The 252,514-nt window shown below is 43.6% G+C and overlaps 3 protein-coding genes across 4 annotated transcripts; 1 reads left to right on the top strand and 2 right to left on the bottom strand.

Annotated features, from left to right (window-relative positions):
• Positions 1–23,790: 23,790 nt before the first annotated feature.
• On the bottom strand, positions 23,791–38,336 carry TMEM42 (transmembrane protein 42). The gene is made up of 3 exons (XM_040353136.1): positions 38,109–38,336; positions 28,888–29,034; positions 23,791–25,380 (listed from the first exon to the last, which is right to left on the bottom strand). Exons 1-3 carry the CDS (start codon positions 38,250–38,252, stop codon positions 25,243–25,245), a joined length of 429 nt encoding a protein of 142 aa, XP_040209070.1. The 5' UTR covers positions 38,253–38,336; the 3' UTR covers positions 23,791–25,242.
• An 8,128-nt stretch (positions 38,337–46,464) lies between these two features.
• KIF15 (kinesin family member 15) lies at positions 46,465–163,242 on the bottom strand. Of its 2 annotated transcripts, none has more exons than XM_040353133.1 (35): positions 163,135–163,242; positions 161,934–161,967; positions 161,660–161,843; positions 157,850–157,926; positions 155,619–155,656; positions 154,159–154,256; positions 148,834–149,013; positions 137,836–138,045; positions 128,990–129,115; positions 125,871–125,993; positions 120,224–120,347; positions 116,048–116,130; positions 115,273–115,482; positions 113,311–113,488; positions 110,568–110,706; positions 103,157–103,298; positions 86,791–86,988; positions 79,217–79,324; positions 75,693–75,798; positions 74,929–75,094; positions 73,674–73,824; positions 70,222–70,307; positions 69,199–69,277; positions 67,100–67,186; positions 64,303–64,407; positions 63,852–63,974; positions 63,569–63,715; positions 61,707–61,793; positions 60,171–60,308; positions 58,324–58,433; positions 57,120–57,195; positions 53,799–53,836; positions 50,509–50,674; positions 49,062–49,193; positions 46,465–46,789 (listed from the first exon to the last, which is right to left on the bottom strand). In XM_040353133.1, the coding sequence occupies exons 1-35, from the start codon at positions 163,151–163,153 to the stop codon at positions 46,694–46,696; spliced, it is 4,164 nt and encodes a 1,387-aa protein (XP_040209067.1). In that variant the 5' UTR covers positions 163,154–163,242; the 3' UTR covers positions 46,465–46,693. The 2 variants fall into 2 exon arrangements, with proteins under 2 accessions (XP_040209067.1, XP_040209068.1); XM_040353134.1 differs by having other exon boundaries at positions 113,314–113,488.
• Positions 163,243–163,273: 31 nt separating this feature from the next.
• Positions 163,274–185,916, top strand: KIAA1143 (KIAA1143 ortholog). Its single transcript, XM_040353135.1, has 4 exons — positions 163,274–163,379; positions 175,897–176,012; positions 181,381–181,525; positions 185,481–185,916. The coding sequence occupies exons 2-4, from the start codon at positions 175,905–175,907 to the stop codon at positions 185,684–185,686; spliced, it is 459 nt and encodes a 152-aa protein (XP_040209069.1). The 5' UTR covers positions 163,274–163,379; positions 175,897–175,904; the 3' UTR covers positions 185,687–185,916.
• The last annotated feature ends 66,598 nt before the right edge of the window (positions 185,917–252,514 follow it).

Below are 252,514 nucleotides of genomic sequence, written 5' to 3'. Positions count from 1 at the left end.
AGAAAATTGTTAGAAAAGTTTAAGATTTCCAATAACTTTAACATATTTTATTTGTAGCCTACTTTTAACATGTGTGATATTTTATTGCACCTGTGTAGCAGTCAAATGTCTCTATTACCAGATCCTGACAAATGTCAAGCAGAGATCCTGAAACGTACAATGACAAACAATTTCCAGATGTATGAAACTTAATCCGTTATTCCTTGTAGTATGGAGACATGTTTTAAGATACTTGTAGTATACTTGTACTTCTTTTTGACTAAATAGCAGCCTTTCTCAATCCTTTTACCCTAGAGCAGGGGTGCCCAACCTTTTGAAGGCCGAGGGCCACTTAAGCGACTTAAAGCGGGGGTTCACCCCCAAAAAAATTTTTTAACATGAAATTCAGCCGAGTTGTCAGAATGACAATTGGCTGTTTTTTTTTTTCAGTGCAGCACATACCGTATTTTCACCGCCGCTTCTGGGTATGTAATCTGCGGGACTGGGCGTTTCTAAGTGATTGACATCCTTCCGACCGGCGCATACAGCGCGTCACTAGTTGCTGAAAGAAGCCGAACGTCGGTGCGCAGGCGCCATATAGAGCCGACTCGCAGTCCAGCTTCTTTCGGCAACTAGTGACGCGCTGTATGCGCCGGTCGGAAGGATGTCAATCACTTAGGAACGTCCAGTCCCGCAGATTACATACCCGGAAGCGGCGGTGAAAATACGGTATGTGCTGCACTGAAAAAAAAAAAAAACAGCCGATTGTCATTCTGACAAATCGGCTGAATGTCATGTTAAATTTTTTTTTTAGGTGAACCCCCGCTTTAATATCCAGCCGCGGGCCACAATAAGTGGAGTATGCAGATGACAGGTCTGTGTCCATTCTTCATATGCAAAGAAGACACAGACAAGCCCAGTCTAGTCTATGACCCCTCCGATCCAATCAGATAGAAGGGGGCAGATTCACTTCTGTTTTTTTTTAGCAGATCAATTGGAGGTAGGCAGGTGCGCTCCATAGAAGTGAAAAGGAGAGTCCGATTGGGTCAGACCGATCATGTGAAAGGGGCCTAAGGCTGCTTTTACATGTTGGTCTGCGGTCTATTGCGGCACAGTGTACCTGTGGTTTTCCCGCCGTTAGCTGCACTTTGCCATAGACGTCTATTATATCCTGCAGTATGGTGCACTTTCTGAAAAGCCGCTTGCTTCCTGTGCCGCCGGCTTCATTTACAACACTGATGCTTCTCGGATGGCAGGTCGGCAACCTGCAATCTGGGCTTGCCAACCAGTCATACCCAGAGCAGAAGGTTTGCAGGCCACATCAGAGGGCTCTGCGGGCCACTGGTTGGGCATCCCTGCCCTAGAGGAACCCTTGAAATAAACTTTCAAGTTCCATGGTTCAACAAATAATAAAAAAAATCTATCCCTACATATGTTTCAGAAGGCAAAATATCTCTCTTAAGTATTTACTCCAGCAGAGTTAAAAAAATAATAATCTTCCTGATCCCCAAGGCAGATATACACTTGGTCACAATCCTTAAGCAACTCATGCTAAAATGATTATACCTACAGCTCACGGTAACATTATGCGTGACCAACATTTAAAAAAATGTTTGAATAAAAGAATAAATAATGTGGGTGTATCTAGGGTATTTGACACCCACGGCAGATCAATTTTCAACACCCCCTACAACAAACCAAATTTCAGTAATATTTTTGAAAATACAATTTTAAATTACAACACAATCAAAATCAGAGAAAGTAAACATGGTGGTGTCCTCCAACACTAATTGTCAGAGTAGTTTTTCTGTTACATTGGTAGTAAATGGAACATTTAACACTTGGTGGTTAGTGTATGTAGGAGATCAACCTGCTTCATTGCTTAAGGAACTCTAGCAATGTCAGGTGGAACCCTAGAATTGAGTAAGAATACTCTACAGAATGCAAGAAATATCCTCAGAAATTACTTGCATATTTAGGAGCTTTTGGCATTAAAAAGTCTGTCCTAAATTATGTAATTTCTGTCTATTTTATTTGCACTTCCAGACATATACAGGATAAAGCTTGTATCTTGGCTGAACTTTATTATGAGATCTAGGAAAATTATAAAAATAAATTTACAGGCTGTTGGTTTTTATGTCAGTACTACAGTGGAAATCCTCTATATAACCCTACTTTGTTGCAGAGGAAAAGGTTTATCAGCCTGACTCCTACAATACAAACATTAGTCTGAGAGCTGATAACGTACAACCAAATTTGGTAGAATTGGGAATCCTAAGATTGTCTGCAATTTTTTATTTTCTGTTAAAGATTGTCTGCAATTAATTCAGTATGACAGCTAGGAAACTATCAGCCTCTGTATTTCATTAATTGCATGAACATGTTAGCCTTTAAAAATTCCTCATACATCCTGAAGCTTATTGACCATTGTAAAATGTATTCTGTAAAGTAATCGTAAAATAGATTTTATGTCAAGCACTTACCGCCGGAAATTGGATGCCCTTTCTTTCTTGTATAAGTCACCATAAGAGTGTGCTGCCTAGTGTGTGAATGCTCCAGCCTATTTGTACTACATCTTGGGATCTGTCGTCATCCTGAATTCCCCAATGAGGCAATTATTTATCTAACGTTAGCAAAGTCAAGGAGGTAAATAAAAAATCAAGTGTAATAAAGGAACAAGAAGCAATATATTGTACTAAGATAAACCTGTCAGGATAATAATATGTGTTCTGGATAATGCCTAAATAACGATGGTCCTATCCTTCTGGAAACAAATGCAGATGAAGCATTGTTAGGCTGTGTACTGTATACTGTGATTTCTGTGATTTCAAAGTACTGTGATTTCCGAGAGATATTGAATACCTATAAGTGTTATTTGTACAGATTATTTAGCCTGCATGCACTTAACATGAAAACAATATATTCCATGCTAGGTCCTCTTTGTTTATAAAAAAAATTGCTCTACTAATGCGTCAATCATTCGAAGAGCCTTCACAAATCTTCACCATAATTTGCCTAATATGATTGTTTACCAGTATCATCATCTCCATCTAGTGAGTAGTGCAGTATTTTCTAAAATATCTAAATTAGGAAAATACCACATTATTGCCACTTATGGTACTGAGGATTCTAGGGAATAAGCATATTTGACAAACTACAGTGAAGATTCATGTTGGCTGTGCGAATGATAAACACACTTGCAGTGTCATAAATCAATAAGTGCTGTGCAGTACTATATACAATGATATAAAACAAATAAGCCAGTGTTGTTCAAAAAATGTGTCTACATTTCAACTAAACTTGTCCATAGTAAAGATTCTTCATTTATTAATCAGGGGTCCATTATTACTCTCTTCCTCTTGTGCCATGTACACTTATCAATACAAATATGTGTTGTGAATGCCTCAATCTTTCACCTTGTACAGTGCAAACCCCACCATCCACAATCCAATACTCTCACCTTGTCACCTGACCCAATGTAAATTAGGTTTTATGCGCTTTTCCCTTAAACAGGGTGTTAAATGCCAGCAGTAGTGTTCCCCTTTGCTCAATCCAGATGTCCTTCAATCTACTTTAATCCAAAGCAATCCTCAAAAAAAGAATAATATATATATATATATATATATATATATATATATATATATATATAGTAACCAGTATTTTTTTTCATTAAAATGTAGCCAAGATGATAAAAACTCAACTTAAAAGTGCACACAATTTGGTGCACAACAGTATACATGCATGTGAAATGTCTCACACAAGATGGCGGCCTCCTCACTTCTGTTTGCAGCATGAGGTCATAGGCTCCTCCCAGCACGCTGCGTCCCAGTCACGTGACTTCCTCAGGGGATCTGACATTTGTACAGTGACTTTTTATAAATGTACCCCTAAGTGTTACATCTATATGCGTTGGATACTGTACTTTGTTATATGTGAGACACAAGTAACAGGGGAGGGCCATTCAGTTTTATATGTATAGTATAGTGTAGTCAAAATGTTATTTTTTGTTTTGGATAGAGTAGAGAAGGGTTTACATTTATTTATTGCTGCCTGTGAATTTCACTTTATGTCCTATCTTGGAGATGCTACAAGAAGTGTGAAAAAAATCTCCCCAAAGTGAGAGAAATTCTCGTTTACACCAGAACATTTCCCATTGCCTCTTATGCCGCATACACACGATTGGAATTTCCGTCAAGAAAAGTTTGATGTGAGCTTTTGGCAGGAAATTCCGACAGTGTGTACGCGGCATTACTCTCTTGACAGCTCCAAAATCTGATGTTTTCCCTTATGTTCTTTCTTGGTAATTTAGGTCACCAGAGCAAATAGAGGGGGTAAATCTTCCCACGGACAGATGAGTCTAACCCTTCCCCTCTATCCAAAGCTAAAAAAACACAATATATGCAACAACAGGTGCCTATTTTATGAACCTCTGGCCCTTTGTTGGGGTAAAATGGTAAACTTTTAAATAATAGGGTTGACATTGCTGAACAAAAGGTTATTTTTTCTATTCAGTGGATGACCCAAGAATTTTGTGTCTGTGCCCAGCACTCCATTAGATCATGTAATTGTCAGCAAAGCTTAGACAAGCAAACATGAAAAGTTCCTATTTCATCAAGTAGCAGGGATTTCTGTCCCAGTCACTGTCCAACTGTCAGGCAGTGCTTAGCGAATCCATTGCCTCACAAGAGGCGTATTCACCTAAGATATGCCAGTATTCAGAGGGGACTCTAATTCTAAATAGCATTGTTGACAAATAAGTCTTGAATGTCCAGTTCTGAGATTTTATTGTACACAACTCTAATTGTTCTTTTTCAACAGAATATATTCACCATGAGGTCAAAGCCAGGACAAGGTCCTTTGGTACCCAAGGCAAAGATTGCAATGTGATGCAATTTAAGTGAAAAAAAGTATTTATTCACATGTATCAAAAGGGGAAAAAGGGAATAATAAATAGGATATGAGTTGCGGCAATACAAAAGACATAAAAAATTCATACAATATTATGCAGTACACAACAAATCATTTATACAGCTGAATACAATTATTGCATGTATAAACAATATCCTAACGCGTTTCGACCATAATGGTCTTCTTCAGAGGTTTAATTGGTTGAGACTGAAAGAGAATGTATAAAAGGTTACATAAAGTGTTTCACATATTTTAGTCCAATCACCTACCCCGTCCACAGCTCCATTTGTATAGAGACATCTTCCATTTGGAAGGAGGGGTGGGGGGTGGAGGACAGGAAACATAATACTATATCAATTAGTCAAGAAAGATTAATTAAAATCGATCATTACCGATAATGAAGTAAGAAAGTAGTCTCGATGAGGCTTTGCTGTCACAAACCGGGGTGAGCGCACATACTCTCCACTCTATGTGTTTTGTCCCTTCTATATAAGATTGCAATGTGTGCCCCCACCTCCTCCTTCCCATGAAGTGAGACAAATGGGAAAGGGGACTGCTGTAATGTGGTTTAACCAGTGTAGTCGTAGTAAGCATGGCAAAATAGTACCTGGTGTCCAAAAATAATATGATAGCAAAAATGTGTTTTTCCTGGAAACTAAAGTAGGCCTAATATCAAAAGTGCAAATTTTATTCTGCAATTTGTACACTTAAATTATATTTCTGGTTTAAATAATTTGATTTGCATACAAACCACTTCTTAAAGCATAACTAAAGACAAAACGTTTTTAGTTTTGGATAGAGTGGAGGTGAATTAGAACAACTGTCAGTTTTTATTGCTGACTGCGCCCCCGTTTGGAAAACTTCCACCTTTGTCCCTGTTTACCATTATCATTGAAAATGAAAGTAAAAGCACTGGGTAAGTTGCATCATGATCCATGCCAAAATGTAAGGGCCCTTTCACACGGGCGGATCCCTATGGGATTGCAGACGTTAGCGGATTGAGCATCCGCTAACGTCCGCAAACATCCGCCTCCGCAAAGATCCGCTTTTTCAGACGGAAGAAACCCCTATTTTTCTTACGTCTGGCGGAACGGATCGGATGAATACGGACACACGGTCCGTATTCATCCTGATTCCCCATAGGGGAGAGCGGAGGAAAGACAGGGCGGTCTCTGCACAGTGTGCGGAGACCGCCCTGTCCGCCGACAGCTCAGCGGGGATTTACGGATGATCCCCGCTGAGCTGACGGACACACACGGGGCGGATCAATATGGATCCGCTCCGTGTGAAAGGGCCCTTAGACATCGAAGAAGATCAGGTCTCCAAATTTGACACGTGGCAACCCTGGATCACTCACTGCTTACCGCCAACCTTTGATCAAACAGTCCTTCTACTATAGTAGCGCACTCTACATTGTTATCACTGTATGTGTTTCTGGCAGGTCAGGCCACCCTTGTGGACTCCCACTCCCTTTCTCTTTTCTTTCCTTTAATTTATTCTATGCCTGCTAGTAATGAAGTTTTCCCCTTCTTAAGTAACGCAGACTGTTTCTCCCCATATACAACCTCTCTGGTTACTCCTGGATAATTTTGTCTCTCTCCTATTTCCCCTGTTACTGAATGCACTATTACTCTGATGACATTATTGTAGCACCCTGGTTCTAAACAGGGCTGCTAATAAATCTAGTTGTGCTAGGTGGTAATTAGCCTGGCTAATTGGTAGGATGATGCACTGATTTATTTCCTAAGTCTGAGTTTTAGTGTAGTCTCTCTCTTCCGTCAATACGTGGTACTGTTGCCTTTGGCATTGGAATGATGGATTACCATACATTTAGGTGATGAGTAAATAGCAGGAGTTTCTTTAACTGCTATGTATGCTGGGATAGGCTATTTATTTGGGAGGAGTCAAGTAATCGGGGGTTCTTCCCGCCTGAGGCTGCAGCCTGGGTGGGTGTGTGTTAAGCAGCTCCTGGTTGATAGGCCTGAAGCCTGAGGCCTATCGAGGAGGCATGCTGGATGATAGGTGCACTTAAGGCCTATCTAGCAGTTCAGGATTCCGGAAGAGAGAAGCCCGAAGCTTGGGGCGGAACCGCGTGTGTTAGAGAGCCCGAGGGGAGCCTGACTGTTGCTGGTGGTAAAGAGAAGCAGTTGCCACAAAGGGACAGAGGCAAGTTTGGAAGGGATAAAGTTCTGAAGGAGTACCAGAGCAGACGCTTCACTACCCAGGGACAGTGAAGTAAGTGGGAAAGCTTCAGTGGAGACTCATCTGGGAATGTAGCAGGTAGCTGTGAGTAAAGCTTAAAAGAGTACAGCGGGAAGCTGTAAGTAAAGCTTGAAGATAAAGTACAGCGGTTAGATGTGGGTGAAGCTCAGGGAATTCTGCGGATGGCTGAGAGTCCAAGAAGTCTAGTGATAGACGGCAAGCTGAGCTTAAACTGGAAGATCTACAGTACTATACTGTGCGAAATGTTGTTGCCATAGGAGACAGCAGTTGTTACAATATAAAGATTGCTGCATTCAGCTTAAAGGCCCTCTTTCTGTATTGCTGTCTGCCTAGTTCTATTTTTGTCTGTGGAGTTTGCCTTAATTGCTATTGCTATTTGCCTAAGGGTGCCCTGTGCTGTAAACCCTCTCTCTCCACCGTTCCTGTTAAGAGAATTAAAACTCTCTTTGCTCATTTTACCAAAAAGTGACTGGTGCCCAATCTTTTCACTTTGCACTATACCCACTATGCCTAGAAACCTGCACCCTGAGGAGGAATGTCAGTTATCCCTGGCTCTGGGTCTGGGGGTCATCATCAGGCCTTTGGAAGTTGGGGAGATAGCTACATTATACAGAATTATATAGTGTTTTTTTGTTCTTTATGGTTAGTTCTGGTCATCGAATTGGCCACATTGTACTGAGCTTCACTTTCTCTATTCATGTTTATTGATCATCTGCGTAGTGATTTGTAAACGCAATAAAAACTTTTAACAAGGAAAGTGAAAGTAAAAGAAAATCCCAAATTTTGGGTTGGTCCCAGAAAAAAAATAGAGGGAAAATCTTCCAATGGGGACACTAGTTCTGGTGACCTGGGGGTTCCTAAGAGATTCTGTTAATTTGCAAAGATTTCCTCTTACTTCCTGTTTAGCTATGGGACAGGAAGTGTAAACCTTGGGATTTACTCTCAGTTTGACAGCTGAGTTCTCCTTCTCCAATAGTCCTTCTAATACACAAAGCAGATTAGGTGTCAAGCTAATAGTGCAGTCCTGCAGTAAACTTGACAGCTGGGACCCTGGGAGCACTGAAAAAAGAAGCGGCTCCTATGCCAGCTGTGCCAACACAGCATGGCTCACTAGCAGTGGCGGTTCGTCCATAGAGGGCGCTGGAGCGCCGCCCCCTCTGGCTCTCACCGCCACTGAGCGAAAATAACATAGATTCGTGCAATGCATGAATCTATGTTATTTTCGCCGCTGCAGCTGTTATTCAGATGGTCGGCGCTCAATGTCCGGCCATCTGAATAACGCCAGCTGGTTGGCTGTAGGGAAATGTCTATCAAAGCCAGCGGCTCTGATAGGCTTTCCCAATACAGCCCGGAAGCTTATTCTCGGAGCGCACAGACTGTACGCCCCTTGAATAAGATGACAGGCGTCTCAGCCAATCAGGTTGGCCGGTTCTGGCTACCAGTAACCTGATTGGCTGAGACGCCTGTCAGTCATCGAGGGCGGGAGAAGACATCGTGGGACGTGGATGCCTAAAACCAGTAAGGTAAGTGCCGGGCGGAGGGGGGAGAAAGCAATTTACAGGGCACAATGGGGACAATTGGCACAGTGGTGACCATTAAAGGGCACAGTGGTGACAATGTATGGCACAGTGGCTGCGTTTAATGGCATGGCACAGTGGTGACAATGTATGGCACAGTGGCTGCGTTTAATGGCATGGCACAGTGGTGACAATGGATGGCACAGTAGCTGCGTTTAATGGCATGGCACAGTGGTGACAATGGATGGCACAGTGACTGCGTTTAATGGCATGGCACAGTGGTGACAATGTATGGCACAGTGGCTGCGTTTAATGGCATGGCACAGTGGTGACAATGCATGGCACAGTGGTGACAATGGATGGCACAGTAGCTGCGTTTAATGGCATGGCACAGTGGTGACAATGGATGGCACAGTGACTGCGTTTAATGGCATGGCACAGTGGTGACATTGTATGGCACAGTGGCTGCGTTTAATGGCATGGCACAGTGGTGACAATGGATGGCACAGTGACTGCGTTTAATGGCATGGCACAGTGGTGCGAATTGATGGCACAGTGGCTGCGTTTGATGGCATGTAACAGTGGCTGCGTTTGATGGCATGTAACAGTGGCTGCGTTTGGGCACAGTGAGACTGCAAATTTTTTTTTCTTTGCGCCCCCCCAAAAATTTTGAGCACCAGCCGCCACTGCTCACTAGTAGTCGTTTTTCCCCTGCACTAGCCTACGAGATGATATTTTATGCTGTAAGTGCATATTTTTAGCCCAATAAATCCCTTATGTTTATATAATACGCAATGAGCCTTTCCTCTGCTCCTAACCCTACACATACAGTATATCGAGTGGAGAGTACAGAGTGAATCCAGATCGAAGTGTGCTAGGCTGGGAAGCTGATCAGCAGGCTGTTTGATCCATCGCGGAGTTCGGAATAAACACTGAATGAGTCCATATATCTGTTCACCTCATGCGTATCATGATCTCCTATTATTTAGAGATCATGGGGATCTAGTAAGAGACACATTTAATCTTTTATATTTGGAATACGGATTGATCGTTGCCCTGTCACTAGGAGTGGTGCACAGTATAACTATTTTCTAGAACAAGGTTTGAACATTTATGCTGGCCATACACTATACAAAAAATCGTCTGAACCTATTTTCGAAAAACAAACATTCGGCAGTGAACGCAAATGATGGTGCCATCATGTAATGATCGATAAATCGTTCAGAGGACATAAATAAAAAAACATGTGGTTCGTTTTACATATACCTAGGGCAAAATTTCCAAACTTGTCCTTCGTTTTTTTCGGCTCAAAATATTCCCGATTATCGATTTTGTGCCCATTAACTGGCCAAAAAACGAACGAACTGTCTAAATGACGAATTTCAGCCAATTTTTCGTATAGTATATGGCCTGTATTATTTCAATGACTACACATAGGGGGTTATTTACAAAAGGCAAATCCACTTTGCACTGCAAAGTGCACTTAAAATTGCACTGAAAGTGCATTTGGAAGTGCAGTCGCTGTAGATCTGAGGGGGACATGCAAGGAGAATAAAAACAACATTTTAGCTTGCACATGATTGGATAATAAAATCTGCAGAGCTTCCACTCATTTCAGATTTACCCCTTTCAGTGCAATTTCAAGTGCACTTTGCTTTTGTAGTTTGCACTTGTAGTGCAAATTGGATTTGCCTTTCGTAAATTAAGCCCCATAGACACCAAATTTGTGGAAATTGCTTTAATTGTACTTTCATATTATAATCACATGTTGAAATATTCGATCACAGTATATTTTGTTGATCTTTAACACACAAGACATATCTTTTATATTTTGAGCACAATTTTTCACTTCCTCATATTCAAGGACTAGTAAAAGCGCAGCAGACTTTATTATTATTTAGCGCAAGATTTTCTTTTATATAACAATACAAACCTGATCGGGATACTAACCAGTCTATGCAAAACTAAAAAAAGTTTTGGCATTAGATGTACTTAAAGGGGCTTAGTTAAAAAAACAAACTTGTTCTTAGACTGGAAGAGGAGGAGCCAGGAGCACAGACGGGGACCCCAGAAGAAGAGGATCAGGGCTGCTCTGTGCAAAACCATTGCACCGAGCACGTAAGTATGACATGTTTATTATTTTAATAAAAAATAAAATAAAGCTTTACAATCACTTTAACTATCATACTGATAAGTAAGAGTAAATAAACTGGATATTTTGTTCTGATTTTTGAAAGTTAAACGCGAAGTTATGTCTCAGAAGGGACTGATTACAGTTAGGGTGGTAATTCTGGACATACATTGCTCAGAATCATTTTTTATACAATATAAAAATCAATATTTAGTGACTAATTTAAAACTAACCTTTTCACCGCCCTTTCCAGTTTGCACAACAATTGTGCTTGCTTTTGGTGTGGCTTGTATCCTTCTTACCATTTCTATTGCTATTACATTCTGGTTAGATGGCTCAGCCATTTATCATTGATATTTATCTGAAACTTGGCCCGCGAATAGCAAGAGTAAATATAGGGGGATATGACAAAAGTCAACAAGTTGTATGCATCTCTCCCAAAGCAATTATTTTACTTTCCTTTTATATAATTGTTTTACGTTTACTCTGAGTTTCAGCTTCACTTGCTACTTAAAGTTTTTCTTGCATTTAAGCCTGTGTACATAGGTATATTATATTACTCTAATGTTTATATAAAATGCCACCTATTTGACATGCTAGTGGGCATTCCTGCAAACTATATATATAAACTTCACACACTGACATGAAAACATGGGGCCAAATTCCCAAAAACGTAGCCTAACTTAAATTTCAGCAGTTAAGTTACACTGACTTAAAATTTCTACCTAAGTGCCCGATCCACAAAGCACTTACCTAGAAATTACACGCCATGTAACTTAAGTGCCTCCGTCGCAAGGCGGTCCTCCTCTCCGGGGGGCGATTACTATGTAAATGAGGCGCGCTCCCGCGCCGGCCGTACTGTGCATGCGTGTGACGTAATTTTCCCGACGTGCAGCGCGCGAACGTAATTTACGCCGGGCTTTGTGGATTGCGACGGGACAATAAAGTTGCGACGGGTGAAAAAAAAAATACGCGCCGGGAAAACAAATAATTATAAAAAAAATTGACAGCGTCGCTCGGCATGCATTCCTGAGAGGGAGAACTCCATGCCAATTTTCAAAGAAAAAACCGGCATGGGTTCCCCCCCCAGGAGCATACCAGGCCCTTAGGTCTGGTATGGGTTGTAAGGAGACCCCCCCTACGCCGAAAAATCGACGTAGGGGGTCCCCCTACAATCCATACCAGACCCGTATCCAAAGCACGCTACCCGGCCGGCCAGGAATGGGAGTGGGGACGAGCGAGCGCCCCCCCCTCCTGAGCCGTGCCAGGCCGCATGCCCTCAACATGGGGGGGTTGGGTGCTCTGGGGCAGGGGGGCGCACTGCGGGCCCCCCCACCCCAGAGCACCCTGTCCCCATGTTGATGAGGACAGGACCTCTTCCCGACAACCCTTGCCGTTGGTTGTCGGGGGTCTGCGGGCGGGGGCTTATCGGAATCTGGGAGTCCCCTCAATAAGGGGGCCCCCAGATACCGGCCCCCCACCCTAAGTGAATGGATATGGGGTACATCGTACCCCTACCCATTCACCTGGAGGCAAAGTGATAGTTAGTAAACACATAACACAAGGGTTTTTAAAATCATTTATTAGTCTGCTCCGGAGGCCCCCCCTGTCTTCTTTATTAGCTCTAATACCAGGGGGGGCTTCTTCTTCCACTCTCCGGGGGTCTTCTCCGGGGGGGGCTTCTTCTTCCGCTCTCCGGGGGGGGGGGGTCTTCTCCGCTCTCCGGGGTCTTCTTCTATCTTCATGCTCCGGTAGGTACCCACGTGGTGGGTGCCTACCCACGTGCATCCACCACGTGGGTACCTACCAGAGCATGATGGGACGGTGATGCCTATATAAATGGGATGCAAGGCGCGCTTCCATCATTGCAGTGAGAAGAGGCGTCGAGTCAACATCGGAAGAGGGGAGAAGAACAGAAGAGAAGAACATGACGTCACAGAAGACCGCGATGGCTGCCTGCTAGTAATTGAGCTAACACACGAAGATAGCAGGCAGCCAGCGCTGAAGGAGAAGGCACCGGACAGCTGCAGAAGAACCGGGGTGCGCCGAGTCAACAGCGGAGAGCGGCGAAGTTAGAAGAAGACCCCCGGAGAGCGGAGAAGACCCCCCCGGAGAGCGGAAGAAGCCCCCCCCGGAGAGCGGAGAAGACCCCCGGAGAGCGGAAGAAGAAGCCCCCCCTGGTATTAGAGCTAATAAAGAAGACAGGGGGGGGCCTCCGGAGCAGACTAATAAATGATTTAAAAAACCCTTGTGTTGTGTGTTTACTAACTATCACTTTGCCTCCAGGGTGAATGGGTAGGGGTACGATGTACCCCATATCCATTCACTTAGGGTGGGGGGCCGGTATCTGGGGGCCCCCTTATTTGAGGGGACTCCCAGATTCTGATAAGCCTCCCGCCCGCAGACCCCGACAACCAACGGCCAGGGTTGTCGGGAAGAGGTCCTGTCCTCATCAACATGGGGACAGGGTGCTCTGGGGTGGGGGGGCCCGCAGTGCGCCCCCCTGCCCCAGAGCACCCAACCCCCCCATGTTGAGGGCATGCGGCCTGGCACGGCTCAGGAGGGGGGGGGGCGCTCGCTCGTCCCCACTCCCATTCCTGGCCGGCCGGGTAGCGTGCTTTGGATACAGGTCTAGTATGGATTGTAGGGGGACCCCCTACGTCGATTTTTCGGCGTAGGGGGGTCTCCTTACAACCCATACCAGACCTAAGGGCCTGGTATGCTCCTGGGGGGGAACCCATGCCGGTTTTGATTTTACAAATTGCCGTGGAGTTCTCCCTCGGGAATGCATACCAAATGCCGTCGCTTGAATGGGCTTTTACATGGTGTGACTAACTTTCCACATTGTAAAACCAGCCCTAGTTTTGCGCAAGCAAATCGGAACTTACGCAGAAATCACAATGCTGAAAAGCGTTGTGGATCTGCTTAAGTCCTCATTTGCATACTCAAAGCGGCATTTCAATGAGAAATGCCCCCAGCGGCGGATGCGGTACTGCATCCTAAGATCTGACCGTGTAAGTGTCTTACACATGTCAGATCTTCTGCCTAACTTTGGAAAAAGCCTTTTGAGGATCGTTTCCAAAGTTAGGCACAGAGATAAGCAGGCTGAACAGCAGTTCCGCCTGCGTATCTCTTTTGAGAATTTGGCCCATGCTGTTTATAGTTTTAGGACTACCCACATTTCCCTGAGTCCTTGTCGGTCACCACCCCACTATCTTTCAAATGGCTCTGTGACAATTTTACTCTTAGCCTCACCCTTTACTGGGATATTCCAGCTTGTGTGACAACAATCAACCTGGTAAACTGAAACCTGTCAGAAGGTTCCACCTGTATATTTTTTATACTTATCTAATAAAAGATTTGTGAGCAAGTTTAGGGTGAGAATAGTCCCTGCACAAAATTAAATTTCTAAAGGAAAAAAAGTCATTTAAAAACTACTCGCAGCTATAATGAATTGTCGTGTCCCGGCAATACAGATAAAATTAATTGAAAATAACAGCATGAGTCCCCCCCCAGTCCATTACTAGGCCCTTTGGGTCTGGTATGAATATTAAGAATAGCCCCGAACCAAAATAGAAAAAAATTGCTTAGGTGTCCCCTCAAATTCCATACCAGGCCCTTCAGGTCTGGTGTGGATATTAAGGGGAACCCTGCACCAATTTAAAAAAAATGGCGTAGGGGTCCCCCTCAAAATCTATACCAGACCCTTCAGGTCTGGTATGGATTTTGAGGGGAACCCTGCACCAAAATGTAAAGAAAATGACATGCCCTCAACATGGGGAGGATGCTTTGGGGTGTGGACCTCAAAGCACCATGGGCCAAATCTTCAAAGGAGATACGCAGGTGGAACTGCTGTTCAGCCTGCGTATCCCTGTGGCTATCTTTGGAAACGATCCTCAGAAGGATTTTTCCAAAGATAGTCAGAAGATCCGACATCTGTAATAGACTTACACTGTCGGATCTTAGGATGCAGTACCGCATCCGCCGCTGGGGCCATTTCGAGTCGAAATGCCGCTTTGCGTATGCAAATGAGGACTTAAGCAGATCCACAAAGCTTTTAAGCTTTGTGTTTTCTGCGTAAGTTACGATTTGCACGCGTAAAAATTAGGGCTGGTTTTACAATGTGTAAGTTAGTACACCATGTAAAACCAGACCTTTTTTTCGATCGCCGCGTTTTTTTTTTAAATTTAGAATTTTTTTTTCCCGGCGCGTATTTTTTTTTTTCCCGACGCAACTTTATTGTCCCGTCGCGATCCACAAAGCTTGGTGTAAAGTACGTTCGCGCGATGCACGTCTGGGAAAATGACGTCACACGCATGCGCCGAACGTCCGGCGCGGGAGCGCGCCTCATTTGAATAGGAATCGCCCCCTCGAGGAAACGACCGCCATGCGACGGAGGCACTTACGTTACACGGCGTGTAATTTCTAGGTAAGTGCTTTGTGGATCGGGCACTTAGGTAGAAATTTAACGCCTGTGTAACTTAACTGCTGAAAGTTAAGTTAGGCAGCGTTTTTGAGAATTTGGCCCCATGTCCCCATGTTAATGGGGACAAAGGCCTCATCCCCACAACCCTTGCCCGATGGTTGTGGGGTATGTGGGTGGGGAGCTTATCAGAATCTGGAAGCCCCTTTAACAAGGGGAACCCCAGATCTTTAAAGGTAATTAGTGAGGCGTGTCAGAACACAATACTTATAGTGACATAAGATCCATAATAGTGAATACAAGAAATGCCACTCAATAAATGATAAATAAGTCCATGTGCAAAGACCAGACACCACAAACAATGTGATGCTGGACAAAAATATACACAAAACACTATATGTGAAGTAGTCCGTGTACAGAAATATGTGTATCTTTCCAATCGCTGATGTAGACTGATGAATATCTAGTTGTCTGCAGGGATCACCAAGGCATCAAGTATAAATAATGAGGTACTCTTACCATGGGGTGTGGACTCAGTTATTTTGCAACAGTAAGTCTAATACGCTTGATGGCCTCTGTGGACCTGGATCACTGCAACAGGGACTCCAAGGATGATGGTGCGTTCTCGATCAGTCAGGTGGGATGAATGCCAGGAACAACGGGAACCAAACCAATGGGCCTTCAGATGCAGGATAAGTGGGAAAAGACATTTCCAACAGGCTCAGAAAAGCAAAAAGAAACAGAGTGCTCCAGATGGTGCAGGTCAAAAATAAACCATGACAGGTTTTATTTAAAAGGTCATGTAAAAATGACAAAAATATGTAAGTTAAAAGTGATCACATAAATAAAAGCAGTATAGGGTGCCGTAAAGCGGAATCCAACGCGTTTCGGCTTAGAGAGCCGTCATCATGCCCCTGGTGACGGCTCTCTAAGCCGAAACGTTTCTTTTTGCTTTTCCGAGCCCGTTGGAATTGTCTTTTCCCACTTATCCTGCATCTGAAGGCCCATTGGTTTGGTTCCCGTTGTTCCTGGCATTCATGCGCCGTTTGTTCGGCCCCTCATTTATATGGGGTCACGGCTCATTGTAATACAACACGCCCACTGCCTTGATAATTTGAATTAGGCGGGCTTACGCCGGCCCATTTACGTTACGCCGTCGTAACTTAGAGCGCAAGTTCTTTCTGAATACGGTACTCGCCTCTCTAAGTTACGGCGGCGTAGCATATATGAGATGCGCTACGCCCGCCGAAAGTTACGCCATTCTTTCTGAATCTGGCCCATTGTTTATATTGCTGTCTATTACTTGCTGTCATCCAGTCCCCCCATTCCTTGCATGGGCTTCATGGGGGCAATATGTGAGAGGAACTCTCCGCAATGGGGGTAACAGACAGAAACAAAAACCTGATGTTGAAGTGGTTGTAAACCCTTATACGTATATACTCAGTGAAGTGACTGGCCTCAGGTGATACACAAAGATTAAAAAAAATCCAATCCAAATCCAATCTACATAACTTGTACCGGTTTGTCTGCAGTCTTCTCCTCTTTACATCCGTTCAAAGTGCAGAATTTATAAAGCTTGTTTGAGCTTTAAGATATAAGAGCTGAGATTGCCTTTTGCAGGGCTCAGTGAGGAGAGCTCTGAGAGCCAACTGGAGGGAAGGGATGCACCCCCTTTACACAGCTCACAGAACCAGAGCTGGGGCTGTCAATCAGCTGGAGATCCATTCCCTGTCACCTTTTTTCTCCTGGTGTCAGGAAAACTTGTCAGAAATGACTCATGCAGATAGCAGAGGAATGAAACAGCAGACAGAAATTACACTTTAGTACTCTTAATTGAGACAAGTACACACTATAGCGGCATATGCTTTGTTCACATTTCATATCTGACAACAACCAGTGTAAGTTTAACTCTTCTGCACTCCACCCCTGACTTCCTGAAAATTTTGTTTAAAGATAGGTTTTAAGGTCTTTAACAGTTGTCCATTTTCCTCCAGTAAAACACATTTTAAGTAGAAATCCCATACATTGCGGTTTAGTGTGTTATTAACTGCTTGCCGACCAGCGCACGACTATATAGGTCGACAGCATGGCATGGACAGGCAGAAGGACCTATATATACATGGCCTTTAAGAAGCCGGCATTGTGGGCGCGTGTGCCCGCCGGGAGCTCCGTGGCTCCGAATGCGGGTGTACTCGCGATCGTGTCACGGTGAGGAAGAAGGGGGAAATGCTGATGTAAACAAGCATTTCCCCAGTCTTTCTAGTGACAGGACAGTGTACACAGCTTCCTGTAATCGGAAGCTGTGATCACTGTCTTGTCACACACAGCCCACCTCCCCTACAGTTAGAATACATCCCTAGGCACACTTAACCCCTTCAGCGCCACCTAGTGGTTAACCCCTTCACTGCCAGTGTCATTTTCACAGTAATTTTTATAGCACAGATTGCTGTAAAAATTACAATGATTCCAAAAATGTGTCAAAAGTGTCCGATGTGTCCGCCATAAAGTTTTGTAGACTATATAACTTTTGCACAAACCAATCAATATACGCTTACTGCGATTTTTTTTACCAAAAATATGTAGAAGAATATGTATCGGCCTAAACTGAGGAAAAAAATATGTATATATTTTTTGGGGATATTTATTAAAGCAAAAATTGTTGCTCTGTTTTTGTTTATAGCGTAAAAAATGAAAACCACAGAGGTGATCAAATACCACCAAAATAAAGCTCTATTTTCAATTTTGAAAAAATTTGTGTTACCGGCGCCAAGATAATATCAATATTCGAATTAAGTCTTGCTGCAATAAAAAGTGCAACCTCAAAAGGTTGGATTTATATTTGTGTATTTGTGAAGTGTATTGCGCTAACTTATATAAACATTTTACCACAACTGATCCTGTGAACTTGTTACTCAAAAAACAAAAAGTGTGTGCATGTGTCTATGATTATTAGTTAATGTGCAAACAATTAACAAATAATGTGCAATGAATACCAGTACAGTGCCCTGTGCCAAACTATAACATATGAATTCCTCAATCCATCAAAAAAATGTGAAATAAATCCAAAAAGCTCCACAGCTTGAATGTGCCCCAGGATAGCAAGAAAAATAAAAATATATATATATATGTATATGTGCTATGAAAGTCCTTAATAGATGATTTCTTGCAGTGATGCCCAGCTATGTTTCCACCTTCACCGCAAATAGTGCCTACACTGTCACCGGATAAAATGGCCACTCACCAGATGGACCCAGAAATCTGCCTTTGGTTCATATGGATAACCACAACCTCTCTCAGGTTTATCAGCAATCACTCCCAATGCTTTGGCTGTAGTCTTGTTCTATATCCACTCATGTAATATAAAAGACTATCATGGTGTAGTATATCAAAGAATTTATTATGATTAAAACATATAGTTATTCCACTCACATGTAAAAGTGCCTGAGAGCCGGCACTGAGCTAATCCAGCCGTAAATAGGAGTATTTCGTGTACGAGTGTGTCCTGGTCCGCACGTGTGATGCCTCACTTTGTCGCCTGCGTTCCCAGCCTCGTTATACTCAGACTGGACATGACGAACTGGCAATGGTGCCGCAGCCTCTATGCATTTCGCAACTTAATGCGTCGTCAGGAAGGACTTTCATAGCACATATACATATATATATTTTTTTATTTTTCTTGCTATCCTGGGGCACATTCAAGCTGTGGATCTTTTTGGATTTATTTCACATTTTTTTGATGGATTGAGGAATTCATATGTTATAGTTTGGCACAGGGCACTGTACTGGTATTCATTGCACATTATTTGTTAATTGTTTGCACATTAACTAATAATCATAGACACATGCACACACTTTTTGTTTTTTGAGTAACAAGTTCACAGGATCAGTTGTGGTAAAATGTTTATATAAGTTAGCGCAATACACTTCACAAATACACAACTATTTTCAATTTTGTTTGGGAGCCACATCGCACAACTGCGCAATTGTCAGTTAAAGCGATGCAGTGCCGAATCGCAAAAAATTGGCCTGGTCTTTGACCAGCAAAATGGTCTGAGGCTTAAGTGGTTAAAGAGATACGATAAGGGCTCATTCATGCTTAAGTGAGTGTATGAATGTGCTCCCATGGATGTGAATTGGCCCTTAAAGTGTATTTACACTTTTGTAATAAAATTTGGGAAAACGAAATTATATGTTTGTGTTCCTATTCGCATAGCACACCTAAAAATAGTTTTCTAAAAAATATTTATTACCTTATTAGATGTTTTGTTTGGAGTAGGCCTCTGGTCAGACTGTATACTAATCTGAACAATTTCACTGTTATTCTGTTCCCACTGACAAAGAGGAACACACTGAGCTTTCCCCCATCAAAGTGGCACTTCACCCATGAAAATGACATCCATTCTTCTGCTTCCTCACCCCTTTATCAGAAATCCAAAGAACTCATCATATAGACCTGGCAGAGGCCCGCAGTGTGTCTGCTCACGTGGTGGATATATAGTACATCCAAAGTATATATATGGTATGTGGCAACTGGGTGGGCTTTAATGCAGGGAAACACATATACATTCATATGGATTGGCATTCTGGCATGCTCATTGCACAGTAACTAAGCTGTGCGACAGTCAGTTACAGCAGTCACAAGATTGGAAGGCCCGCACCTCTGTCCCAGCATTCAGATAAAAGGCTGGGAGATGGTGGCAGCAACAAGCTGTGAAGGGACTAGAAACACTATTTTAGGTAGCTCAGATAAAGTTCCTATTTAACATATAAGGCAAGAAGACCAGCTTCTATATATTTAACCATTTGTTAGGACAGACAGTGTACAAGTCTAGTATACAACAGATAATAAGATCTGCCATTACAGGGGGGCAGATTCTCGTAGATCGCCGCATCTCTGCGGCGGCGTAACGTATCTCATTTACGTTACGCCGCCGCAGGTTTTATGGGCAAGTGCTTGATTCACAAAGCACTTGCCTGTAAAGTTGCGGCGGCGTAGCGTAAATCCCCTGACGCAAGCCCGCCTAATTCAAAGGATCCGGGTAGGGGGCGTGGATCATTTAAATTAGGCATGTTCCCGCGCCGAACGTACTGTTCATGCGCCGTCCCTAAAATTTCCCGACGTGCATTGCGCTAAATGACGTCGCAAGGACTTCATTGGTTTCATCGTGAACGTAAATGGCGTCCAGCCCCATTCACGGACGACTTACGCAAACGACGTCAATTTTAAATTTTGACGCGGGAACGACGGCCATACTTAACATTGGTTACCCCTCATATAGCAGGGGCAACTTTACGCGTCGCAAATCTAACGTAAATGTCGTATCTTCACTGCGTCGACCGCGCGTACGTTCGGGAATTCGCGTATTTTGCTAATTTGCATACTCGATCGGGAAAACGACGGAGGCGACACCTAGCGGCGAAAAAAAAAATTGCATTTAAGATCCGACAGCGTAAGAGCCTTACGCCTGTCGGATCTAATGGTTATCTATGCGTAACTGATTCTAAGAATCAGTCGCATAGATACGACGGCCCAGATTAGGACTTACGACGGCGCACATGGCGTTGCGCCGTCGTAAGCCCTTTCAGAATCTGGGCCAGGGTTAGTTATGGTAAGCATCAACTCCCTAGTCCTCTCATATACATTTCAGAGAAAGGAAAGCTAAGCAGGATTGTTCAGTTGTCGACTTTCCATAAGAGCATTTAGGTAAGTAGCCATTTAAAAATAAAAATAAAAAGTTTATGCTTTATAAATGAGAACATGTAATGAAAATGTGTTATCCCAATTGGTTGCAAAAGAGGAAATACACTTTAAGGCATGACAGCTGCACAGTAACACCAGCAGGGAACAGGGTTAAACACACGGATTGGTGCCAGGAATAGATGTAATATTTCCCCATAACTTCATATTAAGCTGGGAAAATGATACACTGTTCAAATGTTTATAATACATTAAAGGGCATAAAAGGTGTTAGCTGGGTCAGCGCACTTAGTGAAGTACACCTTTACCGCATGTCAAACACACTATCCCTGCCAAATGTCACATGTGATTTAGGGATCTTACACATGGCTGTACATTAGGGTAAAATAAGGTCAAATACCCTATTGCTAGGACATCCGGGAGCCACAGCTGCAGTGTAATTTTGCCCATTGACATAGCCTGCGGCTTTACGTACGTAACCATTGGTACCCGTGTTTACATGTGTGCGGGCATATTTTTCAGAACATAAGACTGTATGCACCAAGTCCTGGCAGTTACACGCGTATAGCTGCCCACAGAATTTTCTGAAAAGCATGTCAATGTGCAAAATTGTGGCTCCTGCACACCACAACAGGTGCATTTTACTCTGTTATATGCAAAATAAAATAAAAAACTATAGTACTAAACATTACACCACAGCTAGAAGTGTAATTGTGATTTTGTACCAGATCTCAGGCCATATGAATAAAAAGAAGAAAATGTGGGCTTTTAAAACAGACCAGTCTTGATAGAAACATGGAGGCTGCCTTTTTTTTTTAGTTCTCCCCCATGAAAATGCTAGTAGTTTGGCTGTCATTACTGTAAAACAAACTGTCCTTTTGACCCCCTGACCTAAGCTACCCTCTCCCCAGATACATACATACCTAATTTCAGTGGCTGTGCCCTCTGGTGTTTGATTACATCCCTAGCCAAACATCTTGCTGTCCATGCCTGACCAGTAGACTTCCTTAGAACGTCTCCTGAGCTTCTCTAGCATGGAGACAGGGCCCTCTAGATCAGTGGTTCTCAACCTCAGTCCTCAAGTACCCCCAACAAGCCATATTTGCAGGTTTTCCTTTATCTTGCACAGGATTGGACACTGGCCAACAAAAAAACGTGGACTGGCCCAGGGTATAACCCTTTCCACTGCCAGCATGCTTCAGTTTTTTGCTAGTATCCTAAGACAGTAGTTCTCAACCCTGTTTTCAAGTACCCCCAACAGGCCATGTTTGCAGATTTTCCTTTATCTTGCACAGGTGCTTTAAATCAGAGTCAATGGCTTGCTATTTTGGATAACTATTTTATCTAAGAGAAATTCCCAAACCATGACCTGTTGGGGGTACTTGAGGTTAAGAACCACTGGTCTAGATGACCATGGTGACCCACTGCTCAGGTGTGGCCAACACAGAGATTTAAAGTTCCGGAGACCGTGGCTTGTGGATCCAAGTAAAGGCCCATACACACGATGAGAATATTGGATGAAAGATCGTCCGTTTTTTTTTTTTTTTGTTTGCATGCTAGTCTCATATTGAAAATCAAGAGGTTACACAAGTTATGAAAATTCTTGTGTGACAGAATACAACTTTGGAAGTGATGTATTGTATTGTAAAATAATGTATTCTTTCATTTCTTAGCATGCATGGTCATGTTCTTCCAAAAACTGTGTTGATTAAATGAAAATCATACGTTCTGTGTTTGTCCCTTCGGATAATTTCGGATGAACTGTTGTGATTGGCTCTCGAAAAGCTGTGTACCAACGATCAGATTATTGTACAAATTGTTTCGCATCCTCTAGGCTATGTGGGGTAGTTTGGGTCAGTGAAGGGAGGTATAAAGGATAAGTGCACTTCATGCTTAATTTGGATCAGGAACAGAGAAATGTTGAATTCAACAATATCGGGGCAACTTAGATCTTTAGAAGGAGATCACCACCAATGGCAGCCCCTGCAATTCTCTCACAAGATTACTATATATTGGAAGTGCAAATGCATCGCATACTAGCACATAATGCAAGACTTACCTTAAAACAAAGCCCTCCAGTGCTGTGCTGGAACCGCTGATAGATGCTTCCATCTTCAACCAGTCTTCCTTCCAGGTCTGTCTGATTGGCCACACCGCAATGACGGACCGCTGCATGGTGCTCTGAATGAATGGAACGGGTATGCTGTTCCTTCATTGCGCATGAGCCCGTGACATCACCGGCTGCATGCAGTGTGAATATCTCCTAAAGAGTGCAGAATTAGGAGATATTCACTGTACCTACAGGTAAGACTTATAATAGGCTTATCTGTAAGTACAAGATCCAAAAAAGGCTTTACTTCCACTTTAAGTAACTTGCTTATTTTATTGGATAAGATGGATAAAAAAACAAAGTTAATAAACCTTTGCAGAAATATCAGTCTTTATTTTTATTTATTGTCAGTATAGAAAATAGCAGTGCAGAGATGTGTCCAATATGGAACAAATAAAGTCAAGACCTCCTCCCTGATGCTGTTGGTTCATCTCTTTAGTCTCACGCTGAGGCTGGCCAAAAAGACGTTGTACAATTTTCATGCAGTGCATTAAAGTGAACCTGTGCCCTTATGCAGGGCACAGCACCAGGATCCCTTGCCGTGGTTTTCAACTCCTGTCCTCAGGACCCACTAACAGGCCAGGCCAGATTTTAAGTATTACCTTGGAGAGATGCAGACTAGAATACTGCAAGCACTGAGCAGCAAATGATATCACCTGTCATGTATTTCAGTTATCTTGCAAACCTGGCCTGTTAGTGGGCCCTGAGGACAGGAGTTGAGAACCACTGCAAGGGTATGTCAAACCAATTTTTTTTTTCTGTTCTATCTTTGGATAGAGTTGAAAGGACCGTTTTTTTTAATTTTTATTATTTCTATCCAGGACTCCATTGAGATATAACGTCACTTCCTGTCCTGCTGACAGTGGTTTCACTCGAAAGGTGAGGGAAAATCTAAAACCGGGAAACAGACAGAAACTAAAAGCTTGTGGTCAAAGTCTAATGAGAGTCTCAAAAAAAAAGGTCACAGAGTCCAAAAGCTTTTGATATTGTGATTTGCTCACAAAGAACACAACACAGAACAGCCAACGCATTCCGTGTAGCCTCTTTGTGAACAAAGATCAATATCAAAAGCTTTTGGACTCTCAGACCTTATGTGTTGGCCTTCCTTTTGGGCTGCAAGCTTTTGTTGAGAGCAGGCTTACCAGAGCCTGTCTTATCTGAATCTGATTGATCTACTTACATTTCTGATCTAGTTCACGATTTTTACTTGTTCCAGAGATAACAATCTGACAGGGATTCTGGCCTTCCCTCCTAAAGAATTTTTTTTTTTTAATTTCTATCTATGTTGCTGTTGCAGATTTTTCTTCATTTAATTTTTGTGATAAAATGCTGTCAGTTTGGCATGTATGTGTGAATGTAAATCTCTCTAACGGAGCCCCAGATAGCAGTAAAAACCTGACAGGGGTTCTAATCCTTCTAGACTCTATCTAAATCTAGGGATGTGGGCATTAAGGGAAAAAACCTGTGAAAGCTCAGGACTCTCTCCCCACTAGTGTGACAGCACTTTCTGCCAGAATGGTTTATCACCAATCACCAGTGCTATCACATGAGCAGAACAATAAAGGATTACTACCCATAGCCATAAGTACCGACTATTTCTCTTTGCACCTGGTCAAAAAAATGATAGGTAGGTAGGTATGAGGCGTGTTTAAACCCACTTGCGTTATCCCACCAGAAAGCTGTCCCTGTACAGAACCAATGGTAAGCGGCCAAGACGTTCCCCACTCTGAAGCCACACATATACACATCCATTGGCACTGAAGAGTGACAGTTTTTAGGTGGATTCAGACTATAAGTTTAGACTTGCATCTAACCTGCCATGTCTCTGAAAAGTGATCCACAATATGAGACCTGTTTGAGTCCCATAAATGCTGCACCGAGCACCACAACCATATTAATTGCATTCGGTTGTGAGATGCTTGTGGTACATCCCCATTCACTTGCATGGGTTGCGTTTAGTGGCTGTGACAGGAGAAATTATTTTTGCTGTGGGTGTAAATCAAAGAGTTGCAACTGCGTCATATGAACACCCCAGTCCACCGCGTTTGCACCTTAAGGGTGGCAGTTAGAGGGGCACAAAAAAAACATGCGTTTTTTAACACCCCACTGCCACAAGTCTAATGGTTTGTGTAGTTGTAACTGCATATGTATTTCTCCTAATGTACAGGTAAACAGAGGACATAGAGACCAAGTAGAAATACACTAATACAATAAGCACCCGTGTAAAACCGATCAACCAAACGATGACCTCTTCTAACTCTTCTTTTTTGCAGGCTCTGCTGCTTGTGGTAAATACGTGTGCAGTAAAATCAGTCCACAGAGAGTGATCGAAATTCCAACCCACCAGAGAAAAGCACGGGACTCTCCAAACAGCACTTTGCCAAGAAAGGCCTAAAAAAGAGGTGCATTTTAAAGAATTACATTACATTTTCTTCATGAAGGGAAAACATGTTAAAAAAAATAAATTTTGTAAATTAAAATGATCTAGAAATGTTTATAATATTAATATGTACAGTGGGGCAAAAAAGTATTTAGTCAGCCACCAATTGTGCAAGTTCTCCCACTTAAAAAGATGAGAGAGGCCTGTAATTGTCATCATAGGTATACCTCAACTATGAGAGACAAAATGTGGAAACAAATCCACACAATCACATTGTCTGATTTGGAAAGAATGTATTTGCAAATTATGGTGGAAAATAAGTATTTGGTCAATATCAAAAGTTCATCTCAATACTTTGTTATATATTCTTTGTTGGCAATGACAGAGGTCAAACGTTTTCTGTAAGTCTTCACAAGGTTGTCACACACTGTTGCTGGTATGTTGGCCCATTCCTCCATGCAGATCTCCTCTAGAGCAGTAAAGTTTTGGGGCTGTTGCTGGGCAACACATACTTTCAACTCCCTCCAAAGCTTTTCTATGGGGTTGAGATCTGGAGACTGGCTAGGCCACTCCAGGACCTTGAAATGCTTCTTACGAAGCCACTCCTTCGTTGCCCGGGCGGTGTGTTTGGGATCGTTGTCATGCTGAAAGACCCAGCCACGTTTCATCTTCAATGCCCTTGCTGATGGGAGGTTTGTACTCAAAATCTCACGATACATGGCCCCATTCATTCTTTTGTGTACATGGATCAGTCGTCCTGTTCCCTTTGCAGAGAAACAGCCCCAAAGCATGATGTTGCCACCCCCATGCTTCACAGTAGGTATGGTGTTCTTTGGTTGCAACTCAGCATTCTCTCTCCTCCAAACACGATGAGTTGTGTTTCTACCAAACAGTTCTACTTTGGTTTTATCTGACCATTTGACATTCTCCCGATCCTCTTCTGGATCATCCTAATGCTCTCTAGCAAACCTCAGACGGGCCCAGACATGTACTGGCTTAAGCAGGGGGACACATCTGGCACTGCAGGATCTGAGTCCTTGGCGGCATAGTGTGTTACTGATGGTAGCCTTTGTTACCATGTGGTTCTAGGATTTTTGCTCACCGTTCTTGTGATCATTTTGACCCCACGGGGTGAGATCTTGCGTGGAGCCCCAGATCGAGGGAGATTATCAGTGGTCTTGTATGTCTTCCATTTTCTAATTATTGCTCCCACAGTTGATTTCTTCACACCAAGCAGTCTTCCCAGCCTGGTGCAGGTCTACAATTTTGTTTCTGGTGTCCTTCAACAGCTCTTTGATCTTCACCATAGTGGAGTTTGCAGTGTGACTGTTTGAGGTTGTGGACAGGTGTCTTTTATACTGATAACAAGTTCAAACAGGTGCCATTAGTACAGGTAATGAGTGGAGGACAGAGGAGCCTCTTAAAGAAGAAGATACAGGTCTGTGAGAGCCAGAAATCTTGCTTGTTTGTAGGTGACCAAATACTTATTTTCCACCATAATTTGCAAATAAATTCTTTCCAAATCAGACAATGTGATTGTCTGGATTTGTTTCCACATTTTGTCTCTCATAGTTGAGGTATACCTATGATGACAATTACAGGCCTCTCTCATCTTTTTAAGTGGGAAAACTTGCACAATTGGTGGCTGACTAAATACTTTTTGCCCCACTGTATATCACATGCGAACTGGTAATCCTACAATGTAGAACTAAAATGTGAACTATGCAGAACACTGACTCACCTTACACAGAGACAAATGTCACCATTGCCCCAGAAAGGTGCACCTATCATGCTATTTCTCCTATATCTGTTCATAACTTAAAGCCTGATTCCAGCCAAAGCATTTTTAATATAGATTGGGCAAAGATTGGAAACTTTGTCAGATTTTAACTGCCGTCTGTGTCATCACCACTGGGGAGATTTACCTTCACTTTATGTATTGGTGGCAAGGGGTCAGAAAGAGAGAAACTGATGGGTCTCAAAATGCTTTTATTAGTATCAAGGAGTTTATTGTTTTCATGACAATGCCCGGCTCTTTTGTTTCCTGTCCTAATAGGGTTGATTTACTAAAACTGGAGCGTGCAAGATCTGGTGCAATTATGCATGCAAACCAATCAGCTTCCAAGTTATTTGGTAAAGCTTAACTGAACAAGCTACAGTTAGAAGCTGATGGCTACCATGCAGAGCTGCACCAGATTTTACACTCTCTCGTTTTAGTAAATCAACCCTATTGTGACAGGGATAGGAAATAAAGGGAATTCTCTCTAGTGGGTCTTGGCTTGGCTTGATTTGGGCTTTTCAGCCTAGATGTACAATGAGCAGACTCTAATCGTGAATAGATTATAAGTTGGTGAACATGAATGTGTTTAGTAGTGCCACTGCACAGCAATGGGGGAGAGGGGTGTTTAATATTGCAATTGCTCTTCGATGGGGAGAGGGGTGCTTATATATTCCCCTGCACTTCGATGGGAATGGGCATGTTTATTAATTTCACTGCACACCAATGGCGAGAGGGGTGTTTATTGAGGTCACTGCACACCAAAGGTGAGAGGGGTGTTTATTGAGGTCACTGCACACCAAAGGCGAGAGGGGTGTTTATTGAGGTCACTGCACACCAATGGCGAGAGGGGTGTTTATTGAGGTCACTGCACACCAATGGCGAGAGGGGTGTTTATTGAGGTCACTGCACACCAATGGCGAGAGGGTTGTTTAATATTGCAATTGCTCTTAGATGGGGAGAGGGGTACTTATAAATTCCCTACAAAGCAAGGAAAACAGCACACAGTGAATGCACCAAGCACTGTTAGGGCACACTTTTAACCCCTTGATCACCCTAGATGTTAACCTCTTCACAATCAGTGTCATTAGTACAGTGACAGTGTATATGTTTAGCACTAATTATATTAGTGTAACTGGTTCCCAAGTGTCAAAAGTGTCAGATTTCCCACCATACTATCACAGTCCCGCTATAAGTCACTGATCACCGCAATTACTAGTATAAAAAATAAAATAAAAAAATACAGTTTATATGCACAATAGTTTGTAGACACTATAACTTACGTGCAAAAGAAACCAATTAACCACTTGCCGACGGCTGGCCGAAATATGACATCCTTAAGTTGGACTTTTTACCTTTCACCTAAGACCAGTGACAGCTGGTGGCATATTTTTTGTTTCTTGGCAGGGTGGCAAACAATGCAGTGCTCTGAGCCCCGAGCCCATCCTTTTGTGAAGCCTATTAGAGCCTCTGGCTCTAATCACTTACTTAAAAAAAAAAGAACCCATTGGAATCCATGCATTTGCATGTCGATTAGGGGACCGTACGCATGGATGGGGGGGGGGGGGGGGGGGGGGGGGGGGGCGTCCCGCGCGCCCTCAATTACGGGCCTTCACTGCCTAAGACTATACAAGATATAATGGGGGGGGCTAGGCAATGCATACTCTGAAAGCATTATGCTGATAATTTAAAACAATAACATGAAAATGGATGTATACCTGTTATCTATTTAGCTACTTACAGATGAAATAAAATTTGAGGCAGTTGTTGTTACAGTTGCAGCAGCTGATGAGGAGGAGAATCTTAATGCTTTAGCAAAGAATGTCCACATAGCAGCATTGCACAGAAACACAAGTCCTATACAGCAAAGGCGAAGCACTAGGTGGATCTGAAATGACAAAGACATAGTTTACTATTTCTTGTTTGAGTCTTTCACATCTGCAAATCCTACAGGAACAAACTGGACTTGTAAGTGCTGGAAGTAAGAAATTATAAACAAAAATAGGATTTTTCTACTGACCATAAGCCCATTTTATGGAATCCACTGAGGGACACAGGAAGTCCTAAACCTTCAGGTTATACTGCTGTCTAGTGTAGGACTGGACACTGATAAACTAATAAAAGGCTAAGGGTATAGCCTTACCACTACCAGCATGCCTATGTTCTGTAGCAAAGATGTACCATGAGCACAGAGGGTTGGGACCTATGTTCTCCAATGGACTCTAAGAAAAGGGTTTTAGGGAGCACAAAACCCATTTTTCTTTCTTATACATGTAGCACTACCCCCGGAGGAGCTGCTAAGTATTTTTGGGTGGCACGTTACCTCTATCTTCTCGCTGTCCAGGGCGAAGTGAGAGTCAGAAGAATTTCAATGTCCACACAATGAACTTCTTTTTCTGGGATTTATTTGCAGAACTTTAGTAGAAAATAAGTAAAGGGGGTGGAAGGGTGGGTAGGTAGGTGCAGGTGCACAATCTCCAATAGGAAACACTCCTTCTTCCAGAAAACAGTTCTCATCGCCACTCTAGCCAGAGTGGGTATTGCTTACCCAGATAGGTCCCTCTCACTGGCCTAGCAGCCGGGAGGGCGCATGGAATAAAGTAAGTCTCTGCCACAGACCTTCCTTTATGAGGAGACACTTTTGGTCCAGAATCCCCTGCCACAAGATTCAGCACCCGGATCTCTCCAGCTTAGCTTTGGTAGAACTTTAGTTCCGACAGGCGGCACTGTCAAGCCTCTCAGTGTATGGTGCATCCTTCGATGAAGTTTCCAGGCCTACTCCCAAGGTACCAGCCTCTTGCATGGCCCTCTCCAGGATAGGTCCTCCCCTGGCTTTCTTCATCAAGTGTCCTCCTCCCGCAGGACAGACAGCACAGGATCACCTCTTCAAAAAGGCAGGCCACAGTCTGACTACAAAGCCTCTCAGTGTATGGTGCATCCTTCGATGAAGTTTCCAGGCCTACTCCCAAGGTACCAGCCGCATGGATGGCCCTCTCCAGGATAGGTCCTCCCCTGGCTTCCTTCATCAAGTGACCTCCTCCCGCAGGACGGACAGCACAGGATCACATCTTCAAAAAGGCAGGCCACAGTCCGACTACTGGGGCTACAGGCGAAGCCACGACACCGGACCAACATGGTCCCGGAGTCAGGATTCAGGACACGCACCTCAGGCCAGGCTGGCCACGAGGCGAGAACAACGACCCCCGCACCAATGGCGCCTGTCCCTTAAGTACCCCTCCCCAGCATGCACAGCGGGGCGACTACTCCCACTAATTCGCTAGTGAGGGGAACACCCAATACACCCTGACCTTGCTGCTGACACCCTTGGCCTGGGGTGGTAATGACACCCCCAGGCGAACAAAGGTAGAGCTCCCAGCACAGCCATGGCTGGAACAGAGGCTAAATTGCCCTTAACTTCCTTAGCGGTAATCCCGAGTCTGGCTCGGGGTGAATTTTTTATACCAAAAGCGGTATCCCTGAGCCAGACTCGGGATCGCATTGCAGGATACAGGGGGAAGTTACTTACCTTGTCCCTGGATCCTGCGATGCGTGCCCGCTGTGTGTGCGGGCTCCTCCACTTCGTCTCTTAGCTCGATTCACAGTGCCGCGGAGCTCCGTTCCTTACGACGTTACGACGCACAGGGATGGAGTTCGGCGCCAAATTCAAAAAGTGAAAAACACAATACACATACAGTAAGTATACTGTAATCTTATAGATTACAGTACTGTATGAAATAATTGCACACCCCCTTTGTCCCTAGTGGTCTGCCCAGTGTCCTGCATGTACTTTTATATTCTAAAAACTGTTCTTTCTGCCTGCAAACTGTAGATCAGGGGTGGCAAACTCAAATTCATCGGGGGCCGCATTAGCAGTATGGTTGCCCTCAAAGGGCCGGTTGTATCTATAAGACTATGTGTCCGCTATTTATTATGGGATGGAATGAGATGGGATGGGGTATGGTGGGGTGGGATAGGATGGGATGGGTTACCTGCATGGACCTACCTGACATACACAATGACTTCACCTACCTGACATACATGGACCTACCTGACATACATAGACTTCACCTACCTGACATACTGACCTCACCTACCTGACATACATGGACATACTTGACATACACTGACCTCACCTACCTGACATACATGGACCTACCTGACATACACTGACTTCACCTTCCTGACATACATATACCTACCTGACATACACCGACTTCACCTACCTGACATACACTGACCTCACCTACCTGACATACACTGACCTACCTGACATACACTGACCTACATGGACCTACCTGACATCTACTGACCTCACCTACCTGACATACACTGACCTACCTGACATACACTGACCTACCTGACATACACTGACCTACATGACACACATGGACCTACCTGACATACATGGACCTACCTGACATACACTGACCTGACCTACCTGACATACACTGACCTGACCTACCTGACATACACTGACCTGACCTACCTGACATACACTGACTTCACCTACCTGACATGCAGCCAGCCAGAAAGGAGAGGAGAGCCCCCCGCCCGAGCCAGGATCTTTGCAGTGCATGGTATGGACTGGAGGAGGCTTGTAATTGCCGCCTTGTGGAGTCTGCGGCACCTATGATGGACGTCACACGTCCCGCCGTCCGGGGATTGGATCTCCGGGACGTCAATCATAGGAGCTGCAGGCTCCAGAAGGTGGGACCTAGGCAGCCGACGACGCCGGGTGTACCGAAATGGCCGACCGCTCCGGCGCTAGGCCGAAGCCACGGCCTTTCCTAAGGCCAAGGCAGCGGTGCGTTCCGCGGATTGACCCGTTCGGATCACGGAATGCGCGGGACACATGGCAAGGTCTGGAGGGCCTTGTGTTTGTCACCCCTACTGTAGATTGTCCATAGCAACCAAAAAGTGTCCCTTTACATCAAAAGTGCTTTTAGACCAGCTAGAAAACAGCGATAATAAATTTGAATCACTTGCAGAATTGAGTGATAGCGATTTGTGGGGAAATTCGTCATCAAACAATAATATATAATAACAGCGACAATTCTGCAACTGAGCAAATTTCAGTGTTTTTGATTTGATTACATTATTGAATAAGTTTTATTATAATTACATTATTATTTGTTATAATTATTTATAGTTATTTATTATATTATAATTTATGATTTTGTTTTTCAAACTTTATCATACCCGAGATGTCTACTAGACTCTTGTTTGGACAGATTTAAGTGAGTTATTCTTAAGAATTACAGGCCTACAGTACAAAACGCCAAATTTCCATGCAAAATATACTTTTGGTACAAAATTCCAGACATAATCATACCGCCAGGGAGGTTAATCACACCAGTCTGAGCCAAATGACAGCTCAGACCCCCACTAAATTTAAAGCAGCGCCTGTTCAATAGGAGGAGGGCGCTACATACATTCACGTTAAGTCTTAAACCTTTGAGTTATCCAAAAGCAGAGGGGTGGGAAACACAACAAACAATCATTACCAGGTCCAATATAAGATAAAGACTGCCGCAGTTTGAAGAGCTGCCTGAAGGTCCTTACAACTAAAGCTGGCATCAGATGTTGCCACAACATTTACCTGGTAGGACTCAGATGCCTCGTACACAGGACCGGTTTTCCCGTCGGGAAAACTTCTCATGTGTAGGGGTAAAAACTTATCGAGCAAGTTCTTGGTTTTCCCCTCATGATTCCCGGAGAAATTTTTGCAGCCAGGAATCCCATACGTGTGTACTAGGCTAGAGAGCTTGTGAACAGAAGACCAGTTGGCAGTTTTTAAAATCTGGAAATTAGTAGCCTGATGCTGAAAAGCCTAAGGGTCCTTTCACACGAGCGGACCGTTCGTCCGTTCATTACAAGTCCGTTAACGGACTTTTAATGAATCCCTATGGGATGGCGTCCGTTAGCGGATGGAGCATCCGCTAGCGTCCGCGTCCGTCGGGATCCGCTTTTGCGAACGGAAGAAACCCTATTTTTCTTCCGTTCGGCGGAACGGATCGGATGCAGACGGACAGACGGTCCGTCTGCATCCGATCCCCCATAGGGGAGAGCGGAGCAGAGACAGGGCGGTCTCTGCACTGTGTGCGGGGACCGCCCTATTCGCCGCTGAGCTTTGGCGGACACACGGAGCGGACCCAGAAACGGTCCGCTCCATGTGAAAGAGCCCTAAGAAGGGCTGACATCTCTAGTGGCATGAGCCTTAAAAAGTATAGGGGGAGCCCAATCCTTGAGACCATAAGCCTGAACGATGGCCTCTCTGAGCCCCCTAGGAAACTGAGGTGCCGTTCTCGAATGACAAAAACAGGCAAAAACTCGCTAGGAAAATCACAGGTAAGTTTTTAAAAGAGCAATAGAAAAGGTGTCAATCCTCCTAGACCGGTTATTCTCAACCCTGTTCTCAAGCACCCACAACAGGCCATGTTTTGGGAATTTCTCTTAGATAAAATAGCTATCCAAAATACTAAGCCATTGACTCTGACTTAAAGCACCTGTGCAAGATAAAGAAAAACCTGAAAACATGGCCTGTTGGGGGTACTTGAGAACAGGGTTGAGAACTACTGTCCTAGAACACTAGCAAAAAACCGAAGCATTCTAGGCAATGAAAAGGGTTATACCCTGGGCCAGCCCACGTTTTTTTGTTGGCCAGTGCCCAATCCTCCTTTAGGCGCTAGTATAACTCAAAGGTTTAAGACTTCCTTTGTCCGTCAATGTACAAGAAAGTTTTTTTATGGTGCAAAAAAAATGAATATTTATTTTCTCCAAGCATGCAAACAAAGAGATATCTTTATATCCTATTCTATCAGCTGTTTTAAATGCAATGCTTTCCTCAAAAACAAGCATCATCAGTAGGGATGAATTCAGGCCTGTTCGGACCCTAATTTGAACCCACCTGAGCTATCCACAAGGAAGATGTCATTGCACAAAGCCAATCATAAGCAGCTGAGGCATTGCCCTTTGTATCTGTGTGGCTGTCGGAGTGAGGAATGCTCTGACTACTTATGATTGGTGATGTGCAATGTACAGATGAATGCAGCAATGTACAGAGACTTTCTTTGATGAAAACCTGCTCCAGAGTGCTCTGGACTTCAGACTGGGGAGAAAGGTTCAACAAGACAACGACCCTAAGCACATAGCCAAGATAACAAAGGAATGGCTATGGGACAACTCTGTGAATGTCCTTGAGTGGCCAGTCAGAGCACAGACTTGAAACCGATTGAACATCTCAGGAGAGATCTGAAAATGTCTGTGCACCAACGCTATCCATCCAACCTGATGAAGCTTGAGAGGTCCTGCAAAGAAGAATGGGAGAAACTACCCAAAAATAGGTGTGCCAATCTTGTAGCATCATACACAAAAAGACTTGAGGCTGTAATTGGTGCAAAAGGTGCTTCAACAAAGCATTGAGCAAAGGCTGTGAATAATTATGTACATGGGATTTATTTCTATTTTTTATAAATTTGAAAAGATTTTAAACAAAATTCTTTCACGTTGTCATTCTGGGGTATTGTTTGTAGAATTTTGAGTAAAATAATGAATTTAATCCATTTTGGAAAAAGGCTATAACATAACAAAATGTGAAAAAAAGTGAAGCGCTGTAAATACTTTTTGGATGCACTGTACAGGCAGAAGCTGGAGGAAAAGTAAGCAGGAGCCTGACATTGCACCCACAATCCAATCATGGGTGCAATGCTTTAAAGCAGGGTTCCTCCAGGGGTTGCTAGGGATTCCTTGACCAATGAGCCATTTCTGTCTCTCAGATAAGTTCCCACTGACACCATTGATCTTTTTAGCTACCTGTAAGGGGGTAATTCTTCCCAATGACTAATATATCATGAGTTGTAGATATAGTCATTTTTAGCAGGGGTTCCCTGAGACCAGAAAGTTTTTCAAGGGTTCCTCTGTGTTTTAAAGGTTAAGAAAGACTGCTTCATGGGCTCTGCAAACGTCACCTTTAAATCCCCAGGCCATATATATTGCAGTACAGACAGTGCTGTCCAGCTCTTGCCCACTTGCAGAATAACGAATCCTTGCTCTCCCGGAGCATAGTACCATAGGGAGAAGCTTTCTATGAAATGCCTGGGGCCACAGGAGGCCCCAGGCATTTCCATCAGGGGCCATAGGAGGCCCCAGGCATTTCCATCAGGGGCCATAACAGGACCACTGCATTCCCTTGCCTTCAGGACATCTCTCGCCTCTCCAACTAACCTACTACTCAGAGCCAGCTCTATTATTACCCTGTTCTAAAGGGAAAAGTGAGACCTCTAGGGGGCTAGCAGGGAACTGCACCTTTCACCCAATACTAGGGAGAAGCCAAAGATTAAATCTCTGTTTGCTTTCTGATTGGCAGTAGGGATGAGCTCTGGCGTGTTTGCACAGTCCACGTGCAAAGCCCGCCAGGAAGTCTGCAAAGTGCTGAGACATTTCCCAGATCTCTGCAACTGAGCATCGGCACAACGTCTCCCTGCCTGTGATTAGCGCAGCGCCGTACAGACTTCCTGGCGGGCTCTGCACGCGGACTGTGCGAACACGCCGGAGCTCATCCCTAATTGGCAGTAGTGATTATAGTGTCTCTCCTGTCTGGCAGAGCAGAGGGGCCCCAATAGCTGCCAAAGGGAGGAAGCTGCTTCCTCCAATAACAGCCTACTGTGGTAAAGGAGAGCAGAAATGGTAAAACTTGACATGTTTGGTATCCATTTGCTCAGCTTAACCTAATCTTTTCTATATTATCAAAAAATGTGTAATATACAGTATTGCGTTTGTGTGCCCTAAATATAGTGATTTTTTTTTTTTTACATTTGAACTTGGTAAACCATTGGGCAAATATAAAAAAAATGGAATTGCCACTATTTTGTTCTCCAGGGTCTCTGCTTGCAGAAAATGTATTATATTTGGGGGTTTAAAATAATCCTCATGTGAATTTTTTTAAACGCGTGAAAAAAAAACTCTGCAAAAACGTCTCTGGTGGTGAAAGGGTTAAATCAGATTGTATAATGTTCTAAACATCTACAGACAACAGTATGGAGATGAGTGAGGGGAAGATGGCCCCCACCCGTCTCCATACGTCAAAACATCACTTCCGCCCATAGCTCTTAAAGAGACTTTTTGTTATTATTATTATTGCATTTTAGCCTAAATATGAGATCTGAGCTCTTTTTGACCCCTGATCTCATATTTAAGAGGACCTGTCATGCTTTTTTTTCTATTACAAGGGATGTTTACATTCCTTGTAATAGGAATAAAAGTGACACATTTTTTTTATTGAACAGTGTAAAAATGAAAAAGAAAAAGTAAATTAAATAAGATTTTTTTTTAACCACTTGCCTACTGTGCACATACACCCCCTTCCTGCCCAGACGAAATTTTAGCTTCCGGCACTGCGTCACTTTAACTGACAATTGCGCGGTCGTGCGACGTGGCTCCCAAACAAAATTTACGTCCTTTTTTTCCCAGAAATAGAGCTTTCTTTTGGTGGTATTTGATCGCCTGTGAGGTTTTTATTTTTTGGGCTATAAACAAAAAAATAAGAGCGTAAATTTTGAAAAAAAATACAATATTTTTTACTTTTTGCTATAATAAATATCTTTTTTTTTTTTTTTTATCTCAGTTTAGGCCGATGCGTATTCTTCTACATATTTTTGGTAAAAAAAAAAAAAAAAAATAATCGCAATAACCGTATAGTGACTGGTTTGCGCAAAAGTTATATTGCCTACAAAATAGGGGACATAATTATGATTTTTTTTTTTTTTACTAGGAATGGCGGCGATCTGCGATTTTTTTTTTGGGACTGCGACATTATAGCGGACACATCGGACACCTTTGACACATTTTTGGGACCATTCACATTTATACAGTGAACAGTGCTATAAATATGCATTGATTACTGTGTAAATGTGACTGGCAGGGAAGGGGTTAACCACTAGGGGGCGGGGAAGGGGTTAAATGTGTAGCCTAGAGAGTGTTATAACTGTAGGGGGAGGGGGGTGACCGATCTGTGTCCCTAGGTACAAGGGACACAGCATCGGTCTCCTCTCCCTGACAGGACGTGGATCTCTGTGTTTACACACAGAGATCTACGGTCCTGCTCAGTTACTGGGCAATCGCGGTAGCCCGGCGGCCATCGCGGCCGCCGGGCACACGCATTGTGTTCCCAGTAACGCGACGGGTGCGCGCGCCCCCTAGCGGCTTTAAATGACAGGACGTCATATGACGTCCTGTCAGAACAACAGAGTATCCCGCGGTTAAACAAGCCCCGTTCCGCCGAGCTCGCGTAAAGAAGCGAACGCATACACGACCAGCGCCTGCCAATGAAAATAGTGTTCAAAACACACATGTGAGGTATCACCGCGATTGTTGGAGCGAGAGCAATAATTCTAGCCCTAGACTTTCTCTGTAATTCAAAACATGCAACCTGTAGAATTTTTTAAACATCGCCTATGGAGATTTTTAAGGGTAAAAGTTTTTCGCCATTCCATGAGTGGGCTCAATTTTGGAGTGTGACATGTTGGGTATCATTTTACTCGGCGTAACATTATCTTTTACAATATAAAAAAAAATGGGCTAACTTTACTGTTGTCTTATTTTTTTGTTCAAAAAAGTGTATTTTTTTTAAAAAAAAGTGCGCTTGTAAGACCGCTGCGCAAATACAGTGTGACAGGAAGACCGCTATTTTGCTCTCTAGGGTGTTAGAAAAAAAATATATATATGTTTGGGGGTTCTTTTTTTTTTTTTGCACAATTGGAGCAGCTGGGCATAGTGACGAATCAGCTTCTAGCTTGTTTAGATACGCTTTAAAAAGGGTAGAAGTTGATTGGTTGCTGCAGTATTGATACCTCCCCTCTGGCTCTATTATAACAGGGAGACATAAAACGTGTACATGACACCAGGAAGTGCCGGTGGGGTTAGCTTATATGACAGTGTCCCCGCAGTGACAGCTCCAGTCCTTACCCAATCACAGAACTCAGCCCGCTCCCCGGTGTACGCCCCGCACATCTCTCTCAGGTAGTCCGCCCCCAGCGCTAGTTTGGCAGAGCATGCTGACAGCGCCCCCAGGAGGCCGGCCACCGCGCTGCATCCCCAGTAGGACCACATGGAGCCGCACAGACCACCAGCTTCCTGAAACACAGGCTGGAGGGGGAGGGGACATCACAGTCATGTGACCGAGGGAGCCATGTGACCTGCCGGATCGAAATCACAGCGTGTGCAAGATGGTGGGGGAGAGAGAGGAGAGGGGGGAGGGCTCTGTAATAAGGCATGTAGCGTGTCGGTGTGTTCACTCTTCTCATACATGTCTGTTCTCCCCCTTCCCGCACCCCTGATTTCTTATGTGTTCTATTCTGTACCTCCTTCTTACTGAGCTGTCTAATCCCTTCACCAGTTCCCTTTTTATATGTCCCCTACCGCCTTCATCTCATGTGACCAATGTCTCCTCCCCCTCTCATCGCATGTGATCAATGTCCCCTCCCCCTCTCATCGCATGTGATCAATGTCCCCTCCCCCTCACATCGCATGTGATCAATGCTCCCTACCCTCTCATGTGACCAATGTCCCCCCTCCCTTCATCTCATGTGACCAATGTCCCCCCCTCCCTTCATCTCATGTGACCAATGCCCCCCCCTCCCTTCATCTCATGTGATCAATGTCCCCTCCCTCTCTCATCTCATTTGACCAATGTCCCCTCCCCCTCTAATGTGACCAATGTCTCATCCTCTTCATCTCATGTGATCAATATCCCCTCCCCCTCTAATGTGACCAATGTCTCATCCTCTTCATCTCATGTGATCAATATCCCCTCCCCTCTCATGTGCCCAATTTCCCCATGCATCTCATGTGCCTAATGTCCCCCCCCCCCTATCCATCTCATGTGCCTAATGTCCCTCCCCCTATCCATTTCATGTACCTAATATCCCCTCCCCCTATCCATCTCATGTGTCTAATGTCCCCCCCATCTCATGTGTCTAATGTCCCCCCCCCATCTCATGTGTCTAATGTCCCCCCCCCTCCATCTCATGTGCCTAATGTCCCCCCCCCCCTCTCATGTGACCAATGTCCGTCCCTCCCTTCATCTCATGTGACCATTGTCCCCTCTCATGTGATCAATGCCCCTCGCTTCATCTCATGTGACCAATGCCCCTCCCTTCATCTCATGTGACCAATGCCCCTCCCTTCATCTCATGTGACCAATGTCCCATCCCCCTCTCATGTGACCAATGTCCCATCCTCTTCATCTCATTTGATCAATGTCCCCTCCCCTCTCATGTGCCTAATTTCCTCTCCCCCCATGCATCTCATGTGCCTAATGTCCCCTCCACCCTATCCATCTCATGTATCTAATGTCCCTCCCATCTCATGTGCCTAATGCTCCCCCCTACCCTCTCATGTGACCAATGTCCACCCCTCCCTTCATCTCATGTGACCAATGCCCCTCCCTTCATCTCATGTGACCAATGTCCCCTCCCATCTCATGTGACCAATGTCCCCTCCCCCTCTCATGTGATCAATGTCCCACCCCCCTCTCATGTGACCAATGACCCTCCCATCATCTCATGTGACCAATGTCCCATCCTCTTCATCTCATGTGATCAATGTCCCCTCCCCTCTCATGTGCCTAATGTCCCCTCCACCCTATCCATCTCATGTGTCTAATGTCCCCCCCCATCTCATGTGCCTAATGCTCCCCCCTACCCTCTCATGTGACCAATGTCCACCCCTCCCTTCATCTCATGTGACCAATGCCCCTCCCTTCATCTCATGTGACCAATGTCCCATCCTCTTCATCTCATGTGACCAATGTCCCCTCCCATGTGCCTAAGTTCCCCTCCCCCGTGCATCTCATGTGCCTAATGTCCCCTCCACCCTATCTATCTCATGTGTCTAATGTCCCCCCCCCCCATCCATCTCATGTGTATAATGCCCCCCCCCCCCCCATCTCATGTGTCTCATGTCACCCCCATCTCATGTGTCTCATGTCACCCCCATCCATCTCATGTGTCTCATGTCACCCCCATCCATCTCATGTGCCTAATGTCCCCCCCATCCATCTCATCACATGTGATCAATGCCCCCTCCCATGTGACCAATGTCCCCACCCCCTCTCATGTGACCAATGTGCCCCCCCCTATTCATTTTATGTACCTAATATCCCCTCCCCTATCCATCTCATGTGCCTAATGTCCCCTCCCCCTTCATCTCATGTGACCAATGTCCGCCCCTCCCTTCATCTCATGTGACCATTGTCCCCTCTCATGTGACCAATGCCCCTCCCTTCATCTCATGTGACCAATGTCCCATCCCCCTCTCATGTGACCAATGTCCCATCCTCTTCATCTCATTTGATCAATGTCCCCTCCCCTCTCATGTGCCTAATTTCCTCTCCCCCCATGCATCTCATGTGCCTAATGTCCCCTCCACCCTATCCATCTCATGTATCTAATGTCCCTCCCATCTCATGTGCCTAATGCTCCCCCCTACCCTCTCATGTGACCAATGTCCACCCCTCCCTTCATCTCATGTGACCAATGCCCCTCCCTTCATCTCATGTGACCAATGTCCCATCCCCCTTTCATGTGACCAATGACCCTCCCTTCATCTCATGTGACCAATGTCCCATCCTCTTCATCTCATGTGATCAATGTCCCCTCCACCCTATCCATCTCATGTGTCTAATGCTCCCCCCTACCCTCTCATGTGACCAATGTCCACCCCTCCCTTCATCTCATGTGACCAATGCCCCTCCCTTCATCTCATGTGACCAATGTCCCATCCTCTTCATCTCATGTGACCAATGTCCCCTCCCATGTGCCTAAGTTCCCCTCCCCCGTGCATCTCATGTGCCTAATGTCCCCTCCACCCTATCTATCTCATGTGTCTAATGTCCCCCCCCCCCCCCCATCCATCTCATGTGTATAATGCCCCCCCCCCCATCTCATGTGTCTGATGCCCCCCCCATCCATCTCATCACATGTGATCAATGCCCCCTCCCATGTGACCAATGTCCCCACCCCCTCTCATGTGACCAATGTGCCCCCCCTATTCATTTTATGTACCTAATATCCCCTCCCCTATCCATCTCATGTGCCTAATGTCCCCGCCCCCTTCATCTCATGTGACCAATGTCCCCTCCCCCTTCATCTCATGTGACCAATGTCCCCTCCCCCTTCCATCTCATGTGACCAATGTCCCCTCCCCCTTTCATCTCTTTAGAAAAAAAATAAGTGAAAAAAAAAAAAAGGTTAAGTAAATAAGATTTTTTTTTTTTTTTTTTTTAACGTGCATCGTCCCGCATGCAAAAGTTAACACATACACGACCAGCACCCACATATAAAAATGGTGTTCAAACCACACGTGAGGTATCACCGCGATCGGTAGAGCAAGAGAAATAACTCTAGCCCTAGACCCCCTCTGTAACTCAAAACATGCAACCTGTAGAATGTTTTTAAATGTTGCCTATGGAGATTAAGGGTAAAAGTTTGTCGCCATTCCACGAGTGGGCGCAATCTTGAAGTGCGACATGTTGGGTATCCATTTACTCGGCATAACATTCTTTTTTTTTTTGTTTAAAACACATTTCAGCCCTTGTCACTCCTCTTAACCAACAGATTTGGTGCCTCCTCCAAGTTCTTTTAGTGCCTTGCTTTCCTCTTTAGATTATTATCTATTCAACACCAGTTCCATTTAACCTTTTCTGGGTCTCTTTGTACTAGATCTAGGAAAAGACTAGCCATTGATTTTTAGAGAGAAATGGCATTTTAGTAGATCCAATTCTTATGTTAAAAGGTCTCCTATAGTTTAAAGTGGTTGTAAACTCGCCCAAAAAAAACAGATTTAATCAATATTACAATCCACACATGTATTAGGAATAAAATGGGCACTAAGAGTAAGCCCAAAAATCGTTCTTACTGTAAAAAGGCTGTATATTTGAAACGCTGCTGCTCTGTCATAGCCGTTGCCATATCAACTGTGGTGTTCCGTGCCTGTATTCTCTTTTACTTCCGCCCGCATTACGTTTTTCTCTCTGTAATCGCGCGCTTGCACACCAATTGCAGTATCCAAGCCTCGTTTTCGTTTCCGGTTACTATGGAAACGAACGTCGAGCGAATCAGAGACAGAGACTGTTGCTGGCATCGCGAGATGTCGGGGCTGACGTTGACAATAGGAAATGACGCAGCCCCGACATAGACTATGCATTCTTCCGGCCGGGTCTTGGGCTGCCGGACAGTTTGGACAAACGGCGCATGCGCGGGCTACGTCACGAGCCACAATAATACATATATCTCGCAATGAGGGCAGGTAAGGAGACAATCTTCTAATGCAAATGATTTTAAAACCTGCAATTGTCCTAATAAAGAAAAGTCGTCTGACTGGGTATACAACCACTTTAAGTCAGTAGGTTTTTCCACTAGTTTGCCATCTGTATTTTCATCTAGAAACAAAAAATAGGTTATTGAGAGCTTCTCTATCACCTTCATCAAGTGTTCTTTCTGACCGAGGGCTTGCATTGGAGTTTCTTCTCATGCCATAGACAAAAGAGGACCTGTCTCAAAAACAGATTTAGGTCCTTATAGATTTAAAATTCTTTCATTGATGATGTGGTGGTTGGGGGGGGGGGGGGATGGACCCTTTTGGAATAGTTAAATATGTTTTTCATTTAACTGAAAATCAGATTAATTTACTACCTTCTTGTATTTGTGACCCTCTGGTTTCTTTCATCTCTTCCCTTGGTTTGCATAGTAGTATTTTTCTCAGATTCCTCAGTCTTCCACCTTTTTGACTTTTAGTGGCCTCAATTCCTCTTTTTTTTATCCTCCTTTTCCCTTCTGTTTTTTGGTAGTAAATTTCTTGGGATCAAAGTTGATTTCTCTTATTTCTATTTCCTCATAAAAACCTCACCAATTTATCTGTATGTTTGTTCTCACTGTGACAACGATTGAGACAGTTCAGAGGGCGTTTACGTTCTAGACCTAAACCATCTTGATCTACTTCTACCTGTTTGTAGAGATCAACAATACCACAATTTTACCTCGTCTTGTAGATTGTCAAAAATGTTCTTGTTTTGTAACTTATATTAATAGAAAGATTTAAAAAAAAAATCTAAGTAGCTCATTTTGCCTCTCGAAATCTTTTTCCATTTATCCAAGAATCTTGGCGTATGGAGATGTTCGACGGCAGGTCAGCTCTAATTTAATTAAAAAAGTTTCTAAAGTATAGCAAATTTGACCTCCCTGAATAATTTGCCATAATTTTGGTCATTCAAGTTTGTGGTACATGTATGCATTAACTTTCGTATTTATTTAAAAAAAAACAGTCAATTTACTTTAGCCCTGGTTCACACTGGGCTGCGGGACTCACACGGCTTTACTCCCGCTGGCAGTCCCGATTTCGGCCGCGATTTAAGAGACATCTGTGCAGGTTTACAGGAACTACTTTTTTAAATCGGTGCAGCGCCGCACCGATTAGGACGGTGTCATTGCCGGCAAATGCCGCCAATTTGAGATGCGATTTCAAATGTGAAATCGCATCTCAAATTGAAGCAAATCGTACCCAGTGTGAACCCGGGCTGACAGTGAGATTTGAACATCCCAAAGCTGAAATTAGAGTCCTTTAGGCTTAATTAAAGCTTTACACAAGAACAAGGAATTTTCTCTTCTGCCATATGACATTCATTTTCGATTTTCATTGATCATAGCTGAAGGTAACTGACACTTTTTTTAAAATAAGGTCCCTAACCCTATTGTTTTAGCTTTGTAAAGTGAGCCTATATTCATAGCTCAAACTGTCCCTGATTTGCAACAAAGTCCATCTGTCCCTCTTTCCTCCTCATTTTAGTCTGATCTATATAGTTATATGAAAAAAATTCACTTTTTACTTTTCAACCAATTTCCAAATTGATGCATTTGTACATTTTAAAAGCCATTGTAAATGAATAGTAGTGGAAAAAATAAACACTTGTAGGTTTAACTTATGTTTTTTTGTAGAATTCTCCTTTAAGGTGGTGTGGCAGGGTGCGTGTCCTATGCCCACATACTTTTGCTAATAGGAGTTCCTCGTTCCCATCTTAAAAAGTTATGAGGTATGTTAGAATATACAAACCACAAAGTTAAAAATTAATATGTTGCCCACAGAAGCCATTTAAAATTTCCAGTTTCATTTTCGAATCCTGATTGGAGTCCATGTTGGTCCCTTATTGTCTGTCAGGGCTGGAACGGGGGCGCATGTTCTGGATGAAGGAGCTATATGTGGAGGAGGGGGTGTGTTGGAAGCTCCAGCTGCTCCCTGCCTCTCTTGCAAGGCTGACTGCAGTATCACACCTCCAACACTAGCCCTGTGCTCCAGCTGTCACTTCTAGGTTTACAAGTGACAGCACAGTGCAGAAGGAGCAGCCAGAAGGCTGGGCTATAATGCTGCAGAGTAGGGAGCGCTCACACAGAGCTTGACAGCCCAGCCTTCTCCTTAGCAGCTGCACTGCGCCAGGACTACGCAAAAACCTGGCAGTGGAGGGGGAGAGCTCTGTACTGGGACTGGTTTACTCCTCCAAATACATCACTTGCTGGGTAAGGATAAATCAATGGTTAGCTTCGAGAACAGGGACATTTAAATATGCCAATAGCTTATGAAGTGCCCAGACATAAAAGCTTATAGGTGTGCTTAAAAATTTATTTTAAATGTTCCAAAACCAGGTCCTATAGGTGGAGTAGAGTGTTTACAGTAGAAAAGGTTCAGCCACATGGTGAAAGCAGAGGAAGGAAGGGAAAATAAATAAATAAAAAAAAAAAAAGCACCCTTTCTGCAATTGCCTATTTAGGAAGGGATGATCTGACCCACCTAACAAAAACAATGCACGGTTTATGTAAAATGTTACGTGGCACAGATCATTAAAGAGAACCTGTTTTCTCTCATCATGCATCCATGGGATTTATTCTTTGTGATCACAATTACAAGCTGGTATATACTGTACAGTACAATTGTCACATGTTATTTATAGACCACATACAGTATGTGCTCCAAGCCGATTAACCACACTAGAAAAAAGGTTGATAAAAACTTTAATAAAATCTGAGGGAAAAAAAAACAAAAAAAAAAAAAACATTTATTCATGGCCTAGAGTAACGCGTTTTATTTACACTCCCAAAAAAAATGTGATGGTAAATCAGAGATAATACAAGTCTCAAGTCACTTCTTTTTATCATTAATAAACTGCAACCAAATTCACCTTTTGGTGGTGGAAGAACTTCATGTGTAGGTCTCCAATCTGCAAATACAGTCTGTATCCCAACTAAACGTCCTGGTTGCATCTAACATACAAGCATTTCAGTGACCGGTTTATACACTACACAAAGGACAAAACATGTAAAAGGAACAAACTTCAAAAGTACAGGACAAAAATTTACAGGTCTACATTTTGGACAAACAAAGCTGCCATTTTAATACATGAAAACATACAAATCTATACAATAGTAAAAGGTATAAGAAACACATTATCTAGAGCTGAATCAGTTATGAATTCCAGAACTTCTTTTGGGTGACAAACATTGTGCAATCTGTTGGGCGACAAACGTGACAGAATTGCACTGTGTTTGGGGTGCCAATAAAAAAAATGTAGGTCATCTCCAACGCGCCCCACGTTTTGCAGAGATTGTGAAAGAATTACAGCAATTCCGCACGCGATTTAGATCGCCCATGTGTGAACAGAGCCTTACTAAAACCGGTGCAGCTGTGCATAGTATCATCTTTGTAACTTAAGCTTGTTTAATTAAGCTTTGACAAAAAAAAAATTCTGAAAGTGGATTGGTTTATATGCAGAGCTACACCAGATTTTGCACTCTCCAGTTTTAGTAAAGCTCCTCATCTGTCACAACTTATGCACATTTCTGCATCTCCACAGCTGCCCATGTTTTTAAAGGGGCTCTTTATGGTAGTAAGAAACATTTTGCACGAACTTTATCCCTTCCAGTCACTTGCTGTCTTTTATATCTCATGCTCACAGTTGTACAAAGTGCTGTCTGATATATTTACAATAAAAAAAAACCTGGCACAGATCACTGTTCTCGATGGCTTGTCCATACTCATGAACTTGATGGTACATGCAGAATCTTTCTGCAAGAAATGGGCCCTGGCACACTTGCGAGCATGGCCAATTTGACAGTGAAACACAATGCTACTACAATTTTTCCCCCATGAAATTACATGCCAAGAGTATTTTGAATTTATGGATTTTGTATACAGCCAACAATCTGGGATATGCATACTTTCCTACACGTCCTAAACAATTTCTATTTAGTACTTACATGTACTGCAGCTGTTTGTGTAACCAAGTTACATTGTAAAAGATTTTATTTAAAATCTTGTTCATTTTATTGTTTAATGTTAACTCTGTTTAGGCACAGATCATTAAAGAGAACCTGTTTCTTCCCATCATGCATACATGGGATCTATTCTTTGTGATCATTACAAGTTGGCTGCATGCTGGTTCTGGTAGGGTGAGGTTATGGCAGTGGAGCTGAATGCCGCTCTAGCATGTTAAAAGGTGATCAACATTATACGTCTGCACAAACATAATTCACTTCAGGAATTTGTTCAGGTTGCTTGCCTTCTCTAAACAGCAGGTTTTCTGTTCGTAGTCGGTTTAGCTCCTGTGGTTGAAAGAAGAGAAGTCACATATGTAAAAAAATAATCCAAATTGAATATATATAAAAAATATACCTCTCACAGATACCTTTTTTATCGGTCAGCTATTTGCCAATACTGAGTAGTGAGTACCAATACTTTGTGGTATGATTTGAGTCAATAAAAAAAAAAAAAAAAAAAAATTGGTGCACATTGCACTGCAAAGGAAATGCATGCAATTTGAACAGGAATGCAATGTGATTCCCGTCTGAATCACATTCGATTTTCCCCACTGCTCGGGTGTGTACACAAAGGGATTAAAGTGCCTTCTAGTCAGGTTAAACAATGTCTGAACTCACAGTACATATCTGGTAGGAAATCAGGGCTGCTGGCGGAGAAGTGGGGGTGGACCACCTCCACAACTCCTCCAGCAGCCCTAATTTGCTACCAAATATTTACTGTGAGCTCCAACATTATTTAACCTGACTAGATGGGACTTTAATCCCTTTGTATACATACATAACTTACCACACACGCATGGTGGTTCAACTCGCATGCGATTTGCACCCATTGATTTTGTATTAATGCAAATTGCACCGCAAAGTATCGGTTTCGGGAGCATTTGCGAGAGCACCAATACTCGCTCAAATGCTTGGTATTGGCACTGGTACATCCCTAATATATAACATTTCTATTTTTTTTTAATATGTCTTGACAGAATGTTAGATGCTATCCTACATGTACAGTAGATATTTGGGGTGAATTCAAATAACCATTATTATCTGCTGCAACCAGGCCTTTCCCAATACCATCCGCTATTTCCCGATACCGCTGTGAACCAATTCCCCTACTCCTGAGTTCCATCAGAGAAGCACAATGTACATTCAGCTTGGAGCGGCGCCATAAGCTTTACAGATCACCGCTGTAATCCGATCTCATCTGTTACTCAACTACATAACAGGCATTAGATGGTTATCATCTAACTAAACAGTTTTTATTTGGTCTTTAACCACTTCAACACAGGACACTTTCACCCCTTCCTGCCCAGGACAATTTTCAGCTTTCAGCGCTGTCGCCTTTAGAATGACAATTGCGCAGTCATGCAACACTTTACCCAAACAACATTTTTATAATTTTCTTCTCACAAGCAGAGCTTTCTTTTGGTGGTATTTGATCACCTCTGCAGTTTATTTATTTCTTTTCTAGTTTAGTTTAAGCAAAAAGTTTTTCTTTGTTTGTTTTAAAATGTCGTTTTCGCATTCACCGATAGGCACTGATGAGGAGGCACCAATATGTAGAATTGATGGGTACAGATAGGTGGCACTGATGGACAGCACTGATGAGGTACTGACTGGCAGCCAATGGGCACGTCTTGTGGGGGCTGCGCTGATAATCAATGTGCCAATTATTAGTGCAGACCCCCCCCTCGCCCCCGACAGGGAGAGCCGAGGCACTTCCTCATTCACGCAATGATCAGCTGTGATTGATCACGTGGATCGGAGATGCAGTGTGTCAGACTGACACGTCGCACCACCGTTCGCCGTGTTGCATGCCCCCATGTTATCCTGAAAGACGTTATATGACGTCCAGTCAGGATAACAGAACCACCGCCCGGCCATCATTCTGCTATAGGCTGGGTGGGAAGTGGTTAATATGCAACCTTTCTGGCCAAAACAGTCAAGTAACAGAAACAAGCTTTCGGGTTACACCCACAAAATAATTGCATGTTGGTTGAATATATTAAAAAATCCCAGGAATACAAAAAATGTGTTCAATAGTTCATCTAAAGCTTACTTTTTTGTTTTTAATGGTGGTTAATGGAAATGGTTAAAACCCAGTCACCCATTGGGGAGATTTTTCTTCACTTCCTGGCCTGAAGACACAATCCGCAAGTGAGAAGAAATCTATCTAAATGAAGGGGAAGGTACCTCGATTTGTCCTGATGACTACGGTTATGGACTTAGAGTGAATCTTTCAAGTGGGAACACTGCCAGGGATTCTAACCCTTATAGGCACTTCCACACTTAAGGGGATTCAGACCTTTAGGGAAATCTTACCCAATGGTGTTTTCTCACAGGTTAAAGTGTAATGTGGTAAGGCAGCCTAATTATTTTGAATGGTCTGCCAATGCACCACACCAAAAATGGTTCACATCATTATGCAAAAATCAATGGAAACACACACGTCAATGTGCATACTGGCATGAAATGTAAAGTGCAACATGCATGCATTTCCATAGCTTTATTTCATCAGAAAAAAAAAAAATCCATCAAAAATGCAGTATTAGGAGTGTCATACCTCAATAAGTTTGTTGTTGTCCTTTTTCAGTTTCACTAGATACTGAATTTTCTGTTGTGGATTTTGATGTCCAAGTAGCTTCCCATTTTCTTCCACAAGAAATGCAATCTGCCTTCTTAACAATTCTGACTCCTGCAGGGAGGAAATTGAAAGTCTCATTGAGATTCATGAATTTTATGTTTATCAAGGAGATCCAATTAAATAACAGGGCTTTGAGAAAAAGATTTGGTTATATTAATATTTATATCCAAGTCCTAAGGAAGTTGCATTAACTTTAGTAGAGATATTTATTCTATGCGCTGAAGATAATGGTCCAACATATAATAGTAATAGCCTTTATTGCAATTTATTATATTACTATGGATCTGTTCATTTCCTCAGATGTCCGTTTCCTGCTGTGAGGTGTATGCTTTGAATACTACATGACCAGAGACTAAAATAATAATAAAAAAATCCTATATTAAAAATATAGAAAGGTATATATATATATATATATATATATATATATATATATATATATATATATATATATATATATATATATATATATTTTTTAAAGGAAGCACTTTTTTTTAATCAGTAATCGCTCCTCTCTAACCCCACTTTAATGCACTATCTCCACGTAGAAGCAGGGTGTTCAAATAGTATGTAACCCTACAAGATTGCTTTAATAAATGATCTGCAGAATGATTAAAACAAACAAAAAAAAAAAAACTTCACACACATATGACTAAAATCACTAATCCACAGAAGACTAGCACCTATCTCTTGGAACAGAATACAAAAATCCTTGTTGCTTAACTCGGTCCAATTTAGCCATTAACATTTGGGTGATTAGCAATAATCACTGTCTTTCTGGCATGGACAGCTTCTGTCACCGGGAGAACACAACGGTACCGACTATGTTGATGGGGGAATGCAGCAATTTTCTTTCCTGCAACCCCTGGTTGCAGGAAAGAAAAGTGCTCCATCTATGGCAGACTTTAGGAATAAGGGTGGACAGATTGTAACTGCCAGAAGTGTTATAACTTTGTCCGATAACAATGGCCCAGAATTCAGGTGTACAGAGACTTAAAAGCTACAGGTATGCAGAGGTACCACTACATTATAAAGCTGCTAGTTGGTAGAATGGGTCACTTCAACTAAACTCTTATGTTTTTAATCTTAAAATGAAAAAAGGCTACAAAGCATTGTATGTGTAAGGTGCGTGAAGGGCCACTCTATTGTAGTATACGATGTGTAAAGTAATGGTATGCCAACTGCAGTAACCAAAAGAAACAGATTTTAATTGAAATTATAGAATAGATGTCTTGCCTATTGCGGAGATATCCTGTACTTTCCTATTACTGATAAATTAAGTCTAAAAGCTCTTGGTAGCGAAAGAAAAGCAGCATGTAAAAATGAAGTATGTTAAAATGTATTTACAGTATATCACTTGTCTTATTACCTGCAACTTCTTCTCAGTCTCTTCATTTCTTGCTTCCATTAGAGACCGAATTTCCTCTTTCTCCTGGAATTCCTTCAGTTCTAAAGCTCTTGTTCGATCAAGTTCCTTATGCAGCTCACTGAGTGAATTTTCTTTATTTCTAAGCATGTCCCTCGCCTCTTCTAACCTACATAGATATAAAAATGAACCAGAGAACTACACGATACGAAACATGGAAAACTACAGAAGGAAACATTTCCAATCAGAAATATGGAAGCTGGCACAACCTTCACTTATCACCTGTAAGTGGATTTGGAAAAAGCCTGTGAAGTGTCACTTGATGTGTGCATACTTCGGGGTTAATTCACCATCAAATACAGAAAAACCTTGGTTTGAGAGCATTTTGCAAGACGAGCTGCATTTTTTAAACAATTATTGCTTAAACAATTATTGCTTAAACAATTATTGCTTGTACAAGTGATGTCTTGATATACAAATAGCGTTGTGTCACAACTGGGTATAAAAGAGACGCCCCCAAGTGTAGCAATACAGTTACATTTAATGAAGGTACAACATTTAGCAACTCACATGGTTGATGATTAGCCACTTGCCGCCCACCATATAACGGCGGCAAAGTGCTTTAATTATCCTGATCGGACATCATACGACGTGATCAGCACAACAAGCCAGCGCGCAGCATGGCGATTGGAGGTACTGTGCGTCAGTCTGACACATCGCAGCCGATCGAGTCTGTGCTGCAGCCCCCATCAGCTGCCAATAAGTGCCCATCACCTGTCAAACTGTGCCCCATAATAAACCTGCCAGTGCCCATTAAAGTGCAAATCAGTGCTCCGTCAGTAATGCCTGTCAGTGCTACCCATCAGTTTGTTTTTTTCAAAATTGTCACTCTGTTTATAGCGCAAAAAAACAAAAACGTATAGAGGTGATCAAATACCACCAAAAGAAAGCTCTATTTGTGGGAAGAAAATTATAAAAATTTAGTTTGGGTACAGTGTTGCATGACTAAGCAATGGTCATTCAAAGTGCGACAGTGCTGAAAGCTGAAAATTGTCCTGGGCAGGAAGGGGTGAAAGTGCCTAGTATTGAAGTGGTTAAAAGAGGCACATCCAAGTATGCAGGCATTCGGGGTAAAGCTATCCACATAGACCATCCTCATCACCATCGACGTCATTCCTTCCACTCTGCGCTCCACGAGCGGTTCAAGCCACGCTTTCAGATTGCTCTACTGCAGGGTAGTCTTTCCAGACACGATTACAGACTGACATCGGTGAGAGCCGGGGGTGTGGGGTATGGTCTATATGGACAGCTTTACCCAGGATACCTGCATACTTAGATGTGCCTGTTTAACCATGTAAGTTACAAAATGTTGTACCTTCATTAAATGAACCATATTGCTACACTTGGAGGCGCCTCTTTTTTATACTCTGTAGCTCCTGCTGGATTTTGCTTCTAATCCATTTGTGGATGGACATTTTATGGGTCTACAACTTATTACATTGCTATAATCTTTGTATATGGACTATAAACTGAAGGACCTATGAACAAATGGTTGTGGAGCAAATCATTTGAGTTTCCATTTGTTATGGGGAAATTCGCTTTTATATACAAGTACTTTGGATTAAAAGCATATTTTTAGAACAAATTATGCTCGCATTCCAAGGTTTTACAGTACCAAGGAAGCAATCAGAACAATGGATTTTACTTAAAAAAACAAACAAACACATCTTACAGCAGCTGCCACATTTATTTCCTGACAAATTCCTTTTAAGGCGGAAGGGATCATTCTAAATAAATGAAACATTCCTGTGTGCCTGAACACCTTGCATACGTGTCACGCTAATGTAAAACAACATTGACAAAATTTCACCAACTAGGACTTTCACCTCTTGTGAAATATTACATAAGCCGACATAGTTTTCAATTTCAATTGTTTTTATCCGGTTTTAACAAGTTAATGTGGAAAATTTCCGCCCATGCAGGGGCTAGCATTAAGGTTGAAACAGGATAGCTTACAAGGGCAAAAATAAGACGACAGACAGAAAAAATGAGCGCTAACACAACAGCAGTAAATAGAAGTGTTAATGAAACCATAAGGACCAAGGGGTCCCGGAAAGGTTCCCCACAACTTTAGGGCATCCCCTGGTCCCATCAAAATCCAAAAGGTGGTGCAATGTACAGCTTAAATTGAACTGATAAGGAGCCGAAGTTAGGCGGAAAGGTGAAGCTAGAGGAAAGGTGTTCGCTCATCTACCAAAGAGGGAGATGGAGAAGGGATAGGGGAGTCTATAGAAAAAAAAGAAGAGGCCAGAGGCCAAGAGATGGAAAAAAGGCAAGGATTTGGGAGCATCTGGACCGTCGGTCACAGGTGGCCCAAGCTGGCTGGGGGAAAGGTATGAAAACCATGGTTCCAAAATGTTGTGGAACTTGGCATGAGAGTCGTTGTGGATTCTCGACATCTGTTCATTAAGAATCAACGGGGTCATCCTATCTCTCGCCCCTTGAAATGTGACAGATGTTTTTTTCCAGGCTTGGGCAATCGTTACGCTATTGGCTGACAGAAATATAGAGGAGGCAAGATTCCATTGATAACCAAACAGGCCTGGAAATTGACAGTGTATTAAGGGAAACTTGGCTTCTTTTGGTATGGGGCAGGTGAAACATGAAAAGGAGGCCAAATACACGAGACTAAAAACCAATTAGTCCAGGACACTTCCACCATATATGTATAACATCACTTCGATGACCACAACACCAGAAACAGCAGTCACTGTAGGATGAATTGGCATGGGCAATGCAAGCAGGGACCCAATACCAACACAGGAGCACCTTATATGCTGCCGCCAAGGTGGCTGTATTAAACAAGCATTTGGCCCTAAAAGACCAGGGTCCACTGTGTTTTTTGCTTCCTTGCAACGTCCTTCGTAAGTTCTCAAACGTTTAATTTCCCCCCTAACTTGTTTGATTGGAACAAATAGTGCACATTCCTGGAGGTCATGCGCACAGCTCTAAATACACTTTCATTTTGGAAGGTGGCTACCATCCTGTATACAGTGGCACTCTGGAGAACAAAATGTAGCCACCCTCTAACAGGAAGTCAGATCACAGCAGCAAAAAAAACAAACAAAAAAAACAATTTGGAGGCAGCTTGAGAGCAATAGAAGGATGTGTTCCGTGTCACAATTTGACACATGGTATGCTGCAAGCAAAGGATAATTTTCTGACATTGTACATGATGATTTAAAATTGTATTTATTTTCAGTTTAGCCTTAAGCAAAAGCAGATAAACTTACTCAGCTTGCATTTTCAAAAGTTGCTCAGATGTTCGACCCTGTTGTAGAAAGAAAACGGTAACATTTCATATAACAGCTATAATTACATGCAGGTGAACTGCTTGTCAAATATATTCAGTGCCCATTCACACTAGGTGCTGCATGTTCACATGCAGTTCTGTGCAGCGTATTTTTAGTCCATTTATTTTGAAAAAATTAAATAAAATGCCATAAGCAATACTTAACCACTTGCCGACCAGCTTATGTACTTTTACTGCGGCAGGTCGGCACTGTGTGAACCAACGTACCTGTACGTTGGTCCGTACAGACAAGATTGCGGGCGCACGCAATACATATGACGTCCACAAGGTGGTTCTGCCATCCTGGGTGGATGTCACAACGTCCTCGGGCCTCCCCGCCACATCACTCGGGTGCCAGTGCCTGGCAGCCGCAATGTCCATCAGGTACCTGCGATCGGCAGTTACAAAGCCAGGGACGTGGATCTCAGGGAGAGGTCACGAGACGACGTGACCTATCACGAAACGCGCAGGGCGGAACAAGCGGCGTGCCGACATCATCACCCTCATCTGCTCGATCTCCATACGGACGGGTTTGCCTGTTAGCGTCCGGCGCAACATTCTTAAGGCTGGTCTTTTTACTACGAAATGTGAGTTTGTTTACTGCTTGTAATTTTTTATATTTTGGTCACTTCCATGGTTTATGATATGGTTCATAATTCTCATTAATTTTGCACTATATGTGTACACTTGATACCTTTTAGTGGAGGTATTTGCATTACTACCCCCTAAGGGTGGCTTAAGATTTAGCGCAAATATATATATATATATATATATATATATATATATATATATATATATATATATATATATATATATATATATATATATATATATATATAATTTTTTTTTTCTTTTTTTTAACCCTTTCCCAGCCAGTGTCATTTATACATTGACCAGTGTATTTTTATAGCACTGATCAATGTAATGTCACTGGTCCCCAAAAACTTGGGGTCAGATTTGTCCGCCACAATGTCGCAGTCCCGCTAAAAATCCCGTAGACGTGATAACTTTTGCACAAACCAATCAATATACGCTTATTGCGGGTTTTTTTTAAACCAAAATATGAATATATATATGTGTCAAAATTTATAAGAAATTTGTTATTTTACATTTTTTTTTGATATGCGTTATAGCAAAAAGTAAAACAATTGTAGCTTTCTTTGTTTATAGCGCGAAAAATAAAAACCACAGAGGTGATCAAATACCACCAAAAGAAAGCTCCATTTGTGGGGAAAATTGTCAGTTAAAGCAACGCAGTGCAGTATCGCAAACAATGACCTGGTCATTAAGGGGGCAAATCCTTCCAGGTCTGAAGTGGTTAAAATTGTTCTCAACGCAAACTTAACAATGCCATGCTTTAAAATTGCGCACGCTTGTGTAATGGCGACAAACTACAGTACTTAAAAAAAAAAAAAAAAAAAATTACCATAGGCAATGCTTTCTTTTTTTTTTTTTTTTACAGGTTACCTGTTTAAAGTTACAGGTGTTCTACCCGCTAGAATTATTTCTCTTGGTCCAACAACCGTGGCAATACCTCACAGGTGTGGTTTACATATGCGGGCGCAACCAACGTATGCGCTCGCTTCTGCACGTGAGCGTTGAGGGATGGGGGCGCTTGAATTTATTTTCATTTTTTTTCTAATTTTACACCTTTATTCCTGTTACAAGTGTTGCACCTCTCCTGCCCCTAAAAGTGATCCCGTGGCGAATCCGTCACCAGGACCACTTTTAGCAAATGCCAAATCAGCCACAGAAAAAAAAAAAATTATACCAGGATTATGGCAGCTAGGGCTGCAACTAACGATTATTTTCATAATCGATTAGTTGGCCGATTATTGTTTCGATTAAATCGGATAAATTTGCATTTTTCTTTTTTTTGGGCCAAAATTTGTTGTTGGGCAGATTACAAAACACAAATTGCCGCAAAAAACATATTACATGCTTTTCTGCAGCTTCTCCATTGAAGTATATTGAACCCAAAAAAACAAAATAGCACCGTTTTGCGTTAAAAAGTAATTACCCTTTCCAAATACGCAGCAGCTGAAAAAAAATCATGGATGTGAACGTGTTCCATAGGAAAACATGTAAATAAACTGTAGTGTGTTTCTGCAAAAAGCACCAAAAAACAGATGTGACCCAGGCCCGAGATGTTTAGTAACATAATGGGGTTAAAAAAATAAAATAAAAAAATAAGTACAAAAAGAGCAAATAATCGCTACTGTAAGGGGTTAATTTTTTTTACTGTGGGACAGTGAAAGTAATATTTACAGTAGCGATTTGCTTTTTTGTACTATAAAAGGGCTAATTTTAGTTTTAACCCCATTATGTTACTGGCCGATTAATCGATTATGAAAATTGTAATTGATTAATTTCATAATCGATTAGTTGTCGATTAATCGATTAGTTGTCGATTAATCGATTAGTTGTCGATTAATCGATTAGTTGTCGATTAATCGATTAGTGGTCGATTAATCGATTAGTTGTCGATTAATCGATTAGTTGTCGATTAATCGATTAGTTGTCGATTAATCGATTAGTTGTCGATTAATCGATTAGTTGTCGATTAATCGATTAGTTGTCGATTAATCGATTAGTTGTCGATTAATCGATTAGTTGTTTCGGCCCTAATGGCAGCTAGCTGCTGCCAAAACCCAGGTATTAAACTTTACTCTGCAAAGTAAAAGCATAATGTGCCAGTATTCATCACATACCAGCACATTATGTGACTTTCTTGCAAACGAAGCCCGCGCTGTTGACCGCATCCATCTTCTCCTGTCTTCCTTCCGGGGCCACGGACTCCGGCACTGGACTGAGCCGCGTGACGTCACTCCTGCGCATGTGCGTGGGTCACGGTACTTGCTCGTGAAGAAACTGCAATGGAGGGCAGTTTCTTTACAGCGAATGCATCAATGACATTGTTGCAATGTACAGTAAATATCTCCTAAACGGCGCAGGTTTAGGAGAGATTTACAGTACCTACAAGTAAGCTTTATTCTAGGCTTACCTACAGGTACAACTTGCAAAGGGAGGTTTACAACCTCTCAAAAGGAGACTTTACTTAAAAAAAAAAAAAAAAAACACACCACAACACTTGCATTTTTGGTGTGTCTCCATTACATGCAAAATGCAATCTATTGTGGGAGAAAAAAAAAAAAAAAAAGTTCTTGAAAACAGATGTGAAAGTTTCCCATAGGGAACTGTAGTAAGTTTCTGCAAAAACATACTAAAAATCCTTAGGTGTGAACCTAGCCTTAGTAGTTACCTTTTCTAGCCGTTCAGAAACTTCTTTCTCAATTTCTTTCTTCAAGTCCAGCATGTCAGATTTTGACTGTTCATTGCTGTAATCAAGCAAAGAATATAAACTTGTTAATACAATGTAGTGAAGTTGTTTACCATTTACAGAACTGTAATGCTGTTTTAGGGCCTAGCACAATCGTAAAATGCCCTACAACCCCAATTTTCTCAAACTACCCTCAGCTTAAGATAGTCTTTAAAGTAAATCTAAACTTTAAGTTTCACAAGCAGCCGTTTTATGTTTTGCTGAAAATAGAGGAGCCCACTGGTAGATCTGAAATGCTCCTCGCCTCTGGAGAAAATGATAACTGTTACAGCTACTAGTATGTTTATGTAAGCACTCAACCATTGGTCAGGCCATCAAATGGCTGTTGTCTAAATGTTGATCACATAGTCAGCAGTATAAGGCAACTGCAGATCAGAGGCCAAGATGGCAGCTTCCCTAGCTGTAAAGGATAGACTGTGTCCGTTCTGCATTAAAGGGGTTGTAAAGGATTTTGTTTTCCCCCTAAATAGCTTCCTTTACCTTAGTGCAGTCCTCCTTCACTTGCCTCATCCTTCCATTTTGCTTTTAAATGTCCTTATTTCTTCTGAGAAATCCTCACTTCCTGTTCTTCTGTCTGTAACTCCACACAGTAATGCAAGGCTTTATTCCTGGTGTGGAGAAAGCCTCTTGAGGGGGCGAGCAGGCAAGTCAGGACACTCTACTTTGCAGATAGAGAAAGGAGCTGTGTGCTAATGGGCGTCCTGACACTCCTGCTCGCCCCCTCAAGATGCTTATTCCACACCAGGAATAAAGCCTTGCATTAGGGTGGCGAGTTACAGACAGAACAGGAAGTGAGCATTTCTCAGAAGAAATAAGGACATTTAAAAGCAAAAATGGAAGGACGAGGTAAGTGAATGAGGACTGCACTAAGGTAAAGGAAGCTATTTAGGGAAAACATTTTTTCCTTTACAACCCCTTTAAGTACTGCACAGCTATGCCGATTTGGAAGAGAACCATAACACTGCCTCTTACAGGTCTCAGTTACTGGACAAGGTCATCAGCTCATGTGAGCCAGCTTTTCAGTGGCATAGCTTGAAGGGGGAGGTACTGGTGTGTTAAAAAGTACACTTATCCTTAAAGTTGAGTGCAGTTTTTAATATCACAGCACACTTTCATTGTTGCATACCAAGCATTCTCTCCTTTTGTGCAGTTTTTTAGCTGGATTTGTAACTCCTCGCATTGTCCATGCAAATTCTGGATCTCAAGACGAAGATTTTCTGTTTCACATAACTGGGTCTAAAACATAACAAAGAAGGCAGTTATTAATGGATGTTTGTTAAAGCTCTTATTTAAAAGAAAAAACTACTGATAGTACAAAAAAAAAAAAGAAGGGGACCATCCATAGTGAAATACAGTCAACTGATAATGGTAACAGTCAGTGCTGCACTCCTTTATAGAAAATGGACCTATATACAAATAAAGCTGTCCAGATAAAGGCCTTACAGTTTGGGACAAGTGGCTGCAACATTCTGTGTAAAGACACTAATTTGAGCCTACCCTTGACAGCTTTAGAAGTTGTGTATTTTCCCTTCAAGAATCTTAACCATCACTTCATTAATACTTTAAAGAACATACAGACCCAGAAAATAACCAAGTATGAATGGCATTACTATACAATCGAAGTGTAGCATTCTCTTGTCTATTTGAACGTCTGTACCTGTCCTATATAATGTTATTACTTTTGTGTATGCAAACAATGAATCTGTCAGATGCTCCCTTTTGTTCTGTTATAATACACCACTGGAAGCATTTTGATAAAGCTGTGGTATATCCTGTGGTGTTATTGCAAAGAAGCCATTTCAGTTCTTGCATACAGAAGAAATAGCCTTTATGTTGTAGAGATTTGGGGGGGGGGGGGGGGGGTGGAGTAATTGAGCAGTTTAGCAAAAAAACAATGGGAGGGCCGACGCCACTCCGTGCACAAAAAAAAAATGTTAAACAGGGCATGAGTACATATGAGGTATTGTTCCTGTACTCGCGGGGCATTTCAGGGGAGAAAGCATGGGTAAATATATATGTATGCACTGCATGTGGGCTTAAGTTTTTTGCCTTGACACACAGTATGTTTTAATTATTTTGGCCATCTGTCTATGGCAAATGCCATTTCACCTATGCGACAGGTTGTAGTAAAAAAAAAAAGGTCTCTTAAAAATATGGCTAATATATACTTTTACCCATTCATTTTTTGTGACAAACAGCCAATTTGCATTCCACTACCAGAATTTTTGAGTTTGCCGTGTCTACCCAATCGTGCCGACAGCACAGTGCACATGAAATAAAATGAGGATTTTTGGATTACCTGTAAAATACTTTTCATGAAGTAACATCACAAGACAGAGGAGGCAATAGTGATTACTACATGGGTTATGCCATCACCTCTAGCCAGAAAAAAAAGAAATACTGTATTTATTTGCGTAAAACACTCACCTTTTCACCCTGCAAATCGGTTGCAATAGTGTGTGTGTGTGTTATACGCAGATACTGCAATTTGGGCTGCCTCGGAGAGAACCGGGAAGAGCGCCATCAGATTACATACAGCGAGAATCTCCCGTTTACTCAGAAGCCTCTTTCATAGGAAGTCCCGTCTCCTGGGTCGGCATTGGACCAGTGTTCTGTCTATCACAGAAGTCGGTCCAGGAGGCGGGACTTTGTATTAAAGAGGCCGCCGAGTAAACAGGAGAGGCTTGTTGTATGTAATCTGACGGCACTCATGCCACCCCCCTCCCTGAGATGGGCATTGATTAGGCTGCATTCATGGCAATGGGGAGGCTGCAGATGGGCATTAATCAAGCTGCATTGATGTCAGTGTGAAAGGGGCTTAAAAGGTCTAGTAGCACAACGCAATGGGCATACAAAAGGGTTGAAATTTTACTAAATACATTAGCGATTATGCAACATGTACATTTTAGATACTAATGGTGCCCTGTGGATTTACAGGGTGACAGCAATGTTCTGTTACCAAAAGATTTATACCTTGAGTCTGATTATTTCTTCATTTTTGGACATTCTTTCCTCATTTAATGCCGATATAAGCTGCTCCAACTGTGAGTTTTTATTGTTAAGACGCGTCATCTCACAGTCAAATGGGTTTCCAATTGGAGTTTTTGGAGTCTATATTAAAAGGAAAAAAAAAGAAGGATAGTGTTAAGATAGTGTAGTGATTACTAGCATACATAAACTTTGGTTTTATCACTTTTGTTTTGCTCTAATCTCAAAGTCTTTATGTACACTACAGCTCCTAAACTGAAGTTTTGGAGCTTTTGGCGTTATTTTTTTGCCAAAGCGCCTAAACTTAAAAGTCTGTGTTCATGTACACATTTGTTGGATTGTTTAGGAGCTGCTGCGGTTAGTTGACGTTCAACTTCCCTCTCCTGAACGCGGAAGAATCACGTTCAGGATAGGAACATGTTGACTATCGGCCGCAAAATTGCGGCACAATGTTGCGCTTTCCAGTGGCTGGCGGTAAAAGTAGGCTATGTTTACATGAAGCCCAACAGCTGTAGCGTGTGGTCTAACCTAGTTGCACAATGAAAAGGCTTTTTTGTGAAGTATTTTCAATGCTTTGATTAATGGCAAAATATAATACTGAATTAAGTGGGCACCTTTGCAAAACTGCAGATTTCTACCGTTTATCATTTGGCAATGGAAGGCCAATTCCGCCTTCAAATAAATAAATGCACACAGATATATTTGCAGGAATATATAGTGTAATTATTTTATTTCACAAGAGCCTGCAAAGCACCACAATCTTCCTCCAGGCTCTATGCCTGAGGTATGGGATTTTAGTTAAAGAGCCGGAGAAAGTGTCAATGGACTACGAGAGCAGTAATCTCATATTCCATTGAGAATCACAAGTCCATCTGCCATGGAGGCATGTACCAGTCTTAAGAAGCTCACTAACTGGATCTATGGAAAAAGCCATGGCTGAACTTCAAACATCTCTTCATCCACACAACAGAAGAAAAATAAGATCCACAGGTATTTTCAGAAAAAATTAAATAATCTTAGTCGGAAAAAAATAAAAACGAATGCAGCCACATCTAAGCACTGCACAGCATTACAAAAAAAAAAACTGTAAAATTGAGTTAAGGTTTTATCTTGTTTCATTCTGCTATACAGATTGTACTGTATATTTAAAGTAATGATAATAGGATATCACAGTAGATTTAAAAAGCTGCAGTTGTGCCCGAATATTCCCATTTATGTGCATTGTACTGTAAATCTGCACCATGCATGCGTGGGTCCCCATCATCCAATGGCGGAACAATGTGCCCCACCCATGCGCAGTGATGTTGTATGCTATAACCAAGAGAGACCTCTTGTGTGTGGGGTAGCGTATTGCCACTCCTGCACACGATTTTACCGCCATATTGTGCACCACCACAAAAAAGTATTGATTGCCGCTAAAACGTCATGATTTAGCTCTACAAAAGTAACAGATGGGGGTAAAATCTGCCCAACTGAATACTATGCGGAACGACAGCAAATACGTCCTTGTTGGGAGACTACCTGCAGAAGCATAGCAGGGGATCCTTTGTTGCTAATGGGTGGTTTTATTCCTTCATCATCAGTGTCTGGCATTTCAAGCATCTGTATCTAAAAGAGAAATCAGCATACCATAGGATTTACAAAAATAGGGCATTATCAGCATTTCTAAACCAGCAATACTGTAATATTTAAAACTACATGCAACTCTTCATTGTTTAAAATTCTGGTGTGTTAACAAGGAACCCTAAGAAAAACCTGTAAAAGGTTTGTCTGTTCTTCACTTCCTGTCTGACAAAGAGGCATGCATCCCAAGTTAAAGGGGAAATCCCAACTTTAACAGCGATCAATGCTCACTTCCTGTAGAGACATAGGAGGTGGTAGGGAACCAGGTCTTCAACACACCAGAAAGTGTTGGATATCTGCAGTGGCTGAGGATCAGCAACACAGAGGCGGTTAAGACACAAGCTGCTGGAAAGGTAAATATACATAATCTTCTTTTACAGATTTGCTGCAAGTTACTTTAAACCTCCGGTAGCCACTGGTGTATGTCGATAGTCGTATGTTGACAGCAGCAGGGGAGTTTTAATAACTCCTCTGTTGCAGCTGTAGATGCAAGGAATGTGTGAAAATCTGACAATCCAACTATCAGCGATAAGCAATCTAGTGACTGTGGCCACTGCCCGATCACTTCCTTGTGGCTTGCAATCATTCTTTCTAGGCTCCATTCTACCACCTGCACACAACAGGTGCCACAAGTAGGAGGGGAGGGAAACCAGCACACATCCTTTTGCAGATCTCTCTTACCCAATCTCTCTGGGGTTTTCTTCCCTGCAAAGTAAAAGGTAAAAAGGTGCTAGTATGCATCGCATACTACCACATTATGTTACACTTGCCTGCAAACAAAGCCTGAGCCACCCCCGCTGCAGGCCGCATTCTTTGCCCGGCTTCTTTACGGGGTCGCGGACGCTGGCTGTGTAAGGTCACATGCATGGGAGCCCCCAGTCATCGCCGTTCTTTCAGAGGTGATGACATCATTGGCGCAATATACAGTAACTGTCTCCTAAACAGCGCACATTCCTAGCCTTACCTATAGGTACAAATCATAAAAAGGAAGGTATACAACATCTTTAAGAACCTGAAAGCAACGTGCATCACACTGCTTCCAGGTTTGACTCACTTTCTCTGGATGCTGGGGAAGCAGCCATGTGCAAATATTGCCCCATTAGTGTCAATGGGGGGCAAGTGAGAAATCAGAGGTCTAATAGAACCCGTGTGTCTTATTAATGAGAGCTTGTCACAACAAAACAGTATCCCATAGGGTAAAGCACAAAGTGATTGTGACTTTAATCAAGTGTGCTACCAAGAATACCAAATGCATAAGGGCTTGTGTAGATGGGCATTTTTGTCAGAGGCTTTTACATTTAAAAACAATGCAGCTGAAATGCATGCCATTTCAGCACAAAAGTTATCCTTCAGCGCAAAGGCATCTTCTAAATCCTCAAGTACCCCCAAACAGACCATGTTTTGGGAACTTCCCTTAGATAAAATGGCTCTCATCAATACCATGTCATTGATATTGATTTAAAGCAGCTGTGCAACGTAAAGGAATAGCTGAAATCATGACCCATTGGGGGCACTTGAGGACCGAGGTTAGAACCACTGAAGGACCAGCTGCATCCAGAGGAATAAAATGCAGTGCCAAGCAGGAAAAAAAAAAAAAAAAAACCCTGAGAACTGCTAACCACATTGCAACATTGAGGTAAATGGAAATCGGCTGACCTGCATTTACATTTCAAACACAAATCAAATGCAGGTAAATCGTGCCCAAGTACACATGCCCAAAAACCTCTTGGGAACACGTGGTTATTAAAGAGTCGGGTTACCTGGTTTGTTAGTTCTGTAATCAATTGTTCTTTTTTGAGTAATTCTTCTTTTTGCTCTACAAGCAATGCTTCTTGATTATTAAAGGCTTCAGTTAACTTGCCAAGCTGTTCAGTTGCATGAGTCAAGTCCTCGCATAAAAGTTCTCTCTGTTATTTAGATTAAAGCAAAAATATTAATAAAATCAATGCTAAAAAAATGATTAGCCATTCATTGCACGGTTTCAGGCACAAGATATTTATCCACTAGGGGGCAATAGATATATTGACACATTATAAACGTTACCTCAATACTGTCAGCTGACTGCTTCCTTTCCAAGCCCTCTCTCAGTTCCTCGATTAGTTTCTCCTGCATTTCTAAAAGGGTTTTGCTCTCCTCTTTAGCAGATAAGACAGAACTGTATTTACTCTGCAAAAATACAAAAAAAATTAATAAAAAGACACCATCACCACTGTACAAGAAAATCGACAGACTTCTTTTAAAATTGGACTTTACAAATCCAAACTCTGCCGCTATATCTGAAGGTGCAATCTATAAGAATTGGAAACATGCACTGATGCCTTATAACTCAATGGTTTAAAAATAGTCAGAGAAGATTATGTGCAAAGGCAGATTCAAAAATCCCAGCATCATACAGTAAGCCAATCATTCACAGCAAAGGTATTTTAAATGACTGGAAAATAAAAAAGTAAGTTAAATGTGATCAAAGCACTTAATAATGGAATTGTGCACATACATTGAGATCTTCCAATTCTTGCGTAAAAACATCTATAGACTCAGTTTTGTGTAAGAGGGTTGTTCGCAGGCTTTGGATTTGATTCATAAGATCCGTCATGATTTCCTACAACAGAAAAATAAAGTCTCAAAAACTGTAAAATATTCACTGTATGCATACATCACATTTATGATCAACTTTCAACCTGAATTGGTTACCGACAACCAAAGATTAAAGGGGTTGTAAAGGCAAAATTTTTTTTCCCTAAATGGCTTCCTTTACCTTAGTGCAGTCCTCCTTCACTTACCTCATCCTTCCAATTTGCTTTTTAATGTCCTTATTTCTTCTGAGAAATCCTCACTTCCTGTTCTTCTGTCCGTAACTCCACACAGTAATGTGAGGCTTTCTCCCTGGTGTGGAGTGTCGTGCTCGCCCCCTCCCTTGGACTACAGGAGAGTCAGGACGCTCTCTATGTTGCAGATAGAGAAAGGAGCTGTGTGTTAGTGGGCGTTCTGACTCTCCTGTAGTCCAAGGGAGTGGGCAAGCACGACACCACACCAGGAAGAAAGCCTTGCATTACTGTGTGGAGTTACAGACAGAAGAACAGGAAGTGAGGATTTCTCAGAAGAAATAAGGACATTTAAAAGCAAAATGGAAGGATGAGGTAAGTGAAGGAGGACTGCACTAAGGTAAAGGAAGCTATTTAGGACTTTTTTTTTTTTTTTTTACATTTACAACCCCTTTAAAAAAACAAATCTGTAATAGGTCAATTTCTATTCTGGTGGGTTTACATGCTGTTCAACCACTTTCATACTGGACCAATTCTGGCATGCCTCTCCTACATGTAAAAAAATATTTTATTGCTAGAGAATTACTCAGAACACCCCGCCCCCCCCCCCCCAAAAAAAACAAACACACATTAAATATAGATTTTTTAGCAAAGACCCTAGAAAAATTAAATGCTGATCGTTGTGATTTGTTAGGTCCCATGGTAATTTTCAAACAATTAAAAAAAAAAAAAAAAAAAACACTTTAATGAATTAAAAAACAAACAATATTTATCCCAATTTTTTTGTACAATGTAAAAGATGTTACGCCAAGTAAATAAGATACCCAACATATCACGCTTTAAAATTGCGCCAATCTTCGGTACTTACAAATCTATTTACAGGTTACCAGTCTAGAGTTACAGAGGAGGTCTTGTGCTAGAATTATTGCCCTCTCTAAGGTTCGCAGCGATACTTCAAATGGTGTAGTGCAAACGCCGTTTACATATGCAGGCGCAACCTTATCTTTACACTATCCCTTTAATTTATTTAAATTTTTTATGTTAACATCCCTTGTAATAGGAATAAGGCACAACAAGTCCTCTTTATGGAGACATCTGTCGTTAATGAGGCCCCCGATATCTCCTCTACCCTGGAAACGCACAACTGTACTTTACATCTGCAAGTGAAGTCATGTCAATTTTGGCCTCCAAGGGTCAGAGAGATGACCGGGGACCATTCTGTCCACAGCAGGCTCTATGGTAACCCGGCACCACTGCCAGATCTGTTCTCCGGGTCCCCGATGGCACAGGAGAGCTCGAAGAGACATTTTACCTCACTAGTGGTCACTGAGGCCAAGCATCATATAGGAGGTACCAATAATGAGATGCTGGGAGCAGAAGGGAATAGGACAGTGCATGACTTAAAGTGGATGTAAACCCGATTCATAAATTTTGACCTATGCACATATCTGCAGCGTTTTCTTATCTCTCTCCAATGTCCCAAGTCCAGCTTTTTTCTGCTGTTTTGTTACTCTGTTATCAGCTATGTTAACATGAATGATAACTTCTGACAAGTTCTCCGACAAGAGAGATAAAACCAGCCTGAAATTTGTGTCGGGTGTGCACTATAAATAGATTAGCAAACAGCTTGTCTTGTCACAGCTCTGTACATTTCTTCCTTTGCCTATGTGGAGGGGGTGGGGGAGCGGTGGCGGTAACACTGGGGCGTGAGGTGCGGTGGCGGTAAAGCGCAGCTATTTTTAACGGCGCTTTACCCAATGCTAGCGGCAGAGAAAGGGTTAAAACCGCCCACAATGCACCTCTGCAGAGGCGTATAGTCATGCTGTATCATTGATTTCAATGGGCGGGTGCGGTATACACACCGCTCCTTTACTGCTCCAAAGATGAGGATAGCAGGACTTTTTCTTCTAGTGTGAAAGCCCTCTGGCTTTCACACTGGAGAAACAGCAGCAGCCGTTTAGGGTCGGCTTGCAGGTGCTATTTTTAGCACAATAGCGTCTGAAAACCACTCCAGTGTGAAAGGGGTCTTAAGAATATAGCAAGCTGAAGACAGCAGATATACATGTAAAACTTATGTAGGGCGATTTCTTTCATCTGTGCATCATCTAAGGCTGTTCACTCCACTGGGTATGTGAGGGGTTACATCCACTTTAAGGCCAAAGTCACTGCACTCCAATGGCACTCAGAAAGACAAAAATCTGCAGCTACCTTTAGGTGTCTATATTTTACCCTTGCTAGGAATTTATTATCTTTACAAAGAGTAAAGCTTTTACTTTAACATTTCCTGGTAAAGTTCCCTAATTATGGTTTAATATAAAAGTTAAGCACGTTTACCTAAAATAGAAAATGCAGTTTATGCCATGCTTGCTCATAAAGAAAATGTGTGAAAACCATCCCAGCCCCCATGAAAATGTTACCCCTAGGCTTTGACCTGCTTTGCCTTTCCACAAATCCAGGCCATGTCAGTAGTCAAACACTTTAATTTTAGGCGTTTGGCAGGACCATTGACACAAATAGACCCATACAAACCTTATCTGAAGAGCAATTTTTCTCAAGATCGTTGATGATTTCTTTTGATGCAGTTAATTGGAGTTCACAAGTTTGTAGCTGTGTGATCTAAATGGGATAATATAAGAAGCATTTGAGGCATTTTCTAAAACACCACACACATACCAGGCAGACACAGACGGTCAACAAAATGCATACAATACACAATCTAGCAAACAATGCAAAGCTTTAAACATCAGAGGGGTCACGCTGCAATGCAAGATCTTTAGATTATCACGCAGAATATATAAAAAACAAACCTCTATAAAAGGGTTAGTGTTCTTTCTCTTCCTTTTTCACCTGGCTTCAGAAAGTCGAGTCCAATCGAATATATATATATATATATATATATATATATATATATATATATATATATATATATATATATATATATATATATATATATATATATATATATATATATATATATATATATATATATATATATATATATATATATAATGTCACAGACCTCCATGTCAGAGGTCCTAGTAAAAGTATAAGGTCAGCCATAGACTGTTGGACCGTCCGTGATTTTAACAGTGCATGGGCAGGCTGAATGTACCAAGTTGATGGATTGCTCAACTTGGGTACAACCAGCCTGGCAGATTTTACTTGCGATCATCACCGTCTTCTCCCAGCAGGGAGAATACGTCTCAACAAGAGGGATTCCCTTGTCAGCACCGTCTGTTTATGGGGGAATCGTGTCTCCGCTGATCTCCACTTAGCAGGCGGATGACAGGCCGTGTCCACCCTGCCGATGCAGACACAGCCGGCTGTCCTCCACGGGCTGTTGGATAGAAACAGACTGCCTGTCCGTTTCCATCCAACTGTCATCTAATCCGATAGATGGGGAACGGATCCCCATCCATCTGAGCAATGAATGGTCCGATCAGGGTTTGCCTGAAAGACAGGGGGAACCGATCAATCCGTTAGTGTGAAAGGGGCCTTATTATGCATTATAGTATCTCACAAGAGCGAGTACACCCCTCACATCTTTGTAAATATTTTGTTAGATCTCTTCATGTGACAACACTGAAAAATTACACTTTGCTACAATGTAAAGTAGTGAGTGTAAAGCTTGTAAAAAACGGGGTGAATTTGCTGTCCCCTCAAAATAACGCACACAGTCATTAATGTCTAAACCACTGGCAGCAAGAGTACACCCCTAAGTGAAAATGTCCCAATTGGGCCCAATTCGCCATTTTCCCTCCCTGGTGTCATGTGACCCAGCGTTACAAGGTCTCAGGTGTGAATGGGGAGAAAGTGTGTTAAATTTGGCTTCATCGTTCTTACTCTCTCATACTGGTTACTGGAAGTTTGACATGGCACCTCATGGCAAAGAACTCTCTAAGCCTCTGAATAAAAGAATTGCTGCTCTACATAAAGATGGCCTAGGCTATAAGAAGATTGCCAAGACACTGAAACTGAGCTGCCGCATGGTGGCCAAGACCATACAGCGGTTTAACAGGACAGGTTCAATTCAGAACAGGCCCCGCCATGGTCGCGGTGTGAGCATTCAACTTATTCCCCTTGCCCTAGGCCAGCGCAAGTACCTCCTAACTAGCCCAGGATATAATACGGGGCAATGATCTATAATCGGTGTTGGCTCTGCCAAATCAACAGGGAGCTTACACAGATCTTTTATTCTTTTGTAGAAGGGGAGTCAAATAACCCTTTTACTCAGCCCTGTAGGGGCAAAGGAAAAGATCCCTTTAGAATCAACCTACTCCTTTTTCTGGTATTGTAACCTAAATTAAATAATCACACAGATGGTCTTTTCTTATGGGTGCTCTTGATAAAATGCTGGCGGGGAAAATGCAGCAGGCTGAAGCCATTGTTCTACATAGATAACCACGCTGCTTGTAACAGCAAGCAAAACAAAATAAAAACTCATACCTCAAATCGAGAGCGTGGTTTTATTTTTCTGAGACTTGTTTTTTGCACAACAGCAATGAGTACACACACACTTTACCTTCCAGCGCCTACCTATCTTTTTTTTTTTAGCAAATATGAACTTAAAAATAAACCATTTGTGTGCAGACACCAAACTAAAGAATCCATGCAAATAATGGCTTTACCTGCAGCTCACACTTGGTTGTCAGTTCAGAGCACTGTTTTTTGAGGATCATACTCTCTTCCAAAACGTTTAGAAGCTCTCTTAAAAAGAGGAAAAAAAAAAAAAAAAGTAAACATTACTGATATAAAAAGGGACAGTCTGGCACTTTTCAATAACAAGTACGCAATTCTCTTTTTGTAAAGAATCGCCCTCTGGGTGATAAATTGGAATCCTGCAGGTGCTAGGTACCGAGAGGCGTACCCAGAGGCGATTTGGTTCGCATGTGCCGCGCTATATAAGTTTTTCATTCATTCATTCAAGTATCTGCTTTCTTTTTTTTTTTAAAGGATAAGAGTTCACCTTTGTAATACATACACCTCTTATTAAATGTGTATGAATTTTTTTTTTTTTTACTAGGAGCCTGCATACCACTGGTGCAATGCCACACTCTTGCAGACTGTCTGTGTTAGCTCATACACTGACAGGAAGCAACAATGAACTACCTAGAGCACTTTACAGCGCCCTAGTAGTTCATTGAGAACTACAAGCCGACAGCCGCAAAGACTGCTGGTACTTTTAGTTCTTTCATTCACAGAACTCTGCAAATGAATGATGCGGGTGGGTGGAGCCCTGCATGGCCAGGGTTTTTTTTATTGCCACAGCAAGTGCAGGGAGAAGATCCCATGTTCGTTGTCACAACAAGGGCTGCTGTACCTGTAACATGTTACAGCCTGAATACCAGGTTTAACATGTTACAAAAGGTGAACTTATCCTTTAAAGAAAAATGATCTTCTTGTCACCGGGTTGTCTGTCCAGTCCTGCTTTCCTTGCCCTGCCATTATCTTGAGTGTGATTGGGCATAATAAGGAGGCAAGAAAAGCATTAGACCGTGGACCGCACAGCAGAAGTCACCTGGTTACTTTTTCTTGCAGCATCCAGTTTAACGTACACAATTTACAGTAGTAGTATCTTTGCATGGAGGCAGCGTTTTTTGTGGCCAGACAGCTGTAGGTGCATAAATTATAATGCAATCTTGTTTTTTTACCTAGACTTGTTTTCTTTGTCTTCTTCTAGTTGCGATTTCAGATTTTGGCGGTGCTCTTTTTCAGTCTCCAAAAGCTCCAAAAGATTCTGTTAAGTAAACAAAAAATAAACAACTAAAAACCTTGCTCTATTTCAGAGAAAATTGTACTCAGACTTTAGGATTCAAAAATCAATGGATCAAGCAATGATTTTTTTTTTTTTTATTATATTTATACTCTCACTAGTTGCAACGATTTTCCTTGATATAAACTGGAAGATTTTTCCCACCCACTACAAAGCCATATAAATGCAGGTCTGGAATATCTTGCTTGTCTGATGCACTCTGATGTCCGTGTGACCAGCTTTAAAGGAAACTTGCACTGAGGAATATGGAGGATATTAGTTATATAGATTAGAAGTTCCGACTTGACTTTTACTTGCAGCATGCTTGTTCGAGGACAGTATTTAAGCCTGTGTTGGCAAGGCAACCAGCATTTTCAGGAGGGGAGCAGAAATTTATATTTTAAATGGGAACCTAGGTGACAGAGTCAGTACCTTGTTTTATATATATTTTTTTGATACTCCAAAAATTCTATAATCCTGCCATAAGTCCCAACTTTTCGAGTCCAGCAATTTTCACGTGTATATATAAAAAAATAAAAAAAAAGTGCAAGGGCCCCTTTAAAATGACCAAGGTGTGCAGTCAAACTCAAAACACAAAGACCTCCCCATAGTCTTAGTGGCAATTGTCTTATGCCTAGGAGACGCTAGAAATTTTCCCCTTGAATAGTCTTACAAAGAGGAGTATAGGCATTTACAATACACAAGTGACCAATTAGCAGGCCCTGCAAAGTGGAGGGCATATCTATGGCTACGAAGATAAAGAATTAGTATTGGCAAAATGGAATTTGTGTCACTTTAACAGGCACAATTGTGAAGGCCTGGGATTTAAAGTGCAAGCATCCTGCCAAAACTAAATCAAATCAATTTTGCGTGGGCTAATTTCTATAACCAATACGTCACATCTGTCACATAATATAGTAAGTATGTCCCTCTTAAATGAGACAAATGGCAGAACATGAATATCTAGGCCAATGCAATAAGCCTGCTTTATTTAAGGCAGTCAAATAAACCTGGGAAAAAAAGAAGAAGTGCTTAACCACTTGCCGCCCGCCAATGACAGATTGACGTCGGCAAAGTGGTTGTAGAATCCTGACTGGACGTCATATGATGTCCTCCCGGGGGCGCGCATCGCGGCGATCGTTGTTGCAGGGTGTCAGTCTGACACCCCGCAACACCGATCAAGGTGAAGAGTCTCTCACGGAGACTCTTTACCACGTGATCAGCCGTGTCCAATCACGGCTGATCACGATGTAAATAGGAAAAGACGGTAATCGGCTTTTCCTCACTCGCGTCTGTCAGACGCGAGTAGAGGAGAGCCGATCGGCTGCTCCTGTGACAGGGTTTATCAGCACAGCCCCCCCAGAGGATGCCCACTGGACCACCAGGGATGGCCACTAGACCACCAGGGATAAAAAAAAAAAAAAAAAAAAAAAAATTATATATATATGCCACCCTAGACCACCAGGGATGAGGAGGACACAAAAAATGGATGCCAATCAGTGCCCACAATGGGCATCACTGATTGGCAGGCATTGTTTGGCACTCATTGGCATCCATTAGTACAACACATACGATAGTGCCCATCCGTGCCGCCTATCAGTGCCCATCCGTGCCGCCTATCAGTGCCCATCCGTGCCGCCTATCAGTGCCCATCAATGCCACCTTATCAGTGCAGTACCATCAGTGCCGGAGAAAACTTACTTCTTTACAATGTTTTATAACAGAAACAAAATAAATATCCCAGAGGTGATCAAATACCACCAAAAGAAAGCTCTATTTGTGGGTACAAAATGATAAAAATTTAGTTCGGGTACAGTGTAGCATGTCCGCGCAATTGTCATTCAAAATGCAACAGCGCTGAAAGCTACAAATTGGTTTGGGCGGGAAGGTATACAAGTGCCCTGTATGGAAGTGGTTAAATTGTCATAGCACAAGAAGCTCCTCAAGGTCTTGGATTTTCCTGTTCCCAGACTACTTTCCAACCTCCAAAACCTCATGAGCCAGCAAAGCTGTCCAGCAGTGACTGTTTCAGGTAAGTTTTCCCTTCGTTCAAGTTCCTTTAACCACTTCAGCCCCAGACCATATTGCTGGTCAATGACCGGGCCACTTTTTGCGATTCGGCACCTCGTAGCTTTAACTGACAATTGCGCGGTCGTGCGACGTGGCTCCCAAACAAAATTGGCGTCCTTTTTTTCCCCACAAATAGAGCTTTCTTTTGGTGGTATTTGATCACCTCTGCGGTTTTTAGTTATTTTTTGCTATAATAAATATCCCCCAAAAATATATAAAAAAAACTATTTTTTTCCTCAGTTTAGGCCGATACGTATTTGTCTACATAATTTTTATTTTTTTTACAAAAATCGCAATAAGCGTTTATTGATTGGTTTGAGCAAAAGTTATAGCGTTTACAAAATAAAGGATAGTTTTATGGCATTTTTATCAATATTTTTTTTTTACTGGTAATGGCGACGATCAGTGATTTTTATCGGTACTGCGACATTATGTTGGACACTTTGGACACATTTTTGTGACCATTGGCATTTTTATAGCGATCAGTGCTATAAAAAATGCATTGATTACTATAAAAAATGCCACTGGCAGGGAAGGGGTTAACACGAGGAAGGGGTTAATTATGTTCCCTGGGTGTGTTCTAACTGAATGGGGGGTGGGACTTGCATGGGGAAATGACAGATCGCTGTTCATACATTGTATGAACAGACAATAAGTAAATTTCTCCCCCTGACAGGACCGGGAGCTGTGTGTTTACACACACAGCTCCCGGTTCTTGCTCTGTAACGAGCGATCGTGGGTGCCTGTCGGTGATCGCGCCCGCCGGGCACGTGCGTCGGCATCGCGAGCGGGTGCGCTCCTATTGGCTGAACGGCGATCTAGATCTACGTGATCTCGCCCAGCAGAGCTGACCGGCGGCTGGTCGGCAAGCAGTTAAAGACACCTCTTCACCACTTGTAATACCTAGAATTTATTACTACAAGCATGAAAGTGCATAATTTTCCCCCCTATTGTTGCATCAAGTTTTTTCTATTTCGCAGAGTTACAGGTGGCACTATAACAACATTCCTCTGAAATCCACATCTTCCATGGCTGCTGAAGCTCCTTCTCTATGCCAGTTGCTATGTCAATTGCGCCTTTTACGCACACACTACAGCCTGTGCCCAACAGTTGCAGGAACATGGTTATGACCAAGGACTGGGGGGCTATTAATAGCAGTTGGATGCAGGCATTAAACACACTGTGGTGATGGAATAGGCAGACCATTACATAATCACAGCTTTGGAAATATCATTGGGTAAAGGGGAGGAAAAAATAAATAAAAATAAAGCCAGATCTTACACCAAGTTCAGCTTTCACTGTTTTATTCTCACGTTTGCTGTCAGAAAGCTCTTGTTTTAGTTGATCGGATTCAAACTTCATGACTTCTTCCAAGTTATCATAAGCATCTTGAAGGGATCGCTTCTCCTCCAGTAAACTTTCATGCTCCAACCTAATTTATTAAACAGAAGTAAAACGTGACAATCCTCATCTCAGCATTTAACCATTTTGTTTGTTTAGAGACATATTTACATGAATTAAAGTCAGCAGTGGCTGCTATAGTGATGAATCTGTTGAAGTAGAATACCATGTTTTGAGAGGTACCCAGCTACCACTTCCGCTCTCGCCGCCTAGGCGACTACTCCTCTCCCCCTCCCTCCCTGCAGTCTTGTTGTGACACGTCCCAGAAGATTGCCCGGCCACTGATGAGGCACAGCGTGACTCACGCAGTAGACCATGAAGCCACAAGCTGTCACAGCCGGGTGCCCACACTTGCTCCTCTCCGTGACACTGGCATTGCAAGGCTTCGGGCAGCCGCATTGCTGGACCATGGAGCTGGTGAGTGTCTATTAGAAGTCAGCAGCTACACTTTTTGCAGCTACTGACTTTTAATAAACTTAAACTCGAATGCCGATTTAAGCTCTAAGATACAAGAACATTCTGCAAACGTGTTTCGGAATAGGCCTCTGGCTATGCTTCTTCTGGGATACCTTTCTCTTTAAATGCCTTTTCACTGACTGTTTCCAATAAGAAAGTCTTATTGATAAGGAACTTTCATTTAACAGAGCTGTGGTGGGTGTAGTTTGTGCTTCAAAGTCGAGAAAAGAAGCACAGAGAAGGCTTTTCTGGACATGATCGGTAAGTGCAAGCGCCTTGTGGTACCTGCTCTCAAAGTTTTTAGATGCAGTGCAGGACATTTTCAACATGCTTTAGCACAGTTTTTCCTCAACTCCAGTCCTCAAGGAGCCTCAACAGGTCATGTTTTCAGGATTTCCCTCATCAAACGGCTGTGATTACTAAGGCAGTGAAACTGATCAAATCTCCTGTGCAAAATAATGGAAAGCCTTAAAACACGACCTGTTGGGGAGCCTTGAGGACTGGAGTTTAAAAAACACTGCTTTAGCATACCTATATGCTTTACAAACCCTACAGCCAAGTTGCATTTTGCTCTACAGACACCACATGGGTAAATTATTGCTAGTGTTATTTAATGAAAACATCAAAATGCCTTTCATTACAATGATTGGCTTGTACCAACAATTCCAAACATGTATACCTGACATTGTCCAATTGCAGCTGCACATTTATGTGGCGGTCAGACAGGTCACTCATCTCCTTTTCTTGTTTTCCTTTGTATAAACTGTACTCGATCTTTACAGCCCGAAGCTCGCGATCTGCAGACTGAAGTACTACACGTAGATCGTGGACCTCGCTTTTTAAAACTACAGAACAGAAAAAAATCCAGCCTTTAAAAATACTATACATAATGTGAGATCAACACTAGGATTAAAAGATAATATTCATTGATATCCTTAAGCTGGGTACACACAAAAAAAAAAAAGAAAGAAGGGGGGGGGGGGGTCGAAAGAAAAATTCTGTACGAGGAATGATCGTTCAATTTTAATATAGTATGTACAATTTTCGACATCCGATTCAGACTTGCCAAACACCAAAATGTGTATGGTTTTCATACAAGAAAAATCTGACACAAAAGACTGCACAGACAATCTAGGCTACAAAGCTTCTGCCTCAAATTAAAAAAGCCTGTGTCGTTCGAGATTTTTTTTGTACAATTAGTACAATCCTTGGGTTGGACTTGATGTGAAACATCGAGGAAAACCAATCGCTTGCCCAACATTACATTGTAGAATTTGTGCCAAGAACACAATTAGATTTTACCTGCAGTGTCATCTTTTCGTGATATAGGTCATAGCATCATTACCATACAGGGATTAACATTAATAATCTACTGCATTATTCACTTATTCACATGCTAGAATTCATAACCGACATTAAATTCCACCCTACACTATTGCTCACCATCTTCTCCGCCTTTAAAGTCTTGCTGCCGTTTTTCAAAAACATTAATCTGTGCAAGAAGTTCTTGATGTCTGCTGTTCCAGCTTGCCCTCTCTGATGAAAAAAGCTGCAAAATACAAGATCAGATTTTTCAGCAGATAATGGACAAGTGCAAAAAAGTCTTATTCATCTTATAGGATTTTTATACTCTCTGTAATATCTGTATTCAAGTCCAATGAGGGACACAGGAATTCAGACACTGTCGAGTTAAGCCCGATACACACTTTCAGTTTTTTTCCATTCAACCCAGCAGGCTGAACATTAAAAAAAAAAAAAAAAAAAAACACACACACACACACACACTAAAGAGATCAAGAGGAGCCACTGTACCAACAATTCAATGTTAGTACACCGATCTCCCCCTCTGAGCTACTGTGTTCTGACAGGAGGATGGCTCCCCCTGGGAATGGATGCCAATCGGCAGATCTTTTTTGGTCATGCTCCTTAGAGATGTTCGGCCGGGCTTCTGTTGGATCGGCTGCCGTAGAGACACACACACACACACACACACACACACACACACACACACACACACACACCAGTTTCTACTGAACTGGCCAATACCACCCAATGTTTGGCCCAGGTGTACAAGTCTTTAGGATGCTGCCTACAGGAAAATTGGACACACAACACAAAAAGGCCAGCCCAGGAAAACATTTTCTCCTTCAAGCAGTCAAATCCACCTAGCAATAGGGGGAAGAGAAGCAGTCTGTCCCCCCTAAGGACCTGCAGGGACAACAGAATTAGACTGGAGAAAGGGATCTGTAGCGGATAGAAACCTTGGTAAAAGGTAAAATAAAAACAAATACCTTTGGAAGAAATGGCACTGGGCTTAAAGATAATCTTAACCCCTGTAAAGAACACTTTCTTGTGCTATACATAGGACAAGGCCAGCAACTAAGAAACGCGCCTTGCAAAAGTGAGTGATGAGACAGGGAAAAGGCATATTTAAAATTTCTAAAGACCAGTCCATTTAGGTGTTGGTGCATACATTTATTGGTGTGCATATATTCCTCGTTGAGTGCCTATTGTGGTATTGCAGCCAAATATCATACATCTTCCTAGAAAGTTCATAGGGGACAGATCTAGGCCATTACATATCAAAAAAGCTTACTTAATAGGGAGGGCGCTAGGAACAGGTGGGTTTTTTGGGGATGGAGGGGCTTGATGACTGGCAGGAATGAGGACCTGCCGTGATATACCGCTAGTTTTTTTGACATTTTCACATGAACATATGGATTTGGTAGAAATTGGTGTTTTGCACACCTTTCTTTGGTAATGAAAAATGCAACCATGTGAGTTATGATAGACTGAATATTATTGTTAGGTCCAAATGGTGGTATTTGAAGAACTGACCAGGTTGCTATTCCACCGAGTCACTAGGCAAAGTACAGGAGAATCGATGTGGGTGGTGAACAAGGGCCTTTACTAAGGAGTGAGCAGCAAGCGGTCTTTGAAAATAAACTAAAAAGCCAAGATTTGATGCCAATCCAGAAAAAAAAAAAAAAAAAAGAAGGATGGGATTCGTATACAGAAAGCTTCCTGGGATGGAATTTCCTTATTTTGCACCAGAAGAATTACATATGCCAAGTGTCATGATAGACATTGGGAAGTCTATTTCCTAGCTTTCAAGTGCTAAGGGATGAATCGCCCTGATGAGCCCCTGTACTTCAGGACCTGGGCTTCAACAGCCAATCTGTTAAAGCCACTGGCCAAGCAGCAGGTTGACAAACCGGCCCTTGGGACAGAAGATCTGGACAATTTGGGAGCCCCCTTCAAAGACTGCCAGAAGCATGAAGTAAAAGTACCACATCCTCCTGGACCAGCTCAGCACAATGAGAATCACCAGGATTCTCTCCATTGTGATCCTGCAGAGTAGGCTAGGAAGGAGAGGAGCAAAAGCATAGATCAGGTTGACTTGATCTCACCAAGTTTTCAGAGCAAACCCTCAAAGCTAAAGAATCCCTGAATCTTTGTTGTTGAACCTGGAAGCCAGGGGATCCACGTCTGGCATCCCCCCACCCACTACAATGTTTTTGAAAACACCTCTGGGCAAAGAGCCCATTCTCCAGAGCCCAGACATTAATGACTAAGGAAGTCCACCTATCAATTTTCCACAACTGTGACATGGCAGTCAGGGCTGGAAAGTAAAACTCTGCACAAGCCAGCATCAGCTCTGCTTTTCTGTGAGCTGCAAGACTATTTGGTTCCTCATTGATGGTTAATATAAGCCTCCTGGTTTATGTATGCAATCCTCCTTATTGTTGGCGTACTGCAGAAGCAACTACTCAGAATTCAGGGAAAGATTCTGGTGGAGAATGCTTGCTGCTCCTGTGTCCACGTTAAGCCATCATGGCTGAAGTTTTTTTCTCAGACATTGTAACCGAGAATACTTCCCTAGACGATACTTCTACATAGGAAGAGAAAAACCCTGACAGGGAGAAGACTCAGAGTGCTACGAATCAGGCAGAGGATAGTGATCCCGGATCCAGGACTGCTGCCCTTGTGCTTATAATTGAAAGTTTCAAAAAGGAGCCTGTTCTGGCTATGAACCAACTTGCTAGATAAAAAAAAAAAAATAATAATAAAGAAAGACTTTGATTTTCCCCTTTCTGTGAGAGAAGAGATTGTTTCTCCTAGGACAGCGTTTCTCACCTCCTCAAGACACCCCAACAGGTCATGTTTTCAGGCTTTCCATTATTTCTCACAGGTGATTTGATCAGTTTCACTGCCTTAGTAGTTACCACAGCTGTTTCATCTGAGGGAAATCCAGAAAATATGACCTGCTTGAGGACTGGGAGTTGAGAAACCCTGTCCTAGGACACCACCAAAAAAAAACAAAAAAACCTGAGGCATGATGGGAGTTGATATTCTGGGCTGTTCCTACAACTTTTTGCCAGTGTCCAATATCCTGAAGGCAGCAGCATAACCCAATGTACTTGAATACTCACACCGTGTCCCCTAATGTACGACTAGATGGACATCAATGTTGAATTTTGAGTTGCCTGTCATTTCCAACAGTCTCTGCATTCCTGCGCCCCTTAATGGATTAAAAGGTTTTTGTGTGTAGTAAGTTAATTTGTGCCCATCCAATTGCTCTTACAATGTAAGCAGTTGTACAATGAGCACAACAAATCATGTGACCCTACTTTCTTCCAATCACAGTGCTCTACAGAGTTATTCACAGAACATTCAATAGGGCACTGCAGGCTCCACACATTGTGGTCCTTTTTTTTTTTTTTTTTAATGCCTTGTAAAATGAGATTGTCATGTGGAATAAACCAACACCTAAAGCAGAACTGACATAGCACGTGTGTGTCCCAAAGTACATTCTTGGCAAGTTTTGGTAGTTGGGTCAAAAATCTAGGTCACAATCATTTGCAATAAATAAGCACCGCAAGCTGTGTCAACTATCAACAATGAAAACACATGGCCAGCAACTGTGCAAAATTCAAAAAATAAAAGCTATATTATGGTGAACCAACCTCTTCCATCTGAGTGGAATGATGCACCATCTTGTCAACCTGTTGTTGTAACTTCATATTTTTGCTCTCTTCCTCATCATTTTTAGCTTGCAGTGCCGTCACCTGCTCCTGTAGCATAATTTAAACAGATCATCAATACATAAGTTTTCTGGTACTCAACTCAGCTAGCCAGACCCCAAATTCTATTATAAATCAGCTTATAACTCGTGCATTAAAACCAGGATTTACTGTATGCATTAGCATAATATAGCCTAGCTACAGTATTGAACAAAAGCCAAGGAAAAATTCCAAGCTCTACTTACCAACCAGCCTACCACCAACCAGATTAACCTGTCCAACAGTATGCGTTTAAAAATAGGGGTTTTGTTACACAAATGGTCAAATACATGCACAAGCTACAGGCCCCGGTAAGGCACCCTGTGATCTGTAGACCCTACCGCTAACTTTTAAGAGGCTCCACAGTGAAAGCACATGCATTCTGAGATAGATGACGGCAGATGGACTGGAGGGAGCCCACCCCTACATCTATCACCTGCTACATGCTGGGTGTTCAATGTGCGCTTGTACCTTTGAGGGGTGGGCTCCCTCCAGTCCATCTGCCTTCACCCATCTCATCAGAATGTGCTTCCACTGTGAAGCCTGTGAAAGTTAGAGGTAGGGTCTACAGATTACAGGGCACCTTACCGGGACCTGTAGATTACGCTTGCATTTGCAAATTTGTGCAACTAAAACCCCTGTTAGACTTACCGGTAACAGTATTTCCAGGAACTGTCCAGGACAGCTACTTGAGAGACGATTGGCTCCGCCCTCTACAGGAAACACAAATCCGATACAATTTAAAAGGCCTCTCCCTTTCCTCTGACCTTCAGTTTAGAAGATCAAGTAAACCTCCACCACAATGCACTCGGCAGAGAAAAAAAACAAAAAAAACAAAAAAAAAACACACCCCATCAGGTGAAAGAAAAAAATAGGGTGGGAAAATAGACACTGTCCTGGAAATACTGTTACCGGTAAGTCTAACAGGGTTTTCCCCCCTTACCTTCCAGGACAGCTACTTGAGAGGATAAGCAAGATACTATACCTTAGGGAGGGACAACAGCCTGAAGCACTTTCCTACCAAAGGAGAGGTGCTGGCTGGAAAGCATCTGAACTCTATAGTGTTTGACAAATGCATGAGAGGAGGACCAGACGGCAGCTTTAGAAATTTCTTCCCATGATGCCCCCGCTCTTTCTACCCATGACGTAGCCCATGAATATTGTTGAATGAGCCCCAATTCTAGGAGGACGACTACGACCTGACGCTTTCAAAGCTTCGCAAATAGCTTCCCTAATCCATCTGGCGATAGAGCTTTTGGATGCTGTGGATCCCTTATTGGGGCCACTGAACAATACTAACAGCTGGGAGGAACTTCTAAACCCACTGGATTTCTCTTATTAAAGCAGCAGACATATCTTTACGTCGGAAAAAAAAAAACGAAACCTTTCCTCCTTCGCATTTTTGGGAGAGAAACAACTTGCGGCTGTCCAGGATAGTATGAATAACTTTCTCTGAACACCCTTTCAACTGTAAAATGCGATGTTCAGCCTCCAGGCCGTCAAATGGAAGGTCTGACGGTTTGGATGCAATACTGGTCCCTGATGGAATAGATCCTTCCGCTCTGGCAGGGGCCAGGGAAGATCCACAGAGAGGGTCTTCAGAGAGGAAAACCAACTCCTCCTGGGCCACCAGGGGGCGATAAGAATCACTTCTGCCCGATCCTGAATAATTTTCCGAACTACTAGAGGTAGGAGGGGAAAAGGAGGGAATGTGTAGGCCAGAGCGAAATCCCGCGGGAAGGAGAGAGCATCCGTCCCTAAAGACCCCGCCTCTCTCTCCAGTGAGAAAAACGCCAGGAGTTTTCTGTTGAGACTGGAGGCAAAAAGATCCACTGCAGGAAGACCCCCATCTTAGCACAATCTCCTGGAACGTGCTTTGAAGCAACTCCCAACAGCTGGAACTTACGCTCACCCTGCTCAGATAGTCCGCCAGCGTGTTCTCTGAACCTCTGATGCCGAGGTGACATCGATTTCCGCCCAGGAAAGAATCGGCTGTGATAGCGTTAGGAGTGACTCTGAACGAGTGCCCCCTTGCTTGTTCTGGTATGCCACGGTCGTGGCATTGTCTGAAAATACCAACAGGTCTTTTGAACTGAGCCTCTCCTGCAGAGCCAAGAGAGCTTTCCCTACAGCTAGTAGTTCCCTGAAATTTGAGGCGTGGTCTGCCTCCTCCGGCGACCAAGCTCCCTGGGCCTGCCAGCCCTGAGAATGCGCACCCCAGCCCCACAGACTGGCGTCTGTGGTAACCTTCTCTGGAGCATGTTGTGCCCAGTTCTTCCCTCCCTGCAGGTGTTCCAGCTGCTCCCACCAGGAGAGATTGAGAGAATCCTCTCTTGAAAATTGAACTAGTTGATCCAGAGAATCCTTCGGAAACGTCTGTAGAGAATATACTTGTTCCGGATGGTCATCAAGTTGAGCGTCCTGAAGCCGCCGGAGGCTTTCTGAACCAAAAAGACGTGGGAATAAAATCCACGGAATATTTGATTTTCCGGGACAGAGGAAATGACCCCTTCTGTTTTCCCTTCTGCCGTCTCTCTTGGTTTCTCGGCAGATGAGTAAAAAAAAATCTCTGGGGTGGAAGATTTTTAATTCCAACCTGTAACCCCTTATCAATGTTTGAAGGATAAAGGAATTGTCGTAAATCTTTTCCCTTCCTTGACGAAGTGGGACAACCTTCCCCCTACCCTTGCGTCACTAGGGATTTTTGGAAGGGGCTGAAGCAGTAAAGAGAATCCCCTTCTGCTTATCTATGTTAAAAGACCACTTTTTCTTCGCCTGTTGGTTCCAAAATTAGCTTTGTTTTGGAAACCACAAAAAGTCTTATTCTGTGGCTTATTCTTTTGAGAAGGGAACCATTTATGCTTCTTAGAGGAACGAGCTAGGACATCCACCAAGGAGAAACAGAATAAGAGCTTGCCTTCAAAAGGGATGCCGCAGAGCTTGTTCTTGGAGACCAGGTCCCCCTCCCAAGTCTTAAGCCAGATTGCTCATCTGGCTGAATTAATAAGAGCAGAAGACCTTGTGTAGCTTTCACGGAGGATGCAGCTGCATCAGCCAAGGCCACTGCCTTAGCAATGAGTGGGAGGGACTCACTTATCTCCTCTTTGGGGGGTGTCAGACGAAAGGAGCTCGTCCAGACGCTGAACACCTACATCTGAATTCCTAGCCACATTAGGTGGATGCTACAACTGGACCCAAGGATAAAGCTGAAGCGTCCCAGGACTTACGTAGCAAAGAATTGGCCTTCCTATCCATTTGCTCCTTCAGGACCCCTGAATCTTCAAAGGACAGGTCTGACTTATTAGAAACCTGAGACATAGGGGCATCTAGCTTAGGACATTTAAAGAAAGTTTCTTAAATTTCAGCTTGAAAAGGAAACCTTCTTTTGTGCCCTTTAGATTGGAACACTCCTTCCAGATCTTTCCATTCTGACAGAATCATATCCTTAAGTGACTGGCGAACCGGAAAAGTCCTCGACTTCCGCCCCTGAAGCCCCCTATACATTCTATCCTGCACAGATTGGATTTGCTGTGGCATCTCAATCTGTTTAGAGGTTTAAATTGATTTCAAAAGCTCATCAATTTCCTCTGCTGGAAAAAGAAACTTGGGGTTACCCACCTCACCCACTGATGTGGCATCCCCATCAGATGAGGAGCTCGGGTTCTCCCCTTCTTCTGGATCTGAGGTATAGTGTGAATCACTGATCTTGGACCGAGGAGGGGGTTTAACTGAAGGATCTCGAGTCCTGGGACCAGAGGAAGAAGGTCCCAGACCTGCCGCCCTGTCACTGAAAGACCAACCACCTCCTTCATTGAAGACAAAAGCTCTTTAAAAAAGGACGTCTCTGAACTAGCCCTAGATGAAAAACAATCTTCACAAACATATTTTTAGATAGATCAGGCAGCCTGGCGCTACAGTTTCTGCATTTCGGTTTCATCTGTCTATCCTTGGAGGTAGTATGGGAACCAGAGGCTGCCGTTGGTTCCATCTGAGCGGGTGCTCCCTCCTCAGGCCCATCTTCAAGCTCCATTGGCGAGTGGTGATCGAATGAAGAGAATAGGCTGCTGTCCCAGGCAGCATGTCCTCAGTGTACGCGACTTCCGGTTCTGACTACAGTATGGATTGGCTGAGAAAATCTTTATAGTAGAGTCTCTCCTGTAAGGTTATTCAGTAAATATTATAAAATGCCAGATGAGGGGGTAAGGTGCAACCTGGAGTTAAACGTTATCAGCATGGGTCAGCCAATGTGGTTTTGAGTGAACAGAACAGTGGAAACAAGCACTGTACAAACAAGGCAGATAGTTCCCTTAAAACAGGGATTTTTATGGATCGCCCAGGAAACATACTGTATTATTCTCTTGTGGTAGCTCAGCTGTAAATATGCAGAATACTAAATTGGACTGTATGCAAATCTGTATTTACTAAAGAGGGAGAGACAAAATCAGTTACACATTGGGGCGGATTTACTAAAATTTGAGTGCGCAAAATCTGTTGCAGCTCTGCATAGAAACCAATCAGCTTCCAGGTTTTATTGTCAAAGCTTAACTGAACAAAATGAATTTAGAAGCTTATTGGCTACCATGCACAGCTGCACCAGATTTTGCACTCTCCAGTTTCAGTAAAAATCAACCCCATTGTGCCATATAGGGTTCACAACAGTTTAACATTCTATAAAGCAGTACATAGCAAATTACATACTCAGCCTGCGGCTACACAAACGCAGGAAAATATATTTACATACAAGGCAGCAGACAGACAGATTGCCTTTTCAGTGTACTGCCACAATTTTAAAGACCCTGTGTTCCGTAATGGTAAAAGACTGAGGTTAGGAATAAAATAGAAGGTGTAAGAAAAAAAAAATGAAAAAATAAAGGAGAGGTGGAAGGATGTGTAAGGGTCAAAGAAGGGAAAGAGGGCGAGAAAGGGATGGCCAACTCAAGACTTAAAATGTCTGCTCCAGGAAAGTACTGACTTCATGAGAGGAAGGAAGGTTTTCAGGGAACATATAGGTTTAAATTGTGTCAACAAATACCCACCATGACATCCAGACTGCATGAAACTGTTTAGACTTAAGTCGGGTACACACAGGTCAAATGTCGGGAGACCAGGAAAAACAAAAAACACAGCAGCCGTCCGACTCTCAATAAGCTCTCAGCCAATGGCAGAGCGTGCTGATCGGAGTGTTCTGGCAGGGGGCTGTCCCTGTCAGAACACTGTCAGCTCAGTGGCGAAGAACGTTGTACTAATGTAGCATAGTGAGTACAACGGCTCCGACCAATGGGTTGAACGGAAAAAACCTAATGGTGTGTACCAGGCTTTATTGTCTTGAGCAATCATATGTTCAATTCATAGGAGTTCACGCAGGACCTCAAACCACTTCGCTAATGTGCCGAGGAATAATGTGCCAAGGAAGAGTGATAAGGCAGAGCATTTCACTGCAGCTGGGATCATGGACAGCAAAAGCCATCTACAGGGTGTTTTTATAGTTTGTGGTAAAGAAAACATTGTACAAAATTAACCCCTTAGTGACTAATGCTAAAACAAATGTTAGAGAAAATTGAGTACTGTACGTGATACTTTTTTTTTTTTGCACTAACATACAATTTTTCAGGACAAGCTTTCGGGGTGTTACCCCTTCTTCAAGGTCCAAGCAGTACTGATTCACAATTTTTTTGAAAACAAATGTTAATACCCAAGCACAATTTTGCAACTTTGACATGTGTTAGTAAAATTGTACATATTGCAACTACTTTGTGTATCCTGGTGGATTATATTTTCTTTCCAGGAAAACAACTTAGCTTTTTGGTGGTAAATGCAAATGATCTAATTATTTTTTTTTATTATCAAAAAGGAAAACCGGCCCAAAACAGAATTTTTTGCTGTATAGATTTCTCGGAATGACCATAATTTACCACCTATGAACAACCAAAAATAAATTCTCCTTCTGACGATTGAAGTGAAACCACATACAGTAAAACCTTGGATTGCAAATATAATTCGTTCCAGAAACATGCTTGTAATCCAAAGCAAATTTCCCCATAATAATGGAAACTCAAATGATTCGTTCCACAACCAATTATTCATAGGTTCTTCAGTTTATAGTCCATATAAAAACAACAAAAAAACAACACTATAGCAACGTGACCGGGTTGTGGAATCATAAAATGTCCATCCACAAATGGAAGCATCTACAAAGGGAATAAAAGCAAAATCCAGTATATAGTAGGGCCCAGAAAGACTGGTGCGCCTCTTGCATTGTTTTAATCCTGCCTAAAACGAACTGACACAAATCAATTAAAAAATAAAAATAAATATGCCAACCGTGATTCTGGCAACCTTTTTTCTTTAGTTTTAATTTACACACTTGTTTATATCTTCCTCTACTGCAAAAAAGATAGCTACAATGTATCCTTCTCTTTATTCAGAAGACGAAGTAATAACAGGGATGGGCTCAGTGACTGTTCACTGCGATAGCCTATCAGAGGCTATCACAGCAATCAGGTGACCCCTGGACCAGGAGATCTGGGTCCTGATAGTTGGTGAGAGCCCAGACTCTGTACTGGGAGCAAACTGCAGCATGCTTCCAGCACAAAGGAGAGATACTTATATATGCGGCTTCACGGATAAAAGACCAGCTTCTGTGAGGCCACATATACGTATGGTTGGTGGGAAGAGGTTAAAAACTACATCATAAAATTGTTTAAGGGGCAGACAACTCCACCAGACATGAACAGAGGTACCTTTGTGTCTATGACACCCCCAGCAAGTATTTAAGGTGATCAGAAAAATTCTGGGAAGTGTAGTTGGGCGGTAATAGCACAGTGTCAATATTTTATGATGACGGTCCTGTGCTATACACGACAGAGCGGAAGAGTGAGGGAGAATGCCTTGAGCCGATCCTCACCTGAAAAAAACCTGCAAATCACAGTCCAACTCCCATCATGCTAAAAATGAAGGAGAAGGAGCCAATCTCCCGGATAGGACAGAGTAGACTAGAGAAACCATATTTTAGGGAGGTTAAGACGTTTGAAAATCTGTCATTGGGTGATGTAGGTTTACTTTGGAGGAAAGTATTTTATAGAGACTAAGCAAGTGTTTGTGAAGGAACCAAATGTATACAATATTTAATGTGTACATTCACCAAACATTTTACAATTTTAAAGGCAATGGTTATAAAGTTTTGTAAAACCCACTGCATTTTAAACTGGACTCAAATTAAGCTCAAACTTGTGTCAGTAGATTGTCTGACAGCTACCCAAGAGAAAGCACTGGCTTGGTTCTGCACATGCACTTTTTCAAACTCAAGCACGCAATCAAAACTGCATTCTGAAGGAGATTGGAGTATCACTAACCTACTGGGAATATGAAAGTAAAGGCGTCCCGTTACAGGCTTGTTACCAATCCTGGTTTGTGTCAGTGCAGAATAGAATACCCAGAAATGGTATGCACCAACTGGCATCCGCATATTTTAGCCTTACCTGCATCATTCGCAGTTCCTCAGCAATAGCTTCATAGGCTTGTTCACTCATCTCTGGAGGGATGGGTTCATTGATTATATTGTCATGATGGTCCCTAGACTTAGGAGTATCCAGCAAAGCACCTTCGATGCCTTCTGGACTGAGACGAGGAACAAGTCGTGATCTTAAATGGTAAGCTTTTGTTGGAGTAGTCAGAATCTGGTGGGACACAATCAAGAAACAAGCTAGTAAACATTTTTTTTTTTTTTTAAATATTACATGTCTACTTTTGGAGATTACAGAAGTGGAATATTGCATTCAGACATTAAAGCGCACGGGTGACTGAAGCAAGCTACAGATACAGTTAGAGCACTTTCACACTGGGATGGGGGCAATCAGAGGTAAAGCGCCGCTGATTTCAGTGGAGCTTTTAACCCTGAAATAGTGCGCTTTGCCAGCGTTGCCCATTTATTTCAACGGCAGCCCAAAAGATGCTGCTTTGCACAACTTTTTTCCCGTCCTGCAAGCGCACTGCTCCAGTGTGAAAGCACTCGGACTTTCACACTGGGGTGGCAGGGGAGGTGTTTTTCATGAGCCATTTTCAGCGCCTGAAAAATGCTTAAGTGTGAAAGTGCCCTTAGCGTTATTTATTCTTGTGTTGTCAACTTTACCATTTGTTGCCATTCATTTTAGCTCTTTAACACTGAAATAAATGAGTTGCTTTTATGACAATTGTCAACAAGTGGTTTAAAAAGGACCCATTACTCATGTTACAGACCAGTCCTTGGATTCCCCAATTTAAAAAAAAATACGTGGCCAAGCGGACGCACAACTCATTCACAGAATGGAAAATTACAAGGCTTGTAGTTTTCAATGAACTACCACAGCGCTGTGGAGGATTCTCTCTTCCCGTCAGATTGTATTTGCTTGCCTGTTTGGGATGAATGGGCACATGGATATACTGACAGATGTGCAGAAGACCTGCATGCTTTAGAGGCTCCAGAAACAAAAAATGCATTTTTTTTAACCAGCTAAAAAAGCAAGTTAGTCTTACCGGTAACTTGTTTTCCAGAAGTCTTTCAGGACAGCACCTCGAGATATTGGCTCCTCCCTCTCCACAGGAAACACCTTCAATCCAAGATCTTTAAAGGGAGGCTCCTCCCAGCACACATCAGTTGTTACCGAGAAACCTCCGGCCCCGGCTGGAACACATAAACACATAGGTTAGTCACAGCGTGGCACATTAATAATTACATATATACGGGCGGGATGCTGCTGTCCTGAAAGACTTCTGGAAAACAAGTTACCGGTAAGACTAACTTGCTTTTTCCCAGGGCGTCTTTCAGGACAGCACCTCGAGAGGATACCAGAGACTTACCACCCTAGGGCGGGACAACAGCTTGTAGGACCTTTCTGCCAAATGCTTGATCCTTGGCAGAAATAAGGTCCAACCTATAATGCCGTACAAAGGTGTTAAAACTTGACCACGTCGCCGCCTTGCATATTTGGTCCGGGGTGGCACCAGCTCTCTCAGCCCATGAGGTTGCAAGCGCACGTGTAGAATGAGCACAAATCCCTTCTGGCGGCACTAACTCTGAATGCAAATAAGCCTCCCTGATAGCTAATTTTAACCATCTGGCTATGGTGCCCCTTGAGGCCGGGTGGCCTTTTCTTTTGCCCCCAAATAAAATAAATAACGATTCTGAACATCTGAAAGGCTCTGTTATTTTGAGATAGCATAGCAGAGCCCTTCTCACATCCAACATGTGAAAAAAAGATTCTTTCTCCCCCACGGGGTTGGAACAAAAAGTGGGTAGCACAATCTCCTGAGAGCGATTGCTCGCTGAGGCTACCTTAGGTAAGAATTTTGGGTCTGTTCTAAGCACAACCCTATCAGAAAATAATGAAAAATACGGTTCCCTTACTGACAGGGCCTGTAGTTCGCTAACCCTGCGAGCTGAGGTTATCGCGACCAGAAAAAGAACCTTCAAGGTAGCATCCCTAAGAGACGCATCACTCAAAGGCTCAAAAGGCTTCACTGCTAAAGCCTTTAAAACCACCGATAGGTCCCACTTAGGGAAGCCCTTGACCCGTGGCGGCCTAGCCCTAGTGAGGGCTCTAAAAAATCTGGCTACCAACGGCTCTGAGGCTATGGATCTTTCCAAGAAAACTGCTAAGGCGGACACCTGCACTTTTAGGGTGCTGACCGCTAATCCTTTGTCCGCTCCATCTTGAAGGAACTCTAGGATGGCAATAAGACTGCTCGGCTCCCTGGCTGAAGCATTACACCAGGACGTATATACTCTCCAAACTTTAGCATAGATGGCTCTCGTGACTTTCTTCCTGCTATTTAACAGGGTAGAGATCAGCCGATCTGAAAAACCTTTATCTTTTAAGATCTTCCTTTCAGAAACCAAGCTGCAAGGGAGAGTCTGGATACGTCCGGGTGGAATACTGGACCCTGCCTCAGAAGATCTGACCTGAGAGGAAGATGCCAACATGGTTCCGTTGCCATCCCTAGGATTGCTGAGAACCATGCTCTCTTGGGCCAGTAAGGAGCGATCAAAATGACTGGGACCCCTTCCTTCTGAATCTTTCTTAAGACTAGCGGGAGAATCTGGAAAGGGGGGAAGGCAAAGCAAAGGCGAAATCTCCATGGATGCGCCAGAGCATCTATCCCCAGGGACCCGACCCGCCTGTCCAGGGAAAAAAACCGAGGTACCTGGGCATTCTCTCTCGAGGCAAACAGGTCCACCTCCGGTTGACCCCACCTGTTGGAGATTTCTAGAAAGACTTCTGGACTCAATGACCACTCCGCCTCCCGAACCTGATGTCTGCTCAGAAAGTCTGCCACCACGTTCAGTGATCCCCTCAGGTGCACCGCTGAGAGGGATAGTAAGTTCTTTTCTGCCCACTGTAAGGTGCTTTCGGCCAACAACAGCAGGGGCTTGCTTCTGGTGCCCCCCTGTCTGTTTACATACGCTACAGCCGTAACATTGTCTGTCAACACCTGAACATGGTGGCCTACTAGATCTGGGGCAAACCTCTGTAGAGCTAATGAGATCGCTCTTAACTCTCTCCAATTTGAGGACCGAACCGACTCCTCTTTTGACCAGCAGCCCTGAATGAAATCCTTCTCTAAGTGGGCTCCCCATCCCCACGCACTGGCATCTGTTGTTAACCTTTTTTCCACCGGGAAAGACCACAACAGACCCTTCGAGAGGACCTGCTGGTTCTTCCACCAATAAAGGGATCTTTTTACCCGGGATGGAATCTTTACAAGATTGTCCAGGGAGCTGAGACTGTGATCCCAAGATCTTAGAAGAAAACTCTGTAAGCAACGGACATGCAGTCTCGCCCACTGTACTGCCGGCATGGTCGAGGTTAACACCCCTAAAGCCGACATTACCTGTCTTATAGTTATGGGCTGGTTGGACTGGAGCCGAGAAATGGTCTCCTGGACCTTGACTTTCTTTTCTAGGGGTAGAAACATTTTCTGGCTCAAAGAGTTCACCTGATAGCCCAGGAAGATAATTTCTTGAGTGGGTACTAGAGATGATTTCTGAAGATTCAGAATCCATCCCAGAGATTCTAAGTGACTCTGAGCTTTGGACAAATCCATCAGTAGTTTTTCCCTTGACGGGGCAAAAATCAATAGGTCGTCTAAATACGGGATTACCGCCACCCCCTGTAAACGAAGCGGGGCCAAGGCCTCTGCCATCACCTTGGAAAATATCCGTGGTGAGGATGAGAGCCCGAAGGGGAGAGCCCTGTACTGTAGGTGTTGGACCACCCCTCCTCTCCTTACCGCTAGTCTGAGGTATCTCTGGGATTGCGGAGCGATTGGGATGTGCAGGTAGGCATCCCTTAAATCTATTGACGCCATGAAGCAACCTGGCGTCAATAGATTCCTTACCGAAAAAATAGAGTCCATTTTGAACCTCCTGTACTTGACTGATTTGTTCAAGGGTTTTAAGTTTAAGATCATCCTGAATTTTCCCGTGGGTTTCCTCACTAGAAACACATGGGAGTAAAACCCCAACCCTTGTTCTGCCTGAGGCACCTGCACTATTACTCCCTGCTGAATCAGCTCTTTTAAAGAGGATTTCATGGCCAGGGATTTTAGTGGATCTTTTGGGAGGTTTGTTACCCGGAAACTTTGTGGTGGGGTCTCCGAAAATTCTATCTCGTACCCCCGGGACAAGGTGTTCAGAATGTAACCATTGGTGGTTATCTCTGACCATTGCGGAAGAAATTTCTGCAATCTTCCGCCGACCCGGGTCACCGAGTCATTGAGACTTCTGGGGCTGCGCAGGAGGATTGAAAAGGATTCCTTTTTTCTCCTTGCCCTTTTGGGCCGCCCAACCTCTCCTATCCCCCTGGGGTTTGTTGTTTTTGTCTTGCCCTCTTTGCTGACGAAAAAACCGTCTGGGAGGTTGCCTCTTTCTCTTGACGGGGAAAGATCTTTTCTTATCCGCGGTCCTATCCAAGATGCTATCCAACTCAGGACCAAACAAGAGGTCTCCTGAAAACGGAATGCCGCACAACTTATTCTTTGATGCCGCATCCCCTGGCCAGGTTTTTAGCCATAACGCTCTCCTGGCGGAATTTGCCAGAGCCGCGGACCTAGCTGACATCTTTATAGCCTCTGCTGAAGCATCTGCAATGTAGGCTACAGCTGTGGTTAAGGTAGAAAAAGAATCCAGAATCTCTTCTTTCGATGAATCAGCTGAAATATGAGCTTTCAACTGGTTCATCCAGAACTCCAGATTCCGGGCCACACATGTAGTAGCCATGGCAGGCTTTAGACCATTCATGGTTGATTGCCATGCCCTCTTTAAGAGTAGATCCATACGCTTATCCATGGGGTCCTTAAGGACCCCCATGTCTTCAAAGGCCAAGTCTGTTGACCTGGATACCTGCGAAAAAGCCGCATCTAGTCTAGGAACTTTGTTCCAGACTGCTGCTGAATCTTCCTCAAAAGGAAAGCGCCTCTTATGAGATTTAGGAAAAAAGGGCTTCTTTTCTGGATCCTGCCATTCTCTAACTATGGCCTCAGAAATTACTGCATGAACCGGAATGACCCGCCCTTTAGGTTCACCTAGACCCGCATACATGCGGTCATGTAAGGTTAAATCTCTTTTTTCCTCAGTCAGGCCCAAAGTAACCTGTATGGCCTTGATTAAGCCTTCCACTTCCTCCAGGGATAATTTAAACTTTGAGGGTTGTCCTATCACCTCCCCCTCTGACTCCTCTGAGTCCTCGCTACCGTGTTGGTCCCCGGGACCTGAATCCTCAACCATAACAAGTTCAGGTACAATCCCTGACTCCTGCGAAGATTGGGAAGTGGATGCTTGAGGGGTGGAAGGCGCAACTAATGAATCACGCATAGATTGGAACGTGCTCAATAGTTCTTTTTTCGCTGAGGAGATCAGATCATCCCGCATGGCGGCTGATTCTTCCTGAATTAAAACATCAATGCAAGCTTTACACAGTACTTTCTTCCAGCTATCGCTCATCTTTGATCTACATGATGGGCATTTTCTTCTAGTGTCGGATTTAGCCTGAAAAAAAGCACAGAAGAAAGTAGGGGGACCCTAGTGAGAACCCTGTTCCCATATGTGGTCCCCTAGCAAAGGTGCACTAGTAAAAGACAGCAGCCAAACTAGTGCCCAGACAGGCCCCCCAAAGCCACTGGGGGGGGGGAGAAAAAAAGTTGAGACCGACCCTCCACCTTAAGAAAAAACTTTAGGGCAGAAAAAATCAAAAGGAAGGACACTCACTGTGCTGCTTCCTGCTGAGGTCTTGCTGGTGCTTGTGCCTGTCCCCACCGCTGGATTCTCTGCCGTTTCCATCTCAGAACGCCAGCGCTTCACCCTGTGGCTTGTTACCCCTTCTCCGGAGACCAAAAGCGCCGTTGCGCCGGACCGGAAGAAGGAAATCAGCACCAGCTCCCGCCCCGCCCCTTCCTCTAGCCGAAAGCGCCGGAAATGACGCATCACACCAGCGACCGCGCTGTATGAAAAATAATGGCGCGAATCGCGCGCGCGGCCGCCGGACGCCCTCCCAGCTTTTCGTTGGCTCCACTGAGCACGCTACCGTGGAAGGGGGAGCCCGGCTACTAACCGCCACCGAACGGGTAGCGCGGGGAGCGGACGTCTCACAGGCAGATGCCTGACAGGTAAGAGGGAAGCGGTCCCACAGGACCACAAAAAAATATTTACTCCCCTCTGGAAGGTGTTCCCTCCGGGTCGGAGGAAACACAAAAACTGATGTGTGCTGGGAGGAGCCTCCCTTTAAAGATCTTGGATTGAAGGTGTTTCCTGTGGAGAGGGAGGAGCCAATATCTCGAGGTGCTGTCCTGAAAGACGCCCTGGGAAAAATATGTGCAGTTTTGTGAAAAGTGGAACGTATCCTTTGAGCGCTTAGTAGCAAAAAATATAAAACAAACTGCCAATGTAGCCATTGCATAAATGAAAACTAACATTACATTTAAAGGCCTAAAAACATGCAGATATGGGAAGCCAGATAGAAAAATTAACTTCCAATCCAGGGGCCTGTGGAACCCTAGGGTTCCTCTAGAAGTTTCTAGGGGTTCCTTAAGAAATTTCTGCCTCTCAGATAAGTTCCCACTGACAGACACCATTGATCTTTTTGGTCACTGACAGACACCATTGATCTTTTTGGTCATCTACAAGAGGTATATCTTCCCAATGACCACAAGTGTAATGAGCATTCTTCCCACTGACCATCAACACTAATGCATCATGAGTTATAGATAGAGTAATTTTTAGCAGTGGTTCCTTGAGACCCGGAAAGCCATTTCCAGTGTTCCTCGGTGTTGAGAAAGGCCATCCTAAAGCGATATAATAAAAAAAAAAAAAAAAGGGAAAAACATTTGTACCATAAAATCTTCTAGTCCATCGAGAAACACCAATTAAAATACAGATTGGTTATACTTCCTCCTAAAGGAGGGTGGGACATTGCAAACCAAAAAGCCAGCCCCTGTAATAACCCTTCCTTTACCCAGCATGCATCAGATTTGCGAGCAAGCCATGCACAGGGCCAAAAAAAAATAAAATAAAAAAAAAATAAAAAGAGGGAAAACATTGTTTATCGTCCACACAGACATTCTAACACAGTCATGAAGTCCAATAGCGGTCAAACTTTAGTGGGCAACAGCCACTAAAACATTTAATAAAAATTCACCATCTGCACATCATTAGGTAGCTAAAGGAACCAACTCCTGACTCAAGGGCAGAGGAGGAGAAGCCATTACAAAATGGAGAAACTTGTCATAACCTTGGCAAGGACAGTGGATTATACTGGCGTTTCAGAACCAGAGAAAGAAATACACCTGACTGAAGGAGCATTGGGCCTCTGTCATTGAGAGCTGGAGAAATAACCAATCTGCCAGACAGGTGGATAAAAATACAATTATAAAACTGAAACAAACTAAAACAATGAATATGAAAAAGGCAGGAGCCTTGCACTTCTAACCATAAAAACAGGTATAGAAGCTCTATGGAGGAGGCAGAAACCACCCGGTCAGTCAACCCAACTTGCAGCAAGATAAAGTTGTGAAAGCCCCTACAACCTAAAATCCTAATGGATAAACAAACTACCCCTCTCCACTTTTCCAAGACTGGTGGATTTGTCAAAGATCTGTGTAGAGGCCCCTGGAGACGAGCGAGTTTGCTTCACCCAACGGGACTAAGAGGAACTCTCAGGTAGAAACCCTACAGCTATAGGGTAACAAGATTCCAGATAACAGACATCAGATCCCTCCAAAGATACAGAATGAAAATCCCCAAAACAAATAAAATGAACTGGGATCACCCATTGCAGATGTCTGGATATAGAGTTCAGTGAACGACAGTCCATACAGCAGATGTCCGTGTTCAGTCCCTCAGATTTAACCTTTTTGGGGTAAAGGCCGGTGGCAAGCGGGAAACTCAAAAAAAGTACACAGTGGTACAAATACAAATAAAGCCCCTGGTGCTCAGCAGAGCAAGTCATTGGAGACAGGGAAAGTGCAGAGGCAATGCCAGTGACTTTGGACATTGAAAGTGCTCTGTGGCCAACGGACTGCTCTGAAGAGTGCCTAAAGCCGAACACACTGCTGAAGAAAAAAAAAAGAAAAAAGCTAGCAAATAAAAAGAGGGCTAGATGAAAAAGGGCCTCCCTCCCTCCTAGGACGCTAGTAGGAATGCTGGGAGTAGAAGGGGTTGTCCTACCTTTTGTTTGTCTGTAAAATGTAGTATAAAATTGACAATATTACTTTCTGTGCAACAAAAAAAGCCTTAAAAGGAGTTGTAAATAAAACATTTGTTATGCTGAAATTACTGTTTACAGGGTATAGAGACATAATAGTTAACAGATTCCTTTTAAAAACGATTAAAAATAGTACCTGTAGTTTCTAGTTTCGTTTTTGCACGTTGTTTCCTGCCTCTCTGCTGTACAGAGCCACAGAGCCAATACAGGGCAGTGATGGTTTGGAAAAACTAAACTGATTGGTGCTGTGGGGTTTTAGACCCCATTCACACCTAGGCGTTTTGTAGCTTGAAGCCTGAAGCTACAACAAGATGATTTCCCTAATGTTATCAAACAGGTGGCTTCTGAAGCACCGAGAGGACCAGGTTCAGGTCCCATGGAGGTAGGGGAGGACGGACCAGAGGGGCCATATGCCGAACCCCCTACACAAATGTACTCACTAGAGCATGGGTGCTCAACCTGTGGCTCTCCAGCTGTTGCGGAACTACAAGTCCCATCATGCCTCTGCCTTCGAGAGTCATGCTTGTAACTGTCAGCGGCTTCCAATGCCTCATGGGAATTGTAGTTCTGCAACAGCTGGAGAGCCACAGGTTGAGCACCCATGCACTAGAGAGTGAGCCGCCAGGGGTCATTGGGAAAAAAAAAAAAAAAAAAAAAAAAAAAAAAAGACAGTCAGGGCAGACATCTGCCACTTAAAAATCGTACTTAAAGCAAGCTTTTGGTCCACCCCCCCCCCCAGTGTAAGAACAGCAGGACCCTGGAAACCGAATAGGTACGCGGATTCCACCTCATTTCCTCACAAATGGATATGTAGGCCTTCCAAGTGCGATGGTAAATCTTCCTAGAGCAGGCATATGCAATTAGCGGACCTCCAGCTGTTGCAAAACTACAAGTCCCATCATGCTTGTGGCTGTCAGGGTCGTTCGATGCCTCATGGGACTTGTAGTTCTGCAACAGCTGGAAGTACGCTAATTGCTTATCCCTGTCCTAGAGGATAGCTTCCGAGCCCTCATGGTAGAATCACTGAATCCAACAGGCCCCGGTCTCTTAGCACCTGATTTTTAATAGTCATGCCGTTAAAGCCAGAGACTGTAAAGCAGGATTAAGTATGGGACCTTGCGTCAGCAGGTCCTCTCTCAGCGGTAGACATCAAGGATTGTCTGCTACTAGACACACTAGGATGGCGTACCAAGGACACCGAGGCCAATCCAGAGCAATTAGAATCATTGGGAACCCCTCTGCCTCCACTCTGCGAAGCAGATGAGGAAGAACTTCAGAGGGGGGGAAGGCATAGATTAGCCGGCACTGACTACATGGTGCTTCTGCCCCTGGGTCTCTTGACCTGGCCACAAACCTCTCAATACCTTCCGATTGAGTCGAGACACCAGGAGATCTACGTCTGGCGTGCCCCATCTTTGGCAAAGGAGCTGAAACACCATCCGGGTGCAGAGACCATTCCGGGTCCAGCATCTAGCGACTCAGGTAGTCCGCCTGCCAGTTTTCCACGGCCGGAATGTATACGGCCGACAGGGCCACTGTGCTCCTTTTTGCCCACCTCAGGATGTGGGCGACCTCCGACGCTGCAGCCAAGCTTCTTGTTCCTCCTTGATGGTTGACATATGCCACCGCTGTGGCGTTGTCAGACTGGATTCTGACTTTGCGCTCCTGTAGCCTTTGAGACCACGTGGAGAGGCAAAGCCAGATCGCCCGAAGTTCCAGGAAATTGATTGACAGGCAGGATTCTAGCGACCCTGGGCTGACTGAACACCCCAGACTCCCCCCCCCCCCCCCCAACCAGCAAGGCTGGCGTCCGTCGTGAACACTATCCAGTGAAAAGGCATGAACGATTTCCCGGACAGAAGTGCAGGTGATGTCAGCCACCAAACTAGGGAGGTCCTGACTAGGTGGCTCATCCAGATTTGACAATCCAGGGACGATGGGCACTTGTCCCATCTGGACAGAATTTCCTTCTGCAACACTCGAGTGTGAATTTTAGCATACGATACCACCTTGAAGGAGGCTACCATGAGACCCAGGACTCGCATGCAAAAGTGAAGTGACGACCATCTTTGGGATGTCAGCTTATGCACCGCCGCCCGATAAGGGCTGCAATTTTTCCCCAGGGAGAAAAACCTTTTGCCTCTGAGGAGTCCAGAATCAACCCCAGATACACAAGGCGTTGAGTCAGCACCAATACTGACTTCTGAGTGTTCAGCAACCAAAGTCTGAGGGTCCGACAGGTTATAGACACGCTCACCTCTAATTCTGAGCTTGAAGTGGCCCTGAGAAGAAGAGCGTCCAAGTAGCCCACGATAGCGATGCCATTCTGTCTTAGTAGGGCCAGAATCGGGGCGAACACCTTGGTGAACACCCTCAGTGCCGATGCCAGGCCAAAGAGGAGAGACACAAATTGGTAGTGGTCTTCCTCGACCGCAAACATCCGATTTCTGATGCATATGGGGACATGCAAGTATGCGTCCTTGATGTCCAAGGATGCGAGAAAATCCCTCGGATGGAGGGCAGCGACAACAGGAGCGAACCGACTCCACCCGGAATCCTTGTACCTTCACAAAGCAATTGAGGGCCCTGAGATCCATTGGGCGAACGCCATCCTTCTTTGGTATTACGAACAGGTTTGAGTAAAACTCCTGAAATTGTTCCTGTACTGGGACAGGAATGATTATCCCATGTACCAGCAGATCCTGAAGTGCGCCAAACAGGGCTGTCCAACGGGTCGGCTGAGGTTGGAGGAAAAAAAATCTGTTTGGTGGGCAAGAGAGAAACTCTTGTACCCTGAAGAAACTACTTTGCAAACCCACCGGTCGGAGATCAGAGATGTCCACCGGGTCGCAAAGACGTCCCCCCACACGAGAGATGGGTGGGGGCAAAACTTCATGCAGACGTGGATTTGTTCGCAGACTTGTTGGGCTTGCAAAACCAGGGACACTTCTGTCCCTCAGCAGGCACTTTATTGGCCTGGGGATCGTTTACTGGCCGTGCTGGGCATACAAAAAAAAAAAAAAAAGCTTGTGCGTGGTGAAGGAGGGCCCTTGCCTACGGCGTGGCTCCTTACCCTTTTTGGATTGTGGGAGCAGCGCACTTTGTACCCTGTGGCATCTTTAATGATGTCATCCAGGGATGCTCCAAAAAGTCTGTCGCCCTTAAAGGGAAAATCCATCAGGGCCTTCTTGGAAGATTGGTCCGCAGACCAACACTTTAGCCAGAGCAGACGGCGCAACACCACCGCATAGCTTGATGCTCTGGTCACCAGAGGAATAGTGTCCACTAGTGTCCAAGGCTGATTCGCAGACAAATTTTAGGCCCTGTAGCAACTGGTCGGCTAGCGCTACCTCGTCCGAGGGAGCCTGACGTGCTTTTAACCCATTGTGCAGCATCTTTGCCCATTCAGGAAGAGAACAAGGAGCTCTGCGGTATAGGAAGTGGCAGATTAGGACGACTGCCTAGCAACAGGCGTTTTTGGCAAGTAAAAAAAAAAAAAAAAAGTTTTTTCTTTAAATGTTTAACCATTGTCCACCGGGCCCATTTTGGCACTTCTCTCCTTCATGTAAAAATCTAATTTTTTTTGCTAGAAAATCAGAACCCCCAAACATTATATATTTTTTTTTTTATAGCAGACACCCTAGGGAATAAAATGGCAGTCATTGCAACTTTTTTTTCCCCCTCGCACGGTATTTGCGCAATCATTTTTCAAACGCCTTTTTTTGGGGGGGAAAATATAACGGTTTCATGAATTAAAAAACAAAACAGTAAAGTTAGCCCAATTTTTTTGTATAATGTGAATGATGTTACGCCAAATAAATAGATACCCAACATGTCATCTTTAAAATTGCGCACACTAATTTGCGACGATACCTCACATGTTGGGTTTGAACAGCGTTTACATATGTGGGCGGGACTTGAATGCGTGTTCGCTTCTGCGCGCAAGATAACGGGGACAGGGGCGTTTTGAAAAAAAAAAAAAAAAAGATTTTATTTTACTTATTTTTACACTTTTTTTTTTTTGATCACCTTTATTCCTATTACAAGGAATGTAAACATCCCTTGTAATAGGAATCAGTGTGACAGGTCCTCTTTATGGAGATATGTGGGGTCAATAAGACCCCACATCTCTCCTCCAGGCTTACAAGCATGAAATCAGTGAAAAAAAAAAAAAAAAAAAAAAAAATCACCGATCACATGCCGACAGCTGCGATTGCGGCTTTGTTTACTTCCGGGTACCGGGCGTGACGTCATAACGTCGCGCCCGGGCCTCCCACGGTCATAGAGATGACTGGTGACCATCTGGTCACCAGTCATCTCTATGCTTTCCAGGCAGCGCCGACCGATTCGCTCTCCGGGCCCCCGATGGCACGGGAGAGCCCGGAGAAGCACCGGATGGCGGCGGGATCTGGTGCGTGTGCCCGCGATGTCCGCCGGGCACCGCGATTGCCCGCAATCACGGCAGGACCATGGATCTGTGTGTGTAAACACACAGATCCATGTCCTGTCAGCGGTGAGGAGACTGATGTCTGTTCCCAGTACAGAGTAACACACATCGATCTCCCCTTGTGAGTCCCCTCCCCCTACAGTTAGAACACACTTTAGGGAACATATTTAGCCCCTTCAGCCCCCCCCTAGTGTTAACCCCTTGCCTGCCAGTCACATTTACACAGTAATCAGTGCAGTTTTATAGCACAAATCGCTGTGTAAATGTGAATGGTCCCAAAAATGTGCCAAAAGTGTCCGATATGTCCGCCGCAATGTCACGGTCACAAAAAACAAAAAAAACAAAAAAAAAAACGTATTACTAGTAAAAAAATAAAAATGCCATAATTCTATTCCATATTTTGTAGACGCTAGAACTTTTGAGCAAACCGATCAAATACGCTTATTGCGATTTTTTTTACCAAAAATATGTAGAAGAATATGTATCAGTCTAAACTGAGGAAAAAAAAAAAAGTTAAAAAAAAAAAAAAAAATTATGATATTTAATAAATGAAAAAGTAAAAGATAGTGTTTTTTTCTAAATTGTCGCTCTTGTTTATAGCGCAAAAAATAAAAACCGCAGTGGTGATCAAATACCACCAAAAGAAAGCTCTATTTGTGGGAAAAAAAGGGCATCAATTTTGTTTGGGAGCCACGTCGCACGACCGCGCAATTGTCATTCAAAGTGCAACAGCGCTGAAAACTAAAAATTGGTCTGGGCAGGAAGCTGGTGAAAATGCCCTGTATGGAAGTGGTTAAGCAAGACGGACAGCTAAATTCTAAAAAAAAAAAAAAAAAACACACTTGTCACAGTGGAGTACCAGGAACAGTTCCTTACAGGAAATGGCAACCAATACCGCAACTCTTAGAGCCAAACAATGGCAACCAAAAAAATACCCTCCCGAGTCAAAAAGGACATCATGGATGGGTTTCAATTAAGGATTTCTGCACAACAATGCAGAAATTACCAAGTTGAGGTCCCATTGAGTCAGAGCCTTAACCAGTGAAACAATATGTACTGTATGACCCCTTGCACAAAGACACGCATCAAGGGATGTGAAGCAATCCGTATGAAAACTGCCAAGGCCAAAATCTGTTCTTTGATTGTACTCAAGGCCAGTTTCAGATCAACTCCAGAATGGGAAAATGCCAGGATTTAACCAACAACATTACAGTAATACCTTGGATGATGAGCATAATTTGTTCCAGAAGCATGCTTGTATTCCAAAGCACTCGTATATCAAAGAGATTCCCCATAAGAGATAATGGAAACTCAGATGATTCATTCCACAACCACTGCTGGTGTATGCATTACTGTATGTGGCCAGAGGTGCAAGGGCGCTGGTGGCTCCTAGCGCTTCCTGGAGAACGGTTGACACTTCTGGATGCTCCGACGCACGTTACGCATGCCCTACCCAGCTGGGAGTGTCTCAGAGTTCTCCAGGAAGCGCTGGGAGCAATCAGCACCCTCGGATCTCTCGACACATACAGTAATATATACACACACCAGTGGCTTTACTACATGGATAAGCACCAGACTAAACACGGGATATACATTGTGAGTGTAATTCCAAATTGTTTAACATTAAAACTGTGAAAGTGTTTCTTGCACTGCTCATATATCAAGTCAGCACTCGCATATCAAGTAAAAAAAATAATTGCTAGTCTTTCAAAACGCTCATATACCACGTTACTCGCAAACAGAGGTATTATGCTGCGTACATACGATAGGTTAGTCTGATGAAAACGGTCTGGTGGACCGTTTTCATCAGACCAAACCGATCGTGTGTGGGCCCCATAGGTTATTTATCCATAGGTTAAAAAAAAAAAAAAAAAAATGGAACTGGTTTTAAAATTATCTGATGGATACCTAACCGATAGTAAAAAAACGATAGTCTGTAGGCACGTCCATTGGTTAAAAATCCATGCATGCTCAGAATCAAGTCGACGCATGCTTGGAAGTATTAAACTTCATTTTTTTCAGCACGCCGTTGTGTTTTACATCACCGCGTTCTGACACAATCGTTTTTTTAACTGATGGTGTGTAGGCACGACTGATCATCAGTCAGCTTCATCGGATAACTGATAGAAAAAAACGTATGTGTGTGTGTGTATATATATATATATATATATATATATATATATATATATATACACACACACACACACACACACACACAGTTGTTTTTAGGGGATAGGAGACTGATCGTGTGTTCATACAATGTATGAACACCGATCTCTCTTCCCCTAGTTAGTCCCCTCTCCCCCTAGTTAGAACAGTAAAGGAACACAGATGACCCCTTGATCGCCCCCCTGTTAACCCCTTCCCTGCCAGTGACATTTATACAGCAATCAGTGCATTTTTAAAGCACTAATCGCTGTATAATTGTCAATGGTCCCAAAAAATGTATCAAAAGGGTCCGATGTGTCTGCCGCAATATCGCAGTCCCAATAAAAATTTCAGATCGCCATTACTAGTTAAAAATAAATATAAAAAAAGGGGCTTAAATCTATCCCTTATTTTGTAGACGATATAACTTTTGCGCAAAGCAATCAATATAAGCTTATTGCAATATTTTTTTTTAACAAAAATATGTAGAAGAATACATATCGGCCTAAACCGAGGAAAAAAATAGCTTTTTATAAAAAAAAAAATATTTGGGGATATTTATTTTAGCAAAAAGTACAAAATATTGTGTTTTATTCAAAGTTGTCAATTTTTTGTTTATAGCGCAAAAAATAAAAACCGCAGAGATGATCAACTACTACCAAAAGAAAGCTCTATTTGTGGGGGTGGGGGAGAACGTAAATCTTGTTTGGGCACAGTGTCGCACAACTGCGCAATTGTCAGTTAAAACGACGCAGTGCCGCATCGCAATAAAAGGCCTGGTCATTGAACAGCCAAATCTTCCGGGCTAAAGTGGTTAAGCACACTCCATTTCCCATAAGGGCAATGCCCTCAAGTACTGCAGTTGTGCAGTCCCAACAAGGTAGGTCGGAAATATTAGGTAGGATCCAGAGCACATGCCCTGTGCAAAAAGCCTTCACCTTCAGGAAGATGGACAGTCTTCAGGAACAGTGTTCCACCACACAGATGCACTGTGGCCCTGAACCTGTACAGCACTGGAACATGAAAAGGGTTCTACTAGGCTGTCCTTACATCTTTGATTTCCTAAAGTTCAATCTCCAAAAGGTAGCAGCATAACCCCATGTACCTGAATTACTATTTGGGGGCCACTAAAAGCAGTAGTAAAGTCGTGTGTTTTTTCTTTTAAAAATGAGCCCCCTGCAATGCACCGCATTGCCAGCCCTGCGGTTGGAATGACGGAGTTAACAGGAGATATTCGCATTACTTACAAGTGAGCTATACTACAAGCTTAGCTGTAGGTACTACTCAGAAATGAAAGTTTACTACCGCTTTAATGTACGACTAAAAATGTAATTGAGCAAATAATTGGTGATAATCTTCCATGTGCCTGTGAGTTGTGTCTTCGATCGTCTTGGGGAACACTACAGTTAATAAAATATATATGGCTTTCCTTTGTATTAGCTGCACAATAGACATGGTCTACACAGATAATATTTAGGTGCACATTTATTTGGCTTGTCTAGTACTATGGATGCTTACTTTTATTGTTTCTGCATGCATTTTGTTCAGTTGGGACACTTCATTCCTCTTGTGGGCTTTGATGGCCTCAAAAATGTCTTCAAGATGCTTATTAGATTTGAGCAAAGACTGAAGCTCAGATTCCTGTTCAACCTGCTTCTTCCTAAGAGATTCAAACATATAAAAATTGTTATAGCTTAATGCTGTATTACCATTTAAAGTTAGCTTGACATTTAATATTAGGCACCTCTGCTGTGCAGACATCCCCCATCTTGTGGCAAGGTTGGATCTTTGAATATTAACCACTTCAATACAGGGCTTCTATACCCACCTCCATACCAGGCCTATTCTGCCACTTCTCGCCTACATGTACAAATCATCATGCTTTTGCTAGAAAATTACTCAGAACCCCCAAACATTATATAGGTTTTTTTTTTAGCAGACAACCTAGGGAACAAAATGGCGGTCATTACAACTTATCGTGCACGGTAATTTTGGGGGGAAAAAAAATTAGCCCATTTTTTGGGCTAAATATGAAAGATGATGTTACGCCGAGTAAATAGATACCCAACATGTCATGCTTTAAAATTGCGCACACTCATGGAATGGCGCCAAACTTCGTTACTTAGGCGACGCTTTGAAAATATTTAAAGGTTACCAGTTTAGAGTTACAGAGGGGATCTAGTGCTAGAATTGTTGCACACGCTCCAACGCACGCGGCAATACCTCACATATGTGGTTTGAACAACGTTTACATACGTGGGCGGGACTTACGTGTGCGTTCACTTCCGAGCGCGAGCTACCGGGGACAGGGGCGTTTTAATTTTACCAATTTATTTAAAAAAAAAAAAATTATATAATATATATATATATATATATATATATATATATATATATATATATATATATATACACACACACACATATATACACACACACATACACATATATACACACATACACACATATATACACACACATACATACATACATACATGTACAAAAATCCTATTTTCTCTTCTGTTCATGGACGGACACAGCAGCCTTTGACCTTAAGGACGTCCCCAAGCAGTGTCAAAAAAATTCAAGGGGTGGGAAAAACAACACAGCAAACCAAGCTACACCCCAAACAAAACCGTAGTTTCTCAACGGAGGAACTCCAACCTTAAACTGCCGCCTGTAACACCTTGCGGCCGAAGGAGGCATCCGAAGATGCACTCATACCCACCTTGTAAAATTTTGAGAAGGTGTGGATTGATGACCAGGTCGCTGCCTTACACACCTGTAACACAGACGCTTGATGACGGAAAGCCCAAGAGGCACCGATTGCCCTAGTCGAATGCGCCGAAACCTGAAAAGGAGGCGCCCGCCCCTTCAGGGCATAGGCCTGAAGCACAACCGGTCTGATCCACCTAGAAATGGTGGCCGACGAGACCGGCAGACCTTTTTAGGACCACTCACCGACGCGAACAGTGAGTCCGACTTCCAGAACGGAGCCGTAGCAGATAAGTACACACGTAGGGCCCGAACCACATCCAGGGAATGTAAAGTGGCCTCCTTCGGGTTTTTCGGCCGAGGACATAAGGATGGTAACACAATGTCCTCATTAATGTGAAAAGCCGGATGGATGAGGAAGTAGGGAGCCTTGCAGGACAAGGCCGCCAGTTCAGACACCCGTCTGACCGAGGTAATTGCTACCAGAAAAACCACCTTCTGTGACAGAGTGAACAAAGGGATCTTTCGAAAGGGAGCTTCTTGAAGCACGAGAGAACTAAATTCAGGTCCCATTGGGGCAGTGGAGGACGCACAGGAGGGGCCACATGCCGGGCTCCCTGCACAAACGTACGCATCAAGGAGTGCGCTGCCAAGGGTCGCCGAAAGTAAACAGCTAGAGCCGAAATCTGACTCTTAACCGTACTTAAGGCGAGAGCCTGATCCACGCTGTAAGAACAGCAGAATCCGGGACACCACGTATGTACGGGGGTGCCATTTCATCTCTTCACACAGAGATGTAGGCCTTCCACGTACGATGGTAAATCCTTCGTGAAGTAGACTTCCATGCATGCAGCATGGTAGAGACCACCGAGCCTGACAGGCCCCGGTCCTTCAGTACCTGGCTCTCAACAGCCACGCTGTTAAAGCCAGTGACTGTAAAGCAGGGTGGAAGATCGGACGCTGCGACAGAAGAAGATCTTCTCTCAGGGGTAGACGCCAGGGGTCTCTGCCACCAGACGCACCAGGTCCGCGTACCAGGAGCAGTGCGGCCAATCTGGGGCGATCAGGATTGTTGGAATCCCTTCGGCTTCCACTCTGCGCAGCAGGCGAGGAAGAAGCTTCAGAGGAGGAAAGGCGTAAATTAGGCGATAGTGACCCCAAGATGCCACCAACGCGTCAGCCCACGGGTCCTTTGACCTGGCCACGAACCGTGATACCTTCCGATTTAAACGGGACGCTAGAAGGTCCACGTCTGGAGTGCCCCACCTTTGGCACAGACTCTGAAACACCTCCGGGTGAAGAGACCACTCTCCTTGGTCTAGGGTTTGGCGACTTAGGTAGTCGGCTTGCCAATTCTGTACTCCCGGAATGTACACGGTCGATAAAGCCGGAACGGACCTTTCAGCCCACCGAAGGATGTGCGCGACTTCCATCGCTGCAGCTGAGCTCCGTGTGCCTCCCTGATGATTGACGTACGCCACGGCCGCGGAGTTGTCGGACTGGATCCTGACCTGTCGGGCCTGCAGATCCAGGGACCACCAAGGCAAGGCACAGCTTGATTGCTCGGAGCTCCAATACATTGATTGGAAGGTGGGACTCCTTTTGAGTCCAGCGCCCCTGGGCTGACTGGGTGTCCCAAACTCCCCCCCCAACCGGAGAGGCTGGCATCCGTCGTGACCACTGTCCAATGGCACGGCAGAAACGACTTTCCGGTCCGAAGCACCGGAGACGTCAGCCACCACACTAGGGAAGACTTGACCAGCTGACTCATCTGAATCTGGTAATCCGGAGATGAAGGGAGCTTGTCCCAACGTGACAGAATTTCCCTCTGTAGCACCTGGGTGTGGAATTGGGCATACGGAACTGCCTCGAAAGAGGCCACCATCAGACCCAGAACCCTCATGCAGAATCAAAGAGTTGACCACTTCTGGGTCGACAACTGCTGCACCGCAGATTGCAGTGTCTGAAGTTTCTCCGTTGGGAGAAAAACTCTCGCCTCCGCAGAATCCAGGACTAGCCCCAGGTGTTCCAGTCGCTGAGACGGTACCAACACGGACTTCTGGATATTCAGAAGCCAGCCGAACTCATGGAGAGTCTGAAACGTGATAGACATGTCCTCTTCTAACTCTGAGCTTGAGGAAGCTCCCAGGAGAAGGTCGTCCAGATATCCTACGATAGCGATCCCGCGCTGCCTCAGCAGGGCCAGGATCGGGGCGAGCACCTTAATGAAAACCTGTGGTCCCGAGGCCAGGCCGAACGGGAGGGCCACCAATTGAAAGTGGTCCTCTCCGATCGCAAAGCGCAGAAATCTCTGGTGCTTTGTGCATATGGGAACATGTAGGTATGCGTCCATGATATTCAAGGACGCCATGAAGTCCCCCTGATGGAGCGCTGCTATTACTGAGCGTATCGACTCCATCCTGAATTTTTGCACTTTGACAAAACAATTGAGGGCCTTGAGGTCCAGGATTGGACGGACCCCTTCCTTCCTCGGGACTACAAACAGATTGGAGTAAAACCCCTGAAACCGTTCCGTCGAGGGAACCGGCACAATCACTCCCCTGACCAGAAGGTCCTGGACAGCCGCTGACAAATCCGTCCGGCGATCCGGAGGTTGGAAGGAAAAAAATCTGTTTGGTGGACAAGAGAAAAACTATATTGTACCCCGAGGAAACTACTTTGCAAACCCAACGGTCGGAAAGAAGAGACCTCCACCGAGCCGCGAATTCGCGAAGCCGGCCCCCCAACCAAGATACGGGCGGGGCAGACCTTCATGCGGAAGCAGGTTTGTCCGCAGGCTTGTTGGGCTTGTGGTACCAGGTGCGCTTCTGCCCTGCAGCGGGGGTCTTAGCACCTGCCGCACTGGGCGGGCGAAAAAACAAACAAACTTGGGGGTAGTAAAGGAGGGCCCTTGCTTACAGGTGAGGCTCCTTGCCCTTCCCAGACTGTGGGAGCAGTGTGCTCTTACCACCTGTGGCATCCTTTATGATGTCATCCAGAGACGCCCCAAAAAGCCATTCACCCTTAAAGGGTAAATCCACCAAGGCTTTCTTTGAGGACTGGTCCGCAGACCAACACTTCAGCCACACAAGGCGACGTAGTACCACCGCGTAGGCGGAGACCCTAGAGCGCAAAGGGAGCGTATCCAGGGCCGACTCACAGACAAACTTCAGACCCTGAACCAACTGTTCAGCCAGGTCCACACAGGTCTCGGAAGCATTCTGCGCCTCCAGCTCCTGTAGCAAGAACTTTGCCCGTTCTGTAAGTGTCTGCGACACCAGAGTCCCGGCCAAAACCGGTCTCACTGCCGAACCCACTACTGTGATCATGGAGCAGGCCACAGCCTCCACTCTCCTATCTGCGGGGTCCTTAAAGGCGGGAGCCCCTTCCACAGGCAACGTGGTGGCTTTGCTCAACCTGGACACGGGAGGGTCCACTAACGGAGGAGAGACCCACTTTTTTTTTTTAAAAAGTACTCCTCAAAAAAGGGATAACGGGTCGCAAAGTATTTTGGAACAGCAAAAACTTTCTGCGGCATATCCCATTCCTTGTAAAACAATTTGTCCAAATATGGAACACAAGGAAACACTTTTGCGGTGCGGGGGTGGCTTGCGGAACCCAAAAGGGACCGGCACATCCGATGCCTCCGCCAATTCCACAAGTTTCTGAGTATCCCACACCGCAGTGATAAGAGCTCCAACAAATTCCTTATGCACTGACCCTGAAGCAGAGTCATCCTCACTGTCCGCGTGGGCTAAGCCTGCATCATCTGACATGACAGAACCAGAGCCAGATGCAATAGCAGGGCCCGATTCTGTGTCAGAGACATCCCCAGAAGCTGGCTCAGGGAGGGGGCGCTTTTTACCCCCCTTCTGGCCACTTGTCGCTTCAATCCTGGCGAGAAACGCCTCAAGGACTGCCGGTTAACTCAGGCATCGCTGGGGTAGAAGCTCCTGATTCAGGCTCCATGTTGCCCCACCGCTTATGCCTCCCTAGCACTGCAAGGCAGAAAAACCCACCGGTCACCTCCCGGCTGCAAAAGAGAAGGCAGGGGACCCCCAGGGAACTCACCACCCCACCCGGTTGCAGTGTGAGCTGAAACGCTGAGAAGTGCTGGCTGCGCTGTCCCTCAGGAAGTGATTCGCTGGCTTTTTCTGCGCTATTTCAGGCACTAGAGGCTAAGACCTTTCCAAGATGGCCTCCATCTGAGGTAAAAAAACACCATGCAGGCTACAAGAAAACGGCCACCGAGCTATGTAAACCGCATCTGCGGCAAAATGGCGGCCATACACAAAGAAACACAGTGACACAGCAAAAACCACGGCCAGCACATACAGCAACTCCAGAAAGTAAAAAATAACAGCACCTCACAACGCACGGTCCCGGTAGCGATAGAACCCCAGGAGGCCCCCCCCCCTTACAGCCGCCACCCAGCATGGGGAAGGAGGGAGAGAGGAAAGCAGGGTGGACCCTCAGTCGACCTCCCCAGGGAAGCACCAACCATACCACCTTGTCAGGGCAAGGGGCCTACTTACCCATCCTGCGACCACCGGCTGAAGGCATTCTGGACAGAACCAACATCCGCTAAACGGCATGGCTGTCGGCCAGACACACTGTGACAAGGCCATAGAGACCGGTCATATGTGTGCCCTGGAACATGTAGTTCCCCAGCCACCCCTGGAGCAATGGGGCATGTCGGGGATGACCCAGAGCTGAGGGCCGGCACACGCTCGATGGCTGAACATGGGGGGACTACAAGAGTCAAGACCCAGCCTGTCACCCAGTCGGCAGTTGATAGTAGAATCTCAGGATTCAAAAATGCAGGAACAAAACAAAATAAAAGCGAAAAAAAAAAAAAAAAAAAAAAAAAACCACTCCAGAGTACAGGGACTCCAGAAGGCCATGTGTCTCCTGACGTTAGGCAGAAAAAAACTGGAGCTGCTGAGGCAGAGAGTGGGTTGTACCCAGGGGACCACGCCCCCTGGGAGGAGTTGTACTGAGGAAAGTGTTTTAACACTTAAAGTGCTGTTTTTCTGCCTAATCTCTCCTGGAAGGAAGGATATACCCTAAAGGTCAAAGGCTGCTGTGTCCGTCCATGAACAGAAGAGAAAAAATTTTGATCACTTTTATTCCTATTACAAGGAATGTAAACATCCCTTGTAATAGGAATAGTGCGCGACAGGTCCTCTTTAAGGAGAGATGCAAGGTCAATAAGACCCCACATCTCTCCTCCAGGCTGGAAAGCATGAGATCGCGAAAAAAAATTCACAGATCTCATGCTTACTAGCTGCAATTGCGGCTTTGTTTACTTCCGGGTACCTGTGCGTGACGTCATCACATCGCGCCGGGGCCTCCGACGGTCAGAGATGACTGGTGACCATCTGGTCACCAGTCATCTCTATGCTTCCTATCCGGCGCAGGGCGATCCTTTCTCCGGGCCCCCGTTGGAACGGGAGAGCCTGGAGAAGCACCGGATGGCGGCGGGAGAGGGGGTGTCGCCTCCCGCCGCCTATAAGAACGATCAAGCGGCGGAACCGCCGCTATGATCGTTCTTATGGTGCGCAGGATCACAATGATATCTGAATGATGCCTCTAGCTGCTGGCATCATTCAGATATCACTGCACAAAGTCCAGGACATCATATGACATCCACCCGGGATGGGAGATCCCCTTTGTGGACGTCATACGACTATGTGCGTTATTGAAGTGGTTAAGTAATTGCCATCAAGAGCAATTACACGATCATTGCTCCAGTCATGCATTCCTCTGACAGCCAATACTTTGATCGCCGGTGGACCCAGCAAAATGTGGCTTGAAGAGGATTAGGAAGGCTGTTGGCCGTTATTCGATTGCTTACCCAAGGATGCAGTCCTCAGAAATATTTATTAGCCAATTGCCATTTCAAAGCATTAAATATCTTTTTGAAAAATGTTCATGCATATAAATGTGCGATACTAGCCCTAATGTCCAGAAGCATGAATAAAATGGAACAAAGAGGTGACCAAGTGCCAATCTCTCTTGCAAGTCAGAGCTCTTGATCTGTATAGTTGTTTGGGGTCAGTTAAAATATTGGAGCCTTTGGATCAGCATAACAGCCAGGCAACTTGTACAATGTATTAAATGAAAGCTCTTCAATGGCAGCCTATGCATTATCTCTGTAAATGTTACATTTAGGGTACATTGTATTAAAAGGATTAGAATACGACTATCAACTAACTTTGTCAATTCTTTAAATTCTTCATATTCTTGTTTTGCTGTGGCCAGCTCACTTTGAAGCTGAAGTAACTTCTCCTTTTGCCTCTCTGTAGAAACCATACTATTTTCAGAGGGTATTGGTGTCGAGTGCATTGGTAAAGCTGGACAAAGGAGAAAAAAAATCATAAGACAAAAAAAAAAAATGTTTGAGTCAACTGCAGTGAATGTCATAGGTTTATAAAATATGCCCAACAGTTTACGTTTCTGATTTCATAGGTTGATACGGATTTCTAACCTTTTCAAAATTAAACTAGGGGGAAATGAATAAATAAAAAAAATAAACCACCCAACCATTTCTGCTAGATAGCAACTTAGTTTAAGGCTACTTTAACACTAGGGCCGGCGAGTGCCAGCAGCGCTTTTCAGCCGATAGTGGGGTTAAAAGCGTTCGTGTTGCGGCGCTTTTGAAGCACTTTTCAGATGCTTTGGAAGCGCTGCTCATTCATTTCAATGGGCAGGGCATTTTGGGAGAGCTGTATACAGCACTCCCAAACCGCCCCAATAGATGCTGCTTGCAGAACTTTTCCCAATGTCCCGTAGGCGCACAGCCCCAGTGTAAAAAGTCACACTGAAATTAATGGCAGGTGGTTTTCAGGCATTTAGAGGATATTTCTAGCGCTAAAATGGCCGAAAAATGGTTCTTGTCAAGAGGTTATTTTGTGCAGCCAAAGCTTCCTTCTTGTGTTGAAGGCCATTATTGTCCGACCCCTGTAGTTAGCGCTGGCTTTCAGGCAACATTGAAGATTTGGAGAAAGATACACACAGACACACACACAGAGACACACACACACACACACACACACACACCCCTTTCACACTGAGTTTTTCGGGCGGTACATCGCTAAAAATAGCGCTGCTATACTGCCTGAAAAACTCCTGCCCAGCAACCTCAGTGTGAAAGCCGGAGGGCTTTCACACTGAGACGATGCGCTGGCAGGAGAGGAAAAAAAATCACCTGCAAGCAGCATCTTTGGAGCGTTGAGAGGAGCGGTATGTATACCGCTCCTTCCCATTTAAAACAATAGGATACCGCGGTAATACCGCCCGCAATGCGCCTCTACAGAGGCGCATTGCAGGTGGTATTAACCCTTTATCGGTCGCTAGCGGGGGTTAATACCGCACCGATAGCGGCCGAATCCAGCGGCAAATCCGACTGTATAGCGCCGCTATACCGCCACCGCGGCTCCCACCCCAGTGTGAAAGGGGCCTTACTTTCATCCAGGATTCACACGATATTCCAGCTGAATGCACCAAGAAAGAGGAGTGAATCTTGCGATCCAGAAACGTATGGATGTATGAAGCATCTCCTATTGAGAGCAATAAGAAATCAGTGCAGGAGTCCTCTCTAAAATGCTAGGCTCCTAACTTCTGAAGTTTAAACTACAGAGCAGGAATAAGAAGCAGATCAGGAAAGAGAAAAGTCAAAACTCATGCATACCTGATTTAGGTTAGTGACAAAGTATTAAAGGCCAAAAGAATAATCATATTCATTTATATGGCTGCCCACTGACTCTAAAGCCCCATACACACTATCAGTTTTCCTGCAGGTTTTTCTCTTCGGGTTTACCAAAACCATCTAATATGAGGTCAAACCTTACCTGAAGAGAAAAACCTGCAGGAAAACTGAAATGGGGCTTGAGGCCAAGGAACTGAGCAATCACATGACCATTGGATTGCTTAGTTCTCGGCCTTCACTAAGCAGAGTGTGGGGACTGTCGGTCACCAGCTATGTCTGTCCCTCCAGCTCTCACTTGACCACAGGGCTGTGAAGAGGTAAGAAGAGGCTGGCTAAGAGTCTGTGAGGCTGCTGGTCAGGCATCTGAGTGGATCCCAGCCTTAAAAAGTCGGGATTCTTGCAGAGCCTGGACCAGCTCTGTGAAACCAGCCAACAGCAGACTTTAGTCCATTGTTGACTGAATCTGAGTCACAGGACTGCGAATAAGTGCATTCCTGTGACCCAGAAGAGAAGTATGGCCAAACAAGCTAGGAAAATAAAATTATTAAGTCAGCAGCTACAAATACTGTGGCTTCTGACTTTAATAAAAGCAGTCACTCACCAGCCAGGGATCCAGAGCTGTCCTCGCCTGCGCAACTTCTTCACCAGTCTTCGAGTTACCTGCGCCGCCATCTTGGATGTGGGAAGCCAGCTGCGACTTCCTGTTTCACACAGCCAGGTTTCCACTATGCATGTGCCAGTCTCACCAAGTTTTCTCAATGGACCCAGACCTCCTGGGACGTGCATCAGGGAGGAGGGCAACTCAGATTGCCTAGGTGATCCGAGCGGAAGTGGGCACCTGTCAAAGCTAGGTACCCACTCCCAAAAAAATAAATAATCTCTCTCTCTCACACACACACTTTATCTCCCCTAAAAATACAGTTAGGGGAGGGGAGAGCATCCCTTTTTAGATGAAGTTCCACTTCAAAGACCTGTCCATACCACATGGTGACAGTCCTACAGTTGCAAGGGATGGAAGCCAAGTAAAATCGTTGAGCCCTGGTCACATCTAAGTTTTAATCTACCTCACAGAAGGCAAGGAGACAGGCCAGAAGATAACCATTCACAAACACATATCCTAGTGATTCTTTAATTTCTAGCTTATTTCTTTATTTAGCTGTGGTCACACATTTTTAGTATTGCTCATAACTATAACAGTTGATAAATATCTAATCAGCTTTAATAAAAGCAGAAAATAAAAAAAAATTACCACCATTCTTCTTTGCACGCAAGGAAGCTTCCAAGAAAGCTCTTTCAAGGTCTGCGATCTTTTGATTGTCAATTTCTTGCGCTCGTTTTACAGACTGGAGAGAGCGGAGATTCTTATTCTCTTCCCTTAGACTGTGGTTCTCTAAGGCATATTTTGCTACACGAGGATGATGCTCAATCTAAATGTAACACATATAGAAAAAGATAAGTCAACTGTTTTCAAAGAAAATTAATTATACAATTTCCTACTATGAAAAGTTGCACGTTACAAGAAAATCAACATAGAATGCAAAGAAACGAAATACTACAATTCTAAAAAGGTATATCCAGGATTCTTAGATGTTAAAAGCAACACAGAAAGACCTTGTGCACCACCGTGCCATTTATGAGAAGACTGCCAACTTGCCATGCAGTATATACTTTTGCGGCCCGTGTATGTTTTAAGTGAGAAACGGTCATAAGTGGCAAGCACAAGCTTAGATTTAAGGGTAGACCAAGTATGAATGCAGACACAAGGACTGAAAACATGAAAGAAGTTTAAAGTCACAAGTAGGCAAAAGCTTTTAAAATTAGATTGAACTGGCAACACTATCTTTCAAGATAAAGATTTAAGGACTGAGGGGGAAGGAAAGCAAAAAAAAAAAAAAAAAAAAAAAAAAAAAAAAAAAAGCCATGTAAGATTATAGAAGTAAAAGCAAAAACATTTGAGATTACTCACAGTCAGAGGTCTTAAGCGCAACAAGTTTTTACTTGAAAAAGGTTCTATGACTACACTGTGGGCACAGGTTCAAACCCACAGTGTCTGCATTACGACCCGTGCATCCACACATCGGGTATAACGTGGCAAGTTCCGTGCTCCCTGGGAACGGGAAAGTGGAGGACGCTGCAGCAGTCAAGCCAGCGGGGGTGCTAGACCTGCTTACTGGCACTATGGACTGGTAATATGGCCGCTTGAGGACTTCCCGATAGCAGTGATGCACTTCCAGTCTGACAGAGCAGCTCTAGTGTCCCTGCTGGCTTGAATGCTGCAGCTTCCTTCACTCACACCTTCAAGGAAGCACAGATCTTGCCACATTATACCCGCTGGTTGGGTAGTTTGTGTGTGCCTCAGACAAGAGTCCAGTGGTTTAGATATGCTTTTATTCCACTGCACACTGTGAAAACCAGTGTAAGCACCATTTAGGATTTCTGTTTTTATGTGGATAACATTTACTCACTGTAGACTTTGTTTTTTTTACCCTTATTGACTCAGTGTCCATTGGATTTGTATACGAGATTGGCACATTAAACACAACTACAAGAGTGTTTATTGCTTGGGCATGTAGTGGAGCATTATGTGTGGCATTGGAATTAGTCCACAATTGGCACCCATACAGGTAATATATAAAGAGATCAGCACCATCTTGGTTGTTTAGTAGGACACCATATACAGTATATCACAAAAAAAGGGAGTACATCCCTCACATGTTTGTAAATATTTTATTATATCTTTTCATGTGACAACACTGAAGAAATGACACTTTGCCACAATGTAAAGTAGTGAGTGTACAGCTTGAATAACAGTGTAAATTTGCGGTCATCTCAAAACACACAGATCGAAGGCCAACTCAAGTACAGTACTGGACATATTCTGTGGTCTATATAGATCTGTATAGTTACTCCTTTGGAAACTAATTTGGCCATGTCAATATCACTGGGGTGGGTAGGACAGCATTATCAATCAACCTACCTGATCCATGCATGAAAATACACCAGGGCAACTATTTCTTGTGACCACCATATGCTTTTGGGCGTATGTATGAAGTGTGACAACAGGGACATTTCATTTTGCAAGAGACAATCAGAATGCTGGTTTCATTAGAAACTCTACTGCTGAAATAACTTCTGGATGGGGGATTAGATGCTATGGGTAACTAGACTTTTGGCTGAAAAATTTTCTGCTTTAACGTATTTTAGTCTTTACCTGTCCTTTTAAAACTTTGAGTTCTTGCTTCATCTCTGCTAGGAGGTTGTCCTGTTCATTATTCGACAAGGTTGCTTGGCCATCTCTATGAGCTTTCTCAAGTCGAGCAATGTGATCTTCCCTGAATTTAACAATCATTTTGTTTGACTGGATGAACTTTTCTTTCTTGCTGCAGAGGTCTTCCAGCTGAGCTACTTTCTGTAATGAGGCCTACAGAAAAAATTTGGAAATGTAAAAGGTGAAGGTTTGCTCTTCCGATTCCATCAAAATTCATTATACCAACAAAGTACATTTAGCATGCAATGAAACCAAAGTGGGAATTCCGTAACAGACCTGTTGCAAGTCATGGGTAAAGTAGATATACAAGTTGCTTGCCCACTATGCCCACCTTTGTCACAAGTCTAGATAGGAAGTGCTGACTGCACACAGCAAGCAGCGTTACTGGTGCAAACATCAAGCAGAAGCATGCAGACAACAGCATCACTAAATTGTTCTGTCTGTATTTATACATATACTGATGTAAAAAAACATGTTTCGGATATGAGAATGTCACATGGGAAGCATAGCCCCAATATTATGACAATGCAAATGTCCACACTGTTGACCTATAATAACTGAAAGAGCAATTAAACATGTTTAATTATTGTGCTAGCCCACTGTGAATCAGCAACTGCAGAAAGCGCCAGCAGGACATTTTTACAAAATCTATTTAGGCAATATTTTATGTGCCGTCAAAATATTTTAACCAATATGATTAAATGGGCAATAACCTTACCTTCTTCTCATTTTCAGATTTCTCCAAAAGCATCATTGCCTCTAAAAAGTTATTCATGTAATCTGTCTCATCAATGGAAGGAGCTGGATTTAAAGATATAGGATTATAATGAAAAAACGCATAAATAGGGGAAAGCAATTTTAAATACAAAAGCACTGGAATGCATAACATTTCACAAATTCAAATCTCCTGATTCTCCCCATAATCATACTTACCTAGGTGGATGCAGCATTGGTCCGATGCTGCATCTGTCCCCCGCCGCCTTTGCACCGAGAACCGAGCCGCCGATGGCTTGGTTATCCAAGTGCCCCGAGCAGAGAGCTGCTGCCTGTCAATCTCTGCTCTGTGTGGACCCAGCTCACTGGAGCGCTGAGCTGTGGAGGGGCGGGGAGCAGCAGTCTCAGCCACTCACTGATCTGGCGGATCCAGACTCCCAGAGTCAGGACAACGTGGTGTCTGGACTGATCTGTGTGACGTCAGAGAGCGAACTTCAGACCGCTTTCTGCTGAAAATGGGTCACGAGAGTGCAAAACTAAAGTGCACTTCTCCTTTAATTTGCAAGTCAAGTAACTTTTAGTGTATCCTCATCATATACTTTGTCTAAGCTCATTTGCTAAAAAGGACAGGTAGCTTATGCGGTATATCAGGAGCCTGTTTTTGTTACTCTGCATGTCGTATAATTGTATGTAGTTTGTAGGTAAAGCATTTTTGATTAGTAAAAACACATTAATACTACTACAGTGCTTCCTTGCTTTTACAGCAAAGTTACCTGAACCACATGCCGACCGCCTGCCAGCGGCAGAATGGCTACCCTGCGCAAATCGCCATAGCTGTACGACGGCTGCTTTAAAGAGGTATAGGGGGGACATGCCTGTCGTGTCACTGAGGAGTCGATGCGCGTGTCCGGCGGCCGCAATGTCCACAGGCACCCGCAAACGCTCGCGACAGAGCAGGAGCGTGGATCTGTGTGTGTAAACACACAAATCCATGTCCTGTCAGGGGAGAGGAGACAGGTCGTGTGTTGCCAGTATATAGGAACGCCGATCGGCCTCCTCCCCTAGTCAGTCCCACCCCCCCCCCCCACAGTAAGACCACACAGTGAGGGAGCACATTTAACCCCTTGATCGGCCCCCCTGGTGTTAACACCTTCCCTGCCAGTGACATTTATACAGTAATCAGTCGCCATTTCTAGAACTGATCACTATATATGTCAATAGTTAAAAAAGTGCCTAAATAGTCTGATCTGTCCGCTGTAATGTCGTAGTCCCGACTAAAAATCAGAGATCGCCCGTATTTCTAGTAAATTATAAAAAGGACAAATCTTTCTCCCCTATTTTGTAAGCGCTAGAACTTTTGCGCAACCCAATATACGCTTATAGCGATTTTTTTCACCAAAAATATGCAGAAGATTACATGGCCTAAACTGGGAAAAAATATCCCCACTGGCTGTCAAAATATCAGATCAGCGGTGGCATCTGGGTAGATGTAGCTGCTGTTCAGCTGGCAATTTTTCAATTGAAGGATGTCGATCTACTGACCAAATTTTGTTTAGTGCATGGCCAGCTTAAAGGATAATTTCACCTTTGACAAAATTTCAGTTTTCATAATAGAAGCGTTTTTCAATGCAATTTCTGGCCCAGCTATCCCAATGTGCTTTTTCTCCCAATTACCTTATCCACAGGAGTTTTAAATCTTCAAATTCCATCGCTTGCTCAGCTTTCAAATCCTGTTAGGCCATCTTCCAGAAGCATCACAGAAGAGGGCGTGTTAACGACTCTGGACCACACCTCCCTCATTAAAATACTACTTTCCACCCACTTACTATACAATCTGATTGTACAATCTCCTTTAGATCTCCCATCAACTATGAAGTACAAGGGCCTGTCTGATTTGATACAAATTTAATGAATTGGTCAGGTGTGTCATCCTATTCCACAGTTCTGGCAAATCTAACAAAAATTGTGCAGAAATAAAATGGTGTCTTTTGCGCTAGCCAAAATGAATAAAGAGAAATCAAAACTAGGAAATGTGTGCGATCACATAGGGTGCTGCTCAAATCTAAATGTGTACAAACACTAACAAATAAATTGAAACAAGAAAAGCAGGTAATGAGCGCAATCCTAAATGCACTAAATCGTGAACAAAAAGGTTATTATACCGAATCTAATAAAAGATATCATATAAAAGTGACAACGAATAAAAACCGTGGAGGAATATGCATAAAGTGATCAAACCTAAATGAGTACTAAAACTTTATAAGTACCAACAACTAAAACAATCTGTGAGAAAACAGAGTGATAAGTGTCCAATAGCAGTGAAGCCAGTGCTGCCAAATGCAATACACAAATGCTTCACAGGTAGGTCTTCTTAGATGGTGGGCTCACAGAGCGCTTACCTCCCCCTTGTAGGTCTAAAGCATGAAGTAACTGCAGCCAAACTTGATGGATCCTAGATGCTGCGGAGTCCTGGTATCTACAGTATAACATCTGGTCTCCAACAAAATGGAGGCTCGCCGTGGAAATTGTGCAGAGCTTGTACAATCAGATTGCATAGTGTATGGTCATCTTTATACAAGTACATAGGGAGTGGACAGAGACACTAAGTTGTTGTTAGGCCCCATTCACATTTCCATGTAGTGGAAACTCACATTCCTGCATGCGTTTTGGGACGTTTTCACTCGTTCCATTCACTTGAATGGAATGCCCTACACAACAAATCACCCAAGAGACGCTCAATAACTTTTTTTTTTGGAGCAGATCATGGTGGGTTACTGGAGTTTTTGGTGCGTTTGTCACACTTGGTGCGCTTTTAAAAATGTAATGGCAACACAAGCACAATGCACATTTTTGAAACGCATGGCAAAGGGCACATTTTGTGTGTGGTTTGCCATGCGTTTGGAAACACAGATGTGAATGGAGCTTAACTTTTCTTGTGTTAACGCATCAATTTCACTTCCAGGCCCCATCCACATGTAGAGTAGTGGGAGCGCATTTTTTTGGCTCCTTATTCCAGTGACACGCATAGGGCAGCTCGATGTCTTCAATGGGCTGCGCTAAATGTGGCAAAGCAGTTTATGGGACCTTTTGGCATGGTGTTTGGTATGCCCTTTAATTAATGACAGTGAAAGTGCAATAAGGTAATTTTAAGAGTATAAATGTGGCCATACACTATACAATCTGATTGTACAATCTTCTTTAGATTTTCCCAAACTATGTAATAGGACAACACACCATCTACCCAATCACTCTGTATCCAATTAGAAAGGCTCTTTCACTACATCAGGGGTGTCCTGTGGGCTGCATGCAGCCCCAGGGAGTTTAGCACGCAGCCTGTGCCCGTCTAAAGGGCCCCAGGGGAAGCCAGGCAAATACACATGTGGAGAGAAATGCAGAGAAAACTTAGTTGATGAGTGAAGGTGTGCCAATGAGGTCAGCTGGTAAACTCCTCGCTCTGTCCTTGTATACCAGGGAGTCTGAAGCCTTCTAAGAAATGCAGCAAGTGCCAAGGTAAAGACTCAATTCTCAAAGGCAAAGGAAACTTGTATTTTTCTGCAACCGAGGTACATTAATGGTATATAAGACAGAAGACTTGGCTTTTAACCACTTCTGGACTGCCCACAGCCATTTTACGTCGCTACTTCGAAGATAAATACCATAACCCCGGTATCCTCTTCAAGAGTGGGCGGTCCGCTTCAAGATCAAAGTGGTCTCTGTGGTGGATTCGCCACGAGATCACGTTTATCAGCGGCAGGAGAGCCGCCGGCCATTGTACCTAATCAAAATACACTTTGGCCAACGTTGGGAATTCCAGGAATAAAAAGGAAGAAAGACACATGCAGGTGCACACACCTTTTAATCAAACTGACAGCTGCCTATGGGAAGTAAACACAAATGTTGCAATGGCAGATGCAATTTTGATCAATAAACACAATTTTACCACCAAAATAGTCTCCAATAATGTGTTTTAAAATTTGCACAAGTGGATTTAGCATAAAAAAAAAAAAAATCTTAATTAAAAAGTCAAATAAAAAAGGTGAGTTGTGAAGAATTTGACATCCAGAGCTGTGACAAATTATTTATGCAGTGACAGCTAGAAGCATCATTATCATGCCATGCACAGCATGAGGGTGAAGGAGTTAAGCAAGTAATAGTAAATGCTTTTGAATTCTCATCTTACCTCTGGCAATAGAAATATCCTGTGGCATCTGTCCGGAAAGGAGCTGAGAAAGCTGTTCCTTCAGCTTCTTCACCTCTGCTTGTAGCTGACTCACGTTCCCCTGGGTGTCTTCATTAACTACAGCCTGGAGGTGTTCAATGATAACAAATTAGAATTAACTCTAGAGAAGAGCTGGACACAAAATTCACTGGCTGACTGAGTAGCAACGCAATATACAGTATGAATAGATGGAATTACAAATAAACATTTTATCGAAGCCTAATGAATGGACATCTCCAGTGAGTGGAAAATGTTGGAAAAGGGAGACCAACTGGAACCCAAAGTATTGCTGTAGCATGACAAGTGTCAAAATAGCACTGCGGCCAAATGTACTCAAGGGTCTACAGATACTGAATATCTCCAAATGTCCCATAAAAAAATAAATAAAGCTATTCTTTGTTTTGCTGAAGGAGCTCCCAACAACGCTACCGGAACAAACAATCACTTGATTTTGGTTTACTATACATACAGTGAATTTTATAAATCACACTAGGATAAAAACAAAATATTTGGCATACTGTATTTGCTGGCGTATAAGACTACCTTTTACACTTAAAAAAAAAATGGCCAAAAAGCAGGGGTCGTCTTATACCCGGGTCAGCTGCTCGGATGCCTGCTGGATGTGCAGTAATACTGTATGTAGCTTCGGCTACATACAGTATATACCACTTAGCCAATCCCGGTGAGCAATGTATTCAAATGAATACAGAGCCTGCTCGGATTGGAGCAACAACCTCTGCCAATCCGAGCAGGCTACATACAGTAGCCTGCTCGGATTGGCTTTGAGAGTCAGAGCGTGGGCTGATGATGTTACAGCCTCTGCCAATCCAAGCAGGCTTTGTATTCATTAATAGAATACATTGCTCGTCGTGATTGGCTACAGCTCCAGCAACAACGAAGAAGAATATGGCTCCAGAAGGAAGAAATATGAAGCGTCAGGCAAAAAATCTTTAAAAAAAAAACCTGTAAAATGAGGGGGTCGTCTTATACGCCCGGTCGCCTTATACACCGGCAAATACGGTATATCAAAGTGCACAGTTCGAGAAGTTATCATCATTATACCTGCATCATTCTATCAGGCCAAATATTGCCACTGTGTGATGTAGAAAGACTGTATGGACAGTCTAATCTCCATCCATCATATGCCATTTTGTACACTTATAGAGTAATCCAACCAAAGTCTTATCAGGCTTGTTCCATACAATCCTATCTTCTGCTCAAGCAGTTTTTAAGGACCGTGGAATGATCAAAATCTGATAATCAGGAACTTCAACTGGAATCCTGCGAAAGCAGTACTTTTGTTTGTGCTGTATCAAGGACTAGACTTAAATACCCCAGATGTTGGTTCAGAAGAACTAAGGCCAACTGCTAAAAATTTAGAACACAAGTGACCCTTTCAACTACCTCCTTATGAACCGAGGTAATCACTGAACATGGATTTCACTCTGAACCTACAGGAACTTGCTGAGACCCCTGAGGTTCAGAATAGGCTGGATATCTACATTTTTGCTTGAGAACCATAAACATGTTAGAATAGAAGTAGTGAGTCCACCCTCCAGTATGGGTATGATGACCCCCTGTATTAGTAGCCTACCCAGAGCTGCAAAGAAAAATGCTATTTTTTGTGGCTCTGTAGATACCCTTGAGCTCAAAGCATAGAGAGGGAAAGCAGCAACATTTCAGTTTGGACGCCACTCCGCAGACCTAATTGTCTGTTACTTCCCGAGACCAGAAGACCATGAAGGATAACAGATCTCCTGCCCTCCCTCAACAAACTTACCGTACATGAGTGGAGGCGCACCTTCACTGTGAAGAGAATGTCACTGGGTTCAGAAATGTACAGTAGGTCCAGTTCTTGCGAAACAGACGTAGGCTTCTGCTTACAGTCCAACTTGTAGGGTTGTCCCGATACTAGCATCGGCACCGATACTGAGCATTTGCGCCAGTACTTGTACTCGCGCAAATGCTCCCGATGCTTCGCCCCAAAACTTTTTTTTTCCACGAGAGAGAGAGAGAGAGAGAGAGAGAGAGAGAGAGAGAGAGAGAGAGAGAGAGAGAGAGAGAGAGAGAGAGAGAGAGAGAGAGAGAGAGAGAGAGAGAGAGAGAGAGAGAGAGAGAGAGAGAGAGAGAGAGAGAGAGAGAGAGAGAGAGAGAGAGAGAGAGAGAGAGAGCGGAGCAGTCCTCAAAGAGAAAGCCAAGACCTCTCCCCCCCCCCCCCCCCCGTCTAGTTGATAAGCACGGGGAACAATACAGCTTTCATTTGAATAGCTGTGTGTTCCCCCGCCACGCCTTGTCATATATAGCCCCTCCCCCTTGTCCGGGCACTTTGATAGACAGATCACCCGTCCCAGGATTGGATGGGTGAGCTGTCTATCAAAGTGCCCGGACAAGGGGGGGGGCAATATGACGAGGCGCGGCAGGGAACACACAGCTATTCAAATGAAAGCTGTTTTGTTCCCCGCGCTAATCAACTAGGTGACGGCGGGGGGGGGGGGGGGGGGTTTGGGGGGCTTTCTCTTGAGGGACACGGTTGCATTTGTGGGGGACACATTTAAAAAAAAAAAAAAAAAGTATCGGTACTTGTACTCGGCCCTAAAAACGTGGTATCGGGACAACCCCAAGTCCAAGGCTTGTTGCTTACGAAAGGAATTAATTGTGCATTCTAAAATGGAGGCACCAGTTTCTGACCTGTCCCGTATGCCACCTTCTTTAGGGGTAAAAGCGTGCTTTTCTCCAGTCACCTTTTGGATGAAAGTATATCCAAGCATGGTCCCATCAAGCAGTTGCCCTCAAAAAGGCAGCCTCACGATTTATTTATTTTTGCACAGAAATGCCACCAACCAATATTTAAGCAATGGAATCCTTTCTAATGTGGTCAGACATGATGCCCACCTGTCCTTTTGTCCAGTAAAACTTACTTACAACTTTTTGCCGGCTGAATATTTTACCACTATTTTCCTGCTTTCCTGACAAAGTTTGAAGTAATTTATGGCTGTCCCTTATTGGACGAACCAATCTCATAATAAAAAAAAAATTATGCCACAATTACTTTATTTCCTACACAATACACCATTCATGGCTGTAAAGATTTTTAGGATTGAGGGACTGGCCACCTAGACTCAAAACTGGAGAAGTTGCAGAATCCAAGGAATAGTGGAGGCCTAGCCACTCCTAACCATTGGCTGTACTATATAGCAGCACAATTGCAGCACTTGGTTGATGGAATGAGGAAACCTGACCCAGAAGCCACAGTTCGCGATTCTACTCTGGCCACAGTGGCACATATTACTCATGCCAGGACCCTTGCTGAGGGCCTAGACCCACTCTATGTAAACCTAACAAAAATATAGGTCTACTTATATGCTGATGCACATGTAGCACCCTGGGGTTTAGTCAGGGAGCTCCTCACAAATTTACTTGCCAGGAGTCGTTATTTTGGTTGATCGATAGAGATCCATTGATTTCTCCCTACGTTTGGCCTTGCTGCACTTCTCTCTTCTACCACTAGGTGGCAGATACTTGGTGGTACTTGATATGAGAAGGGCAACCCAAGGTCAGGTTATGGGTATATGGGGTATCTCAGCCAATGGGCAGGGGTTTTCTTGGATCCCTTGGCCTGTTGGGAGTACCTATAATATTTGAGCGGAGTCAGGTGATCTGTGTTCTGTGCCACCTGGACGGCCATCTGGGTGGACGCGAGTCATACGCCGCTAGGCCTGGAGATTGGGCCTATCCCAGGGGCATCTGGCTACCAGGCTGTGTAAGGGGCTATCCAGAAGACTGCGTCTTGCAGTCCAACCGAAAGTGACCGTTCTGTTGGCCAGAGAACTTGCCAGTGGTCAGAGGCAGAAGGATAGCTGTTGCCACAAAAAAAGGGACCAACAACCTTTACCAGGGACCACAGTGAGTAACTGAAGAAAGTACTGGAACCATATTCTCACCGAACAGGCACGGTGCAGAATCAGGAAACTTCAGGCGGGAATCAAGTTAGGGACCCAACCCGGAGGACACTCTTGTAGGGCAGTCAGACTCTTGACTTGCGAGTCAAGCAAGGGACCTCGCTGGTTAGCAGGGGTGAAGCTTGAGAAGTATCAAGCTAGGGACCAAGCAGGGAAGAGTAAGATACCACCGCCAACCTTGGAGCAGCTCAAGGGATTCAGAATCGGTGAATTAGAGGGTCTAGTGAGAGACCTGGAGCTCAGTGTTGAACTACAAAAAGGCAGTTGTAGTGTAGTGGAGCTGAAAGAACTGTTACGTTTGAGTTAGGAACTGTTAAAAAGGACAGCATTCCTGCATGTGCATAAGTGGAGCCTTGCAAGGGCCTTTCCCTGCACAGCTGTCCACCTATTGAAGTCTTGGAGTCTGCCAATTGAATCCAACTACTTAAGGGTTTCCTGGGCCTAACCCTCCTTCCCCCACAAATACAAAAAGGACTGTCAAAAGAAATAAAACCTCTTTTACATCCAATAAAAGTGTCTGGCGCCCAATGACTTTCACCATCTTTGCACCCACTATGCCTTGCAACCCACCACACACTGAAGGATGTCAGCTATCTTTGGCCTTGGAGGTCCTCATTAGACTGGACAAGGCCGGAGACCTTGCTACACATAAAATCTTGGTTAAAACTAAAAACAGTTGCAAAAAGTGACATGGTTTGTGACTTATATAGTACCATCTGGCTTAACGCCTTATACCCAGAGCTGGTTAAGCTACAACATGCCCTGAAATGGCGAGCCTACGGGATATGGTATCCCAAAATATTTGACCAAGGCAGGCTCCTTCCTTTTCTGGCTTTACAGGCCAAATATGGGTTACAAGGCAATATGTATTTTCTTTATTTACAACTAGTGCATGCTGTAAAAGTACAAGGGTTCTCTGTTAACTGGCACCTCTCCCCTACCCAAATTTTCAATTAAATGCAGTCACTCACTTCCACCAAGGCATTTATATCCAAAATGTTATACATTGCTCCACCAGGTTTATTTAGAGGACTACCCGTGTAAGGTGAAGAGATGGTTAGAGACTAGAAATCCAAACCTTTTCTAAAGGTTCCTGAAAGATCAGAGCTAGATTCTGCAGGAGGTAGTGCAGGAGCACACTTAGAACCTCTACAGTCAGCATTCACAAGGAATCGAGCAGTCACAATGATGAAGACCCTATAATTAAAGGGTCACTAGAATCCAGATTGCAAGTGTCTGTTCCAAGGGGAAAGGTTATATGGGCTGGGGTCACCTGTAGTAGTGAACCTGTCCTTCCCTCCCCACCCCAGACTCTCTACAGAGACAGGGATACATCTGGGACCGTGCCACAGCTCTAGACCTGGAAAGCAGCCTGCAGCTACAAAAACACTGCAGTCTGTAAAGTGCTACAATAAAGAGCCAAGGTTCCCAAGCTTGAAAAATACATCTGCATGCATGCAGTGCCATGCAAACAGTATATTCTGTAATGCATGTCAATGGACGAAGTTGTGCTGCAGCTCAGGGGCCACATGGAGTGTAGCCTTAAAAATAAAAATTGAAACATGCTTAGCTGCTTATTTGGCCATAAGTAAAAATTCTCTTATCAATTCAAAAACACCTTGCTCAATATAGTAAAATTCAAATATTACCTTGTTTTTAATTAGTTTTGCTCTCTGGGCAAAATGAAGAGTAGAAAGTGTTTCGCCAAAACTCCTGGATCCAGGATGAACATTTGCAATGATAAAGGTTTTTGCATTACCTCCAAGAGAGTCCTAAAAGGATTACAATTAAATGATAAAGGGTAAAAAAACAAACACACACACACACACACACACACACACTTCAAAAACAGATCTACTGTAAGTTACAAAAAAAAAAAAAAAAAAAGTCTAACTTAAAATAAAGTGGGAAGGGGTGGTCCTTGGGTACTGGAGAAATTAAGTCAATTAAAGTTGAAAGGTTATGTCCTTTAAAACATTTACAGAAAGTGGTACCATTCAAGAAGGATGCATTTAACCTCATTTAATTTTTCATATATAAAATTTGTTTTCCACTAGAGATTGCAGCCTATACCTGCTTGCCGCCCAGCGCACGACTATATACGTCGGCAGCATGGCACGGACAGGTAGAAGGACGTGTATATATACACGTCTGTGGCATTGTGGACGCATGCACAAGAATCACTCACTAGGGCACAATTAACCCCTTCACTGCCAATGTCATTTTTACAGTAATCAGTGCATTTGTATAGCATCAATCGCTGTAAAAATGACAATGGTCCCAAAAATGTGTCAAAAGTGTCCGCCATGTCACAAAAAAAAAACATTTAATAAAAATGCCATAAAACTATCCCCCATTTTGTAGACGCTATAAAACTTTTGTGCAAGCCGATCAATAAACGCTTATTGCGAATATGTAGAAGAATACGTATCGGCCTAAGCCGAGGAAAACAAACTTTTTTTTTTTTACATATTTTTTGGGAATATTTATTATAGCAAAAAAATAGAATTTTTTACAAAAATGGTCCGGGGCTGAAGTGAATACTCTCCATCAGTGGTTTGCACTTATTACTTGCAGCATTAAGGCCCCAATAAGGCCCCTTTCACACTGGGGCGGGAGGCGCGGTGGCGGTATAGCAGCCACTATACAGTCGGAATTGCCGTGGGATTCGGCCGCTAGCGGTGCGGTATTAACCCCCGCTAGCGGGCGATAAAGGGTTAATACCGCCCGCAATGCGCCTCTGTAGAGGTGTATTGCGAGCGGTATTACCGCGGTTTCCCATACATACCGCTCTTCTCACCGCTCCAAATTTGCTGCGTGCAGGAGATTTTTTTCTCTCCTGCCAGCGCATCGCCTCAGTGTGAAAGCCCTTGGGCTTTCACATTGAGAAGGCTGGGCAGGAGTTTTTCAGGCAGCGCTATACCGCCTGAAAAACTCCTCAGTGTGAAAGGGGCCTTAAAATCCAGGCTGGCCAGGACACCATCTCCTGAAGTTCGCATATGCTACCTGTATCGTTTTCTTCCAGTAATTTAATTTACAAGAAGAAGGACCCAAACAAGATACACATCTTTTTTTTACCCACAAATGGAGCTTTCTTTTGGTGGTATTTAAATTTTGCGTTGTAAACAAAAAGGTCAATTAAAAAAAATCGTCAACTTAGTTTAAGTAGCTATACAGCCCTCTACATGTTTGTTGTTTAAACTATTTTAATATGTATATCTTCATCCTTTTTTTTTTTACTTGCGCAAAAGTTATTTGCCTCTACATAATACGGGATAGATTTAGGGGCTTATTTTTTATTGTTTTTTTTTTTTACTGGCAACGGTGGCGATCTGATTTTTAACAGGAGTGCAACATTGCGGCGGACAAATCTGACCCCAAATTACACTTTTTGGGGGACCAGTGACGTTTCTACATTGATCAGTGCTATAAAAATGCACTGATCAATGTAAAAATTATACTGGCAGGGAAGTGGATGACACTAGTGGGCGATCAAGGGGTTAAGTTGGTTCCCTGGGTGTGTTCCAACTGTAGGGTGGATGGGCTTACTGGAACATGACAGATCACGGTTCCCGATCCCTGGGAACAGTAGATCTGTCAAGTCATCTGGCAGAACGGGGAATCAACTTGTTTACATAGGCAGGTCCCCAATCTACCTCCCCTCACTGCGATCGTTGGTCGCTGGCGGACAGAGTCCACGGGACCCAGAGTCAAGATCCCGCAGGAGAGCAGACCTGCCGCAGTATATCTGTGCGAGCTGGTCGGCCAGTGGTTAATGTGAAGGATGTGCCCGCTTTCGAGACCAAATATTGAAACGATTGTAATCTTTGTACGTTCTCTTGCTTCCTTGCTTTTCATTTAACAGTTTCTCTTTCAGACATGATTAAGCATTTCTCCAACGCTAAAACGAGGAACAAACTTTATTTATAAGCATCAAAGATGGAATGGAACGGTCTCGATTATTAGAATAGAATAAGGAATCAATGAATGACAAACTGACAGAAATTGCGTTTTTTATATATGTTGCATTAACTTTTGCGACATTGATTTACCATTTAATTTTTGGATATGTTCAAGAAGAGTTGCACTGCGGCAGGTTGGCTCTCCTGCATGAATCTACATTATTGTACGTTGGGCGCCTACACTGCGATCTGTGGGCACGCGCCCATTCGCTAGCAGGGAAGCCAAGTGTCAAAAGTGTCCGATCTGCATGCCGCAATGTTGCCGTCCCGCAAAAAACAAAAAACATAAATATATCCCCTATTTTGTAGACACGTTTACTTTTGCACAAACTACTCAATATACGCCAATTTTTTTTTTTTTTTTACCAAAAATATGTAGAATACATATTGGTCTAAAACGGAGGAAGATTTATTTATTTATTTATTTGTTTTTGGGGGATATTTATTATTATAGCAAAAAAAAATATAAAAAATAATAATAATAATATTTTTCTTCAAAATAGTTGGTTTTATTTACAGCGCAAAAAAATAAAAACCAGAGGTGATTAAATAGCACCAAAGTACAGCTCAATTTGTGTGTGTGTTTGGGGGGTGGGGGGCAGGAGACACAAATTTCGCACAACCGCGCAATTGTCAGCTAAAGCAACAAAGTGCTGTATAGCAAACAATGGCCTGGTCATTAAAGGTGTAAATCCTTCTGAGGCTGAAGTGGTTAATAGTATGTAAAGTGTGGTGTAAATCAACAATGCTATAGAAATACTTGCAATAAATACAAATACATGATGTGCCAGCGCATAAATGCTTACCCGTAACAAAAATGTAAGTCTGGAGTCTCTGTAACATATGTGTCTCTGCTTTCCATTAGCCACGTCCACCAAGGCTGTGATCACCTGACCCAGGCAACTCAGCGATCGATTTATGCTGCCAGCCTCCTACAAACATTTCAAACAAAAACACAACTTCCTGTAAATCTAGCAATACAATTATCAAAATTTGATTTAACATTTTACTACTACATGCAATTTATTTTTTCCTTTCAACCAGTCCCGTGTTATCAGAAGAGAGAAGACAGATCATGTGTGCGTCTACAAAGTAGAAACCATGATCTCTCATCTCTCCTAGTCAGTTCCCTTCCCCCCACAGTTGGAGCACACAGTTAACCTCTTCCCTGCCAGTGACATTTGCATATTACGGTAAATCAGTGCATATTTATAGCACTGATCGTTCTGTAAATGTCCATGATCATCAAAAAAATTTCAAGTGTCCGAACTGTTCGTCTCAAAAAAAAAAAAAAAAAAAAAAAAAAAAAGTCATAAATCTTTCCTAGTTTGTACACGCTATAACTTTTGCACAAACCAATCATATTGATTGCTCATTGCGATTTTTTTTTACCAAAAATATGTAGAATACATATCGGCCTAAACTGAGGAATTTTTATTTTATTTTTAAATCGGGATATTTACTATAGCAAAAAGATATGCATTTGCACCCATTTCTGGGAATAAACTGCCGAGGGAGTCACGCCCCTTCGCGTCGCCCCCTGCTGTCAACTGGGAAAGACACTGGTCCCAGGAAACAGCAGGGACCAGTGAGGGCGCAACACGCGCGGTCAGGAACCAGGCAGTGAAGACGCAACGCTTCACTTCCCGATTCCCTCACCGAGGATGGCGGCGGGGGCAGCCGAGAGACGAGCGATTGCTCGGCTGCTGAAATCACAGGCGCGCTGGACAGGCAAGTGTCCATTTTTTTTTTTTAAAAGTCAGCAGCTGCAGTATTTGTAGCTGCTGGCTTTAAAAAATAAAAATAAAAAATTTGGGTGGACCTCTGCTTTAAAGTGGTTATAAAAGGCAGAATGTTTATCTTAATACATTCTATGCATCAAGATAAAAAGCCTTCTGTGTGCAGAAGCCCCCCTAATATTCACCCGAGACCTCTCTATCCAGCGATGTTGTAGAATTGTCTTGTCTGCCCTGGACTCCCCTCCTCATTGGCTGATAACCGCAATGTGGCACCATTGGCTCCCACTGCTGTCAAAGTCAGCGAATATGAAGAACTGTTTGCTGTGGGGGCACTCGTCAGGAGGGAGTGGCCAGGAGAGCCGGAGAGGGACCCTATTAGAAAAAGGGTCTGGGCCGCTCTGTGCAAATACACTGCAAAGCAAAGGTTAGTGCCGGTTCACACTACAGCAACTTGGGATTCAACTTGCCCGAAGTTGCTGGACATAAGAAATGACATAGAAGTAAATGAGAACCTTCTTAATGTACACTACTGAAGTTGCTCTGACTTCAGAAAAAGGTTCCTGTACTACAAGGCGACTTCTAGGCAACTTGTACTCGTAGATTTCAATGGAAATTGCCGCCAATTCGGAACGCCTTCTATAATGAAGAGACTTTACAGGAAAAAGTAAATAGTTTACCCAGGCAAACCCCTCTCTCCCACAGAGCTGATTATTCTACGATTGGCCACAGCCAAAGTCGCCTGTCCTGGAGGCAAATTTAAGTTGTGTTTTAATTTGCTAAAAGTCTCGCTGAAGTCACCTCCAAATCGCGTTGCAAAGTCGTGTTATTCCTGTGTGAACCGGCACCAAGTAGAAAAGTTTTTTTTTTTTAAACAAAAAAAAAATTATTAAAAAAAGCACAAAGACTTTACAATCACTTTAAAGCCAGAGGCTATCACAGCGATTGTGCCTGAAAACTTGCGGTTTTGCGTCACCTAGATTGTTAGTATGGGACTCAGGGCTCCCGCTGAGCTCCCAGCACATAGACCGATATGCATATATGCGGCCCCACGGAAAGAAGCCCTGCCCAGTGGGGCTGCATATATGCATACTGTTGGCATGAAGGGGTTAAATACCACAAAAACAAAGCTCTATCTGTGGGAAAATAAAAATTCAAACAATTGCAGGTAGTGTTGCAAGACCGCGCAATTGTCATTTAAATTGAGACAGCACTGAAAACTGACTGACTGGACAGAAGGGGGGGGGGGGGGGGGGTTAGAGTGCCCAGTTTTGAGGGAATTAAGCAAAAAAAAAAAAAAAAAAAGTTTAATAGTGCATGCAACTTGCAACACTATAGGTGTATATTAATAAAGCAGAGAATGTGACATTCAAACATTCATTGTAGGTAAATCTTTGATGAAGGTCACATTCACTCCTTTATAAAATATCTCTTGGGGTGATAAGCCAATTAGTGCCAGGATGAACAATTAGAACAGTCTTGCTCAATGTCTGGAGAAGTCCTAACAGCACCAGTAACTAGCGGGTCTCATAGCCTCTGCCTAGGTAGAGGTTTATAGAAGCTTCTGTCTGGGCACAGGACATCATTTATCAGCCATAAAGGATCAGCTGAATAATTTACATACTGCCTAGATATTAATGCAACATATGTTTTAAAAGAGGGTGCCAATTAACAACGGACCAAGGATACACTTTCCTTCATACATTCCTTAGAATTCCATTAGGATTGAGCAGCAAGATGGTAAGCATGCTCACATGGAGTAAAAAGTACTGTGCAAGTACCTCAAAAATTGTGCCGTAAAATATAGAAAAAAATAAATGTGTTGGAAATGCAATTGTGTATATAGCTGAATAAATCTTCATGTCTAAAATATCAACTTATTGTTTTGTTCCATTGGTCACCTTTGCAGCTCACAAAATAAAAACGGGTCTTGTGATTGCATATAAAAAAGTATACTTTATGGCTCCAACAGTTAATGTGCGGGATGCTGTAAATGGATTTAGTACCAACCATAAACTCCTTTTCTTGGAGTGCATCAAAGGACATAACAGGGAGCCTAACCTTTAAGTGATATATGTGAAGAAAAAAAAAAAAAATCACCATCATGGTAGAAAATCATAACAGGTGAATAGACAACCAGGTGGAAGCTTTGCACCCCCACAGGAACCATCCAAATATGACAGAAAAAAAAAAAGAAGGAAAATCAGTCTGAAAGAAGCAGGGGCCGAGAGACTCTCAGCCTGAACCACATCCAAAACAATGGAGGGAAACCTTTTTGTGAGCAGATTATGGTGCAAGGCAGAAACTATCCTAGACAAAAGGGAAGTCCTGGGCCTCAAATACACCTTGTCCAATGCAAAACCAGAAAGGATTCCTTGCACGAACTGCCCATTCAGACACTTTATGTGATGGTTACAAGGAAAACCCATTTGTGCGCGAGTAAAGAGAAGGGCCTAATAGGTTCAAACTACAGCTTCTGAAAGCACAGACTGAACGGTTTTAACCACTTCGTTACCGGGCCTATTTTGCCACTTTTCTCCTTTATGTAAAAATCACAATTTTTTTGCTAGAAAATTAATCAGAACCCCCAAACATTATATATTTTTTTAGCAGACACCCTAGGGAATAAAATGGCGGTCATTGCAACTTTTTTTCTCGCATGGTATTTGCGCAATAATTTTTCAAACGCCTTTTTTTAGGGAAAAAAAACAGTTTCACGAATTAAAAAATAACAAAACAGTAAAAAGTTTGCCCAATTTTTTTGTATAATGTGAAAGACGATGTTACGCCGAGTAAATAGATACCCAACATGTCACGCTTTAAAATTGCGCACACTCATGGAATGGCGCCAAACTTCGGTACTTAAAAATCTCCATAGGCAACACTTACATTTTTTTTTACAGGTTACTATTTTTGAGTTACAGAGTAGGTCTAGTGCTAGAATTGTTGCACACGCTCTAACGCACGCGACGATACCTCACATGTGGGGTTTGAAGGGCGTTTACATATGTGGGCAGGACTTGCATGCGCGTTCGCTTCTGCACGCGAGCGACCGGGACAGGGGCGTTTAAAAAATTTTTTTATTTTTTTTACTTCATTTTTTTATTTTTACACTTTTTTTTACATTTTTTTTTATGATCACTTTTAATCCTATTACAAGGAATGTAAACATCCCTTGTAATAGGAATCAGTGTGACAGGTACTCTTTATGGAGAGATGTGGGGTCAATAAGACCCCACATCTCTCCTACAGGCTTACAAGCATGAAAGCGGTGAAAAAAATGTCACCGATTACATGCCGACAGCAGCGATAGCGGCTTTGTTTACTTCCGGGTACCGGGCGTGACGTCATAACGTCGCGCCCGGCCCTCCGACGGTCATAGAGATGACTGTGACCGTCTGGTCACCAGTCATCTCAATGGTTCAACAACGAGCGCCGGCCGATTCGCTCTCCGGGCCCCTGATGGCACGGGAGAGCCCGGAGAAGCACCGGATGGCGGCGGGAGGGGGACGGGACGTCCCCTCCCGCTGCCTAGAAGAACGATCGATCGAGCGTTCCGCCGCTTTGATCGTTCTTCTGGTGCACAGAATCGCCAGCTGAAGACGGCGATATCTGAATGATGCCTTCAGCTGCAGGCATCATTCAGATATCACCGCTCAAAGTGGAGGACGTCCCAGGACGTCCTACGGATCTGAAGTGGTTAAAGCCTACACAGGGGAATAAACAAGGGGAGTTGCATACGAGACTCCCTGTATGAAAGGTCTTAACCAAGAATGAGTGGGCAACGGTGACTGAAACAGATAGAGCGGGCAAAAACTTGAAGAGCTAAGAGTCAAACTTTAATCCAGAACCAGCTGCAGGAGAAGAGGATTCATCGCACAGAGAAACTACAAGGGTGAATACCCAAAAGCTCACACCAAGGAAAGTATGCCTTCTGCATCCAACACTAGATCTTGCGGGAAGTAGGTGTCCTAGCTTTTATCATCATAGAGAGCAGATTCAGAGATCCTCGGCCTCTAAAAAACCCTAGGCTTCAACAGCTGTGCTGCTAAAGCCAGCGACCATGAAGATAAATCAGTTCTTGAGACACAAGATTCAGATGATCTGGCAGTGCCACCAACACATCTTCCAAAAAAGTTTTAGCAGGTTAGCAAACCACATCTGCCTGGGCCAGTCCAAAGCAATTGGGATCCCCAGATCGCACCCCCATCTCGACTCTGAAGCAGACAAGTAAAAGGCCTGTATCCGGAGAAAAAAAAAAACAAAAAGTCTAGGTTTGTTGAATCTGGTCCACAGCTGACATCCACCACCTGTGACACAGATCCTGGCACCCCAGCTCCATGCAATATTGCTGAGAAATTCTGCCCACATACTGTCTAGGCCTTGGATGTACATGGTGCTGAAATTGGCTGAAAACGCAACCTTCTGCCCAGGACAGGATCCAGTCTACCTGGCTTTGTCCAATCGAAACCAGATCAGATGACCAGCAGGATGGTTTAGCAAAGGGGGAGAGTGAAATTGTCCAAAGCTTCAGGATGTTGATCCGAAGATAAGAGTCCTCAGGAGAACAAGTCCCCTGCACCAACAGGGTGCCAAGGTTTCCACCTCAGCCTGATAGGCTGGAATCCAGTGCAGTTTTCTCAAAAAGAGAAAAAAAAAAAAAAAAATTGGAAAGGAAGGGCTTTCCAAAGAACCAAATTCTTGAGCCACAAAGCCAAAGACAACCTGGTCCTCAGCAGCAAACAAATCGGTCTGTCCAGGGACCTTATCTCACAACGTCAGAACAATTTCATTGTAAAGGTCTGGAGTGAAACTGGTCAAATGAGCTTGCTTTATTTTAGGGAGGCTACAATCAGGCTCAAGGGATGTGGGGGAGCAATGCATTCCCATCTGGACATGTCCAGGAGCTTTTAGGAAACAAGCGTTAAACCCCTTGTGCCTAAGGCTAAAACAAATTTAAATGCCCAAGCACAAATTTTGAAACGTTGACATGCGTTGGTATAACCTTACATATCAACACAACTGCTTTGTGCAGCCAGGTGAATTAGACCTTGTTTTTTCAAGACAAATTGGGCTCTCTTTTGGTGGTAAATGGTAATGGATCTCTCCCGATTTTTATTATCAAAGGAAAACTGTCTCAAAATAGTATTTTTTAGCTGTACATTGCATGCTACTACCATAATCTTCCAAAGGAAAACCCAAATTAAGTTCCCCTGCTCCTGACAATTGCAGCAATACCACATATGTGTATGTTAGTTGTTTGTACCTGTAGTACAGCCAAAAAAAGTATAGTGACCATTTCAATTTTTTTTTTAATCCTACCTAAAACACACTGAATATATAGTTCCGGGTCCAGTTTGTTAGTACTAGATTTGTGAATGAACTACATGCCCTGCCTTCCACTGTGGCAGATGGTTTGTAGTTCTCAATGGACTAAGTGTGCTTATCAGGGAACTCAGTCTGTTGACACTTCCTCCAACTTGCTGTACAGGGACAGGCCTTACTCTGTGCGCCGTGAAGAAGAGCTGCACATTTGTCACCACCACTACCAACTCCTTACTGGTTGTTAAGTACGCTTTCCGCTTCACAGCCAATAGGCTTGGGTCTGCGCTTTCCTTGTGCTGGACAACAGTGGGTGGACTCTGTAACCCCAAACAGCAGGGTATGCACTAGCTATAGGTTCACCAACTGTCTGCTGTCAATCACAAGGGGAGCAGACCTGATGGAGAACGAAGGTCTCTGAATCTGCATGAAGATCTGCCTACCCAGCTAAAAAAAAAAATATTCTTGTCTACTGCGCTGTCTATATGACAAAGGAGAAAGCTCTGTTGCACTGAGGACAGAGTGTCCGTTGTGTCCATATGGACAATCCTGCCTCAATACACCTCCGTATGCGATACTTGCCCCAAAAAACACAGACAGTTGTGCCGAGGCATGATGTAATTCTACAGTGTCATCACCCTTTAAACACTCCGCACATCATTCCTCTACTTCAGTCTCCTGTCAGCGCATGAGCACTTGGCATCCAACTATTTAAAAGACCAGTAGTACTATAGATCAGCCTTTCTCAACCAGTGTGCCGCGGCACACTGGTGTGCCGTCAGAGGTTTTCAGGTGTGCCGCGGGGGTCAGTGGAGAGAAGGCTGTCAGATGAGCTCTCCTGCCGAACTGTGAGAAGCTCTGTCGGCTTCAAAAATGAAAGTGAAGTGCAGAGGAGTGTGCTGTGCTCTCTGCTTCCCCCTAGAGTGCAGTACCCGGCTAAAGAGAAATCTGAAAAGGTACTGAGCTAGAAGCTACATTATTTTTTTTTAAAATGGCTTTATACATTTGTCTGTGTGTGTGTGCACATGTGACTGTCTGTATGTGTGTGTGTGTGTGTGTGCACATGTGACTTTCTGTATGTATGTGTGTGTGTGTGTGTGCGCACATGTGACTGTCTGTATGTGTGTGTGTGTGTGTGTGCACATGTGACTGTCTGTATGTGTGTGTGCGTGTGTGTGTGTGTGCACATGTGACTGTGTGTGTGTGTGTGTGCACATGTGACTGTATGTATGTATGTATGTATGTATGTATGTATGTATGTATGTATGTATGTATGTATGTATGTATGTATGTATGTATGTGTGTGTGTGTGTGTGTGTGTGCGCACATGTGACTGTCTGTATGTGTGTGTGTGTGTGCGTGTGCACATGTGACTGTCTGTATGTGTGTGTGTGCACATGTGACTGTCTGTATGTGTGTGTGCACATGTGACTGTCTGTCTGTATGTGTGTGTGTGTGTGTGTGTGCACATGTGACTGTGTATGTGTGCACATGTGACTGTCTGTCTGTATGTGTGTGCACATGTGACTGGCTGTCTGTATGCGTGTGTGTATCAGGTTTGCCAACTTTCAGTAAATTTACAAAGAGTTTGTAAAATCCATACTTTTTGCATTTGTCCATGAATGTCAGTTACAGACATGCAGCCTACATGTCCGCAATGGACATTCAAGGACAGATGAAAAAAGTACGGATTTTACAAACTTCGTAAATTTACTGAAAGTTGGCAACCCTGGGATGTATGTGTATGCATGTGTAAGCCTGTGTCTGTAGTCTGTATGTATGTTACTTTTAATCCTGCCCCCCCCCCCCATTCCTGTACCATGACAATGGATTTTGTAGGGCTTGTTTGATAGCAAGGACTGCTGCTTCTCTGAAAAGCAATCCATGCACAGATCGCTTTTCAGAGGCATTTGACAGGCCGTAAAGAGGCATTATGTTGCCTCTTTACTACCTGTTTTAAGCCCGTAAATGCAGCATCACTACACCGCAACCGTGCAATGCACACAGTTGCGGGGTAGTTGCAGTGCACCCCCACCCCCATTCACCCTCGGTATACCTCCAGTTGCAGCCAAAGCATGTGAACACCCCAGCTGCTGCCTCTGCAGCTAAAGGTAGAGAAGTTAGGGGTGGTAAAAACGTCTCAACCATGTGGTTTTACCGCCCCTTTGACATGTTAACAAGCCCTTGGTTCACATCTGTGCAGCTGCATGTAGGGCAGACCATTCATTTCAATGGGCTTCTGTACCCACAAAAATGCAGGGAAACAAGTCCCCAACCTTCTTTTTTTTTTTTAATTGCACTGCAGCAAAAGCACCCCACATTTTCCAATGTGTGGGTGTACTATTAAGAATTAATGGTACCTCTAACGAGCAGAGCATTATTCTGTGTGTCAGGAATGAGCGCGATTTTGCGCGTGTTCTGCGACACACCATAATGTGAACCAAGCCTTGGACTGGGGTGCCTCAAGACTGAAAATACTTTTTAAGGGTGCCCCGACTGGAAAAAGGTTGAGAAACACTGCTATAGATCAATAGCTCTATGCAAAAAAGTGACTACTGTCCATATGAATTAAAATATATCAAATTTTAGCTCACCTTAAGCCTGACTCCTTCAGTATGAGCGTCTTTCTGTCTTTCTGATCCAGCAAGATCAACAAGGTTAAGTTGTGAAGATCTTATGTTGACAATTTCATTAATCTTTTCCATAGATTCAATTGCGACAGTGAAGACAGCATGAGACCTGGAGGATTCTCTGTTCATAGAGGTTGAAGCTACTCGTCTATTCCGCCATCCAGTAGAAAGAACCTGGCACGATTAAATAAAAAAATAAATAAAATAGATAAAAGAAGAAGGCTTTACCAACAAAACCAAAAGCGCTTTACCAAGCATACAAAATACATTATAAAATGGCGCATATTCCTTGAATTAGGATTACACTTCATATTCATGACTGCTTGAGTTAAGCTTACATCTTCAGGTAAATGACACTGCCTAAAAAAAAGGTAGGAATACCCCATCCAGGCCTAACCCCTCCTAGCTCAGATAAGCATAAGTTTTGTAGAAATGAAGACTACTGCCAAGGAAAAGGGATAAACCAAAAAAAAAATCCTAATATCTTAATTGTACATCACAGGACACAGACATTTGTATTTAGGACTACTTGGGATGACAAAAATCACTGAACAGGAGGGGTGGCGACACAGCAGCGAAGTCAAAATTGCTGTGCTGGTACTTGTAGTCCTTGCGTTTTAGGTTTTCTTTGGTCTATGTTTTTTGTTATTTGTTCAGCTGTAATATCAATTTTAACTCTTATTTTTAAACTTTCTGTATTGATTATTTGTTGTATTATTGCCAATTATATTGTGCATATACAGCACATAAAATGGTTGCTGTTTTTTCCTGCCCATGGTTCCGCCCCTGGCCCACCTCCCTTGCTGCTAAATAAAACCCTTGTGTGTCAGCTCTCCATTATTGGCATTAACCACTTAAAGGGTCACTAAAGGAAAAACATTTTTTTGCTGAAATGACTGTTTACAGGGTATAGAGACATAAAAGTTAACCAATTCCCTTTAAAAATGATTAAAACTTGATTAAAAAGTTCTATCATATAATGTGCCTCTAGTTTCACTTTCGGTTTTAAACTGGTTTCATGTTTATGTGAAGTAAAGAGACCCACAGAACAAAAACAAACAAATCCATGGCAGTGTTTTGTTTTTAAAATGAATCTGATTGGTTCTGAGGAGTTTTAGATACACAGCTTAGACCACAGTGAGAAGCTCCCATGAGTTTTTTCATAAGGAGCCAGACAAGCAGGAAGTGTGGAGATCACAGCAGAATTACAACTACTTCAAAGCAAAAACGAACAATGAGGACATGAAACCAGGAATGCAGGAAAGGAAGCTATTTAGCTAAAAAAAAAAAAAAAAAATCCTTTAGTGATCCTTTAAGGACTGAGCCTGTTTTTCAGACTCAGTGTTTACAACTTACAACTATTTTTTTGTGCTAGAAAATTACTTAGAACCCCCAAACATACATTTCTTTTTCCAACACCATAGAGAATAAAATAGCGGTCATTGCAATACTTTTTTGGGAAAAAAATCACTTTTTTTTAATTAAAAACAGTAAAGTTAGCCCAATTTTTTTTTATATTGTGAAAGATAATGTTATGCCGAGTAAATGGATACCCAACATGTCAGGCTTCAAAATTGCGTCCGCTCGTAGAATGAAGTCAAACTTTTACCCTTAAAAATCTCCATGGTTAACAAAAAAAAAAAAAAACAGGTTGTGTTTTGTTTTGAGTTAGAGGGCTAAAATTATTGCTCTCGCTCCAACGATCGCGGCGATACCTCACATGTGGTTTAAACACCATTTTCATATGCGGCGCTACTCACGCTTCTGCCTGATATGGGGTATGGAGACGGGTGGGGCCATCTTGCCTTCACTCGTATCCATACCAGAGAAGGAAAAGGACCCATTTGCCGCAGCCAAAGTATTTTGTTTTTTAAAGTAAAATGTATTGATTTTTTTCCCTCTCATGTAAAAAGGGTTGTACAGTTCATCCAAACAGTTCAAGAAACAACAACTGACCCATACAGTGAAGTTTTCCCATACAGCAATACCAGCAAAACACATCAGAAACGGTTAAGACATCCGAGGTTCAACAGCAATATAGAGCCATGTTCAAAAGTTTGCATACCCTGGCAGAAATTGTGAAATTTTGGCATTAATATTGAAAATATGACGGATCATGCCAAAAAACTCTTTTGGATAGCAATCACATGAAGCCATTTATTATCAAAGTTTTTTGGACCTTTTTTTTTTTTATTGTAAAAAACGATTTTATTGAAAAATATATGCACGGTACATGAATCGATATAAATCATTGTGGCCAAAAGAAAGGCAATACATACATAAACACATTGGGTTATCTGAGTGACACTATAATATAATCCCAGCGGGGGTGGAGCCAGCACACCCCAAGAAAAAGGGTACAAAGAGGGAAAAGGAGGGGGGGGTGGGAGTGAGGGAAAAAACACATCACGCACACGTTTCACTATCCGTCAACCATCTCATACTTAAGCGGACACCCTCTATGGACATAAATCGGTTTCTTATATGGGAGGGCGTCATTGACCTCTTTTTCCAGCACTGAATTGTGGGGGGGGGGGGGGGGGGGGGGGGGGGGGGTAGGGCCTGCATCCAAACACGGGCCACCACCTTTCTCGCCAAGAAGAGCGTCTTGTGTAGAAAGGTACGCAGATGTTTGTTAGCATCTAATTCCGGCAGCAGGCACATTTTTGGGTCTAGAGTGGCAGGAAAGCCCTTCTCGTTGTGCAGGAACCGTATTACTTGCATCCAGTATGCTTGGATAACTGGGCAGGACCATATAAGATGGTAGAAGGAGGCTGGGGTGTGGTCGCAGAGGCGGCACCCTGGATTGTACATGGGTTTGAAACACGCTATCCTCTGAGGGGGTCAGGTATGTCTTGTGTATAATGTACAACTGTGTGAGACGGTCTGACAGTTTGTGGGAGACTTTTTTCATGCCCTCCAAAATTTCATCCCAATCCTCATCCTCAACTAGTCCAACGTCCACCTCCCACCTAGTCTTGGCAGCATAGGCCAAAGCTGTTGTACTAGGGAGACGGATGGCGGGAAGGAACCACCAGAGATGGGTTGGAGCCAGTGAACTGGGTTTGTACAGCATGTCGGAGTTGTAATTCCGGGAGGCGTGTGTTGAACCAAAGGGGGGTATGGGAGTGGACCTGTGGGGTCCCGAGTTTCTGTAGTGCTGTCTGCCATACCCTCTGGTGGTGTGTCAACATGCCTGCTTTGTGTTGAAGGGGACTTCCCGTCAAAGGGGCTCTGAGGACCGACTGGAGTGGAGAGTGGGCAGGATCGTCAGGGTGCTCACAGAGCAATAGCTGGTACCTCAATCGCTCAGTTTTATCAAAATGATAAAAATGGGAAAATTGGGAAGCAAGGTAGTAATCCTGGAAGTCTGGGAAAGCGACTCCACCCAATGTCACAGGGTTCTTCAGAACTCTCCAAGATAATTTGTGTCTGTTGGGACCCCATATAAACAAATTAAGAATAGATTCAATTATCCTGAAGAATTTTTGAGGTACATACAGGGGAGCATGCCATACCAGATAGAGTATCTTTAGAGAGGAGTATCATTTTGACCAAGCCGACACGTCCCATTACGCCCAGGGGTAGTCTGGTCCATGTCTGTCTTGGTCTTGATCAGGGTGTATAGGGGTTCAAGGTTTAAAAAAGTGTATAGTCTGAGGGATCTGGTGACCTGCACTCCAAGGTACTTGATCAAGGAGACCCTTGGGAGGGCCAGAGGGGGAGGAAATGGTCGATCGGAAGGATCTGGGATTTAGACCAATTAATACTCAGACCCGAGTGGCCACCCATACATTCTATGGCTTGGAGAGCTGCAACTAGAGAGGGACCCGAGTCCACCAAGTAGAGGAGCGTGTCATCGGCGTACACCCCAATATTTTCTTCCATGTTCCTTATCTTGAGGCCTTCGAATACCAGTGTCTGCACGAACCAGGATGGCCAGTGGCTCCACCGCCAAGGCGTACAACAAGGGGGAAAGGAGACAGCCCTGTCGGGTCCCCCTCTCTAGCGGGAATTGGTCAGAGAGCCAACCGTTCACAAACACCTTGGCCCTCGGGGACTGATATAGGAGTTGGACCCAGCGAATAAAGTTGGGGCCAAATCCCAGAAGGCACTCCCACAGGTAGTTCCACTCCATGGAGTCAAAGGCCTCGGCGTCATCCAGAGCCACCACGACCCTCAAACCGATTTCATCATGGGACTCCTGAATGTTCATGAATAGGCAGCGAATATTCATGGCGGTGTTCTTCCCTGGCATGAAGCCTGTCTAATCGGGGTGGATCAATGATAGAATGACCTGGTTGAGGCGGGAGGCTAGGATCTTAGCTAGGATTTTGATGTCCACCTGTAGTAGGGAAATGGGTCTCTACGATTCTGGGTATTTGGGGTCCTTACCAGGCTTGGGAATCACCACAATTTGGGCCTCTCTCAAAGATGGGGGTAGAACTCCAGAGTCAAATATGGATTTATACAGATCATGGAGTTTAGGGGTTAGAATTTCAGAGGAGGTGGTATAGAATTCAAGTGGTAAGCCGTCCAATCCGGGGCCTTAGATGTGGCTAAACAGGAGATTGCCTCATAAATGTCCTTCTTAGTGATAGGGGCCTCCAAGAGGTCGAGTTGGTCGTTAGTCAATCGGGGGAACTTCACACTCGTCAAATAGTCCCTGGCGTCTTGGGGAGTGTGGGTGACTCAGGAAGTGTAGAGTGTGGTAGAATCTTCCAAACTCCTCCGCCATTCGTTGCGGGCCAGTAACATCATTCCCCTGCTGGTTGGTCAACGATACCACCACCGGGGGACGCGAATCTAGATGGGCAAGCAATTTGCCTGATCGTTCCCCATATTCAAACACCCTTTGCCTACAGAAAAATATGCGTTGTTTAGCCTTCTCAATATGCAACTGAGAAACCTGCCGCGTCTGAACTTTGAGAGTATTAGCGATGCTGGGCGAGGGGTCCAGACGGAACGCTTCTTCCAGCTCCCGTAGGTGATCAGTAGCCTGCTGAACAATGAGTTTCGACGATCGTTTAAGTCTATTAATACGTGTGGAAAGCAGAGAACGGGCATGAAGCTTGAACATCTCCCACACCATGTCGTACGTGGCTGAGTTCCGGTTGGCTGTAAAATAGTACTGCAATTCCGCCAGGATGTCATCCTGGTCCTGCAGAGCAGTCAGCCAAAATGGGTTCAGCTGCCAAGAGGGAGCAGGGGAGGCCCTCAGGAGCTGGAGCATGATGCAGTAGGGGGCGTGATCCGAGAGTACTCTCGGGGAAAAACCCACCTCTCCCAGTTTAGGCGTCAAGGACTTTGAAATAATGATGAAGTCAATGCGCGACAAAGTTGTGACTGGCTGAAAAGCACAAGAAAACTTGGGTGTGCGGATGTTTGTGGCGCCAAGTATCAACAAGGGCGAAGTCCGTCAGTATGCGGTGTAGTCTGGTATGAGTTGACGAGTCGAGGGGGGTCTAGTGTGCCCATTTAGTCCTGAGCGGGGACGAGGGTCATGTTAAAATCCCCGATCCACACTGCCGGTATAGAGGGATACTGTGCTATAAAGGCAAGGCCCTCCTTAATCAAAGCTGAGTTGTACAGGGGGGAGAACATAACAAGCCAATAACAGGATAGGGGATCCGTTAATCATAGCGTGCATAAACACATATCTGCCCTGCTGGTCTGTCTGGAGTAGCACTATATCAAACGGCACACGCTTAGCGACAAGGACCGATACTCCTCTGGAATATGAGGTATGAGTGGTGCGATAGGCCCACCCTATCCAGGGCTTTTTAAGAGAGGATTGCAAGTGGCCTGTGACATGGGTCTCGACTAGTGCAATGATGTCAGCACGCTGAGACCTAAGAAACGTCAGAACGGCTGTGCGCTTGATCTTATTGCGCAGACCCCTAACATTCCACGTAAGAAACTTCAGGGAACTCATGGCGGGTATAGGGTACATATGACAGACCGCGACTGGACCAGGACCAGCAGAGCAGAGCTAGACACATCAGATAGCATAAAACATACTAGCAGCCAATATCGATAGCATATGCACGACCATAACTTAATACCTTCAACAAAAATAAACAGTTGTAAACATGGTGGTGAAAAAACTACCACCACAACATTACCCCTCCCACCCAGTCCAGTGCCACCCCGACACGGCATGGACATAGCATCCCAGAACCAGGTATCAACGGGGGACGTCCAAAAAGTTTACACACCCTGGAATGTTTGGCCTTGGTACAGACATAGAAGGTGAAACACGCAGGTTAAAATGGCAATTAAAGGTTAATTTCACACATGTGTGGCTTGTTAAATCGCAACTAGTGTCTGTATAAATAGTCAATGAGTTTGTTAGTTCACATGGATGCACCAAGCAGGCTAGACACTGAGCCACAAGGAGATCGAAAAGAACAGTCAAAAAGACGATCATAGATAAAGATATGTAGCGCCTGTGTACTTTTCAGTACAGGTGCTATGTCAAATTTAGTTGGGGGGATGAGAGTTACCTTGCTCTCATCCGTGTTGATCTATTAAATTGGGTTTCTGTCAGCCCTGGGCTGTCCTGTGGTGTCAGAGCATGTTCCAAAAGATACCTTCCCATCTTTGGCTAGCGGGTGGCGCCAGAGGGTTCTAGGCGGAGCGCTTTTCTTCAGCAGCCAATTAGAGGAGTGTTTCCCTCGCGGGGCATGCTGGGGGGAGGGTATTTCTGTGACAGACGCCATTTTGTGGGGTTCTTCGCCCGTTCCTGGTTCCAGGTGCGGCACCCACCTTTAGGGTGTGCGCACATCACAGGCCCTGGCAAAATGGCCTACCAGGCCGGGGCGCAAGTGCTACGCGGAGTTCCTGACTGGGCCCTCATGGCCTGGAGTGACTGATGCTGTCAAGGGGCCCCAGTGACTTACTGGGTCCCCCATCTCCTATTGAGGAGATCCCAAGCGAGTTGTGCTGTTCGGTGGGGAGTCGGTCTGAGGTGAACCCGGAGGCAGGTGATCCAATAGGGCTTAGACAATCCATCCGGGATCTGGGTGACCGGACACTGACAGGTTGTATGCTGCAAACTGTCAGTCTGTCACCCCACGCTAACAAGTCTACCTGAGGAAGATTCAGGCGAATTGTGTTCACTGGGAGGATCCGCTCTAATGTCCATGTTCCCGAGTACTAGACCTGTGGCAGAGGTCTCATTACTAATCTTAAATTTACTAGAGCCAAGTCGGTGGCAGAGACTTGTTCCTTCCCAGAAGTTCTAAGTGATGCTCTGGGTGCCAGGCCTGTGAGAGGGACCTGTCCAGGGGCACTACACCCACTCCGGCTGGAGTGGCGACAAAGCAAGAGCTATTATCCTGAAGCAGGACTGCTTCACTTATCTAGAGGCCTGAATCTGCAAGTTCTTTCCTTTCACCAATCTATTCTATCTACCTTGAGTTGACTGTTTGATCATGTTGGACCAGTAATAAAAGCACAGAAAACGCCACCCTGTTGTCTGGACATATCATCATTTGCTCTCATCACCATCCTATCCATTATCGTCATCCCTAGACACATCACAGAGGTAACATAATCATGCCGTCCCAAATCTAACCAGCAGCTCCTCCGGGGGTAGCGCTACAGATATATTATACATACATAGGCTGCTCTCCAAACAGACTGTGTGGTTGTTTTTAAGGTGCACAATTCAACGACACTGCAAAAAAAAAAAAGTTGAGCTGCCAAAAGGAAGCCTTTACTGCGCCAATGCCACAAAAAAACACAATAAGGCATGTCAAGGTGTTGTTGGTCACATTGTAACCAGGCTGTTTTGTGGAACTTGTACAGTAAAGGCTTTTATCTGTCAACTTGACCACGCAGCTATTTTTTGTTCAAGTATCATCGTATTGTGCTCCTTAAAAAAAAAAAAACAACCACACCATCTATTTCCAAAGCAGCCTGTATTTCTCAAGGTTACCGGTGGGGTTTTCTTTGTATCCCGAACAGTTCCTGTGGCAGTTGCAGCTGAAATCTTTCTCGATCTACCCGACCATGGCTTGGTATCCAGAGATCCCCAAATTTCCTACTATTTATTACATGATTGAACAGTACTGACTGGCATATTCAAGGCTTTGGATATCTTTTTAGATCCTTTTCCATCTTTGTAAAGTTTCATTACCTTGTTACGCAGGTCTTTTGACTGTTCTAGTCTACCTCCTCATGGCTCAGTGTCTAGCCTGCTTAGTGCATCCATGTGAGCCAACAAACTCATTGGACTATTTATACACAGACACCAATTGCGATTTAAAAAAAAGACACGAATGTGGGAAATTACCCTTTAATTGCCATTTTACCTGTGTGTGCCACCTTCTGTGTCTGCACCAAGACATGCAAACTTTGTCAGGGCCATTTGGCAATTTGTTACGATTTAAAAAGGATCCAAAAAAACTATGCAATAAATGGCTTTGTGTGATTGCTATCCTTAAATAAAAAGGACGCTTTTTTGGCATGGTCATACTTTCAATATTAATGTCAAAATTTCACAATTTCTGCCAGGGTATGCAAACTTTTAAACACAACTGTAGAGTATGCACCTTAAGACATCCCAAAGAGCACGTAAAGCTCAGGCAACCATTGTCATTTCTACAGACGATATTCCAGCAGTAACAGTAAAAACATGCTTGTACCAAGAAACATTACTCTATAATTAGAGCTGCACAGTTCTGGATAAAAATGAGATTCACAATTTTTTGCTTACAATAAAGATCACGATTCTCGGGTAACATCTTTCACATTATGCCAACTCTTTCGTTTTTTTTTTTTCATTAAAGTGCATTCCCCCCCCAGAATTGCCTTTGAAAGACCGCTGCATAAATACAGCACGACATAAAAACATTGCCGTTTTATTCTCCAGTGTCTCTGTTAAAAAAAATTTTACAAAAAATTGTAACGTTTGGAGGGTTCCAAGCCATTTTTTAGCAAAACCTACTGATTTTAACTGGCAAGCAACAAATGTCAGAAAAAGGCTTAGTCCAAGTGGCTAAACTGCCCTAATTTACAGACAGATGTTCATCCCATTGATCTAATAGAACCAAAAGATACATGCCCCCCCCTCTCTCAGCTCCGAGCAATGTTGTGATAAAAAAAAAAAAAAAAAAAAAAAAAAAACAACCTGCCAAGTTTAACAGCTGTCAGCGGAGATTGGCTCTTCTGCACTGAATTGTGGAAATGCCAGATTAATATCGTGAGGGGGGTTTGAATCAAGATCACAATTTCATGATCATTCGTGCAGCTCTACTCTATATACAAACATTTCACATAAAAAGGAATTATTCGGTAGGCATTGTAGACTGCGTTTCGAGCTGGGGGCCCAGGAATGTTCAATTTTTTTTGGGCAACTTGGGCCCAACATTATAATTTATACATTGGGAATCACCTAGGGGCCGATTCACACCATGCCCACACAGGAACAGGCTGTGCGCTCCACATGCACCACACCAAATAAGTGTACTGTAACTTGATTGCAAGGTACAAAAGTACCATGCGATCCGGTACGGGCTAATGAGGGGTCATTAACTTTCTATTGATATCTACTGCAGATCGCAAATGGGAGTGCATATTGCATGTGGTCTGAATCACACAGGAACGCACAGCGCGTTCCTGTGCGATTCAGGTGGGGGCATGGTGTAAACTGGACCTAAACCAGTGTATCAAAGTAGGAGGGTTCAGTAAATTCCAATGAAGTGAACAATGAACAGAATAATAGAATCCTCCAATGAGCATCTAGGAGGGATTACAAATATTGGGTACATTTAGTAGCGAGCATGTAAAATCCCATTACTGCCGACCAAACATGCAAATAGTCAGGCATTTCCAGACCATATAATAAAAATGGACAATCTCAGGAGGTGCAGTTAGGGCAAGATTGAGAAGGTTATTTACCCATTTTAAAGAGGACCTGTGGGGCATAGTAAGTACAGTGAAAGAATTTTAACTGAATTACCTTATGCCTAGGCAAGATAACTAAAGAGGTCTGATCTGAAAGGCCAGTATGTCCTGCCAGGCATCTTCTGGCAACAAAAATGGATTTGGTTTGTTCGAGCCTTTTGGTTTTAGTGTAAATGAGGAATGTTTTGTAGAAACCAAGCAACAGTGGTCTGCCAACCTCATCTTTTACCAACAATTGGATAATATATTGCGTTTGTGTGCACCAAAACTAACCAGTTTATTTTTTACTGAAAGTATGCGTTTGATAACCTGTTGCACCAATAGTGTGTGACATAAAAAAATTGCAACTGCTCCCATTTTCAAGGGTCTCTGCTTATAGAAAAAATATGTTTGGGGGGTGTTAAAGTGGTTGTAAAGCTTTGCTTTTTTCACCTTAATGCATCCTATGCATTAAGGTGATAAAACACCTTGCACTCAAAGCCCCCCCCCTTTTTACTTACCTGAGACAAGAAACTTCCGTGGGCTCGTTCCCGCATTGCTGGCCTGTCGGCTCTTCATTGTACGATTAATAGCAGCACAGCCATTGACTCCTGCTGCTGTCAATCAAATCAATGATGCGGTGCGCTGGGGACGGGGCCGAGTCATACATTTGGCGGCTACGGTCGCCAAGTGTATCACATGGGAGCGTGCCCGCAAGGTAACCCCCTTGGGAGAGAGCTTCCCAGAGGGGGTAAGCTCTTGTGGGGAGGAGCCGTGAAAGCCGCCATGGGACCCCAGAAGAGGATGATCGGGTACACTCTGTGCAAAACGAACTGCACAGTTATTGATTGCCCTGCAATAGAAATTTTTTTACTGAATGAAAATAATCAAGTAGAAATGCTATTCTTTCAAGTGTGGCTGGTTCAAATCTATGCACTGCAGCTTTGTGAGTTTTTAAAAGGGAATCTATATTTTCACATCATGCACAGATATGAATAGTCCAAGGCCAAATTAAAAATATGGTCCAACACCTAGAATTCTCCTCCTAATGTTGCAGATTTATGAACTTACCTGGTATGCCTCAGCAGCAGAGGCCACTGCTTGCTCCACAGCACCAACAATAAAGACTCCTTTCTTTATATGTTCCCTAAGAACAAGTCCAGTAGGTGCAGAGTCCAACAAGTCAAATATCTGTTCATTGTAGATTTCAATAAACGAACATTTACACAGAAAACTTTTCCCATCACCAGCCTGAAAAAAAAGTAAAACGGATGTTAAAAAACGATTTATGGAGAAGAAAAACAGGTTTTTGTACTAACCCTAAAATCCTTTCAGGGATGAATTCCACAGGGAACATGAAGGAGAAGTTTAGCCAAAAGCTGTTTTATCTATACTTCTATGGATCACAGGAGTGCAGTTAGTTCTGCACACCTGTGATCTGTCTTCAGCGGACAGTGGGCTAAAGCAGTCTGCTGGCATCATTCAGCCAGTCCAGGAAGGATCCTGAATTTACATCTAGCTGGATACCAACTGCCTGGACTGTCAGCCTTTCATGGAGCCACAGGGAGACTGGGCCAGCAAACCGGTGGCCAGAGAGCCGATGACTGACAGTCCCAGGCTGAAGACCGAGCTCAGTTCTCTGACCAAGAGCCCATTCACACCTAGGCGTTTTGTCGCCTGTAGTGTGACGCCGCTGCCGCCCCGACACGCCAGAGGGATGATTTAACATTGCCCTCTATGGAGATGGTTCACATCTCCACGCCGAACGCCTGCAAAAAAGTCCCGGACCTTTTTTTCAGGCGGCTTTCGGCATAGGAGATGGGAACCATCTTCATAGGGGGACAATCTAGGGGCACATCTAGGTGGACAATCGCGGCGTTTTGTCGCCGCAAATCGCGGTACAAAACGCCGCTATTTGTCGCCGCAATTCGCGGGACAAAACACCGCGATTTTGTCCGCCTAGATGTGAATGCAGCCTTAGAGGCTCCGGGAGACAGCTGTAGCCATCTAGGCGAGTAAGAACGTATTTTTTTAAGCTATACTTCTCATAACTGCTGCCTACAGGAGGATAGGAAAAAAAAAAAAAAAAACCCCACACACACACGATAACCACTTCTACTCCAGCATGCCTCTTTTGGGGCAACTGAAATTTTTAAAGCAGTATTAAAATCAAAACCAAAAGTATTATATTGCAGCTCAAGCCTTACTTCCCCCCCCCCCCCCCCCCGTTTTCACCTGGTAATCTGGCCAGTAACACCTCCTGTCTTAGGATCAGGGCCGGTGCTAGACTATTTTGCGCCCTAGGCGAGACCAGCTACTTGCGCCCCCCCCCCCCCCCAAAAAATATCAAAATGAATTAAATTTTAGCACCAGAACTGGTCCAGGTGGAGAAGGGGCTCAGCCAGGTGAAGGGATAGAGCCAGGTGGACAGGAGGGGGGGGGGTGCAGGTAGGTGGAGGGATAGAGCCAGGTGGAGAGGAGAGGTGCAGCCAGGTGGAGTGGAGAGGCCTGTTCCTCCCAGCAACCTCAAAGTGACACTTCGGCTGCCAGGCTCGTGGCAGGAGTCTGTCCGGGGGCACTTCACCCACTCTGGCTAGAGTGGCGACGAACTGTATCTACTACTACTGAGAGCAGGATTGCTCGTCTCTTATCCAAGCCTGATACTGCAAGGTTCTCTTACTTCATCAACCTTTTCTGTCCTATCTCATGTTGGGCTGAGACAATAAAAGCATTCAGAAAATCTTATTTGCCGATTGGACATTCGTTTACCGCTCTACTCACTAGAATCACCCTAGACAATGATTGAAGGTAACTTAATATGTCGATCCCAAAACAACCAGCGGCTCCTGAGGGGGTAGCGCTACACACTATTTAATAATAATAAAATTATATATATATATATACATATACACACACACACACACACACACACACACACACACACACACATACATACATACATACACACACACACACTCTGTATATACTCAATTATAAGTCGAGTTTTTCAGCACTTTTGTGATGAAAATGCCCCCCTCGTCTTATACGCGAGTCACCTTTTTGCACCTAATCTCCCAGATTTTGGGGACCCGGTAACGGCCGGCCGTAGGTCCCCTGTTCCCCAAACTTGGCACACATATAGATAAAAAAATTTGTCCGAGAGACCTACAGCCGGGGAGCACCGATTTTTCAAATTCGGGCACCCCTTCCATAGACTACCATGTTAAACGGTAATTTCTCTGGTAACTTTGGGGACCCAGTACCAAAAGTTGACACACAAATAGCCCAAGTTCTCCTCTACAGGTGTGCCTGTGAGACCTACGGCCGGGGAGCACCGATTTTTCAAACCCGGGCACCCCTTCTATACACTCCCATGTTAAACGCAAGTCTAGTCATGGACACAGTGAGGCATGCAGATGGACATCCTAGGCTTATACTCGAGTCAATACGTTTTCCCATTTTTTTGTGGATGTGGTAAAGTGAGGTGCCTCGGCTTATATTCGGGTAGGCTTATACTTGAGTATATACACGGTATATATCCCCCTGTCAAGCCGCACTAAAAATTAATAGCCTATTTTTCATCTCTCAATGGCTGCCTAAATGCACTTAGTGGTGTTTTGTTTTAAATGTGTTGAATGTTGTCCTTAGGATTAGGCCTTGAGGACATCTAGTGGCCAGTGAGTGGTAATACTTGGACCGGCTGCTGTTTAAAGCAGAGTTCCACTCATTTAAAAGTCAGCAGCTACAAAAAGTGTAGCTGCTGACTTTTAATCAGACACTCACCGGTCCCACGGTCCAGCGATGCGGGTGCAGAAAGCCTCTCCTCGCTGAGGCCCCGGCATTCTTACTGTGGGCCTTAAGTAAGAATTTTTTATATTAGTCATACTGAGTCGCTTGTAGTACCCGTTTTGGGGGGGGGGGGGGGCGTTCCTTTTTGTATCCAGCGCTTCATTCTGGTTTATCTACACCTAGACCGGTGAATTAGTGGACTTTATTTGAACTGCCACTCACTTGGTTCTGCTAGTTGGGCAACATTTTATTTACTGGACTACTTTGGCCCACAACATGTTTTCTGTAGGAGTCTGGCACGAAACTGGGCAAGAGGGTCTACCCCTGGAAGGAGGTTACAACCAGCCTTAGGACTCCTGTAGAAGCTCATAGTCAGGTAACTCCTGGACGGAATGGTCCAAGCTTGAGAGTAGAAAGCTTGAAGTTTTTCTTGAAGAAATATTTCTGCATGAGCCGAGTCAATGACTAGATCCCAAAACTCTAGTCACAAGTCATTCCAAGCACCAACTCCTGGACTCAACCAAACCTCTGCATGGTCTGGACAGCCAGGACTCTTCAACTGTTCCTCAGCAAGATGTTGTCTAGGTATCCCTCAATATGAATACCCAGAGATTGCAAAAATGCTAGCACTATGCTTAAAGTGATTGTAAACCGCAACATATACCGAAGGTACTAGCCTTGCCTCAGGCGATACACAGATGAAACCAAGGCTGGGTTCATAAATATGCAAATTGGATGCAGGTTTCCCCACAACCAATTCGCACGACAGGCATGTCTGGGGCGGCCACGGTCTGGATTGAAAAAAGGGTCCAGGGAGTCTTTGGGTCCGGTTCAGGTTTAAATTCAGGCTGAAATTCACACCTGAACCTGTGTACAGGAATGCACTGGACACCAGGCACGAACCAGTGGCCGCACATGCGTAAACCTGGCCTAATCCCCCTACATAAGTTGTACCAGTTTATCTGCAGCCAGTCGAGATCTAGAATTTGTACAGATTGTCAGAGCTCCCAGAAAGGAGAAGGTGGGGAGCTCAAGTTATTCTGCAGATCTAAGTGAAAACTGATTGAAGGGAAGGGACACAAACCACTTTTACACAGCTCACAGGAACAGAGCTGAGATTGTCAAATCGCAGCCTGTGTGCTCGAGCTCCTTTCTGGTCACCTTTTAACTCGTCAGGAAACCATGTCAGAAATTGCTTATGCAGCTAGCAAATGAATGTGGCAGCAAAGAGAATTGACAGAGCCCCCTGCCCCAAAGCACTCCACCATTGTTAAGGGCATGTTGTCTGGTATGGTTCCTGACTGGCCAGGCTGCATTCTCGGACAAGGGGATCAAATGTGTTCAAAACTGATCAGATGTGAGATTTAGGTGTATTCCCATAGAAGGCAATGAGCCTGGAATTCCAATCGGAACTGCACCACAGTGCTCAAAAATGCCCTGGACTCTTTAAATGCATTCGTACTTCCGCTGCACCACATATATATGAACATGTAATGCGAATCGGATGTGGTACAAAATGCATCCAGTTCACATATATGGCTTATGAATGGTGAGGGGGGAGGAGTAAGGGCAGATGTTGACTGCACAATGATAAGGGAAGTGACACCAGTCACTTCCCTTATTGTGTATTCAACATCTGCCCATACTCCTCCCCTTACTCCTTCACCATTCATAAGCCAGCTCGAGGAGTATGGCCGTAGGTCTGACGAAGGAGCCGCAGATGCTCCGAAACGCATTACCGCCCCCTTCCCCCCCACTGACCCCATCAGCCTTGTGTGTCCTGCAGTGAACCTGGAATACAGACTTCCCTGCTCCCTCCTCTGTCCAACGTGTTTGAGAACGCCTTACTGCTGCTGGACGGCTCTACACTGCTCTCTACCACCATGCTGAGGATGGACACTTGCCACAGGTGAGGACTCCTGATTTTATCACGTCTTAACACAATGATCTTGTAAGTGCTTTTAACCCTTTGTGAACTTTATTACATTTTGCAAACTGCACTTAGGAGGCGCCTTTCTTTTCCTTTTTTATATCTTGAGAGTTGGAGGTGAGCCTCGGTGTAAATCCAGGAAGTCAACCGGTAGCAGCTTCAGTTGCCCACAGCTAAAATGGTTGCAGTCAAAACTTAGTGGAGGGAGAATTCTGCAGCATTTTTGGCAAGTAGAGAATCACAGTGTATATATAAAATAATATGCAACGTAGTTGGAGGGAAGCTTCAGAATGGCAAAGATGTTTTTATTGCAAATTATATGAACAGACTGCAGTTCCTATTTAATGCTGGCATGACAGACTTCCAACATGGATTTCTCTGAGGCTTTGGTATATTGGCACAGAGTACTGTAGTTGTCTAGCTATTCTAGGAATGTAAGCCCCTGTAGAGTATAGAACCCCCCAGAGAAGGGATGCACCGGCCCGTACAACTGTTTGTACTCAAATGGAAGCTTTGTGCAAGAAAATAAGACAAGGTCACTTTGTGAGAATTGGGTTACCTTTGCTTATGCATAAAGGTAGGTGCAGCACGTGATTCATGGAACCACATCTGCATTTTTTTTCTTTTCACATAAAAAAAAAAAAAAAACACAACAGAATGAAAAAACAAACACATACCTTTTCTTTCTCACGATTTATTAAGGAGAACAAATACTCAAAACTCCTTGGAATAACCCCTCTCAGGTTATGAGTAAAGTTATCAGAGTCAGATGGCCCTAGGAGAGAAAAGGATAGTGTTAGGGCTCATTTACATGGGCCATATCAGATGCATGGTTACATACAAAAAATCAATGGCTGATTGCAAACACCTGTGCATACCCACTTGACTTGTGAATGGACCCTTTAGCTACATTAAAGTGGTTCTAAAAAGGCAGAAGTTTTTTTTTACCTCAATTAATTAAAAAAAAACCTTCAGGGTGCAGTCCCCCCTTATACTTACCTGAGCCCCATCTCGATCCAGGGATGTGCATGAGAGCAGCGGCTCTCCCAGGTCATTGGCTCATACAGCAGTGGGATCCAATGGCTCCTGCTGCTGTCAATCACAGCCAGGGAATTTTACATTGCATACACTTGATCTCAGAGCACAAGTTGCATCATGCCACAAAAGTCGGAGCAGTTGAGATGATGATCCGACTTCCATTCAAGTCAGTGGGCTGAAATTGTGCCCAAGTTGGACCAAAGTAGTGCAGGAACCTCTCTCGAAGTCAGAGCGCATGTTGGACCAGTGTGAACCAGCCCTTAAAGCGGAGTTCCACCCAAAAGTGTAACTTCCGCTTAATCCACTGGGGGGGGGGGCTTCAGGAGGAGTGGGACTTACTGTTCCACTTCCTCCTTCCGCCGAGGGGCTGCTAAGGCAAATAGTCTAATCACCTTTCTGCAGCCCCTCCCTGTAGGCGATCGCCTGTCCAATTGGATGGCGCAGCGCCGCTCGCGCAGTTGGTGCCCGGCCGTGAAGCCGAAAGCTCCACACTTAGAATGAAGACGCCGGCCGGAGAGGGGGGGGGGGGGGGAAGAGTAGCAGAGCCCCGGCCGGCGCGTCGCTGGAACGTGGAGCAGGTGAGTGTGTTTTTTAAAAGACACTTTTTGTAGCTGCTGACTTTTAATAAACATAAACAATGACTGGAACACCCCTTTAATGAGTCTCCGTTAATTTCGAATGATCAACAAGTCACCTGATCTGACATTTTAAAAGGATAAGTTCACCTTTTAGAAAAAGTAAATGCACATTTTGTTTTCTTTTGGGGCCTGTAAAGCATTGCACCAGTGATCAGCAGCCACGCAGGTCTCCTTCAGATCTGTCAGTATATCGGTGTACCCGTACAGGTAGGCAGATACACTGGCAGGAGAGAAATCAACAAACTTGATTGAGGACTACAAGCTGAGAACCGGAAGAGGGGGGGGGGGGGGGGGGCAATGACTAGTGGCTGCAGCATTATGAAGATGTTACATTCCCCCCCCCCCCCCCCCAAAAAAAAAAAAAAACAACAGGTGGCGAAATGCAGGCACCAAATAACCTAGGGTAGCTGTTTGAATTGCCCAGGCTTATTTCTTTGACCATAGACTTATGTATTGCTTACCAAGCATTGTAAATGTCTTTCCTGAACCTGTCTGCCCACTGCAAAAAAAAAAAAAAAAACGCATGTTAGTAACACAAAAAAATTTAATAAAAACACACACACACACACACACACACACACACACACACACACACACACACACACACAAAACCTAAGGGCCTGTTCACACCAAAATGCAGTGCGTAAAAGGCACATTTTGTGTGCATATCCTGCACCGAGATAAACGCGAGTGCCAATTAATTGTTAAAGTGGAGGTTCACCGGTAAATTGCTATTTTTACCCTTAGATGGATGCTCATTTAGTCTAGGGGAATGGGCTAGTTGTTCTAAAATCGAAGCTGTACTTACCTTTTTAGAGAGCGATCTTCTCCGCCACTTCCGGGTATGGGCTGCGGGACTGGGCGTTCTTTCTTGATTGACAGTCTTCCGACGGTCGCATCCATCGCATCACAATTTTCCGAAAGAAGCCGAACGTCGGTGCGCAGGCGCAGTATAGAGCCGCACCGACGCTCGGCTTCTTTCGGCTACTCGTGACGCGATGGATGCGACCGTCGGAAGCCTGTCAATCAAGAAGGAACGCCCAGTCCCGCAGCCCATACCCGGAAGCGACGGAGAAGATCGCCCTCTACAACGGTAAGTACTGCTCAGATTTTAAAACAACTAGCCCATTCCCCTAGACTAAATGAGCATCCATCTAAGGGTAAAAAAACATTTATGGGTGAACTCCCGCTTTAATGGCACACTAAACACAGCTTACGCTTGTGGCCACCATGCGGTTTTGTGTAGTGAGAGCACTATTCAAAATTTCAGTGCCTTTTGGCACAAACCGCACCCATTCCAGCGTGAAGCAGTCCCAAGGATGACCTTGCAATGAAAAAAAAAAAAAAAAAAAAGTATAAATATGTCAATCTAAACCAGGGATATGCAATTAGTGGACCTCCAGCTGTTGCAAAACTACAAGTCCCATCATGCCTCTGGGTGTCATACTTGTGGCCGTCAGAGTCTTGCTTTGCCTCATGGGACTTTTAGTTCTGCAACAGCTGGAGGTCCACTAATTGCATATCCCTGATCTAAACAATCCCCCCAAAAAAATGTGTTTACAGTAAAACCTTGGTTTGAGAGCGTTTTGCAAGATGAGCAAAATGTTATAATAAATTTTGCCTTGATACAAGAGTAGCGTCATGTCACAAACGAGTATATAAAGAAAAAAAAGAAGAGGAGCCTCCAAGTGTAGCAATATGGTTACATTTAACCACTTAAGGACCGCCTACGGACGATATACGTCAGCAGAATGGCACAGCGCCTTTAAGAGCCCAGCCACGAGTCGCGCGCGCAACCCGGTCCGAAGTTCCGTGACTGCGCCCACGGGACCCGATCGCCGCCGGTGTCCCGCGATCGGTCACAGGAGCTGAAGAATGTTCTTCTGTGTGGCAGTGACACCGATCGCCTACAGCCACACCCCCCTACAGTAAGAATCACTTCCTTAGGGCACACTTAACCCATTAGCGCCCCTTAGTGGTTAACCCCTTCACTACCATTGTCATTTTCACAGTAATCGGTGCACTTTTAGCTGTGAAAATGACAATGGTCCCAAAAATGTGTCAAGTGTCCGCCATAATGTTGCAGTCACGTAAAAAAATTGCTGATTGCTGCCATTACTAGTAAAAAAAACAAAAATTAAAACCGTGAAAAAGAGTAGCCATCACGCCACGGTACAATGACCACACTAATCAATAAACCTGACAGTGACCCAGGGCTGCTGACCTTCTGCCTTTGTGATAACAGTGCTTTTGACCAGCTTGATCATTTTAAAAAGTGGCCCATTGCATCAAGTGAGGAGACACCCGACTGGGCACATGGGTGAGAATCTTTGCTGGCAGTCCATGGTGGAAGATTTCTGATACTTTGGAAGACTTGCCTTTACTTTACTACATGAACTGAACTGTGGTGGTGTTTTTTTCTGGGCACTTACAATCTAATTGGTTGATCTTTGGGACTGATCTCATGAATTATTTTCCTTACAACCTGGTTGGATGATGTATGGGATTGTTTTCATACTTTTAAACATTTTCTGCAATTTATGATGATTATGTAGGAGCTTTGCCGTTTATTTGCACATTGAGTCAATGTTTGGTTATATTAAAGTAGCACTTGACTGTTAGGAAAGGTAAGTTTACCTACTAACTCTATTCAAAAGAAAAAAGGTTTAGACAGAACCAGCTGTATACTTACTAAGCAAAGATAGTGCCATTGTAACCACTCAAACAGGATTCGATAATATTTTTTGCCACACATGAGAAAACAGACTCCTGCAATTATAAAAAAGGGGGGGGGGGGGGGTGGAGAAGGTTTTAAATAAAATCAAAGTGGTTTAAGTACAGAAAAAAAAAAAAAAAAAAAAAAGGAGAAGTCTAGAAAAAAAAAAAAATTGGACCCTAGAGCAAATCGCCATAGGTGTATATCGGCTCCATTAAGAGCTATATAAAAGGCACGTGCCCACTGCAAGGTGGGGAGCCAATGTGTGTGCTCGGCGGTAGTGATATCCATCAGCCACCTGCAATCGCTCCACAGAGAGCCAGAGTGGGGGATCAGAGAGAGATCTGCTGTTCCTAGTGATCAGGAACAGCGATCTCTTGATTCCTCCAGTCAGTTACCTCCCCCACAATTGGAAACACCTCCCTGGGGAACACACTTAACCCCTTGACCACCACTAGTGTTAACCCCTTCCCTGCCAGGGTCATTTATACAGTAATCAGTGCAATTCTATATGTATAAAGGTCACTGGTGTCAAAAGTGTCCGATCTGTCCGCCGTAATCCCTGATCACCGTCATAACTAGTAAAAAAAAAAAAAAAATGTAATTATGGATAATAAAAATGCCATAAATCAATCCCCCATTTTGTAGACGCTATAACTTTTGTGCAAATCAGTTTATATGCTTATATCGTATTTTTTACCACAAATATGTAGAAGAATACACATTAGCCTAAACTGATGGAGAAATTAGTTTTTTTGGATATTTAATATACATGGTCTGTTTTTTTTTTTTGTTATAGCGCAAAAAAAAAAAGAAAAGAAAATAGTAATAAAAAAAAAAAACACGTGATCAAATGACACCAAAAAGAAAGCTCTATTTGTTGGGGGAGGGGGGGGGGGGGGAGCAAGGAGTATTTGCGACGGGATTCTGAGCATGCGCGCGCATGCGCCGTACCATTCATGACGATTGCACGTCGCACGACATGCAATCGTCAGTTTACCACTTAAGGAGCCTCTTTTTGAGATTTGATGTTTACAAGTTTTTCTTTTGCTAGAAATAAATATAATATAAAAAAAATGTTTGGGGGTTCTAAAACCCTAGGGAATAAAATGGCGGTTGTTGCAATATTTAATGTCACACCGTATTTGTACAGCGGTCTTACAAAGGCAATTTTTTTTGAGAAAAAAAAAAAAATGCATTACCGTAACTACTTGCCGACCAGCCGCTGTTATACGGCGGCAGGTCGGCTCCCCTGCGCGAGAGCACGTAGCTCTACGTCACCCCGCGCTCGTCCCTGATCCCGACGCACGTACCCGGCGGTTGCGATCACCGCCGGGCACCTGCGATCGCTTGTTACAGAGCGAGGACAGCTCCCGGTCCTGTCAGGGGGAGAAATGCCCGATTGTCTGTTCATACAATGCATGAACAGCGATCAGTCATTTCCCCATGTCAGTCCACCACCCCCCCTACAGTTAGAACACACCCAGGGAACATACTTAACCCCTTCCCCTCCCCCTAGTGTTAACCCCTTCCCTGCCAGTGGCATTTTTATAGTAATCCAATGCATTTTTATAGCACTGATCGCTATAAAAAAGCCAATGGTTCCAAAAATGTGTCAAAAGTGTCTTCCATATTGTCGCAGTACCGATAAAAATCAATGATCGCCGCCATTACTAGCAAAAAAAAAAATATGTATAATATATTATATATATATAAATATATATATATTTTTTTTTATTAATAAAAATGCCATAAAAATTCCCCCTATTTTGTAAACGCTATAACTTTTGCGCAAACCAAACGTTTATTGCGATTTTTTTTTTTTTTACGAAAAATATGTAGAAGAATACGTATCGGCCTAAACTGAGGAATTTTTTTTTATTTTTTATATATTTTTGGGGGATATTTATTATAGCAAAAAGTTCTATTTTTGTTTATAGCGCAAAAAAAAAAAAAACGCAGAGGTGATCAAATACCACCAAAAGAAAGCTCTATTTGTGGGAAAAAAGGACGCCAATTTTGTTTGGGAGCCACGTCGCACGACCGTGCAATTCAGTTAAAATGACGCAGGGCCGAATCGCAAAAAGTGCTCTGGTCTTTGACCAGCAATGTGGTCCGGGGGTTAAGTGGTTAAAAACGCAAGACCACAGTAAAGTTAGCCCAATTTTTTTTTCTATTTTGTGAAAGGAGTTAACACTAGGGGGCGGGGAAGGGGTTAAGTATGTTCCCTGGGTGTGTTCTAACTGTAGGGGATAATGTTACACCAAGTAAATTGACATGTTGCGCTTCAAAATTGTGCCTGCTCGTGGAATGGTGACAAACTTTAGCACTTAAAAAAATCTCCATTGGCGACGTTTAAAAATGTCCACAGGTTACCAGTTTTGAGTTACAGAGGTCTAGTGCTAGAAATATTGCTGTCACTCTAGTGATCACAGCGATACCACACGTGTGGTTGGAACACAGTTTTTATATGCAGGTGTGACTTGCGTATTTGTTCGCTTCTGCTCATGAGCTCACTTATTTTTATTACACGGAAGTAAACATCCCTTGTAATAGAAAAAAAAAAAAAAAGTATGACAGGACCTCTTAAACACGTTTTTTTTTTTCCTTTACCCTTTAAGAGCATTGGGCGGAAGCAACGTAGATTCCGCCCTCCAGTGCTATGGAGCCAAGCGGTGGCCATCTTTCCCTCATTCAGCATCTAGTCGGTGAGAAGAGCGGACGCGATCGTCTCAGCCGCTACCAATTGCTCCGGTAAGCAGCGTAGACAACCGGAGCGCAGCGGGGAGGGAGGGCCCCTCTCCCGCCATCGATAAAAGTGGTCTTGCGGCAAATCTGGCGCAGAGACCACTTATCTTAAAAATAAACGTCCAGCAATCCTGAAAATACCAGGTACAATACAATGATATTTAAAGTCAAAGTACCGACGTACATGTACATCGATTTGCGTGAAGTGGTTAAAGCAATCTCAAAAAAATGGCTTGGTCATTAAGGGGGCAAATCTTCCGGGCCTTAAAGTGGAGGTTCCACCAAAAAAAAAAAAATATTTCACCAAAAACCTAAAAAAATAATAAAAATTGTACTAACCCTAAATAGCTGTTGCTATGCGGAAGTGCCGAATCTGCCTCTTCATCGTCCGCGGTGGATTCTCTTCCTCCTCCTACACTGGGCGTCTTCTTGTGAATGGGGCGCGCTGCATTCTGGGAACTGTGTGTCCCAGAAAGCAGCTGGCCCATTCACAAAGCGCCGCGCTGCTCGCGCATGTGCAGTAGGAAATGGGAAGTACGGTTTCACTGCCCGTTTCCCTTACTGTGGATGGCAGCGCTCGGACAGCTAAGTGTCCCTATTAAAAGTCAGCAGCTCCAGTGTTAGTAGCTGCTGACTTTTATTTTTTTTTATTTTTTTAATGGAACCTCCTCTAAGTGGTTATTGAATATAAAAAAAAAAAAAAAAAACCCCCACCACAAAAACTAGTTATCCCAATTTTTTTTGGAAAATGTCAAACATGTTATGCCGTGAGATTCATAATCTTTACTCCAAGCAAAAAATATAAAATAATAATAATAAATAATTCTCATGCAGCTCTGTCAAGCGCAGCTTTATAGATGCAGATCAGGAGCTAGCATGCATGTGTGCCCCCCATCGTAAGCTGCTTGCTGTAGGGACATGCTGAGAAGAGGAGCCAGGAGTGCCGGCAGGGGGACCCCAGAAGAGGAGGTTCAGGGCTGCTCCATGCAAAACCATTGTTTTCCCTTTTTACAATCACTTTAAGATAAGCACACAAACCTGAGTTGCCTCCGTATTTGCCACGTAATCAAATGTAAAGACCTTTGGCTCCGGTTTGGAATGCAAGCAAATCACTTTGGGAGACAGTACAGAGAGGCATTGCCCCTGGTCACCATCACTGCCCGCGTTTCCCTCGACAGGTGGCCGGATCCTTACAAATACTTTAATGGCATCACCATCAGGACTATAAAAAGATGAAAGGGGAGAGACTCACATAATTCAAGAGTACAAAATAGATCAAAGCCTGAATAGTATTACAAAGAATTTTATTTACCTTGTTATGCTGGTGGGAATATCAACCAGATCACCTGTAAAACAAACAAATCTCACAATTAGAGACCAATAAATCAAGTCCATGAAGGGATTAGAAAACCTTTCTGAACAATTTACATTCCTCAAACATGTTAGCATAGCGTTACCTACGACAGCGCCGCAAACGGGGACCCGTCGCTCCCTACGACGGCGCCGCAAAGGGGACCCGTTGCTTCCTATGACAGCGCTGCAAAGGGGACCCGTCGCTTCCTATGACAGCGCTGCAAAGGGGACCCGTCGCTCCCTATGACAGCGCTGCAAAGGGGACCCGTCGCTCCCTATGACAGCGCTGCAAAGGGGACCCGTCGCTCCCTATGACAGCGCTGCAAAGGGGACCCGTCGCTCCCTATGACAGCGCTGCAAAGGGGACCCGTCGCTCCCTATGACAGCGCTGCAAAGGGGACCCGTCGCTCCCTATGACAGCGCTGCAAAGGGGACCCGTCGCTCCCTATGACAGCGCTGCAAAGGGGACCCGTCGCTCCCTATGACAGCGCTGCAAAGGGGACCCGTCGCTCCCTATGACAGCGCTGCAAAGGGGACCCGTCGCTCCCTATGACAGCGCTGCAAAGGGGACCCGTCGCTCCCTATGACAGCGCTGCAAAGGGGACCCGTCGCTCCCTATGACAGCGTTGCAAAGGGGACCCGTCGCTCCCTATGACAGCGCTGCAAAGGGGACCCGTCGCTCCCTAAGACAGCGCTGCAAAGGGGACCCGTCGCTCCCTAAGACAGCGCTGCAAAGGGGACCCGTCGCTCCCTATGACAGCGCTGCAAAGGGGACCCGTCGCTCCCTATGACAGCTCTGCAAAGGGGACCCGTCGCTCCCTATGACAGCGCTGCAAAGGGGACCCGTCGCTCCCTATGACAGCGCTGCAAAGGGGACCCTTCGGCCGCCGCTCCCTACGACAGCGCTGCAAAGGGGACGCGTCGCTCCCTATGACAGCGCTGCAAAGGGGACGCGTAGCTCCCCACGACAGCGCTGCAAAGGGGACCCGGCTCATGGTACATATATCTATTAGTCAGTCCCAGTGCTCTGGACTCGTTCTGCAATACTGAGCTGTATACAAAACACGTCCATATAGATGGGACTGACTACTACCAGATATACAGACCATAGCCGGGACATGGGAGAGGGACGAACACACACACTCTTCAGAGACACGTACTCTTTGTCCCGGGCGCCATCCTCCTCCTCGGTCAGCGCTGTCGCGGTATATTCCGGTCACTTTCACAACAAAAATGGCGGATCCTTCAAATTTGGCGCGTTCACGTAGATTCCCATCCCGACGTCACACGAGCTTTCAAGCTGTCTGGGTCATGTGACCGTCTTGGAGGTGGGCGGAGACAGGGGCCTGCCTGCTGCTACCAATGGAGGGTGAGCGTCGCTGGGGAGTCTAGTGATTATACGGAGGTGAGTAAAGCCGGGGTATATTGTACACAATGGAGGGGGGAGAGGGTGCACGGCCTGGGGTGACCTGTGCTTGCTGGGACCTCTGAAGGACCTGGCCAGCTTTGTAATGTAGGCTTCATATCTTCCAGCATTACATGGTGCCCTCTCTGTAATAGAATTGTATAGGTTTGGTTGTAAATACTTGAAATTATCTCCACATAGTTGTCCTTGTACATTCCTCACCCAGGCATGACTGAGGTAGCCCCTTCCTCCTTGTCACACATCTCAGGAGTCTTCAGGACCATGTAGAAGATATGTGTCTGTGCCATGGCATGCCCTCAGGAGCTGGCTGCCCCCTCCTTGGTCTTCCAGCTGGTCTCTTTTTGTGTCATCAGTAGAGACCCTCCATACTTCAATCCCAACTTCAAAGTTGTCAACTTTTATTACTCCAATCAGCTGCCAGTCATTCACCACATGCAAACAAAGGGTGTCGGTGCCCTTATGTGGACACATGTCCATCATTTGCGTTCCTATAGCCACGTAACGGTAGGTCCATACCACTGATCAGACTTGGGTCTGGAATGTAAAACATACAGGAGCCAGTGCATTGCATCGCATTCATGCTACACTGATCGTGGGTGCAATGCTCTGCAGACTTTAAAGCGGAGTTCCACCCAAAATTGAAACTTCCGCTTAATCCACTCCTCGCCCCCTTACATGCCACATTTGGCATGTAATTTTTTTGGGGGGGGGAGTGGGGGCTTCAGGAGGGACACATGACAGGTCCCATGCGATCGCCTGTCCAATGAGAGAGCGCCGCTCGCGCATACGCAGTGGGTGCCCGGACGTGAAGCCGAAAGCTGTCACGGCCAGGTGCCCACACTTCGGATGAAGACGCCGGCCGGCGCGTCGCTGGAACGTGGAACAGGTAAGTGTGTTTATTAAAAGCCAGCAGCTACACTTTTTGTAGCTTCTGACTTTTAATAAACACAAAAAATGCCTGGAAGACCCCTTTAAGTCAGGGGTGCCCAGCCTTTTGAAGAGCGAGGACCACTGAAGCGACTAACCAGTGGAATGGGTGGATGGCAGGTCTGTGTCCATTCTGCATATGCTGAACGGACACAGACACAGCCCACACTACTCTATGGGCCCTCCAATTCAATCCGCCCAGACGGAAGGGGACGGATCCCCTTCTGTTTTTTTTTACGGATTGGATTGGAGGTAAGTGCGGGTAAATGGACATAGAGGTGAATGTGAATGGAGGGTCTGATTGTGTCCTAAAAAGAGAAAAAAGAGGGACTAATGGGGACTAAGGGAATGTTGGGACTTTGAATGAAACAAAACATTAAGGGCAGAGCGAATCAATGGGTAAAATAAATGAGACTGTTTATTAGTAGCACATATGGATACATTACAGTGTAGATATAAGGTAATAAATAATGTGTTAGAGTTCATAATGGGAACATGATCGGTCAGTCATAAACATTCCAATAATATCATGATAGCCAAAGTAACACATGATAAACGATGTACCCAGCATAAATGCATGGTGAATATACATGGTAGATCAATAAGTATGTTAAAGTGCATGATGGAGAAATGACTGATCGACCCTGATACGTCCCAATAGAAGCATAGTAAACAATATAACACATAAAATAACACGTAAAAACTGTGATCACAGTAATCAATAGTAGTTTTGGACAATCAATATAAAAAGATAGAGACATGATCGGTCAACCATAACAGGTAATAATAATAACATTGTAGACATTGTAACATAGTAGACAGTATAACACATGATAGACAATGCAACCAGCAATACTGCATGGTAAGTATGCATGGTAAATCAATAGCTATGTATAAGGTATGTATTAATAGTATGACTGATTGATCATGGAGAATTAAAAATAACATAGTAAACAATATAACACATGATAAGTACTGTGATCAACAGTGTATCCAGAGTGGTGCAACTTCATAAAAAATATTTGTATAAGGTACATGATTCGAACGTTCAAATGCCCATGGTAGTATCCATGATTAAAGTGATATATCATCTATAGGGTAAGCTCGACGCGTTTCGTGGATACTTTCCACTCATCAGGAGCAAGCAGAGGCCAAGGACACCTATGGTAAACGATAAATGATGGTAAAATACTAGTTAGGGGTACATAACTAGAAAGGGAAGAGGGGGAGCACAACAAGGTGGTCCAAACAATCTTACCTAGGGCAATTGGTAAAATAAGGTAGGCGATAATATTGTTGATAAGAGGCATTGAAAGAGGGTAGGTAGAGATCCGATCTCAAGATGTTAAGTGATGAAATGATAAGTGCCTGTTCCAAAAGTGTGATGAAGAGTGTGAGCCTGCAAGGCTTCTGTAAAAAATGTTTGAAGGGGCCATACGTCAGGGTAATGAGTTTGGCAACAAAACAGTGGTCAAAGAAATGACTCATAATATAGAAAATAATTGGGTGAATGTAAAATAAAGAGGTGGCTGTAAATCACCAACCAAAACTAGTGACACAAAGAAATAAGAGTAATAATCATAATACCTTAGGTTAATGAAACTGATACGAATCAGTGATGGTGATGGAAGGTAGTGGTGAGAGAGGAGAGAGACCGTGCCAGCCAGCGTCTGCCCCACTGAACGTCACGTCAAGCGCGCAGGAGAGGAGCGGAAGCCGCGCACAAGCAGAATCTCTTATGCGCGAGCGCCCTGCTCCTCCCCATTCACGCACGCAGATGGAAAAAACAACACGTCATCACGTGGCGTCAATCATTGACGCGAACGTGTATGCTTGAGAGGCGTGACGTCGATGCGTAGTGAGTGCGTCCCCCCAACCCCATAGTCAGTAGACAGGGGGGGCGGGGGAACGCCGCGGTGCGCATCGCAGCTCCCAAGAGGTGAGGCGGTATAATCCATCCCCCCAAGGTGGACCTATTAATGAACATATAGTAGGTAGTCCCAAAGTGGCATGCTAACAAAGGCGGCATATGAAATGGGTCATCAGTATTACATAGTATATTAGAATAAATAAATGTAGTGTTTCCATCCCTGAATCAGTGGAAACTGGAAGATTTTGGATTACTAAATCCAAAAATCAAATTGGTGGGACTTTGAATGAGAATATGGCCATCCGGCACACAACACTCCATCCCCGATAACTTGAAAAAAGAGGGACTAATGGGGACTAAGGGAATGTTGGGACTTTGAATGAAACAAAATGTAATGTATCCATATGTGCTACTAATAAACAGTCTCATTTATTTTACCCATTGATTCGCTCTGCCCTTAATGTTTTGTTTCATTCAAAGTCCCAACATTCCCTTAGTCCCCATTAGTCCCTCTTTTTTCAAGTTATCGGGGATAGAGAGTTGTGTGCCGGATGGCCACATTCTCATTCAAAGTCCCACCAATTTGATTTTTGGATTTAGTAATCCAAAATCTTCCAGTTTCCACTGATTGTGTCCTAAGGCTGCTTTCACACTGATGAACCTGTGGCTTTCCTGCAGGTTAGCTGCACTTTGCCATAGACTTCTATTATATCCTGCAGGAGTGGTGCAATTTCTGAAAGCGCACCAAACCCACAGGTAATAACAGAAGTCTATGGCTAACTGCACTGATTACAGTAATGAACATACCTTTTTAACCACTTCCATACCGGGCACTTATACACCCTCCCGCCCAGACTAATTTTGAGCTTTCAGCGCTGTTGCACTTTGAATGACAATTGCGCGGTCGTGCTACACTGTACCCAAACTAAATTTTTATCATTTTTGTACCCACAAATAGAGCTTTCTTTTGATGCTATTTGATAGGGTTGTCCCGATACCGATACTAGTATCGGTATCCGGACCGATTCCGAGTATTTGCGGGAGTACTTGTACTCCCGCAAATACCCCCGATGCCTCATCCGAAACCCACCCGCCGCCGCCATTGCGCCGCATCCCCGCTGCCGCCGCCTGGTTAATACGGGCGGGGAACATTACAGCTTTCATTTGAATAGCTGTAGTGTTTCCCGCCGCGTTGCGTATAGACACTCCCCCTTGCTCGGGTGAACTGTCCAATCCCGAGCAAGGGGGAGTGTCTATACGCAGCGCGGCGCGAATCACTACAGCTATTCAAATGAAAGCTGTAATGTTCCCCGCCCGTATTAACCAAGCGGCGGCGCGGCAGCATGCAGGTATGGGGGACATGGCTGGATATGGGGGGGACATGGCTGCATATGGGGGGACATGGCTGGATATGGGGGGGAGACATGGCTTTATATGGGGGGGGCATGGCTGGATATGGGGGGGCATGGCTGGAAATGGGGGGGACATGGCTGGAAATGGGGGGGACATGGCTGGATATGGCGGGAGACATGGCTGCATTGGTGGGGGTACATGGCTGCATTTGGGGACACATTTAAAAAAAAGTATCGGTATTCGGTATCGGCGAGTACTTGGGAAAAAAAGTATCGGTACTTGTACTCAGTCCTAAAAAAGTGGTATCGGGACAACCCTAGTATTTGATCACCTCTGGGATTTTTTTTTTCTGCAAAAAAAAAAAAATTACCGAAAATGTACAAAGAAAAAAGTTTATTTTTTTGTTTCTGTTATAAAACTTTGTAAATAAGTACGTTTTCCTTTACTGATGGGCACTGATGGTACTGCACTGATGAGGTGGCATTGATGGGCACTGATGATGGGCACTAATATGTGGCATGGATAGGTTGCACGGATAGGCGGCATGGATGGGCACGGATAGGCGGCATGGATGTGCACTGATAGGCGGCATAGATGGGCACTAGGGCTGCAACTAACGATTATTTTCATAATCGATTTAGTTGGTCGATTATTGTTTCGATTAATCGACTAATCGGATAATCTTAAAAAAAAAAAAAGTGTGGTGTACAATTTTGTTAATATGTAAATAAAAAAAAGGCAATTTATTCTTAAATATCCATATGCAGTGGTAAATAGAAATAACCAACTACAGTAATTGTAATGCCTTCTATCACCTCCACTTTCTCTGGGTTCAGATGCTGATCTTTCCTGCACAGAGGCCCATATTCTCTGTAAATGTCCGCGGGCGGCGCGTAAGGCATTTACACTCCGCCGCCCTAAACTACAGGAGCAAGTGCTGTATTCCCCAAACACTTGCTCCGTAGTTTGGGGCGGCGGAGTGTAAATGGCCCGTCTTAGCCACGCGTATCTTCAAGGGGGCGGCTTCTATTCAAATTAAGCGCGCCCCCGATTCTAAGTAACTGCGCATGCGCTGTGCTTTAAAAAGCCCAGTGCGCATGCTCCAGTTCTCGGCGGAAAACGTCAATGACGCTGACGTGTGCGTCATTGACGTAAAGTCGTATTCAAGAACGACTTAGGGAAAAGACGTAGCCGTCGGAAAAACACGACGCGGACCCGACGCTATCCGTAACATGGCCTACGTGGGACATGCGGAAACTTACTCCTCATATAGCAGGAGTAAGTTTCCGCTTACGCAAACGACGTTAGCGACGGGTACGCGACGCAAAATCGTTTGGGAATCGGCGTAGCAGGCTCATTTGCATAAACAAATGAGACCTTCACGTAAATGCCATCTAGCGGCGGGCGGCGTAATTACATTTAAGATCCGACAGTGTATCTATGCGAAAATGATTCTAAGAATCGGTCGCATAGATACACGGGCCAAAAAAGAGAGATACGATGGAGTATCCTGAGATACTCCATCGTAACTTCTCTCAGAATATGGCCCAGAGTCTTTAAAGTTTTTTTCGTTTAAACAAACTTGTTTTACTTACCTGCTCTGTGTAATGGTTTTGTACAGAGCAGCCCAGATCCTCCACTTCTGGGGTCCTTCACCGATGCTTCTGGCTCCTCCAGCCTTCAGAGTGCCTCAATAGCAAGCTGCAAAGTATAGTATAGAGCGCCCGCTATAGCAAGGCTATAAAAAAAAAAAAACTTCTGCCTTTAGAACCACTCACTTCTTGCCCAGGACTACATGTCCCATGAGCCATTGCTCCTTGCACATTCACAAATTCTCAGGCACTTAGTGACATATATGGATGGTGTACTGAGCTGTATGTGTGCTGCACTGTATTTCCTGATATGAAAACGAGTAATGTATTCTATATGCAGGCCAACTAATCAATTGGCCGTTTATTCGATTATGAAAATAGTTGACAACTATTTTCATAATCGATTAGTTGTTTCAGCCCTAATGGGCACTTTAATGTATTGCACTAATGTATGTGTTGTACTAAAGGATGCCAAACAATGCCTGCCAATCAGTGATGCCCATTGTGGGCACTGATTGGCATCCATTGTGGGCACTGATTGGCATCCTTTTTTTGTGTTTGTCATCCCTGGTGGTCTAGGTGGGCATCCCTGGTGGTCTAGTGGCATCCCTGGTGGTCCAGTGGGGGGGGGGGGGCTGTGCTGATAATCGATTAGCGCAAACCCCCACTGTCAGAGGAGCAGCCGATCGGCTCTCCTCTACTCGCGTCTGACAGACGCGAGTGAGGAAAAGCCAATTACCGGCTTTTCCTGTTTACATCGTGATCAGCCGTGATTGGACACGGCTGATCACGTGGTAAAGAGTCTCCGTCGGAGACTCTTTACCTAGATCGGTGTTGTGGGGTGTCAGACTGACACCCTGCAACAACGATCGCCGCAATGCGCACCCCTGGGGGCGCGCAGCGACTCAATATCCTGAGGACATCATATGACGTCCAGTCAGGATATTGAAACCACTTTGCCGCCGTCAATCTGTCATTGGTGGCAAGCGGTTAATAACAATCTTCCATTCAGCTTTTCCCAGCTGTTGCTGCCCCAGGCAGAGTGCATTTGGTATCGATTGTGACAGGAGCGAGTGCTATACAGGAAACGTGAGCTTATGTGGCTTTGCTCTGCAGCTGCTTGCTTTCTCTACCGCTGGCTTCGTTCACAACACTGATGCTCTGGGATGACGGGTCAGCAACCTGCGATCAGGGCTTGCCAAACCACCATCCCAGTGCAGGAGGTCGCGGGCCATGTCAGAGGGCTCCGCGGGCCACTGGTTGGGCACCCCTGCTTTAAGGCAAACATGTTAATAAATGTGCTTTTGTTATTTAAATGTATAATTTGGGGGAATTTTGTTTACATTTTGGTAAAGTGTCAACTGTGCCCTTAAAGCAGAACCAAAAGCAAAGAAATACTCCCCTCCTCATTCCAGCAATGCGGTGTGTAACAATGTGAGACCCTACCACTGTGATGATGGAAGTAGATGTGACACAGGGTTTGCACGTATGCAGAGTGCAAGGCGACGGAATATCAATTTAGAAAGTAGAAAACTGATCTTTCAGTTTTCTCTAGGAAAGAAAGAAGTCTCCAACCTAGTGTCCAGATCTTAATAGAATGCATTAAGGTGAAAAACCTTGAGGGTTTGCAACCCCTTTATGGTCTAAGCAGCGGCACTGCTTAAGGCTCCATTCACACCTTGGCGACAAAACGCCGGCCGCTCGTGCCGCTGGAGGGGAGAATTCCCATTGCTGTCTATGAGATGGTTCACATCTCATAGACGCCGTACGCCTGCCGCCTGAAAACAAATCCCGGACCCTTTTTTTCAGGCGGCATTGGCGTTCGGCCATAGAAAGCAATGGGAAAGATTTGTTTAAAAAAAAAAAAAGTTACACGAATCGCGGCAAAATACGCCGCCTACGCGGCGTTACTTGTCGTGGAGGTGTGAATGCAGCCTAAAGGGTATGTAAAGGTAATTTTTTTTTTAAATAACAAACATGTTATACTTACCTCCACTGTGCAGCTCGTTTTGCACACAGTGGCCCCGAACCTGGTCTTCTGGGGTCCCTCGATGGCTGTCTCGGCTCCCCCCTCACAAGAACTCATCACCTTCATGCGAGCAAGCTCGCAAGATGATGAGTTGTTGCGGACGCAATCCTGTGATGCAGCCAGCGGCCGACGCCGCTCACTGTTTCACTCGGCCCCGCCCCCTGGCATGCCGTGTCATTGTATATGATTGACAGCAGCGCGAGCCAATGGCTGCGCTGCTTTCAGTCAACCAATGAATGACCCGAGAAGCCTGAACGTTCACGGTGCGGGACTTTCAAAGGGTCAGGTAAGTAAACGGGGGGGGGGGGGGGGGTTGCTATTCCTCAGATGTTTTTTCACCTTCATGCATAGGGGTAAGAGAACTTTTACCTTTACAACCCCTTTAAGAGAAAGCCCGATGGCTTGTTGTGCTTGTATTTTTTTTCTTGTAAAATGCAGAGCAGGTTAGAGGCAGGATAAAAAAAAAATGCTTGACTCCTCTAGGAGAAGCTGTAAAAACGTCCATTGTGTGTGCATAAGGCCTAAGAAAGGAACTTCATCCCCCTTTCTTTTTCAGTCCACCATTTCCTGATATTTTCACATGTGATCAGTTATGACACCAGCCATTTGCTGGTTTGACAGTTTGGTTGAGGACACAAGCAAATGTGACCGTTGGCAATCCAGTTAAATCAATGGATTTAGTTCCGTTCTATAATTTACTTCCGCTCTGGGCTTCAGTAAAATGGCAGCCTCCAACAAGAAGGAACAGGATCAATGCTGGAGGCAATTTACAGCACACACTAATTTTGGTAGCATCATTATTAATGTTCCTTGCTAAAGAACCCTTTTTTTTTTTAAAAAAAATGTTTATTAAATTGTTATGGGTAAAGTTCAACTTTAAAGACTGGATAGAGGTAAGTTCAGACTCAAACAGTGGAGTCCTGACCCTTGATGATCTCAGGTGTGTTTTGGACACAAGTCAGAACTCAAACAAAAAAGTCAGTGCTACTACCCATACATCACATGGAAAGCAGCTCCTGGATTAGGATGAGCTCCAGCGTGTTCGCATAGTACACGTGCAGAGCCCGCCAGGAAGTCTGCACAGCGCTGTGCTAATCACAGCCAGGGAGACATTGTCCAGATGCTCAGCGGCAGAGATCAGGAAATGTCTCCCTGCCTGTGATTAGCGCAGCGTGGTGCAGACTTCCTGGCGGGCTCTGCACGTCTTCTATGCGAACACGCTGGAGCTCATCCTTACTCCTGGGTGCTCGATCCACAGTCCGCACTCCGGTCGTTGCTCTTCAACAATTGACAAGTCACAGTAGACAAACGCAAATAGGAAAGGTTGACGCGTTTCAGCCTAGAAGGTCATAGCCACTCTCATAAAGGCAGTGCTTCTAATCTCAACTTGAAATTTATCAATCAATCAGATTCCAATCTCTCCACCATGGCCAAGACCAAAGAGCTGTCCAAGGATGTCAGGGACAAGATTGTAGACCTACACAATGCTGAAATGGTCTACAAGACCATCACCAAGCAGCTTGGTGAGAGGGTGACAACAGTGGGTGCGATTTATTCGCAAATGGAAGAAATGCAAAAGAATATGTACAGGCCCATCTAAAGTTTGGTAATGAACATCTGAATGATTCAGAGAACTGGGTGGAAGTGTTGTGGTCAGATGAGACCAAAATCAAGCTCTTTGCATCAACTCGCCGTGTTTAGAGGAGGAGGAGTACTGCCTATGATCCCAAGAACACCATCCCCACCGTCAAACATGAAGGTGGAAACATTATGCTTTGGGTTTTTTTTTCTGCTAAGAGGACAGGACAACTTCACTGCCTAAAAGGGATGATGAATGGGGCATGTACCGTCAAATCTTTGGTGAGAACCCCCTTTGAAAATGGGTCACAAATCGGTATTCCAGCATGACATGATCAAGAAGAAGCACATTAAGGTTCTGGAGTGGCCTAGCCAGTCTCCAGACCTTAATCCCATAGAAAATATGTGGAGGGAGCTGAAGGTTCGAGTTATCAAATGTCAGCCTCAATACCTTAATGACTTGGAGAGGATTTGCAAAGAGGAGTAGGACAAAATCTCTCCTGAGATGTGTCCAAACCTGGTGGCAAAATACAAGAAACGTCTGACCTCTGGGTTTTGACACCAAGTACTAAGTCATGTTTTGCACAGGGGTCAAATAATTTTTCACTCATTAAAATGCAAATCAATTTATAACTTTTTTAAAAATGCGTTTTTCTGGATTTTTTTTGTTATTCTGTCTCTCACTGTTAAAATAAACCTACCATTAAAATTATAAATTAATTATTTCCTTGTCAGTGGGCAAACATAAAATCAGTAGGGGCTCAAATCTTTTTTCCTCACTAAGGCCCCGTACACACCATAGAATCTATCCGCAGATAAATCCCAGCAAATGGGTTTCAGCGGATAGATCCTATGGTGTGTACACGCCAGCGGATCTTTATCCGCGGATAAATCTCCCCTGGGATGGATTTCCAGCAGATGAATATTTGCTGACATGCTCAACAAATCCATCTGCTGAAGTCCATCCCAACGGATGGATCCGCTCGTCTGTACAGACTCACCGGATCCATCCGTCCAAAGGGATTCCCCGCACGCGTCGTAATGATTTGACGCATGCGTGGAATTCCTTATATGACAGCGTCGCGCCCGTCGCCGCGTCATAATCGCGGCGACGGCGCGACACGTCATCGCCAGAGGATTTCCGCGCGGATTTCAATGCGATGGTGAGTACACTCCATCGCATAGAAATCTGCGGAAATCTTTGAGAGGATTTATCCATGGAAACGGTCCGCTGGACCGTATCCGCGGATAAATTCTCTCGTGTGTATGGGGCCTAAGTGGGGGCAGTTTGATGGGTGGGGAGTGTAGCTGTTTCAAGTTACATCCTGAATATGTCTGTAACATGAACATGCTTCCAATGGTGGACTGTGTTTGTTTTGTTTTTTTCTTCTCAACAAAAGTGGAGTTACTCTTTTTAAATTTGATGTCCATGTTTCATGTCACTTGAAATAGTTTGGACCAAGCTGATCAAAACAAACTATTTGCTTCACTAAGTGCTGTCTAAGCAGTCTATGTGCTGCATGTAACTTCAATTACATTTAGTACACAGTGCTGCATTCTAGCTTCCCGTCTCGTACCTGGAACAAAACAGAGTCTGGCTGAGTGCCGCTCAGCCAATCATAGGCAGCTTTGTATTCTATGAATAAATACAAAGCTTCCTCTGGCTGAGAGAGGGTTCTATTACACACCTGCCATCATTTAAAGTGCCTCTGTTCTGATTAACCCCAAATAAAGTTCAGCTGTTCTAGTAGGTCTTTCCTGACATTTTCTTAGTTTCATCCTACTGCAAAATCCATGGTCCGCAGAGAGATCTCATTATTTAAAGGTATTATTTAAAGGTATTAGTCAAGAGAAGGGTATACATTTTTTTTCCCAAGGCATTAGCTATACAATGTAACACAGTGAAGGCAGTCCTCATCAAGTGGAGAAAATATGGTATAACAGTGACATTACCAAGAACTGGACGTCCCTCCAAAATTGATGAAAAGACGAGAAGAAAACTGGTCAGGGAGGCTGCCAAGAGGCCTACAGCAACATTAAAGGAGCTGCAGGAATATCTGAAGTACTGGCTGTGTGGTACATGTGACAACAATCTCCCGTATTCTTCATATGTCTGGGCTATGGGGAAGAGTGGCAAGATGGAAGCCTGGCTAAATGTTGCAAAATCACATCTGAAGTCTCCCAAAAGCATGTGGGAAAATGTGTTATGGTCTGATGAAACCAAGGTTGAACTTTTTGGCCATAAATCCAAAATATATGTTTGGCGCAAAACACTGCACATCACCAAAAGAACACCATACCTACAGTGAAGCATGGTGGTGGCCGCATCATGCTTTGGGACTGTTTTTCTTCAGCTGGAACAGGGGCTGTATTCAAGGTTAAGGGAATAAAGAACCGTTCCAAATACCAGTCAATATTGGCACAAAATCTTCAGGCTTCTGTTGGAAAGCTGAACATGAAGAGGAACTTCATCTTTCAGCATGTCAAGGACCAAAAGCATACATCCAAATCAACAAAGGAATGGCTTTGCCAGAAAATTAAAGTTTTGGAATGGCCCAGCCATTTCTCACTTCCTGTTCCTCCTCAGTAAGCTGTTCTGGCTGACTAAACACGGCTCGGATGATGGTGTGAAACCGGAGAAACAGAAGGTGAGAAATTCAGACAAAGAAAAAAGGGAAATTGAAGGAAAAGGTAAGTGAACCAACAATGCATTAGCTTAAATGAACCTAGTTAGAAAATAAAAAAAACAAACCTTTACAACCCCTTTAAAGGTGGAAATAGTTATTTATTTATTTTTTTTACAAACTTTTTAACAGGGGTGTGTAGACTTTTTATATCCACTGTATTTAAAATGAACATGTAACATGGACATCCGCTTTAAATTGAACCTTAACTCAATAATAAGTTTGCAGCATTCTAACCCTGCCCTCGCCACAATCTAAAAAACAGACCTGGCAAGTTATTGGTTGTTGGTTGTAATAACATATTTCCATTCTTTATTAGGCTCTGCCTTCTGTTTTGCAGTACTAATCCATATTGGTTGTGGTTTAGTGCTCTTTTTTACAATGCAAGTCTGTCAGCCAACTCGCCAATCACTGTTCAGCTAATATCTTTATAGGTGTTTTTAATACTTTGTTTTCTGTACAGTTGCAGCCATGAGTAAGAAGAATCGGGTGTCCTATGTGAAGCCTGCCGAGCCCTCCTTCCTGACAAAGTTTAAGAAAGATGTTGGCTACAGAGAGGGTCCAACAGTGGATACGAAGGTGTGTATCTTGTTTTGTATATTGTCCATATATAAAAGGTTAGTTCACCTTTTCGGAAAAAATAAAAATGTTCTTCAACACCCTAGACCCCCAGTTCCCGCTGTACTTGCCTCATTGGGTGATGAGCTCTCAGTGCCAGTGCAGCCAGCATAGCGGCTCTTCTCCGTCTTCTTTCTGCAGGGCTTCCGGGGTGGATCGGAGCAATTCACTGTGCTGGCACTGACCATTCATAATCACTCTGATCTGTAAGTATTAGAAAGTAAGTTAAAGCGGTGGTTCACCCTCCTTAACATCATTATACCATTACATTCGGCATCGTAGCGCGAGCTACGGTATGCCGGTCTTAAATTTTTACTCACTGTGCTATGGATCATTGAAGATTCCGACTCCCGCGGGGAATGGGCGTGCCTATGGAGAGGGAGGATGATTGACGGCCGGCTCTGGCACGTCACGCTCCCCGAAGACAGCCGGAGTAGGTCTCGGCTCTTCACGGCGCCTGCGCACAGGCTATGCGCAGGCGCCGTGAAGAGCCAAGCCTATTTCGGCTATTTCCGGAGAAGCGTGACGTGCCAGGGCCGGCCGTCAATCACCTTCTCTCACCATAGGAACGCCCATTCCCCGGAATCTTCAATGATCCATAGCACAGTGAGTACGGGGATAAAAAATGTAAGACCGGCATACTGTAGCTCGCGCTACGATGCCGAATGTAATGGTAGAATAAAAAAAATTTTTTTTTTTTTTTTTTAATAGGGTGAACCCCCGCTTTAAGTATTAATAGCAGATAAGGTGGGTCATAGAGAGACCTGGATAATCTACCTATTGAGCGCAAAGTGGACAGTATCACTTCTAAGATGTTTCAGAAAATTAGATTAAAGGGGTTGTAAACCCTCATTGTTTTTCACCTTAATGCATTCTATCCGTTTTAATTACCTGAACGCTGTCATTCTTCGGCCAGGAACGAACATACCTGCTCTAGCTGGTGTCTCGTGTCCTGATTGGATAGATTGATAGCAGCGCAGCCATTGGCTCCTGCTGCTGTCAATCAAATCCAGTGACACTTGGGCGGGGCTGAGTCCTGCATTCTGTGTGAATGGTCACAGATGGAGGACTCGAGCGCGCAAGCATAGGTGTCCACCAAGGAGAACGCTTCTCTGACATGGACACTCGATGCGGGGAGCTGCTAGGAGGGACCCAAGAAGAGGAGGATTGGGGCCACTCTGTGAAAAACGAACTGCACAGTGGAGGTAAGTATGACATGTTTGTTATTTTAAAAATTCAAAAGGCTTTACATTCCCTTTAAGTCACTGTTCGCATTCACAGATATATCTGTAAAGGTTTCAGGATATAGATAACATTGTAGTCAAAGATGGACAGATATGTCATTGACGGCAATCGCCGATGAAGCATCTTCTTGTCCTGGTAAGTCTTCACTATTGTGAGCCACTTTACATATGCCGGGCTGAGAAAAGTAAAAACTTGCATGTCCAACTTGTTAAAAGCGATAGTTGTATTTCTTGCTGTTATTGGGCTGTGTGTAGTATTGTGTATTATTTACAGAACAATAGATCTATAGTTGGCTGCCATGTTAATGATGACATAGCTTGACATTTTATTTAAAGGAAACCCTGTCCTGGATGAGACATGGAGGTTTCCATTGCCCTTTTTGTCATTTTGAAAATGTTAATTTCCTGAGTGTTCTGTTTACCCACTTTAAATCCGTTAAGCCTGGTACACACCAAGTTTTTTTTTTTTTCCTTCATTTAACCCTGTGGGCTGAACAAAAAAAACCTGACATGTTGGTATGGCGATGTCCCTGCTGTGCTATTGTGTTTTGACAGGGGGACTGATCCAACTCCGCCCCCCTGGCCAGGACACACTGATCAACGCTGGCAGCCATTGACTGCCAATGTTGATGGATACCAATCGGATGATGGTTCTCAGCTTCCCCTATCGACAGAAGCTTGACATAAGACCAGCTTCTGTTGGACAGGAAGCTGTACACATGGTCTGTTTTCTTTTTTTTTTTTTTTGGCCTGTGTGTACCCAGCGTAACCTGGAACAAGAATGCAGATAAGTAAGTTATACTTGACAGATATGCATAATTGTTCAAGGTCAGTGACTCAAACTTATTTTATTCCAGTTAGTCAGTGTACTAACCAGACATCTAGCATCTTTAACCACTTCAGCCCCCGAAAACTTTCTCACCTTAATGACCAGGCCATTTTTTTGAGATATGGCACTACGTTACTTTAGCTGACAATTGCGCGGTCGAGCGACGCTGTACCCAAACAAAATTGCGTTTTTTATTTTTTGCGCTATAAACAAAAAGAGCGACAATTTAAAAAATATATAAATTTGTTTGTGCTAAAATAAATATCACAATATTATTATTTTTTTTTTTTAAACAAAAAAAATGTCTTCACCAGTTTAGGCCAATATGTATTCTTCCACATATTTTTGGTAAAAAATAAATCGCATAGTAATGGTGGTGTTTAGTCATTTTTAGTGGAGCTGCGACATTGTGGCAGACAGATTGGACCCCTAACTGATATTTTTGAAACTTTTTTGTGGGGAACAGTGACGTTATTACGGTGATCAGTGCTAAAAAATATGCCCAGTTATAGTACTAATGATGCTGGCAGGGAAGGGGTTAGCAGGGAGATCAAGGGGTTAATTGTGTACCCTCACTGTGTGTTCTAACTGTATGAGGGACTGTGTCACTGGGGAAACAGACAGATTGGTCTTCCTGCATAGCAGAAAAACACCGGATCTGTGTGATCTCCCTTGTCAGAATGGAGATTTGCCTTGTTTACACAGGCAGATCCCCGTTCAGTCACTGCGGGGAACGATCGTGGGTCGAGTCCGCCGGACCAGCTGATTTGCTCCCCCGTTGGGCAATGAGAGCGGTTGCTTTCCCCCCCACAAGTCGCCGTGTACGAGCCGATGTACACCTACGGCGATTTGCGGGATTGAGCCACATTGCTGCAGTATAACTGCAGTGGCTGGTCCTTAAGCGGTTAAAATTGGCAATGGCAGCAGAGGTTTGCTTTAAGGCTGAACTCCGCTCATCTTGTATAATTCACCTTTTAGTAACCCCCCCTTCCTACAGTAAAGCTGGCCTTGCATGGTTCAAATTTCAGTAAATGCTGAAGTGGCCCAAATTTAAGTCCTGGGTGTCTCTGTCCACACCACCAAGCTCCACGAGTTGGAGCTAATATATAATTCCATTGTTATACATCCTAAATTATCTTTTATATGCTACCCATTTTCAGATGCTGATCAGTCTCATACTTATCGATCTCAGATGTCACACTTTGGGTGTGCTAATAATAGCCCACAAAACTACATACAGTGTGGATACACTTGTGGTAGTTTTTTCTTTTTCTTCAAACCCATTTGTCCTTTGCTTCTAAGGCCCTGGCTGGTAACATAGCCAGGGTGAATACAAATCCATTCTGATATGCTGCTTTATCACAGTTACGTGATGGGTTATGTTTTTTTTTTTTTTTTTGGAGGTGTGCAAAGAGAGAACACAAACACTTGCAGGTAAAATAAAACTTTATACAACATTTTAATTAAGTAATGAAGGAAAGAGTTAATAATTTTGCAAAAATAATTAAATACAAGCTATCGATGCATTTCCCCATCATTGGCAGATGATCAAACCAGACGTGTGCATTAAGCAAGAGACTACCTGACCTTGGTATCAATAGATCCCCACATTTTCCACTTATGTGATTGAACAGTACTAACTGGCATATTCAAGGCTTTGGATATCTTTTTATATCTTTTTCCATCTTTGTCAAGTTTCATTATCTTGTTACGCAGGTCTTTTGACTGTTCTTTTTTACCTCTTCATGGCTCGGTGTCTAGGATCACCAGGATGGCCACCACACTGGACCACCAGGGAATGCCAATCTGCCCAGGCAGCTGCCAATTGGTATCCACCCACAATGCCTACAAGTGCCGCATATCGGTACCCAGCAGTGACACCCATGAGTGCCCATCGTTGGTGCCACCTCATCGGTGTCTCCTTATCAGTGCCCATCGTTGGTGCCACCTCATCGGTGTCTCCTTATCAGTGCCCATCAGTTAAGAAGAAAATTTTATAACAGAAACAAACGAAAAACATATTTTTCTTAAAAAAATGTGGTCATTTTTTATTTAGCAAAAAATAAAAATCGCAGAGGTGATCAAATACCACTAAAAGAAATCACTATTTGTGTGAACAAAATGATAACATTTTTGTTTGGGTACAGTGTAGCATGACCGCGCAATTGTCATTTAAACAGCGCTGAAAATTGGCTTGGGCAGGAAGGGGGGTAAGTGCCTGGTACTGAAGTGGTTATTGACAACATTTCATAATTTCTGCTAGGCTATGCAAACTTTTGAGCACAACTGTATGGCTAACATTCACCTCTAATGCTCATTTTGACTAGGGGGATAAACCGAGAGGGATACTTGCCTTATTCCTCACTTCTGCTGTAGCCAGCACTTGCCTCAAATTCAGCCCTGGATTGTGGGCTGGTTTCAACATACATTTCATGATCGGCAGCTATTGATTTGACTGGCAAAGAGAAGCAACTTTGTTGGACTTGTTGTCCTGTGACCGTGAGAAAGAAGTCGGGTTCATGGAAAAGAAAACTATAAACACCATGTTGCACATTGCCTTCAGATCCACAGAATACCTTCCACTGATGCAATCAAAGGGGTCAGAGCTAAATGGTCTTTACTCAGCAAAGGTTGCAATTAGGATTGTCGGGCATCTTGTGGAAATAAAAAAAACGAAATCCAAATATCCTATAGTGTAGTTAATTGAAAAAGAGAGTAATGACTTGGGTGTGAATCATGTCATAACTGAAAATGTTAGTATGTGGATCTTCAGAAATACAGATGTGATAGTAAAGTCATGTTTTAAAAGTAAAAAAACTGGTCCCCCCTGCAGGTTTAAGTCATAATGTACTAGTATGCACTGCATTCTAGCACAATAAGACAGACTTGCCTGCAGGCGGTGCCCTGGTGCCCTCTAGTGCTTTGCTGTCACTGCTCCTTTTCCTTCCAGGTTATGTCTTTCGGCCTTTTGAATGGCCGGGCTGTGGTGACGGGCTGTAAATGTGATCTGAGCTGTGCATGCGCAGCTTAAATCACATTGCTGACAGGCAGGGGGATTATTTCTGACAGAAAAGGCCACTAGGGTCGCTCCTGTTATAAAACATAAAAAAAAAAAAAAAAAAAAACCTTGTCTGTCAAATTTTAAATATTAGAACTTTATTACCACTTTAATATGTATTCTCTTTTTTCTGAAAAATGCTTCTACAGAATGGCTGATGTAACATGTTCCTTTTGTTCTAAAATGTTCTCCCATCAGCGGCAGGATCTTCCTTTTGTAGCAGATGACGGTGATGGCAGTGACAAGGAGGATGAGCAACCACAAGTGGTGATGCTTAAGAAAGGTGACCTTTCAGAAGAGGAGGTTATGAAGATTAAACAGCAAATTAAGGGAAGTGCAAAAGGTTAGTAAACATTTTTGTTACGGTTAATCAAGTTGTGCTTTATTTTACTGTGATACACTAAATTATTTTGAAAACCATTTTTATTCTATCCTTTTACTTGTTCATAAGTATTCTATACTTTTTAATGGAGCATAGCTGTTTGCTGCGCTATGAACACGCCATTTCTGCATGGCTACGCTCATAGGGATGTATGTGGAAATGTAGGATGATCACTTCCTTACATGTATTGTCCGCATTAAGTTAAAAGTGATCTCCAGCTTTCATTTAACTTTAAAGTGGATGTAAACACAAACTTTTTTTTTTTTTTTTTAATACGTCACAATATACAGTATAAGATTTTCTATCATCTGTGCCCAGTCTTGCCACAAAGAGTTAATCCAGCTCTGAGCAATCCTCTTTTATTGTTCAGAGAAATAAAACGGACTTGCAGAGAAAAACCTTTAGTCCGTTCCGCCCCCTTGCTGTGAGTGACGGGTTATTTACATATCTAATGCACTAGCCTGGAGACGGGCATTATTTTTTAATTCCCACCCCCACTCCTTTTCTGAAGTCATGTGGTTACTTTTCTGGATTTTGACTGGATGTTAGTGATCATAGCAGAATTTAGTGTAAGGAATACACAGGAGGGCGGGGGGGAATACTGACATCAGGACTCCACCCACAGAGCTCCTGACAACAGATCCACCCACAGAATCTGGGGGAGACATTTGACAGGTAAGGATACATGCAGGAGCCGTGTATATCCTTATAGATCAGCACTATGGCAATAGTTTAGAAAGGATGAGAGTGGGTTTACATCCACTTTAAATAGTTTGTTTGGACCAAGCTGGTACATTTAATTTACTAACAGTTGCAGCAGCTGTGAGTGCTATATAAATTGTATGTAGCCACCTTTACATACAGTATACAGCTTTGTGTTTCCGGTAGCAGGACAAGACCTTTCTGTCCTGATCCGAAATAATGTTGAGCTAAAAGTGCTCAGCCATTCAGAAGAAGCCTTGTATTGCATTAGTGAATACAAAGCATTCTCTGAATGGCTGAGCAGGGCTCTGCCCGACTTGGGATGGGAAGGTCTTGTTCACTGCCCCACACGGCGCTGTATACTCTATGTAACTGAGGCTTCATACAGTTTAAACAGCATATTGTATAGATCATATTTTATACAGCACTCACAGCTGCTGCAACTGTTGGTGAAGTAAATAGTTTGGATGACTATTTAAAGTTTAATGAAACCTGGAGATCAGCTTTTAAGGTGTTTACATCAGGAACTCCCACCTCATCTGTCTAGTCAAATAGTTTTTTTGTCTCTTAGGATAGGTTCACAATTAGGAGCATTTGCGAGCCATGTCTTGCATGGGCACAGCAGCCTTTTTATTTGAATGGGCTGCTGTGCCTTCTGAAAACGTTCCCGCTCCATTTTTGAAAGCGCTGCCCGCATGGAAACCACAAGCGAGGTGCAGTTCCCAGTGCTGGAAGCAGTACTGCAGTTTCCATGTAGTGGGGTTGCCATTAGGTTTAAATGGCAAATTAGATGGCACATTGTGACATGGAGTCTCGCCTTCTGAAGAGACCATTGGCTTTGCTTATGGCTTTTGTAAATGATACTCCCTTTTATCTATAATTTAGGTTGATTTTACTGTTCGTCAGTGGTAGTGACACAATAATTGACTACCTGTTGCTACTCAACATGCCCTATTGGCAACATTTTGTGTTATCACAAAAGTTCCTATGCTACCCCCAGAGCAGACCTGGCATTTAGTGATGGCGCTGCTGATCGTCTCTAACCTGCAGCAGATACCAGCAATCAACCTCTAGCACAGAAAGTGTCCTGTCATTAATAACTTATTTGTGGCTCTTATATGTCACATGATCTACAGAAGAAAGCTGCAGAAAACTTACTAGCGATGAGAGACTTCCTGTGCCAGAAGCTGATTGTTGGTTTGTGCAGGGAGGTTGGGGGAGATCTGCATCACTGCCCCTCATTGCTGCCTCCAGCTCCTGCTGCCTATGTATGCACAGTAGAACCTCATAGACTTCTATAGGGCCAGGAGACAACTAGAAAATTGTTGCCAAGGTTTAAATAAATACATCTGAGTGCAGCAGTGTGAGGCTACCATTGCAGTGTGTTTGAACTTTTTTTTATTAAGCTGGTTGCATTTCTAAAGCTAGATAATGCATATTCTTGATCCATAATTCAGAACAGACCAGGCTTTGTATAGAAAAAAAAGAACCTAAACTCTGAATCTATGCCCCAAAAAGCTTGTGCCTGTAGGTTCCTTGCACTTGATATTTTCCCTATGATGGATTTGCAATGCGTTTTTCTGCACTGGGCAGCCATATTAGAAAAGGATTAGGGCTTTGCTTCCTCGTGTCAAAGTTAACCTCCTGATAAATGGTGATCTGACAACTAGTGGGGGGATAATCAAGAGGAGCAGCAGGAGAGGTTCACAAATGAAAGCAAAAGCAAGGAGATGCATGTAGCATGGATACTTTTGTTTGCTAAAAAAAAACAACTTTACAACCACTTTAACCTACAGGTAAGCCTAGATTAAGGTTTACCTGTAGGTGCTTGAAATATCTCCTATGTTTATCTCCGGTTTAGGAGATATTTACTATAATCACGGGCGCCACTGTCTACAGCGCAGGCACACTGTAGTGTGACGTTCCTCATTGAGGCCGTGACGTCATCGCAGCTCCGGCAAATCCGAGCGCCGGAGCCGTGATACGCTGAAGTAACCCCCGTCAAGATGTCGGCTGCCCGGGCGTTGGAATAGGGACGGCTGCGGGGGCTTCGATCGGAGGCGAGTATTACATAATGAGCTAGTATGCCATTCATACTAGCTCATTATGCCTTTGTCTTGCTGGTGGTGTTTTATTTAAAAAAAAAACATGTCGTACTTGCCTCCACTGTGCAGCTCGTTTTGCACAGAGTGGCCCCGAACTGCAATTTTCTGGGGTCCCCCGGCGGCTCCTAGGCTTCTCCCCACCTCAGATAACCCCCTCTGGGAAGCGCTCTCCCAAGGGGGTTACCTTGCGGGTGCGCTCCCAAGTCCTGCATTAGGCATCCATAGCAGCTGAGTGCAGGACTCGGCCCTGGCACTCGCTTCATTGGATTTGATTGACAGCAGCGGGAGCCAATGGCTGCGCTGCTATCAATCTATCCAATGAAGAGCCGAATAACCCCGGGCAAAGATCCACCGCGTTTGACGCAGGACTTTCCAGGGCTCGGGTAAGTAAAACGGGGGGGGGGGGCTGGTGGGCTGCTAATCTTTAGATGTTTTTTCACCTTGATGCATAGGATACATTGAGGTGAAAAAACAGGAACCTTTACAACCCCTTTAAGCAGAAAATCTCACTCAGCTCTCGTGACACTAGCCAGTACTGGCAGCAATGCCTTCAATTTCATACTGCAGATATACAGCTAGAAGGCTGTAAGAATGGGAGTGCTCAGGTATGCTCACATACCAGGAAGTACACTTCTTCTGTCTTTCAGAAGGAATTCTAGACATCGGGGGGGTTTTTTTTTCTTTCTTGGGTACTTCTACAGTTGTATTACTACAATTTTATATTTTATAGATGTTCCTATACCATAGCAAATCTTCATTTTATCATAATTTCACGTTCAATTTGAAAAGTGAGGATCACAATTTGCACTTAATTTGTTCTTAAATATTTACATTCCGATCGCGAATACAAGGATTTTGATAGATCGTATGATGATAATTTCCTGTATATAATGTAAATTTGCATGCGTATGTTTTGGAGAATCAAAACCTTTATTGATTTGCCTGCTTTGTGGAAAAGATCAGCTGTTCACAGCTAAACAGTTTTTTATTTTACAAGGATACCTGTTGGTGCACTTAAGTAGCACTTTGTGCTACTTAAGACTAAAAGGACTGTGTCAAGCTGATATAATTTAAAAATCATACCAAAATTCATCTTTTTATTCATGTAGATGATGATGATCCAGTTCCTGCTGATGGAAAGATCCTGTTCAAAAAGCCAGTTAAACGCCCTACGAATAGCAAATTTTCAGGTATAAATTCAACTTCTAGCAAGAGGAAGAAGCCGGAAGAAAGCCAGGAATCATCCAGCAAATCCAGCCAGAAACAAGTTCGAAATAGCAGTTTACTGTCTTTTGATGAGGAAGATGAAGATTAGGCCTTTGACTTTTCAGGGTGAATTTCTTTTTTTAAGTTTATTTCCAAAACTCATCAATTAAAACTTGTATTTGATGTTTGTAAAATAGTTTTTCAAATGAGGTTTTGCTTTTAACCCTTGTTCAAAAGGGTTTCTGTTTTTAACTGGTACTTTTTTTAGTGCTGTTTGTGTGCATGTTCATTTTTGATATAACAAGACTATTAAAAGCAAAAAATATGATTTATCTTTAATTGACTTAAGGAAAAGATTTTACTCTGGAATGAGGTCAGATCACTGGATGCCAACACACCACCTAACTCCCAGGGCCTGTGTCGACTGGCATTGGTTCACTTCAGAGGGGCTTTGCATTCCCATAAACGTCTGTGACAGGACAAATGCATCTGTCAGTTAATCCTGAACGCTCTCATAATTGTCCCAAACTGATATCATTGACACAAGCCTAAAACCTGTGAGTCTAATGTGGGTGGTTTCATAATTATCAATCAGCTGCTGCACCCGTAGGACTCAAATGAGGAAAAATGCTGGGCCTACATCCCTTTTTAGATCTGATTTTCTATTGGGAGTATCTCGCCAAAAATAACATTTTTGTTGCAGAGGATGACTGAAAAATGAATTGTATCTTCGTGCAGACTGCTGGGAAAATCAGTGAGCCAATCCCATAAGCAGGAAATTGCATATAATGGAGAGCGTTCTGTACACATTCTGTGTACAGAACACCTTCAATTAACCATATTGTATTGTGTTTTACAAAAAATTACGGAGCTGCAGATTGAAAATTAAAGGTTATTTTTAATAATATTCAATTACAGTATGACTTGTGTCGCAATTGTATATGCTACAGTGCCTTGCAAAAGTGTTCACCCCCCTTGGCATTTTTCGTGTTTTGTTGCCTCACAACCTGGAATTAACAGGGATTGTTTGAGGATTTGCATCATTTAATTTACAGAACATGCCCACAACTTTGAAGATTTTTTTTATTGTGAAGCAAACACAAATGGGACAAAACATAAAAAGTCAATGTACATAACTATTCACCCTCCTAAAGTCAATACTTTGTAAAGCCACCTTTTTCAGCTATCTCCAAGTCGCTTTGGGCTTGCCACATCTTACCACTTTTTCTTACCATTTTTGCCCATACCTCCTTGCAAAAACTGCTCTAGCTCCTTCAAGTTGGATGGTTTGCGCTTGTGAACAGCAATCTTTAAGTCTGACCACAGATTTTCTTTTGGCTTGAGGTCTGGGCTTTGACTAGGCCATTCCAACACATTTACATTTACATGTTTCCCCTTAAACCACTCAAGTGTTGCTTTAGCCGTGTGTTTGGGATCATTGTCCTGCTGGAAGGTGAACCTCTGTCCTAGCCTCAAATCACACACCGAGTGGTACAGGTTTTACATAAGAATATACCTGTATTTATCACCATCCATCTTTCCCTCAACAACAAACCGTTTCCCAGTCCCGACTGCTGAAAAACCTCCCCACATCGTGATGCTGCCGCCACCACCATGTTTCACTGTAGGGATGGTGTTCTTTGGGTGATGTGTTGGATTTGCACCAGACATAGCATTTTCTTTTGCCAAAAAGTTCAATTTCATTTTGGGAGTCTCCCACATGCCTGTTCGCTAACTCAAAACGTGCCATTTTGTTTTTTGCTGAAAGTAATGGCTATCTTTTGGCCACTCTGCCATGAAGCCCAACTCTATGGACCGTACGGCCTACTGTCATCCTATGTACAGATACTCCTGTCTCTGCTGTGGAACTCTGCACCTCCTCCAGGGTTACCTTAGGACTCTGTGCCTTCTCTGATTAATGCCCTACTTGCCCGGTCCATGAGTTTTGGTGTGCGGCCATCTCTTGGCTGTTTTGCTGCTGTGCCATGTTCTTTCCATTTGGTTAGGATAGTTGATGGTGCTCCTAGGAATCGTCAAAGATTTGAATATTTTTTTATAACCTAACCCTGACTATTTCTCAACAACATTGTCCCTTACTTGTTTGGAGAGTTCCTTGGTCTTCGTGGCAGTGTTTGGTTAGTAGAGCCTCTGGCTTAGGTGTTGCAACCTCTGGGGCCTTTCAAAAAGGTGTGTATTTGTAATGACAGATCATGTGACACTTTTATGGGCTTCATAACAAAGATACGTACGTACATGCATGCATACATACACATGCCAATTATTAGTTTTTTATTTCTGAAAAGTAGTTTTATGTATATATTTTTCTAATTTTACTTCACCAACTTAGACTATTGTGTTCTGATCCATCGCATATAATTCAGATTAAAAATAACATTGAACTAAAGGCTGTAATGTAACAAAATAGGTAAAAAGCTAAGGGGGTGAATACTATTGCAAGGCACTGTATATTATGTTAATTTTTTTGTTGTTGCAAATAGTAAAAAAAATCCATAAAAGGAGCGTTAACCTTTTTAAGTTGGGGAAAACTAATTTATCAAGCAAGTAAAATAATTGAGCCAGCAACTCTGTAGTCTATATAGTGATTTTAATGGTTGGTTACAAAAAGTGACAAGCAAAACGGCCAACACCAAAAGCTACTTTAACCACTTGACAACTGAGGACGTCATATGATATCCTCGACTTTGTGCGGTGATATCTGAATCATGCCTTCAGCTACAGGCATCATTCAGATATCACCGTCTTCAGCCGGCGATTCTCTGCACGATAAGAATGATCAAAGCGGCAGTTCCACAGCTTGATCATTCTTATAGGCAGCAGCAGGGGACGTCCCCTCCCGCCGCCATCCGGTGCTTCTCCGGGCTCTCCCGTGCCATCGGGGGCCCGGAGAACTGTCCGTCAGAGGCCCAGGCGCGACGTTTTGACGTCACACCCGGGTACCCGAAGTAAACAAAGCTGCAATCGCGGCTGTCGGCATGAGATCTGTGAATTTTTTTTCATGATCTCATGCTTGTAAGCCTGGAGGAGAGATGTGGGGTCTTATTGACCCCACATCTCTCCATAAAGAGGACCTGTCACATTGATTCCTATTACAAGTGATTTTACATTCCTTGTTATAGGAATAAAAGTGATCAAAAAAAAAAAAAAAAGTGTAACTAAAAAAATGAAGTAAAAAAAAAATATATGTCCCTGATAGCGAACACGCATGTAAGTGCCGCCCACATATGTAAATGCCGTTCAAACCCCACATGTGAGGTATCGTCGCATGCGTTAGAACGTGTGCAACAATTCTAGCACTAGAAATTTAAAGCGTCGCCTATGGAGATTTTTAAGTACCAAAGTTTGGCGCCATTCCATGAGTGTGCGCAATTTTTTTTTTTTTTTTTTTTTATAATTCTCTTTTTATTTTAAGAAAGAAAGAGATACAGAAACCAAAAAAGGAACAAACAGAATCCAATAAAACATATATGGATATTACATTATATCTCTCTCTTCAATTCTATTTGCATTTCATATATTACCTCAAAGGAAAGTAAAAATATAATATATCGTATCCCCGGCGACTTTCCTTTCCTTAAAGGAGTTCTCTGACCTAAAAGTTTTAACCCCCGCTGTGCCCGGGCTGTAAAAAAAATAGAAAATAAACTGTCACTTACCTGCCTACGATCCCCCGTTGTTCCGATATCGCCGTCCCGTTCTCCGGTCCCGGGCCCCTTCCGCTTCCTGTGTGTCGGTGACTCATAGTGCGCTCAGCCTATCAGTGGCCGCGACGGGACATTGCTGCGGCCGCTGATAGGCTGAGCGCACTATGAGTCACCGACACACAGGAAGCGGAAGGGGCCCGGGACCGGAGAACGGGACGGCGATATCGGAACAACGGGGGATCGTAGGCAGGTAAGTGACAGTTTATTTTCTATTTTTTTACAGCCCGGGCACAGCGGGGGTTAAAACTTTTAGGTCAGAGAACTCCTTTAAGTCCAATACCACTGGGAATAATGATATAACAAAACTGCTATTCCTTCTATAACTTAAATTCATTCTTTCCCAGTTGTTTCATCGCCCATCCTAATTATACATATATTACCTACTCTTTAAACGAATTCCCTCTTTAGCTCCGTCCTCCTTCCTTCCCCATTTCTTTCCCCAGATACCCTCCCCACTTATCCCCTCATCAAGACCCCCATCTCCTCTACTTCTCATCCTCCATCCGTGTTAAGCAACTGACCGGAAGAGAAAAAAAAAAGGGGGTGTGCGCAATTTTAAAGCATGACATGTTGGGTATCTATTTACTCGGCGTGATCACTGTCCCTGAAAAATAAGATAGTTTTTACAACTTAAAAGGTGAAACTAATATATGAGATAGACTCATTACATGCAAAGCAAGATAGTTCAAGCCATGATTTGTTATTAAGTGTGATGATTATGGCTTGCAGCCCATGAAAACCCCAAATCCACAATCTCCAGAAAATTTGATTATTACATGCAATCACTTAAACAAGCATTGTACGTAGAACAATATCGGACTTCTGAAAAGTATAAGCATGCATGTGTACTCGGTTTGGGCCCCTTTTGCAGCAATTAATGCCTCAATGCGGTGTGGCATGGAAGCTATCAGCCTGTGGCACTGCTGAGGTGTTATGGAAGACCAGGATGCTTCAATAGCGGCCTTCAGCTCTTCTGCATTGTTCGGTCTCATGGCTCTCATCTTTTTTTTTGGTAATGCCCAATAGATTCTCTATGGGGTTCAGGTCAGGCGAGTTTGCTGGCCAATCAAGCACAGTAATCCCACGGTCATTGAACCAGGTTTTGGTGCTTTTGGCAGTGTGGTCAGGTGCCAAGTCCTGCTGGAAAATTAAGTCAGCACCCCTATTGAGCTCGTCTATGGAAGGAGACCTGAAATGCTTCAAAATCTCCTGGTAGACGACCCTGGACTTAATGAAGCACAGTGGACCAACACCAGCAGATGATATGGCTCCCCAAATCAACACAGATTGTGGAAACTTCACACTGGACTTCAAGCATCTTGCAGTGTGTGCCTCCATTCTTCCTCCATACTCTGGATCCTTGGTTTCCAAATGAGATGCAAAATTTTCTCTTATCAGAGAAGAGGACTTTGGATCACTGAGCAACAGACCAGGTGTGTTTTTCTTTAGCCCAGGTAAGACGCTTCTGACGTTTGTTGTCCTGGAGTGGCTTGACAAGAGGAATACAACATTTGAAGCCCATGTCCAGGATCTGTCTGTGTGTGGTGGCTCTTGATGCACTGACTCCAGCCTCAGTCCACTCCTTGTGAAAGCCCCAACACTTTTGAATGGCCTTTTCCTGACTAAGTTTCCCAGGCTTTGGTCATCCCTGCTGCTTGTGCACCCTTTTCTTCCACGTAACTTTCTATTAATGTGCTTTAATACAACACTTTGGGAACATCCAACTTCTTTTGCAATTACCTTTTTGAGGGTTTCCCTCCTTATGGAGGGTGTCGGTCCTCTGCACAACTGTCAGGTCAGCAGTCTTTCCCATAATTGTGATTCCTACTGAACCAGACTGAGAGACCATTTAAAGGCTCAGGAACCCTTTGCAGGTGTTATAGCTTAATTAGCTGATTAGAGTGGGACACTTTGAGCCTAGAATATTGCATCTTTTCACAATATTCAAATGTTCTGAGATTTGGGGTTTTCATGAGCTGTAAGCCATAATCGTCACAATTATGACAAATCACGGCTTGAACTATCTTGCTTTGCATGTAATGAGTCTATCTCATATATTAGTTTCACCTTTTAAGTTGCATTAGTGAAATAAATGAACTTTTGCACGATATTCAAATTTTTCGTGTTTCACCTGTAAGTGTGTGTTACTGGTTAGCACATAACATGTTACTTTAATGCTCTATTGCGAATTATCTCCTATTTTCTACAATTGGTGTTTCCAGTATTAAATGCTTGTAAATGAGATTTTATTTTGAAAATAAAAAAAATGCATTCAATTAAAAAAACCTCAACCCAAAGCAATTATAGTTTTAAAGCCAATTCACCCTTACATAAACCCAGTGAAGTGACAGGCCCCAGGTGATACACAGAAATAAAAAAATCATCCTATTTAAGCTCTACCTGTTTATCTGCAGCAAGGCGGAGAGCTGAAATTACACACTGCATAGCTCTGTAAGGACGGATCTGAGGAAGGAGGCCATGCCCTCCTAAACATGTTATCCTGACAACTACAGCAACCTCTATCAGCTGGCTTTACGAGAGCGCTCCCCGGGACAAGTGTTGCAGGCGCCCCACAGCCCTCTCCTGACTGGCTGTTTCTTCAATCAATGAGCGGCTCACATTCGGCCTGGCGGCAGCTGCTTGATGAGCCTGTGTCTGTGGAGTCAGCCCATCCAGCAGGCTTCTCATCCACTCTGAAGCACAGATATGTCCCTCACTAAGGCTCCCTATTTGGGGAACTGTTGCTGTTTATTCACCTTCACTTGTGAGTGTATTGATTTTATTCTTTTATAGCCAATAAAATACATTATTGCACCATGAGCCCGTGTTCCCTTTTTGTTTTCACAGCTATCAATTTCCCATTGATCACTGAGCTGCAAGGAGTATGGTGCTGGCCAGATTGTTTCACATTAAGCATTCTGATTAAGGGATTCCTTGGTCAGTGTGTTATCACTTTGGATTGGACATTTCTAGCGCAAACACTATTTATGCTGTATATTTAGTGAGAAGCGCTCAGACAGGTCATTGGAGGGAAGGGACACCCCCCTTCACACGGGAACAGAGCCATGGCTGTCAATCAGCTGGAGGTCCCTCCCCATCACCATTTTTCTCTTGGTGTCAGGGAAAACTTGTCATAAGTGAATCATAGCAGAGGAAGGAAGCATCAGACAAAAGTGATACTGAGTGTTTTTAAATGAGACAAGATATGCTTTGTTCATTTCTCTTTCGTTCATGGACGGACACAGCCTTAATCTTGACAAAGTGGGTATTAGCCTTCCTTTAGGAGTGACTAGGCAGAAACTTATAGTGAATGTTAAACACATCATACACACCCTACAGCCCCACCCAGGGGGCGGGCCCTTTGGGTATAACCCCTCTCTCTGCATCTCACAGATCAGTTTTTTTTCTGCCTAGTTAAGGAGAAGACATGGCTCCCTTCGGGCCCATTGGCCTGGAGGCTTTTAGTTCAATTTTTTTGGGGGATTTTTTGGTTTTATTTATTTATTAAATTTTTTAATTGTTCCTGTGATCTTCGATCAACTGCCGACTGGGCGACAGGCTGGATCCCAGATCTTTGTAGTCCCTCCAGTTTCAGCCATCGAGCGTGTGCCGACCATAGCTATGCACTAGGTAGTCCACGACAGGCCCGTCCCTCTACTGGTGGCTGGTGAGCTATACGCTCCAGGGCATGCATATGACCAGTCTAGAGGGCCGAGACGCAGCAGCCGGGCCGACAGTCACCCCCATTACCATGCGGAAGATGGTCTGTCTAGGATGCTTTCAGTATAAACCCACAGGAAGGGTAAGTAGTTACCACCTTGGAGGACAGATCTCGGCATTCCTGGAGAGGTGAGTAAAGGGTTCTATCCCCCTTCTTCTCCCTCCCTTCCCTCCTCCCTAGGCTCTCTGAGCATCCTGCTGGGGCGGGGGTTCCCTTGGGGAGCTTCACCTGGGGGGAACCATGTACGTTCACTAAATCGGTGTATAAAGTGCCAAGAGAGATTGCTTACCTGTGTCCTGCTCCATGCTGTCGGCGACCATTTTTCCTGTGATCCATGCTGTATTGTTTGTACATGCACTGGCGGCCGTGTTCTTGTGGCCGCATTGTATTGGCCTCTATTGACACTCGGCGGCCATACTTTTGGTGTTTTCTGCTATGTTTACTTCCTGGGGTGTTACATCTTGCACTGGCGGCCATGTTCTTGTGGCCACATTGTATTGGCCTCTATTGATGCTCGGCGGCCATCCTTTTGGTGTTTTCTGCTATGTTTACTCCCTGGGGTGTTACACTTGCACTGGCGGCCATGTTCTTGTGGCCGCACTGTATTTTGCCTCTAGCGGCCACCTCGGCGGTCATTTTTCATAGGATCCAGGCGGTATTACATCCACGCTCGACGCCCATGGTTTGTAAGGCCGTACTGCGTCTAGCGGCCGATCGGCGGCCTTCGCAGTGTTCTCCAAATACGGCGCTGTGGCATTGCTCGGTCTTGCGGCCTTTTGCCTCGGTAACCTACGAGGTCGGCAGCCATTTTTCTGTAGCCCCACTATGTATATATGCATAACACTGACGGCCATGCTTTTGTGGCCTCAGCGCTGTTGGCCTCTAGTGTCAGAGCGGTAGCCATCTTTATCATTTAAATGACACAGTCAGACAGAGACACGCTGCTGACTAGTCAAACTGAAGAGCTGACAAAAGAAGCAGCCCTATGAAGCTAGGAGGGTGGGTTACTGTACCATGCTTGGGAGTCCCTGTGTCAGGCGTGTGGGCAGCATGGCGTCAGAAGCAGAAGTTTTTTTTCCCTGAGACACCTGAGCTGGCAATTGATGCCCCTGCACCCGATGTATCGGTGGACGCTATGTCGGCAATCCTAGATGCCTTTGTTGCCAAGGTGGAAGCAGTGCGTGGGAAAACGGGGGCTAGAAAGCACCCCCTCCCCCGCCATCTTCTGGGGACAACGGCTCAGGTCCCTGGCTCTGAGGTATCTGACGATGCGGACCTAGATCGGCCAGACAGTGAGGATGACTCTGGACCCAGGTCAGCACGCGAGAGGGCTCTGGTAAGTGACCTTTTCACTGCAGTGCGAGATACCCTAAAAATTGAGGGGTCTGTAGAAGCAACGGAAGCGCCGGTCCCTTTTGGGTTCCCGTAAGGCGACCCGCACCGCTAAGGTGTTCCCTTGTGTGTCTTACTTAGACAAACTTTTATACAAGGAGTGGGACAAACCACAAAAGACTTTTTCAGTACCTAAAAATCTGGTGGTGCGTTACCCTCTTGAGGAGAGTTTCTTGAAGAAATGGACCTCGCCCCTGATAGTGGACCCTCCTGTGTCCAAACTAAACAAGCTAACCACCATACTGGTGGAGGGGGCTCCCGCCTTCAAAGACCCTGTTGACAAGAAGGCTGAGGCGATCACCCGCAACCTATACACGGTAGTAGGTTCAGCGGTACGCCCAACCATAGTTGGGGCCCTGGTGTCTCGGACACTCACGGAAAGGGCAAAAATGCTGCTCAATGGGTTAGAAGCACGTCAGGCTTCCCCGGACGAGGTAGCCCTAGCTGACCAGCTGGTACAGGGCCTAAAATTAGTTTGCGAATCAGCCTTGGACACGATTCCTCTGCTGGCCAGGGCTTCAAGCCATGCAGTGGTGTTACGCCGTCTACTTTGGTTAAAGAATTGTTCTGCGGACCAATCTTCCAAGAAAGCCCTGATGGACCTGCTCTTTAAGGGCGACAGACTTTTTGGAGCTTCCCTGGATGACATTATTAAAGATGCCACAGGAGGTAAAAGGCACGCTGATCCCACAATCCAAAAAGGGGAAGGAGCCACGCCGTAGGCAAGGCCGCTTCTTCACCGCACTCAAGCAGTATTTTCGCCCGCCCAGTGCGGCAGGTAAAAGACCTCAGGCCGATAAAGCGCCTGCTCAGGGACAGAAACGTCCTTGGTTTCGCAAACCTGTAAACAAAGCTGCGTCCGCATGAAGGTTTGTCCCTACCCATCTCTCGGGTGGGGGGACGTCTTCGCGAATTCGCGACCCAGTGGACATTTCAGGTCCCCGACCGGTGGGTATGCGAGGTAGTCTCTTCAGGGTACAAGATAGAATTTCTATCTTGCCCACCAAACAGATTTTTTCCCTCCAACCTCCAGCTTCAACCGACTTGTCGGGAAGCCCTTTTTGGGGCAGTTCAGGACCTGCTGAAACGTGGGGTGGTTATTCCTGTCCCAGTACAAGAACGGTTTCAGGGGTTTTACTCTAACCTGTTCATAGTACCAAAAAAGGAGGGCATTCGTCCAATTCTGGACCCTCAATTGCTTTGTGAAGGTACAAAGATTCTGGATGGAATCGATGCGCTCTGTCGTCACTGCCCTCCAGCCGGGGGACTTTTCTGGCATCCCTGGACAGCAGGAACGCCTACTTACATGTCCCCATATGCACAAGGCATCAGAAATATCTGCGTTTCGCGGTCGGGGAAGACCACTATCAATTTGTGACTCTCCCATTTGGCCTGGCATCAGCACCAAGGGTGTTCACCAAGGTGCTTGCCCCAATTCTCACCCTACTAAGACAACGTGGCATCGCTATCGTTGGCTACTTGGACGACCTGCTTCTGAGGGCCGCTTCAGCCTCAGAATTAGAGGTGAGCGTATCTATAACCTGTCAAACCCTCCGACACTTTGGTTGGGTAATGAACATTTAGAAGTCAGTAATGGTAACGACTCAACGCCTAGTATATCTGGGGTTGATTCTGGACTTATCAGAGGCAAAGGTTTTCTTCCCTGTGGAAAAATTGGGGTGCAGCAGTTGACATCCCAGAAATGGTTGTCACTCCGCTTTTGCATGCGAGTCCTGGGCCTCTTGGTGGACTCCTTCGAGGCAGTACCATATGCGCAATCTCACACAAGAGTGCTACAGAAGGAAATTCTGTCCAGATGGGACAAGTGCCCATCATCCCTGGATTATCAAATCCAGGTGAGCCCACCAGGTCAGGACCTCCCTAGTTTGGTGGCTGACCTCACCGGCACTTCTGTCCGGGAAGTCGTTCCTTCCTTATCACTGGCTAGTCATCACGACGGACACCAGCCTTACCGGTTGGGGGGGAGTCTCAGGGGTTCAGTCGACCCAGGGTAGCTGGTCTCTGGAGGATTCCCACTTGCCGATCAATGTCCTGGAACTTCGGGCGATCAGGCTGTGCCTCTCCACATGGTCTCAGAGGCTACAAGGGCGTCCAGTCAGGATCCAGTCGGACAATGCAACGGCGGTGGCATATGTCAACCAACAAGGAGGAACAAGAAGCTTGGCTGCAGCGTCAGAAGTCGCTCACATCCTAAGGTGGGCAGAAAGGAGCGTACCGGCCCTGTCGCAGAGTGGAGGTAGAGGGGATTCCAATGATCCTAATTTCTCCAGATTGGCCTCGGCGTCTGTGGTACGCCGATCTAGTGCATCTAGTAGCAGACGTCTCTTGGCCTCTAACGCTGAGAGAGGACCTGCTGTCACAAGGTCCCATACTGCATTCTGCTTTACTTCTTTTCTTCTCTTTTTTTTTTCTTCTTCATTATAAAGTTTACATTCAGTTTTAATACATAACACGTATTTTAGGTTCAATTTCCTAATTCATCAACAAACATTTTATCATAACCATCATCTACAGAAAGGACAAACCAAGAGAAAAAAAAAAATCTATTTCCCTTTAATCTTCCTATCATCATAACCGTCTATCATAGAAATTTAGTGTTAGTTACTCTTATATTACACTTTCCAGTAATATCCTGTATCTTTGAACTGAAAAAGTATTAGTTACTAACTTCTTGTTCTTTCTCTCTTATTTATTTATTTTCCATTTCCTACCCACTCTAAAAAGACGGATCATCTAATATCTGAACATCTGAAAATTTCTGCACAATTCTTTGAATCTCTCCCCAGTATTGTTTCACTTTCTTACAGGCCCAAAATATATGCAACAAAGTCCCCTCGTTCTTCGCCACACCTCCAGCAACTATCTGAGTTCTCCATCGAGAGTTTATGGAGGCGTACTGGGGTATAGTACCATTGCATCAGGAGTTTGTAATTAGATTCCTGGGTCTGTGTACAGACTGAGGAATTCAAGGCCAAATGATCTTTTTACGTTAAATTGGCGAGAATGTTCTCTCTAAGTCCCTCTCCCATTTACTTAAGCTTGGCAACTCAAAGTCCTCTGATGGTTTATTTATAACCCATACATCTCTAGAGAGTGGTTCTTTATCATTACAATATGACTTAAGTAAAATTAGCTCCTGTTGATAATTTATTGCTGGGCCCAGAGATCTCAAGAAGTGGTCAATTTGAAATGCTTGCCATACTGTAGTTTCAAAAGGTCTTCCTTGTTGTATCAGCTTTTCAATAGTTGGCCACTTCTCAGACAGTATAAAGCGTGAGGCTTGATATAGGCTTCTTTCTTTAAGGTTCTTAAAGGATCCTTCTTCCATTCCTGGAATAAAGCTAGGATTTCCCAGTATGGGGAATAGGGGTGATTGTTTTGATGAGAACTTCTCGTCGCTACATATCTTGGCTGTAATTCTCAAGGTCGTACCAATTGTTGGGTGTTTTTTAAGAGAGGTCGGCAAAGCTGTATAGCACCATGGTGCTCTACCTAATGGAATTGGGCTTAGCTGTTGCTCTATCTCTACCCATCATTTAAGCTCTCTATGTCTACACCAATCCACCAGTCTTGCTAAATGTATCGCATGATAATATTTGATTATGTCGGGGACCGCCACCCCCCCACAGCACTTAGGAGCCAACAGCACCTCTCTTTTAATCCTTGGACGTTTCCCCGCCCAAATTAATTTCATAAAAAGGGTACGTATCTGGTGGAGAAAAATCTTTGGAATTGTAATTGGTATTGCTTGGAACAAATATAAAATCTTTGGGAGGATACACATTTTGATTATATTGATCCTGCCAAACCACGAGTGTAACCCGTGTTGCCATTGATCTAAGAGTGATTTTATTAGGTTATATACCGCAGGGAAGTTTATCCTAAAGGTATCTTTTTCTTTTGATGGTATATAAGTGCCGGTCTCCACCTGAATCCAAAATTGGCATGGATGTTATTACATATTGTAGATGGAACTGCTACACTTATAGCCTCCGACTTAGTGTGGTTTATTTTTAGGTTGGATAGAATGCTATACCTCTCAATCTCTTCTACCAGATTAGGGAGCAATATATGTGGGCAAGACATAGAAAACAGAAGATCGTCTGCCGAGACTTTGTGGGTGCGCCCTCCCACCTGTACTCCTTGAATATCTGGATTTTGACTAACTCTATTCAGCAATGGTTCAAGTGATAGAGCAAAGAGTAAAGGTGAAAGGGGGCACCCCTGACGTGTGCCATTGGCGATGGCGAAGGGTCTTGAGAGAACTCCATTCACTTTCACAGCTGCGTGTGGGATGGTATAGACACTCATTATCCAACTGGTCATATGTTCCCCCAGGCCTACCTGTTTTAGTGTTTTAAGCAAAAAATGCCAATTGACTCAGCGTCAGTGTTCAAGAACACGCAGGGTGTGTTTATCTCGTTAGCCTGATGTACCAGATTAAGGTTTTTTGTTGTACTGTGTCTCGCTTCCCATGTCGGAATAAATCCTACTTTGTCCAATTCTACTAGGTAGGGAAGCCATGGTTGGAGACATGCGGCCAGGATTTTGGTAAAGAGTTTTAAATCAATATTCAATAAAAAAATAGGTCTATAACTTCCACATTCTGTTGGATCTTTCCCTTCTTTATGAATTACCATGATGTGAGCCATAAGTGAGTCAGGAGGGAATGCCGAGGTCGAGCCCACTGCATTAAAGACCTTGACCATCTGGCCACTTAAGATCGGGAGGAATTCTTTGTAGTATCTTAACATAAAACCATCTGGGCCCGTGGCTTTCCCAGTTTTGACCTTTTTAAATATTTCAGTCAGTTCCTCAGTAGATATGGACTTTTCTAAGGTCTGACGCACTAAAGATGGAAGTCGGGTAAGGCCTGCTGATTCGAGATACTCCTCTATGACCAATGCTGGAGTAGATTTTTGTGTCAGGTTATATAGGGAGGCGTAATATTTCCCGAATGTCTGGGCAATCTCTTTTGGTGTAGGTATTAGCTGTCCCTCCCTCTCTTTTATTTGTGGTATATATGTTAACTTATTTTTTTCTTACATTTTTCCTGCTAGCAGTCTACTACATTTATCCCCTAGCTCATAGTTTGTTTTTTCCCTTTCTGTATTGTTGCTTTATCTTTAAACCGCATAATATCTGTAAGCTGTCTTCTCAGATGTTCTAGATCCCTACCTACAGAGATTGCTTGTGTCACTTTGTGTTGCATTTCAAGGGCCTGAATTTCTTCTAGCAGTTCCCTAATTTGTTTCTCTCGCTTTCTCTTCAGGGTTGATCCATGTTTGATCAGGATTCCCCTGATCAGTGCCTTGTGTGCCTCCCAAACCATACACGGATCACTACCCCCCTGGGTAGTATCGTTTATTTGAAAGTATGCTGTCATCTCTTTGGCTATGTCGTCTCTAACTTCGACATTCTGAAGTATGCTTTCATTTAATCTCCAGCATTTCTCTTGTGGGAGAGCCATATTGGAGAGGGAGACACAAGGCAACAGGTGCATGATCCGACCAAGTTATATTTCCAATAGTGATTTCTGAGACAGATGATATCATATAATGGGGCAATAAGAAGAGATCAATGCGAGAATACCGTTGGTGGGGGTTGGAGAAAAAAGTGTAATCTCGTTCTTCTGTATGAAAAATCCTCCAAGCATCCACCAACTGCAATTCGTGCATTTTCCGCAGTATATTTCTTCTAATACCCCTTGGAATTGATGTTGTTCCTGAAGAGGTATCTATTCTGGCATCTAAGGAAATATTAAAATCCCCACCTAATATAAATTTGCCTTCCGCAAATTCTGACAGATCAGAGAGGACTTTCTTCAAAAAAGAATCTTGATATACATTTGGTGCATATAACGTAGCTAATGTTACTTTGGTATTACCAATGCATCCTTTGAGGAAGAGAAATCTCCCATTTGGGTCCAACTTTTTATCTATTAAGGACCAAGGGACTCGATTAGAGATCAATATTAAAACTCTCTTAGATTTTGCCTGTTGGTTTGAGGCATGGTAAGTACATGGAAAAAATCTATTCTGAAGCAATGGTAATCCCCCTTCTCTAAAATGCGTTTCTTGTATATATGCGACATCTGTCTCTGAATGCCTCAGGTCATCCAATAACATCCTTCTTTTCTCTGTGACATTAAGCCCTTTGGCGTTCAGGGAGGTGATTTTTATTCCCTCCATCTTCAAAGAAAAAAAAAATTAACTCCTCCCTCGCTCCTCCCCTAGGTTATCCCTTACTTTCTTCCCCTACTAAGCCCCAAAAGGGGACACACCCATTACTGAGTCATACAACTATGACTGTGGGTGAAAACCTAATGGGGTTTGATCTGAGAAGGCTAAGGAGCTCCTATTTAATTATTTGACTGTATTCTACATCTTCCCAAGTAGTTATGACCACTCTGAACAAAGAAAAACAAACAAAATTCAAATAACAAAGAAAGAACAGTATCATTTTCATATATTAGGGTCCTGACTCTAGTAACCTTTTATCTAAGGGGATCAGGGACAGGTTCTTCTTTACACATCATATTTTTCTTTTTCTCCTTTTTCCTTCTTTTTTTTCTTTTTCCCCTTTTTCTTATTATCTCCCCCTTTCCCCTTTCCTCCCTCCCCTTCTTTCTCTTCTTCCTGGTGTCCAGAGTCCTGCTGTTCTTACAGCGTGGAGTGGACCAAAGGCTTGCCTTAAGTACGAAAAAGGGGCAGATTTCTGCCCTGGCTGTTTTTTTTCAGCGACCCCTGGCGACTCACTCTCTAGTGAGAACATTTGTACAGGGGGTTTGGCATGTGGCCCCTCCGGTCCGCCCTCCACTCCCTCCGTGGGACTTGAGTCTGGTTCTCTCAGTGCTTCAGAAACCACAGTTCGAAGAGATAAGGGAGATTCCCTTGTTGACACTTTCTCAGAAGGTGGTCTTTTTGGTGGCTGTTACGTCAATTAGGCGAGTTTCTGAGCTGGCAGCCTTGTCATGCAAGGCTCCTTATCTGATCTTCCACAAGGATAAGGTGTTGTTGCGCCTGCAGCTTTCTTTTCTGCCTAAGGTCGTCTCGGCTTTCCATCTCAATGAAGACATTGTACTTCCATCCTTGTGTCCTCATCCGTCGCACCCTAGAGAGGCGGCATTACATTCCTTGGACGTTGTCCGAGCTCTGAGACTATACTTATCTTCTACTGCTCCGTTCCGGAGGTCAGACTCACTGTTTGTTTCAGTGGCTGGTCCCAAGAAGGGCCTAGCGGTCTTGTCGGCCACCATCTCAAGGTGGATCTGACAGATAGTGATTCAGGCTTACGCCATAAAGGGTCGGGTGCCCCCATTTCCTCTCACGGCGCATTCGACCAGGGCAATAGGTGCCTCTTGGGCTTTCCGACATCAAGCGTCTGTTTCCCAGGTGTGTAAGGCCGCCGCCTGGTCGTCCTTTCACACTTTCACTAAATTCTAGTTGATGTGAGTGCATCTTCGGATGCTTCTTTTGGCTGCAAAGTTTTGCAGGTGGCTGTTTAGAGTTGCAACTCCGCAGTTGAGGAGCTCTATTTTGTTTTGGGGGTGAAGTTTAATTTTATGCTGTTCACACCCCTCTTTTTGACACTGCTTTGGGACGTCCCACTTTGTCAAGATTAAGGCTGTGTCCGTCCATGAATAAAAGAGAAAATATGATTTTATACTCACCGTAAAATCTTTTTCTCTGAGTTCATGGACAGACACAGCACCCACCCCTCCTTTTTATGTTTGTACTGATTTTTGACGAACTAATCTGCGAGATGCAGAGAGAGGGGTTATACCCAGAGTGCCCGCCCGGGGCTGTAGGGTCTATATGATGTGTTTAACATTTGCTATAAGTTTTTGCCTAGTCACTCCTAAAGGAAGGCTATGAACTCAGAGAAAAAGATTTTACGGTGAGTATAAAATCCTATTATTTCATGTCTGTGATTTAAAACAACTTTAAATACCAATTACTGTCACAGATTATGAAGCAAAAGAAGTAATATCCTGATTTTTAGGATGGATTATTATCAAAAATTTGTATTTCCGCTTGAGTAAATATTGTCATTAACTGTATTTTTTCCTGCAGCATTCCCTTTCTTTGTGTACATCACTGGAAAAAAAGTAAAAAAATACTTTCAAAACTAATACCGTATTTATCTTCATATAGCGCGCCCCGGCGTATAGCGCGCACCCCCGACCTGGAAGAGAAATTTCGGGAAAAAAATATAATACTTACAGTTTGAATGCCCCTCGTCGGTGTCTTGCCATCGGAGCCCGCCTCTGGTATGACATGCACCCGGTCTGGCCAATCACCGGCCGTTTAATGCGGGCGTCACTGTGTCAGTCGCTCCCTCCCCCTGGCCAAGTACAACGCTACAGGCCGCCGCGCCGGGGGCTAAATTTATGAGGGAGCCGTAAGGCGGCCGCGGGAGCTGATTAAATAAAAGGACGGATCGGGGGTCTTTTTTTCGTGCGGGAGGCGGCTTTTTCTGCCGGTGCCGCCCCCCACAAAGTGCCCGGCCGGCCCTGAAGTGTCTGCAGGATCCCACCACGGCGCTTGCACAGGTAGGGGAAAAACAGGCAGCACACTCAGTGCACCCAGTAACCAACCTGAATAAAAATAAAAAACCTTTTTCTGCTGTCAGGTTTATATTGTAATTTAAAATATGTACAGAGGTGTGGGGGAGGAAGTTACAGAGGTGGGGGGGAACAGAGAGAACAGATATTGGGGGAGGGGTCCAGAGGGGGAACACAGATGTGTGTGTGTGTGTGGGGGTACAGGGATAAACATAGGTGCGAGAGGAAGGGGTACAGACATAAACAGGGGTGTGGGGGGGTACAGAGATAAACAGAGGTGCGGGGAGGGTACAGAGGTATGGGGAGGGTACAGAGGTGTGGGGAGGGTACAGAGGTATGAGGAGGGTACAGAGGTGCGGGGAGGATCAGTCCCTGCCCTCAAGGAGCTTACAATCTAAAGTCCCTAACTCGCATTCATACATACACATGGTAAGGGCAACAATTTAGACAGGAGCCAACTGGATTGATTGATGTAAGTATGGAGTGAATGGTGCGTGAGTGTGCTAATGTACAGAGAGGACGAGGTGGAGCTCTAACTGGAAAAGGTGGAGCCTAAAGTGAAAGGGTGTGGTTTACAGATGATAGGGCCTGTCTTAAACAGGAAGGGGTGGGTCATATTTAAATTAGGGGGCGCATGAGTTTAGTCAGGCCTAGGGCAGCACAAAACCTAAATACACCCCTGCCTGTTACCCTTCCACCTCTTCATTCACTTCTTTAATCTTCCTGTCAAGTTCAGCAAATAAATCTTAGAAAAAAAAGTTCAAAGTGTGGACATTGAACTTTCTCAGCTCCCATCTAATACCCTGGACGGCGAGGAGATAGAGTTAACATGCCACCCGAAAATAACCAGCAGCTCCTTCAGGGGTAGTGCTACATCAATATTGAACCCTACGGACTAAGACTGGAATGCCATTAAAGTTCATGTGCGTGTAAAGGCAGGTGTCCCAATACTTTTTAATATATATATACACATACATACATACAGTATCTCACAAAAGCAAATATACCCCTCACATTTATGTAAATATTTTATTATATCCTTTCATGTGACAACACTGAGGAAATGATACTTTGCTACAAGTAGTGAGTGCACAGCTTGTAAAACAGTGTAAATTTGCTGTCCCCTCAAAATAACTCAACACTCAACAGCCATTAATGTCTAAACCGCTGGCAACAAAAGTGAGTACACGCTAAGTGAAAATGTCCATCAATAGACAGAAAACTCCTAGCGATTCTGGAATCAGTAACAATGCTGGGGGGGGTTGATCAGTGGCAATGCTGGGGTGTTGATGGGATCAGTGGCAGTGGTGGGGGGATGGGATTAGTTAGGAGGCGAATACACTGTGACAAATTCTGAATCATGTAGAGCAGGGGTCTCCAAACTGTGGCCCTTTGTTAGCCTTCATCCGGCCCTTGGGGCAGTATTGCTCCCAACGATATGAGGCACTATTCCTCCCAATGACACCAACAATGGGGCACTATTTATTCCACTAATAGCAATGATGGAGCACTATTCCTCCTCCTACTGCCCACCAGCACTGGGGCCAGGTTTATTCTCACTGATGCCCGGCCCTGGGGAATTTTCTACTCCCCACTGGTCAGAATCCGACCCCCTTAAGTCTGAAAGACAGTAAACTGGCCCTCTGCTTGAAAAGTATGGAGACCCCTGATGTAGAGCAAAGCTGGAAATCTTTGGCAAGTATATAGTGGGGGATTATACACTGACCACCAATGTAATCGGGTAATTTTTTCAATGACCACCAATGTGAGTGGGGGGGTTTACACTGACCACCAATGTGAGGGGGAATTTCCACTGACCACCATGTAATGGGGGATTACAGCTTTAGCAAGTAGCTTTTCTTCAAATAGATTTTGGATTGGTTGATGAGTTTTCCATTGATTCTAAAGTCGTTAGAAAATAGATATGAATGGATATATAACAGAACGTCCGTGTGAAAGGGGCCTAAAAGTACAATTGTAATATTAATGTGATACTTACATAAGCATGTACAGTTGTGCTCATAAGTTTACATACCCTAGCAGAATTTATGATTTCTTGGCCATTTTTCTGAGAATGTGAATGATAACACAAAAACATTTTCTTCACTCATGGTTAGTGTTTAGTTGAAGCCATTTATTAACAATCAACTGTGTTTACTCTTTTTAAATTATAATGACAATAAAAACTACCCAAATTACCCTGATCAAAAGTTTACATACCCTGGTGATTTTGGCCTAATAACATGCACACAAGTTGACACAAAGAGGTTTGAATATATATTAAAGGTAACCATCCTTATCTGTGATCTGTTTGCTTGTAATTAGTGTGTGTGTATAAAAGGTCAATGAGTTTCTGGACTCTTGACAGACCCTTGCATCTTTTATCCAGTGCTGCACTGACGTTTCTGGATTCTGAGTCATGGGGAAAGCAAAAGAATTGTCAAAGGATCTGTGGGAAAAGGTAGTTGAACTCTATAAAACAGGAAAGGGATATAAAAAGATATTCAAGGAATTGAGAATGCCAATTAGCAGTGTTCAAACTCTAATCAAGAAGTGGAAAATGAGGGGTTCTGTTGAAGACAAACCACGGTCAGGTAGACCAACTAAAATTTCAGCCACGACTGTCAGGAAAACTGATCAGGATGCAAAGAAAAACCCACAAAAAACTTCAGGTGAAATACAGGACTGTCTGAAAATGGTGTGTGGCTGTTTCAAGATGCACAATAAGGAGGCACTTGAAAAAAGATGGGCTGCATGGTCGAGTCGCCAGAAGAAAGCCAATACTACGCAAATGGCACAAAGTATCCAACTTACTATACGCCAAACAGCACAGAGACAAGCCTCAACCCTTCTGCCACAAAGTCATTTGGAGTGATGAGACCAAAATTTCACTTTTTGGCCACAACCATAAACACTACATTTGGAGAGGAGTCAACAAGGACTATGAGGAAAGGTACACCATTCCTACTGTGAATCACAGAGGTGGATCGCTGATGTTTTGGGGATATGTGAGCTACAAAGGCACAGGAAATTTGGGCAAAATTGCTGGCAAGATTAATACAGTATGAAAAAGGGGGGGAAGGAAGAAAATGGGATTTTCTTATCAGTGCAATAAATAATAATAAGAAAGAAATCGTCATTAGACTGCATGGGTACAGATAAAAAACATTTTATTAAAGTATAAACCACTTTAAAATTGATCCAAGTGACTATTAGATATATAACACAGAAATAAGGATGATTGGCGGTCAAAAATTAGCACGTTGTAGTCAAGCCGAGATGAAATAGATTGCAGTGTCCCGACATGTTTCGCTTATAAAGCTTCCTCAGGGGTATACGATAGCAATCCGGGCTTACAATTATGACTACATAAATAAGAAAATATACAAATTATTGTTACATAAATCAATACAGATAAATACAGAAAATGCAATGAGTACAAAATACTTTTAGATATTGCAGAAAGTGACCAGGTTTGTCATGCTTACCCTAATGCTCATTAAGACCAACAATTGCCAACATCTATAGCACTGGATCAGAGTGAGGTCCCCCAGATATTTCTGCAATATCTAAAAGTATTTTGTACTCATTGCATTTTCTGTATTTATCTGTATTGATTTATGTAATATTAATTTGTATATTTTCTTATTTATGTAGTCATAATTGTAAGCCCGGATTGCTATCGTATACCCCTGAGGAAGCTTTATAATAGAAACATGTCAGGACACTGCAATCCATTTAATCTCGGCTTGACTACAACGTGCTAATTTGTGACCGCCAATCATCCGTATTTCTGTATTATATATCTAATAGTCACTTGGATCAATTTTAAAGTGGTTTATTCTTTAATAAAATGTTTTTTATCTGTACCCATGGGTCTAATAACGATTTCTTTCTCATTATTATTTATTGCACCGATAAGAAAATCCCATTTTCTTCCTTTCCCCCCTTTTCATTATTTTTTTTGGGGATGTGGTGCCTCTATTTCCTAGTGTATCATCTCTGATTGGACCAAATCTACATGAATGCAGTATGTTATCAAAAAATACTGGAGGAACATTTGCATTCATCAGCCAGGAAGCTGCGCATGGCACGTGCTTGGACATTCCAACATGACAATAATCCAAAACACAAGGCCAAGTTGACCTGTCATTGGCTACAGCAGAATAAAGTGAAGGTTCTGGAGTGGCCATCTCAGTCTCCTGACCTCAATATCATTGAGCCACTCTGGGGAGATCTCAAACGTGCAGTTCATGCAAGACAGCCCAAGAATTTCCAAAAACTGGAGGCTTTTTGCCAAGAGGAATGGGCAGCTTTACCATCTGAGAAGATAAAGAGCCTCATCCACAAATACCACAAAACACTTCAAGCTGTGTTTGATGTTAAAGGGGACAATACACGATATTAAGAACTGGGGTATGTAAACTTTTGCTCAGGGTAATTTGGGTAGTTTCTGTTGCCATTATGATTTAAAAAGAGTAAACACAGTTGATTGATAATAAATGGCTTCGGCCAAACACCAACCATGAGTGAAGGAAAAGTTTTTGTGTCATCATTCATATTCTCTGAAAAATAGCCAAGAAATCATAAATTCTACCAGGGTATGTAAACATATGAGCACAACCATAAGTGTGCCTATGGCATTAGGGTGTGCACCCCAAAGCTCAAGCACACACTATCAATCACTCATGGTGTTCATTCAGAAAGGGGCCAGTAAATAACTTTTGTACTGGCCCCTTCCCCCACTTATCCTAAAACATCCCACAGTAACAGCTGTTGGGAGAGGAGGATGCTGGCAGTGCTGGGGGAGGGGGAGCCAGATCAGTAGGTGAAATTTGTTCTGCACAGGGTGAGTAGGGCGTGCCTGGGCACGCCTGGCACACCCTGTGCGCACACCTATGAGCACAACTGTATATAAAAACTTAAATCGTGCCGAAACAGAACAGTTATTTGCAAAGATGACAAGTGTTTTTTGTGTGTGTCTGTTCCCTACTGCTGTAGGTATTATTAATTTGGAACCACAAATCAATATGAGGCTAGGAGTTGCCTATCCATAACATTTTCTAGAAACATGAACTTGGATTACACCCCTAAAATCCCATATTTTTTTTTTTTAGCTCTGCCTTTTGGAATATGGTGTCCTTTTCCACAGGTCACCCTTGTTTATTATTGTTCTTGGTATTTTGTGAAATCCACCCTACTGACTGAGACAGAGATTCTGCCATATTGTTTATAATAATTATATTTTTTTGGATGCTTATTAGAAGAAATAAAATGACATTCAAGTATGTGAGTCAATTGTATTGCAATTCTTTGGGAACTGAGATTTATCCAACTTAGGTTGCTACATTTGATGCCCATCCTAACACCTTATTATGTTATTTTTTTCTCTCTTCTTTTTTTGTTACAACAACTCTATTAAAGTGTTAAGGCTCAAATTAGCAGTAGGCAGTGTAATCTATATTGCCTGTTTTCTCACACCATTCATGAGGTTTCTCCTCCTGCTGTTTGCCTGGTCCTGCGCTTTTGTTCATGTTGATAGCTTAGTCTTCCTCCCGCCTCTTCAGGTTTCCCTGCATGCTGGGCTTATTTTTGCACTCTACAGATTAGCAGCACTGTAATTGGAATGTTCTACAAATAATACCATATGATCGATAGGAAAACAGCAGGGTGGGAGAGCGCAGCTTACTACATTATACACTTATCATATGATAGTGAAATGCAGCATGTTTCCCTGCCCATCACAGTACAGGCATACAGTGAGATTTCTTTTTTTTTTATTGGTTCTTTATGTACATAAGATTATGCGACCATTCATTCCCTATTGTTTTGGTTCTGTGCTTTCGTTTGGAATTAACTCATCTGTTCTGTCATATCATGCTAACTTGATATGACCAGGAAAGAACAAATGTATTTCTATTTATTTATATAAACTCCCAGCTTGATCCATGTCTCTTTATAGACTACATGGAATCATTTAAAGATGAGCTGAACTCCGGAACCTGTGCCCAAAAATAGGCCAAATAAATAGTCATGAATATTGCCTGTGGTCTACCTGCAGTTGATCATTTCCTCATTGCTGACTCTCTATGTCTTTTTCCACTCTGTGACTCTATGTGGAGGCAGCCATTTTGGTAGAGGCATGGTTTTGTTTTTTCATGTCAGAATCTCCAGCTGCCCAATAGTGACATCACTTAATCTCACTCGAAATTCCTAAAGACTAGCAGTATGTGCCTTAAACCATAAGCCAACCATACATGGATTGGAACTTGGCCGATTCAGCAGGGACCTGCTCAATTTTGATGTATGGGCAGGCTGGTTGTACATAAGTTGACTATTGATCAATTGGTGTGCAGCCAGCAACACTGAACATTATTTTCTGACAGCGGGGAAGTCTCCTCATTGTCCCAATACAATACCACAGCGGGGAGGATTCCCCCATCTACTTTAAATATGCGAATGGGGAAATTGGCTAATTTTTTTTGTTCAACTCGCTGGTTGAAAGTAAGACTCCAGCCCAATGTTTTTTAATGCTTTGGATAGAGTGGGAAAGGTTGGAATCACACATACCACACGTACCAAAAACACTAGGAAGCAAGTGAAAATCTCCCCATAATCAGGGGAAGTCCAGCCTTGAGAGTTGTCAAAATCCCCCCTGGCTTGTTCTGGTGATATCTATCAATAATTTTTTCAGCTTATTTTCTTTTGAGTCTCATTACCACATATTTAATAACTCATAGCCAAATGCCTAAACTCAGTCTGAGCTTCTTTTTTTTTTATTCTAAGAACCTAATGGGGTGCCATGCACGGGGGCTGAACTTCCAGTGTGTACAGGGCCTTACACCTGTGTTACCGTCACACACACACCTCCATATATTTGGTCCCCATCAGACTGCCCATTGCACATGTCTGTCCCCTGAATATTTGTGTCCCCCTTAGAACCCCCTTCCATATTTGTGTCCCCATCAGAGCCCCCCTGCGTATTTATGTACCCATCAGAGCCCCCATGATATTTGTGTCCCCTTCAGCGCCCCCTGCATATTTGTGTCCCCATCAGAGCCCCCTTCCATATTTGTGTCCCCATCAGAGCCCCCCTGCGTATTTATGTACCCATCAGAGCCCCCATGATATTTGTGTCCCCTTCAGCGCCCCCCTGCATATTTGTGTCCCCATCAGAGCCCCCTACATATTTGTGTCCCCATCAGAGCCCCTACATAGTTGTGTCCCCAACAGAGCCCCCTGCATATTTGTGTCCATATCAGAGCCCCCCTGCATATTTGTGTCCCCATGAGAACCCCCTGCATATTTGTGTCCCCATCAGAGCCTCCCCACACACTGTCTTCCCATCAGACCCCCATGTACATTTGTGTCCTCATCAGAGTCCCCTGCATATTTGCGTCCCCCTTAAAGCCCCCTTCCATATTTATGTCCCCATCAGAGCCCCCCTGCATATTTGTGCCCCAACAGAGCCCACTGACACATTTGTGTCCCCATCAGAACCCCCCTGCATATTTATGTATCCATCAGAGACCCCTGCATATTTTTGTCTCCATCAGAGACCCCCTACATATTTGTGTCCCCATCAGAGCCCCCCTGCATATTTGTGTCCCCATCGGAGCCCCCCTGCATATTTGTGTCCCCATAAGAACCCCCTGCATATTTGTGTCCCCATCAGAGCCTCCCCACACACTGTGTCCCCATCAGACCCCCCCTGCACATTTGTGTCCTCATCAGAGCCCCCTCACTTATTTATGTCCCCCTTAGAGCCCCCTTCCACATTTATGTCCCCATCAGAAACCCCTGCACAATTGTGTCCCCCTTAGAGCCCCCCTTCCACATTTGTATCCCTCAAAAGAGCCCCACTGCTCATTTGTGTCCCCATCAGAGAACCCCCCCCAACAGCACCAGCAGTCACATTTATTGTTAAACTTACATCTGTGTCCAGCTTTAGTGCCTCCTGGCTCCCGCTCGTGTGTTACACAAACACGTTGTAGGCAAAAGCACAGCCGTAAAGGACACTGATAAACTCCTGAATAAAACGGTGTAGCCGAAAGGAAAAATCACACTCTTATAGAATTGGCCAGATGCATGTTGCGTGTCAGATGCCAACCTACCTCACAAGTACTTGGGAGAAGCAGTCATGGCTGTAACCTACCGAAAGAACAGACTGCCCTCAAGAGCCATTAAAAGTACTCCATTCAAAAATGTGGCATGGATCAAAGCCTAGTTTGGATGTAAAGCATATGCCTAAATTACAAGTGAAAAGCGATCCAAGCTGGAGATTAGAGCCATAGAGGGCATTCTAGTAGGCTACAGTGAGAAAACTAAGGCCCCGTACACACGACCAAACATGTATGCTGAAACTGGTCCGCGGGCCAGTTTCAGCATACATGTTCGGTCGTGTGTAGGCGCGAGCGGGCCGAATTCCAGCAAACATTTGCCCGCCGGGCCTTTTCCCAGCGGGCAAATATTCCTGGACGTGTTTTAAAACCGTCCGCTGGAATCCTGCCCGCTCGGACATGTACGGTCGTCAGTACAGACCTACCGTACATGTCCGAGCGCCCGCCGTCCCTCGCATGCGTCGAATGACTTTGACGCATGCGTGGAAGCCTTTAAATGGCAGGCCCGCCCACGTCGCCGCGTCATCGCCGCGTCATCGTCACGGCGACGACGCGGACACGCACCGCGTAGTGTTTACGCGCGGACTTCTGTACGATGGTTAGTACAACCATCGTACAGAAGCCCTCTGGCAGGCATGTACGGTGAAACCGGTCCGACGGACCGGTTTCACCGTACATGTTTGCTCGTGAGTACCCGGCCTAAGAGTTACAGAATCCTACACCCAAAGACTGACAAAGTGACAATAAGCAGTAGTGTTTGTTTTGATGAGAGTCCATCACCAGAAACACGGATCCCTGTAAGCTGTGAAGTGCATATGCCAAGCAAACCAGAAGAAAAGTTTGATCAAAGCAAACCTGTGCAGGAACCAGAACAAGAGGTGGAACATACATTGCTTAAATCAAGTTCCCAACCAGATCCTGCTGAACTGTCTGAAGTCAGAAGATCCACTTGGACTACAAAGGGCATACCACCCCGTAAGCTGTCATACACTGTCAAAACACAGCATACTTGAACCAACATCCAGGGAAGACATAGACAAACTGCTAAAACAAGTGAACGAAGTATATCAAATTATTCATGAAGCCCAGAGATTTCAATAAATGCACCACCTTCTATAAAGACAGAAACGTGTATAAGCCCAAAGGGGGCAGTGAGCAGAGTTTTAAGGTGCAGAAAATCAAAAAATCAATTACCATATATACTGGAGTATAAGCTGACCCAAATATAGGCCAAAGCACCTACTTTTACGACCAAAAAATGGGAAACATATTGATTCGAGTATAAGCCTAGGGTGAGAATGCAGCAGCTACTGTAAGTGGAAAAGAGGGTCAACAATGCCCATTTGCAGCCTCACGGTGTCCATCTGCATGCCTCAGCCTCCCTCACTATGTCCATCTGCATGCCTCAGCCTGCCTCACTGTGTCCATCTGCATGTCTCAACCTCCCTTACTGCCCTCACTGTGTCCATCTGCATGCCTCAGCCTCCCTCACTGTGTCCATCTGCATACCTCAGCCTGCCTCACTGTGTCCATCTGCATGCCTCAGCCTCCCTCACTGTGTCCTTCTGCATGCCTCAGCCTACCTCACTGCCCTCACTGTGTCCATCTGCATGCCTCAGCCTCCCTCACTGTGTCCATCTGCATGCCTCAGCCTCCCTTACTGCCCTCACTGTGTCCATCTACATGCCTCAGCCTCACCCCAAGCACCTGATCAGCATCTGCCATTGTGCCGGTGTTGTCCCTATCTGCAGCCTTATTATCTCGCGGCCTTATCTCCCAGCGCTGTGATATACTCAGTCTACTCGGCGGCCATGCAGAGTACCAAAGCCCCGCCTCCTCCTTGTCCTCGTCCGTGACAGAACAATGACTCGGTTTCCAGCAGTGAGTCAATGTTCTGCCTATCATGGACATGTAGGAGGCGGGGCTTTGGTACACTGCACGGCTGCCGAGTAGACTGAGTATATCACAGCGATGGGAGATAATAAAGCTGCAGATGGGGACAGCGCAGTGATGACTCAAGGATAAGCCAAAAAAATGTGCTGAAAAACTCGACTTATACTTGAGTATATATGGAATACAAAAAATACAAAATGTATTGATACATAAACAGTATAAAACTACTTATGCAATTTGGGCTATAGATAGCCCAATGGTCATATTACAAAAGAATGGTTGCCTCTACATGTTTCACCACAAACGTGACTTCTTCTGGAGCTTTTGTAGGGCCTTTATTTTAAAAAATTATCACCCATTGAATGGTCACGATTCCGAAAACTCCCCCAGACCCACCAAGAGGTCCAATGGGGGATGTCTGTGCCACAAGAGTGAAAAGGAAAACTGTTGCCCTATAGTTTTACCTTTTATTTCAAGAAGTTTTGGCAAATCAATCGATCAATATTTAATCTTTCCCCATAAACAGACTTCATCCATTACCAGCATACTTCAAAGTGCTTGTACCCTCTGAGCGTTTCCTTTATTTCACTTTGCCACCGTTGCTTGACTCAGTGTCTGAGAATTACACCATATACCCAGGGAGGATCAAAACATTTTTTTGATCTGTCCCAAGGGATTAAACCTTTTTGGGAAATTAGTATTGAGCCTCACCAACAGCAGGCTAAGTTGTCAAAAGTGAACAAAGTACTTACTAAAGAGGGATTCTCAAGAAGTAAGGCAGACCCCTGTCTCTACTCCAAGAATCAAGAAGACAGATGGATATACATCCTTATCTATGTTGATGACATTATAACCTGTTTCGAACAAGAAGGGAATTACAATCAGATAGTTCACAAGCTGAAAGAAAATTTTGAAATCAAAGATCTTGGAAACATTAGCTTTTATCTGGGAATCCAAATAGAGTAAGTAGAAGATGGAAGTTATCTTCTTAACCAATATCCGAAAATCTCAGAAATCTTGGAACAATTACATATGCAAGATGCAAAGAAAGTGAAAACTCCTATGGAACCAGGCTACCAAAAGAGCAATGAAGCAGAAAACGTACTACCCAACAATGACATGTATCACAGAGCAATCGTTAAGCTGATATATGTTGCCACCAGACCTAGCCACAGCATTGGGCATACTATGCAGGAAAGTTTCAGCTCGCTGTCAGCGTGACTGGAACACAGTAAAAAGAGTGATGCAATACCTCAAAAGGAATAATTCAGATGAAATTACAGTTACCAGCAACATCAATTGCAACACTGGTTGGATATGTAGATGCTGATTGGGCCGGGGACTGCACAGACCACAAATCCACAAGTGGATTAATCTTTAAGTATGGAGGAACTATAAGTTGGTCTAGTCAAGAGCAAACAACTGTCGCTCTATCTTCAACGGAAGCCGAGTACATTGCAGCAGAACACGCTTGTCAAGAAGCAATATGGATTTGTCAACTTTTTGTGGACATTGTGAACCAATTCCCATATTTGAAGACAACCAGGGTTGTATAAAACTTACGCAATCAGAAAGGGTCACTCCTAGGACGAAACTCAAGTTTCTCCTACTGAGGTACAATCAAGAGCAAGGTGTTATTGACATTCAATATTGCCCGTCAGAGGAGATGACTGCCGATGCACTCGCCAAGCCTTTATTGAAGGAACGTCATAGTTATTACCAGAAGAAGCTAAATATAATTTGACAAAGCACATGCTGTTAAGAAGGAGTGTTGGAAGAACAACAACATGTAATGTAAAGTTGCTGATCTAAACGGACAATATGTACTGTATGCATTATACCCTTCTATCCAGCAGGTGGCACTGCAGTATGATAATGTGTATTTTATGGTAAGGTAACAAGAGGAAGTGCTTGTCTTTTCTCAATATATGTACTTGTATTGTCATGTTTCCTTTTCCTAATGCTGTAAGACATGCATTGCTAATCCTCCATGAAAGTAAAGTATTCTCTGCATACAACAAGCTTCCAAGTGCATGATTCTATAACCTGCTAATACTCACACTGACAAAAGCAATATCTGGTTTAATGATCATGGTATCACTGTGCTTGATTGGCCCGCAAACTCGCTTGACCTAAACCCCATAAAGAATCTGTGGGGTATTGTCAAGAGGAAGATGAGAGACACCAGACTCAACAATGCAGATGAGCTGAAGGCCGTTTTTAAAGCAACCTGGGCTTCTATAACACCTCAGCAGTGCCACAGGCTGATCGTCTCCATGCCACACAGCATTGATGTAGTAATTCATGCAAAAGGAGCCCCTACGAAGTATTGTTACAGTGCATACTATACTGTACATGGACATACTTTTCAGTATGCCAACATTTCTGTATTAAAAATCCTTTTTTTTATTGGTCTTATGTAATATTCTAATTTCATGAGATACCGAAGTTTGGGTTTTCACTAGCTGTAAGCCATAATCGTCAAAATTTTAAGAAAGAAATGCTTGAAATTAGGGTTGTCCCGATACCACTTTTTTAGGACCGAGTACAAGTACCGATACTTTTTTTTATGTACTCGCCGATACCGAATACCGATACTTTTTTTTAAATGTGTCCCCAAATGCAGCCATGTCCCACCACAAATACAGCCATGTCCCCCACATATGCAGCCATGTCCCCCACATATGCAGCCATGTCCCCCACATATGCAGCCATGTCCCCCCACAAATGCAGCCATGTCCCCCCCACAAATGCAGCCATGTCCCCCCCACAAATGCAGCCATGTCTCCAAACATATGCAGCCATGTCCCCCACATATATGCAGCCATGTCCCCCCACATATATGCAGCCATGTCCCCCCACATATATGCAGTAATGTCCCCCCACATATATGCAGTAATGTCCCCCCACATATATGCAGCCATGTCCCCCCATATATGCAGCCATGTCCCCCCATACATGCAGCCATGTCCCCCCATACATGCAGCCATGTCCCCCCATACAGTATATGCAGCCATGTCCCCCATACAGTATATGCAGCCATGTCCCCCCATATAGTATATGCAGCCATGTCCCCCATACAGTATATGCAGCCATGTCCCCCCATACAGTATATGCAGCCATGTCCCCCCACATATATGCAGCCATGTCCCCCCACATATATGCAGTAATGTCCCCCCACATATATGCAGCCATGTCCCCCCATACATGCAGCCATGTCCCCCCATACAGTATATGCAGCCATGTCCCCCCATACAGTATATGCAGCCATGTCCCCCCATACAGTATATGCAGCCATGTCCCCCATACAGTATATGCAGCCATGTCCCCCCATATAGTATATGCAGCCATGTCCCCCCATACAGTATATGCAGCCATGTCCCCCCATACAGTATATGCAGCCATGTCCCCCCATACAGTATATGCAGCCATGTCCCCCATACAGTATATGCAGCCATGTCCCCCATACAGTATATGCAGCCATGTCCCCCATATAGTATATGCAGCCATGTCCCCCATACAGTATATGCAGCCATGTCCCCCCATATAGTATATGCAGCCATGTCCCCCCATACAGTATATGCAGCCATGTCCCCCCATACAGTATATGCAGCCATGTCCCCCCATACAGTATATGCAGCCATGTCCCCCATACAGTATATGCAGCCATGTCCCCCATACAGTATATGCAGCCATGTCCCCCCATATAGTATATGCAGCCATGTCCCCCATACAGTATATGCAGCCATGTCCCCCCATACAGTATATGCAGCCATGTCCCCCCACATATATGCAGCCATGTCCCCCCACATATATGCAGTAATGTCCCCCCACATATATGCAGCCATGTCCCCCCATATATGCAGCCATGTCCCCCCATACATGCAGCCATGTCCCCCCATACAGTATATGCAGCCATGTCCCCCCATACAGTATATGCAGCCATGTCCCCCATACAGTATATGCAGCCATGTCCCCCATACAGTATATGCAGCCATGTCCCCCATACAGTATATGCAGCCATGTCCCCCCATATAGTATATGCAGCCATGTCCCCCCATACAGTATATGCAGCCATGTCCCCCCATACATGCAGCCATGTCCCCCCACATATATGCAGCCATGTCCCCCCACATATATGCAGTAATGTCCCCCCACATATATGCAGCCATGTCCCCCCATATATGCAGCCATGTCCCCCCATACATGCAGCCATGTCCCCCCATACATGCAGCCATGTCCCCCCATACAGTATATGCAGCCATGTCCCCCATACAGTATATGCAGCCATGTCCCCCATACAGTATATGCAGCCATGTCCCCCCATATAGTATATGCAGCCATGTCCCCCCATACAGTATATGCAGCCATGTCCCCCCATACAGTATATGCAGCCATGTCCCCCATACAGTATATGCAGCCATGTCCCCCATACAGTATATGCAGCCACGTCCCCCATACAGTATATGCAGCCATGTCCCCCCATATAGTATATGCAGCCATGTCCCCCCATACAGTATATGCAGCCATGTCCCCCCATACAGTATATGCAGCCATGTCCCCCCATACAGTATATGCAGCCATGTCCCCCATACAGTATATGCAGCCATGTCCCCCATACAGTATATGCAGCCATGTCCCCCCATATAGTATATGCAGCCATGTCCCCCATACAGTATATGCAGCCATGTCCCCCCATACAGTATATGCAGCCATGTCCCCCCACATATATGCAGCCATGTCCCCCCACATATATGCAGTCATGTCCCCCCACATATATGCAGCCATGTCCCCCCATATATGCAGCCATGTCCCCCCATACATGCAGCCATGTCCCCCCATACAGTATATGCAGCCATGTCCCCCCATACAGTATATGCAGCCATGTCCCCCCATACAGTATATGCAGCCATGTCCCCCATACAGTATATGCAGCCATGTCCCCCATACAGTATATGCAGCCATGTCCCCCATACAGTATATGCAGCCATGTCCCCCATACAGTATATGCAGCCATGTCCCCCATACAGTATATGCAGCCATGTCCCCCCATACAGTATATGCAGCCATGTCCCCCCATACAGTATATGCAGCCATGTCCCCCCCATACAGTATATGCAGCCATGTCCCCCATACAGTATATGCAGCCATGTCCCCCATACAGTATATGCAGCCATGTCCCCCATACAGTATATGTAGCCATGTCCCCCATATATGCAGCCATGTCCCCCACATATATCCAGCCATGTCCCCCATACCTGATGATGATGCTGCCGCCCCCGCCGCTGCTGCCGCGTTAATCATTGTGAGGCGAACATTACAGGCAGTTTTCGTTTCAATAGCTGTTTTCCCTGCCACGCCGTGTAAAGGACACTCCCCCTTGCTCGGGATTGGACAGATCCGTCCAAGGGGGAGTGTCTATACAAGGCGCGGCGGGCAAAACAGCTATTCAAACTAAAGGTGCTTGTAATCTTCGCCGCACGGTGATTAACGATATACGGCGGCGGCGGCGGGGGGGGAAGTATTCTATTTAGGTATCGGGGGTATTTGCGGGAGTACGAGTACGATACTGGTATCGGTATCAGGACAACCCTACTTGAAATATATCACTCTGTGTGTAACGCATCTATATAAAATATAGGAGTTTCACTTTTTGAATTGAATTACTGAAATAAATGTATTTTTTGATGATATTCAAATTTTATGAAATGCGCCTGTATATTATATATCCCAGCTATTGGATATATAGACATGTGTGAGGTTAACCCAAGTAATCCTACCTGTACCTTAAAGGCCTGTACAGACGATATGAAAATCGGAAGTTAAATTTCATCCGACTAACGATCAGTCGATTTTTGGATCGTTAGTATGGTGCTTTCGACAGTCGATTCCGTTTTTTTGCCAGACAAAAGCTGGATGTCCAGACTATAACATTTTTGTTGTACGTGAACTCAACGTCAGATTTTTATTTAATTGGTACAGTTTTCGTCCCCCAAAAAATAATAAGTCGACTACGCATGTTTGGAAACAAAAGAATACATACAAAACTATTCAACACATGACGTCACTTCTGAAGTTGTATTTTGTTGTACAAAAATTTTCGTATGGTGAGTAACCTCTTCACTTTCGACATGAGACTAGCATGCAACAAAAAAAGGACGAACTGTCTTCTGGAAAATCTGATCGTGTGTACGAAGCCTTAGGGTGCTTGCTTTAAAGTGTGGTAAAATAATTGCATGTCGTTTTGTTGCAATGTTCCCAGTTTTCTCTTAAAATCCGTCCGTAAAAGTTTTATTTGAAAAATAAAACAGCAATAGAAAGCAGATGGTAGAAAAAATATGAAAAAAATTGCAAAAATAGGTTTCCAATTATGTCACCTTAAAGAAAGTTACCTTCTCCAGTTTCCCATTGTAAAATCAACCTTTATAAATAGGCCTCCAAGACCTGGATACATACAGTTTACTTAAATACATACAAAGGATTGTAATATATAAAACCATTGCCATACACCAATTTTGTTTTCCTATCATTTTCCAAGAACACTTTTAAAACGTAACCAGCAGGAGGCAGTAGGGGACTGCTAAAAAGCTTTCCATTGGTCTTAAAATGATTAGCTATAAAATAGAGTTACTTGCTGCGGACGTCATTGCAGCAGGGGAAATTTGACTGCCTATATTTGTTTTTAAATGGATTATATCTTATTTTTTTTTTTCTTTATGAACGATGCTAACATCTGGCATTCAAAGAAAGTAATCACCCCGCACTATCGGTTTGGGTACTGATTCGCATTAAATTTATCTTTCCTGCAAAATACCTTTCCTCTCCTATTTCTCCCTACCTCCTCCCATTCCCAGTCTCTCTTTTCTGACCTTTCATCTCAGCAGGGGGCCTGACTAGAAAGAAGCTTCTGGTAACTCAGTGTGTTTTTCATTAGGTTTTTAAGCTGGGAGTTGCATGCTGCATTTTTTTTCTCCTACATATCTATACCAGCACCTGCTGCCTATATTTTATTTAATTTAAGATGCACAAAAGCCCTGAAATTTTTTTTTTACTTAAACATTTCCATTCCTGATAAATGCAAATAATGAGTTTCTAAAAACTTTCTTATAATTGTGTGTTTGCATACTTTTTACTTATATTGAAAGCTCAATCCCCAAATGCTATTCTGGTGTTTCGTGATAGGCGAAAGCAGCTGGTGGATGTTCTCCTCCTTCTAACCCAATTAACCGGTCCCATTTGGTATGTCAGCAGAAAGCTATATGAAGACAACAGTAAATGTAACAAAAAAAGAAAAACACACCAGTAGTGATGTGATTTGTAATCTAGAAGTATGGTATTTTTGGAAAATTATGCAGTTTTGCTAATTTGTGATGCTTCCTAGTTTTAAAACAGATGTTCTTTTATTTCATTGCTCCCAGTTTTTTTCTTTCTGGAAGAACCTGCTGTTCACTATACTGATTGCAAGTGCCATTATACTTTTGTGTCAGATCTCTCGGCTTAGCCATCAGAACGCTGAAAATCTAATTGTATCTACACAAACTATGGCAGCAAGATGGTGCAGTCAGCGGGGTTCCCCAATAGAGCATTGTAGACCAGCAATTTTTATGCCCAACATTTCTGCCAGTTGTTAGCTGTGTTTCCTAATTAAAAAAAAGGATTATGGCTTCCCTGTCCTGATATATTCTCCAGATTTTGGTGCTGGACACTAAAATATTGCTTTTGGCTATGAGATGCCAAGAACACATTTACGTCAGTCTTGTTGATCCTTTACAGGGCTCTGTTATTTTATCCTGGCTATGCTGTGTTCTTCATCCACAATTACTCTTTATTACAATTGTTAGCCCTTGCCATGTACTCCAGAAAATCACTTCTAAAATTTTTCGATGTGGTAGGCCAGGGCAGCACCACCTTGTCTGCATTTTCTCATTAGGGCCAAAAGGCTTGGGGATTCTTTACTTAACAGATATAGGTGGGACCAGAAAAACTGGTCAAGAGACATTTGGCGAGTGTTCCCCTATCTCTTGCACCATGGGAGGAATCTGAATACCTAGAAACCAGGACCCTCCTGTGACTAACAGCTGGAGTTATTCCATTTCAAATTGTTTGAATGGGTTATGGGATTACAGTGTCTAGTTTACCAACATGGTCTCAAACTGTGTTTGGCCTGTATTAATTTTATGGGCACATTGTCTGAATTTGTCTAATGAGGATTATATTGGTGTTCATTCTCTATACCAGGGATCTCCAAACTTTCTAAAGAAAGGACCTGTTTACTGTTCATTAGACTTTAAGGGGGGGTAGACTGTGCCCAGTGGGAATAAACAATGCCGGATCTTTGTATTCAGGGGAGAAATAGTGTCACACTGCCCAGCACTCTGTTATGGCACCATAGATGACCCAATTAAAATGAAATGGAGCGAGTTCCCTTTATTTATTTTTTCTTGCTCTGCTGGGGGGTGTACCATGCCTTGGGAGGGGCTGTATTCTTGTATGTGTAAGCACCTATCTCAAGGCTGAAACTATGCTTGGTGGTTTGTGGTTCCTTCTTGTACTCTGCTCAGGTCATTGCCTCCTTTCGTTACTTTCCCTAACCCAATTATTTAAAAATGGAGTTGGGTTCTTTATTAGCTCCTGTTTTTTTCTCTATGAACGTAATCCCACTTCCATTTATTGGGGTCTTACTGCTTAACGGGAGACTGTCCCCCTGTGCTCATGCCTATTCTGCTCTTTTGGGGTAAAGGGTCTGGGTTACGGGGTATACAACTCTCTTGTGTGGGTAATGTTTTATAATTTTTGTTCTGAGGTGTGTGACTATTACAGCAATAGTGTTAAGCTTACTTTATTACATATTTTGAGTGACCCCGTGAATAGTTTGGGACCGTGAGTGACACTTTGGAAGGTCTCAAGGCCCTTGCAGTATTGCCCTTTGAATACAAATCCCTGGACTAAATCTTAGGCCCAGGGCTCTTGCTTTTCCTGGAGTTTCAGTGGGCTTCATCGGGCATTTACTCTACAATTGATTTTACCCTTGGGGATTGTTTTCTGAGCGTTTTTCAGTTGCTAGCGTTAATTTATGCAAGGCTCTCCTTTCCTTTTTTCTTTTTCCATTTATTAGGAGCAGGAGTAGGCTCAGGTGGATTGAGTGTCAGTGTTGATACTTTTTTGTGAGTCCAGTTAGAACTGGATTCCTTTTTTTTTCTTCCCCTTTCTTTTCTTTTCCCTTCTCTGTAGCATCCGATGGATATGGCCTAACCTCATGATACTCCTGATAGTATTTATCAACTATTATGTCCTCAATAAAATTTGGGTCCCTTAACGTAAGAGGACTTAATACCCCACAGAAACAAGTGCAAATCCTATATAACATGCATAAATAGCGAGTCCATGTGCTTTTCTTATAGGAGACACATTTTAAAACATCATCAGTTCCATCCATGCCTACCTGCCACTATGTCAAGGGACATCTCTGTAATAATCCAGTAAGTAAGTCTAGAGGTGTGGTTATAGGTTACTATTCTTCACTCCCAGTCTCGGATGTCCAAGAGGTAAGCGACCCAGGGCGTAGATTCCGTATTCATAAATGCAAAATTAGTAATATCCCATTCACTCTGATTAATGTTTGTGATCCCAATCAGGGCCAGATTTCTATGCTGCTCACTTTCCAACCCAGGTCCTGCTGAAGGTGGAACAGAGGGTACAGAGGGACAGGAGGAACACAAATGCAGGCGGGTGCTGATAAGAGTTCTTGCAGCAGGGGATGCAGACCCTGGCAGGCTGGTTGAATATCAGGTCAGAAACAGTAGCTTATCATCCGATGTTAAAGGGGCATTCCACACTGGCTGTGTGTTCCAAATGCAAGGTTTTGTCAGAGCTCCCAGCAGGCTTGAGACAGGAACTCGCTGTGATAAGCGGAGCTGATATAGATGACAGCCAGATAAGCACTTGAACCAGATGTGAGAGCAGCGTGGTCACAGGGATAGCTGAGGTAAGCAGCAGGAGAGCAGCAAGGTACTGACACATAAGACAGAGACGTGGTTAAGAACAGAGTCGGGGTCAGGAACTAACGACAAAGCAGAGGCAGGATCCAAGTTCAGGTCAGAGGCAAGCCGAGTCAACAACAAGGGAACAAGCAGAGTAATAGCAGGACACAGGGAACAGCTGAAAGACCAGTCAGCACTGGAGCACTGGAGCATGAGCCCCTTTAAATAGTTGGTCTGGCACCAGCATGCAATAAGTGTGCACCCATGCTCGTATGCGTGTCCCCGTTCCTGTGCGAATGTGCATGCCTAGTCACCTTTCTGCAGAGAATTCTGCTTGCATGCGCATTTCTATCAGCTATTCTTCACGCCTGGTAGTCCACCTCTTTTCAGTTCTCCTTGTCCTAACTCAATCGCGTCAAGTGTTGACTGCATGAATTTCAATTAGTCTATGTGTGGCGGGTGTTACACCCAACTGATCATGATTACACTTGTAACTCTCTAACTCATGCCACCTATAGTAAGATAGATTTGTTTTTTTTTTGTCTCACATAAGTTGGTTAGCTGGCAACGTCAGGCAGCTATGGTTCTCAACTTTGATTGGATCATTCTCTGCAATTTTTTCTTTATTATTTTACCACATTTTTCTAAACCAATGGCCTCTTGGGGGTTGAACAAAATCATGCTAAAAGATGGACCGACTTGCGCAGTGGTCATAAGTAAGGTCTCTCACAACAGTGCAAGAAATCAAATGGGAGGCCTTATCTCAGAGGGTTTTCGTCTGAAAAAAGAACGCTCTTCGGATATCACACAGCTTTTGCAGGAAGTTTATATGTTAGAGCTTGCTCATAAACGTACACTTGAGTTTGATCTTTTCCAACCATTGGAAAGGAAATGCAAGGACCTTCATCAGTTCCTTGATCAGGTGCATTTTCAACATAAGGACTGTATACGCAGAACTATGTATGAGGTTGGTAATAACTGCTAGCTAAGTCAATTGGCACAAAGTTAATACATATGTATATTTCTAAACTTCGTTGTCCCAAGAGGGGGCTTGTGCATTCATCTGAGGATATCGCTCTGACGTTTTATGAGTATTACACGACTTTATAACATCTCTATTCTCTAATCCTTTCACAGCTTTTACTAACACTCCTAACTCTTGTACATACTAGCAATAGAGCATTTGGCAATGGCTTTGCGTGCTAATGATTCAATGCACAGTGTGGACATTGTTGGCAAGCAATATAAGGTTAGCTTATTTGCGGTCGACCTTCTGCTCTATATCAACAACCCGCTAATAACTTTTCCCTTCCTTTTAAAGGAATTGGTCCCTTATGGAACCTTTTTGATACCTTAAGTAATTTTAAATTGAATGCAGCAAAATCATATGCCGACACCCAAGACTCCCTCACTGATAAATTTCCATTCTAGTGGATGCAGAACTCTATTAAATATCTTGGAGTACAAATACCTTTGCAATTTCACAGATTGTATGAGTTAAACTACTGCCCACTCTTGTCCACCACGCAGCAACGTTTTACGAGCTGGTCATCAATGCAACATTCCTGGTTGGGGCTGATGTCCCTCTTCGTGATAGATATCCTCCCTAGATTTCTTAATATCTTTCAAACAATTTCGATACAGTTCTTACGCTCATTGTTTAGATTGGCACACTCTTTAGTACTTAAATTCAATTCAAGCCCACATTTTTGGCTTGACTTAGGTATGATATTTTGGTGAAGTCGAGACACTGGTGGTGCAGGCCTGCCATATTTGGAATTATATCATGTTGCTTAGTAGGGTACTGTACTGGATCCATCATGGTTCCCTCAAGCAGTAGGTTACTCCTTGAGTCAGATTTATCATCTGATTCATTGACCTCCCTTCCATGGTTGCTCCAAACTGATCGCCCACCTCCAACAGTTAACGCATCTGGTTCCTTTGCACCTGGGGCCCCTAACTCCGATATTGAGCAACCCAGGGCATTCACCTGGCAACCTGCCAGGTCAATATCCTGTTTGGCAAGGGCTCACCCCCAAGGGCCTAAAATATTTGGGAGAGCTCAGCTCCTTTTTTTCACTCCTGTAGAGGAGAGTGGCTGCAATATTTTCAACTACGTCACTTTTATGATGTGTTGAGTAAGGAGCGGCTTTGTGGGGACCTAACATTATTTGAGGAGTTGTGCCTTTCTGACTCGAAGTGTCCACATGCTCTTTTTAAAATATATAACACCTTCCTGTCTTAGACATTCCCTGATTGCCCTTTCTATATCTGAAACTGGGAGCGAGATTAGTCAACAATTAAGCTCCTGAGGACTGGGATAAAGCCCTTTCTCTTACATTCAAATCAATCTTAGCTTCCCAATCACAAGAATTAAATTACAAAATTCTAACCAGATGGTATCGCTGGCTGGCCTTATTAAACAAGATAAACCTATACCAGATCAATGTGGTGGTCCTGCCCAGTAATAAAACCATTCTGGTTGGCTATATTTCAGCGCAGCCATTTGATTATGGGAAAGATATGGCTGGAGACCCAGAGGTCGCTCTTCTTTCTTTGATCCTGGGATCAATTAAATCTACAATATCAATGGAATATTTAGATTTTTGCTGATGGCAGGTCGACCTTCACTGTCAGATGCTACGATATAACAGATACTGATATTTTTTCCTCAGAACTCATGTCAGGCTGACCCTCTCTGTCAGATGCTTTCTTACCCTGTTTTTTTTTCTTCTTTTTTTATATTTAATTATTTTGGGTTGCCCCTAATTGTTGGAAAATATGGCCTTGATAGTAAACATGTCATCATTGTACAACTGTTTAATTCTATGTTATGCAGTTGTTGAAGGATAAGATGGCATGTGGTCACTTTACATTTTTTTGGTGGTTATATTTTAGTCGTGTAAATGCTAGTAAGTGTTATTATTACTGTTATAGTGCCACTTCTTTCAAAAAAATCTCATCAATTGATATGGAGAAGTCCATATGTTTTTTCCAGCCCTAAAGAAGTGGGCAGTTTTGGACCCCCCCCCCCCCCAATGCATTGGATACTTTTTTGATTGTTTCCCTGACCTTTATTGAAATAAAGTCATACCTGGACCTTTTAGCAGTGGTGTGGCACTTCAATCTACATTTTTTTACATTATACTACAAGCCAAGGAGTCCAAAGGGATCCTCTGGGGCATAGAAACCACCTTCCTGGGATCCACATCACCTATATAGACATGAATACCTTATGATAGGACAGCACGACTAGTAAGATAACCCTACAGGTCCAGCGCTAAATTTCCTTAACTAGGCTTTAAAAAGATAATAGAAGAAAAGAGCAATCAAAGCAATATTAAATCCTCAGAGTTTTTAGTTAAACACATTGAGCACAATAAAATTAAAATTTCCCAGTAAAATGTTTGTTAAAATTCGTACCCCAGCACTTGCAGTTTACAGCGCTCAATGCTGCTGACTCCTGCTTTCTCACTGCTTATTTCTGGAACTTCTAGTCATCACAAAAATTAGTTAACAGAGGACAGTGCAGTCTGTTAGTTTGGAGAAGGGAGAGGGTAGGGGGAGAATGTGAGTGCTTCGCTATTCTAAGCTCCGGATTTCTGTTGATGTTACAGTGAGATACAACTCTAGTCCCTGCCTGTCAAGGTGACACCATAGGATGCTGCAAGAGAAAGGAGCCAGCCTGATACAAGAAACCTGGGGCAGTGGTCAGCAGCCTAAACATGGACATAGACAAGGATTAAAAGATCAAATAGCTGCCTATTTAGCAAGTAATTACAGATTTTAAAAAAATCAGATTTAGAATACTTTATTAAAAAGTGCAGAAAATTATGGTTTACCATCACTTTAGGCACCTGTGGGGTGATGGGGGGCATTAAAATAAACCTACTAATTTGTGGTGCAGTGGCAAAAAAACAGGTTTGTTTTAAGGAAAGCCAGCATGGATATTGTATTTCACAGCGAGAGATGATTTTAAATGTTTGTTGTAATGTTTTTGTCAAATATTTTTGGAAAATTAAAAAAAAAAAAAAACACCGTACTACTTATTTTACACTTTGATTGCTGTTACAGTGATAGATTACTTTAGCCGTCCAAAACAACCTTGGCAGCCTTTAAGGGGGAAGGGGGGGTTGAAAGCAAACTCCAGATATGCAAATGAGAAGAGAAACACAAGCGCCTCTAGGTTAGAATGGTAAACATTTTAATGAGATACAGGTGCATTATTCACTTTCATGGAGATTAAGGAAGTAAGGCACGAGTCCATCAACACTGGTGCGGCGTTCACTGCAGAGCGGCATTCTGAAGAGCTGATTTTTCTGCCTGTGGAGGAGAAATCCTAGCCAGCAGGATCTCTGGGACCACGGCAATGAAACGGAGGCTTTGATCAGGCCGATGGTGGGGGCTGGAACGTGGCGCCGGGCGTAATGACAAAGGCGTGCGCCCTGAGTTCCATCTACCAGTGCGCATGCTCCAAAACACTGTTGCAACCCACCAGTGACATCATCACGCCCGGCGCCGCATTCCAGCTCTCACCATCGGCCTCGTTCCAGCCTCCAAAGGCAGAAAAATCAGCTCTTCAGAACACCGCTCTGAACGCCACGCCAGTGTGGATGGACTTGTGCCTTACTTCCTTAACCTCCATGAACGTGGATAATGCACCTGTATGTCATGAAAATGTTTACAGTTCTAACCTAGAGCCGCCTGTGTTTCACAGCAATGTTTTGAACTGTCATTATTGGGTTACATCCATAACAGCTGTGATTACTATTATGTGCTGTGATTGGCCCACAGATATCACATGGTACAGGGTGCTGTGATTGGCCCATGTGCCATGTGATAGCTGTGAGCCAATCACAGCATCACTGTAGGAATCACAGCTGTTATGAAGGAAATTCCTTCATAACAGCTTTGTTCATGTTATGATCATGTGATTACATAACGATTACATGATCACCCAGCTGGTTAAAGCAGCTGGGAACCGGCTGAATTCTGCATGATGTTCATGATCCAGCCTACCCATGTTAGCCTGCTGCGGTAAATGTACTGTTCTTAGCTCTTACAAAGCTAGTAACCAAGTTCCAACTATAACCTCAAATGTATTCATTCAGGACTGCACAATTTGACCTCATTCAGTCTGGCAAGAATGCAACTCTCATCAAAAATGTGTCTTGATATTTTGGTATCATCTGCATTTCTAAACATGTGGATTAAAACAGACTGCACATTGCTGGATGTATCTGATGCAAGGTCACTTCATAGCATGCATGCAAAAAGGAAGAAAATACCTAACAGCCCTTTCGACATGATACACTCTTGTAAAGCAATATGTACTGCTAGAAACACAAAGGCTGCCATTAGATTGCAAACTCTTATGAGCAGGGCCCTACTAACTAGATATGTGCATTCCCGTTCGTACGAATGTTATTTTCGTCCGAAAATTTAAATTTTCGTACCCGCAGAATAATGTGTACATACGAAAAAATTAAAGCACCAAAATACGAAAACGACGGGATTACGAATGAGCCGCATAACGAACAACCGCAAATACGAACGAACGATCCGACGAAAATACGACAAAACGAAAACAGCAAAAGAACGAAAATGACATCTATAACAAAAGACTTGCATTCTGTATTTTGCTTGAATCCTTGTTCTGTTCGTATTTTGATTTTCAGTCGTATGTTCATATGACATCCTACAAAAGATTTTCATTCTATATTTTGTTTGAATCCTTTTTCTGTTTGTATGTTCATATGACATCTAACAAAAGATTTTCATTCTGTATTTTGTTTGAATCCTTTTTCTGTTTGTATGTTCATATGACATCTAACAAAAGATTTTCATTCTGTATTTTGTTTGAATCCTTTTTCTGTTCGTATGTTCATATGACATCTATAACAAAAGATTTGTATTCTGTATTCTGAATTCCTTTTTTCTGTTCGTAATTTGGTTTCAAAAATCTTTTGTTATAGATGTAATTTTCGTTTTTTTGAATGGGCAGTGAGTGTAGTTAGTTAGTGAAGCAGCTTCTCTTTTGTGCTGAGTACAGTAGTACAGTAAAGCCAAATAAACTTTTCTGTGGATTTTCGTCTGAAGGGAGATCAGTTGGCCAGACTTTTGAACCTGGAACCCAAAAATGGTTTTCTGATGGAGTTTAAAAACGAACGAACGTTCGGTAAAACGATAGTTTTTATGTTTGTTGTTAAAAAAGTCTGACCAAGTGTATGGGGCTTAACAATAGTTAATATGGATGAGCCGCGTGTTGAAAGTGCCGCGAATCCCGCAATATATATTTACGAAAGTACAAAACGATGAAAATTCACGGAAATTATTGTCTAACAAGTAACGAACATGAATTAAACAGAATAACGAACCATCCCGCATGTACGAAAATAAAACGGTAACCAAAATACGAAACGATCGGAATACGAAAAAATTGCGTCGTACGAAAAACGAACGGGAACAAACAGGAAAACGGGTGTCTTACGAAAAACGAACGGAAACTAACCTACGGAACGATACGAAACGGAACAAAAAAAAACAATTTTTTTTTCTGTGCACATGTCTACTACTAACCCTTTTGTATTTAATTGTATTTGTAACTGTATTGTCCCCCTTTATATTGTAAAGTGCTGTGCAAATGCTATACTGTATACATCCTGCATATTAATAAGAATTATAATATTAACAATAACAACAACAAAAATAATATTTGTTGACCTCTGGCTCTATTATTTCTAGGTGCCTGGCTGTCACACTGATCCAGTGGTTTCAATACTTTGTTTCACAAACTTGAACCAACCATGCAGATAAAGTGTGCTTATTTGATTCTTATTTTATTGGTTTTATATGTGTTTAGAGTCAGTGATTCAAAAAAATAAACCCTTGGGGGGCATGACCTGGAGCGGCATGAAGTAGGATGCTGGTGAGCAGAGTTCCGCCGAACCGACCAGATTTAGTTGTTAAACTGGGCAAATATCGCTGGGGAGACCAGGACCCCTCTGAGCAAGGTGGCGGTGCCACGCTGGGAGAGGAACCTAATGCTGGAGATGATACGGCGCGAGTGCTAGAGGCTATTACTGCATGCCAGGAGGCCATCACTTCCTGCCAAACTACCCTGACTGCCAGGATCGAGGCGAAAAGGTGGACATATCCCCCGTGCAGCAGGATTTTTATAGCGAAATTCCTAAATGACAGGAACCGGGAACTAAAAAAAAAAAGATAAAAACATTTGTTTTTAGAAGGAGACCAGCAATTGCAAGCCCTCCAACATGATTTGTTTCATAAAGTACAGTGTACACTGCTCTTGGTTAGGGTTGCCACCTCATCCCCTAAACCCAAACACATATTAATTACACAGGTTCTGAGCATAATTTAATGCAGATAAGGCACCAAGTGAGTTTAATTATCACGTTAATCAGCCACTGAACCTGTGTAATTAATACATGTTTGAGTTTAAAGGAATGAGGTGGCATTTGTATTTACCATTTGTATTTGAAGCAGAACTCAAGGCAAACAGCTGATTATACAGTTAAAATATGCATATGTGATCTAATATACCTACCAAAGGATGTTTAATTCTAGCCACTTTTCCAATTTGTGCACGTCTGCCAAATGGATGTGTAAAGGACTGGTGACAGCAATTTTTTAGCGTAAAGGAATGCAACATTGTCATCTCTCCAACCTCAGCCTGCTTTAGGGCAGGGTGCAGCATGGTGTGTCGTGAGCAGAGATCACACAGCGGCCGAGATGAAAGAAAGCAGTGTATTAAGAAAGTTCAAATAATGAACAACTAGGCCCAATGGGTAGACACAGCCAACCGGAGCCACTTACAAAAGTGAAGCAGAGGAGTGTATCCTGTGACGATGCCAGCAGCTTCTGCAGGGAGGAGCGGGAATGCATCTTAGCATCAAATGGGAGGCTTCCTAAGTTGAGATAGCATAGTTCCTGCACATTCTCTACTGCTCTGGAACTGCTCTATGCTGTCCCTGCCAGATGGGGGAACCTGTCCCTACATTAGCCACTCGCACAATGTGAGCCAAACCCGGGAGCCAGAGTCTTAAATAGACACTGCTTTGACCCAAGATCTCCAAGGCTCCAAGGTCTTGTGGGGCGTCAGCTTCCAATCAGACAACTGTCCCCCAGTGATGGCAGTTTTTTCCAGCCTAAGGCTGCATTCACACCTCCGCGACAAGATACGCCGCGTACGCGACGTATTTTGCCGCGAGTGTGTAACTTTTTTTTTTTTAACAAAGCCTTCCCATTGCTTTGTATGGCCGAACGCCAATGCCGCCTGAAAAAAAGGGTCCGGGACTTTTTTCAGGCGGCAGGTGTACGGCGTCTATGAGATGTGAACCATCTCATAGACAGCAATGGGAATTCTCCCCTCCAACGGCACGAGCGTCCGGCGTCGGGCGTTTTGTCACGGAGGTGTGAATGGGCTCTTAGTGCTGTTGTGTAGGGGATGACATAGACTGTTTCAAGACACAATCTGATGCTAGTTGTTTGTGAAAATGCATTTAATTACTGTATTAAAAGAATGCACACCTTTATATTTTTATTTATTTATATTTCCTTTAGATCTGTCTAAATCTTAGCTTTAAAGAACTGAAATCATTTAAACAGTTAAATAGACTCTTTGCAAGAGTTCATTGAAATGTGTTTAGGGGCAGATTATTTTCCTGGTGCCTCCATGGCAGCATATGTGTGATAGAGCTCTGCCTCAACTCCTCCCTCATTCATCTTTTTTCCCTCAAACCTCTTGAGCTGGTGAAGAGTAGCAGTATGTCCATACCTCTGCCTTTGGCAGCGTCCGCCAGGTTTAGCCTCTCTAGTGCGCAGTCCCTCTTCTTGGCCACTATTAGCGCTGATAAGACTGGGAACCCCTTCTGTGGATCTTTTGGGGTCTTGCAGAGTTTTCTCATAGGAACGCAATCTGCTGGTGCATCCTGAATGATGAATGCTGGTGGATACAGCAGGAGGATCAGCTTCCTTACATCCCTGGGCAGGTTAGACTTCTCCCTTGTTAAAAAAATGTGTGTGTAACAGCGCCCCTCGAGTTTCCATTTATTTTAAAACAGAAATCTAGGGGGATAGTGGCCCCCGCCCTTTTGTTTTTGGGGTTTGGGCTATCCTGGAGCTTTGGCCTTGACTGGCGTGCTTCCGGTTTCCGCTTCCCGCTTGCTCCATGGGTTGCGGGGGGAGAGAGAGAGATAGAGAGATAGGGGCAGTAACAAGCTCCCTGACGTTGTAGGGCGTGTAAAGACAGGGTGTATTCCGGGGGGAATACGGAGCTGATGTGTTTCTCAGTCAGGGGCATCTGCTGACGTTAGTGCACTTTTGCAAGCGCAGGTGCACACAGCGGTGAGCCCTTGGTAGCTATTTTTTGATGGAAAACATACTGTGGGTCAGTTAATGGTGCCAGAAGGGGGGCCTCACAGTGCCTGAGCCTCATAGGCATGGTGTTCTCATGTATACCTCTAGTCCCGTGGTCTCACTGGCATCTGAGACACTTACAGACAGGATTCCTAACACAATGGAGCAGGCATCATCTATTTCAGACAATTCTGAAGACGACACTAATGAGCAGGAGTTTGCACTGGTAAACACATTCAGAGAATCTCTCCGGGTCCCATCATTGGGGTTCCTACTCATGGACCATAATTACATCCAATGCAAGCTGACAGGGGTGGGGTGCCCATTGCAAAGAATTCAGGATACAGGGAAGATGGACGTTTCCTACCAGATAAATGATCCAACATCCTAGAAATGAGAGCAGCATTTCTAGCCTTGACCTCATTAGCACCTCAGATCAAGGGAAGGAGTGTGCTTCTTTGCCTAGACAATAAGGCAGTGGTCTCATATCTACAGAGACAAGGAGGCACCCACAGCAAAGCACTTCTAAGTGAGGTGAAACCTATAATGATCTGGGCAGAACGAAACCTGGTAAATCTCAGCGTGATATATCTCCCAGGCAAAATGAACACAGAAGCAGAAGACTTTTCGAGGAAATTTGGGAACAACAATGAGTGGACACTTCACCCCCATGTGTTCAACCAAATTTCCAAACTATGGCAAACCCTGCAGGTTGATCTCTTTGCTACCCAGGAGAATACCAAACTCAGGAGATTCTTCTCTCACCTTCCACATCCACAGGCAGAGGGAGTGGATGTATTATCATGCCCTTGGAACTTTACGATGGCATATGCTTTTCCTCCTCGCCCATTCATCTTGAAGTTTCTCTCCTCAGGCTGCTAAGAGAACCAGTCCAAGTACTAGCGGTATTGGCCAAGGAGACCATGGTTTCTTCTAGCCATGCACCTCAGTGTGAGTCCCCGTATCAGAATTCCTCCCTTCCCACAACGATTGACTCAAGGCAAGTTAGCTCATCCAGACCCACAAAATGTGGATCTTCGAATATGGAAGTTAAAAGGAGGAGATTTGAGTTGTTAGGCTGCTCCCAGGAGGTCATATCCACCCTGCTTAAGGCCAGAAAACCAACAGCAAACACAATATATGCAGGGATTTGGGACGAGTTCTTATCCTATGCTCATAGGTGTGCCCAGCCTTCTGCATTAGGGTGTGCACCCCAAAGATCAAACACACATATGCGGTGTCAGTAGAGCAGTGGACGGTGTCATACGGTCAGAGATTGGTGTCAGTAGGGCAGTAGGCAGTGTCAGTAGTTTTCATTTTGATTATTACATTTTTTATTATTATTTATTTAGTTTTTTGCAATTTTTTAGAAGCTTTGGTGAAATATCAGGGGTCTAAACAGGGGAATCTGCACCACACGGCTGATTTCGGTGTGCCCAGGAAAGGGGTTTGAGCCAGTCTCTCCTTCCAATGTTTTAGGGTTCCTTCAGACCTGTCTCGAGTTGGGGCTCAGTCAGAGCTCCCTTAAGGTGCAAGTGGCAGCAATTTATGCAGCGACTAATACAAAATGGAGAATCTCAGAACTCCTTGGGCATAGGGGACGAGCATATCTCCTTTTTTCCGGACAGGGTAGAGCTTCACCCTCTCCGAGGGTTCACACCTAAAGTTACCACACCAGCACATCTTATGGAGCCATGGGCATTGACAGTTTTTTTCTGACTCAGAATCATACTCCTGTCATGAGTTAGATATATCCAGAGTCCACAGGGCCTACTTGGAACTATGGAAAGATTCAGGAACTCTGAAATGTTATTTATCATCAAATGGGGCAGAAACAGAGGAAAGGAAGCTTCCGGCAGAACCTTGGCATCCTGGGTTGTCAAGTTGATACAAGTTGATACAAAAAGCTTACAGGGTGAAGAACATGGAACCTCCAACTCAAGTGAATGCTCATTTGACGAGAGCGGTGTCAGCATCATGGGCAGCGAGGGTGAATGTTTCTTAAGCACTACCGTATTGACCCAGGGGCTCTTACAACGGTAGAGTTCGAAAGAAGCAGTTCATGTGAGTGTCTAATTACATTTTTTTTTTCGTTAAGCATTAAACCCACCCATGTGAGCTAGTTATTTATCACAGGTGTGCTGCCATAGAGGCACCAGGAAAACTGAAAATTGTATAATACTTATTGTAATTTTCCTTTCCTGGTGCCTATCCATGGCAGCACACGCTCCCATCCTCGTATTCTATATTACAGAGAACATTGGGGAATGTCTTTAATTTATGCTATTCACTGGTCCTGAGGGAGAAGTCGAGGTAGAGCTCTATCACAGGTATGCTGCCATGGATAGACACCAGGAAAGGAAAATTACGGTAAGTATGATACAATTTTCAGTTTTGTATCTAATGAAAGGGCTTTTGTTGGAAGATCAACACTGGCAGCTTACATATTTCTATACGTACAATCCTTTTTTAGAAAAGCCTTTAAGAGTTGTTACTGATTCAGCTCAGAAAGAACTAAGGCCAAGGACAGCCAGGTAACTGACATTTTCAGGGCTAATTCACACTAGTGCGTTGATATGCATTTAAGCACAGCTGTAAAAAGCAGGTCAACACAAGGACGTCTAAAAAACAATTGTTTTTAATGTGTTCTTTTCACACCACAATGCTGTGTTGACCTGCGTTGCGTTGGGTCAACACGTGTAAAATGTAGGTTAAAGTGTGTAAAATGCAGGTCGACGTAGCGCAACACAAGTAACACAAGTAAATAAAAAAGGATTCTAGCCCTGACTAACCCTGATATAATCCTAACTTAACTCGAACCCTAAAGCCTCGTACACACCGATGGATTTTTTTCATCGGATATCCGATGAAGCTGACTTTCATCAGTCTTGCCTACACACCATCAGTCAAAAATCCGACCGTGCCAAAACGCGGTGACGTAAAACACTATGATGTGCTGATAAAAATGAAGTTCAATGCTTCAGAGCATGCGTCAACTTGATTCTGAGCATGCATGGATTTTTGACCGATGGACTTCCACACAGACAATCGTTTTTTTTTTCTATTTTTTTTCACTGATGGAAAACAAACTGATGGGGCCCACACATGATCGGTTTGTCCAATGAAAACAGTCCATTGGTCTGTTTTCATCGGACAAAGCGATCATGTGTACAGGGCTTTACTTAACCCTGAACATAACACTAACCCTATTTTAGCCCTAAACCCAACATAAACTTTAACTTCTAACCCTCTAACCCTAGCAAAAAACATATAACATACATTTTACACACATACTTACCTAGTAATGGACATCCATGTATAGACAAATAATTTTCAGGGTGACTTTGTAAACCCTAGTATATGGTCCAAAACTGCCCTTTCCTTTCATGTTGTGGCAGCAATGGATGTAGCTATTAGTGTTGTCTTATTTGCCCCAATCTTCTCATACACCTCCTCCTTCTCAGTATAGCTAGCGCTATCACAATGATTAGGGCTGTTGTGCTAGACATCCTGTTTCCAAAAAAGGAGAAAAATCTATACATAAATTCTCCAAAAATGTATGTTTTCCTCACACTCCTTCTCTATCCACAGGATGTGATGTCAAATGAAAATCCTTTAAAAAAGCAGTGTTCTTTAACGAGTGCGAAAACGCACTTTACCGCACATCAAAATGCACAAAATACATCAACACGTGTTAAAAATGACTAAAATGCATGGAAAGGTACATGCATTTCCCATGCATTTTAGTGCACGTCAGTGTGAATTCACCCTCAAAAGGAGGTTAACAAAGATCGCATTAAAGATTCAGGATTACATTAAGAGATTAGGAATTATTTAAAAAAAAAAATGTAAAACCAAAACTTTTTTCATAATTAGTTTTGGATAGATTGGAAAAGGCTTAGAGCCTCTTTGAAGTTGTCATTGTTGACTGTGCTCTATTTGTCCAGGTAACCACTGGCTCTAGAATGAAAAGTGATAGAAGTATAACATTTTACAGCTGTCAGCGGAAAAGGAGTTCAACTATTTTGGTGACAGATGTCTATGAGGGGATTTTGCCTAATCATGAAAAAAATTCCATTCACTTTCTATCATGTCTATAGAACAAGGAGCCAAGGGGAATCTTCCCAACATGACAGCAAATAAAAAAAAAAACTGGCAGAGGTCTTCCTAACCAAAACTAATAAAAACATTTTGGCTTTAGAAACATTTGAAATAAAGATTGTTATACTCTCCCGCTCTGTGCAATCGTATCAGTAGCCCTGAACCTCCTCTTCTGGAGTCCCCCCAGCGCTCCAGGCACATTCTCCTCTGGGTGTTGCACCATAGAAAGTCGCTTCCCATGGTGGCATATTTGTGGGCTCAATCCCGAACTGTGTGTATTCATTGACACACATAACGTTACTCAGCTCCACCCTCCGCTCTTTGGATTTAACTGACAGTGGCAGAAGTCAATGGCTCCTGTTGCTCTCAGCCAAGCCTATGAGAAAGCACAGAGAGGAAAGAAGTCCTGCAAGATGTGCACAGAGCTGGATTGTTACACTACTGAAGTCACAAGTATGTAGGGGGGGGGGGGGGGGCAACAGGCAATGTAAGTTTTTTTTTTTACCTTAATGCAAGGAATGCATTTAGGTAAAAAAAATTAGGCATCAATATTGGCCCCTCATTTCCATTTTACTTAGCTAAGCTCTCATTCAATCCAGTGCTGTACACATCTACAGTTCTTCTCTCCTGTCAATCAAAGCCAGTGGTGAGGGAGCTGGGGGCAAGGCTGAGTCTTGCTGTCTGTGTCAATGGATGCAGCATCGGGGCTCGGGAGCGAGCACTGAACAGGGAGGAGGGGCCAGGAGAGCCAGAGGGGGACCCAAGAAGAGGAGGTTTGGGGCCCCTCTGTGCAATTTAAAAAAAAATGATCATTTATAATCACTTTAAGGATTGCTATATAAAACCTGAATATCTTTAATCTTTAAAACATATTTATATTTATTCATATCCAGAGATAATAAGGTTGGTAATATAGAAAATATAAATGCACTGATGGGGTAATACAACCACATTTCTTTCTGCAGTGAAATACTATAGCAGTCAATCAGATGATCTGTATCTGGTGTCTTACTTGGAGGAAAATAATTATTCCAACCTAAAGATCAATCCAACACTGTCATAGATAAACGGGAACTGTGGGACACCAAGACCTTAAGTGATGGATTGAGAAGAGCACATTGAAGGTCAAGGGAGCTCTAATGCTTTCAGTTAATATTGTGTCCTAAGCACAGGGGTGTTCCTGGAACAGCTGCAATAGTAGTTACATAGCTCAGCAATATACTGTGGGGACTACATTAATAAATATCTCTTTGAAGAGTCAGATTTACTAGTTTCGGTTTACCTTTTTAGTAAAAATGATTCAAAATGAGAAATTGTTTAATTTATTTACAGTATCTAGAAAAAAAACAACACAATTTGAACAGCAGCCAATCTGATTCATATTTGAATTTTCTCGCTGTCCTTTGCCAGTGAAACTCATTGTTGACCACTGGACTACACAGGTAATTTTTTTCACAAGCTTTGCTAAATATGGCCCTTTACAGTAGAGATGGGCTTGGGCGTGTTCGGTTTTGGCAGGTGAGGAGGTGGGGGTGGCGGTAAGGGGATGGGACACCCTTCCGCCACTCGCAAAAGTGATTGCAGATCTAAAGAAACGGGAGAATGTCCATGGACTCCACTCAGGGCAGATATGTGACAAAAATAAAATCAGACCTTTCACAATTGGAGATTGAGAACAATTTCTCACTTCTGCAAAAATGTATTACCCTTTTAGCCCTTCAGCCCAGCAATTCTTTTTTCCTCGCCTAGGCTATAATAATATAGGCATCCCTGCCTCCTGGGATGTCTGCACCCCACATTCTAGGGGCAGTGCTTTGATGGTGGGTGCTTGTGAGATGCAAGATTCTGCACATGCACAGACATGATGCCCCACTATTCCAACCGGAGCTGAATACAGCTGAATACAGAAAGAAGATACGCCGGCGCAGCTTTGAATTTACACGGCGTATCTATAGATACGCCAGCGTAAATCAATGCTGAATCTAGCCTCTAATCTTTAACCATTTCCAAATACATCCCCTCAATGTATGTCAGCCTCCACCCCTTCTCAATGTCAGCTGCCCCCCTTCTCTATGTCAGCCGCCCCCCCTCATCAATGTCAACCGCCCCCCCCCTTCTTAATGTCAGCCGCACCCCGTCCTCCATGTCAGCCGCACCCCCTCCTCTATGTCAACCGCCCCCCCTCCTCTATGTCAGCCGCACCTCCTCCTCGATGTCAGCCGCCCCCCTCCTCTATGCCATCCCCCTCCTCTATGTCAGCCCCCCTCCTCTATGTCAGCCGCACCCCCTCCTCTAGGTCAGCCACACCCCCTCCTCTAGGTCAGCTACATCCCCTCCTCTATGTCAGCCATACCCCCTCCTCTATGTCAGCCACCCCCCTCCTCTATGTCAGCCACACCCCCTCCTCTATGTCAGCCGCCCCCTCCTCTATGTCAACCGCACCCCCTCCTCTATGTCAGCCACACCCCCTCCTCTATATCAGCCGCACCCCCTCCTCTATGTCAGCAGACTTCCCCCCTCTTCTCTGTCAGCAGACTTCCCCCCTCTTCTCTGTCATCTCTCTGCTGCCTGCCTTCACTCTGGGACACAGCAAATGGCAAACCGCTACATGTGGCAAGTGAAGTGGCAAGTGACAATCTGCAACGCGTAGCAGGTGGCGTCATGGGCAAGTGACAATCCGCAATGTGTGGCGTCGTGGACAAGTGACAATCTGCAATGTGTGGCAGGTGGTGTCGTGGCAAGTGACAATCCACAATGTGTGACGTTGTGGCAAGTGACAATCCGCAATGTGTGGCAGGTGATGTTGTGGCAAGTGACAAAACACAATGTGTGACGTCGTGGCAAGTGAAAATCCGCAACGTGTGGCAAGTGACAACCCGCAATGTGTGGCAAGTGACAATCCGCAATGTGTGGCAAGTGACAATCCGCAATGTGTGGTAAGTGACAACCCGCAATGTGTGGCAAGTGACAACCCGCAATGTGTGGCAAGTGACAATCCGCAGTGTGTAGCGTGGCAAGTGACAATCTGCAACATGTGGCAAGTGAAAATCTGCAACATGTGGCAAGTTACAATCTGCAACACGTGGCAAGTGACAATCTGCAACACGTGGCAAGTGACAATCCTCATCTGAAGGCAGGCGATGGTGGCAAGTGACACGCTTAGGCTCCCACTGATTCTGCATTATGGTAAGTTGAACTATTTTATATCTTATATAACAATGTAATAATAGAAATGATGCACTTCACTAATTCTGTTTTGCGATACGACTCTTCTACATATGTTTGGTAAAAAAAAAACGCAATAAGTTTAAATTGATTAGTTTGCGCAAAAGTTATAGCGTTTACAAAATAGGGGATAGTTATATGGTACCGTTGACACATTTTTGGGACCAGTGACATTTATACAGCAATTTGTGCTATAAAAATGCACTGATTACTGTGTAAATGTCACTGGCAGGAACCCTGGGAGGTGTTTCTAACTGGAGGGGATGGGGCTGACTGAAGGAGGAGAGAGATCTCTGTTACTAATTACTAGAAACAGAAGATCTGTCTCTCCTCCCCTGTCAGAATGGGGATCTGTCCATTTACATTTACAGATCCCTATTCTGGCTCTCTGTGGAGCGATCGTGGGTGGCCGGCTGACATTGCGGTGACACACAGGTCCTTTTATACATCTATATACATGTATAGAGCCATGACAGGTCGTTTTATACTCCTACATACATGTATAAAGCCATGACAGGTCCTCTTAAGCTATCATGATATAAAATTATATCCTTTTGGTGAGCGTGATTTAAAAAAAAAAATTGGGGGGGGGGGCAGCATTTCATTCTTGGTACCAGGCAGCACAATGTCTTAGGCCGGCACTGGTTGCATCCTCTGCTGAACTATAACAGAATGTTTGGATGGTTGTCAGCTGTTCTGTTAATCAAGCAAACATGCAAATATGCAGTAGTAGTAATGGTCTTTTGCTGACTAATGGCTGTGCTTCATAGTTTGAAAGCAGTTAGCAGCAGTCCTGTATATCACAAAGTGTTGAAATTGTACTGAGTGAAAAATAGCAGCCTTGGTCCTAGATGCAGCCAGACCAAAAAAGTTCATACAGGCATGCTGTTTTGATGTAACACAGGGTATGCTTACCCACCCAGTGGTTCAAACTTGGAACGCTCGGAATCACAACCTTGTATGTCGTCCCAATGTTAACAATGAATTCTGTCGGACTTACGATGGCTTACAACGATGGTTTATTGTCCAGAAAGACAAATCTGGCCAGTGGCGTGTACCTGGATATACCGCGTTCCGCGTTCTATGGATAAGCGGCAATGACAACTGGTTCGCTCGGAGCACCGAGTCGACCAATGCAATCAGTGTCAGGTCACGTTGTTCCTTCCGTCAGGTTTCACAAGACGTACAAGGCTGAATTGGAGTATCCGACAAAGTCAATGAGTCTACTCGACCACTGGGGGCAATACATCAAGTCCCAATTTATTACTCGAACGAACTGGGTTCAGCTACAGGTGAGGGGGGACTATCCCGAAGTCAGACAATCGTCGGGCATCAACACATTTCGTTAACGATAGATCACTTCATCTGGATGTGCAGCGGAAGGACATTTTTACTGTTTAAATAGGGCAAAATAGCCAATCAACCGCTAATAGACTGTATAGCACCATCTTGTGGTGACAACAAAACATTACATGTGTGTAAGGCTAAAACATAGGATAACTACCCTTTCTAAATAGAAAAGGTTTAAATTAAACAATACAAATATATGGTATGGCAAACCTTTTTAAATTAGTTTAGGGGGGTCAGCTCACAAGTGCAGAAAGTCAGAATTAGAATAAAGTAAACTAGATTCAACTAATTTGAGCTGTGCTACCCTGAAAGGGAATTGCCCTTATCAGAGAGGTATATATCATAAAATACACAGCCAAAAATGATCTATTTTACTAAGAACCTAGATAGATGGAAATTTACAGTACCTAGATTTAGCTAGTGATCTAAATATTTTACATTCATTGGTCTATTTGGGGATTATGTGTTAGTAGGAGGGGGGAGCATTTTTAAGACTAGTTAGGTTTATACTAGAAATCAACAGTACTTTAATGCATCAATAATACATTGTTTTTAAATATAAGCAAGCTAGGTATGTGAATCAGACTTGGTATTAGCTTAATGCTGTCCCTGTACGGCAAGGCTCTAGTGTGAAAGGAAGAAGCAGCACAAGGAGCCACAGACAGGAAATCCACGACTTCATCATCCAACACAACACAGATTGCCTCTTTATCACAGAAAGTTGGCTAACACCTGACTGTAACTCCATCCTAACAGAATTGGTGCCTGAGAACTATTGCATCCTAACCGAGCATAAAATAGAACAAAGAGGAGGAGGCCTAGCAGTGGTTTACAAATCCCACCTCTCTCTCATCAAACCAACTCTACAAAACTCATTGCCTTTTATGGAAACACTCACTCTGCAACTTCAAACTACACCCGAGGAAACCGTCCACATACTACTATGCTATGGACCCCTGGCACCAAAGACGCATCTCCTCACACCTTTCACGGAATTCATCTCGACGTTCACCTTGAAAACAAAAAACCTACTGCTACTCAGGGACTTCAACCTCTGGATTAACTCAACCCAGGACCCCATCGCCACCACCTGCATCGACCAACTCGAAGAACTAGGTCTGCAGCAACTGATAAATACTCCCACGCATGTGTCAGGTCACATTCTTGACCTCATCTTCAAACAAAATATGGACATCAACACTGGACAACAGGCCTTTACCTTGGACGGACCACCACGCTATCAAATTTATACTAACCACCAACTCCATCCTCCAAAAACAGAAACTCTCAATAACAATACACTGGACAAGCTCACAGAAGAAACTACACTCAGAACTCTTCAAAACCACAGTATCGACCAAAATAGAAGTGCCAAATCAAAACCACTCAATGGAACAAACTCTCAACGCCTTAAACAAAGCATTACTACAAACAGCAGACACAGTCGCTCCGAAACGCAGAGCTCTTACCCGCAAAAACAACTCGGGCTGGTTTAATGACACTCTTACTCTACTGAAACAAGAACGCAGAAGAGCGGAAGGAGCCTGGAGGAGAACCCCATCAAAAGAAAACCACACAAACTACAAATACCTCACCAAGAAATACCACAAAGCGATCTTCAAAGCAAAAAAAGAACACTTCTCAAATACCATCTCAAAGGCCCTAAACCATCCTCGGGAACTATTCAAACTAGTCGCTCAGACTATGAACCCCACCTGCTTAGAGCCTCCAGCAAGCGAAACTCAAGAATTCTGTAATTAACTATCTGATTTTTTTATTGACAAAATCGAAAATATTCGTGTAATAATTCAACAGAAAAAAACAACCAACCCCATTCAGACAAAGCAAGAAGAAGAAATCAATACAAATAGTCTGCGATCGACTAATTTTTCGCTGGTCCCAATTACCATCGACACCACCCACCAAAAACATAATAAGAAGCCTCCGAGACAAGACATTACCAAATGACACTATTTCTACAAAACTCCTGAAAGAATGTACCGACATCTTGGCACCCACCATATCGCACATCATAAACCAATCGATTTAAAGAAGGTATTGTTCCGAGTTCCCTCAAGCAAGCCATAATTAAACCCCTCCTAAAGAAACCCATCCTCGACCCTAACAACCCAAACCATCGCAGACCGGTAACAAGCCTTAACACCATCTCCTCCAAGATCATGGAGAAAGCAGTAGTACAACAGCTACAACCCCATTTGGACGCCCACAAACTCCTAGACCAGCTACAATCAGGTTTCCGCCTTCGGCCACAGGAAACGGCACTCCTTAAGATATGGGATGACGCCCTTGAAGCAGCAGATGACGGAGAATCCTGTCTCCTAGTGCTGCTGGACCTCAGTGCAGCTTTTGACAGGGTAGACCACAACACCCTGCTCACTCGACTCAAAGAAGTAGCCAGAGTCTCGGACTCGGCCCTACCCTGGTTCGCATCCTTCCTAGAAAATCGATCGCAGACAGTGAAACTAGGAGGCTTCACGTCAGAAACATGGACCATTACATGCGGAGTCCCTCAAGGATCATCCTTCTCACCTGTACTCTTCAACATCTACCTCCGCCCACTTCTCAAAATCATCAGCAAACATGACCTGCGCTACCACTCTTATGCTGATGACATGCAACTTTACTTTCGAATCACCAACAAAAAAGACCAATATCAGAAACTAGGAAAATGCCTCACTCTGATCGATAATTGGATGACGGAAAGCTCCCTCAAACTCAATGGATCCAAAACAGAACTTCTTATCCTTCACACAAATCGAAAATTTAACTCTAGGACCACATGGACAAACCATTACCCCAAGCAACAAAGTCAAAAGCCTCGGAGTCATCTTTGACTCAGACATGATGATGGATGCACAAATAGGAGCAGTAGTCACCGGTTCTCACCATCTTCTCCGCCTGCTGCATAGACTCATCCCCTTTATCCCGGAAGAGGACACAGAAGTAGTGGTTGGAACATTAATCTATTCCCGACTCGACTACGTAAACTCCCTCTACCTAAGACTACCCAAATATCAGATTTCGTGTCTACAAGTCATCCAAAACACGACAGTCAGACTGGTAACAGGTAAAAAAATGTGGGAACCAATCTCCCAAGTCTTGAGGTCCCTCCACTGGCTAGCCGTAAAGTATTGGGTCACATTCAAGACGCTCTGCTTCACTCACAAATGCTCACAAGAAAACCCTCCTCAATACTTAAGCGAGAAAATAAAACCCTACCTCACCAATCGCGTCCTCCGGTCAACCAATCAAAACCTCCCAAACCGCTACAAATCTAAGGGAGAATGAAGATTTGCAGTCCAAGGACCTCTGCTCTGGAACGCTCTACCCACGACCATCCGCATGGAAGAAAACAATTGGGCTTTTAGGAAAAAGCAAAAGACCCACCTCTTCTGAAAGATCAGGATGGCACTGGATGCAAAAAGCGCCTTGAGGTAATTTAGTTCGCATTTTGTAGCGCTATACAAGTTACTCACTCAGAGCATGCTGATAGTTGAAGAGCAGAGTAACAATAGGATGAGCTCAGGAATGTGCTGCTTTTATCACTGTCCAGGCACAGGTTGGAGCAGGTCCATTACTGTCTGGGCCAGGGGTAGTAGGTTGAATAATAATAGTATTGCAAGGGACAGCTCTGGGGTGTAGGTGAACATTTTAGCAAAAGGTTCTTTTTATTTTACCTTTTAAAGGGCTGTTAATGTTTATCTTATTTTTTCTAGAGTTTTGCTTTAAAGGATTTTGAAAAAGTAAACATAACAATATAACCTCTCTATTGACTCCTCTGGGGAGTGATACATAGAAGTCCCCATCTCCACCAGCTACAGGCTGGGACTCTAATGCAGCAAGTGACACTTGGTAAATTAAACCTCCGTTTGAATACAATGATGCTTTTATGAAAGTGTGTACTTAGTAATAGGCTGCTTTCTGAGCTCAACCCTACTACAGTTAACACAGTATTCTAAAAGTGTTGTGACATTATTATTAGTGTACCAACCAATAATCAATTCCACAGTAGTGCAACCACTGTTACTATGCAGTGGACAATCAAGACCCGGTAGCTGTTTGAGGGTAAGGAGGTGATGAGTAGAAAAGCCGAGATACCGCACCATATAATCAATTCCCATTGATGAAGTCGGAAATGACGAAAAGCTTAGGGACGTGGCTAAGCGGAGCTCGGTTCATGTGTTGATCATGGAAGAGTGTGGAAAGTTACTACACTGACAGTTGAAACCAGGTGGTGAGTTGTTGCCTATCTGATACCTACTCATATACATGCAATGTATAAAATGATTTTAAATGTGAGTGGTTTACTTGGATTTTAATAAATGTTTTATGGGATTAATGCACTATTTGGAGGCTTTTTGTTTTCTCTCACACACATGCAATGAGATGAGACCTTCTGATTGTGGGGTGATACTACCAGGTAGATTAACCTAAAGCTTATTTGCCTTTTCATGAGAGTGAAAGGCAATTCAATCTGGTGAGTGTATTTCCGTAGGGGAGACAGCTCTCCCCTACGGAAATGGATATAAGGTGTATTATTCCTGGCTCTACTCACATAGAGAGTTGACTGTTAATCACAAACTTTCCTGAATTTAATAACTTTGAAGATTTATTTTTGATTTATACACCTTCATTTTGACAGTTGTATGGACTTATTTATATGATTTTTTTTATATTTTATATTATTTTCACATTTTAATGATATCACTTGCAGATATATGATTGTCCACTCCATAGTAGGGTTGGTTGGTACACTAATAATAATGTCACAAAACTTTTGGGATTTATTATTAAAGTAGCAGCACTGAAATATATGACACTATAGGTGATTTTTGGAATCCCAAGCGCAGTGAAACAAACAACATTTTCTAACGTAGTATTCTGCCATATCTATGGAATGGTAAACACTTCCATTAGTAGTGAGTTAATTTGAGATACGTTGAAGATCTCTTTCAGACACAAATGACCCTCATATATTGGCTGGTGCTATATATAAAATGTGCATTTTAGAGATGACACTAATGTGCCATGCAAAGGTTTCGGAAGTGTCAGAGATTTCAAGTATAGCTGTACTTTCAGTGTGAATTATACATTTGTGCTTGTCCCTGCAGTCTATGAAAAATGCCAATAAGTTACCTGTACTGAATACAAATCTTGTTTCCAGCAGAATGTCCTGGGTGTGTACTGACATCAATTTTGCTGTTCAAAAAGCTATTCCTGGCCAATTCTAGTGGATATTGTTTGGAGACAGAAGGCCTGCTTTCTTTGAACCTATATAAGCATCTCCTTTTCCAGGAGAGAAAAATGTGTATTTACAGGGCAGGGGGACTGCAAGCGATATTATAGATTACAAGACTTAATTCAAGAAAGTTACCCCTCAAACTGACTTTTTCAGATTTTGCAGCTATACTTTCTAGTTTACAGGATAAGTTCACCTTTGCACATATTTTTTTTCTAAATTCCAGCTCCCCTATGTACCAATAAAGCATTTATGTACTTTTTTTTGCAAAAATGTCAAGGCTTTCCATTAAAAATCTACAGGCACTTACTTCACTTGTCCTCATCCATGATTCCAAACATATCCATTGCTTCTGCCTTACTTCCTGGTCAGACTTTACGTCATGACACAGGAAGGAGTTGACCAGCTGACCTCATTAGCACACACCCTGCATCATCTACCCTCCTACCTACCCACCCATTCCCAGCTGCATGTTTTTTAAATGAAATGCAATCAATCAGTAATCACTAAATACACAATATACAATCAGATTGTATAGTGCATGGCCACCTTTATATACCTAAGTTTACTAGTTGCGCTTTCAGTGCCATTTATTATTAACGGCACACCAAACACAGAAGCATTTTTCCATGGGAAAGAATGGGTGGCAAATGCCACAAAATGTGCGCTCCCACTATGCTAGATGTGAATGGGGCCTGAAAGTGAAATTGGTTGGTGCGTTAACACAAGAACAATGAGGCTCCATTCACATCTGCGCATTTCCTTGCATTTCAGAAAAATGTGAGTTCTTGCTATGCAGAGATGTGAATGGGGCTTGACAGCTGAGTAGTTTTTTCCTCAGTTTAGGCCGATACGTATTCTTCTACATAGTTTTCGTAAAACAAAAAACCGTAATAAGCGTTTATTGATTGGTTTGCGCAAAAGTTATAGCGTCTACAAAATAGGGGATAGTTTTATGGCATTTTTGTTAATATTTTTTTTTTACTAGTAATGGCGGCAATCAGCGATTTTTATTGGTACTGCGACCTTATGGCCGACACTTCGGACACTTTTGACACATTTTTGGGACCATTGGCATTTTTATAGCGATCAGTGCTATAAAAATGCATTGATTACTATAAAAATGCCACTGGCAGGGAAGGGGTTAACACGAGGGGGCGAGGAAGGGGTTAATTATGTTCCCTGTGTGTGTTCTAACTGAGGGGTGGGACTGACCGTATAACTGCGGCGGCTGGTCGGCTAGTGGTTAATAACATTTATTACAGTATGACTTGTGTAGCAATTGTATGCTATATTATTATTTTTTCCCCTTGAAAGTGGAGTTATCTCTTAAGGCAGGGTCCCTGCACTTTAGATATACTTAAACATTTAGGGGCAAATTTATACAACATTGAATGTCACATTCATAAACTTTAATTTTTAATTTTAATTACATTTAATTACTTTTTATTGCCATTTCAAACACAAATACAAAAAGGACAGAAAAATATAGTCAGGCATTTTAACTCTTACAGAAAGAAAAACAGGGAACAATTTAAACAAACAACAAATATGTTATTTAAATATTATTATCTCTGCTTATAGAGCAATTTTTTATTTTTACCAAAGCAACAAGAGCAAAAACAAAAGGAAGAAGGGAAAGGATTAGGGAAGGAGGAAAAAAAAGATGGGGGTATTAAATGCCATTGCACTGCATTCAATTGCAGGCCTGGGATTACGAATAACAAGAATATTGAACTTCTATTGCACCATATCTATCCAAATATACAGTATATAATATCATCTGACAACTTTATGTCATTAGAATACTATAATATAATGGATCTTATATTGTATTATAATATAACAAAGTAGTTTTAAAATGGAACCAACATGCCCCTGTCTTTAAATGTGTGACATTCATTAGTTAATTCATGCAGGTGAATCTTATTGATGCATGTGTTGACTTACAGTGGTTAATTCACCTGTATTGAGTGTTTGGTGAATATCACATTCCCTGTTTTTTTTATAAGACCCTTACATTTATGTGTGTTGTAAAAGTTAAGCACAAACACACATTTATACAGTATTTCTTGGGCACATTGAATTCAATATTTGACTTTATATATACTTATACCTATACTTAATTGCTCCCTGGTGAACTTAATATCACATCTTTTATTCCCTTTTTGTTACTTTAAGGAGTACAGCATGATTATGTGACAGGATATTCAACTAATAGGTAAGGTGGTTCTAGGTCCCTTCTCTTCAGAATACATGTATATAGAAGAAAGATATTGTAAAAGAACTTCCAGTCCACTGCAATCTATTAAAAATAATGAAATGATTTCATATTATTTTAAAGGAATGTCCCTCTCTAGCTATTCTCCAGGCATATTTAAAAGTCTCTATTTAGTTCATGTATGAACTAAAAAAAAATTGTCAATTTTAAACTGCAAAGAGAATGTTTGTTCTTTGTTTATTAATATCAATATAATGCTTAGATTAGAATATCACGTTTGTAGTACAGTGTATCTTCCACATACAGTATATGTGTAAAGCATGCCAATTGTTAATGAGACCTATACTTGTATAAATATTTTAGGAGCAGATTTTAAATGAAATCCCTTTTTACTTACTGGACAGAAAGTATGCTGGGAATATAACTTATACAACAACATTGTCTTTTCTCTGTTGTGAGTTCTGTGTAAAACCCCATACACACCATACAACTATCCCAGGTGACTTGCAGAAGTACTTTGGTAATGTTTTATGACTTTTACACAAACTAAAAAAATCATACACACAAGGGTTCTTTTCTTATTTACTTTAAAAGCTAAAGCTCCTCTTTTTATGTTTGGTCAATCTGATCATTCAAAATTTCTGCACTTCCTTACAGCATCAAATTTTATCTGCCCTGTTCCGCTTCCTATGCATTTCTGCTGGCCAGCAGTAGTGATGGGCCGGTAAGAATATGTTCCCGACCGGCTCGCGCAGATATACTGTGGCAGAATGGCTCTCCTGGGCGAAATCCTGTACATATACCGCTTTGCCCAGGAGACCCACCAGAGGGCGTCCGCTGAACAGCGGGAAACCTGATACATGCGGCCGGCGGGCGCGATCGCCGCCAGCTATGCACGATCACATGCACGAGCGCCAGCAGGGGGATTTGTGTGTGTAAATACTAGGGCTGTTACTGATTAAAATTTTCGTGTTCGATTAATCGATTTTTGTTTTAATCGATTAATCTACTAATTTCGATTAATTATAACGCACTTAGAGATTCTACTACTTTTAGCTGATCTCCTTGCATTGCAACTCTGCATTAGTCAGTGGTAAATGTGGTATACACTATATACAATCACCCAACACTAGTTGGTTTCCACAATCCATGACTTTACTTCACAGTTCACACAAATACGTTTTAAATTCAAACTGTAGCACTGACGCAAGTAATTTTTTCTTATTAACCACTTAAGCCCCGGACCTTTAGGCAGCTAAATGCCCAGGCCAGGTTTTGCGATTCGGCACTGCGTCACTTTAACAGACAATTGCGCGGTCGTGCGACGTGGCTCCCAAACAAAATTGACGTCCTTTTTTTCCCACAAATAGAGCTTTCTTTTGGTGGTATTTGATCACCTCTGCGATTTTTATTTTTTGCGCTATAAACAAAAATAGAGCGACAATTTTGAAAACAAAATCTATGGGCCATATTCTCCTAGATTTCCCGTGGGCGGCGCGTAAGCCATTTACACTCCGCCGCCCCAACCTACAGGAGCAAGTGCTGTATTCCCCAAACACTTGCTCCGTAGTTTGGGGCAGCGGAGTGTAAATGGCCCGGCTTAGCCACGCGTATCTCCAAACGTCAATGACGCCGACGTGTACGTCATTGACGTAAAGTCGTATTCAAGAACGACTTAGGGAAACGACGTAGCCGACGGAAAAACATGACGCGGACCCGACACCATACTTAACATGGCCTACGTGGGACTTGCGTACACTTAGCCCTCATATAGCAGGGGTAAGTTTACGCTTACGCAAACGACGTTAGCGACGGTTACGCGATGCGAATTTGTTCGGGAATCGGCGTATCAGGCTCATTTGCATAAACAAATGAGACCTGAACGTAAACGCCATCTAGCGGCGGGCGGAGTAATTACATTTAAGATCCGACAGTGTAAGTGACTTACACATGGCGGATCTTAAGTGTATCTATGCGAAAATGATTCTAAGAATCAGTCGCATAGATACACGGGCCAAAAAAGAGAGATACGATGGAGTATCCTGAGATACTCCATCGTATCCTTACTCAGAATATGGCCCTATATTTTTTACTTTTTGCTATAATAAATATCCCCCAAAAACCTATATAAAATTTATTTTTTCCTCAGTTTAGGCCTATACGTATTTCTCTACCTATCTTTGGTAAAAAAAATCGCAATAAGCGTTTATCGATTGGTTTGCGCAAAATTTATAGCGTTTACAAAATAGGGGATAGTTTTATTGCATTTTTATTATTTTATTTATTTTTTACTACTAATGGCCGCGATCAGCAATTTTTTTCGTGACTGCGACATTATGGCGGACACTTCCGACAATTTTGACACATTTTGGGATTTTCACAGCAAAAAATGCATTTAAATTGCATTGTTTATTGTGAAAATGACAGTTGCAGTTTGGGAGTTAACCACAGGGGGCACTGAAGGAGTTATGTTTCACCTAGTGTGTGTTTACAACTGTAGGGGGGTGTGGCTGTAGGTCTGACGTCATCGATTGTGTCTCCCTATATAACAGTGAAGCACGTTGGAAGCTGTGTTTACATACGGCTCTCCCCGTTCTTCAGCTCCGGGGAGCGATCGCAAGGGGAAAACGAATAGCCGCGCCCTCGTCCCGGATCGCTCTCCGACGATTTCCGACCGCCGCATGTACAGGGGGGGTCCCGATCGGACCCCTGACCCACGTCAAGGCAGCGACGTGCGGGCACGTCATTCTGCCTGTCCGTGCCATTTTGCCGACGTATATGTACATGCGGCGATCGTTAAGCGGTTAAACTTTGCGAAAGACGTAGAAAGTTAATTTAACTTTCATTTTAAAACGTATCTAGTATATTCAGTGTCAGTCACTTTATAGTAGGCAAGAAGGCATCTTTTTAGACAGTCACACAGACATACCAGAGTGTTTACATTTTCTGGAAGCAGACATGATCGAATTTTATTGACAATATACCCTGAAGAACTGAACAGTCTTTCGCACGGAACAGATGTTGTCGATATACAAAGAATTGTCTGCAAAAAACTGCTTAGGACATGAAAAAAAATTGTTATTTTTGCCCCCTTCCCTTGATGGAGCCTGATGCATCCTCCTGCTACACAGATGCAAAGGTACCTCAATCCAATGGGTGCAGTTTGCTCGCATCCAGCAGAGTAAGTCTCACTGTCCAGGCTGTCAGGTGACGTCAAGAATTTTGATCGATCAAAAGAATTAAAGATTAATTGAGGAATTAATCTTTAATTTCCCCAGTTCTAGTAAATACACAAATCACTGGAAGTATGTTTACCTCCACCACTGCATTGTCTTGAAAGATACATGAAACTGGACACATGTTTACTTTAAAGTTATAAATACAGGAGGAGAGGACGACGGGTCCTATAAAAGTATATCCGCAAGTACATATAAGTTATGTCAGCCCTTATGCCGCTCACACCTATAGGAAAGGGCAATCCAGTGGATTGCAGTATAGACAATTCAATGATGGAAAATTGCAAAAAATTTAACAATGCAAAAAGTATGCAAGGATAAATAAAAGTGTAGCGCTTAAATATTTGAAGAGTGAAAACCAAACTGTAATGCCCTGTACACACGATCGGTCCATCCGATGAAAACGGTCTGATGGATTTTTCCATCAGTTATCTGATGAAGAACACCATCAGTTAAAAAAACTATTGTGTCAGAACGCGGTCACGTAAACCATGTACGACGGCACTATAAAGGGGAAGTTCAAATCCACTGGCGCCACCCTTGGGGCTGCTTTAGCTGATTTTGTGTTAGTAAAAGACGATTCGCGCTTTTCTGTCTGTTACAGCGTGATTAATGTGCTATCTCCATAACGAACGCTAGTTTTACCAGAACGAGCGCTCCCGTCCCCTAATTTAGTCTGAGCATGCGTGGATTTTTAATCGATGGATGTGCCTACAGACGATCGTTTTTTTTCTATCGGTTAGTTAACCAT

This window comes from Rana temporaria, chromosome 5 (assembly GCF_905171775.1).
Source record: "Rana temporaria chromosome 5, aRanTem1.1, whole genome shotgun sequence".
Lineage (NCBI taxonomy): Eukaryota > Metazoa > Chordata > Amphibia > Anura > Ranidae > Rana > Rana temporaria.
Note: the sequence above shows the minus strand (reverse complement) of the source record. Positions and strands in the feature narration are given on the sequence as shown.

What these genes read in the sequence shown, in the direction of transcription:
- TMEM42 (XM_040353136.1), bottom strand. Translation starts at nt 38,252, where the DNA reads ATGTGGTCCTACTGGGGATGCAGCGCGGTGGCCGGCCTCCTGGGGGCG. An exon ending in GGGCTGAGTTCTGTGATTGG is followed by an intron (nt 29,035 to 38,108) that starts GTAAGGACTGGA and finishes TTGTCATTTCAG; the next exon opens with ATCCACCTAGTGCTTCGCCT. An exon ending in CCTCAAATTTTATTTCATCT is followed by an intron (nt 25,381 to 28,887) that starts GTAAGTAGCTAA and finishes CCTCTTTTTTAG; the next exon opens with GCCTTTCTTGGCAAAGTGCT.
- KIF15 (XM_040353133.1), bottom strand. An exon ending in CTGCTGCTGAGGCATACCAG is followed by an intron (nt 138,046 to 148,833) that starts GTAAGTTCATAA and finishes TAATCGTGCCAG; the next exon opens with GTTCTTTCTACTGGATGGCG. An exon ending in TCAAAGTTTTAAAAGGACAG is followed by an intron (nt 113,489 to 115,272) that starts GTAAAGACTAAA and finishes TGTTACATTTAG; the next exon opens with ATTGAGCATCATCCTCGTGT.
- KIAA1143 (XM_040353135.1), top strand. Translation starts at nt 175,905, where the DNA reads ATGAGTAAGAAGAATCGGGTGTCCTATGTGAAGCCTGCCGAGCCCTCC. An exon ending in GTCCAACAGTGGATACGAAG is followed by an intron (nt 176,013 to 181,380) that starts GTGTGTATCTTG and finishes TTCTCCCATCAG; the next exon opens with CGGCAGGATCTTCCTTTTGT. An exon ending in AATTAAGGGAAGTGCAAAAG is followed by an intron (nt 181,526 to 185,480) that starts GTTAGTAAACAT and finishes TTATTCATGTAG; the next exon opens with ATGATGATGATCCAGTTCCT.